This window comes from Rhipicephalus microplus, chromosome 4 (genome assembly GCF_043290135.1).
Source record: "Rhipicephalus microplus isolate Deutch F79 chromosome 4, USDA_Rmic, whole genome shotgun sequence".
NCBI classification, from domain to species: domain Eukaryota; kingdom Metazoa; phylum Arthropoda; class Arachnida; order Ixodida; family Ixodidae; genus Rhipicephalus; species Rhipicephalus microplus.
Window position 1 is genome coordinate 156,536,195 of NC_134703.1, and position 210,591 is coordinate 156,746,785.

The 210,591-nt window shown below is 46.4% G+C and overlaps 3 protein-coding genes across 5 annotated transcripts; 1 reads left to right on the top strand and 2 right to left on the bottom strand.

The window, feature by feature from the left end:
• Nucleotides 1-15,140: 15,140 nt before the first annotated feature.
• Tap42 (immunoglobulin binding protein Tap42) lies at nucleotides 15,141-113,572 on the bottom strand. Its single transcript, XM_037423543.2, has 10 exons — nucleotides 113,416-113,572; nucleotides 113,159-113,271; nucleotides 111,427-111,511; nucleotides 103,412-103,560; nucleotides 86,107-86,215; nucleotides 79,284-79,353; nucleotides 68,375-68,463; nucleotides 53,041-53,189; nucleotides 20,022-20,164; nucleotides 15,141-15,351 (listed from the first exon to the last, which is right to left on the bottom strand). The coding sequence occupies exons 1-10, from the start codon at nucleotides 113,536-113,538 to the stop codon at nucleotides 15,311-15,313; spliced, it is 1,071 nt and encodes a 356-aa protein (XP_037279440.2). The 5' UTR covers nucleotides 113,539-113,572; the 3' UTR covers nucleotides 15,141-15,310.
• A 153-nt stretch (nucleotides 113,573-113,725) lies between these two features.
• On the top strand, nucleotides 113,726-147,436 carry LOC119172438 (protein FMC1 homolog). Of its 3 annotated transcripts, none has more exons than XM_037423545.2 (3): nucleotides 113,726-113,832; nucleotides 138,739-138,891; nucleotides 147,154-147,436. In XM_037423545.2, exons 1-3 carry the CDS (start codon nucleotides 113,728-113,730, stop codon nucleotides 147,259-147,261), a joined length of 366 nt encoding a protein of 121 aa, XP_037279442.2. In that variant the 5' UTR covers nucleotides 113,726-113,727; the 3' UTR covers nucleotides 147,262-147,436. The 3 variants fall into 3 exon arrangements, with proteins under 3 accessions (XP_037279442.2, XP_037279443.2, XP_037279441.1); XM_037423546.2 differs by having other exon boundaries at nucleotides 138,742-138,891; XM_037423544.2 differs by lacking the exons at nucleotides 138,739-138,891; nucleotides 147,154-147,436 and adding an exon at nucleotides 124,331-126,272.
• Nucleotides 147,437-149,023: 1,587 nt separating this feature from the next.
• Nucleotides 149,024-183,607, bottom strand: LOC119172927 (sodium-dependent phosphate transport protein 2C-like). Its single transcript, XM_037424069.2, has 8 exons — nucleotides 182,907-183,607; nucleotides 180,113-180,376; nucleotides 168,317-168,508; nucleotides 166,216-166,331; nucleotides 164,904-165,015; nucleotides 162,986-163,143; nucleotides 155,116-155,536; nucleotides 149,024-149,494 (listed from the first exon to the last, which is right to left on the bottom strand). Exons 1-8 carry the CDS (start codon nucleotides 183,313-183,315, stop codon nucleotides 149,226-149,228), a joined length of 1,941 nt encoding a protein of 646 aa, XP_037279966.2. The 5' UTR covers nucleotides 183,316-183,607; the 3' UTR covers nucleotides 149,024-149,225.
• Between the last annotated feature and the right edge of the window lie 26,984 nt (nucleotides 183,608-210,591).

Here is a 210,591-nt window from a genome sequence, read left to right on the forward strand (position 1 = left end):
TCCAATATTGGGCGAATATACATACAATATATCATGACCAGGACATCACGACGTAAACCAGAACGTTTATTGCTGAGTCTACGAAGCATCCCAAGCGCCCGTTCTCCTTTAGCTGCCATATTTTCTATATGTGGACTCAAATTTATGTTTTCAGCATAAGTCACTCCTAAGTATTCAATCGACTTCACCTGCGGGATAAAGTCCTGTCTGTAAAGTACGCAAATCTGCACTGGAAAACTTATCGGAAAAACTACGATTGCACTTTTCCTGGTGTTTAATGATATATTAATGTCATCTAACCATGTGTTCAGAGCGTTCATATAGAACTGTAGCATCTGATATAGTGTATGTATATCTGTAGCTGTAGCAAAAAATGCGATGTCATCAACGTATACATACACCTGTACATCATTCTGTACTGGAATTGTGCACAATAAAATAATAAATAATAATGGTAACAGTACCGAACCTTGGGGGAGACGTCTGGTTTGTTTATACTTTGAAGACGACACGCCAGATTGAGAGCAATAGAATTCTCTATCTTTTAGAAAGAAGTAAACTTATGCCACGAAATAATTGGGCAAACCAACGTGCGTTAGCGAATTTATTAATATACTTTGTTCCACTGTGTCATAAGCTTTTGCAATACCTAAAGTTAGTAAGGCGGAAACCTGTTTCTTAGAACGAGCTAGTTGTATCATGCTTTCCAAATTAACATGGATACACCAAATGGAGCAGCCACGCCTGAATACAATTTGGCATGGGCTTAAAACTGCGTTTTCGTCCAACCAGTTGCCTATCCTAATGTGTATAATTCTTTTGATTAGTTTCACCCAGACTAGATGTGAGTGAAATAGGTCTAATGTTGTCCAAAGTAAACCAAGCTCCACGTTTCTTTAATGGAGAAATTACTTTCATGATTCTCCACTGAGGCGGAGTCCACCAATATCTAATGAAGTGATTAACTATTGCAAGTAAATCCTGAGGCGATACTCTAGTCAGTCAGTCAAGGACTTTATTAAATGGTCCTGAGGAGTTTAAGCCACCAGGGTGTCCACGAGGGACACTCTAGCAGCCGCTACTGTAGGCGACGCCCGAGACGGGGCGGGAACGTGGTGGCGTTCCGACAGTTCTTGGGCCCTCTGGACTGCCTTTTGTTGGTTTCTGAGACTGGGGCTCCTGACTGCCTCCTCCCAGTCGGACTCGCTGGTGAGAGGTCCTCGGGGTAACGCGGGACATTGCCAGAGCATGTGTTCGAGTGGACAGTGCACTTCTGAGCAGCCTGGGCATTGTGAATCTATGTCTAAGTGGAAACGGCTGAGTCGGCCCCGTGATGGGTACGATCTCGTTTGTAGCATGCGAAAAGCTACCTCTTGCGCGCGTTCGAGCTTTGCATGTGGTAAATGGTATTGGCTTCTATCGTTTCGGTAGTAGGAAGTAATTTCGTGGAAGGTGAGTAAAGGATCATTAAACTGTGCGTCAGGGTCCAGCTCTTCGGTGGCTCATTGGTCGTCGCTGCGGGTCAGTTCTCGCGCTCGATCATGAGCCATTTCCTTGAGGTTGGGTTGCTGTGGGTGGACCTATTTGCTCATGTGGCCAGGAAACCAAGAGAGGTAGTGCAAGCCCATGCATTTGCGTGTTTGTAGAATGTGGGCTGCCTCTCGAGCGATGTTGCCACTTTCGTAAGCCCAAATGGCGGCGCGAGAGTCTGTGAAGACATGGGTGTGTGAGGGGTCGACCATCGCTAAAGCTATAGCAACCTGCTCGGCTATGGCTCTCGTTGCTGGCCTAACCGAGGCGGCTGAGCGTAGGGTTCAATCGCCATCTACTACCGCTAGTGCGAATGTGGAGGAGTTTTGTATTACGCCACATCGACGAAGATGGTAGAGTGGCGATTCACAGCGACACGGTTGAGGATCGCGCGAGCGCGGGCCAGGCGTCTGCCTTTGTTGTGTTGCGGGTGAAAATTTCGCGGAAATGGGTTTACCATGTAGGTAGCGCGGACAGCTCTGGGGAGGGTTACTGCGCGTTCAAGGTAAGGATGCGGGGCCTCACTTAGAAGTTAGCGGCCTGTCTTGGAGAAGGAGAGGCAGATCACTTGAGCCGTGGTCTGGGCCTTGATCACTTCAACGATGTTGTTGTGCATGCCTAGTTCGTCGAGATGGGAAGTAGTCGTGTTTTGAGGTAAACCAAGAACTTGTTTAATGCTTTTGCGCATGAGCGTGTTTAGTTTTATCTTTTCCACTTTCGTCGAATTGTGGGCAGAGGTGACGTAATTGATGTGGCTCATCAGGAAAGCGTGGTATATGCGCAGAAGGTTGACCTCTCCAAGGCCTTGTCTACGACCCGAGATTCGCTGAATCAGTCCGAGCATGCATGTTCTCCGTTTTTGCTGTGATGTGTGTTATTGTTCGTGCCTGGCAGCCAGTGGCCTCGATTAGAAGGCGGATAATGCGTATGGAGTCCCCGCGGCGTATTCGTTGGCCGTCTTTGGCGTGTAACGCTATGGGTAGTTCATATAAAGGCGTTAAATTACGAACGCCTTGGCAAGATGGCCCGTAAAGCAACTCTGATTTCGTGGGCGACAGTAGCAGTTCAGTTTTTTTGAGGTAGGCTTCTGTGGTATCGAGAACGGTTTAAAGGGCCTGCTCTAACTCCGCCAAGGAGCCTCCCGGGCACCAGATGGTGATGTCATCTGCGTATATAGCATGGTTTATGCTAGGGATGCCGCGGAGTTTGTCAGACAGTCCCTTCATTACTATGATAAAAAGGAGTGGAGAAGCAACTGCCCCTTGTGGTGTCCCGTCGGAACCTAATGTATAAGTGCCGGATATAAGTTGCGATATTCGAATCTTGGCCTTTCGGTCTTGTGGGAAAGAATGAATGTATGCCTGGAATTATTTACCGAGACACAGGCTGGCAATGGATTCAGGTATAAAGCAGTGGGAGACACTGTCGAATGCTTTAGTGAGGTCTAGGGCGAGGATGCCACGGACCTCTCTCGTTTTTGAGTCGAAGATCTGTTTCTTAAGTAATAGCATGACGTCTTGTGTTGATGAATGTGGACGGAACCCGCCCATGTTGAATGGAAAGTGTTCGTGATCCTCTATGTAACGCAGTGCATGATTTAGGATGGCATGTTCAGCTGCTTTTCCTATACATGTAGTTTGGGAGATAGGGCGTAGATTGTCGAAGTTTAGTGGTTTACCTGGCTTTGAGAGAAGGATTACCGTGGCCGTGCGCTATTGTTAAGGTACTTGGCCGGTTCGCCACATGTGGTTAATGTCTTTTGTGAGTAGTGTGATGGCTTAGTCGTCTGAATTCCGCAACAGGCGGTTGGTTACCTTGTCAGGACCGGGAGCTGATCGACTGTTCAGGTTGTATAATGCTTCCAGAACTTCAGACTCCGTGATGGGGTCGTCGAGTTCGGGTATTGTTTCGCATTCTATTTGTGGGTAGTCGGTGGGTTGTGCAGTTTTTAGGGGGAGGAGTCATTTGGCGATTTCTTCAAGAAAGGATGATTCCGTTCCTCCCGTCCTTTTGTGCGAGTGTAAGAGACGGTCTATGGCATGGCTCTGGTTGTCTTTTGTTTAGTGGTCGTCAAGTATGTATTTTAGGAGGTTCTATTTACCTCCAGTTCTCATGCAGCTGTCGACCACCGAGCAGAGTTCATGCCATTGGAGTCGTGCGAGCTCCATACAATATTTTGCGATGTCTTGGTTTAGTACTGACACGCGTTTTCGTAAGCGCCTCTTTGGTCGTGTTTTTCAACGCGTGAGTATTGACGCTTTTGCCTCGAAGCAAACGTTCGAGGTGTCGATTCATTCTCGGGACCTCTAGTTCTGTTTGCGTGGTTTTCGTTGTTTTGGCTATGTCTTCCTGAATTGAAGCGAGTACTTCAGTGAATGTGTTGTATTCATTTGTGTTGTTTTCGAGGAAGGGTGTGGAAGGCATCCCAGTACGTTAGTGTGAGTGTACGTGGTGGAGATGATGCGTTGGGTAGTTTGGTACGTATGATGAACCGATCGCTGCCCAGGTTCTCTTGCGTATTGGTACAGGTGTTGTGACGTTACGGATAAATGCCAAGTCCGGCGTAGTGTCGCGTTGAACCGATGTGCCAAGTCTCGTAGGGAATCGGTGATCTGTTATGAGTGTGAGGGACAGGTCGTCTATTGCTTGCGTGAGGTTAGTGCCTTTTGCCGTTGCCTGTGGTAACTCCATTACGGGTGTGGGGCATTGAAGTCACCAGCTGCTATAACAAGCGGAGAGTTTCGCGCGAGGGTTGTGGCTTTAGCTAAGAGCGCATGGAAAGACTGTCTATTATCTGAAGCGGGGCTGTAAACATTAAGGATGAAAACACTTTGTTTTAGAAAGCTGTTTCGTACAAGTTCAAATGAGTATCGCCTCTAGGTGGCTGCGGGTGGGTAGCACTTCATGAGCTATGCGAGCTAATTTCTTACTGATGAGTGTCGCTATACCCCTCTTGGTCTCCCCTCGTTGTGAGATGGGGTGGTAACCCGATAGTGTGAGCGTCGCACAAAGGGTCTCCTGTAGTAATATTACGTGAGGCTTCTTGGGTTGCACTTTGATGTACTGCAGCAGTGGAGTTTTGCGGTTCACGAAGCTAGCGCAATTCCACTGCCAAATTTCTAGCGTGTTTTGAGTTGTAGAAGCCGTGATGATTAGTAATCATTGAGTTTATTGGCCCAGGCAGCTGTGCCGTTGGATCCATAGAAAGTACTTGTCTGGGTTAGGTTTTAGCTTTTACGGTGGCTTTTTGCCCTAGTGCTTCTACCTGGCGTGACAGGGTGTCGATATTATCGTGGTTTTGTCGCGTGAGACCTAAGATTTTCTTTACAGTGTCTTTTAGTGAGTCACTCTCACCAATGTCCATTTCGCAGAGTGGTGGGGCTCTGCGTTTTGGTTTGCTAACATCTACAGAGGGTGAGGGGGGAGCTGTAGAGGCTGTGAGAGTTTGAATTTGTTGTTCCGCTTCATTTAGTTGCGTGGTGAGCTGTTGTAAAAGGCCTGCTAATTCTCGTAGCGTTGTGACTATCTCGCTTTCCTGCTCTGGCAATGAGGCCCGCGTTACCTGTTTGATTGGTGACGGGCTCCGTTGCGGTTGTTGCTTCTCTTGGACTCGATTCGCCCACGTCAGCTCAGCCTGTCGAGATGGGGAGCGTCTCCTGAAGCGGAGCCGCTGCGCTGGGCGCTGCGACGTCTCGCTGCCGGTGTGAGGGAGCGGCTTCGCCTGGATGTCGCTGAGGTGCTCGAGATGGCGCTGGAGTCGCTGGATCATTTCGGGCTGTCAAGGTGGATGGACGTGTTTTTTGAGCGCTCCGGATCGACTGCGCAGATAAGTGTTTTTGCATGTTTTGAGCTTGTCTTTATCATTATAAGGCAGCGGTTGAAATCTTCGTAGCACTTATTTTATGGTACGGCTTTTTCGGGGGCCAGTCACCAGGTATTTATTAGTTAGTGCGGGTGTGTGTGTTTAAATTTTTTTTCGTTGTTGTTGTTTTTTTCTTTTGCCACCCCGTGGGGGAGGTGCGCGTACATTGAACACGCAAATTTTTGTAGTAGAGCTTAGAGTTTCTTTTTTTCGTAGTGCAGGGCTCGAGTTTAGTAATTATCGAGTATAGGGACAATTGGTGTCAGAAAGGCATGGTTAAAAAGTCTGTAAAGTGTTCAGGATGTGGAGTGGGTTTGAAAGTGGACCCAAGCGTAGAAGCGGATGGAGAAGAGGCTGACGCGAAGTGTAGGCAATGTGAGGTCGAGGAAAAAATGGAGAAAATGATGGTTGCCCAGAGTGAACTGCTGATGAGAATCGCCGAGCTCGAGACTGCGTTGGCGACAGAGCAAGAGAAAACGAGGGCAATGGGAGAAAGACTGATGTCCGCCGAGGAAGCGCTAGCGAAGCTGAACAAAGAAGTGGCCTACCGAGAGAAAAGTAGGGAGCCGGCAACCAGAACGGTGGAGAAGGAAAAGCAAGCAAGTTTGGAAAAAACAGGTGTAGCCGGTTCAACTGTCGCAAGGCCCAGCTTCAGCGAGGTAGTGGTGGGGCAGGGAGGGAACAAAGCAACCGGCGTCTCAGGTGCAAGTAGCCCCCAGGTGCAGAACGCTCCAGCTGAAAAGTCACAGCATGTGATAATCGCCGGGGACTCGAATTTAAATCGATGCACAGAAGCCATCAAAGAGAGGGTAAGAGGTGACAAGAGGGTTGCAGTAGGGGCGTTCCCAGGACGCAAGCTGGAAGCAGTCATGAGGCAAGCGAGCGCAAAGCTCAAAACGACAGCTGATAGACGAAACCTCGTGATAATTTCAGGCGGTTTAAACGATGTCCTAAATGAAGATGCAGCAGGACTAGCAGCCACACTGGCGAAAGGCGTCGATGACATGCGCGCCACTTCTCCTAAGGTACAGGTAGTGATATGCACGATACCGGAGGTACCCGTGCGTGATAGCAACCTGCAAAGAGCGGTGGTCAACGTAAACCAAGAGATATGGCGGATGAGTCGAGAGAAAGGCTTTCATGTGGTGGAAATAAACAGAGAGGTGCATAGGTGGGGGGGGGGGGGTGGTTTCAACGAGACAGAATTCACTTCGATGGGCGGCTAGGTCATGAGGTGGGCTGGCGACTTGCAGGACGCACAGTAGCTTTTTTGGGGGGCAAGCGAGCCCTTCGGGGTGCAGGATAGCTAGCAACGAGGAAAACAACCAGGGAGACTCTTCGACAGGTGGTATGGACAGATACGATTCCAAAGTGGCACCAATATCTAAGATAGGTAGAGTCCGGGGCCTAAATAGACGTAGCCACGAGCGCCGAGCCAATTCAGACATAGGGTATATTAACATGCAGGGTGGTAGGAACAGGCTGAAGTGGGAAAAGATAGAAGAACAGCTAAGGGAAGAGAGGCCGATGGTATACGGTTTTGTAGAAACACATCTCAGGGACATGGAACAACCTCCGAACAATTCGGACTACGCGTGGGACTATTGTAATAGAACAGAAGGCAGCAGAAAGGGGGGTGGTATTGGGGAATTCATTCATAAAAGTACAGACTGGCAAAGGGTCAAGCAGGAGTGCAAGGAACATTTATGGCTAAAAGGGAAAGTGGCAGGTCAAATGACACTCCTTGGTTTCGTGTACTTGTGGACAGAGCAAAGGCCAGAGAGGAAGACCAGGCAATGGTAGAGTGTATATCAAATGACATTCAGGAGTTAGGAAGAGAGTGCGAGATAATTATACTAGGAGACATGAATGCGCACATAGAAGATATAGATGGGTATACCGACCCGACAGGCAAAATGATCATGGATATGTGTGAAAGGCTTGATTTGATCATTTGCAACAGTACCGAGAAGTGTGAAGGGCAAATAACATGGGAGGTAGGAAGGCTTCAGTTGACGATAGATTATGCACTGATGTCACATAGGATGTATGATAAGCTCAGGGGAATGCACATAGATGAAGGTGGCTCCAGAAGTCTGGGTAGCGATCACAAACGTATCAAGCTAAGTTTTGGAAGAGCAGTGAAAGTGGGAAGGAGACAAGATCAGCAACTACAGGAAAATTTTTATCCAGAAAGGCAAATTGAAATAGCCACTAAACAAATTGAGAAAGTAATCACGGAGGATAATAAGACAGTGTGGACATACACGAATCTAATTAAACTCTTTGAGCTAGAGCTTGCTAAGACGCGTGACAAGTCACCCCGGAAAAGAAGACACAAACCCAAAAGTTGGTGGGATGAGGAAGTTAAGAGAGCCATAGCAAAACATCAGAAAACCTCTAGGGAACACAGACATGCTAAGCAGCGGGGTGAACCAACAGAAGATGTTGAAAGAAAATGGGCAACCTTTCTAAGCTGTGGAAGGGATGCATCCCTTCTGATCAATGAAAAGATTAGAAGGAAGGGAGCTCAGTGGCTCGCAGAACTACATAAAAAAGATAGAAAGGCAGCTGCGAAATTTTGGAACCATCTAAACTCCCTAAGAAATGAGAGGAGCCCAGAGCAGAGTTTTATAACTACAGCCCAAGGTGCTAGGCTAGAAGGGGACGAAGCTATTGAATATATAAGAGCAAGGGTGACAGAAAAATTTCAACAAAGAAGTACTTTATGCACCACAATAGACAAGGACGAATCAAGTGGTGCAATGGCTCTATTTTCACAACAAGAGTGGGAAAGGGCTGAGAAAAGGGTTCCTAGTAGTACATCAACAGGCCCAGATGGCATTACAATTAGGCTGATAAAGACATTAGGTCCGAAGTCTAAGCAGGCTTTGAGAGAGGCAGTGAGCACAATAATAATCGATGGTGAAGTTCCCGATGGATGGAAACTTAGCAGGATGAGCATGATCTATACAGGAAAGGGGGACAAAGCTGACATTAACAACTACCGTCCTATAACAGTGACACCAGTGGTCTACAGGCTGGCGATGCAGATTATAAAGGAAAGACTGCAGGCGTGGATAGAGGATGAGGGGGTGCGGGGGGAACTGCAGAATGGGTTTCGGAAACACAGGAGGTTGGAAGACAATCTGTTCTCACTGACGCAGTGCATCGAAATAGCAGAAAAGGAACACAGGCCCCTGTGGCTAGCATTTTTGGATATCAAGGGAGCGTACGATAGCGTGGTTCAAGAGGAATTGTGGGGAATACTGGACACACTAGGCGTGGAACATGTAGTCACTAATCTTTTAAAGGGTATCTATAAAGGTAACAAAGTAGTTATAAAGTGGGAAAAACAGGTATCCAAGCCTGCAGAGGTAAAACGGGGGCTTAGGCAGGGGTGCTCCCTGTCACCCTTATTATTCATGCTGTACCTACAAGGATTAGAGGCAAAATTAGAGGGAAGTGGACTGGGCTTCAACCTCTCTTTAGTCAAACAAGGAAAACTTATTGATCAGGCACTACCAGCATTAATGTACGCAGATGATATAGTGCTAATGGCCAACAACAAGGAAGATTTGCAGAGATTGATGGACATCTGCGGTAATGAGGGAGATAGGTTAGATTTTTGATTCAGTAAGGAAAAATCAGCAGTCATGATTTTCAATGACAACGAAGGTAGTGAGCTTAGAATACAGGAGGTCACGCTAGAGATAACAGATAAATACAAATATCTGGGCGTATGGATAAGCAATTGGACCGAGTATCTGAGGGAACACGAAATATACGTGACCACTAAAGGTAACAGGAATGCAGCAGTCATGAAAAATAGGGCACTGTGGAATTACAATAGGTATGATGTTGTGAGAGGAATATGGAAAGGGGTCATGGTTCCTGGGCTGACGTTCGGCAATGCGGTCTTGTGCATGAGATCAGAAGTTCAAGCAAGATTAGAAATTAAGCAGCGTGGAATAGGTAGGCTTGCTTTAGGAGCTCACGGGAATACACCAAATCAGGGAGTACAAGGTGATATGGGATGGACATCATTTGAGGGCAGGGAAGCTAGCAGCAAGATAAAATTTGAGAAGCGATTGAGAGAAATGGGGGAAGAGCGTTGAGCTAGGAAGGTTTTCAGCTACTTGTACATGAAGAATGTCGATACAAAATGGAGGAAGCGAACCAGGAAGTTGACTGGTAAATACTTAGAAAACAGCAGGTGGCCAAACCAAAAAGAACTATCGGTGAAGAAGAAAGTGAAGGAAACGGAGACTGACATGTGGAGAATGGGCATGATTAAGAAGACCGCACTAGAGATCTATCGAACATTTAAGCAGGAAATTGCCAAGGAAAGGATCTATGATAATACTCGGGGTAGTTCTCTACTGTTTGAGGCTAGGACAGGAGTACTGCGAACCAAGACATATCGGGCCAAATACGAAGGGGTAGACACAGTATGCAGTGCGTGTGGAGAGGAAGAAGAAACTGCCGAACACTTGATAATGTTCTGTAAAGGGCTTCACCCTATAGTTCAGGATGATAGCGCAGAGTTTTTCAAAGCACTGGGGTTTAGGGACCGGGAGGGCAAAATAAACTTTAAGCGGGTAGACTTAACTAGAAGGAGGTTATCTGATTAGTGGCTAAAGTCAAGGCACGAGTGAAAATTAAACTCTTCACTGCAAAGTACGAATCCTCAAACTCACTTTTTAAGGGAAAAAATAAAAATAGTTTTTGGTTCATTAGGTATTACGGCTTGGTGGCGCTAGCCACCGCCCGATCTAAAGGGTACAGCCATATCCATCCATCCATCCATCCATCCTGGCTCTACTCGGTCCTGAGGAGTGGCTGCGACCACGTTGACGGCGTTAGCATCGTCGTTGGTGTACGATGTACGAAACTTGAAATTCACGTTTGCAGTCCTTGTCGGCGGTGGGGTGCGGTCCGCCGCAGAGGGTGCAGCGGGGTTTCCATTGGTGGTTCTCGAGTAGGGTTTTGAGTCCGCACTTCCGGCACCACGTTGTGTTAGGCTTAGGGCAAACGTCTGCGCAGTGGCCGAGGCTGCTGCAGTTGTGACAAACTTCGGTGTGTCTGCGGAAAAGCGTGCACCAAACTACGCTCGCACCGTACTATACATAATTGGGAACTTGCATTCCTTGAAACAGGATTGTCACGGCTGTGGTGTTTTTCATGCGTTTCACTTCCAGGGCACAATGGTTGCGCTTTGTGACGATCAGTTCTCGGAACCGGATGTCGTTTAGGTCAAGGTCGATGTCTCGGATGTTTCTGTTGCAGGTGTCATCGGGTGGAGCCAGATATACAGCAACTCGGTACAGGGTGTCTCGCAGACCGTACCGTGGTATAGGCTCGTGCGTTTCGTTCGCTAGGGGTACACACGACGAAAATGTTCTGGGTTACATTTGGGCATATGGAGTCTTCCATGAGGTCTTGAGGAGTCAGGGCGGCTGACATTGCCAGGGCTTGTTCAAACTGCACCGGTGTAACTTTAGCCACGTTGAGGCCATCTCGGGGCCTTACGATTATACGATATGTGTCTCTCGGTAGTTGAGGGAGCCTCAAGGAAGCGACGAGGCGTTGATACGTTCTTCTCGGTCCGGTGGTGCGGCCGCCGTCCCTACGTCGTCCACGTGTACTTGTTGTTCTTGCGTCTTGGGATTTGCTCTTGCTTGGTTTACGGTTGTACGCCGTAATCCAGCCCGGGCCATTCGCTTCTTCAAGAGTTAATGTTTCGCCTTCCACGATTCCCATGATAAACGGGGTAAACTTGCGGGTTATGGCAGGCCTAACTACCTTGGCTCACCGAAGCAAAGCTTAGACCATTAGGGGTAGCGAGGCTGCGGCGGCGTTGACACTTCAAAAGGCAGAGAAAGGGACCACCCAGCGAAATAAATACGATGTCCACGCAACTCTCATAGGTGATACTTTGTGGATTATTTTTATTACCGATGCAGTTTTTCCATCAGGACCTGGAGCAGAATTGGGCGATATTTTGACCACTTGTGCTATTTCCGACGCTGTAACCTCTTCAAAGTCATCGCTGTTAACAGGGCACGGCAAGGGGTAAAAGTAAGCAGCCGTGAAGCGGCTCTCCAGCCCTTGAGCAATATTTTCCAGAAAAGTAGTCAACTCATTTGGCATTGAGACTATCGATTCGAGGTTTAAATTGTTGGTGGTGGTATTACTTTTTTGGCTTTAAGGAAGTTGAAAAGTGATTTCCTGTGGCAAGGCTTCGAAAGAAACTCGGAATGTTGGCTATCACAGTTTTCCTCCACAGCGGCAACTGTTCGCTTAAAAACTGCAGCCGTGTATTTATAATCTCTCTAGTTTCCAGGGCACTGATTATAGAGCACTTTTCGCCACCCCGCTTTTCTTAGCCTGTAATGACATGAACAATCAGAGTTACACCAATGATTCAAAGGACGTTGTTTAGAGACCTGAACCGTGAATTTAGCTTTATTTAAAGATTGTTTTATAACATAATTGAAGTTGATAACATTCCACTCATTTTCTTCGGTTCGTTTTGACAAAGCCACACGTAGTGTCTGTTCAAATGTATTGAAATCGATGTGAGAAGTGGGTGCCTGATTACTGAAGTCACGGGACATACAAGCTCAAATAATATAGGAAAATGGTCGCTGTTTGTACCCGAGTTCATAGTAGACCATGTACAAATACAGAGGCTAGGACTACAGAAAGTCAAGTCAATCGCAGAATGAGACTGATTGCATACAAACGTGGGGGTTCGCTTGTTAATGCATGTTAAATTATTTTTAACAACAAAATCCCACAAACGCTTTCCACTCATATCTGTTCTGAATCACTAAGGAGTGTAAGGAAAATTGAAGTGTCCTACCATAATTATGTCTTTTTTGCAAGACGAAATTACGGTATCTAAAACAGTAGAATTTTGAGCACCTGACGGAAAATAGGCGTTTACTAACGAAAACAGAAAGTGTCCCGGAAGAGAAATATATATCATGTTAAAATTTCACTTTCTAATTTTTTTATTTGACCTGCAACTTTTATCCGATGCACAATTTTCGAAGAGATAAACACTGTTAAACCACCTCCTCGAGAGGGGCCGTCTCAGCAAAATGTTCGGTAGTTTTTATGAAAGATTTTTTCTTTAGAGAGCCAAGTTTTTTGCAACACTATAAGATCTAGGGAATGCTGATTACAAAGGCAAAATAAATCAGTAGTTGCGGAAAAAATTGACCCGCAATTCCACTACAAAATTGTTAATCCACCTATTTTGAGAATATACCGGCAGCAATCACTGCCTTCTGCAATAAGCTATCTTTCAAAAAATTCTCCTTTGATACTATTTCTGATATTTTTTTACTTTTTCTTTTAGTACTCACTGGAGATCCTTGTTTTCGTGGCGACACCCGCCGTTTCATTTTCTTTTAGTCAAGTCCATTTGCGAGTCCTGCGAACTTGAATCAGAGCTACAATCCAAATGTGCAACGGGGATTATTTTACAGCCGCAGTCCGACGAACCAGCTCTTGATGAATATAACTTTTCAACATGTGTTGTTATCGTGTGGCTGGGTTTAGAAGGCCCTGTTTCTAGAAATCCTGTATTCAACTCTTTAGCTGAAGAAATTATGGAGGCTGCATGTGTATGATTAACATTCATGAGGACTTGAGCGATTTGTGCATTTACTATTTGAGCAAATAACTGCGTCAGCATCACGAAAAATGTTCTCCAATAGCTTTGTCATTGTTTTCTCTATAATCAAGGCTATCACTCTCTGAGAGTGAGGAGTCCGTGACATGGTTATTACGAATCGCAGTGACAGCACACCCACGAGAGCGCTCTGTATGGTAATTCGAGCTTCGCGTCCTGAATGTTTTTGGTCAATTATTTCCATAATATGAATTTCCTGAGCTCTCGCAAGGCATGTACCATCATCAGATGGATGAGAGCCACCGCAGAGACACCAAGACCTTTGCTGAGCTGTGAATTTTTCAGAGTTGTGTTGTCCTGCCCACACTTGACACTGCTCTACTGATCGGCAACCCTTCATGCTGTTCCCAAAACGCCAGCATTTATGGCACTGCAGTGGACGAGAAGAGAGCGCGTATAATCTGGTGCCATTTGCATAGCCTTCTCAATCGGTAGCCTAGTTTCACTCCCCTGTGGACACCTAGGGTTCCTTCCAACATGCTTCGTTGACATATATTTAGTAACGTATTATCTCTCTAGCGTCTGTACTGCAACAAAAGAAGTGTCTGTGTGCTCTACACAGGCTGGTTCTAATGTCTTAGAATGCGCACTGCAAGTACAGTTGTGAAGTTCACTTTACACCACATTCTTCTCTTTGCAAATTGGCAAAGTACTCACTAGTACAGGTCAGTCTGTAATACAGCAGACTTGCTGATGCTGTAGCCAATAATGATGCTGGCTATGCCTGAGCAATCTGTAATTGGCAAGCGCCTAAGCCATCCACACGCTGTGAAACTACCATATTTTGTGATGCCTAATGCTATTTATGGCTCTTTCACACAGTGTATGCTTTAGGAAGACCCTTCGCACTCTAGTATAGTGCTTTTTTTTTCGAAACGCCAAGCAATGGCATAGCCCTGCAGTAGAACATCTGCTTGTCACGCAGAAGGCCCGGTTTCGATTACCACCCGAATCGATAATTTTTATAATCTCTATCAATACTCAATTTTCGGTCAAGGCCAATGACAATTGTTTGTTCACAACCAAGCAATGACACCACCACTGCAAGTTCCGCCAAACGAGGTTTTAATGCTATTGCGTTAGAAGGAACTCAGTCAGCAGCAATTATGAACTTGTGAGTGTAGGCGATATCGCAAAAAATGCGGGCTAATTGAAAATTCAGTAAGGCGAAGAGGTTTTATTGGATAGCATCAACGGCAAAAATGAAAAAAAAACAGCTCCAGGTACCTGTTACAATGACGGAGTTGAAATAGGGAGAAGGGTGCTTTATGATAAGCAAAAAAGAAAGGCTTTACCATTTCAAGCAAGAATGGTTTGCCTCAGAACGCATAGTTCTAAAGCCAGATTTAGTTAGTAAAGAATAAACAGGATGTACTTGCCCTCGGCTAAGGAAACGACACTGAATCTTTTGCTTAAGAGGAAAGATACCCATCCAAGAGTGTGTTTGGGCATGAGTCGGCGTGTTTTCGGTGCGGCATAGGAATGTCAACAAGTCCGCGGCAGAAATAAGAGACTGTTGGAGCATAAGCAGGGTGAAAGAACAGCAATATAGTGGGAAAAAATAGCACATTCTGCCGCAAAGGGCAGACAGATTACATCAAGCTTCTCTAATTGAAGTTTTAGGAACATTGCAATGTGACTTACTGACATGTGAACGTCATTTATGGTTATGCAATCACCTTCACACGGCATTTCGGTAGTTTGCTCTTTTGTCAATTCTATTTCAAAGTGCAACTTCTCAAAACATCAGATCAATCATTTTCTCACGTCATTTTCCACAATGTTTCTTTTGCTACTGTATCACAGAACTATAAATATTGATTATAGAACGCATTACAAGTAGCACAGCAAGGACTATATGATTTCTCGATAAAAACTGAAATGGTAGATGCCATTGACTAAATGCGAGTGTAGCTTCCTTATTACTGCAAACTAAATATAATGCAGATCTCCTCATGCGAGTGTAGGTTCAAACTAGTTAGAGTACACTTCGAGGAGTGTCCCATGGCTCCCTTGGTATCATATTCAAACTCAAAGCACAGCAAAAAATTAAAACATCATTTAATAACACACTCATTGTAAGCACAAAATAGCCTCGAATAGATGGCTTGTTTTAAAACACAATGCTACACGAGGCCAGCTGACTAAATACACAATGCCCACTGGATCACTGGGAATCTCGTCAAGTAAGAGAGAAGGGTTGTTCTTGATCTTCAGCCCATGTTTTTTCTGTTGCCACTTCCTCTTCGATTTTCTAGAAAAAAAAAGGAAAAGATTTTCTATAAGATTATACAAATGGGTACAGGAATATTGTTTCTGAATCAAACAGCCTCAATGAAATGAAGCTATACGAGAAACAAAAACACCTGCTGTATACCCATGTTTATGGCAAGCATGCACACACCAGCAACAAAACTTGCGCATTGGCAAAAGCTCCTCCAGTGTGGCGACTCAGGAATTTGATTATCGGCATGCTGCGCCATAGCCTCGAGATAGCAGAGGCCATAAGGGTACCCAGACAACCATGCATCGTCTAGGTAGGCTCGTCCTTGTGACAGTGGCTCCGAGTCAGCTGGCTCTCTTGGCTAGGATGGCGGTTGGTCACCGGGTGCTTCTTACGTAAAAGCCCGGTGATGAGGGCGATGAGGTGGCGTGGAAGTGGCGTTGATTGGTTGGGGTGGGGCCGCGACACTGACATGGAGGGTGTTAGGGGGTAATTAGGCTGAAAGTGGTCTCCTCTCTGAACCATCGAAGTGGCATCTCTTTCCTTTTCAACTATCCATTTGCTCAGTGAACGTCAACACAGAAAAAAGAAAAGGTTAACACTCGCACACGTGTTTCGCATGAACCCTTGCACCTCCCGTTGAACATATCAAACGCGGCCTGCCATGCAGAGTTGTCTCCGCCTGTTACGCAGGAAGTAACGCAGTACGGGGTTCCTCACTCGGTGTCGAGCATTCTCACCCACCGCCTGTGACCTGAAGGGAGACTGGCCTTAGTCCTCATGCTTCTCCCGTGACATGTAGTGTTTCAAGTCACATACGTGCACCGGTTCATCTCTCGGTTTGCCTTTCATGTTCGCGAACCGATAAACAAGCAAGGAAACCTTTTCTCGTTCTCGGTACAGCCTAAACCATTTCGGTGCCAGTGAGGCTGCGAACTGTTTGCTAGCATCGCTGAGAACATGATGGTGCCGCAGCACCAGATCACCCACTTCGTAGTGTAGGTTTCGATGCGTGCGGTTGTACTGTGCCTTCTGCTGTGCCCTAGCAGTGCCGATTACACCGTACTTTACATAAAGGTTCAGCTAGCTTCTCACGCAGCTGTATTGCGTATTCAGTGCGTGCTGATGTCACCACTGGCACTTGACTGCAATTCGCAAGGACGGTCTCCATCGGATTCGGCAGTTCTCTTCCCAGGTTCAGAAAAGAAGGCGCATACCCAGTTCATCAGTTCACAGTCGATCTCAATGTAAAACTCATCTCTGGAATGTAGGCATCCCAGTCCCTTTGTCTTTGAGAGAACGCAACAAGCATGTGCTTGATGTTAACGTCCCTTTTCCATAGCTCTAGTCATCGCAGCTACACGGGTTCAGACGAATAAAGCAACAGGCTTGGTTAACAAAACAACACTTTATTGCTACGTTAGCAATAATGCGTAAATGTCACGAAGAGGGACTGTCCACTCTAAGAAGATAACAAAGGGCATAACCACGCTAAATCCCAAGTATGCCACAAACTAGACCTATTATAAAAAGCTATCGTTCAAGGGCCATGATCACACCGATTTCAAAGAAGAGAGTGGCACTACCCTTCCTACAGGCACAATCTTCCTCCTTGTGAATAATTTCTTCATTGAACACGTTGGCAATGTCAGCACTAGGCATTCAGCCTATCAGTATTTTATGCTTTTTGGCTACCAACTGTCGTCTCAGCTTGCAGAGTCTTGACATCCAAAACAAAATTAAATAGGTTAAAATGTTGATTGCACACAATAGTCATACAAGACAAGCTAGAATGTGTGACAGCATAGCAAAGTGGGCATGGAGGCTATTCACAACTGACATCTCTTTGTACTATATGGAGAAATCCAGAGCCTATTTCATCACGATGTCATGTGAACACTGCTGGTGCCATGAATTGCACTGAAAAGCATAGAAATGCTAGGAGAGAAAAGTGCCTTCATTCTTTGTAATTTGAGAGTTTATACCACACACAAGAATATGGCTTCTCTTTTTCACTTTAAACTCCTGCTGAAAAGCTGTAATACTTCTGCACCTCTAATTATCACACATTTAAGTATTACATGCGCATACTACAGATCAAAACGCACCTCACTTAGTGTTCATCTTCAAGTGAATTTGGGATGTGGTATTGTTTATTTAATGCCACTCACATGAACAATCACATTGGCTTCTTCGCATTGATTTCAAACGAATAAGTAAGGGCAGCACAGTTGGTACAGGTCATACAAAGGTCAATCAAACCAGCACAGAGCGTGGCCTCCGCAATATTGTGCATGGCAGCACACAACCATGGAACACATAGTTTAGCCCCAACCAATCAGCGAAGAAGTTCACAAGCAAGGTAACCTCTCACTGCAGACAAAAGCTATGATTATGATGAATGCACACACAGTTGGATGAACACTGCAAAAAATGATGCGTACAGAAAGAGTGTAAACTAACAACTATTTTCATTCATTTCGTAGCTCCATATACCTGCATTGTTCAGAGCATAGAGTTTCCCACACCCACTTAGAGGGAAAACTAGTGCAGCGATCAGTTGGATGCATGGGAATGCTGAGATATGTGAGCTTCAAACTTGAATCAGATTTGTTTAGTTCGTGTAGAGCCCGGACACCTCGAAAACGCATGGGGTTTCAAAGAATTTATTGCGTTGAAATGATGGACTACTTCTGGAAAGAGCACGTAGTAAGCTATTTACAGTGAAATCTCGGTAGAACTAACCCCACATCAAAGAACTTTTTAGATTAATGAACTTTCAAAAATCCCGCACCAACTGCTAATAGTTTCAATATAAAATTATTTCACTACTACATACTTCAGAATACTGAACTTTTCAGAATAACGAAGGGTAATTTAGTTCCGCATTATAGTTATATTATCAATGCCTCAGTACTACGAACTCATGTTCTGAAATGTATCGCGATCATCGGAGCGGTACGCAAGCATACGACAAAGCGAACGATCGCCTTGCTTTTTGGAAAACACGCGACGGTGAGGAGGGGAAAAAAGAACCAAAAGAGCGACTTTTTTTTCTTTGTTTTTGTTGAAACGCCGACGCTGCATATTTGCAAGCACAGAGGCGAGGGCAACACGGGAGGGCAAGGTCAGCGAGGCAGAGTTACAGTGTTCTAGAGCACTCTAGCAGAGTGGGAGTTGCGAAACGGGAAGCATGGGCATGAAAACCTGACCAGCGAGAGGAGCAGAAAACGAAACATGAGAAGTTTTATTTTGTAGCACTTTTTTTGTTTTCAGAAGAGGCGATGACAGCCACGATGCTTAGGGTTTTCGCTATCTTTGTCACTTCTACATGTGCTTTAGGTGGTCTTGTTTGTCAGTCCTGTTTATCTCTTTTTGGTGATTGCTTATCGCGTCTACAAAGCAAGTCAGCATTCGCGCTGCGGTGCCACTACAAATGAGTTCATCTCTGCTTGGAATGAAGAAGCGGAAGCAGTTTTTGCTAAGCGAGAAAATGGATATTCTTCGACAACCGGAAAGCAAAAAGCAGGCTGTTGTGACCAAAGACCCGAATCGCACCAAAATAATGTGGATGAGCTGGAGGCCTTTGCGCTGGAAAGTTTGTGCTGCAAATAAAAAAAAGTCACAGACTTCTTTGAAACGTGCATTTTTTGGTGTTCACTTGTTCATTTGTTCTTTCTCGTGAAAAAAGAGTTCAAGGACCCATTGTTAAGGTGAGTCGTTTTAGTCGGTGGAAAATAAGTATGGTTAATTTAACTTTCACTCTAATGACCTTTCAAAATAACAAACGAATTGCCACGGCCCCCTGAAGTTCGTTATACCGAGATTTAACTTTAATTTTTATCACTGCACAGAAATGAATTTTATTTAACAGTGGAAAGTTCTGCGTTCAAGTAAAATTTTACAAAGCATAAAAAGCAACATAGAGCGGCTAAAATTGGAAGGCAGACGACGAAGCCAGTGTTCACTCTGCCACTGCTAGTCTGTTTCTTTCGCACTTTGGTTATGCCCTAAAGGTGAGTGGACTGATATTTTAGAACATAAAACGCCTGGTTGAAATCTACATATAAAACTTTAGTTTCTGACAAGCTTTATTGGCACAGTAGTACCCGCGCTGTTGAGCCGAAGCCTCGCTCAACACGAGCCTCACACGCATACCAGTACGTCCGGCATACTGTCATTCACAGAGTGCCAAAAGCGCCCCTTCAAAAATTTGCACAGACGATGCCGCCATATTTCCTTCTAGGTAGTATTGTGAGAAACACTGTGATTGAGATGTCTCCAAGGAATGGAAAGGTGGATGGGGTAAGAAAGGAGGAGAGCATGCATGACAACCTACTTCCTGTCAAGAAAAGCAGCGAAAAAATTCGCTTTCCACACAATACAAAGCAATATAACTGTCACACAATGATAGCTCATTTCATTTAACTGAGTGTCCAACCATGCCCATCAGAGACATGCACATAGTAGCACAGCAAGTTCTTCTAAAACCCTCAATGTAGGTTGAATTGCTCAATCTAAATCACGACAACTGATTGGGCATGTTGTCTACCATTCACACAGTTAAATAAAAAAGAAAAAGAAACAATTCGAAGATTGTTGGAGTTAGCTCTGTGTCCCCAGTCAATTGAATTTCACACTGCATGATGTTTCTCCCAGCACGAAGCTTTGCGGACTGAGAGAGAATGCAGGAGGCTCACCGTCCTTCCAGTCGTCCATGGCGCGTTTGTAGTCCAGGGCTCCCTGGTCATCGGCCTCGGTGAGCTGCTCTTTCTGGGCCTCTTCCTCCTCCAGCTCTCGCGACGCCTTCTCCGGATCTGCTGCGATATCTTGCAGGCTCCACCTGGTGCATGCACACAATGCAAGAGTCAGTGAGCCAGCCAACAATACGGAAAGAGAGTGTCTAGAAAGGTTGTCCATTCATTTAATTTCCTGCATGCATTACAAGCAGTGGTGACCAAATGCAAAGGAATACTGCTGACTAGTTCTTTATGGGAACTTGGAAATAAGGGACACTGGAAAATATTATACCTGGATTCTGTTTCAATAGATAACATAGTAAAATTGTAAGTGCACTGAATTATGACCATTATACCCTAAAGATCACTATATTCAAGATTGTTATAGGAAGGTTCAACTGTACTTTGAAGTCTTATACAAGGTAGTTGACCCATCCAGCAATTCCACAATTCCATTCTTTGATTTTGCCATGTTTTGGAAAGGAGCATAAGCTTGACGACTGATAAATAATGTGAGTCTCACTCCATCTGAGAAACGAGAATACTGTACAGCTTTTGGAATAGCAAAGGCTTCTTTTTCTCTAGCAGCACAATTTACTTCAGCTGGTTTGGACGTACAGCTGTGGTATACAATTACGAGGTAGTTCTGGAGATGAGATGTCAGCGACAACTGCCAATAAAGAATCGCACCCATAGCATAGTGCGACATGCTCAAATTCAACGCAAAAACAAAGAGAAGTCCAGTATATGAAGAATGGGATCTGATAATATGTGTTTCACATGTCCGCAATGACCTTCTTTTAAACTGTGGACTCCATTTCCAGAAAGGAATGTCCTTTCACTTTAAAAACGCTTAAGGGGGGACGCGGCCTTTGAAAACCGAAAAATCGCGAAAAAGTCGATTTTTGGCAAACCACATATTCGGGCAGTATGTGTCATAAACTACCTTTTCTGTAAATATCAACGTCTAATTCGTCGCGAAACCATTTGAAATAAAGTTTAGAACATGCCGCGGTGGCCCTCGAGCGGCGTGCGAGCGCTCAAAATACCCCAACTTGGCGTGATCGCAGTTTTTCGACCGCTCGACGGAGCGCCGCCATTTTGGTGTTGTTTTGTTTGTGAATTCTTGCTCTTTCTTTCCCCGCCACCTGCGTCGCCGGCGGCACCGCAGGAGAGGAGCAAGCCGCTCATGATTGGAGTGCTCGCGAGAGCTTTCAAGTTTCCCGCGGCTGAGGCGCGCAGCTGGGATTGGGCGAAGCGCGCGCTCCCCAAGGACGCGGGGGAGCCCGCGACTGCCATTGGCTGCTGCGCGCGATGACGTAGCGCTCTAGCGCATAATGCGGCCGATGCGGCCGCTCGTCTGCTGCTCCTCCGTCCAGCGTCTTTGTGTTCCGCTCGCTTCCGTGTATCGTTGCAGCCGTTCGCATACTCTCCACGTTTCAACTGTCTTCGAAACGATTTTCAACCGTCTTTACGAGACGATTTTCAACCGTCTATACGAGACCGTTGTTGTGTTCGCTCACGATGCGCCCAACGAAAAAGAAGACGCTACAATCGTTCGGTGCAAGGAAGCGAGCTATGAAGCTTGTCCGCGCGGCGAGGCTCTCCGCTCGCACGTGCGCCGACGGTGATCGCGCCGACGGTACCTGTGGGGCAGCTTCTGCTTCATATACGCAAGAGAGTGGTCGCATCGACGCGCCTAGCAACGGGACTCCTGCTCCGCTGGTGCAAGAATTTGTCGTTACAAGTGCGCCTGGTGTCTCGTGCTCATCCACAGTGGCTTCCGCATCTTCTCTTTCATCGGCCTCAAGTGCGATCGCGTCGTCAACTGTGCATTTGCGAACAAGTTTCCTGACGTGCGAGGAGAAAGAGGCGGCGGATCAACAACGCGCTGCTGTGCAAAGAGAACTTGGCGCTATGCCAGCGACGGAGCGGAAATTTCAGGCAATGGAGCGCGATCATGAAGCTGCCACCGCTACAAGTGAAGGCGAAAAATTTTTCCTTGTGCAAATGGATGCCCTAGACGACCTGCTATCTCGGACCCCATGCCACCGGTGCACCGCGATTGGGATGAAGGTACGAGGAGGCACCCAACTTGGACTTGCTGCAAAGCTTGAGCTAGTATGCTTGCATTGTGGAGTAGTTTCAAGCTCATGGAGTTCCTCTCGTCAGGATGACACAAAGGCCTTTGATGTGAATGTAAGAGCCATTATGGCAACAAAACAAATAGGCAAGGGACAAACAGCTCTCAACGACTTTTGGGCAGCGATGAACGTGTCTCATCGTGGCCTCCATCACAAGACCTTTCAGAAGCACCTGAAGAAATTCAGGGAACCGCAGACACAATGCATAGAAAATTTCTATGCATTGTGCAAGATTACCGGTGTTCCACCTCCGATGCATTCGTACAAGCTGCCACGCTATGTTGTAGATGCACTTCTACCCATTAATGAGAGGCTCTCACAGGCTTCTCTTCTGCAACGCTGCCTGGGAGCAAAAACGCAGAATGCATCAGAGTCCTTTCACTCTGTGCTGTGGTCCCTCATGCCCAAAGAGCAGCATGCGTCACTGATTGCTGTAGGGACAGCACTGCATGATGCAGTGCTAAGATACAATGCTGGCTGCTACAGGGCCACCCAAGAGCTAGCTTCATCAGTGGGGCTAACACCTGGCCACCTGGCCATTCAACGGGCAGTTGAGAAAGATTCTCTGCGCTTGAAAAAGGCTAAGAAGCGATCCCTAGAGAAGATGAAAAGGCGGCAAAGAAAGAGAGTGTCAAAGGACACCTCCAGTTACGCTGCAGGTTCATTTTAGAACTGCCTATGTGCTCAAAACTTTCAAACGTCGTTTTCTCAAAATGACTTTTTTGGCTAGTGAGGCTGCTTATTCCACCCATATCTCTGGAACCACTCATTGGATTTCCATAAGTCTTTTTTTATTATGTACATGAATAAATTTCTGAGGGGGTGACAAGCCCATTTTTTCAATATATTGTGTGTGTTATTTATTATATTTAATCAAAATTTGATTGATAATATCCTAATCACGAACACAAAGTTTGATGGTCTGCTAAAACTTTTCAGCAAGCAAATTCAACAAAAGGGCTCTGTTACCCCCTGGAGTATCAATCTGGGAATCATCATAATTAATTTCACAGTTCCAGCACCTTTTGAAAGTTCTCCAGGCCTGGAATAAGAGAACCATGTGCACTACCCTGATATTCTGCTGTAGCTTGAAAACCAGTGAACATAACTTGATGAAATTTTTTAGTTCTTCTAATGCGTTTGCTATAAGTCTATCCTGAAAATTTCATTAAGATATCTCAATAAACAAAAAAGTTGGTATCCGATGGTAGCCTCCCCCTTGAGACACCTTGTCTTTACTACATAATCTTTTAGGGGAACCTGGCCTGTCCAGCTAGGCAAAAAAATACACTACATCCTCATTATAACGAAATCACATCAGCTATGAAAATACTTTGTTACATCCATAAATTCATTATGATTGTAATACTAGGCTTATGCAAAAAGTGAATTTTAGATTCGAAGAGAATTCAAAGAGAACAGTCGAATAAGTTTGGTCGAATAATTTTGGTCGAAAAATTTCAAATAAAATTCATACACAGTAGACTCTCAGTAAACGGAAATCAGTTGAACAAAAGTGCTGCTTAATTGGAAGAAGTGCTTATGACAAGATTGGTTTTGTACCTGTATTCTGCAGCCTTGTTCATGCCTCAGTAAATTGAACTCCTGTTCGTTGGAACGCATTCTTTGGGTCCCTTCAGGATCCGTTTAATGAAAGTCTACTGTAGTATATACCTTTCCAACCCAGCGACCAGTTTTGGACATACCAAAAAAGGCCATGCCGAAAAGCGACCAGAGATATAATCGCAACCGAAAGCATTTTTGCAGCTTCTGTAAGAGGCGAGCACTTAATTTTAAGGGGAGATGCTACTGGAAAAACGATTTTCTTTAATAAGAGTCTGAATTTAACACAAATTGGCATGCTAATAGAATTTTTTCTCCTCTTTTCAAATATGTCATTTATTTTCATGTAGATTGCTTGGTTTTCTTTCAGCAGGTCAGATACTGCAAAATTATGGCCATTGTTATGCAACAATTCTGACCTATAAAAATTTGAGATAAAGCATGCAGATATAGCTGACTATGATCCTTTGGAACTGTAGAGTGCAAAAAACTATATAAATTTTGTGTGTAAAAAGGTGAAATACAATAATAAAATAGAAAAATTTACTATGGCTCTAGTTGCCAAGGGCTTTCAATGTTATGTAATTTTTGAAAAACATAATCAAGCAGCACTGACAATCTGAATAGATACTTGCACTCTATGGGCCTTCATCATGCTATGTGCAAAATTTCATAGAGGTATGACAATTCTAAGTATACGAACTAGCGTGTATAAGAAGCACAGATCACACAAAACTGCAAAAGGAGAAAAACGCATTTGAAAGTTTGAAACCTTTTTTTTTTGTCACAGAGTTGTTAGAAATGCATAATCTTTGGCCATAATGTTCAACAGAACTTTGAAAAGCACTGCAAGTTACTAGAACTGTCCTGCAGCATAGGTTGTGCCCTCACGGTCCTTGCGAGCACTCTCTTCTAGCCGTGCCCTTTTCACTCCACGACGACGGTGGGCCCTTGCTTCTGCTGTCAGACGCTCGGACATTCTCTTGATGCGCTTCGCATCGCGGGAATCACTGAAAGTAACTAGATCTCTAGATGGCAGTATGTTAAGGTCTTCCAGGATGTGCTCGAAAGTAGCATGACCCTTGTTGAACCACAGGATTGCCATAGCTGCGGCAGTCTCGACAACCGTTCGGGAGACAAACTTAGTCTTGGGGCAAAGTAGCCAAACTTTGCTGTTCAGGGATTCCGATGCGTTCTGGGTTTTCCCTTTGATGCATCGAGCAAGGAGCTTCTCATCCGTTAGCCGCTTATAAATGGGCAAAACAGCCAATCCCTGTGCTTTTGTCAGGAGAGGTGTGTGGCGTGGTGCAGGTTCACCAAGTGCTTCAGCGCGTTGATGTTTGCACCACGACTCTGTTCCTGCAGGGCAAAACTTGTGGCTGCCAGCATTGTCAGTAGCGAATGAGTGGAAGTACGAAGCCCATACTGCAGTGTACATATCCCGTACACTCCCCCTGTTGCTTGTTATGGCAATCTGATAGTATGTTTGGAGCTTCTGAATGACTGGCTCTTTCATTTTCTGCCCTCGTGGTAATGGCACATGCAGCTTCCGTAGCGCGGTGCCAAGTCTCTTGGCCACATGATTAGTGCAGTCTTCTTTTTCTATATTGACAGCACCATAGACTTTTGACTCTGCAACTGCACTATATGCTTTGCTGTCACCGTCACTCAAGAATGTCATGAAATGCAGTGGGGTGTCATAAGTCAATGTTCTCTGCCAAATGCGCATTGCAGCCTCCGTTTCCATGGCATAGGAGGAACAGTCTGCATTTTTTTCACAGACTGGGCCATGGAATGCCTGCCACACTTCCTCGTCTGGGCCCATATCCTTGTGCCTACTGCATGTCAGGCAGTAATTTGATATGACCTCAAAGTCTAAGCAGAGGCCAGTATCTAAGGAGATAACTGCGCCAATCCCGTTGTGGCTTTTGTGGCCCCTCTTCTGCCAAGTGCCGTTGAACATAACAGCCACATCAGTTTCGCTTGCTACTTCTTTTGTAAACTCTCTGGATCGGCGCAAGTTTTCACTCACAGCTGCCATGGCAGCGGTGTGCACCTTCTTTGCTATCGAAAAAAATCCTCGGTGGTGCATTGGCTTTGGAAGTCCAATAATGGAGCGAAATCTCGGCAATTGCTCATGCCCAATGCTGACAGCGCGTGCAGCCACCACCACCTTCACATTTACAGCGAAACTATCTAGAGAGCTCCCACTGTAGTACCGTTGGCTTACTCGGCTGCTGCCGTCCGCCGTAACACGCAGCGACGTATAGGAGCACGAAAGAACAGTCGCTGAGCATTCGCTGTTTTCGCAATGAAGTTCGAGGAGCGACGAAAGTCCCTTGCGCATTTCTGCCGGCTCCCAAACGACAAGTTTTTGAATACCGCAAGCAGGGCATGCCGCACCTGCCACAAGTGCCGTCAGCAAGAGGGTGTCGCACAAAACTGTCGTTGCACAAACCTCATCGCGCTGTCTTTCGTCTTTTTCGAAGAAGCCGAGCTTCTTTTCCGAAGCACTGACGAAAGAAAGCGCAGCGTCAATCCCTTCATCGCAGCCACTGTCGCTTGCGCACTCGTCGATGCCGCCGTCAGGCCTAGCACACGTAGGCGCGTTCTCGTTCGTCGCCGTCGTTCGGGGCGCTTTACGCCGCCTTCCTTGAACTTGTGCTTCGTTCGAAACTTCTGGGGTCTCACGTTGCACTTTTTCGGGCTTGTCATCGCGGAAATATGCGTAGACGCGCAGAAAAGCAGACGGACCAAATGCCGATGGCCGCCACCAACACAGCTGACAATGACTCAGTAGCCAATAGCGATGCGGCTTAGGGTGCCGCGCGTTTCAAACCGCTCAAACCACGTGATAAAAAGGCGTCGTTTTTTATATTTTTTTGCCCACGTATGAAACTGGCGGTTGTTGGAGCTGTAAGAAGAAGGCCTGACGTAACTTTCCCAACCGATCGCGATGGCGGGCGGCACTGCGACGGGGAGCAGCGCGCAGTCAAAGATGGCCAATATCGGCGCAAATTCACGAAATGTTGAGCCACCGCGATGCCTTTACACACATTTTTTTTGCATTTTGCGGTTCGAATTTAGTTTTGAAATTTTCACAGATGAAAGAAGAAGGTTTGAAGATTACAATGCAATAAAAATCAGAAATACGAGAAATTTCGCTAAAAACGCGATTTTTCGACTCGCAGCTCGCCTTAAATGTTTTTCCTCCCACAGCCTCAAGTTTTTTTATGAGGGCGCTTTAGGATACGGATGTAATATACGAGGAAAAGCGTGTGCATGGTATGGTTAAGTATACAAAATTATTTTAGAAGCTTTTTTCGTGCAATTCCAATAATTTATATTGTGCGAGCTGAATGATGTCCTCTTGAAACAATTAAGCAAAAGGGTACCGTTTATTGTCGCATATAAGCTGCATTTTTTTTTTATCTGAGCCCCAAGTTTAAGGAGGTAGGCTTATAGTATACAGATCTTTTTTTACATGACGAGGAGGGAGGGGGGTAGAAAAGAAACGCAAGGCAACCATCGTTTACCAAGGTTATTAATATTACTATCCGCCTACTATAAATTTGTAATATAGCAAAAGGAATTAAAATTAATATATTTCACCCAATTTGTGATTATAGTACTAAGTGCTTTGACGATCCGGTGGACCAACGCGGCGAATCCAGCCTCCAGAGATCCTCTTGCACGCATCATTCTTGGAGGCGGGACGAACAGCTTCGGCTTCGACATGGGCTCTGGCACGGGCTTTGGATATGTTCGCAACCTGCTTTAGAGTGAATTGTGGGCAGTGCGCGTTCATTCCGCACAGGCTTAGCAAGCTCACGCCATGCTTACGCTCTCTGGGTCCCTTCGGTCTATCCCGCATCAAAATGGCTTCAGCAACCTTTAACCAGAGCACGAATTCGGCCTCTCAGAGAAATGTGTGCGATGCTGCCGACAACAAGGGAACAAACTATCTGCGTGCGCCGGATCGTGAAAATTGTTCTGGGGACCAAAAGAAGGTAAATAACCGGCCATCCAAGAAGCTGTTGACAAATTGGTAGCAAACAGCGAGAGAAAGGCCTGAGAGTGTCCTACGAGGACATTCAGGTGAACGCTCGACATGTTGCGATTGGATTGGAAATCACCCGCATGAATTTAAAATTTCTAAGAAATGGGTAACTAATTTCACGAATCGGCATGGGCTCAGCCTGAGGCAGCGCACAACTATTTGTCGAAAGCCACTGGAGGAATATGACGAAGAAAAAAGAAAGCCTTCTTAAACTTCGTCAGTGAACGGAAGGTGGAACATGCCGACACGCTCAGCCAGATCGGTAACGCCAATTAAACACCTGTCTGGTTTGATACGCCAAGCAAACGGACCGTGTCAGCGAAAGGTGAGCGGCAAGTGCACCTGATGACTACCGGCAATGAGCACAATTGTTTTGTGATAATGCTGTGCTGCGCCGTCAACGGCCACAAGCTGCCACCTTTTATTGTTTTTAAGCAGAAGATGATGCCCAAGGAGAAATTAGATATTTCCCCATAAAGTCATTGTTTACGCCAATGAGAAAGGCTTTTTCACCATAGAGTTTCCTAATGTACACTAGGGGTAACTCTGGCCCTAGTGTCCAAGAGAGCTGCAACGCACGGAGCATCAGCGAGCATGGGAATGATGGGTAGTACACATATTTGTCTAATGTTCGTACTTCTGGCCTGCCTTTGGCTTCGTGTGTGTTCGTGTGGCTTGAAGCCGTTTTCTCACGAAACAAAAATCAGTATATGTTCAGCAGTTACGCTTCATCATCATCATAATCATCATCATCATCAGCCTGACTACGTCCACTGCAGGACAAAGGCCTCTCTCTTGTTCTGCCAGTTAACCCGGTCCTATGCTTGCTGCTGCCAATTTATACCCCAAACTTCTTAATCTTATCTGCCCACCTAACCTTCTGTCTCCCCCTAACTCGATTGCCTTCTCTGTGAATCCAGTTAGTTACCCTTAATGACCAGCGGTTATTCTGTCTACACGCTATATGCCGGGCCCATGTCCATTTCCTTTTCTTGATTTCAACTATGATATCCTTAGCCCCCGCTCTCTTCTTGTCTCTTAAGGTTACACCTACCATTTTTATTTCCATTGCTCGCTGCGTCGTCCTCAATTTACGCTGAACCCTCTTTGTAAGTTTCCAGGTTTCTGCTCCGTAGCTAAGTACCGGCAAGATACAGCTGTTGTATACCTTCCTCTTGAGGGATAGTGGCAATCTACCTGTCATAACTTCAGAGTGCTTGCCAAATGTGCTCCACCCCATTCTTATTCTTCTAGTTATTTCTATCTCGTGGTTCGGCTCCACGGTTATTATCTGCCCTAAGTCGACATAGTCGCTTCACCACCTTATTTTTTAGGCTTACCATTTCAAGTCAGGTCACGATGTTCAAAGGGGTTTGTTCTTTTCTTCAAAACTAAACCGAAACACAGAAATAAATGAAGCCACAAGTACGATTAGCCGCCTGCAAGTATGAATTGATTGATATGTGGGGTTTAACGTCCCAAAACCACTATATGATTATGAGAGACGCCGTAGTGGAGGGCTCCGGAAATTTAGACCACCTGGGGTTCTTTAATGTGCACCCACCCTGCAAGTATGAAGACTAGGCAAATCTGTGTACTACCCATTGTTCCCATGGTCGCTGAACAATCGCAGCTCCAGAATCCCCTCTAGTTAATTTTAGGAAACTATGTTTTTCACAGAGGAGAGTGTGCTGGAATGGTTTCGCCTCGTCTGGCTCCGGTGCCCAGGTGGTCTTCTCAGGCCCAAAAGCATGCTTGTGCTGGACTTGTTCAGAGGGCACATCACTGAATGCGTGAAGAGAACCACGGTCGACCCGGATTGCCAGTTGGCGATAATACCGGGTGACTTGACCCCTACAGCCACTCGACGTGGCACTCAACAAGTCATTAAGAGTGGGTGGCGGCACTTTACAAAGACTGGACAGACCAGGACGACAAGCCCCAGACGCTGACAGTGCATGTGAGGTGGGCTTCTTTGAGCACTGTGGCACAGTGGGTGTCCGACGCTTGGTACGAGCTGCCAGACAGCATGGGGCGCGAAGCTTTTGTGAAGTGGGCGATCACAGCTGCCACATGAAGGCTTAAAGTTGTAGTTTGCTGGCAATAATTTTTTTTCTTAATGCAGTCAATTTTTAAACTTACTTACAAATTTTTTCCCAATTTCAAGGTCAAAAGCTACCGTACATTGCCACTTATATGTGGCAATATGCGGTAGCTTTTGTAACCTGTACTTTGCAATGCAACAATGTCTTTATGTTCAGTAGACTGAACACCAGGATGCGATTGAATTGCATCATGCGAAACATGCGGGAAAAAAAGCGATCAAAAATGAAACAGGAGCATTCTTAAAATTCTACCAAGAGCATGAAATGCGAGGGAGAAGTGGCGTCAGAGGAAGTTGGCTTGCGTACAGTAAGCACGCTCCCTTCGAGGTTTTTTACCTTCATGTTGCTATGTGCGACTGTTAACCATGAGCATTCTTTTTTTTTTGGAATCATGACAAACCATTTTCGTGTTTTATAAGACGATTAACCTTCTGACAGGACTAAAAGCAACACAAGGAAGATAGCAGAATGTGTATACCCATAAGTGCTACAAAAGAATTCTAATGTCCTACAAAATTTTTTGCACATACTTTTCGAAAACCTAAGAATGAGCATATAAAATTTTGTCCTACTCAACGAAAAAATCGAGATGGAAAGGATATATGCTTCAGAGTGCTTCAGAGATGGAAAGGAGATGGAAAGGATATATATATATATATATATATATATATATAAATATATATATATATATATATATATATATATAGTTTAGTTGGAATATGGCCTCTGTGCAAATGCCTTTTTTTTTTTTTTTGTTCAATGGAAGTGTAAACTACTTGAGTAGTCACAGAATTCGGCTTTCATTAAAATTCAAGTGATAACCTGTAATATATGGAACATTTTAAAATTTACTATACTTAGACTATATAAGAGCATATAAGAAGCTCTTTTAACTCGCAAATACTATGAATCGATTTGAGAGTAATATGTTCATTTAAAGGGGCCCTGCAGCACTTTTTCAAGTAGTCATGATTCACATAATTCTCTAAAGGCACTTCTTGCCTGACGAATTCACTGCTGCGAAAATTCTTAGAATCCGTCCAGTACGAGCGGAGTTACAAAGATTTGTAACGTGCAGCAATTTCATTTGCTCTCCTCTTGTTTCCCCAAATGCACTGGAAGCTAAGCACAAAGGGACGGCCAGGAGAAAAAAAAAAATACATCACTGCACTTTGTGACCTTGAGCACTTTCTCTGTGTCTAAATTTTTTTTTTTTTTGAATACGCTGCTTTTAAGCGTGATCGCGCAAGCACACGTGGAGAAGTCGCGGCCTCCCACGATGTTCTCAGTAACGAGCGAGCGCACCATGCTCAAATCAGCCAATGACTGAAACAATAGCTGTGACAAGCGATTTTTAAGCTTGTAGCGTCATTTGTCAGGACAAGAGAATGCAAGTTTTAGCTGACTTCAAGAATTTATTGTGAATTGAAGGCCACATGCCAAGTATAATAATTGGCCCAAGTGTTCTCGGTCGCCTCCACTACCGATCAGCCGCATTCTTTCACCACACGCAAAAAGTGGTGCAGGGTCCCTCTAAATTTGAAGTGGGGCTTTGCCACAGTGCAGATTTCTTCTGGACAGGTGTTCTCAAGGCTCAGCCCTTGCACACAGCTGTGAAACCACTTTTACAGAAAGTTGCATACTGTCACAGGTAATGGGTATGAGCCATGAACTGTAGGTGGAATCCCTTGGAAGTGAAGAAAGACGAAGGTTTTTGCTTCCTAGTCTGAGGGCAAGCAAGACGTCGATTCCTCGCTGTCTGTTATTACGTTCGCGGCACTGGTTGAGGTGCGGGGTAAATGCGCCTCGGCTGCAGATTTTCAGCCGACACACCGAGCTACTTGGAGACAGCTACAGCTCCCACGGCAAGAAGCAGTCGCCGCCTGCGAGGACTATCTCCCGAATACGGTCCTCTCTCTCAAGACGAGATGGCACTTTCAACTACCAACCAGGCGAGTCAAACCAACGACGCCTATTCTATTCTCCCGCATGTTTTTCATGCGCCGCAAACACCAGGCTCATTTCATGGAGACATTTATGAAGATGTTGATGACTGGCTTGACCACTTCGATTGAGTTGCCAACATCAATGAATGGGATGAGCTCGCAAGCTGCGGAGAGTTTACTTTGCATTAGAAGATTCTGCCAAAACGTGGTAAGAGAATCACGAGGATTCCTTTGCGACGTGGCATGAGTTCCGCCGACAGTTTTGTGATGCGTACCGCAGCACTGAAAGGAAAGAGAGAGCGGAGCAGGCTATCTCGTCTCGGAACGAACGACCCAACGAGAGAGTTTCAATGTTTGTCGAGGACATGCTTCGACTCTTCAAGCGTGCTGACCCTGCAATGTCCGAGGAAAAGAAGGTGCGGCATTTAATGCGTGGGGTAAAAGAGCAGTTCTTCGCCGAACTCGTGCGCAATCCACCGACGACTGTGGCAGAGTTCATAAATGAGGCAACCACAATGGAGCGTACTCTCCAGCATCGGTCGTCACAGTATGAATGCCACGACGTGACCTCTGCAGCATGCTCTATCGGGGCTGACAGCGAGAGGCATGCCCTCGCAGAGTTCATAAGAAGCGTCGTGCAAGACGAGCTGCGCCAACTCTAAGCAGTGGGACCCCAACCACCCGTAAGTGCTCTCGCAGACTTAATCCGAAATGAGATCCGACAGGTGGTCACCCCACTCGCGCCAACAAGGCCTGAGGCCCCTGTGCTGACTTATGCGGCGGCTCTGCGATCTCCTGCACCACATGGCTTTGATCCCACCATGGGGACAATGGATAAGGCTAGCCATCGATTCCAGGGCACCTCTTCGACTCCGCCACCCGCCTCAAGGTTTCCGAGTGCACCAACTTATCGTCCGTCTGGATCGCGGCAGAACGCCACAAAGGCCAGCGTGTGGCATACGTCGGATAACCGTCCACTCTGCTACCACTGTGGCGAAGCGGGTCACGTCTACCGTAACTGCCAGTACCGCCAACTTGGTCTCCGTGGCTTTCGCCCTGATGCTCGGTGCCCGCGTTACGGTGAGCATCCCCGCGACATCGAAGCGTACCTTACGGGCCAGCAAGCTCCTCGCCTTGGTCAACGCCCCCAATCACGATCACCATCACCTCGTCGCCCCACGTCACCTAGCATTCCCTCGTCATCTTATGCTCCTTTCAGAGGCCGGTCACCAAGTCCCCACAGGGGAAACTAGAAACCGCGGCTCCTGGGGGTGAAGCCGCGTCCCAACCAACTGTCAAAGAGCCTCCCTCGCCGCAAAGACCCGACGAAGACCGTTCTGACTTTCCAGTCGTTTCCGCCGACATCACCGTACACGTCGATAATCACGTCGTCACTGCCCTCGTCGACACCAGCGCCGATTATTCGGTTATGAGCAGCGCCCTGGCATCTCAACTGAGGAAGGTAATTACCCCTTGGCAAGGACCGCCGTTGCGCACGGCAAGGGGCCATCTCATCACGCCGACTGAAATGTGCACAGCCCGTGTTCGAGTCCGTGCTTCGAAGTTGACAGGGTCTTTCCTTGTATTAACTGTGTGCTCCCGTCCACTCATTCTGGGGCTGGACTTTCTTCGCGAACACGGCGCAATTATTGAACTACGAGACTTGCAGGTGTCGTTCGAGGACCCGTTTCATCCTGAACCGTAAAATGCCCGCTCATCGAAGGCTGCCCTACGTGTATCCTCCGAATCTGTTACTCTGCCTCCCCGCAGCAGCCTTTTTATCAACGTTGAATGTGACCAAGACGTCCCCGATGCTGTCATTGCAGAAGGAAATTTGTCCCTACTTTTTGCACAACAAATCTGCGTTGCCCGAGGTATTGTTCAGCCCAGTAGAAAGCAGGCTTGCCTATTAGTCACGAATTTCAGCGAGGAGTATCGCCATCTTACCAAACACACTGCGATCCCATACCTTGAGGATATTGCCGACGTCCCTGGTCCCTCAACATTATTGGCTCTTTCGTCGTGCGACGATTCCGCCATGACATTCGCAAGCCCCCTCGACGTGAACCAGGGTCTACCGTCCGCACAACGGGAACGTCTTTTGAAGCTACTTGGCTCATTTCGGGACTACTTCGCTACGACTTCGAGAGTTAACCAAACACCGCTTGCCAAGCATTGTATCATCACCGAGCCTACCGAGAGACCCATTCGACAGCATGCCTACGGAGTCTCGCAAAAAGAACAAGACGTTATACGCCAACAGGTCCAGCAGATGCTCAAGGACGATGTCATCCAGCCATCGACAGTCCCTGGGCGTCCCCTGTTGTGTTAGTAAAGAAAAAAGATGGTACCCTGCGATTTTGCGTCGACTACCGAAAGTTGAATAAGATCACGAAGAAAGACGTGTATCCTTTACCACGAATAGACGACTCGCTGGACCGCATTCGCTATGCTCGCTACTTTTCTTCCATGGATATACGCAGCGGCTATTGGAAAATATCTGTTGATAAGCGCGACCGCGAAAAGACCGCCTTCATTACTCCTGACGGACTCTACGAGTTCAAGGTCCTTCCCTTCGGCTTATGCTCGGCGCCAGCTACTTTTCAAAAAATGATGGACACGGTTCTTTCTGGGCTAAAATGGCAATCGTGTCTTGCCTACCTTGACGATGTGGTCTTCTCGGACACGTTTGAGCAGCAGTCCAGCGCTTACAGGCAGTTCTTCAGGCGATTCGAACAGCTGGACTTTCTCTCAAACCTGAGAAATGCCACTTTGCATTCGAGGAACTGAAATTTCTTGGTCACGTTGTCAGCCATGCTGGTATACACCCAGACCCTGAGAAAACGAAAGCTGTTGCCTTATTTCCTGTCCCAACGAACAAGCGCGACCTCCGTCGATTTCTGGGACTCTGCGCATATTACAGACGCTTCGTCAAAGGCTTTTCTAAAATCGCTGAACCGCCAAATGAACTTACGAAAGACAGTGTACCGTTCGTTTGGGGTCATGATCAGCATCATGCCTTTGACACGCTACGAAACCATCTCCAAGCCCCACCTGTACTCGGTCACTTTGACGATAACGCTGCCCCAGAGCTACACACGAATGCCAGCAACGTCGGACTTGAAGCTGTACTGGTTCAATGGCAAAATGGCGTAGAGCGCGTGATTGCCTATGCAAGTCGAACACTATCATCTGCAGAGAAAAACTACTCTGCAACAAAAAAAGAATGCTTAGCCGTTGTTTGGGCTATAACAAAGTTTCGCCCTTATTTATATGGTCGACCATTTAGGGTAGTTAGCGACCACCATTCTTTATGGTGGCTCACCAACCTCAAAGACCCTTCCGATCGTCTAGCACGCTGGGGCCTTCGGCTGCAAGAATTTGACGTTACAGTCATTCACAAGTCAGGACGCAAACACAATGATGCTGACTGTCTCTCACGTGTGGCAATTGGAAGTACGAACATGGACGTTGAAGAGGACGATACATTCCTTTCCTCTGTGTCAGCAACCGACTTGGCTCAACAACAACGCGACGACATGGAGCTAAGCCCGCTGATTGACTACCTCAAAGGCCGAAAATGCAGCCTTCCTCAAAACTTCGCACGTTCGCTGGCCTCGTCCTGCATCAGGAATGGAGTCCTCTATAAGAAAAATTTCGACCATACCCAGGCTACTTACCTACTGGTTGCGCCGACCTTGCTTCGGGACGATATTTTACATGCTTGTCACGACGAACCATCATCCGGACACCTTGGCTACACGCGCACATTGGAAAGAATTCGCCCGTCATACTACTGGCCCCGCCTCGCGAAGACAGTGAAGCAGTACGTACACACATGCCGCGACTGCCAACGCCGTAAGACTCCACCTGTCGCACCAGGACTACTACAGCCTATCGCCACGCCGAAGACACCATTCCATCAAATTGGCATTGACTTGCTCGGCTCATTTCCCACCTCTTCATCTGGAAACCGGTGGATTGTGGTTGCAATGAGCAATTGTGGTTGCCACCGATAATTTAACGCGTTACAGCAAAACAAAGGCCCTGCCCAAAGCTACCGCAGCCGAAATCGCACAGTTTTTCGTCACCAGCATCGTACTTCGTCCCGGAGCGCCAGCTGTGATAATTACTGATCGTGGTACAGCTTTCACCGCAGAGATGCTTCAAGAAGTGCTGAGACTAAGTGGTACAGAACATCGGAAAACCACGGGTTATCACCCCCAAACAAACGGACTCTCTGAACGGCTGAACAAGACCACTGCAGATATGCTGTCAATGTATGTGGCCGTTGATCACAAGAACTGGGTTGATATACTCCCTTACGTAACTTTTGCTTACAATACAGCAGTTCAAGAGAGTACAGGTTTCACCTCATTTCGCTTAGTTCATGGTCGAGAGGTCACTACAATGCTCGACGCAACGCTCCTTCCCAACAACCTGAGCATGTTCAACGCGGACGCTCCATTGTTCGCTTAACGTGCCAAGGAGGCCCGTCACCTCGCCCGACGCCGTATTCAGGCTCGCCAAACTGCCGACGCAGACCGCTACAACCTTACACACCGAGAGGTTACCTTCCAACTAGGCGATGAAGTTTGGGTGTGGACTCCCATCCGACAGCGTGGTCACTCTGAAAAGTTGCTCCAGCGCTACTTCGGCCCTTACAAAGTTCTGCGCCGACTCAGTGACGTTACGTATGAAGTCCTCCCTGCTGAAGACGTTCCCTTCGATTTCCAAAAAGTGATGTGGTGCACGTATCAAGGCTCAAGCCTTATTTCTCGTGTCATCCATCGAACGTGGACTAACTTACCATGCAATGACTATTTTTTTTTGTCACTTTTGTTTCTTTTTGACTGTCTTGTGTCCTAACTCCTTTTTTTATTGAGTACTTCTATGACGCCAGCCCATTTTTTTTCCTTACGACGGAGTTGTTGGATTCCATGGTAGCATCTTTTCTTTATCATTTTTTTTCTCAACGCTTATTACCAGCATCGAGCCGATGCTTTTCGAGGAGAGGGAATAATGTCACAGGTAATGGGTATGAGTCATCAACTGTAGGTGGAATCCCTTGGAAGTGAAGAAAGAAGAGGGTTTTAGCTTCCTGGTCTGAGGGCAAGCAAGACGTCGATTCGTCGCTGTCTGTTATTACGTTCGCGGCAATACGGATACACTTATTTGTTCATTGTGAACACTTCGAAATTTTCAGTAACTTAAATTCGAATCGAAGTGAATTCGAATGCTGTACTATTTGTTCTATAATGTAAATGCAAGGTCAAAAGCGGTATCAGCATCGGTACAGAAGCAGCAAGAGCTGGCCGAGTATACGGGCAGCGTCGCAGTCTTAGATCGTGCCTCACGCCGTGTCGATGTCGCTGCAGTAGTGGGCATTCCTCTTCACTACACTTTGTCCCCCGTCGGAAAAGGAGCCATCCTGGCGACTCACGGTGAACAGAGTACGAGCGAATCGTAATAAGGTTTCAATCGCTGTACGTGAACAGTTTCACGAACCCAAAAGCGCTGGTCTGTGGATGGCGTAACGGGTTCGACGATGTAGTTAACTGGTGAAGTCTGCGAGACGATGTGGTAGGGTCCCTGGTATTTTGAAACAAGCTTCGAGGAAAGGCCTGTAGGCACAGCGGGAACCCAAAGCCACACAAAAGTGTTCGGAACGAAGTTAGGATACGGCTGGTTATCGTCACATCGAGATTTTTGTCTCCATTGGTTGACAATTGTAAATGACTGGGCGAGCTTACGGCATTCCTCAGCACGGCGGGCAGCTTCAGAGATAGGCGTAGACTCGGAGGAATCTGGGTGGTAGGGTAGAATGGTAGCTAGTGTGGTGAAAGGATCTCGGCCATATAACAGGAAAAATGGCGAAAAGCCCGTAGTTGCCTGTGGAGCAGTGTTATATGCGTACGTCACAAAAGGCAGAATGAGGTCACAATCAGATTGGTCTGAGCCAACATACTTATATATCATGTCTCCTAGGGTACGGTTGAATCTTTCCGTCAATCCATTCGTCTGCGGATTGGAGGCGGTGGTAGTCCGGTGAATGATACGGCATTCGGCAAGGAGTGCGTTGACGACTTCAGAGAGAAATACACGTCCTCTGTCGCTGAAAAGTTCACGCGGTGCGCCGTGACGGAGAATGAAGTTCCGCAGGAGAAAAGAAGATACGTCGCATGCTGTGGCAGCAGGCAAAGCGGCTGTTTCTGCGTATCACGTCAAATAGTCGACAGTGACAACAATCCAACGGTTTCCGGAAGCCGTGAATGGAAGAGGCCCGTACAGATCGATTCCAATGCGGTCAAAAGGCCTGGCTGGGCAAGGGATTGGCTGGATCGAACCAGAGGTATAATGAGGCAGAGCTTTCCATCGTTGGCACTATGGGCATGACTGAATGTACTTGCGCAAAAAGGTGTACATGCCTCGCCAATAAAACCGGGAGGAAAGCCGAGCGTATGTTTTGAAGATGCCCGCATGTGCGCACTGAGGGTCAGCGTGGAAAGGTGAACATATTGAAGCACGAAGATGGCGAGCTATGACCAGTAACCACTTTCGACCGTCAGACTTGTGATTCCTGCGATAAAGGAGGCCATCGCGGACCTCAAAGTGAGCCGCTCGACAGCGCAACGTTCGAGAAGATGAAGAAGTCGACGGATCTGAAAGGAATCGCAGAAAAGAGCTGTTCCAGTCATCCTTACGTTGCTCAGACGCTATGTCACAGTTTTCTGGGAACGCAACCATTTTGTCCACGGCAGATAAACATGCAGAGGTTTCGGAGGACACAGGTGAGCGTGATAGAGCATCGGCATCAGTATCACGTCGGCCAGAACTGTACACAACTCGCATGTCAAACTCTTGCAACCGCAAAGCCTAACGAGCTAAACGGCCGGAGGGGTCCTTCAACATGGATAACCAACAAAGCGCATGGTAATCGGTGACTACGTCAAAGGGGCGGCCATATAGGTACGGTCTAAATTTACCTAGAGCCCATAAAATTGCCAGACACTCCTCTGTCACAGAATAGTTCTTCTCCGCTTTGGTGAGGGTACAGCTTGCATATGCGACTACGTACTCCTGGAATCCTGATTTGCGCTGCACGAGCACGGCGCCAAGTTCAACATCGCTGGTATTTCTGTGTAGCTCCGTTGGAGCTGTTGGGTCAAAGTGACGCAAGATTGGCGGCGAGGTTAACAGGCGGCGAGGTTAACAGGCGGCCTAACTTTTCGAAAGCATCGTCACAGGCGGGTGACCAAGCGTAACTTTTCGAGTCACTGCGTAGAAGTTGAGTCAAGGGGGGGTGATCATCGCAACATTCCGAATAAAGCGGCAGAAATACAAGCAGAGGCCAAGAAAGCTGCCAGATCCTTTAGAGACGCAGGTTTAGGGAACTCTACAACTGCCCGAAGCTTGGCGGTGTCAGGAAGAATACCCTCTTTAGATACAACATGACCGAGGATGGTGAGCTGACTTGCGCCGAAGAAGCATTTCTTCAGGTTGAGCTGAACGCCGGCATCAGTTAGGCACTGCAGCACTTCATCTAGCCTGCGGAGATGCTTTGGAAAATTCGGTGAAAATATAACCACGTCATCCAAGTAGCACAGGCATGTTTTCCACTTCAGGCCACGCAAAAGATTGTCCATCATCCACTCGAATGTTGCAGGTGCGTTGCAAAGACCAAAAGGCATGACACAGAATTCGCAAAGGCCATCAGGTGTGACAAAGGCCGTCTTAGGCTGATCTTCAGGTGCCGGAGAGACTTGCCAGTAGCCACTCCGTAAGTCGATAGAAGAGAAGAACTTCGCACCTTGGAGGCAGTCAAGGGCATCGTCGATTCTCGGTAACGGGTAAACGTCCTTCTGAGTTATTTTGTTAAGATGACGGTAGTCAACACAGAGGTTAATTGACCCGTCATTCTTCTTAACGAGAACGACTGGAGATGCCCAGGGGCTATTCGAAGGTTGGATGACGCCACACTTGAGCATGTCAGCTACTTGGTCATCGATAACCTGGCGCTTGGCTGCGGAGACGCAATAGGATCTTTGACGCAGTGGCGAATTGGTACCCGTGTTGATGCGGTGACACACAGCTGACGTGCGGCCAAGGGGAGTATGCTGGCAGTCAAAGAACGGAACTTGTTCAGCAGTCGTAGAAACTGAGCACGTTGCGAAACGGTTAACGTGTCGACGATGGAGCTGCTCAGTACGTCAGGCCTAGTAGTCTGCGGCGAAGAGGCACAGGTCACTCTGGCGACTTCGTGTTCGGCGGAAGGACCAGTCGACATGTCGATAATTGCAGAAGGGTCGAGACTGTAAGCACACCCGATTCACTCACCACGAAATAGTGTTACAGGTCATGACAAGAGGTTCGAGATGAGCAGTCTGCTGACGCCGTCATGAAGTTCTAGAAGGGCATAAGGTAGCGGCGAACACTTGCGACAAACGAAAAGACCAGATGGCGTGAAAAGGGCACTAGACTCGGCGAGCAAGTTGCAAGACACCATGGTAAGGGCAAAAGAGTGCGGCGGTATGATGACGTCTTCAGCAACAAATAGTTTGTCCCCGGCTTCATGAGCATCATATAATGGAGCGTCGTCAAACACTTCAAATGCCACCTCAGCGCGAGAGCAGTCGATGACGGCCTTATTAGCGGAGAGAAAATCCCAGCCCAAATGAGGTCATGGGAGCAGGAATCCAACACTAGCAATTCAACGACATAAATGAGGCCATCAATCGCGATACGAGCAGTACAGGCAGCGGCCGGTGTGACGTGATCTGCGCTGGCTGTACGAAGTGATCTACTTGCCAGTGGCATCATAACTTTTTTGAGCAAGCGGCAGAGTCTAGTACTAATCACTGAAACTGCGGCACCAGTGTCGACAAGATAGAGTGCAGCGACGCCGTCCACATGTACGTCCAGAACATTCGTTGTTGAAGTGAGAGACCTTGGTCTTTTCGCTGGCAACACAGTTCCTGCCTCTGGAACTGCGGTAATTAGTTTTCCTGCTGCGGCGATGAAGGACGACGACGCATCAGCGATGGCGAGCAGCGTCGAGGTGATGGCGAGCGGCAGTTAACAGGAGGGCGGTGGTCGGCGTACAATGACGTCTGGTCGGGGGGCTGAGAGCCTGTGAACGAAGGGCGCGGTGGCACATAAAGGGCAGGTTCGAAGGTCTTGTCGTAGCTCTGGCGGTAGACAGGGACGCCCCAACGGCAGTATCGCGCTATGTGACCAGGTAGCCCACAGGCAAAGCATATGGAGCGATTGTCGAGTGTACGCCATTGTCCACTACTCTGGACGGACCTTGGATGAGCGAACCGAGGAGTGGGTCGCAGCGGCACGGCTGAGGGTAGTGACTTAAAAGTCTGAAGAGGTGGTCGAGCCGCCACTTCAGCATAGCTTAGAGGTGCATTTACCTCGGCACAGGCAACAGGGCTCGGCAATAGGGAAGTGTCACGGGCAGATGGCAGCGCCGCACACACTTGCTCCTGGATGACCTGGCGAATGTTTGCTAGCAGAGGTTACGATGGTTGGCCGGCTGTTGATAGCAGTGATAGCTGACGAGTGACGTCAGCACGAACGAACTCCTTGATCTGCGATAGCAGCGACTGAAAGTCAGATGTGGTGGTCAGGCTTGAGAGGGTGTTATCCGGGACATTAGGGCGTCGCGTGAGAAGGCGCTGTCGTCGCAGCTCGTCGAAACTCTGACACAACTCAATGACCTCAGAGACAGTGACAGGGTTTTGTGGACTTGTGGACTTGTGCCTTGTGGACTTGTGGACTTCTCGCCTGATTGATTGATTTGTGGGGTTTAACATCCCAAAACCACCATATGATTATGAGAGACGCCGTAGTGGAGGGCTCCGGAAATTTCGACCACCTGGGATTCTTTAACGTGCACCCAAATCTGAGCACACGGGCCTACAACATTTCCGCCTCCATCGGAAATGCAGCCGCCGCAGCCAGGATTCGAACCCGCGACCTACGGGTCAGCAGCCGAGTACCTTAGCCACTAGGCCACCACGGCGGGGCATACTTCTCACCTCGTTCCTGATAATTCCTCCTTCGGGAGTTGAAAAGAGCATTGACCCGCAAGTAGCGATAAAAATCGTGACTGGCACTTGAAGCTACATAAAGCAAAGCACCGCCGTAAACTTTTTTTGTGGGGCAAGTGACCAGACTTCGGGTGCGTCACGATGGCTGACAATGGCATGCGGTGCCTTGATGAATTCTGCGAGTTATCAGTGTTTCCGAAAACCATCTCGAACAATGAGCAATTTAATCTGTGCACATGACTACGAAGCTGTTTCTGACTGCATCGATGCTGAATATCATGGCTGCCGTTGCTGTTGATGCAGAAGTGTACTCGTGCGGTTACAAATATGCCTTCGTTGCCGCCGCTAACCAACCGTTTGCCGCGCTACAAGCCTTGCATCGCCGTTCTGTGTCAATCAATGCTACTCTGGCCGAAGAAGCTGAGTTCGCTTATTTGAAATGCTTCGAAGATAGCTGGTACTTGACGTTGCGCAAGAACGAAGACAAGTTAACGGACTATTTCATGCAAAATGAGGTGTGGTAGCTAGCAGTTCCCACCTTGTTCATTATACTGTGAGCGAATCATTATATACCGCTTGTAACGATTTCCGAGGCCTGAAATGCTTTAAAGTATGAGGCCAAGTGTAAAAAGCGAATTTTTTTCTCAACCTGCCTGCCTGCCTGAAATGCTTTAAAGTATGAGGCCAAGTGTAAAAAGCAAATTTTTTTCTCAACCTGCCTGCCTATGAGGCCAAGTGTAAAAAGCGAATTTTTTTTTCAACCCGCCCGCCCGCCCGCCCGCCCGCCCGCCCGCCCGCCCGCCTGCCTGCCTGCCTGCCTGCCTGCCTGCCTGCCTGCCCGCCCATACATACCCAGGGGCGGGTATGTGCCGCTGATGCGCCACCGGTAATTGACACACAGTATCTACACAGGAACGACGTGAACACACATGGACAATTTTACCGCGCGAGCGCCAACAAAAACCCGACACTGGTAATGTGGACCCAATGAATTAAAAGAATAAATGTCAGGGTCCCAGCTGGAATCGAACCCAAGCATTCTGCGTGGCAATGAAGCATTTTACCACAGAGCTACGCCAGGTCTCGAAACTACTTTTCGAATAGATGCCAATCTTCCCAAGCACTGAGCGCAGAAACTGCTGTGTGCTCATGCCTTCCCAAGCATGAGCGCGGAAACCGGAAACAGGGCGCTGTTCGTTGCTGGCGGGAAGGTTAACGACGGGGTGCAGCTGGCAGCAGTGAAACTGCATCCCTGCCGTGAAACTGCATCCCTGCCGCAAAACTGCTTCCCGAAACACTTATTTTAACCAGAGATATAATTGTTGATTATCTTCGCCACAGAGATAGAAGAAAATAAATATATTTTTACTATTCATATGGCCTTGTAAAGGTGCACAAACTAGGAGTTTGACGTATTTTTACCACGCGCACACAATTTTAGTGTTCTTAAGATAGAATCAGCCTCACAATGCAGTTTTAGCTGTGCTTTCTTCCCCCCCCCCCCCCCCTTCCTTCCCTATCATGGTGGATGTTCCAGCTGACAAAGGCTGGAATGGTCAACAAAAAACTGCTAGTCATATTAAGCACCAACGAAAAAAAAGTATGCAACCGAGTACGCACTTCGTTTTTTTTTTTTTTTTAGAACTGTCTGTACCAATTGTTGTCAATTTGGTAAACATACCCATTTTATTGAGCTCTCTACGCACGCAGAAAGCAGCTCCGACAAAGTTGCTTGAAAATCAGCGCGTCATTTGCTTAGGTGTGTGCAGGCGGAAGGGAGGTGGACACCGCTGTCCTGACAAAGAAGGAGGGAGGGCGCTAAGTCTACACAATCATTAGATTAATAGGGAGGAAGCTGCTGCGATTAATCTCCGCCCTCCTACAAGGTGGATGTTTCAGCTGGCAAAGGCTGTAATGGTCATAGTAACTGCCAAACAGCTAAAGCAACAAGGAAAAATACAGTCGAACCCGCTACAACAAACGGCGCTTCAACGAAATTTCCGCCACAACGAAAAATTCTCGTTTCCCCATCAGCAGTCCATAGGAGTCGATGCATAAAAAGTTGGCAGGTGCCACGTACAGTAGGAATCAATGATATGCGAAGCACGAATGAGAAAGGTTGATATGTCACTTTAAAATCAGCACAACATCATAAGGTGGAGGTAAATGATGCCGTACATAAGTTCTGTGTGCTGATTATCATGTTTGGATGTGTCGTTTACCTTCATCATCTGTTCGCGTCATGTGATACGAAATTTAGTATATGTAGAGCTAGCGAAACGATCGCAAGCACGCTATGACCGTGGTATGTTGTCATGTTTTTACATGACACGGGTGTCATGATTATGATATTTGCACCAGTCATATACTTTCGTCATCTATTGCCGTCACATAACACGAAATTTAGTATACATAAAGCTAGCAAAATGGCCGCGAGCGTATCATGAAGGGCCCAATATAATCCAATGTACCGTATTTACTCGCATAATCGTGGCACTTTTTTTGGGGGGAAAACAGATGCAAAGTTGGGGGGTGCGAGAACTATGGGGGAAAACTTTCCACGGCCTTTCCACGGCCTGTAAACAGGAAAATTGTTTCCTGTTTATGTAAAACATATTCTGAATGTATATCATGTAGAAATAAGCTATGTAACTAAATAAGATATGTATAATGTCACTTATTTGTATATGTATGTTACTGATGTGTGAATATGTGTAATATGGCACTGATGCAGACTGTATCAGGAGGTCAAGACCTCGTCAGGCTATTTAGCCTTTAGTCTTTGCCTCCCACAGGGAAGTTTTTGTATTTTTTTTTTCTTCTTTCCTGCAAATAAACTTTGAAACTTTGAAACTTTGAAACAAACACGTACAGAGCGAAAAAGAAAAAGAAGTGGCTGTAAATCGGGATTCTCACACCAGCAACTAACAGCAAGCTTTGAGAAGTACTACTTAAAACTTACCTAAAAAATAAAAGCATAGGTTCAACACAAGGGAAGATTTATTTGAGACACAAAAAGTGGAAATAGTCGAGAATTAGAATACCATACGCAAAGCATATGGCGTAGCAGTAGCGTTCATCACTAAACGGGAGCCCTCAAAAGCTAAGAGTAAAATGTTAGTATTGGGCTGATGGCTATCTAATAGAATCGTCCGCAGTTTCTTTTTGAATAAATGAAGTTTACCATCAATCCCAGTCGTATGTTCACGGCAGGTACAACGCATCTCGGTGGCTTTCAGCTGCCGTCACCAGTAGCGAACACAAAACTCGTCGACTCCAAAGGACCTACCGGCGGCCCTGTTGCCGTTGTTTAGTACATGATCAATAACTTTCAACTTGAAAGCAGCCGTGTAGCTTCAGTATCGCCCTATAACATCACAAGATTACAGACACAACATACACAACATGCCGCAATGCACACTAGCTGCTTTGGCTTGGATTGGATTGAATTTCCGTGCAATAATAGTACGCTTGATGCTTCAGAGATGGCGCCAGATGGAGCGTGCTATCCTCATCAACGGCTGGAACGAGCAGATGACATTATTGCGGCGATTTTCGAGGGTGCGATAATTACGAAAAAAAAAATAGTATTTTTGTTGGGCGATGTGGGGGGGGGGGTGCGAGAATTATGCGAGTGCAAGGATTACGCGAGTAAATACTGTAGCATTGTCGCAAGCGCACGCTGGGCACAGCGACGCTATGTTAGCAAAACGCGAGCACTCTATAGTCCGATGCCAGCGTCCGTCGGCGCGGCCCGAAGGCAAGAGGCACGAAATGCGACATGCTGCGTTTCATGCCAATGCGTTACCCCGACAACACTGCGTCTCCCTCTTTTCGTGATGGAGGGGCGCCCGGACATGCTGAAACATGCATGCGTCAAAGCAACGCAGTACGGGCCTGTGAGTATATGGAGGACCGGTGCCTGGCGTGCCAACGCCGGCGTGACCCGACGAAATGAGCGACGGTGAGCACGCACACCGCGTCCCGCCGAAATGTAATTGTGCCTTCACTCCGGCATGTAGTCATGTTCTCACATGACACGCATCTCATGATTATCATGTTTGCACCAGTCACATACCTTCGTCATCCATTGATGTCACGTAATACCAAATTTGGCATATGTAAAGCTAGCAAAACGGCCGCAAGCACATCATGAGGGCAGCATGTAGTTACGATGTTACATGACACGCATCTCATGTTTATTGTGTTTGCACCAGTATCATGCCTTCGTCATCCTTTCATGTCCCGTTATACCAAATTTGGTATATGTGATGCATGCGAAACGGCTGCGAGCGCATCATGAGCGTGGCATATAGTCATGTTGTTGCATGACACGCATGTCATGATTTTCATGTTAGGGTCTGTCGCATGTGTTCTCCATGCAATCAAGCCTTACCATACCAGTTTTGCAACAGGCCATGTGAACGAAACGACCACAAGAGCTGCAGGACCATGACATGTAAATCATGACATTTATGACATACATGTCATGATTTTGATGTTATGACCAATCAGTTATGTTTGCTATGCAGTCATGTTATGCCATACCAAGTATCGATACCATTATGGAAATGGCCAGAAGAGCTAAAAGTCGTAGGCAGCTGAATGAATAGATAGATACGCGCAAAGTCGCCGAAGTTCGCTAAAAAATGCTTCGCATTTATTATTGTCGCCACAATAAACACTTTTTCTTCAGCTGTCCTGCTTCAACAAAATTTCACGATGCGATTCCAGGCTCAGATATTATTTCTATACAGAAAACTTAATCTTTAACATTTGAATGCATTTTCAGAACCTGAAAATATGTCGACGAAGTCTAAAACGCGCTTTGGCACCACCGAAGACCGCCGCTGTTCAGCAAGCATGGGCTTCGCCACTGCCCAATAGTGATGACAATGAGACTGCACTACTTTTGCCACTGGCTTGCTTTCGAGCCACATATTATCTGAAGCTGACGCTCAGTCGCTGAGTTCATGGCTTCCTTCACGCAGCTGGTGGGTGCTACCGCGAAGCAATGCCTTTTCCGATTTCAATGCTTATTTTATTCTTGCTTGGTCAGTGTGGTACCTAATCAGAGCGGCTGTTCATACGCATTATCAACACAGATAGCCCCGAGTGATAGATGATAATAATGGCATAAAATAAGGCAAAAGTCACCGCTCCACGATACCCTGCCTCCACCTCGGCATTGTCAGACACACTTTGACGGCGGACATCTGCTGGTGTTTACGTGTTAATGCAACTGTTTGGTACGTTCACGAAAGCAGTTGTAGGCGTTGTTTCAGCGTGCTTTTCACCATGGCCTCGCTATGCATGACTGATATTTGCGTCGTGACCTGCTGGAAAAGAATAGGAAGCAGTGAACACTTTTTTAATTTTAAGAATAAAAGTTCCTTTGTTTAGCTAGCTCAGATAAGCTATATTTTTTTTTTCACTACAACAAAGTTTTCGCTTCAATGAAATATTTTCCGCACCCCATGAGTTTCGTTATAGCGGGGTTCGACTGTACACAGACAATTAACAGGCTGTATCTTCTTTTTCTTTTTTTCCAACTGAGTTGTCTGCGGCAAGTGTTAATTAGGGATATGCATCCGCTTTATTGTGCTCTTCTGTGTATGCAGAAAAGAGCAGCAACAAAGTTGTTTGAAGACCAGTATGTGAAGCTTAGGTCGTATGCGGAAGGGGAGTGGCACAGCTGCCGTCCTGGAGGGGGTCCTGTAGCAATTTCGATTTTGTTTTTGCTAAGTCTCGTTGGCAATAGGGGCACAAAAAAATCGAAGTTTGCATCCAGCTATTGCTTGGCTTTTACTTATTGTTCTTCTTTTTTATTACGTTAATATAAGTACAAACATTTCATTTGTCGCAGCTTCCTAATATGTTCAATACTTATTCCTCATGTGTGCATGAATTTCAATTTATTGTCTGCTGATGCTCATTTGAACTAACTATTTATTATTTAGCTTTTATTTCCTTGAGGTATGCCTGTCTCTCTCTCTCTTTCTTTTTTCACTGTTACTCACATTCTGCACTTCAACACTTCTTCTTGCATCTTTTAACTGGTTGTCGTGCTTTGTTTTTTATGTAACAGCTATGATTATATATGAATATATCTTTATACTCAAACTCAACTGTGTGGAAAAGAATGTTAATAAACTAGGACTGAAGCCCCGAATCTTTTACACCTTCATTCCATGCGCACTATATATCCCGCTTGTATGTGCTGTTCAGATGAAGATAACCTGGCAGGATACTCTGAAGACCAATTTTTATTCCCTTGGTTTACAATTTATCGACACCCTGTGTGACGAGCACAGCGACTTTGTACCGTTGCTACAAAGCTTTGTTTAAATGATAAAACATCTGAGAGCACGAACTCAGACACGTAAATGCTGCGCGCCAGCGAGTGGTTGCGCCCTCTGGAGGCTGTATTGAAAACTCTTTCAGCTTTTTCGCCTCGTTCACTACACTAGGAAAACCTTTCTAGCCACTATCACTTAATGCCCATCATTTCGCTGTATAAAGCTTCCGTCTACACAGTCTCTTTCAAAAGATAAAAGCAAATATGTTAGACCATCCACCTTCTATGAAACCGAAACTTAAGTGCCTGTTTTGTGTGAGCCATAAAATTAGATTGATATGTAGTATTTTGTAGGTAATTTAGCAATTATCAAGTGCAGACATGCATAATGCTTGAAAGCATCGTCAGCACGTCATTTTCAATTATAAAAGTCAAAGTTCTCACTAGGTGAACATGTATAGTGGTACTTGTATTGTTCACACTGATGGGCCCGTATGTGAGCCTGTAAATCATCAAATTTCCTTTTTTTTTTCGATGTATGGCACATCCGCAATGCAAAAGCTCCCTGCCATGGCACCAAAACAAGTTAGAAAAAAAAATTGGCAGATCCTACGTACAGTGGTAATCGATGACATGCAACGCACAAATGCGATATGTTGTGTCATTTTAGAATCAGCACAACGTTACGAGGTGAAGGTAAATAATGCCGTACATGACTTCCATGTCATGATTATCATGTTTGGATGTGTCGTTCACCTTCGTCTATTTACGTGACGTGATACCAAATTTAGTATATGTGGAGCTAGCGAAACGGCCGCGAGCACGCTATGAGCGTGGTATGTTGTCAGGTTCTTACATGATACGCGTGTCAGGATTATCATGTTTGCACCGGTCATATATTTCGTCATCCATTGGCGTCACGTAACACCAAATTTGGTATATATTTGGTATATGTAGAGCTAGCAGAACGGCTGTGAGCGCACCATGAAGGGCCCAATATACTCCAATATAGCGTTGACGCGCGCACACCCTGGGCACAGCGACGCTACGTTTGCGAAACGCGAGCAGTTATAGTCCAACGCCAGGCACGATCAGCGTCCGTCGGCGCGGCCCGACGGCAACCTGCGCGAAATGCAACATGCCGCGTTTTGCACTGATGCGTTACCCGGACAACACTGCGTCTCCTTCTTTTCATGACGCAGGGACGCCGGACACGCTGAAACGCGCATGCATCGAAGCAACGAAGCACGGCGTGCGCCTGCGAGTATATATGGCAAGACCAGTGCCTGGTGTGAGGCGACAAAATGAACGCCGGTGAGCATGCGCACCGCGTCACGTCGAAATGTATTGGCGTCTTGGAGGTGGCATGTAGTCATGTTCTCACATGACACGCATCTCCTGATAATCATGTTTGCACCAGTCACATACCTTCATCGTCCATTGCAGTCACGTCTACTAGGCAACTAGGCAGAGGCCGAGTTTGGTACACGTGAAGCTAGCGAAACGGCCACGAGCGCATCATGAGCGTAGCATGCAGTCATGCTGTTACGTGACATATATCTCATGTTTATCGTGTTTGCACCGGTATCATACCACCGTCATCCATTCGCGTCCCCGTAATACCAAATTTAGTATAATTGAAACTAGCGAAACGGCCGCCAGCGCATCATGAGCATGGCATGTAGTCATGTTTTAACATGACACGCATCTCCTGATTATCATGTTTGCACCAGTCACATACCTTCGACATCCATTCACGTATATGTGACGCTAGCGAAACGGCCGCGAGCGTATCAAGAGCGTGGAATGTAGTTATGTTGTTGCATGACACGCATGTCATAATTTTTATGTTAGGGTCTGTCGCTTGTGTTGTCATGCAATCATGTCATACCATACCAGTTTTGCAACATGCCTTGTGAACGAAACCACCACAAGAGCTGCAGGACAATGAAATGTAACTCATGACATTCATGACATACATGTCATGATTTTCATGTTAGGACTAGTCAAATACGTTCTTCATACAGTCATGTTATGCCATAGCAAGTTTGGTATCGATACCATTATCGAAACGGCCAGGAGAGCTAAAAGTCATATGCGGCTAGATAGATAGATAGACAGAAACGCTCAAAGGCGCCGAAGTTCGCTAAGAAATGCTTCGAATTTAAAAAGTTCAGGCTTGCCGCTTCAGAAAAGGCACACAGTAGTAAGGTCCACAATAAAACAGACTATAGCCCAATATATATCCGACGAATATATGCAAGGATTGCTATATTGAGGTTGCCACATTAAATCACATGCTCTGGGACTGCGCCACATATCCGCAAGGTTTTAAACCCCGAACCCTTCTGCTGCGGTTGGCCGCTTCCCTGTGCAGCCCCAGCCTCGGTGACAAACTCTGGGCCGTCCAGCAGGCCCACAAGGTGGCGGTCAGGCAAGGTCTTGACATCACCACGCGGGATACCTAAGGCCCAGTCGGCGAAAGCTCTGCCGGACTTTCAATAATAAAGTAGTTACCAACCAACCATTCTCATTCGTTTCAGTTCATTGCACTGGCCAATACATTATGCCCCTGCAAAAAAAAATAAATTTTTTTCAGTGAGTAGAAGAGTTAGGAGCACTTGTTCAAGGCATACCTTTAAAGGGCCAGTCAACTGGCTTCGACTTTTTTTTTACACCCCCCAAACAAGCTCAGCAAATCGTAGAGTAGACTGCAGCGATCACACTTTCTGAATATTACAGAGCTGCGCGCCAGGCAGAGCCTCTATTTCGAAAAACAATTTCCGCGCTCCTTTTTTACGCCTGACCACCTTGCACTCCTTGCTCGCGCAGTGACGCCAACTCGATGTGACGCAGCTAGTCGATTGGTCTAAACCAGGTCTCAACAAACAGTAGTGAAGTGAACCAGAGTTCATGTTCCCACCCACAGCTACGACAGAGCTATTCAATCATATGAGTTGCGAAGCTCCCCACAGGCTCCATGTATCGAAATCTAGACACGTCATTCAGTTTTGCTGCAAATTGTTGTTGGCTGCAAATCTAGCGACTGGGCTGCGGAGAAGCATCGGCACCGGGTAAACTGTAAACAACCAGGCATCACAGAAAGCGGAAGCGCGTTGCGACTGCTCGAGTATGTGGATGACGTCAATTGCTGACATCTTCTTATGTTGCCGAAGTCACGACGACGGGCTACACCTTTCCCTCCCTCTGAAGAAGAAGGGTGGCTCCGGTTGCTAGGGGCACGCATGCCCACAGCTGTTGCTATGGGGGAGGGCGGTGGACGGATCCCGAGGAACGCATGACATAGCCCGACTAAGAATTTAAAAGTGTTTCAGTCACTTGACTTCATACTTTAGTTTAGCATTTAAATGCGTGCATTTTGTATTTCGAATTACAGATATATCAACATATTTCGCAATCCCCTTCGAGTTCTATATACAGTAAAAGCTCGTTAATTCGGATTTCACGGGACCGGAAAAACTGTTCGAATTAACCGAATGCCGAGTTAACGAATGAACAGGGAAAACAACATTTAAAATCAAGCTGCAGAAGCATACCTTTATTTGTTGAAGTATTTTGTAATTGTCGTCTCCGTTTTCGCGCAGATTCCGGCTGACATCACAATTTTTCTTAACAGTTCCAAACGGCCAACAGCACGCAAGCTGTCGGGAGTGTTCAGGCAAGCGTCCTCTAATATTAACAGCGCCTCCGAGACTTCCCGTGAGGTGCAATGAGGTCACGGCTGTATCTCCTCGCATGATTCTTCGTCGGAATCGTGGTCTTCATGGGCGCCCGTGACATTATTAATAACCTCTTGATCAGTCAAAAGACCACTCGTGGTGACACCATGATCAATCGCGATGTAGTCCTGAAAGGTCACATCTGTGGGAAGGACAGCATCGAAAGTCGGGCAGTCATCGTCGGTGGACTCGGTCGGTGGACTCTACCGCTTTTTCGGCGTTGCCATCACTGTAGCGCGTGATGATGGTGGCATGCAAATACGGTCACAATAGAAGAAAAAGAGACCTCCGCAAGAAGAGATGGTTCCGACACGACAACACAAAGGAAAATGGCGTCCGAGACGCTGAGCGGAGAAGAAAGAAGACGCCGACGTTCAGTGACGCTGCGATCGCCCCCACTAGTTGTTGATGATGGCGATGCCACTCAGGTTTCAGTTTCACTCCAGTGGTGCCAGCGCTGCTTTATCACACTTTTGTGTAGCAGCAGCCGTCAGCATTTGTCCGAATTAAGCGGTGCGGAGCCGAATTCCGACGAAATAACGAAGGTTTGGTCCCATAGATTAACATGCACTTTGGCCGGGACCATTAGAGCCGTCCGAATTCTCCGAATTTCCGAATTAGCGGGTGTCGAATTAACGAGCTTTTACTGTATCAGGAATCGGCAGTAGTGATTTGAGCATTTCCTCTGGCAGTGCTGTAGAGCGCGGAAGAACATAGGGTTCGGAGCGTCCACTGAAAAAATTCATTTTTTTGCTTTCCCTTTCTATCTGCGAGTGAATTTCTTTACATATTGCCCTTCATTTTTCTGCGTTGCATATTTTCTTGTTGACTGCGAGTCTGCAGTGATTGCCTGTTTTGGTACCATAGGTTTTTGTTCGTACGCATATGTGTCTCAGTTTGTCAGCATTAAAGTTACTACGGAATGTCTTGATGCACCATAGATTAAGGCAGTCTTTGTTTTTAGCACTGCTGTCTCTTCTTTGTACAGATCACGGCTCACAAACTCCCCCCCTCCCCTGAGTGAAGGCCAAGGCCTTCAAGGTACAGAGCAGGCAATCACACTTACGGTTTGACAGCTTCGGAACTGGAGGACTCCTGCTTGGGGTAACGCTGGGCATAGAATTCGTCAACCGTCATGCTGGGAATACTTGGGTAGCCGACGCCATACACCTGCTTCTGGATCTTGTTTCGCGTGATGATGATGGGCCGCAGTGGCTGCAAGCAGAGATTCATTCCCTCACAGTGACACAATGCCCGAGGGTGAACGTCACACGCTTGTATGCGACCTCTTCGCTTGTAATGTAATTATCTACTACCACACCACAGCCACTGCTGCTCTGTACACCGCTATACAACTCAGCACAAGGCTAAAGAGATGACAATGGCACCTGCTGAAGCCACAAGTGCCACTCGTGGCATAAAGTTATGCATATCTAATGAGCATGTTGCAATATAGGTGAGATGCGTTTCAATTGGATGCTACAAGAATGTTCACTTCCCACCCTTTGTTAAGCAGGCCCTCCAACACCGTTCTATACTCGGCGATCACTTTTCTTGACAGCACTGTGGAAGCCACGGAACCTAAGTGAATGCCTGCTATCACACCCAAAAATAGTACTAATTTCTTACTGACTGTGCTGAAATAAATGCTGCTTTATTATTCATGAAACTCAAACAGTTGCAGGAAGTTATAGGTGAAATACAGTTATTCTTATCTCTGATAGAATGCCTTTCTTTCCCATTCCCTAAACAGCACCAGTGTTGCGGAACAGGCACTTCCATTCCATTCCAATTCCTTTTTGGGGAATTGAAACTTGCCGTAAATCCATTCTTTTCAATTCCCCGAAATGAAAAATTCCATTCATATTATTCCTCAACGTAGGAAAGGCATATCTTGATAGCTTCAAGCTAATAATGGGAAGAAGATTATGTGCCGCAGTGAGTCACGCCTTTAGCAAGAGGAGCCAAGTGCGAGCTGTTCCCCCGAGCGTTGTGTTTCCTGCGTCGGTTGCTGCCGCCCGTTTTCCGCATCAGTAGACCTGCTGTGCAAGTACTACTTACGCCAATAAACGCCGTTTCAGAGTGGTGGACGTGCGGGGTAACTCAACCTGGAACTCCGCAGCAGGAAACTACCAGCCATCCCAGACATGGCTGAAGAAAACACCCAGCAAGGTACGACCCAGCCTCCGATGGTCATCGTGCCCACTGCGCTACTCGTGCGCGATCCACCTTTTTTCGACGGTACTGATGAGCAAGACGTAGAAGATTGGCTGTCGACATTTGAAAAGGTAGGCGCAAGCAACAAGTGGGACGACACATCAAAGCTGCAATATGTACCCTTCTATCTGAAAGAGGTAGCGAGTCTCTGGTTTAACAACCACCACTCGGAATTCGCCACTTGGGGTGCCCTTAAGCTACGCATTACCGATGTGTTCGGTCGCCCCGAGGTACGCAAGCTTCGCGCCGAACAGCGCCCATGGGGACGCGCACAGCTTCAGGGGGAAGGCTTCACAAGCTACATCGAGGATGTGCTCGACTTGTGCAAGCACTTTGAACCTTCAATGACAGAAGCAGACAAGATAAAACACATCTTGAAAGGGATAGACGACGACGCCTTCCAGATGCTGCTGGCCAAGGGCCCACGTACCGTGGCCGAACTGCCACTCTTTGCCAGAGCTTCGAGGAGTTGCGCAAACAACGGGTCATGACACGGCGGCCAGCGGCTACCGATGAAATTCTCGCGGCATTGAGCCTGGGTGGAGACCACAGCACAATCATGTCTGAAATCAAACGATATGTGCGCGAGGAGGCGGCCCGACAACTTTCGTGCCTGTCGTATCTGCCTGCAACGGAACCCTCTTCTGAGCGTCTCGCGCCCGCCATCAGGCAGGTAATACAGGCGCAGGTCTCTGAGGCAATGCCGTCCGTCTCTTAGACAGCACCCGTCACCGTGCCATTGACTTATGCTGCTGTTGCTGCTACTCCGCCATGACCTCCGCTTGTTCCGACTCGCCAGCCTGTAGAGCATCAATGACGCCATTTCCAGCAACACAACAGCGCTATAACGGAAACCCTTGGCGCACAGTTGACAATCGCCCGATCTGTTACTCATGCGGATATCCAGGTCACGTGGCGCACTTCTGTCGCCGGCGCTTTGCAACGGGCCCGGCAGCACCTCTGAGGTACCCTGACTACTCTTTACCGGCCCCGTACAACGCGCAACGAGAACTGCCACGTCAATGCGACCGACAATCAGTGGAACGCGACCCGTCACCAACCGAACTAGACCACCGCCCTGCTGCCGACTACCGACCATTCGGTCCCCGTCGCTCATCCTCACCACGCCGCTACCGTTCTCCGTCCCCTCTGCATCGCCGACCAAACCCTGTAGAGACGGAAAACTGACTGCCGCAGCACCGGAGGCACGAGCTGCGAAATTGTCGTATTGTACAAGTCCTCGCCCGTCCCCCACAAACGTTCTGGAAGTGTTTGTTGAAGGTCTACGAACTCTTGCGCTTGTTGATACGGGTGCCGCCGTATCTGTGATGAGTCAGAAACTCTGCCGTTCGATACGAAAAGTAATGACGCCGCCTTCCGACGTTTTGCTGAATACCGCGAGTGCGCAACCAATTCGACCAGTCGGAGCATGTACGGCGAGAGTAATCATTCAGGACGTCCTGTACCACATCGAGTTTCTTGTGTTGATCACTTGTTCTCACGACGTGATACTTGGATGGGATTTTTTGTCACGCCACCACGCCGTAATTGACTGCGCTCGCGCGCAGGTGGAATTTTCTGTGTTTTCAGATGCGCCATCTATTGACAATGAGCATACTCACCTTGGCAAGCTTCTTGTTGCTTCCGACGTTGATGTTCCTCCTCTTAGTGCCATCGTTGTCCCCGTCAATCGCACTGAATTGTCCGGCTCTACCGTGGTGTTCTCCCCATCTGACGTTTTCAGTCGCCGCCACGGTACGTCTTTGCCATACGCCGTTCTGCCACCTCACCAAGATACTTCCGGAATTGTCGTTTGCAATCCTAGCTCATGCCCTCTCACCTTAAGAGCTCACGAAACACTGGGCTATGTTCATCCTGTTGATGACAACGTTATTGTGCCTATTGAGTCCCACGACCCTGGCCAGCAACTTCAACTGAACGCCGTTACTCCTCTTTTTACGCGGGATGACTACTCCTCGGATACCTTCAATCGTTCCATCAACAGCAAGCTTCCTCCGGATCAACGGGACCAGCTAATAACCCTTCTGCATGAATTCCGAGATTCATTTGACCTCCCTCAAAAGGCACTGAGTCAAACTAACACCGTCGCTCACACAATCTACATTGGAACGCACCCTCCTTTGCGGCAACGCCCTTACCGCGTATCACCCAAGGAACGAAAAGTAATTGCAGAGCAGGTGGATGATATGCTTCAGCGCGGTGTCATCAAAGCATCTTTTAGCCCCTGGTCTTCACCTGTTGTGCTAGTGAAGAAAAAAGACGGTTCGATTAGATTTTGTGTCGACTACCGGCGACTGAACAAAATTACAAGGAAAGATGTATACCCTCTTCCCCGCATCGACGACGCTATCGACTGCCTACAAGGTGCCGAATTCTTTTCTTCGCTGGACTTACGTTCAGGTTACTGGCAGGTTCCGATGGCAGAGTGTGACCGTCCCAAAACAGCGTTCGTTACGCCGGATGGCCTATACGAATTCATGGTTATGCCATTTGGTCTGTGCAATGCACCTGAAACGTTTGAGCGAATGATGGACAGCATTTTACGCGGCCTTAAATGGCAGATATGCTTATGTTACCTCGATGATGTTATCGTATTTTCTCCCGATTTCTCTACCCACGTCGACCGTCTGCACACCATTCTTCAGTGTCTTACCAAGGCAAACCTCAAGCTTAACCTAAAGAACTGCCGCTTTGGGGCTCGCCAACTTACTATACTTGGTCACGTTGTGTCAAAGGATGGAATTAGCCCCGAACCAGACAAACTTCGAGCCGCAGCCGACTTTCCGAAGCCGACTTCACTCAAAGAACTTAGGAGCTTCATCGGCTTGTGCTCGTATTTTCGTCGTTTCATCCACAATTTTGCAACAATAATAGCCCCACTTACACAACTACTGAACGGTTCAGCTAATCTTTCTAACTGGACACCGGCATGCGATGAAGCTTTCCTTACACTGCGCCGCCTACTTACGTCCCCACCGATTCTACGCCATTACGACCCAAGTGCCCCCACTGAAGTGCACACAGATGCCAGTGGCGTTGGTCTGGGAGCAGTACTCGCGCAACGAAAGCCCGGTATTGCAGAGTACGTCGTCGCATACGCAAGCCGCGCACTCACGAAAGCAGAGATGAACTACTCCGTAACTGAAAAAGAATGCCTCGCAATCGTTCGGGCGTTAAGCAAGTTTCGTCCTTACTTGTACGGAGAGAGTTTCGACGTTGTGACCGATCACCACGCACTTTGCTGGTTGGCGTCGCTAAAAGATCTTTCAGGTCGCTTTGGACGTTGGGCTCTTCGCCTACAAGAATTCGACATTCGTGTCGTCTACCGCTCAGAACGAAAACACTCTGATGCGGACGCCCTCTCACGATCACCAGTGAGATCTAACGCAGACCTGCATTCGGACACCAACTTCTCCATCGCTCCCATTCCCGTCTCAAGCATGTCGTCTGAACAGCAGAAAGACCCATGGATAACATCTCTCCTTAACATTCTTTCGGACTCTTCAACGTCTGCATACCCACGCACTCTTCGCCACCAAGCCACACATTTCGCGATACGGGACGCATAACTATACCGCAGAAACTACCACGCGGATGGTCGTAAATGGCTCTTGGTTATACCACGCCACATGCGATCTAATGTCTGTGCGTATTTTCATGCCGACCCACAACATGCTCACGCTGGTGTGTTAAAAACATATCAGCAGATCCGCCAGCGTTACTACTGACGTGGTATGTACACTTTTGTACGAAAATACATTCGGTCTTGTTTATTATGCCGACGACCAAAGACAGCGGCCCATTCACCCGGATTATTAGAGCCTCTACCGTGTTCGGCGCGCCCTTTCGACCGCGTTGGTATCGATCTATATGGTCCTCTTCCTTACACTGCCACTGGAAATCGATGGATTATTGTCGCCGTCGACCATTTGACGAGGTATGCTGAAACAGCTCCACTACCTACGGCTGGTGCACGTGACGTAGCCAATTTCGTTTTGCGATGCTTTGTACTGCGTCACGGGGCACCACGTGAACTACTAAGTGATCGACGGCGTGTCTTTTTATCCGAAGTTGTACAACAACTCCTTCAGGCATGCCGCACGGTGCACCGCACCTCTACAGCCTACCACCCGCAGACCAACGGTCTAACTGAGCGCTTCAACCAAACGCTAGGAGACATGCTCGCCATGTATGTCAATTCCGACCAATCAAACTGGGATGTCATTCTCCCATTTGTGACCTATGCGTACAACACCGCGACGCAGTGAACCAGAGGCTTTTCGCCTTTCTTCTATATGGGCGTAAGCCATGCTCCACCCTTGACACCATTTTGCCGTATCGTCCCGACGTCTCAGAGTTCAACCCACTTTCTGAAATTATGCACCACGCTGAAGAGTGTCGTCAGTTGGCCCGATCATTCACCTCGGACAAGCAAGCATTCGAAAAAGACCGCCACGACCGCGACCAGCAAGTCGAGACTTTTGCCGTGGGCTGCTCGCTTGTCTGGCTCCGACTGCCCTTCCACTCCCCAGGTCTGTCCTCTAAGTTTGCCCCTAAGTTTCACGGTCCTTATCGCGTCGTCGAACGTCGATCTTCTGTCAAATACGTGATTGAGCCGGTCAAACCATCTACAGGCAGGCGATGCCTGGGTCGTGAGACTGTCCACGTGAGTCGTCGCAAGCCCTATCACAACCCACTCCTAACCTCGTCACCTTGACTTGCCAGGATGGCTAGTCTTCGTCGCCGGGGTGTTGTAGAGAGGAAGGAGATTATGTGCCGCAGTGGGCCACGCCTTTAGCAAGAGGTGCCAAGCGCGAGCTGTTCCCCCGAGCGTTGTGTTTCCTGCGTCGGTTGCTGCCGCCGGTTTTCCGCATCAGTAGACCTGCTGTGCAAGTACTACTTACGCCAATAAACGCCGTTTCAACTGGAACAACATGAAGCTAATGTCATCAGATGCGTAAGAACTTCAAAACTACGCTAAACACAGTACCACAGTCGAGAAATAGTAGCTTGGTGACTTATCACGTGCAGTACAACCACACTACTAGTTCCCATGAGGGCAGTTCTCCCGCTATCTATGGTATTTGCATGGTCGTCAGAATCTTCAAAAAATGTTAATAAACAGTTGGCAATGCATGCATTTACTTGTTTCGAGCACATTTTACTACTTTGCGGTGTCTCTTTAATATAGCCAGCAACTAGTAAAGCTTGAAACTTGCCATTACTAACCAGGAATGCTTTCTTGGTCTTTTTAACTAGGTAACTACTAAGCCACATACGTTGCTAGATTTTTCGTAAACACCACCGTATATCTTGTAGCAATTGTGACACTCTTGAAAAATGTTTAGACCAATCCTAACTTTGTTGATTACTTTGGAGTATAAAAAGTTTCGTGCTAAGTCATGAGACACATATATAGATGGTCGGACAATGATGTGTACAAAACGTCCATTATTTTTCTAAACACTATAGCTGCTAACCAGTCTGCAGAGCGCTTTACCAAAAACAGTTTTTAAACGGCTGCAACAGTATACCATGGCTAAGTCTTGATATTCTATGTGCAGGTTTGCGTGTATGCTCTCGTCTGTGATTCGTTTGTGCCTCTATGAATGTTGCTGTGATGCACACTTTGCACTTCACTTATTAAAGTATATATACTTCTGAGATTGATTTATCGCGATTTGGCATCGTACATGCACATATAAACACCTGTTAACTAAAATTCAGTAATGTATTAGTTGTTCCAGGCAAGACTATTCACGAAGTACTTTTCAAACTAACAAATTTCCCGAATCAGCATTTTACTACCTTCACTTACAAAAGGTTAGTGCTTTTTGTGACAATAAATGATTTAGTACAGTAGACTCTTGTTAAACAGAACCTGAAGGGACCAGGAAAATGTGTGTTGTTTAACAAGAGTTCTGTTTACCGAGAGATGAGCAGTGATGCAGAATTCAGGTACGAAACCAGTTGTGCTATCTATTCCGTTTAAGCAGCAGTTCCATTTAACAGATTTTCATTTACTGAGAGTGCGCTGTATTTAGGTAGTGAATAGGCAGACCTTTTTTCTAAAGGAGCATGTTTAAATGAATGATGTTTTAATATTGTTTCTCAATAAGAGAAATAATGGAAGCCTTCTATATCCACAAAAATGCTTCCACCTGCGTCAGCCAGCCATCTATTAACCAACTAACCAGTGAACTGGCTTACCCAGATAAGTTTTCGACGCTGAGAGCCGGCCAGTGATAACCACTTGCTCACTTGTCATGAAATGTGTGGTCTTTGACCTCGGTTTGATTTTCCGTATGATGTCTTCATGCATAGGAGGCACGTGTTTTTTTTGTGTGTTTTTTAACACTGAAGTGATAGCTTTCCCCTGTTGTTTTTTAGACTGTAGTTTCACATATGCGTTTCTGTGTTCAGTGTAAGATAAAACCTAACCTCTTCTGTGAATAATGTTTAGTTTGAAGTGAGTGCTTGTCTCTCCAACTCTGTCTTTCGTTTTGTCTTTTTATGAGCTCTAAATACCATTATGTATAGTATAACCATAAAAAAAAAAGCACAGCACATTAATCAAATACATATGACTACTCCTTCTCTATACAGCAGTAAACATGTGGCAACCACATTGATCTCCTTTACTCCCAGTAGCATTAATTAAAGTGGTGACAGAAAATTTGCCAACTTCTGTTTTTTTTTGCTCTTAGTCAGGGATTACTGACTTGTTAGTAGCAGCAACAAAACTCATTAGCCTCTGCATGAGACGAATGTTTAATTATATACTTGCACGTCACAACTGGGCACAGTTTAGATTTTGAAGAGCATGCAAGTGCTCCGTGACATAGCCGGCCTACTTGTTACCAAGTACTGTCACATAACCGTGGGAGCCAGTGACGTCACTGGCCAGCTTCTGCTATGTTGTCAGCACTGTTGTTTTATCTGCTGTCTTGAGCACTGACAGTGCTTATTTCCTCGATCATTGAACAACGCTACCTAGCTCGTGCGGTGATGGATGAAGGAGCTAAGAGGGGTGTAAAAATCAGTCATAAAAACTTCGTTCACTTTGCGAACTTTGCCAAGCTACGATTTCATTCTTGTCGTCATCCAACTGAGGAGTTGCTTTTTGTGTGGCTAGGGGCAGCTGTGGTATTAGGTCTATTGAAACATTTTCGCTCTGATCATTTGTAAAGTAGCCGGCTGAGAAGTGATGAAAGAAGCAGTGAAATGACCACATTGGTGCTTTGTAACAGTATGTATGAGCAACGTGTAACTGGTGTGATGTAAACTTTACCGACTTGTATTTAGATCAGGCAACGCTGCGTTCTAAAGGTATATCAAGCCTGCATATGCACGTTTGAGCGCTGCAGCAGTTATCTGTCCACTATGCAATGTGGTACAGTATATATATAACTTCATTACAACAGAGCTCCATAAAGAACACAATTTTAATCTGTTGTAAAAGGAGTATGGCAAATGCAAGCACTGTAACAACAAACTTTTATGAAAACACTGAATGGGTCTGTTATAATCAGAGATAACTAAGAGTCCTATACGAAACTATTCTCAATGGGGTATAAAAAAATAAAAAAAATCGCATCTTCAGCGTTTGCAGCCCTTTTTCTATATGATTCCAGAAAATCGTCACAGAAAAACTATGCAGAAGTGCTCTAAAAAAAATTCTACGCTTAGCTGAGGTTGCGAAAATTATTGGGAAAGTCATAAAGAAACAAACAAACAAAAATGAGGGTGTATTTAAAAAAAATTATAGCTCCTAAACAGCGCGACCATCGAAAATCGCGCTGCTTAGAGACGTTTTCGCACTTGTTGTGTGTTCATGGGACGCGATGTAGTTAACACAGCTGCAAACAGAAGTTCAGTTATTAGATTACGATAGCAACACCTAACTTGTCGCGAACATCTCAGAGGCATGTCTCGGACCCGCTGTTATAGCGTCGCGCTGCACTAGGTGTATATACACGATGGGCCAAATATATTTTTTTGGCAGCCAATGGCGCATTACGTGGGCCTACGTCACAGATTTGTGCTGTCTGTGCCGCATTTGCAGACCTTGCGAACGAAAAATGCCAAGCTCTTTTTCGCATTCGGATTCGTGCGAAAAAACACAGCAGATTCAGCAGAGGCTGCCATTATAGGTCTGGCAGCGAGCCCAGCTTTCGTTTTCTGTTTTTCTCTCATTTGGTTTCGTAGATTTGGCCGAGAATGTTTCAAAACTTTGCAGGCGTTTTCAAACACACAGCGTAATGTCGGCTCTACAAGCGAAGCTCTTCAAGTTCACGTGTAGGTTAAACTGAACAGTCTTAGATGCAACACATAAGGAGCGATGTTTCAAGTGAAACGCAGACATGCCACGCTTGCCTAAAACATAGTACCGCAACTTTTTCTTTGCCTTTTTCTTTACTTTTGTTGTTTTTTTCCCTTACTCATGCATTGCTCTTTGTGTCACATGGTTTACTGTTTCCTCTATATGTTTTCGCGCTCTGCACAATAAACTCGGTTGGAAGTTAGCGCTCGTCTCCTTCGTGTCCCTTTGTCGTCGTTCTGTTCCCGCGCTATAACTATCGTCATGTCATACCAACTAACCCAAATCGCCACACTTCTAAGTTACTCTCTCTCAAATGCCGATCTGCAACGCGCCGGTGCGACGCCTACCCCTTTCCCGTCCCTGACACGTAGAAACCCTTCTGCCAACGCCAGGTGCATAAAAAGCAAAAAAAAAAAAATGCCCTAGGGTGTTGGTTATCTCTCAAATGCCGATCTGCTTTTTTCTGCGGGGAGACGCTCCTCCTTTATTGCCACATGCTGGCCACACTGTGGCTGCAGCGCAGAGGGTAGCAGCGAAGACACAGTCGTCGTCGTCTTAGGGGGGGAGGCTACCCTGGAGACCGAACTTTTTTATTTTTTAAGATATCTGGATGAAACTTTCAGGGGTTGTTCACTACAATAAAACTAGCACAACTGCTAAGTTTCACGAAGCTGTGTTTCTTAGTTCCAGAGTTATTGAGGTTTAACTGGGTGCTTCACATGGGTGCCTGAGGAAGAATCGTGAGAAATCCCAGGACATAGTAGAAAGCTGAAATTCATTCCTTGATAGCTATCCCAGGGCGCTACAAAGCCTTTTTTTTGTAATTCTTCCCCCCCCCCCCCAAAATTTTCACGCAACTTTGAATTTGATGTAACCAGTAATGACCAGATTCATCAAAAATTAATTGTTTATTATAAATTAACAACACCAATTTTCAAAAAAGGAGCTTGTTACGCCCTTGCAAGGTCATTCAGGAACAGAATAAAAAAACAACACACAAATCCGATGAACGGTTTTCGAGTTCTTGCTTTCCTCAGCACCACAACTAGCAAAAAAATCCGTTCTGAGAAAACAGGCCGAGAAAGTTCAAAACACGTGTTTTCTTCAAAAAGCTCCAGCACAGTAGCTAGAAGTGTCCTGGCGCACTCTTTTCTTCTTTTGCCTGGCCTCCATCTTCTCTTGGTGTCTTTTAGAATTCTTTTTTAGGCGTAAAGCGTCTTTTTCACGATCTCGCTGGATGGCCAGATGACCTGGTTGAAATCCAATGGAGTCCGATATCACTCGGGTTGCTTTGCAGCAGCCGGCATTGTAGCGCAGCACTGCTTCATGCAGTGCTGTTTCTACCGCGATCAAGGATGAGTGTTGTTCCTTCGGCATCAGAGACCACAGAATGGAGTGGAATGATTCTGATGCATTTTGCGTCTTCGCTCCCAGGCAGCGCTGAAGAAGCGACTTTTGTGACAGTCTTTCGTAGATGGGCAGCATAGCAGCAGCGACATAGTCCGGTAGGCTGTGTTTATGTTTTGGCTGTGGCTCACGCTTTGCCTCTGCAGCTCTATGGCAGCACCACGATTGAGCCCCCTCTGGGCAAAGTTCATGGTGAGGGTCCTGGTCAGTCGATGTGACGTGGTGATATGTTGCCATCACTGCACGCTGCATGGCTGTTAGGTCAGTTGAACTGTTTCTCAGGGCCCAACCATAATATCCTGTCAGTTTTTCAATGAGGGCTTTAGTCAGCTTCCCCTTCCCACTCAGTGGCTTATCACTTTTCTGCACAATGTTTCGAAGAGCACTTCCAATCCTTTTCTGAACATGGTTCAGACATTCTTCTTTTACAATTGGCACTAGCCCGTACACATTCTCTTCTGTGAGGGCAGCGAAGGTACGGCTGTCTCCGTCGGACACAAGAGTGGTGTACCGCAGGCCATGCTTGGATACAGACCGCCCAAAGAGAGTCAAGCCTGCCTCCACTTCCATGCTTCCCGATTTTGCGTCTGTGTTTTTCTGGCAAATGTGGTGCTTCTGCCAGCTTTCGTATGCTGCATCTCCAGGTTTGGGCCCTGTTTGGCATCGAAGGCAGTGGTTTGAAAGAACTACAGCATCCAAGACGAGACCTGTAAAGAAGTCAATTACCGATCCCACTCCGATGTGTTATGTGTGACCCCGCTTATGCCATGTGCCATCGTACACTACGGTGATGTCCTTGCAGAAGCTGGGATCCATTTCTTTATATGTTTTGATCACTGCTGTGGCAGAATCAGCATAAAACTTCTCCAAAGCGGTGGCCTCTGGCTTCCTGAACGTCTCTTTCAAGTGCTTTTGAAACGTCTTGTGGTGAAGACCTCTGTAAGAGACGTTCATGGGAGCCCAAAAGTCATTAACAGCTGTTTGCCCCTTGCCTATTTGCTTTATAGCCATTATGCGCGGACATTTACATCGAAGGCCTGCGTGTCCTTTTTGAGGGGTGATGTACATAATTTATCGACGGTGCCACAAGAGGCACACACGACTTCAAGTTTTGTTGCAAGTCCAAACTTGGTGCTCTCTCGGACAGTCATAGCACCTTTCAAACATTCTTTGCACACTGTGCGGCTGAGCACGACGTTAAAGATGTTCATTTGAACGAGCGAAAAATGTTCGCCCTCACTTGTCACTGCAGGTGCAAGAGCCGGCTGCATCAGTTGAAATTTCTTCTGCGTCGCCGGCGTAGACTCGAGTTCAGCGCGAACGGCGTCACGACGTTTCGCATTCGCATCGATTTCTTCCTTCGTTAGGAAACGCGTCCGCAGATGAAGTGACGGTCCACTCACGCTCGATGGCGGCACCGATTCAGACGAAGCGCTGGGTCCGGCGATATCAGAAGCACTCGGTGTCACACTGGATGGCATCGATTCGGAGCACGTGTCGAGCCCGGCGATCTCGGAAAAACACTCGGTGCATTTGCGGCTCCAGCCACACTCGATGTGTCGGATTCTCGACTGGCGACAGCCGACAACACAGTTCCGTCGCTGCAAGCGTCTACGCAGTCGGCACCCGCAGCAGAATAGCGGAATTTCGATGATCGTACAAGCCGCATAGCGCGCCTCCGCGCACCGGACTTCCGCACTGACTTCGGCTTCGTTGCCGGCATCGCCCGCAACAACAAAGACGAAAGGCACAGAACTAGTGCAAAAAGAAAAAAAAATGAGAGAAAATGATCGAAAAGATAGCACAAGGCGAAGAGCGGCTCGTAAGCAGACGTCTGTCGAGGCGGACGGAGCAGAGAGCAACAACGAAGTGAGCGCGCTGGACGCGCCATCGAGAGGAGCGACCGCCCCGCTGCTGCACAGCAGCCAATGGCGGGCACGCTTTCTCCCGCGAGATATGAATGCGCTGCTCTAGCCAATCAGCGCTCCGCATCGCATCGCGGGAAAACGCCAATAGCGTCTCAACTGTGCTGCCGACGCCATTTTGCAAGGCGGCGAACGAGAGAAAAAGAATTCACGGTCAAAACAACACCAAGATGGCACGGGACGACCGCATAGTCCGGGAATGGCGCGCGTGCGAAGTTTGGTTTGATTTCGGGATTTGCGCCTGTTTTGGACGCCGCAGCGGCCTCGAAAATAGTATTTTTTTTTTGCACTTTGCAGTTGAATTAGGTGCTGATAATTACAGAATAGGTAGTTTATGAGACATACAAACCAAAAATGTGGTTTTTCAAAAACCGACTTTCTCGCGATTTTTCGGTTTTCAAGGGCCGCGTCCCCCCTTAACACCTAGTATATAGGTGTTCTGTGGTGTCGGCGGTGGACATAGCCGCGGGCAACTTCTCTTGCCAGGAGAATGCTGAAGCCGAAGTAGAAATGCTTTGCAAGCTGCGTGCAAAACTGATTGACTCGCTGAAAGGCAAACGTATGCAGGCAAGAACTCTGTCAGCAGTGCAAGTGCGCAAATTGCTAGAGCAACCGGCACTAGGAGGTTCACATACACCGCGGATTTCTCAAGACACCTATATTATTTCTTTTAAATTCCCCCAAAAGATGGATAAATCGTGACGCGCCGACGTTGTGACAAACATGCAACATGCTGCCCGCACGTCATTGCTGTATTGCAGTGAAGCACATCTTGTTTTCCTCAGTAGCGAGGCAGAGGTGCTTCAACCACCACTCATTGGCATCGCTAAAGTACATTGCCTAGGGGCTCTTAAAGGCTGTCGTTTCCCCGGATTCACGGCGAAATCGCGATCGGAAATTGGCACACTGAATCCAAGGTTTTTGAAGCAACCGGACTTGTGATGACCACCATTTCAAATTATCCACTCAAAATTTCATGCAAAATATGGGACTTCCGAAATACTTCAAATTTCGCGGAATTTTGAAATAACAGAGTTCAAATTATTGAAGTTTCACTGTACGTCGTTACATCGAATTGGAGTTTCAAAACACACTTTTACATCGAAAACATAGCATTTTTAAACCTATGAGACATTATAGGTATGTAGAGAGTAACACTGCATTTTTAACTGTCTTTCCTATTTACTTTTTTGTGCCCTTTCAATCTCATTTTACACTCTTTAATAACTTTTGGGCTACCTTGTGCATGACCATCTGATGAAAACACGCAATATATAACCTTTGTGCTTGATCACTGTGCATAAACAAGAAACGGTGATCCGAATCTTTACAATACTCCTGCCTTCTTGGAGCATGGAAATCACAACCAACACACATGGTTATCTTCGGCAATCAGCCTTAAGTGTAAAAACTGCAAAGTCCTTTCTCTTTTAGTGGCTCTCCTGAGAATTTTAGCCCGAAGCTGTACTACTTAGCAGTTTCAAAGCATTGATCCCCGCATCAACAAAGATGTAGGCACCGATGCGTCAGCCACCTATCTATTTCTCCATCTAAAGAAGGAGTACTCCTATTTGATATTTTCTGGTTCCCAAAAGGCCCCGCCTTTTAAATTATGTCCCCCCCCCCCGCCCTTTTTTTCAGTTAAACACATGTGCCTTCACGATTTTTTTTTTTTTTTGTGATTTGAAAGTCATTCTGTATTCAGGTGACAGAAACCATACAAATGCGAGTGTGCAACTGTGTTGTGGTTCTCTTTTTTTATTCCTGTTTTGCATGGCGTCCCATTTTTTTTTTTTTTTTTCAATCAAAATACACAGGTCGTTGCCTATTGAACACGTGCAGTAAGCTTAAAGTAGTTAGAAGCAGCAACATACGTTGCGTTTTAAAATTTTCTACACTTAACCTATATTAGACCGTCTACATGCATTTAAATTTAAGAAGTATATACATATCAATCGGAATGCAATTAATCTACACACTTAGCCTTGTGTGGCTTCGTGGCAATAAAAATTTTCTATTAATAAACTTTCACAGCATAGCAGTCAAGTAACGCAGTGAAGCCACCTTTTCAAATGAGCTCATTATCTTTAGTGTATGATATAAATGCTTGAAAAGATTGTTTTGCTGCACTAACTGGCCACTATTCTGTGAAACCACCTATTCATAAGTAGAACATCCACAAAAACACAAATATTTCATTTCGAAATTATAAAAACAAACACTATGAAGCCAAATGCCAAGTAGAACTACTCGATTTAGTACTATATCATTGGAATTCGAAACTGATATCTGCACACACCTATTACAATTTGTATCATGATGCAAACAAAGATGTCCTTGCGTACATGGTTATCAAAGCCATTGTCATTTTCTTCAGGTATACTGCACCAGCTGCATATCTTCGTATGACAGCAGAAGCATCTGCGATGTATGGATATCCTGGAGACTTGGCAGGCAAGCATGTTTTGTGCAAATATGAAAAGGACTAATTAAAAATACTGTCGCACCTTCTTTGGCTGTTGCTGCGTCGATGTCTCGTGCGTTGGCCTTCCCTGTGCCTTCATTTTGGCCATGTACTGAAGGATGGGCTTCTCCTCTGAGAATGAAAGCGAGCAGGTAATGAACAATTCAAGCAGTGTGAATTTAAGATGATGAATGCTAAAATAAAGAGATCTGAAAGCTCAGAGACTATACAACCTGCTGCAATCTATACAATGTGAAAAGGATTACACTCTATTACACTCTAAGGCTGTGATTTCATGTGCCAATCATTTCTCCTTGGCTCAATAGTTTGTTTCGAAAAACCCAGCAATGTTTAGACTACACCTGAACACGTTAAAGAAACTAAGTAACAGATTACAATTGCATACACTTCCTTCAAAGAGCAGTTGATTACAGCAATCAATTAAACCCAGAAAAGTAACTGAGCATTTACACATTTGAAAGTAATTACTTGTGCATTCCATTCCTTCAAAATTTTATTGCCGTTACACAATAACACAAGTTTAAACTGCAACAAATTTGTGGCTTGCATGGTAGAGAGAAGGTTCTAGGCTTACGTGAAGGCTGGGAGGTTTAAAGTGTTTTTTGTGGTATAGTGTTACACATTGTGTACTTTAAACAGGAGTTATTTTTGAGATTTGTCGTGGCTGATTCTTGCCCGTTTCCTCAACAAGAGGACTGCTACACTGTACACTATATGTGTGCACTGAATGGAAGGGCAGTACTATTTTAACTTAGGAACAGTTTGTACACAAGCTCGCAGTTGTGCAGTGCATCGACGCTAGTGACCACGTACACTACGAAGTGTCGTGCTGTCGTGCGTTGCTGTTGCCGGCAATCATGCAAGGCATTGCTGGCGAGGCCAATTAAGGTAAAAATAAAGAAAGCTCTTTTCCCGTCTGACAGGACGGAGGTGTCCCTGCAAAGTGGTCCCACAATTTTCGGAGTGAGAACTGCTGCAGAAGACTGGTTTGAACTTAAATTTTGAAAAACATTAGTTAATTAAAGCTAATTATTACTGGTTATAAATTACAAAAATATGCAAATAAATTACCCAAAACATTACAGTTTAAAAACAATTAATTATACTGCAAAATTACAAGACAATGTAGTTGATTAAAGGTAATTGATGAGTTATAAGACGTTGCGTAAAACTCTGATTTAGAGTGACCCAAGCCCCAATCTTAAAGTGGAGGTACGAAGAAGATAGTCTTGACGCCCAAATTGGTCACTTGAATAGGGCATACAAAGAAGGGCAAATAGGCACTAGCAGAAAGATTTGTCTTCGTGTTCAAAGTATACAGTAGATTCTCAGTAAACGGAAATCTGTTAACCGGAACAACAGTAGGCTCCTATTAAACGAAACTCTCTTAAATGAAATTGCTGCCTAAATGGAACAATTGAATATTATACCCCTATTTATCTCTCAGTAAACGAAACTCCTTTTAAAGGAAACACATGTAGTGCATGATCATCATCATCATTTTCTCAATCACCGCGCCGCGCCTCTCGCGCAGCAGATGCTAGCTTGAGCTGCGCGAGAATTAGAACGAGCTGACACGCCTGGCGTGGCGGACGCTGGTAGCCGACGTGGCTCCGCTTCAGGCCAGTAATAAAGTGGCGAGATCGGCACGGCCCCATCGGCCGCCCTCGACGTCATCTCACGTCTCTCTTCTCTCGTCGCTACATTGGTGACCCGGAGAACACGCCCTTCGCCGAGCGGCCCGCTGCCATGTTCCCGCAACTCTGCCCGCCAGTGCCGCCGTTCCAATCGACCTACCCCAAGGTATGGTTTATGCAGCTCGACGCCGTTCTTGCGGTTAATGGCATCACGGACCAGCTGCTGATGCACGCCATTCTTCTCGATGCCCTTCCGGTAGAGTTGCGCCATCTCTCTGGCACTTCAACCTCCAGCCAGCAGCCTTACGATGACCTCTGCTCGGCGGTGCTTGCCAGACATGGCCTCACCTACCACCCGCTGCCGTTCACCCGCGACTTACAGGTTTCGTCCGCGTCGCAGCGTGCGGTACCCTCCGGCCCAAAAGTCTTCACTGACCAGGACCTAGCTTCCCCGACAACGTCTCCCTCCGCCTTGGATCCGGCCGCTGGCGCGGTGAGTTTCGCACCCGGTCACAGATCCGACGAGGTTCTTGAGGTCGTTCCTGCTGCCGACGACCTCTCCACTACGGGGTGCGTTTTTTCGAGGTCCGCGGCCGATGGTACTTCTGGCATGCTTGCTACCTCCATGTTTTCTATGAGAGCGACGGCACGCGACACCGTGGCCCCACCGGAGTCCATGACGACCACCTGGCCGCCCGCATCGAAGTCTGGCACAGGTGACCTTTCGCCCGTTGTTGACTTCCCTACCTCGAAGCTTTCGTCTTCAACAACGTCCGATAAACGAGACTTAACCTCTCGTCTGGCCACTGGCGACGCGTGTCCTGCGCTCGACTGCCCATCCGCCAAGGTTGTCGACATTTGGGCTGAATGCAACCAGTCAGCCACGAGATTTGTGTTTTCATCGTCCTCGGCCGACGACGCTGCAGGCATGCTTACCACCGGCTCGTCTCAGCCGACCTCCATGGCTCACGGCACGGCTGACACGTCGGGTTCTGCGATGGCGGCGTCATCGAGCGCCCTGGCGTCTACAACGACTGCGGAAATCGTCACGCCTGCTGTTCACCCCCCGGTCGCGAGGGCTTCAGTGTCAACGATGTCCGGGGGTGCCTCTCCACTCACCTCGGTAATCTGCGTGTCTGGCCGGCAGCAACCATCCTCGCCCTCGCGGTCTCTCGCGGGCGAGGTTGAAGCCAAGGGCTGTCAACCACGGCCAGACTTCCGAGATGTTGCGACTCTGACCGACGCTCCTGAGGACGACGTGCCTGATCTGCCTATGTCACAGCAGACCGCACATCTCACGCCTGGCATGCGGGCACCCATCTTCCATACCGACCTGCGCACGAACCGACGTGCGCCGACTACTGAGGGTGATTCGCCAGGTCAGGGTACGCCCACTGAGCCTCCTCTGGAGTCCATGCCTGCTGGATCCCGTGACACGCCTCCTGCTGAGTTCTTGACGGAAGCCGTGGGCGAGCTGGCGTGTGACTGGACTGTGGGCACACCCTTTTACGGGCCGCATGCGTCATTCACCTCTGCCCGGCGTGTACAATCCTACTTGCTCACTGCCAGCATGGGTGGTCAGATCCACTCATATTCAGATGCCACTCACGTCACGACACCTGCGTACCGACATCGGCACCAGTGCTGTGCACGCCCGCGAGGGCACCGTCAAGGCCATTGCTTGTCGATGGGTGGTCTGCAGGACTTCACTACGCCACTTCTAATTGCTTCGCGCGCAGGGGCCAAATCGGCTTTTGTGCACCCGTCGTCACCTCACCCTGAACGCATCTTTATTACCTGCAATGCTCACTCGCGACACCCTGTGCGCTCCCAGCTAGCCCCAGCTGGTCATCCTGTCACCCACTTGTGTGCAAACACAGTTTCGGAACGCTTACTTCTTCGTCCTGTGCGCAACTCCCAGTGTCGCCCACCAGAGACCCACTGGCTCCCTTTGGTCACTACACGTTGACAAACTGGACTTCCTAAACGGACACCTTGCAGATTGTCGTTCATGTACATATCTCTTTCTCTTTCTTTGTCATATACACTTCAAATCGCGCAAAGTGCTAGGGGGGGAGCCCTGTAGTGCATGATCATCATCATCATTTTCTCAATCACCGCGCCGCGCCTCTCGCGCAGCAGATGCTAGCTTGAGCTGCGCGAGAATTAGAACGAGCTGACACGCCTGGCGTGGCGGACGCTGGTAGCCGACGTGGCTCCGCTTCAGGCCAGTAATAAAGTGGCGAGATCGGCACGGCCCCATCGGCCGCCCTCGACGTCATCTCACGTCTCTCTTCTCTCGTCGCTACACACATTTTCGTGTGGGGGGGGGGGGGGGGGGAGTAATTTAAGGGGAGACGCTCCTCGAAAAAGTTTTTTTTTTTTTATTTCTAGTAATAGAGACTTGAAAAGTTTGTTATTAGTATAGTTTTTCATACAGATCTCAAATATGCAATCATTTTTTGTGTAGCTGCTATAATTATTGAGTTATGCCATACACAATAGCAAAAAGTTACATTTTTTGCGGGCACTCTTTTATGTACTAAACTTTCAGTAAAAGCACTGTGTCTGATCTTATTTGACTCTTGGTAGATTGAAAAGTGCAAATATCTATATAGATATGTCACAGAAATAATGGAACCAAGAAAAAAAAAATTGTATTGAATGACTTATTATTTTCAATCTCCCTTGAAACAATAAGCTAATATTTTCACAACTAATGCTGGTAGGCATTGCAAATTAGAGTAGATATTTGCATTCTGCATGTGTTGAAGAATATGCGTGCCAAGTTTCGTTACTATACAATGAATATAAGTTTCTAAAAGGCTGCCCGGAAAACGTGAAACTGTCAGAAAAAATGAAAATGAGAAAAACAAGTTTGAAAGTTCGCAAAGTTGGCATTTATTAGGAAATCGTTCTTTTTGCATCGAATTGGGGCACAATGAAAAGTACCTTGCCTTGAATGCACTGCAAGTGTCTAGAAGTCCCCTGCACCATAGCTTGGTCCTTCACGGCTCTTGCGGTCAGTGTCCTCAACACGAGCTCTCTTCGCTGTGTTGCGACGGTGTGCCCTCGCTTCTGCAGTTTGCTTCAGGTTCATCTTCCTGATGCGCATGACGTCACAGTGGTCACCATGTGTGGCCAGATCTTGTGAGGGGAAAATTCCAATGCCTTCGAGCACTTCTTCAAAGCCCCTGTGGCCTTTGTTGTACCAGGGTACAGCAAGAGCGGTGGCTGTCTCCACAATTGTTCTGGAGGCGAACTTTGTTTTTGGACATAGCAGTCATATCTTGCTGTTCAGCGATTCGGCTGCATTCTGTGTCTTGCCATGAAGGCACCGAATAAGGAGTTTCTCCTCTGTAAGGCGCTTGTAGATAGGCATAATTGCCAATCCTTGAGCCTTCGTCAACAGTGGCGTGTGGCGTGGTGCAGGCTCCCCTAGTGCTTCCGCACGTTTGTGCTTGCACCACGAATTTGGTCCCGCGGGGCAAAAGTTGTGGCTACTGGCACCATCACTGGAGCAGCAATGAAAATACGATACCTATATGGCAGTGTACATATTTCGGACACTGTCCTTGTTGCTCGTGATGGCGATCTTGTAATATGTTTGTAGTTTTATTATTGTCGCATCTTTCAGTTTTTCGCCTCGTGGCAGTAGCGTTGCCAATTTCCGTAGGGCAGTTCCCAAGCGCTTTGCAACGTGGTTCGTGCACTCTTCTTTGTCAATGGGGGTGTCACAGTATACATTTGCCTCGCAGACTGCAGTGTAGGCCTTGCTGTCACCATCACTTAGGAAGCTGGTGAATCGCAGTGGAGTTTCATAAGACAAGGTCCTCTGCCATATATTGACAGCTGCCACAGGTTCCATTGCATGGGATGAACAGTCAGCGTTTTTTTGGCAAACTGGAAGATGAAAAGCTCGCCATATCTCTTCATCCTCCCCAAGGTCCCTGTGTATACTGCAAGCATGGCAGTAGTTCGAAGGAACTTCAAAATCGAGGCAGAGCCCCGTGTCCAGGGACACGACTGTGCCCACTCCATTGTGGCTTTTATGACCTCTTTTCTGCCAGGTGCCATCAAACATGACTGGCACATCTCTGCCGCCGACTGCGTCCTTCGTGATGTTTCGTGCCTGGTGCAAGTTTTTGCTCACTGCCGTCATCACCGCACCATGGAGCTTCTTGCAAATGCCGTTGAATGTCTTGTGATGCATCGGGCTTGGAAGACCGAGAATCGCACAAAATCGTGAAAGTTGGTCGTGGCCTGCGCCTATAGCGCGTGCTGCCAGAACTGCCTTCACGTTTACAGCAAAGCTGTCACGCGAGCTGCCGCTGTCAAAACGAGCGCTCGTTCCTTGGTCCCCGGCCGAAGCAGTACGTCTCGACGTGTGCGTGAACGAAAGTGCAGATTCAGGGCAATCAGAATTTTGACAGCACAGTTCGAGGAATGCCGAAAGTCCTTTGCGCTTTCCAGCTGCCTCTCGCACGCCGAGCTTCCGTTCGCGGCAGGTTGGGCATTGCGCACCCGCCACAAGTGCCGTCAGCGCATCGATTTCGCAAAGCGGCATGTTCGCAGTAGCAGCATCTACCGGTCTACGTTCACTCTCGAAGAATCCAATCTTCATTTGGGATGCACTGACGAATTCCACGGCAGCGGCTATTTCACAACCACTGTCGCAGGGTTCGGTGACGGTGTTAGGCCTATCCGAAGTCGGAGCGTCGGGGCGTTGGTCGGGGGGCGACATCGTCGTTCGCTGTCGCTTTGCGAAGCGTCCGACGCCGTTTCCCTCGATACTTGTGGCGAGTTCTGAACTTTCGATTATCTGAACTGCACTTCTTCGGGCTTGCCATGACGCAAAAATGCAGAGAAACGCAGAAAACTCGATCGCGACGTCCGAGGCTTCGCTCTTTTGCCGGAGAGATAGGAGGGGGAGGAGCGTGGAGCGCACCGCCGTCCAATGGCGGCCTCGCGCTGTGTGTCGCGATATTCAAAACGCGTGACGTACGCGTTGTTTTTCTCGTTTTTTGTTTATTCTGCATGAAGGCACGAGACTGGCTACTAGTGGATTATGAAGGATACGGTCTTCGCAGCATGCGTGCACGATTGCAAATGGCGGCCAACGCGTCGTTTTCGCGACAGGATGACGCGAACTTCGCCGTTTTTCGCGACTTTCGTGCGTCACCGCTGCCCACTTGGAAGCATTTTTTGATAATTTCTCGTGCGAATTTCAGCTTGATATTTTCAGAAGTAATAGATTATAGTCCAAGGATGCCAATACAGCCGAAAAAAAAAAGCAAAAATTTTCCAGAAAACCGCGACTTTTCGACCCGCGTCTCCCCTTAAAATGACAAGAAGACAAAATGAGCCTTGAAACTTTCTCTCAAGGGGAGGACACGTCACCAGTAGCTCACGAGGGGTGGGGGTAAAGGAGGGATTAAAAGGATAGGATTAAAAGGATAGGATTAAAAGGTAAAGAGATAGAGAGAGAGGAAGGAGAGAGTGAGGCGCAGGGACAGCGAACAACGGAAATAACGAGAACGTAGGAAAGAAGGACATGGTCGCAGGAGTCCGAGGACGAGGTATCACTCGGCGAGAGCTCTTGTCGGCATCAGGAGATGGTGTAAGGTGAGCCCAGTCAGCCAGAGCTGCGCTGTCGTCGGAGATCGGGGGGGGGCACAACCGGTCGGCACGAAATCCAGCGAGAGAGTCCCATTTTCCTGGTCCCTTCAGATTTCGTTTAAAAGGAGTCTACTGTACTGCTAAAACGGAACTATGCATTGCCTCTGCAATGCTTGGTTTCAGGCTTGTGTTCTGCATTTATGTTCACCTCTCGGTAAACGAAACTCCTGTTAAATGGAACATTTTTTCCCGGTCCCTTCAGGTTTCGTTTAGTGAGAGTTTACTGTACACAGTAGAACTTCTGTAGTTCCTCTGGAAGATATACAACTGAATAGTAAAGTAGTCTGAAAAACACTTCTTTGAACTTCATTTTAAATGGCATACATGTGCAATACTACTGACAGTTGTGACGAAAATGAATTTTCCAATTCAGTGACATGCTGGTTAAGAGCCACTGCAATGTTGAAAGAGCAGAGAGTGGCCACAAAACGTTATTGTCAGGCACTCGTGTGCCTGGGGGGTCCAAGAAAATATTAATTTCATTAAGTGCCATTTAGCAGATGTTGCTGAGTGATGAAAACAGAGAAAAGAGATCCAAAACGAATGATCAGATTTTGTTCACTAGAAGCCGCCTCAACATAAATGGACACCTAGAAGATTTTGTCAGATTTGAGGAGCATCCTTACTTTGTAAAGACGGAGTGAAGGTTATAATGCCAAAAAGTTAACCTGGTTAGTCAGCGTTAATTAGAAATCAGCATGGGCACCCAAACAGGGAGACAATGAAAAAAAAAGTAGCATTTGCGTCATCTCATTTTCTTTTGCTGCGTCCGTGTTCACACGTCCACCCTCATACGAAAGACAAGGTTATTGCTTATATTTCTTTGGTGAATTAGATTCTGCATACCATGAGTTGCATGTGAGAGGTGTATCTGAAATGTTGGTGAATGTGTTATTGTCCAGTCACTGCCGCTGTTGTACAGGAGCTTTTCGATGGACAATTTAATGGAAGCCGGCTACGATCACAACTGTGCTTGTTTTTGTGCGGTGCATATGTAAGTGTGCAATCTCTTCAGATGACGGCTTGGAAAAAAGACTCAATTTTATCTCCCCCCTCCCCCTGCCCACCAATTAAATGTGGCATAGCCAGGATTGTTAGGGCTCGAGGTGATTTGGTGAGCTCAATTGGATTGTCACCTAACCTTCAGTTCCCTCCTCCGAGGAACTACCGAAATAATAACCTATGCCCAGACCACAGCTCTGCTAGGCGGTCTAGTCTCAATTTTAGGATCTAAAAATTGGTCCAGGAACAGTCTATCATTAGGGCCATCCAGTGTTGCCTGGGCGTATTTTCTCTGAACTCTGACTCGCCAGCTCCCAGAGGAGAACAAACATATGGTTGTGACCAAGGATAATTCCTCTCAAATATGGCTAAGCTGCTTAAGGAAAAGACATTGCACCTAGACACTTATGAATACCGCCACAGCAAATACATCCATCTCAAAAAAACTCAACACTCTTCCTTGGCCGAGCATGGCTGGCAACTTCACAGTGTATGGACTTGCTACTGTAGGTTATCTACACAGTAGAATCTCGATGATACGATAACGATTGGTGTCAATTTTGGGATGATACGAATTTGAAGGTTTCTTAGGATGGACTAAATTATATAAAATACTCCATAATTCGGTGTTATACGAACGGTTTCCCCAGCCACAACGAATGATATGAACGCACGATTCACAGCTGCATGCGAACAGCGCAACACGGCTTGTCTGTGGGAGAAAGGCTCGCTCACACCGCACCACGAAGGGAGTGAACATAGCAAAACTCATGAAAATTTTCCTCTCTACGCCACCTAAGTGGCTGCTGGTAAACTATGCTGCGAGGTTGGCACGAAAAAATCAGCCCGAGACCATCCGCCACGCGATAGCAGATTGCCTATTTGCTTCACGGCTTGGGCAACACTGGATGCACTAGCTCTGAAACCACGTAATGTAAATAACCAGTGTCAAATTCAACATGGCAGTAAAGGCGTCGGCGTTGGCTCGCATCGGTGCAATCGCGAACTACCCGCACAGCACAACAAAAGCTCACATCCCTGACAAGGCCATAACCGTTTAGATTACGATCGCTGCAGACACTGGCAGTAGAAGAAGGTGCAGCAGCAGCGAGTCGACATGCCCTAAGGTGCCTTGCTTTTGTACGGCCGAATGAATCTATCGCCGCTGCTGCCGGTGCGTCTGCTTGTGTCGTTTCCGTTGGGGTATTTCCCGAAACAACGTTTGTATATGTGTAAGCTGTTTTTTTTTTCATTGCTTTGCATGCATAACTAGAACTCGGTATGATTTCGATGCTCAGGAAATGAGTAAAGTGGAAGGAAATCTCAAGCAGCGAAGGCGGCGGCGGTAGGCAAAACAAATGTGAGCAATTTTTGGCGGAGGCGGACGTGGTTCCGCGGCCACTCTGGTGTTTTCGCTTGAATTCTCCTAAGTGACTGATTCTTTTCATGTGGACTTCGTGGCATGTTTTTCCTGCGGCTTAAACGGTGAAGTGGATGAATTCCCAATACATTTTGCCGCTTTCCCTCCCATTGATGCCAAGTGTGAACGCGCTTTAAGCCCCAGCAGCATGAGTGAGGAAGCCGCAGCCTTTTTTTAAGAGGAGGTGAAGGCAGAAAAGCTCAAAAGAACATCATGGACTTTTTTGAGCAAGAAGTAGTTGACCCCGATAAAGTTTTGTTCATCTTCATGATCAGCTTTAACTGGTTTTTGGGTCATACGAATTTGGGATGATACGAATATTTTGCGTGCTCACTTCGAATTTGTATCACCGAGATTCTACTGTACTCCCAACTCTGTGTCCCATTGGACATTGTGCTTGTCAGCCATTATCAATTGACCTGTGCACAATGTTAGGCAGAAGCAGTGTGCATCCTGTCCTAATTTTATATCCACATTATTAACTGCTCTTAACATTTCTTTCAGTACCACTATTGACACAAATTGCATGCCATAGTTTTCTGGTCCTTCCTGTCATGTTTGTATTATTCTGTACATCACTGTGAGTTGATAAACATGTTTTCTGCTCTCAACCCTAACCCTTTCCTCACACCGACTTGAGCAAGGAACAAAATCTGCCATCCAGCTAATTATACTTCACCAACGACTTGATGCCAGTGACAGATGACAGATGTTAATACTGACCAACATATCTGAATCGACGGGGACAGCATACAAGTTTCAGTAAACAAAGATATCAAATTCACCACAAAGGAAGCCTTGTCTAAAAAGTGGCCAGACAAACTTGTAATAGCTGCATGCACGTGTGCACGCCCATACTCTAAGAATGGTCACCATAAATTTTGGCAACTGAACGAAATCTCCATTACGCGCAACAGAAGTTGCCTGTGCAAACATGGGTTTATTCAAAACCACCACTGTTCACCAGTTTTCTCACATAACTGCTGCACCCTAATACGGAAAAATTGAAGGCAGAGAAGTCGTTTGGGGCTCCCTGACGATTACAATTAACAAAATCTTACAATACACCGACAAGTACCAGTCACAGATTGTGTGAAAATGTGATATAGTCACACAAGCTTACACAATGTGATAGTGACCCTAGCGTAGACATTCCAAGACCTCTGGACAATTCAAATTATGATTTAACAAACCTTCAATGCTGTGAAGTTCCTCGATTGCATTGTTCACCCAATATTTAAGTAGAATGGTGTAGTACTCCCTCTGTAAAACAAAAACAAGAGACAAAAAAACAACAATGTCAACTCACAAGTTTAGGAAATTCAATCAAATGGCAACACTCATGTTTCCTTTCTCACGTAAAACCCCCTAAACAATTATTATTAACATGAACCGGTCCTATATCAGAAGTTAGGATCATTTGAAGAAGAGGTTAGATCACATGAAAACTGTAGCTTTTACGAGATTTTCCAACACAATGACTGATGGCCACTGTGTCATCCACTAAATCTGGTCCCACACGAAACCAGTGAAGACTATACTCGTCATACTTGCATTTGTCGACGCTAGATGACCATACTTGTTCATGTTGGGACATTTCTGCCTCTGTGCTCATTCTATTGCTGCTTTTATTTGTACTATTACTATAAAGCGAAGCCACCTACGAGTCCCCTTTTTCCATGCGATAGGTGAAATGAACAAACCCCATCAAATTGTAAATATGGTACTATTCTTCACAGAGAAAACAAAGGCTCAACAAAGTGACTGAAACCTTTTTAATGAAATTTAGGCACGTTTTCTTTCTTTCTTTCGGTTGCAAAATAATTAAGCCTCAATATTACTCACTTCCATGAACCGAAATTCTCGTATAGGTTTATGACTACTGTGCAAATGATGTGTGCCTACTTCCTTGTTTATGTCGGCCGGATCACGCATAAAATAAAGTGCAGATGGCAGCAAGAAATGAAATGGCGTAGCTAGAGCAAGGGGTGAGACATCTGTGACTGAATTAAGAACAGTTATTGGAGCAATAAAATTTTTATTTTGTAGCATAACTTTCACTTAGAGCAGTTGGCGACATTCAATACGCCATTTTCAGAGCTTCAACAAACAAATTTGAAGCAACTAGGGAGGGGGATAAGTATTTATTTTATTCAGAACCGAATACACATTACACTGAAACAGCCTTTGGAGAGAGTATTTTTTTAGCAATCTATAGCCAGGTATCAACTACACTACCTCTTGACATACCACGTCACCTAGATGTCTAGCCCAAGAAAATCAACGACATAAGAACTAAAGAAGAAGGTTCTCCTAACTAGGTTTACTTCCCAACTATTTGAAGAAAGAAAAAGGCCAAACCACATCACACTTCTCAATAATGAAAATGTGATTGCACAAGAATGATAGCAACAAAGCAATGGGTCCTTGTTTAACATCAGTGATAAGAATACCTGCAGTATAACACCTCAAAACCACGATACGGTTCCGAGGGACCCCGTAATGTGGGGCTCTATAGATTTCGACAATGTGGTGTTCTTTGGCGTGCAATGATCGCAGAGCACACAGTCTTCTAGCATTTCGCCTCCACTGAAATGTGACTGCCGTGACCGGGACCGAACCCACGACCTTAGGGTCGTTAGCCAAGCACAGTAGCCACTACACCACTTGGCAGACAAGATCAGTGATATGATTTAGCAGATTACTGGTTTGTTTGTTTGTTTTTTTATGTCTACTCATTCAGGTTTTCAAACTTCCCCAGAGCTTCCTGTAGCTATGTGGTAATCTTTGTCAGGAGAACATTGCAATAAGTGCATTCAGCTACCTGCCCGGCAGCACAGTTGGCGTAGTGTCAAGTCGACGGCACACTTTCAACAGGCGACAACAAAAGCGTGCTTCACTGCCGTTCACGGCCACCTTGTGTGGGACCGCCTTCAAGAGTGCAAAGAGGACACCAAGAAACCCAAGAAACCTCACTGCACTGAATATCTTGTTAAAAGTGTGTGTATGCTACTGCAAGAGTAGCACCGCTGTAAGCATACTGCTTACTTTTATCAGGAGGCGACAAAAAACATGCTTCACACCATTCTGCTGCTACATGAGCAAAAATGACGGAGCGTTGCAGAGATGCATCAGTTGCAGGAAGCTAGTTATCACTGCAATTACTCAACATGTACCCTTCTCACCATGAACAGCATAAGGTAAAGCAGTACTGACTCTGCCACGGCAAACGCACTTAATTGACCACACAGAGCAGCGACCAAAGGTACACGCTATGTGCAACAAACAACCTGACAGAAACCCTCTGCGCATGCCCCCCCCCCCCCCCCCCCAATAGTTGTCGCTAAGTGACAGCACCACAACACACATTGATTGATTTGATTAATATGTGGGGTTTAACGTCCCAAAACCACCATATGATTATGAGAGATGCTGTAGTGGAGGGCTCCGGAAATTTCGACCACCTGGGGTTCTTTAATGTGCACCCAAATCTGAGCACACTGGCCTACAGCCACAACACACAGCCTAGCAAGTAGAAGCAGCACACTCAGGGCATAGTAGCCCATTTTCTAGGAGGGGGGGAAAGGTCACGCTTATTTACAACAGCCCTGGAGGAGATTATACTGTGCCACGACCATGGGCGCTTTTCTTGTAAATGTCGTCTCGTTTGCTTGGTATAGCTGGTGCTCTTGGTAAAAACCAATTGTTACTTCAAAATTCTTGCTTTTGAGGCTGTTTTGTAGCTGTTCGGACCAACAATTGCAATTTTCATGCCTTTAGACCATCTCGGAGCAGAGAAATGGACTCGTATTAAAAACGTAGAATATGTGCAGCCATCTTGCCCCTGGCCACAGGATGTTGGTGCATGTTAGAAGAACCCCAGATGGGTCAAAATTTTCGCATGTATAGCCCAAGATATTACTATTATGCCTCATCTTTTGTGTTACATTAAAAATAAACTCAGTGATGTGATTGACAAAGGCCATTTCAGCACAGCTTCTAACCTAATGTAACCTGATGGCATAATGCAGTTTTCACTTTACAGACAAAAACAAACCAGTAACTCAAATGCCTTTTGAGCCAGATCCCTCAAACTCTCCTCTTGCATAAAAAGCTATTGAGCAAACAAGTATAACTCAGATTATTTTTTTTTCTTTCATGTTGGCAGCACACTAGAAATGTTCTTTACAATGTTCAATAAATACTACTGACTTCATAAATATTCTTGCATTTAACAGTCGAACCCTTTTATAAGGCACATGCTCTAAGGAGCAGTTCTTGTCTCTTACATAACGTGTCTCACATAGGCAGAGCACCACATATGCATTTCCTAATCAACCCCTATTTCAATACAGGTGATGTCTCTTATACCCATTTATTTTCTACAGTGTCCTTAATAGAGGAGATCGACTGAATATCCTAATATTAGTTTTTTTAAGTATAATACCACTGAAAAGTACAATCAATTAGCTTATATTGCCATATTATATTACAGTGTAAGTGTAATATTATTCATAATAAAAATAATTAGTAAAAGCAACAAAATGTGGCCAATTTTTCCAAGGTAATCAAAGAGATAAATGGCATTTCTTCTGTGCAACATTTCAGATTGCATTTGCTTTAGCGTAAAGACACCTTTTGTTACCCAAAATTTTCACGTACTTCTTTTCCCCTGTTTTAAGTAGTTCATAGCTGAAAGGTCAACCTAAGTCCCAGTCCATCTTATAGTATTGCAGTTTTATGGTTAACCTGGCAGCACTGTTCGGAACAACTTCAATCACATTTATATGTTTACCGTAATTACTCGACTCTAACGCGCACCTTTTTTCCGGTTAAGCAAGTTCATAAATCGCATGCGCGTTGTAATCGAGTACGAAAAAAAAATACGTTCAATCTATTGCCATCGGCAAATCCAAAACGGCCGCCCCCTACGTGCGTCGGCATGGCGCGTCGGCCATTTCTGCCTATGTGTTTCCCATGTGCGGCACTTCGTACGTGTGCTGAGGAGTTCGTCATCTAGTAGTGCATTAGCATCGACGGCGTGGAAGGGCCGACTCCAAAAACTAGTGCACCACGATGCCGCTTTTAAAAGAAAAGCCATCGCGTGTGCAGAAATGGACGAAAATCGGGCCGCAGGGCGGTCGTTCGGAGTTCCCGAAACGTGCGTGCGGGATCGGCGGAAACAAACGCAGAAGATTGTCGACAGCAAAGCTTCACGCAAAGGCTTCAGTGGACCACAGCAGGGTCGGTTTCCGCAAATTAAAGAGCTGCTCGGCGAGTATGTGCTTGAGCGGCAGAGCGGCCCGTGACGACAGAACTGCTCCAAGTGCGGGCTATGCAATTAGTCTTAGAAAAAGGTCTAATGTGGAGCCAGTTTAAAGCGAGCAGGTGCTGGCTAACTTTATGAAGAGGAAAGGCTTTTCCCTCCGAAGGGGAGCATACATATGCGAAAAGTTTTGCGGAGGAGTACGATGAAAAGCTTCACAGATTTCAGAGGTTCGTCCTAAACTTGCGGCGCAACAACGGCTACCTTCTTGGGCAAATCGGGAATGCCGATCAGACGCCTCCTTACTTCGACATGCCTGGCACCACAACCGTCGAGAAGGGGGCGAAGCAAGTTCGCGTGCTGACATTGGTCCACGGTAAAACTACAGTGACGGCAATGCTCTGTTACACGTCAGATGGGCACAAGCTTCGCCCGTACCTCATATTTAAATGGAAGACGCTCCCGAAAGGAGTAGTTTTTTCGAGTGGTGTGATCGTGCGGGCCAGCGAGAAAAATGGGTGCGCGTTGCAATCAATGTCTTACGTTTTTTTTTTTTTTTTTTTCGCGGTGGAAATCGGGTGCGCATTACAATCAGGGGCGCGGTAGAATCGAGTAAATACGGTACTAGTGGGTGGACCTCACACAGAGACTACATATTAAGTATAACTTCTGACAAAAGCTTTGTAGACGATGAGTTTGAAAGAGAAAGGAGTAAAAAAAAATTACAGCATATCCACGGAGTGAATGATGATAAGTGGGCGAAGTGACCGTCCGTCCATCCGTCTCAGTTTCCGTTTGTCCGTGCATCCGATCGTGTTCAAGAATGAAGACTGCGCGCAAGTAACATCGACGAGACGCGAGCCAAGGAAACCGAGCGGAAGCGTCTTCAACGGGCCCACCACTCTGCTTCGTCCATGACCCACCAACGATCCATCACATACGACGACTATCCAGGAGACTAAGAGAGGCAGTCGTTTTCCGCGTACCTAAACACAGCCCGCGTAGCAGCCGATCGGAAAGTAGCGGTAAAGCGCCATCTAGAGTATCCTCACTCAGTTTGTATGTACTTCTATGAGAAAGCACCGTCTATTATTGTCACACACTTCGGGTGAGGCCTCGCCGATCCAACATCGACGTGCGGCAGACTCGCAGGCTTCCACTTTACGCTTCGGCCTGCGACGCCTGAAAGGCCTCGAAGTGGCACATTTCGAATTTATTTGCGGGTTGGTCGACCCGTGCGGGGTTGCACGTGTGGTGATGTGTGGGCCTGACCGACGCACTCATAGAGCAGACACGGAGTTTGATTACACATAAACAAGCATTTAATTGAAACAGGGGCAAAGGCAGGAGATTACAAAAATAACAAAGGAGGAAAAACTGATACGCGCGATAGAAACAACAGCTATATAACAAAATGTGCTAAAAACACTACAACAGATACAGGCTAAAGACAAATATGCGGAAAGTTAAACTAATGACATGAATCAAAGGAGATACAAGGCAATAATTACAGAATGCTCATGGTGGCGCTTTTGAATTTTAACGTGCGACGCAGTGCACCCTACAAATATTAAAAAAAAGGCTGGTTGAAATAATTTAACAGTTAAAAAAAAGTCACAATAAAAAGTTCCATACGGACCAGGCCAGCTCTTGGTGCACGTAGGGGAGTTGACGGGGTGTCGCTGAAGGTCTCGCCGGCTTGGTAGACGACGAGGGTGCCCGGAATTGCAGCCGTCTCAATATGTTGCGTGGGTCACTCCATGCTCGCCGCCTACGCGAGACTCGCGACACCGACGACCGCACTTGTAGCTGGCTGTACGTCAACTGCCTATTCCGATGCAGTCCAAACCTCTTCAGGGGCGTACACGTGTTCCCGTCTCATCTGGGAGTAATTCTCCTTGTTGAGACCGCCGGTTCCCCTTCCGGTCAGGGGCAGGGAAGACGAGCCGGCGCCACGCTGGGTCGTTATAGTCGCCGGATGTCGTCTCCCAACACAAAAACGCCCTTCCTTGGAAGATGGGGCCCGCGGATGCTCCGAAAATTGGAGTCGTTTGTGACAATTATACTGCTTGGGAAATACTGCCTTCTTTTCTTTTTGTCTCTTCTCTCGGTTACGCGTGCGGCATGACAAGGATAAGTAAGAGGAGCTTTGCTCCTAAAAAACTGGCACAAACATAACCTAGCAATGATTGGCACCATCAACTATGCATATCACTCATAAGTAGCATTCTCTCAAATTTTAAGGTAATGCCAGCGGCACGATAATGGGAATAAACAGATCCTAGAGTCTGGTGGCAAATAATATAAGAGTGACGTAGTGGTAGTTTATGAAGAAAATCAAAGGGCTTTGCACTTTTGAGGTTTAGCGCTACAGTCCTCATGTTACACTAATAAGGTACGTCATATGGAACATGTTGCACTGCAGTAGTATCATCACTGTTGTTAATTTTCCAAGATATAACACAAGTGCCAGCAAACAGATGAATATTAGAGGAAACATGATGTAAGGGGTCGTTAATATATATCAATTGCCTCTTACATTGTTAAAGTATACAGTAAACTTTTGATTTTCAGTGCATGTCCTATCAGCACTGTCTCTATCCAAACAATAAAATTTTCACACAAGAAAAGTTGCTTCATGTTTCCCCCAAATTTTGTTATTGCTGGTTTCATACCAAGGCTAGAGGGTGAATTGCAAGTTTATATAATTTATGCCACTTCTGGCAGTGATCATTGGCTGCCGCACGTACCACGGCCTCATCATCCGCAGAGGAATTGCTGATGAGATCCTTGAGCTGCTGTTGCCGCTCTTCCATGGCCTTCTGCTCCGTGAAGCGGGCTATCTTCTCTTTTCGTTTCCTGGACAGAGATAAAAGACAGTTTGCACAGGGTCACAAGTAAACACGATCACAAAGCGTGTGTGCCCACCTCCTGGAGGTGGGCTCGGTGGCTGTGCCACAACACTGACATCTAAAATGCTGGTTTTCGCCATACAGATGATCATCGTCACTATTTGTCGCGCGTCGTTGCCTCCAGTGCATACTGCATGCGCTATGGCACCAATGGAACATGCGGCATCGTTCCACCACTGACCAAAGCAGATTGCCGCTCCGCTTGTCTTGGGAACGTCGGAGGAATCTAGATCGACACACAACAACTGGATACTCCAGCCATAGTGTGATACCGCATCAAAAGAGACACTATCGAACCCGTCAACTATAAAAGAGCAGAGACCGCTGCGGCCGCTCTGTGGGCTCGGTGGCTGGGCCACAACACTGAGATCTAACATGCTGGTTTTTGCCATTCAGGTTAGTGTAAAACACAGTCTTTTTAGTAAGAAATCCAGCAATTGCTGTTTAGTGCAGCTCCCGAGCCCTCAGTGCTGCCTTGCTCTATCTATTTGGTGAATGTGTGCATGTAATGCAGTCTTTGCTATTGCTGTCAGGAGATGTGGAAACCAACCCGAGGCCTAATATGAACGATGTTCTCGTTGAGTTACAAAAGCTGACAGCTGGGCAAAACAAACTGATCTCGGAGCTGCAAGGCCTAAAGAATCAAGTTTTAAGCACCGATAAAATTTTAACAGATCTAAATTAGCGAATGACGGAACTCGAGCAACACTACCAGGCTCTTATACCCTTAAAAAAAATGGCAGTGGCTTAGCTCAGCTATGCCAGGATATACATAGTGTTAGCAAAGGTTCAGCTGATTATTCTTAGCTTTCCAGAGTGTCTAGGATTAGCTTGGTTATCATGCTTACTGCTTCTGCAATGACACACACACGGCATACGTATTATGCGGCACATGTATATTTTCTGCTCAACGCCCAGGTAGCTTCTCTATTGCCACAAAGACGGCTCGGTGGTCAGTGAAGTAACACAGTGCCGTCTCTATGGCCCCAACATGGTATTTGGAATTGTCGGTCTTTCTGTGATGGACAAGATCAATGGTGCTTCCCCATTGGGTCGTCTGTGCAGTTGGAACACTAGCTAAGTCGAGGTTAAACGTATCCTCCAAAAGGAACACAAAGAGAGTCTGGAGCACGATTGAAGTCACCAGCCACCACACACAGTTCATTTGCCGCACGACTAGGTATAGACGTAGCCAGTACGTGTATAGTGTCTTTAACCGAATTGTTTGGTGACACATAGACGGCTTCGATTATCACACCACTTTCGTCAAGCTGAACGGCACAGGCTTTAATGGTTGGCAGTTCACTGGCAGCAATCCCATTCCTGACATAGATGCAGACTCCCGAGCTTCTGGTAGTGTCAACACGACTGGCATAAGCAACATTGCTAAACTCGGGGATTGTGACAGCTTGTGATCACATGGCGACACCAACCTCTGTAAAGAAAAGAAGATCAGCAGTGGTCATCACGAACGTCCGCGATATGGCAAATCAACGATCGGACATTGAGCAGGGCGACTGTGTAGACCGTGGCAAGGTTTGTCATCAGCGCTCTACAGCGAGCATATGCTGTGTCCAGGCCGTGCTTGTTTAAGCGCTCATACTCTGATACCAAAGCGTTATCCGGATTGCTAAAATTATCGTAGAATGTGTGGTCTTGCTGCAGGTTGGTCAGATACAAGCCCTGGAGGGTAGTGCCACGGCTAAGGGCAACGTAGACCAGCTTTTGAGGGTGAGCCTTAACGTAGTCGTATACCACAGTGTTGAAGGTACCACCCTGCGACTTGTGTATCGTCATGGCGCTTGCTGGTGCGAGAGGAAACTGGGTTCTGCGCACCGATACATGCCTCAAGGCTTTTCCCTTTATGGAAAACGACATGGTGATGAGCTCAATCGGAACCCATTGTGCACACCACCTCACGCCAGAACGGCAGCTCACTTTGGCCTTGGTTAACGTTCCCACACCACTGGGACATTGCAGCCAAACTCTCTTTGGCGTATCGTCAACGTTAAGCTCAACTTCCATTAGCGTACCGACCAAGCCGTTCACCAAGCCATCTGTCACATCAATGTTCTTCAGCAGCATATACGGCCGTTCCATACAGAACGCCACCAAAGATGGCAGGTTGCCACTCTCCGCTCGATTGAGGTCTTGGATTCTCGCGAGGACCTCACATTCCCCTTGTCTGCTCTGATGGCCAGTCACCACGTGTATGGCGACACTGTCATGCTTGTATTCACAAGACTCAGCAACCATCCTATTATGGACGTCGACGTCGTCGTTACTAAAGAGGAGATGGACTGCCATGGGGCACTGTATAGCAGCCTATTCACGAGTGACGAAACGATCGGTAAGCACACAAATCTCGTCGCCATTCAACTCCTTTCGTCGCCTATCTTGGTGAGAAGACCCGAGAAGTTTGCATCACTCTGTCTAACCACTTCGGTTAAAGGAAAGTATGAGAGGTGGTGCCAAGGGAGCACGGACATACTGTAGACGCTTCCGCCGCTCCGCGATCTCTTGTATACCTCACTTGCTCGCACCGGAGGGAGCTGCCGAAGGTCCCCGCAGAAGATTACGTCAAACCCTCCGAACGACTCCGTCATCTTTGAAGCCCTGATTTCTCTCAAGCGTAAGTCCACTTGTCTGAGAAGGTCCGATGACAGCATGCTTACCTCATCCACAATGATGCACTTCACGTCGCGAAACAGCATCCGAAACGTATTCAAATCACTTGATATAAGTCCCACTCCTCCCTCCTGTTGGTCATAACGATCTTGAATACCGAATGTACAGTTACGCCGTTCAACGCAACGTCAGCTTTACCGGCTGTTGCACAGGCCACGTACGCATTGACCGCACTGTTTTCCTGACCATCCCCATACGAGATGGTACGGTTACGACAGTAATGGTTGTAAACGTCCATGATAAGGCGCAACGTGAAGGACTTACCACAGCCAGCAGGCCAGGTAAAGAAGATCTGCAGCGGTTTAGTCGTCCGGTCAGTAACGCGATGTATCACTACCCGTGTCAACGATGCCTGCTGTTCGTTAAGCAGCCTCATGCACACGTAGAAATCGCTTAACGGCATAACGTCGTCTCTACGGCGGACTCCAGGGCATGTGGCTGCAACAACCTTCTGTTGCATCTTCGTCACTTCCTCGGGGACCAAGTCTGAATTACCGTTCATGTCCACCAAAGTCGGCACCGCAGACGGCCTCTCTTCCGGTTGTTCCACTTCCTCTGTGTGATTTGCTTCCGAACGGCCAACCGCCTCGCAAGCCGAAATCAACTCCGAAGTGGTTACACCAGCAGAGTACCTCTGTTTGATTTCCATAATGGCTTTTTTGTTATTGTCAAACATTTTCTCAAAGGCATTGCCATCCAGAATGTCTATATCCTTACGAAACGGCACGTACAGCATGACATGTTCCCTCTTATAGTTTACCACGTCCTCAATGCTGTAGTTTCAGCACCTAAGCACGGCTGGCTTCTGACACTTCCTCAAGCTACTGCAATTGTACTCGACCATAAATTCGGCGAACGTCACCTCCTCCATTTTAGCGGGACGGTGTTCATACCGCTCAAGCGGTGTTTTGTGCCAAATGTCACAACTCGTAGGCAGCACTCCCTGTTCCTCCAACTTGGCCTTCGTCTTGCGGCTCCGATGGCGCTCCTCTGGCCAATGGGTGTTAACGTAAATTACATCTCGGCTAGTAGTACATATGTCAAATCGCAGGAGAAACCAGGCAGCCTCTTGGGCCGATATCTCAATTGCACTCAGCATATTCACCCCTAGCTGTCGCATAGCGCATTCAAACGACAGCTGGGCCGATGGGTTCTGTTCGATTAAAGCTTTAATGGTTCTGCCCAAGTTGGAGACGCCACGGTTAGCCTTGTTCACGTACTCCACCACGTAAGATGCACAGGCATAAATGTCAAGAATTACTTGGAGGTCCATGTTAGACTTCAGCACTGAGACTATCCAAGAGTTAAAGGGATTGACATTCGTCTGATCTATATCCCTTTTAAGCAGCAGCGTAGGCCTCGCCTGTCCACTGCGAATCACCTCCTCATACTCGTCAAAGTCCCGTATGCCATGGTGTTGAAGCATTTCAGCAAAGGACTGATAGGCAGTGGTGTCGAGAGCACTATGCAACGCATCATGAGTGCTCTTCAGGAAGCAATACTGTTTCAAACCGGCTTCGTCGTCGTCGGCAGGGGCCTGTAGCGGAGTAAGCACTTTAGTGCTCGGCATGGGCCAGAACAGTGCATGGAACCTGCACTTCTTACGACCACCTTTATAGCATGTGTGTGTGTGCTGGTGTTCCTGGCATCTCGGCCGCTCCAGAGCATCGTGATCCACGGACAGGTGCTCTGCTATCCTCACGGTGTTTGGCATGAAGTTGTTTTGCACCTCTTCATTCGGAGCTTGATTAAGCCACAAGAGCAAATGAGCATGGCAGCTACCCCTATGCTGAAACTCTATGCGCTTGAAACTTTCCACCACGTGGTACGGCCTAAATGGGCTTGTCCGGGAGTTTCGCAGCACTTTCATAATCACCCTATAGTGTTCAAAGTAAATTGCACACGCAGCTGGATCGTTATTCACCAACGTCGCCGCGCACCTCTGGTTCATCTCGTCTTCGTCAAAGCCCAACTCCTGGGGCCTAACCTGCAGTTTTGCAAGCAGTTCGAGCAATTTTGGCCAATGCACCTCAGATGCAGAAAGCGCCAGAAACACCGTCGGCTTCCCAAGCTGCCTAATCATGGCGAACAGCTCGATCTTCCTTTTGTGCCACTACTGCACAGTGTTTGGAACACCTTCCATGAATACCAAATCCTGATCAATGAACTGTTTGACCTTGTCAGGATCTCCGATATCCTGTCTGGTCAGACCACAAGTTGTCCCGCTGCTCCGATACATCACAGTCATTTGCCACGAAACACGGTGACGCAACGCCTTCATAGCCACGTACAGTACGTGCATCGGCAAAGCCCCCCGTCTATCTTTCCTTTGAATCTCACTCGAGGCAATGGAAAACGAAGTAGGCTTAGCTTCTGGGGTTATACAATGAGCCTGGCCCAAGTATATTTGAGAGAAAGACAGCTCCTCAGCATGGGTATCATACAAGATGCTCAGAGGTCTCTTGCCATCTTCCGGTGCCATGGTTAAGACTGCGTTTTCATCACGCACCAAAGTGTGCTGGTCCAATGTCAAAGCTGCGGACACATTCATCGGATCATCTAAATCGGCGAGATCGGGACAAGCCTCCACGACGTTAAAGTCTTCGTCTGGAGCGACGGCTTCCCGATACAGCCTCTCCAAACGTCCCTCGTCAATGTTTATGCCGTAGTGCTCATACGGACTGCCACGGGGCAGTTCGTTACAGCCTCTCCAAATGTCCCTCGTCAATGTTTATGCCGTAGTGCTCATACGGACTGCCATGGGGCAGTCCGTATGTTTCAACCCATGGTCCCAGCACATTGCGAGAAACCATGTTCGACAGATAGGTAGTCTTGGCAGACATTCTCCTCTTTATGTTCACTACTACGCACTCATCGTCTGCCAAGCCACGAGGCAACTGCTTTAGCATCTCGTCCGTGTCTACCGGCACGTTCACCACGGGTCCCTTAATGTCAAACTGACCATTTCTCCACTTCATCAGACGACGGATCTGAACGAAGGGAATGCGTGGCGAAAGTAAACGCTCGGCCACATCGTTCAGAACCGGTAGACCTGGCGGTATGGCCGGGTAACGATACCCATTGGTAACGCTAAAGAGTGGAATCTTCTGTTTAACGAGAAAGTTCTTGCACGTTGTACAAACCTGCGCCACGGTTTCACCCCACTCAGGCGCCACCGCTAAACTCAATGTTTCACATATGGCACTACTTAGCGGCATCAAGTCTTTCTGGTGCCATAGTCTTTCACACACGTCGCACACATATCCAAACGGATTGTTTACGAAGTTCGTCTCGAAGGTCCGAGTCGCATTGGCGCTTTCGCTAAGTTTCACAGTATAGTCAGTCGATCGGCAAGCCTTCACGTCATCGACGGCGTCTTGTTGTTGCTGCTGCAGAGATGGTCGAGCACGTCACTCAGCCTCCTGGCGACGACGCTTTGCTAGACGTTCCTCCCTTTGCTCCAGTGTCTCCGCAGCACGTTTAGCCTTCTGTTCATTCCTCCTACGCTCAACCGCTAACTGGCAGGGGTTAAGCTTCTCCGCTCTTATGCGCCGTTGAGCAGCATCTGCGCTCTCCTCCATGGCTATACCACACTGGCAAAAGCCAGTCAGAGGCGCTATCAAGCGGATCCAGCGCAGTGTCAGACAACAAGTGTCAGATAGCTGCGTGCGCGCCGGCGCCATTACGGCTGCCCATACTACGACGTCACTCCTCTGGAAAGCGCATACCAGCGGCGACGGCGAGTTGCGGGAGGTGCCGGCTCCGGTTCGTGACACCACAGATCGTCTGCGCATCGCATAGCAGCTCCCGCGCTGGCGCAAATATATCTGTCAAGGCCATGACATCACTCCTCTGGAAAGCTTTCCTGATTGTCTAGAATTAGCTTGATTATCATGCTTACAGCTGTTCCAATGACACACACACACCATATACGTATTATATGGCACATGTAGCTGTTCCAATGACACACACACGGTATACGTATTATGTGGCACATGTATATTTATTTTGCCGGGCAACTACTTCAGGATCCGATGAGTTGAGCTTCTCCGCTCTACTGCACCGTTGAGCAGCATTTGCACTCACTTTCTCCATGGCTATACCACAGTGGCAAACGCCAGTCAGAGGCACTATCAAGTGGCTCCAGCGCAGTGTCAAATGGCCGACTGCACAGGGAAGGTGCGCGCATCGGCGTCTATATGTCTACCAAGGCTATGACGGCACTCCTCTGGAGAGTGCACACCGGCGGCGGCGAGTCGCGCGTGGCCGTGACCGAGTGCGAGGGAGGTGCCGGCTCCGGTACGTGACACCACTGATCGTCTGCGCAGCGCATCGAATTGCGCGCACACCGGCAGCGAGCCGCGCGCGGCGACGGCGGAATATCATTGCACATGCGCAGACCAGTGCCACGCGAAATTGGCTGAGCGAGGCCAGTGACGCTAATGCTACAAAAGTGAATTAGAAGGGGTGCATGATGCTACGGCCGAAACTGGTAGCCTGGTATCTAATCTCGAGAGCCGCATAAGTGATGCTGACAACCGGTCTCGTAGAAATAACTTAATACTGTACGGAATTCCCGATTCCAACCTTTCTGAAACTTTTACGCAGTCAAAAAAACTTGTTCATTAATATCATCCATGAGCATATGAACATAAACCTTAATTCTAATGAAATTGAGCGTGCGCACTGGCTGGGACTGCACTCGCCTGGCCGCAACCGACCAATAATTGTCAAATTAGCGCTGCACAAAACTAAAGATGTAATACTGGGTAACGCTCGTAAGCTAAAGGGGAGTAATTGTGCAATTGGTGAAGATTTTTCACCAGCCATCCGAAATGTCCAAACATTTTACCGTTTCGGAAAAAGTAAAGGAACGCCTTTCAAACTACGCTTCAACACACTCGTCATATCGTCCAAACAATATGAATGTGATGTATCATCCAACAGCGTAAAAGAAATTCATTAGCAATCAAAGCACCACAAAGGTCCACCCAGCCCCTGTCCTATTGCCCTTACGAATAACCTTTCCTTGTCTGTTATTTTCACTAATGCTCATAGTTTTCTTCCAAAGCGTCATGTTATATCAAGCCCAGTTTCTTCATCTAGTAGTAATTTACTCATTTTAACAGAAACATGGCTCACGGGTGACATCAGTGACCATGAAGTGTTATCAGACTTGTCAAACTTTGGAAGTTCATCCTCGTGACCGACTAGAAACACGAGGTGTGGGAGTACTTATAGCATTTAGCAAACAATACCTTGCGCAACAATCACGCCTCCTTCTGACCTCGAGATAGCCTGGCTACTTCTTTGCTCATTCCCATAGGCATTCCTGCTGGGCATCTGTTATGGACCCCCTGTTAACAGTCCTGATTTTGCTGGTAAGTTGAACGGCATTTTGTGTTAGGTGAGAGCTGCGCATCCTAATGCTCATATTCTTTTATTTGTTGATTTGAACTTCCCTGGTATCAACTGTTGGGATCTACCTTCTGGAGAATCGACTAACGCAGAAACGAGAGATTTCATCTATGTCTGTTTGAACTTTAATTTGTTTCTGGACCTACACGTATTTCGCGTGGTTGTGCAAACCTCTTCGACCTTATACTAACTAATCATCCAGAAAGCTTATCATCATCAGCCTTTTCTCTACCTATCAGTGATCACAAAATTCTTCATGCCACATTTTTATTTTCCGCACCTTCACGTGCAACATGTTGCAAAACAATCTGTCTATACGACAGAGGGAACTTCCAAGCCATTAACAACAAATTAACTGCCTTTCTACCTTACTTTGAGTCTCAACTTCATAAAAAATCCATTGAAGATAATTGGGAGCTCTTTCAATGTAAAATGAATTATTTGGCAGACAAACATATACCAAAAACTTCAATCCGTGAAAATCATCAGAATCTATGGTTCACTGACCATTTAAAGCATCTAGAAAATAAAAAGAAAAGACTTTTCCGAGCTGCTAAACAGATTACCAGTGCTAACACCTAGGAAAAGTATTATTCTGCTGAAAAAAAAATACTCATCTACTATTCAAAGAGCCAAGCATGATTTATTTAACAATGACTTACCTAAGATACTTGGAGAAAACCCGAAGACATTTTGGCTAGTAATAAATCCAGGTCATGTTCGCGCCACAACACTTGCTGACAATTCGGGGGACATTATGTGGGTACTGTCTGTGCCGCAATTTTTAACAATGCGTTACTAAAGATACTAGTGCTCCTCTGCCATTACTCTCTGGCGACATAGCATCTGGCTTGCCGGCCATCCCGTTCAGCGAGGATGGTATTTCAAATGTGACTGATGAGGTCGTTCAAATGGGTGACAAGCAAAATCATGCATCAAGTCTAGGCTTGTGCGAATAATCAAATGCTTTAAATATGCGAACGGATAGTAGGGTATTCAAACTCGCTTCGATTCAAATTTAAATTATTCAAAATTTGGGAGTACTCGCAAGGAACGAATGGATGTCTATTGATCCGAATGCACTGCCTGTAATAGTGGTTTCACTGCAGGAGTGCTGAGCCGTGAAAACACCTATCCAGAAGAAATCCGCTCTGCCGTGAAACCCCCTACAAATTTAAAAGGGCCCTGCAACACTTTTTGAGCTTTGTCGGAAAACGCTGCCGATTGATCGGTAGTTGAGGCTACAGAGGACACGCAAACCAAATATTATATCGCAGCTCGCGGTGTGCGATTCACAATATAAATTCCCAAAGTCAGCTAAAAATTGCACTCTTTTCTCGGCAAATAACTCCACAAGCGCAGAAAGCACATGTGACGTATTTTCTTTCAATGTGCCATCTCTCCCTGCTTAGCTTCCAGCACATTTTGTTGGGATGAGAAGAGGGAATGCACCTAATTGCAGCGAGAGAGAAATCTTTGAAACTCCGCGCGTACTGAACGGATTCTAAAAATATTTGCTGCGGTAAATTTGTGAGGCAATAAGCTTCTGTAGTGAATCCATTTCATGGCTACTTGAAAGTCGAACGGCCCCTTTAAATGAAAACATTACCCTTGAATCAATCAATTTTATTAAGCTTAAAAGCTTGTTATGTTGGCGGATTATATGTTCCAAGTATAATAAATTTTAAAATGTTATGTATTTCAAGGGTTATGACTCGCATCCTACTGAAACTCAAATCGTGCTACTACTCAAAGTTGCTTCGACTTCCTTTGACCGAAAAAAGGAATGGCATTTGCATAGATGCCTTACTTGAATTAAAAATGTCGTGCAGGTCAGTCATGTCATAATAAGAATGCCCATTTTTCTTTATATATCATATAATATTAGAATTCGATTCAAAATTATTTGGCCAATATCACTATTCGCTTCGAATTTGCTTCGAACCTAAAATTCACTATTCGCACAAGCCTGATCAAGGCACAAAGGGAAACCCCAAACACAGCTAAGGTCAACGAGATCAAGCGTGCGTCAGCATTTCCTGAAGAAGTAAGTGGCTTTGAGCAACACCTCAAGATAACGCCTTAAATGGTCGGCCATGAACAAACACTGGTGAATACAAAAGGACCTTTTGGGTCCTTGAACACCTACTCCATGTGCTTGTATTTGCGGTGCTGTTAGATTATGTTCCAGATCACTGTTAAACCAATGAGAGAGTTAATGCGACAAACAGCCATGTGCACATGTGTGGAAACGTGTGGAAACTCCATGTGCTTGTATTTGCGGTGCTGTTAGATTACCGTAATTACTCGAATCTAACGCGCACCTTTTTTCCTGTTAAGCGAGTTCATAAATCGCATGCACGTTAGAATCGAGTACGAACAAAAAAATTACGGCCAATCTATTGCCATCGGCAAATCCAAAATGGCCGCCCCCTACGTGCGTCGGCATGGTGCGTCGTCCATTTCTGCCTATGTGTTTCTCATGTGCGGCACTTCGTACGTGTGCTGAGGAGTTCGTCATCTAGTAGTGCATTAGCATCGACGGCGTGGAATGGCCGACTCCAAAAACTCGAGTGCACCACGATGCCGCTTTTAAAAGAAAAGTCATCGCGTGTGCAGAAACGGACGGAAATCGGGCCGCATCGCGGTCGTTCGGAGTTCCCGAAACGTGCGTGCGGGATCGGCGGAAACAAACGCAGAAGATTGTCGACAGCAAAGCTTCACGCAAAGGCTTCAGTGGACCACAGCAGGGTCGGTTTCCGCAAATTAAAGAGCTGCTCGGCGAGTATGTGCTTGAGCGGCAGAGCGGCCCGTGACGACAGAACTGCTCCAAGTGCGGGCTATGCAATTAGTCTTAGAAAAAGGTCTAATGTGGAGCCAGTTTAAAGCGAGCAGGTGCTGGCTAACTTTATGAAGAGGAAAGGCTTTTCCCTCCGAAGGGGAGCATGCATATGCGAAAAGTTTTGCGGAGGTGTACGATGAAAAGCTTCACAGTTTTCAGAGGTTCGTCCTAAACTTGCGGCGCAACAACGACTACCTGCTTGGGCGAATCGGGAATGCCGATCAGACGCCTCTTTACTTCGACATGCCTGGCAGCACAACCGTCGAGAAGAAGGGGGCGAAGCAAGTTCGCGTGCTGACATCGGTCCACGGTAAAACTACAGTGACGGCAATGCTCTGTTACACGTCAGATGGGCACAAGCTTCGCCCGTACCTCATATTTAAATGGAAGACGCTCCCGAAAGGAGTCGTTTTTTCGAGTGGTGTGATCATGCGGGCCAGCGAGAAAAAATGGGTGCGCGTTGCAATCGATGTCTTACTTTTTTTTTTTTCGCGGTGGAAATCGGGTGCGCGTTACAATCGAGGGCACGGTAAATCGAGTAAATACGGTATGTTCCAGATCACTGTTAAACCAATGAGAGAGTTACTGCGACAAACAGCCATGTGCACATGTGTGGAAACATTTGTAAGTTGCCTGAATTAGGAACATAATTTTTTTTGTGTTTGGTCAACTCTGGCTTCTCAATTAGTTTTTAAACCATAACTGGTGTTTCTTGGTCAATCAAGGCTCCTGAGGACATGAGGGCCAGGCCTTGCATATTTGCAACGTTCATAGACTGTCGCGCCGCCTAGCGGAATTCAGGAGCGTCCTCTCAGAGATGATCAGTAGGCAGACGCTCCCAATGCTCCCTTGTTCAGCTGTGCTAGCCGCAGTGTTAATAACGCGTTAGCAAGAAACGAACACAAACCACTTTGTATGTTTCGTGCATCAGTGAACATACCGGACCGTCCGTGACACGATAAATCTGATTCGTTCTTGCAAGACAAGAAGTTTTCATGAAAATACGTGGCAACTCGCGTTTTTGATTGTAGCCCCCCCCTCCCCCCCCCCCCCAGTACAGATATCAGCTTCGAGAGATTTTCTGCAGCCACATTGGACAGTTAAATGTTATTACCTTACTTTTGCACTTGAAACTCGCCTTGTTTTACGTGGGTATTGCATTTGTCAGTGCTTTTGTAGTGCATGAATGCTGTAACATTCATTGTACACAAAAAGTAGCGCTAGCTCGCGATTTGCGTTTCGAAACCTTGGCCTACGCTGCACCGCTTCTTTTTTACGTCCGTTGATGAATGGCAGCACACTGCAAGCAATTCCTTTCTTGTCGGGTATCAGAGCGAAATCGTCTCCGCACCCTCAGATGAACGTGGTGAGTGACCCCGTGTGAGCATTGCGCGCGGTGAATAATGCGTTGTTGGAGCTATCGAATTCGTCTGCCGGAGAGCATTCCTCTGATTACTTTCAGCAGTGATGTTCGAAGAAACCGCCTTGACGTCGAGGATTTTTCACTGGATGTAGATGGTTGTCAACGCGCTGAGAGTGACAGTGACGAAGAACGATCAGCTGCTAGCTCACAAGCAGAGAGTTGCCATTTACATCCCACCGTGCGTTAATGTTTATTCATGCTCGTAAGTCACTTTGATTATATTTATTGTATAAAATCCTTCAGCGAGCTCAAAATAAAAGCATACTTTTTCTAGTGCATAGAATGTATCCCAATTACAGTAGATATTACAGAACCCCACATGCTGCCAACACGATCAAGCTCGACCAGAGAAGCGAAATGGTTGGAGAATTTATTAAATATGTAGTTACGACAACAGTCCATGCTAACTTCTCCTGCACTTCACTAGCGCCATTCGAACGAAGCTGTTGTTCGACAAATTTTCTCAATTGTGACATTGCGAAAAGTGTACACGTGTATTTGTTTTAATGTCCTTGTTTCGATCGTGCTGATGAAACCTGCAACATTGAAGTGCAGGGAATTGCGCATTGTTGTCTGAACATGGCTGTGACACAAGTGCTACTTCATAGAAAGTTACAACGCTTGTGTTCCTTCGAAGAAGCAGCTACATGATGCTTACAGCGCAAGTAACGACGGTGTAATATGTTTGCAAACCATCGCTACGCTAAGCATTCATTTCTGTGCAGCCGCGATGGCATGCTACTCGCTAGTGGCCCACTAATTCGGCAAATCGACCAGACAGGCTCTGAAAAAATGATTTCGGAGTGCCATTCAGTTCAAACGTGAATTTCGGTTCGCGCAGTTTTCTGTAGAATGTACAGGATTACGCATAGCATCGTTGTTACACAATCGATCAGCTCACACCCCCACCGTTCGCACAGCGGCGAGTCTATGCCCGCCACAACAAACTCTTGTATGTAGAGACCCTTCCCAACCTTAATTAGGCACTATTTACTGCATTATTGTTAGATGCTTTGTTTTTTCAACTTTGAACAAGCCCTACTGCAGCATTCCTGTTGGCTACAGCAGATTAATTAAAATTTTTTTCCTGAATTATGTCTGAAAAACATAATTTTGAGTGCCAGCATGTCTCATATATACCGTAGATTCGAAAAAGAAAATGCCTGCTTACATAAAAGGGGATATGAACACTGTGTCGATCATTAAAGAACTGAGCTCAGTAAGGAACTGTTGAAGAGAACAGTTGCTTAGTGCAAAACTGAGTGCCTTAATGGGTAAACTTGTGCACTAAAGCAAAGCAAGAACTAATGCTAAAAGTACGATGACAGTGGGGGATATAATCACTGATTGTTGAAACCTGATCTATCAGTCCAATGAATCAACTATTTACCCTTCAGTCATCCTCAACTTCAGCATATCTGCTGGTACTTGCTTAGTAGATCCCAGAACATATGCCACGATTTCTGTTGTGCGGGCAGTCTTACCACAGAAGAGACTACTCTATTACAACTGTTGACAACATTACAACTGTTTAAAAACAGCGCAAGGCATTTATTTATTTATTTTTTGTGCTATCACTCCTCAATGACAAAAAAGCAGTCTAATTCAACCTAGGATTCATATGGTGTACAAAATCGATTACATGACTTTCAGTCAATATACCAATCTTCCCAATCTCAACACAACTGAGAAGTATAGCGAGTGATTAGATTGCTGGTATGAACTCAATGCAAACCTCTGCATAAGAATTTTTTCTAATAAAGAACCTCTGACCATGGAAATATTGTTGGCGACTTTTTACCGTAATTTGTAGCTTCGGTGTCTGGCAATCCTGAAATTGAATTGTAAATACTCTAATGCATGCTGTAAGTAATGCTAGTGTCATTAATTGACAATGATTTCATGTCAGTTTGAAACACCATAAGAAACCCGCCTAAATACCATAGGAAACTATTGCCCCACAGCAGGGGAGCTCATGAGACAAAGTGCACTCAACCTTCGGTGACACTGAATGCGTAATTTCCAAATCTGAAGACCTGCGCATAGTGAAGAACAAAATGATGTGGGTGCTTTGAGCATGTCTCCCCCAGAAAAAAAGAATAGCATTACTGGCATAAGCAGCCCAAATCACCACAAGAGCAGCCTAGAAACAGAGCATGTGGGGTGACGAACAATAGTCCTCGTCAGGTGCCAGCAGGGGCATTGTGGATGCCCCAAAACGTCAACAATAGGAAACAAATGCCCAAGCTAACGTCAACAATAGGGAACAAATGCCCAAGCTTGCGAAACGACGACAACGCCACGCCAGGCGGCAAGCTCGGGGGAATTTTAAGATAGGCATGGCAGAAAATGCAGGCGATTCAGGGTGTTTTGCTGAAGCGGCAGCGCATGCGACATTTGCAGAAGGCATTATGCAGTCAGTGCAGAAACTTTGGCGCCATGCTGTCAATATGGCACACAGAAATGAGACGCTCGCTGTGCCAAGTTTTCTTTCAGCAATGAAAGAAGTGACCCACAGAAGCGTCAGCAAGGTCCGAAGTGTTGGTGTGTCGTGGGCTGCCACAACAACGCAGACAACACGAAGAGACGCTCTCCACATGTAAAGCTCATCAACGAAGCGTTATGCCCTACCTCTTCGTTGTCTGTAGGCGTAGCTTTCTCTCTCTCCGTGCCCTCTTCAACAGTGGCATACTGTTCCCTAGCTTTTGCCTTGCGACCACCATCTGCAACGTCAGGGCTCTTTCCCTTCAGTGCATCACTTACATACCTCGTCTCACTTGTGCTACACGCCTGACCATTGCCCTTTCGCTCAGACAAATCTGAACTCTGTAAATTCGGCATACTAATTTCTCGCAATGGAACCTCTATGGGACTTTTCTTATCCCCTCTAATGCCCCCTTCGGCTAGTGCCAGTCGCAGTTTGTACTCAAGTACCTGCTTTTCGTGAGCATAAGCTTCAAGTGTTATTGCATGCTTTGCTTCTAGTTCAGCACATTTCGCCACTTGTTCAGAGCGTCTTGCCTCGAACTCCTGTTTAAGCCGTTCTTACGCCTCTTCAATAAACTTTAAGCCCTCGTCCTCATTGAGCTTTTGCTCTCAAATATATCTTCTCCCAATCCATCCTTGCAACCTCCGTATTCGTTCTGGCGCGAAATGGAAGAGCTGTAATCCCCCCAAAAACTACTGTGCCAAGTTCCGGCAAGTCCGGGCAGCCTCACTCAGTACTACCCAGATCGACGGCCACTTCCCGGGCCTGTTACGCCGACATTCGTAAAGAGACTGTCTACCGGTCAGAAAAAATTTTCTGATTGTGGTGCAAATGAAAATATTGTTCATCACATCGGCGACAACGAACATGCTTTCGTGCTGGAAAAAAGGAATTATAACTTTAACTTGATATTGAAAGTGGATAAAAAGTGGCCGCTGGCGTCACCCAACAGCAAATGTTGTCAATCTTGACAATCTATTGGTAGGACAAGAAACCCTTGCAGGTAAACTTATTTTGCCTAAAAACAAACACTTTTAACTTGAAGTTGTATTTTATGTGCTTGAAGCAGCTTTTGGTTGTGCCAGAGACCATTTTTTGTTTTTTTGTTTTTTCTCGCGCGTTCCAATAGGTGCTCAGTGGCACTGCTGGCGGTGTGTTCGCTTGCATGCCTGCCTGCAAACGGCGGACAAACACGACCACGGCGTCCACTGCACTCATTAGAACAACAAAAAAGTGTGTGCATGCCTTAAACAACTACTAAAGTATTTGTTTTATTATTAACCAGACTTGATGACGGCAGCGAAAACTGTGTGCGGTTTCGGTTTTCGACTTTCACCGGCACTGACCAGTGTTGTGGGCATTGGAAGAAGAAATGCCTATGGAAGAAGACATAATGCTGACAGAAAAATTCTGTTTTAAAGATTTCTATTCACTTTCTAGAGAAACCGCTTCAATGTTAGACACTTCACAAGGTATGCTTTTTATTGCGACACAAAACAGGAGAGCAATGAAGGACGGTAGGCAGTCTTTTTAGGAACCAGGCAGCTCTACTGCTTCCCTGGCTGTAGCGATGCTGACCTTCCGACCGTTGCAGTTCAAAGTTCTACAGCCCAGTGACAGCTCATCCTCCTAGACTTCCCATTACGACTCTGGTCGCGTGTCACGAGCCTTTTTCCAAACAATCTCGTACATGAACGTGGCGTGTCTGTTTACCATCGGGGTCTCGCTCACATGTGCCACATTTCAGTGCCCGGAACGTGCCTCGTGCCCTTGTACTCATGACACTGAGAATGAACTTCTACAATTGTCGATTTCCTATTTGCCACGACCATAAACTTTGATTTTTGGCTCATGTAACACCAAAAACAATGGGGCATCTATTTCATGGCTATGCTCCTTCCTGGTAAAAGTGATATTATTGTGATAAGTTTACTTCAAGCAAGGGCTGCTGTAAACAAATATGACATGGAAGTGTCTTGCGGTGCATTCATTTAGAAAATTCATTGTTCGGAGGAGAGACTATAGAAAAACAAATATATAAAATATTCTTGCTTGTATATAGATATACTTAAAAACTTATTTATCACCTAAAGTTGATTAGAGAAGTATTGAATAGTCACCGATATGAAATACCACTAAAAAGAAAAAAAAAACAATTAGCAGAAATCAATGAGCAATAACTACTGCAGACCATACTAGTGGCTCATGAACTCAAATTTCTAACTGAACAAATAAAAAAAAAGCCTCAGAGATCAACGTGAACTAGGTCAGAGGAAAAACAAACCTGCAAGCATCGACAAGGCTTTCCGATTCAGACTTCTTGGGACTCGTGGCCGGCTTCTCCTCAGGAGAATTGTCGTCTCTTGCTTCGGGCAATTCATAGCTGGTGACTCCGTAATTCCGACATCGCCTTAGGAAGTCACGGTAGTAAACCTGTCACACAAGCAGCCGCTATATAATACACTTAAATGCCCAATCCGGAATTGTCTGAATCAGTCATGAAAAGCTTCATAAAGGATGCTACACTGTTGAGAACCTCATCATTTGTGAGTACTAATTAGCTTAGTGCAACATGTTCAATATTAAGTCAATACCCATGTTATATGAAGGCTCAACAATGACCTTTACACCTAAGCTTGTAAGTACCATACTTTCAAGCAACAGCTATTCCAACGAATGAGCACCTCAAATAAAAAACCTTGCTTTTATGGTTGCATCACACAAAGTGATAACCAACATTTGAGATCGTGATCACCTTCAAAGTAATTTGCACAGGTTAGATCCACACCAAACAACCCAGCCATTTTGCTGACCATGTCAAATCTACTCGGAAAAAATTCTGCAGATTTACTGAAATGAAAAGAGTGAAATGCCAGAATATTTCAGGTAAAAAAACCATCTGGCCATGAGGGAGCCTTCTGAATTTTGCAGACTGTCATCCAAGAAATGCTTGTCAAAACATTCACAGACTGTCATCCAAGAAATGCTTGTCAAAACATTCATTCTCACAGTATCATTTGTCGTTTGAATACTGAATTTGGTTGGGGCATTAAGCAAGGGCATTTTTACAAGGTGTTGGAAGCTCAATGATATTATACTACATTTTTTTCGACATATATGCCTACCAAAACTTTGCCAAAATTTTCCCATGTTTGTATATTTTCTTTTGTAATACTGCACTGTGTATGAATATACCAGTAATCAATACTTACTCTACGAAATGTATATTGTGCACTGAAAAATTTTTTGACAACTGACACTTCTAAACCTTATTAGAAAAAATCACGAAATTGACCAAATATTTATTCTGGTTCACACTGAGATGCAGTTAATGCCATGTGGTGCACACATTAAAGATCAAGAAATAACACTATTGAGTTCAAAACAATTAGTTTTTATCTAACAGGCTTTATTACTACATTCTTTAGTTTAAGGAAGATCAAAAGTTCCCCACTGATGGCAATGGTGAACTTAAATGAGAAGAAAGCCATATGAACAAAGTGGAAAATAGCCGTCAATGGGGAATTCAAAAATATGCGTAATTAATGATGGTTACAGCAACCACATGTTTGTACTGCAGTTGTAGGAGAAATCAATGTGCAACTTGGCAAACCTCATATACCTAGTGCCACATTTTCTTGTGTTTGACAAGTAACCACTGAAAAAAAAACAATGAAAAAAAAATGTCCCCAAGTACCGTACATACTCACATAATGATCGCACTTTTTTTTTTCAAAAAAATTGACTCCTTCGGGATGCGATCAATAGGCGGAATAAATTTCCCGTGAAAAATATTCCGAGCACTGAAAACGCAAAAAAGTCGCTAATCAGAATTCTTACGATAACTATCATGAACATAATCAAAAATAAATGTAAATTAAGGCTTACCTTTGTAATAAAATGCATGCAACGCAGGAGCTACATGCACGGCACACTGCCCTTTTATTTTTTACCTCTCTGACCCCCTAACATTCCCTCAGACTCCGAAGCGTCACTGGCGTCAGTGTCGTCGCCGCAAGATTCCCTGTCGAAACCAGCAGTGTCTTCACTGTCCCACAGACGGTCATCTTCCGTTCCGTCAAGCGCGTTGGAAATGCCAGTCTTTTTGAAGCTCTTGATGAGCACCTCGTCGGAAATGGTAATCCACGCTCCAAGAATCCATAAGCAGAGGACTTCCACGGATGGTCTCCTGATTTTGCCACTTGGCGTGAAATCGTGGTCGCTCGCTGCCATCTGCTCTGTGTACAGCCTTCAGACGTTGTCCTTGAATGGTTTGTTCAGTGACACGTCCAGAGGCTGTAGCAGCGAAGTTAGACCCCCAGGAATCACTGCGATTTCCATGCGCCGCTCCTTCAGCTTGGTACGGACAATGTCAACAAGATGACCTCGAAAGCTGTCCAGCAGAAGTGAAGGAAGCAGAAGTGCTCCTGCTCTTTGCCCCCAAACAGTGTTGATCCAATCGACCATGAGGTCTGCCGTCATCCACCCTTATACTTGAGCGCGGATGTGGATGCCACAGGGAAAGTTTCACTGCGGAATGGTTTTCCGTTTCGAAATAACATACGGCGGCAGCTTCCGCCTGTCTGCCGTCACTGCGAGCATCTTGGTGCATCGCTGCTTTTCCCCACCACACGTTTTCACAAGGACGCTTTGAGCACCTTTCTTGTTCACAGTAGTGCTTCGAGGCATGTCGAATGTCAATCGCGTTTGGTCGGCGTTGCCTATCTGTGAGAGCAGGAAGCCGTTCTTCTGGCGTATCCTCGTGACGAAACTGTGGAAATCGATCACCTTGTCTTCGTATGCAAATGGAAGTCGCTGGCACAACATCTGCCGCCTCAGCGACAGTCCATCTCGCTGCATGAAGCGTGTCGTCCAGCCAGAACTGGCGCGGAAGACCTTTGTAGCTATTCCCAGCCTCCGGTAAACCGTGTGCGCCTGCGTCCGTATCATGTCTAACGACACTGCACAACCGTCCTTGCGCATGTCCTTCACATATTCGAGGACTGCCTTTTCCATGTCAGGGAACTTGCCAGATTTGGGTCCACGGAAAGCCCATCGCGTGCCGTTAGTAGCCATGACCTTGTCGCGCTGTTTTTTCCAATATCAGATCCGGATTTCATCGACGCCGAAATGTCTGCCGGCAGTGCGGTTGCCGTGCTCTAACGCGTAGTCAAGCACCTTCTGCTTGAACGCAGCAGTAAAGCTCGCATACCGCCCCATGGTGAAACGGCGCTTCAACAGACGATCACAAAGCACACACGCAGACAAAAAATGTGGTCTCAGGAAAAAAAACATTGCTGCGGGATGAACACAGGCCGACCAACAGGCGGCAGCAGTGGTAACAGTGCGGGATGTCAAAACAAACATGGCAGCTCACGGAGCGAAGCGACCGTATTTTTTTTTTCTTCTTTTCGTCAGTTATGGAGGTTGTGAGTCCGTCACGCGTGTCAAAAGAGTTTATTCTATCTAAATAAGGAATGCTTTCGTTTAAATCAGTAAATTTATGGCATTAGCATAGTGATGCCTGCTTTCAGATAACAGAAACAATGATAGGCGCGTTCAGCTGCCACAGACATAAAAACACATGGCGGGCATTCAGTGAAAACTGCAGCATTTGCCCTTACTGCAATCCTAAATGGCACGTTTCCGCCAACGGTGTGCAAAAATTAAGAATATGTTTGGTGCGTGCAGTTGGCGAGTTTCATTCGACAGATAATAAAGACGATGATCATCGGCTAGACTTGGCACACGACATATCGATGCGGCAAGTTCGGGTGCGATCATTACGCGGGGGGAAACAAATCGCATTTAGACGACAAAATTTAGGGGTGCGATCATTACGCAAGCGCGATCATTATGCGAGTATATACGGTATTGCCATGAAACCGCCTTCCTTGAATAAACATGAAGCAGTGCCATGAAGCCAACTCATACACCCGAATTCTCGCACCGTCTGCACCGTTCTTTCTGCATATTTCTTATGATTCATAAGCGAGAGAAATAAAGTAGGTATGAACAATCTTTGTCGATAATACAGAACAAATAATAATGCACACCAAAACTAGATAGAAAGTGCATACGGTCGAAAAATTTTTAAAGGTGCGTGAGATGGGGGGGGGGTAATGGGACAGTAGTCGGTAGTTGGTGCTGCTCTCTGTCTTCCCTATCCTTTGTGTTCTAGGCTTTTCACCAACAACTACGGGTTAAGGAAGCACAGACAACACAGGAAGGGCTACTTCTAACGGAAATTGCAGCTGTCACAGTGCACGAGCACAGGGCCAAAGGAACTGCTGACTTCTGCAGTTTCTGTCTCTTAAGTGAAGCTGTATATGGCTAGACAAAAACAAAATTAATTCGTCTCATATGCGTCTCATACGTGTAAAAACTCCTAGCATGCACCACATTTTCTCGCATATTACCAGCCCCGGAAAAACTTGAGAAATATGCTTAAAATGTGGAGGTGCAGGTTATGCAAACTTTTTTTTTTTTCTTGTGTAAAGTAAGGGGTGTAGGGTCTATACACTGGGTGTTTCAAGAAATATGTCTAATATTCTTAAAAAATCAGGCTAAGGTGCTGTTTGCTTGCTGTTATGATGGCAGGCATCTTAAGAGGGTTGATTATATTATTTGAAACAGTAGTTTGAAAAGTTAAAATAATTAACTTTCTAATTCATAGAATTAGGCAGTTAAGTCAAATGGAGGAATTGAAGTCCTTCATGCGAAAAATCTATTGCTGCTTTGAGATTTCGGAAAAGTGGCTTCTAGTAATAAGTGTGAATTAATGAAATTGTCCCCAAGTCAGCAGCGAAACTGAAACCAAAACGCAAGAGTGCAACTGAAATTAGCGTGCGTTGTTAGATCCATCAACCAACTTCGTTGTGTGAGTTAGTGGCCTGCGCTCGCAGTTACACTACGCATTATGCCCCTATGTTAACGAACAGGGAAGAACTGCACCCCTGTAACGCTGTTTTGAACAATGACGTCACTGTTGTAGTCTGCTAGTGGCGCTCCTCGATCGGTTGGTTTTGGTTTCGCCGCAACAATTCAGAGAATTTCCTTAATTTGCAATGGGTTTTTCACATCAAGGACTTCAATTCTTCTATTTGACATAATTGTCCAATTCCACTAATAAAGAAGTTAATTATTTAACTCTCCTAATTACCACTCGATGCACGTTAAAGAACCCCAGGTGGTCGAAATTTCCGGAGCTCTCCACTACGGCATCTCTCATAATCATATGGTGGTTTTGGGACGTTAAACCCCACATATCAATCAAATCAAAATCCTAATTACCACTTGAAATAACATCTTCAACCTTCTTAAGATGCCTGCCGCTACAGAAAAAGCAACTGTGAAGACAGCGAGCAGATAGCCTTTTTTTTTTCTGGTTTTCAAACAATATTAGACACATTTCTTGAAATACTCTGTATATAAGCATAGGCAAGTTATGTGTGCAGCACATGCCAGAGAATTTTGGCAAATCCAAATACTTATCAGTCAATTTTGTTGGTTCTGTTCAGGTTTAACATCCCAAAACCGTGATACGATTATGAGAGCCGCCGTAATGGAGGGCCATGAAAACTTCGACCAGATGTGGCTTTTTTAAAATGCACCTAAATTTAAGTACGTGGTCCTCTGGTATTTTCCTCTCCACCGAAAATGTGCAATTTAATCCTGTGGCCTGCAGGCCAATAATTATCACTATCCACTAAAAATGACAAAGGGAACACGCAGCTTGAGATTAGGATTTCTAAACTGTTGAAACAAAATATTGACAAACATTTAAATGAACAATCGGGATTTAGCTTGTGGTAAACACAGCAGCTGCAAATTTCGGCTTCATTGGTTGATTGTCTGTACAGATTGCTTTGGCAGTGATTCTTTTTTTTTCGCCTGTTTCCTATTCTGCATTTTGAAAACACCTCATCAAAATTCTTTCACCTCCAAGCACAGATGGTATGTTACAGCATAGCGCCAAGCATACCGAAAAAGTGCTCCTTGCAGCGTCGGCAGTGTGGCACAGAGGTCTTTGACTACTAAGCTACGGGATTACAACACGAATCCTCATTGGATATTGTGGCTTTTACTTCAAGAAGGCAAATTATGGATAATCAATGCAATTTGCTTCTTTCATTTATTTCTATCTTCATTTATTCACAAACTTCTGGCAAAGCACTATGGCGTTTCCATGATAGCTAATAATGAATACTACTAATAGACACTAAAATGAATTTTCTCATAAGAGTAACCCACTCTTTCAAAATCACCAAGCTTGTCACAAAATGATGCTTCGTATGTGACAAAAAACGCAAAAAGAAATTGTGGCTGGCAACAACAGATTGAATTCCCGCACCAAATGCTCTGACGTCAAAGATTTTTGATGGCATCTACTATGTCCTTGAAATTTCCTAATGAGTGAAAATAAAGTACGTGGCCCTCTGACGGGGCTATATATTTCAGATACTAAGTTTCAGAAAATTTTGTTGGGCCAGGTCACTTTTTAAAAGGCCACTCACCAGTCCCCATACCAAATTTTAGTTAGACAGTTGTTGGGTGTGCGATGAGGAACATTTTGCCAGAAAAATTTTTTTGAATCTCTTCATCACGAGCGGAGAAAACAGGTTTTTTGAAGCGGCGCGAAACGAGGATGAGATGAGGCGAGCTGGAAACCCTTGCCGCTCCTCCCCATAGCATTCGCAAGCTAGATCTCTTCCCCACCCTTTCCAGCATCTGACCAAAACGTCACGTGCGCATGACGTGCCCAAACAAGCCCAACCCCCGAACACACCAGCGGCGTTGCTTTGTTGACCAGCGTTATTTTGTGATCTTCTGCCCGTTTCTGCGAGATGTATTGGAAACGCTGGCTTAGGTGTGGTAGAAAAGATGAGCACAATGAGTGCGCGAACGCGAAGGAGCATTCCACGGCGGTCGTCTGCTCGAGACGCTGACCGCGACGACACGAACGCATGCGAAACCCTGACACATTATCTCCGCATCTCGTTGCAATTCACGGGAGAAAAATGGAAAAGAGCCACTAACCTTCCTTTATTGTATTTCATTATTTATCGAGAGTTTTATTAATCTTTTCAAGCAACAAATTACATAAACTACGCATGTCGTGTTAAATAATTTTCACCATGTCACGTGCCACTGTTTGCACTGTCAGAGCAGAGTCATCTGCGTAGAGGACTAACGTCACTGCATTGTCGTGTACGTAGGGCAATTCATACCCGCACATCATGCCCTCATTTTCTAGGCGCGTGCCGGCAGAAGGGAGGGGGAGCAGCGTTCATCTTCAAATTTGACCCATTTCCGTCGCGCGTAGTGTTGCAAATGTTGGCACACGTGATCATGAACGCCTCTTGCGCTTGTCAGCTCAAAATTGCGCTTGTCAGCTCAAAATTGTCAAAATTGGTGAGTGGCCCTTTAAAGAAAAATGCACTCCGAAATCAGTGACGTGAGATTTGGTCACAGAGATTTTGTTGCTAGACTTAAAAGGATACTTTCACTTTATCCTCTCTTAATGATCCTATGATGGTGAATACAATGACATCACAGTTCTCAAAGCAGAATTTATCTATTGAGACAACTTATTGCTTTGTCTTATAGTCCCGCTAAAGAACCTGCAAATGTGAGCACATGACCTCTTTCAGACGTTGTGTACACAATAGCGCGTACACCACTTGTTTCTGTTAGTCAATACGACTGGGGACTAATAAACAGCCAAATACATTGAGCTTTGAATTAATTGAACCTCCCACGTATAATCTTTGTCTCCATTTAGCTCTATTTTGCACTGCACTGTTGCATATCATAGCTTTGCTGAAGGCACTACCACGTTCAGACAGTCGTTCGACGTTCTGCTCCTTGCCAGTCACGTCAAAAGTATTCCTCAACATCAACAGCGAAAATCGAAACAGCCTGGCATTTCCAATGTGCGATACGATTACATTTATTCAAGAATCAAGGTATGAATGCCCTTCAAATAATTTGAGAATAACCTACAATTTAGTCAATTATAATTTATGTAACACATATATTGGTGTTATATTGCACAGCTTTTGTTGCAATAAAATATTGAGTGCCCTGAAATAATGTTGTATTGATATGGCACATAGAGGTAGCGCCTGGAAGGATAACATCTGCACAGCAGAATACACGAAATTACTTGTAGTACACCACAAAATGGCTGCATAAAAAATATATAAAATTGTCCTTAGCAAACTTCTGGCACAGTGGATTGCTTCCCAGAGAATTTTTCAAGCACCTCAACAAGAGTAAAGTATAATTGAAACATACCTCCGAAAATTGCAGGAGTTCACTTCGGTCTGTCCCAACTCTCTTCTGCATTAGGGATCCAAGAAATGCTGGCAACAGTAGAAACCTGTCATAGGTAAAATTATTCATGCATGAAATGAAAAGCATGACCACTACATGGACGGTTTCGGTATTCGTAAACAAACTGGTTCGTGCTGAATGGCTCGCCTAAAAAAACTTCCAGTGTGTGACTTCCAATATTGATTTTTCAATCGTCTCGGCGGTGTTTTTCGTAGAGTGTTTGAGTTTGCTGCTCAATTATTTGTGGCGAATTCCTTAAGATGCATTTAGAGCAATGTCAAGCAGCTACATGAAGGGGCTCGATGTTGGACAACGAAGAGGCACAAACAAAAAATGCATAAACTACAGGACACACCTGTTTTCCCTGTCCACCTCTTCAAGGCGCTCCCACATCGTTGACATGCAGGAGAAGAGTTGCCCTATCCATACTAAAGTTGTGCAATTCAGATTTTGGACTAGGGCTGGAAACCTGCCTGCTTTCAAACCACGAATATATTTGTGTTTTTGTGCAAGCACACAACTTCAGGATAAAACACTTATTTCTGCGCTTGTGTCACACTGAGCACTTTTTACAGAGATCAGCATCGATCAGGATCGCTCGTGATCTGAAATGTTTCGTATGAAATGTTTCGTAAAATTTCATCTCTCTTCGCATTTGGTCATTCGACAGCTGCTGCCTTGAAAGTTCCCCATTGCCGTTCCTATTCCATTGTCAATGGGAAAGTTCAAAAAGAATTTTCTTCCATAAACAAAAATTGTAATGATAAAATTTGCCAAATATAAAGAGCTGTTTATTGGCTTTCGATTTAGGATAAAAGTGATATTTAATTGGAACACCACATTGTGCAAATTGCATCTCAATATGACAAAAAAATTACAATTTTGTAAAATTTGTGATTTTTCCTGTAAATTTTAGCAGCTTGAGAGGTTTAAAGATATTTTTTTTCCCTCAAAATAAACCTTCTGTGAAGTAGGTACTCATTGCTCAGATATTCAGACAAAGTGCAGTATTGCAACAGAAAAAATGAAAACAAAACAAATTTTCGGCTAATTCTTGGAGGTGTATGTGGCAGAAAAATTACACTAATATTCCTGAGCTTCAAATATCTTACAGCAGCACATTTACTTAGTACCATGTAGACCAAATGTGGCATATAAAGGAAGGGCCGGTACTTTTAAAATAAATTTTTCCACTTTTCCACAAACAGCACCCAGACGGCAGCCACGCAACCAAATTTTTTTCTCGCCGAAATATTTTAGCAGTTTACTGCTTTCAATGCAGTAAGTCCAAACGATTTTTCTTCTTTCCTTTTTCAAATGCATTTGAAATGGTCGCCGAAATGGCTGGGGCGTTTGGCAAGGAATGGCCCTAGAGCAAATGTACCAGCAGCGTTCGTCCTGGTAATCGTGGTAAATAAGACCCGGACAAACCTGTAAAGTTAAATCCCAATTTTTCATCGAAAGCTACGAAGCAAGAGGTGCAATCTTGTAGCGGAATTCGTTACGTTATTGCAGAATTCTTTAACGTTGTCAGAAATATAAACCATGGGTTACTACGTTTGTTGGGCATTTAGAAAGAGCGGCAGCTGCTTGACCATTGAGCCATAACGCAACGCAGGAGACTACCTTACGCGAGCACTTAATAATGTGCAAATACATGCATTATATAAATTCAGAGAACGAGCCGGCGTACTTCAAGTGGCCTGTGGCTACTTCGTCGAGTTCTTCGTTTTCGCTGAAGATCCCGATTTCGTTGACGAGCTGTGTCGCATTCTCAAACCGTGTGGTCGCCTCCTGCACTTTGTCCTGGAACAAAAATGAATAAGCGCAGTCGAGCACTCGCAAATGGTAAGCTTGTTTTCTGTAAACTCAAAATAGTCGCACAGTTATACTGTTTCGATGCGATCGAACACATCGTTCAGAGATGTCAACATGCTAAACGCGACTTACTTGGTAGGTCTTCTCATTGGCACTCTCAGTTGACTTCTCTATTTCGAGGTACAAGTTAAAGCCACTGTCAAATAGCTCGTTCAGAGAAATCAAATCGCTGCTGCCAGATTTGTCATCGCCCATTTTCGCTCACCTAGGAGTTCACTCTTATTCAAGTATTCCACAAGTTTCGTATTTAGGATTTTTTTGACAGGTCATTATTAAAATAAGTCAAAAATTTTTTTGTGCTTAAAAAACTTCAAAAATGTTTTTTAAAGTTGCTTAATGTGTTTTTACATCTGCGGCAAAAAATCTTGCTAGGTCAGATTCGCAATGCAGGCGGTTGCGTTATGTAGTTTACGTAACATGGCGACTTCCAAGGAATCGCGCGTTCTGATCCGCGCCGTTATTCAAGAGCTTAGAAAAAGTCTTCCGCAGGTACGTTTCGTTTTAAGCTTCTCAGACGATCGCATGACTAATCGCTCCTGACGAGCTGTCAACGGGCTTTTGAAAGTTCGCGATGTAACACTGCGCCGATGTTGATGAAGCGTTGCGGTGGTACCCGGCAGAGCAGCGCCTCGAAACGATTGCCTTGCGGGCCTCATGAAAACTTTGCGAATAGCCGACTGCTGGAAACCTACCTGTTAGATGATATATAATGCCTACTATGTGTTCTTGGCTGCCTCGCCGCTTCTGTTATTCTTCCGAGCAACAAACCTCAAAAATGACGGTGCGGCGCGGACCTTTGCTTCATGTGAATCTCGTTCAGAGTGCGAAGAACAAAAACTATGATCGCTGATTGTTATTTTCACTGTTTTAGCAAAATCCAGTTTAAACTGTAGGTTATTTAGACTGTTGATTTGTTGTGTGGTGTTAAGTGGCTATGAGCGTCGAAAGCACGCTAATTTTGGGCCAATCCCCCACAGTGGGTATGAGCCACGAGAGAAGGTGAGCGAGAACACGCGCGCGAACAAGCAAGCGGAGTGTGCTCTGCTGATCGAGTGGTGGCTGTCGAAAGTGGAAAGTACGGCTCGCTAATTTCGGGCGTCGGATAACGGTAAAACTTGTAGGTTTTGTAGTAGGTGTCATTTCACCGTTGTGCGAGGAGTTCAGAGCGAATGTTTCGATTCTGCACAGGCGCTGCTGGTGAGACGCCGCGACATGACGCCGAATGATGCGCCGAAACATCGTCGTGCTTTTGGTGTCCCCTTTTGTTAGAAGCGGATAGTTTTCCCATATTACCGAAGGCTTGACGCCGTTTTTTTTTCTTTTTTTTTTTCAACGAAACTCGTCGCGTTCTCCACCCTAACAAACTATCCAGCGTTCGTAGGTTCGCTGGCGTCTCGTGTTCTGAAATCTGGCTTTGCACATTTTGTAGCGAATAACGAAAAACATGACGTTAGCGTGCATTCGAGTGTCGTTTGCTCGTTCCTGATAAGAAAGTGGCTGTGCGAACGCGGACACAAAAGTGAAAAAAAGCGCGAACGTAGATTTTGTGCTGTCTTGTGTCACGCTTGCATGCCTAGTCGTTTAGCATGAATACGCACCAGCTAGCTCACCTAATTATTATTATTCTTGTTCATTGCCGTTTGCTTGTCTTTTTAACTATGATGTGTGCCCCTTATGGGGTGCATTTTCAAACAATGACCCCTTACCAAGGCACTGCGAAGGCAAATGCTTAGAAAAGAATGCATAAGTAATCTCCGTGTCTTGTGCTCAGCCAGACGTCTGCAAGTGTTAGGCCATATTTGCTTCATGCATTCTGTCGTGCTCCTACAAAACGATTCACTTTGTTGCTTCTCTAACCTCCATATTGACAAACCTCACTTAACCATAAGACTTTGGTCAACTATAGCCATAAGTCCGCCCTTAACGCATTTCAAGAAATATATCGCGGAGCTTTTCTTGTAGTTAAGTAAGGCTCGGTTAAGGTAGCCTACGACCTACCTTTAGACTTCATTACACAACATGGTGGGGCACATTTTTGAAAGAAATATTATGAAGTCTTGGTTTAGATTACCTTTATTAGGCCCGAGGAACCGGCAGCCGACAGCTACGATGAATGAACTAAGATGATGATGCTACGCGACAACGATGAGGATGAATGAGCAACACATGATAATGATGATAATGTGCAGGTGAAGAGGATGGGTACACTAAATGCCCGCACCGATTCCCCCCACGTGAAAGCGGCCAGCCTGGCCGCGGAAAGTCAAGGGGACAAAGGACGTCTCATGAAGGGTTTCATACGGGGGACGTGGACGACCTCTGTAGTTCGATAACGGCGATCTGCTAGGACTACAAGTGGTGTCACGCGATAATTCACTGGTGAAGTCTCTTCAAGGACTGTGTACGGCTCGATAAACCGTGGCTGAAATTTGTCACACAAACCAGATGTGCGAGTAGGCGTCAAAAGGAGCACTTCGGCTCTAGGTTGTAAGGATACAGCACGATGCGATTCATCATAAACTAGCTTTCTGTCTTGCTGTTCGTCTTCAGTGTTTATACGAGCACATTGACGGCACTCTGCGAGTCGTAAGACGTATTCCTCTGAAGAGGATGGAGATGAATCCGCTTGGAAGGTAAAAAAGGAAACGTCCAGGAAAGAAGTGAGGAGCGTCCATAAACTAGGTAAAACGGTGAGTAGCCGGTTGTCCGCTGAATGACCGTTATGTAGGCGAAAGTGACAAATGGTAGAACTACGTCCCAGTTCTTGTGGTCTGGTTGAATATAGGCGGCGATCATGTCAGCAAGAGTGCGGTGGAATCGCTCAGTCAGGCCGTTAGTCTGGGGATGATAACTAGAGGCAGTCTTGTGAGTTGTGCCGAAGGCATGAAGTTCATTCACTAGTTGTGAAAGGAAGGCACTTCCACGGTCACTAAGCAATACACGTAGAGCACCATGACGCAGTATTGTGGCTCGGAGGATGAAATCGGCAATTTCAGAAGCTGAACCAGTAGTGACGAACGCCGTCTCGGCGTGGCGCGTCAAATGGTCAATGGCTGTTACTATCCACTGGTTTCCAGCAGCACTGACTGGAAGGGGGCCATAAAGATCGACACCTACAACTTCGAATGGTGTGGCTGGGCACGGAAAAGGCTGTAGTGTACCGGCGGGAGCAGATGTTGGTAGTTTTCTACATTGGCAGGTAGTGCAGGACCCGACGTACCGAGCTACACTAGTGGTAATGCCTGGCCAATAAAACCGACTTCGAAGGCGATCGTAGGTTTTATGGTAACCAAGGTGACCAGCAGTCGGATGGTCATGAAGCGCTCCGAGGGCTTCGGACCGAAGCGATCGGGGTAGAACACGAACCCAGCGCTGACCGTCAGGATGGTAAATTTTGCGGTACAGCACCGAGTTGTCGAGCTTAAATTGCGAGAGTTAGCGACGAAACCTTGCATTAGCTGGACGGGAACGGCCAGTGAGGTAGCCTATAATATGGCGACAGTATGGGTCGGCCAACTGTCAAGAAGGAAAATCGGGGGGGGGGGGGGGGGGGGGGTGTTCGAAGGCAGCTGGTTCATAAAGGCAAGAGAGGAAACTGCCGTAGACATAGACTCCGAGGGTGTATTGCACAAAGTGATTGCGGAATCCCCGAGTGGAGCCACTGGTAGTGGGCAACGAGAAAGAGCATTGGCGTCACTATCCTTCCTGCCACACTTGTACACGATGTCAAAATCATATTCTTGGAGGCGTAGAATCTAGCGGCCGAAGCGTCCCGACCAGTTCTTGAGTGTCGAAAGCCAACATAAAGCGTGGTGGTCGGTCACAATGGTGAATTGGCGGCCGTGCAGGTATGGATGGAATTTCTGCACTGACCAAGCAATGGCGAGGCACTCCTGCTCGGTGATCGTGTAGTTCCTCTCGGCTGTGAAGAGGATGCGGGTGGCGTATGGAACGACTCGCTCTCGCGAAGAGTTGTCGCGTTGCAGGAGCACGACTCCTAAACTGCAGCCACTAGCGTCTGTGTGCAGGAAGGTCGGTGCATCATCGTGAAAATTAGAAAGTACAGGGTCGGTCGTTAGGGCACTCTTCAACCTGTCGAAAGCCGATTCACATTGCTGAGACCACTGAAAGGGCATACCGGAAGCAAGTAGCTTATGGATTGGTGTGGCTATGGAAGCGAAGTTTTGTATGAATCGCCGGAAGTAAGAGGCGAGACCAAGGAAACTTCGCAAATCTTTTGGTTTGTCAGGGCGAGGAAAGCGAAGCACTGCAGCAGTTTTATCAGGGTCTGGACAAATTCCGTCCGTGCTCACAACATGACCGAGGACCTTGATAGATCTGCTGGCGAAATGGCACTTCTTGGTGTTCTTTTGAAGACCAGCGCCCGCAAGACAAGTCAGCACCTCGTCCAAGCGTTGCAGATGTTGAGGAATTGTCGATGAGGAGACAACAATGTCATCGAGGTAACATAGGCAAGTCTTCCATTTTAGGCCACGCACCACGGTGTCAATCATGTGCTCAAAAGTTGCGGGCGCATTTCATAGGCCGAACGGCATAACATTGAATTCATATAGGCCGTCTGAGGTTGCAAACGCAGTTCTTTCTTTATCATCTTCGTGCATGGGGTTCCGATAGTCGGAACGCAAGTCGAGGCTCGAAAAGTATTCAGCACCCTGTAAGGAATAGAGGGCGTCGTCGATGCGTGGCATGGGGTATACGTCCTTCCTAGTGATCTTATTGAGTGCTCGGTAATCGATGCAAAATCGTATTGAACCGTCTTTTTTATGCTCCAGAACGATGGGAGACGACCAAGGACTGGTTGAGGGTCGGATTATATCTTGTTGCAGCATGTCGCCTACATTTCCCTCAATGATTTTTCGTTCGGCTAGAGAGACTCGGTACGGACGGCGGTGCAAAATGTATGTTCCATCAGTCTGAATACGATGTGATGTAGCGGTTGTCTGGCCCAGGGTGGATGAATGAACGTCAAAGGAGTTTGCATGCTTTTCCAACGAATGAAGCAGCTGCTGCTTCTGTGAGTCTGTCAAGTCTTTGTTGATGGCTGCTGTAAAGGCCGAGGAAGCAGCATGATCTGCAGGATGGCCTTTAGAGGAGACAGGCGTAAGAGGCACAACGCACACAGGCTCCAGATCGACAACGCAGGCGACAGTTGTGCCCCGTGACAGTAAAATTTTATCTGGTGTGGTGTTGGTAGCAGCGAGGACAGTTGATTCAATGTTGAAGCGAGCCACACCTGATGCGAGAGCTATGTCTTTATTAAGGCAACGGAGTGACCAAAATGTCACCAGAGTTGACGTCGTTGGACAAAACTGTGGCTGATTGATGTTCGTTTGGTGGTAGCTCGATGTCTACAGCAGCGATGAGTCGAAGTGGCCTGTAGGTTTTGTCGTTGAGCAAGTGGTCCGTGTCAGTAAGATGGACGTCACGTTGTGCACAACAAATAGCCGCGGAAGCAGAGGAAAGAAAGTCCCAGTCTAAAATAAGTTCGTGGAAGCACGGGGATAGCACAGCAAATTCTATATGATGAAGAATTTCGTCGATTAGCACACCGGCAGTACAGAGAGCGTAGAGGGTGAATCATTGTTCCCTGGGCTGTAACCAGTGTTTGTCCATCATAAGGCGTGGTGACTTTTCGAAGACGAGAACACAAATCAGTACGAATAACAGGAAACCCAGCCCCAGTGTCAACCAAAGCATCAATGTCCACTCCCTCAATTGTGATCGCAATCATATTGTAAGGGCGCGCTAGAGGAATTGGAGTCCTGTGTTGAAATGCAGTTTGTCCTCCAAAAACTGCATCGCTTAGTTTTCCAGGCGCCGATCAGAAGCGAGGGAAGCAGGCTGAAGAGGATAAGAGGAGCGACGGTAGGGCGATAGTGAACGGCCTCGGGTTGATTGATGACTACTGCGCGGTTCACCCGATGCTGGCAGAGATGGAGACCGACGCGGCGGTGACGAATAACGGCGGCCCTGGTACAAGGCTCCTGCGGTATTCCCATTCGCGTATGTCGTACCTTCGACGCTCGTCTTGCTGGCGCTTGCGGCAAATGCGTGAAATGTGACCACGATAGCCGCAATAATAGCACAAAGGGCAAGTCACTCAATAAGGAGGGTAGTAGCTTGCGCTAACTACACCGGGAGAGAGAGCACTGAAAGGGACAGATGACGGCTCAGGCGGTGGTGATGGAAAGCTTGTGGGAGGTGCGGCAGCAACTAGCGTGTACGTTCATGGCGGGGAGGTCGAGCTGACGGTGCCTGGTGGCGCGGCGGCAGTATGCGGGAACAATTGGAGAGTACGAGCGACAGTGGGCTGCAGGTGGGCCATGTGGGTCATGGACGTGAGCTCCTCCCTAATGACATCCCGCAATGACTTTGAAGAAGACTGAATGGGACACACTGAAGGTAGTGTGAATCCCATTCATTCTAATTCTTCGCGTATAATCACCCTTATCGTGTCTCGTAGGTTTGGATCCCCCGTGATACGGGCCGCGTCACTGTTTGGTTGTAAGCGGATAGATTCAAGTTCTTCAAGGCCCTGACAGGTTGTCGCAACGTCGGCAACGGTAGCCGGATTCTGGATTGCAAGGGCATTTAATGCGACAGGTGCAATCCCCTTAAGAAGCTGGCGTACTTTGTCTGACTGTCATTGGTGTGTCTACCCGGCGGCAATGTGAAAGTACATCCTCGATGTAGGATGTATTCGACTCCCCGATGTGCTCTTTCTGAGTCGCGAGAGCTTTCTTTGCGAGAACCGAACGAATAGACGGTGTGCCAAAGACATGGCGAAGCTGATCTTTGAAGGCTGACCAGTCGGGGATGTCGATGAAGTGGTTGAGAAACCACGTCTTCGCGACACCCGTGAGGTAGAATGAGACGTGCGTGAGTTTGTAGGTGTTATCCCACCGGTTAGCAGCGCCGACACGTTCGAAATCGTCCAGCCATTCCTCCACATCTTCCCCGCGCATACCAGCGAAGGAATGGGGCTCACGCTGGAGGCTGTTGATGACGTGAGAAGGCACGGCATGCGGTGGTGTAGTGGGAACGCTGCAGCACCGACCTCATCTTGGTGCGACATATTTCCGGACACCTGGCCCAAGCGGTGACCTGAACGTAGCTCCAGGGGGTAGAGTGGTCGAGAAGATGGCGGGTGATCTAACAGCACGCTCCGCCACGTATGAAGTCTTGGTTTGGATGACCTTTATTAGGGCCGAGGAACCGGCAGCCGACAGCTACGATGAATGAACCAAGATGATGATGCTACGGGACAACGATGAGGATGCTTGAGCAACACATGATAATGATGATAATGTACAGGTGAAGAGGATGGGTATACTAAATGCCCACAATATACTTTCTTAATGTGCAGGGAACGTTCTTAGGAAGAAGACAGATAGGGCAGAGTACACAGGTAGCTCTGTCCTATCTGTCTTCTTCTGCTGTGTCCTATTTGTCTTCCTGAAAACGTTCCCTGCGCATTAAGAATGTGCATTTCTTTCAAAAAATCATCACAAACCAGCCCAAGTAGCCACTCTTTTGCATGGTCGGGGACGACAACTTTGCTTATTCCGTTTATTATGTGGACCACAAAGAAGAAATACTGAACAGCGCAGCATATGTGTACACGTCTCTGCCGCGGCGAGTCCTCAAGGATCGACGGAACTTGGTTGCGACCAACGAAAAGCAGGAATTTTTCGCCGCCCCCGCTTCACAAGAAGTGCCGAGTAGAATCTCCTCGCTTTGTGGTTTCTGCAGGAAAATATCCATGGTCGTGGGTTCGTTGTGCCCCGTCTCATGCAGCTGCTCATCGCATTATGCTTTTATGGAGTAGGCACGTTCCCGCAGATCGCGGGATCAAATTCGGCTGCTGCGGATGCGTTTTCGATGGAGGTGAAAATGCTGTAGGCCCGTGTACTCAGATTTGGGCGCACGTTAAAGAACCCCAGGTGGTCGAAAGTTCCGGAGCCCTCCACTACGGCGTCTCTCATCGTATGGTGATTTTGGGATGTTAAAGCCCACATATCAATCTATCAGTTGGCACTTTTCAACTTTTCAGCAATTTTCAACTTTTCAACTTTTTTTTTTCAACTTTTCAAAAACGACCTTGTCAATGTCTTGTAGCCGATTGTGTCTCGAGTATGCAGTCGAGCGGATACCTGAGATGGTTGCAAAAACACTTTTTCCCGTGCCAGTAAAACTTCTCGAAGTGGCGTGAACACTTTTGTAGTTGTTTGGTCGGCCGTTCACAGATTCACATGTGTGTCGATTGTTGAATTCTATCGCGAGCTGCTTCCATGTTTTTCGTTTTCTTTGAAGGCACACAGCCTTCGTCTTGGTATTTGGTCACAAAATCGATCAGAACGTAGCCACTTCGTGGATGAAGTTCACTTCAGAACATCGTTTCACAATTTTTTGTTAAAAAAAAGTGCTGTAAAACTGCTCAAACTATCAAATAAACCTAGGGAAATTAAAAAAAAAAGTGAGAGGAAACAAGCTCTGACACGAGCACAACAAAAACATACAAGACGTTGAAATAAAGAGAAAAAGAAGACCTGCATCGACGGGAGTTGCAGGAAAGTGGCCAGACGAAAAATGTGTATATCACTGAAAGCTGCTGGTGCCTAAAAAGCATTGCTACTATATGTGTTTGGCTGCTTCTGTGCTGTTGTTGGTTTGTTGCAGTGAAGCTAAATTATTGCTGCTCGAGGTACTGATATTGTAGCAAGGATTTACCTACCCTCGCGCCCAGAACCTATACTTGACAAGTTAAAGACGCCTTTCATAAGGCGCCCTTATGACAGGATAAGGGAGGTTTCTGGAACGTACCTTCTACTTTTCTTAACCTTATACTTTTCTTGTCCTTTCGTAAGTAGCCTTACCGCTATAAGTCCAGGTCGGTTCATGAGTACGACGATAACTCCTGATTTAGCACTCCAACATTCAGGCGGCATTGTACAGATATGTCGTGAAGCCTTGCGATGTCTGTTATCATGGCCATGTGACCCTGGAACACTTTGGAAACGTGCTGCTGTTGCAAACTGCCCTAGTGGCATTGTTTCGTAGCGAAATTAAATTGGGCTACTTATCTTGCGATTTGGAGTTTTTCTAATCAGTTATGTAGTAATTTGTCTGGCTATTAAGACAGGCTGTTTTTGTGTCGCTGTTTGCCGTTGCATTGATAAAAAAACACCAAGTGCGGCATTCAAAGGGGCCCTGCCATGTTTTTTCATCCGCATGAAGGGCTGGAGTACATGATCGCTGAATTTCCGGAGCCCTCCACTACGGCGTCTCTCATAATCAAATGGTGGTTTTGGGACGTTAAACCCCACAAATCATCATCATCATACATGATCGCTGATTACCGAGATAAACGCAAAAATGATTATCGAAATGAGTGCATAGTAGTGATAGTAATTAGTCTTTGAACTTCAAAGTGCAGGCGGAAGATGAGAAAAAAAAAACAGGCATTTTCTTTCGCATTTCACTCTCACACTGATGTCAACGGCTTGCCATGCGCTTCTTACAGAGATGCCAGACGACTCGCCTCATCGTGGCAGTTGTGCAGCGAACCTAATGTCATATTGGGATTGTTTTAAAAATTTCATATGTCATGATGAAAATTTTTTTTGTATTTTGGTGAACATAGTGTTTTCATAGTTTTTAGCACGCAATAGCGTGGCCTATGCTCAATATACATATATATATATATAGATATAATACGTGCGGCTAGCTCCGATGAGCCAATCAAATGTGAATGGCCAGTGTTGTCACTCCCACTCGAAGCATCACTTCCACCAACCAACATAGCTGTCCCTCTAGCCCAAAACCAATGTGGTTTCTCTTTCAAATCAATGAACAGCTTTGTTTCTGACGTTGCTACTTGCACGACGATACCAGTGCATTCTGAAGTTCAAGAAGAAGTGATGACAACTACATGGGTAATTTGTAATGCAGTGGCTGTTTGAAATAATTTGTCTTCTTAAATGCACAAAGCGTGCATTTAATCCACAGCCACGGGACTTGATTCCTTGTAACAGGGTCCACATTTCGTTTTGGGTGAAATACAGTGAACGCTTGTATGCTTAGATTTATGTGCATCTTAAATAACCTTAGGTGGTTGAAATTAATAAATAGTCCCTCTGTTTGGCCTGCCTCCTAATTATGTCTTGAATTCAGCTCGTTAATTCTCTGGGACATCTTTTTGAAGACAATAATATGACGAGAGTGGCATGGTAAGCATAGTGACTGCTGTGCTGCAAATGATGAAGCGGGTTTGCCATTATCCTAGTGAAAGTTAGTGGCCTCTTGTGGATGTGCTACCCATCAACGTTGCACTGATGTAGATACACAAACACAATATTGCTTCTGATCCTTTCTACTCTGCATCTGTCATTAAGAAGAGGTACTGGCATTGGACGCCTGTGAGTCTTTAAAGAGATTGCCTGGCATAAAGCTGGTGGACGATTTGGCCAAATTACATGAACTGATGATGGAATTGATGACTCGGGAACATACCTTGCTTGCATTCATGACACGCCGAAGAAGACTGCAAGTTCTCGTCAACAGATGACTGAAGGTGTGTTATGGCATCGAGCAAACATTGCTATAGAGAGCCTTGTCTCTAATTAGAATGAACTGTAAGCCCACAGATAGCTCTAAGGGCAACTGCGCTGCTGCATCGTAGTGTTATGCGGAACATATCTGGTTCAATCCCCTATTGTTGTGCTGAACGAATGGGCTCGAGGGCAAGGTGCTTGTGTGGCATGCTTTGTGATCATGTTAACGCAGTCACCCAAAGTTTAGTGTTGAGCCTTTTTCGCCACTGTCTCGCGTGGCTTGCAATTTTGCTCTGGCATGTTCGAACTCCATCAGTCTGACTGATCTTTGTGCCTTGCCCTCTGCTGTGACTGCCTGGGACAGTCCAGCCCACTTACCAGTCTCTCGTCCGTGTGGCCACTGCTTCTTGCAGGCACAGTTCCACACGCTGCCAGGGATCCCTCGAGGTAGTAGGGCCCCGTGAGTCACTCCTCCACGCCGCCTGTGCCTCCAGTGGTCTTGATGGACTTCCGACTCATCGGTGTATTTGAGTCTTCCTGCCCCTGTCGTGACAACGGCTGGGACCTCGAAACTTGCACCGAACCCAGGTTCCAGCTCCTCGCCTCCAGCATGCCCAGCACAGGCAGAGGCCTGTCCGATCTCATCAAGATGACACAGGACTGCTCGGTGGCCCTGCAGCGACTCGAGCAGATGGTCCCGGGTTTTCACTACTCGACACGCTCGAGTCGCACCATGGCCGGAAAGGAACGGCTGGCCAGAGCGGCGGTGTGCACAAATGGGACAGGTACTGCTACGGGTTCGGACGAAGACTGGATGAGAGACCGCGTGCAGAAGGAGCTGAGGCGGGGGAGAGGAGACAAGAGGCGGATAGTTGTGCGCAGTTTTGGCTACTCTGTTACGTGCAAGGACTTAAAAACTGTGCTCGGGACAAACTGGTTGAACGACGTCGTCATAGACTTCTACATGGCGCTCGTAGCCGCACGCGCTAATGAGACTCCCGGCAGCCTGCGTGTGCACGCATTGACCACACACTTCTTCAACGTGCTGAGAAACCGGGGCTACGACGCCGTGCGACGCTGGACGGACAGTGTGAACTTGTTTTCGTATGACTTGGTGTTTGTGCCCATTCACGACCAAGACCACTGGTCACTGGCCGTTCTGAACATGATGCACCAAACGTTTGAGTTCTACGATTCCATGGGTCGTAAGAACTGGAAGTGCTATCAGGTTTTGATGGCTTACCTGAAAAAAGAGCACCAGGACAAGCTCAAAAGACCTCTCACGCCAGATGTGAAGTGGGAATGCAAGTATGTTCCGAACATTCCTCAACAGACCAACTCTCATGACTGTGGAGTGTTTGTGTGTCTGTATGCGGAGTGCCTCGCAAAAGGCGCGCCTTTCACTTTTTCCGCTCGTGACATTCAGGGGTTACGATATCGAATTGCCTTTGAGATATTGTCTGGAAAATTGGTGAACCACTGACACTGGCTGCTGCCACCTAAAGACAAAAGTAGCGTATCATTTGGTGGTACAGGTTGTTGATTGCAGCCTCCACACATGTGCCTATGCTGTTTACAAGAGCATACTTGATTAGAAGAGGCCTTTTCTTTGGTTTACTCAAGCTGATGAATTCTCATTCGGCTTTGCAATGTGATATAGTTATTAATATGAGAGATGTTCGGGCCACTGCCTTTCGCCAACCCAAAGGCCAACATGCTTCACTTTAGAAGCTCTTCATTTTACTTTTGCGCCACATCATTGTGCGCTACATTTTTTGTGGCATTCTTGATCAACCATAACCTCTCGTGTCTGTGAGAAAATGTTCCCTGTGCGAATATTTCATTTTATAATTTGAGGATATTAGAGAACCTCATAATTTTCACTTACTTAACGAACTTCGAAGTTATTCTACAGATGGACTTTGTGTTAACTATACTCAAAATAGGGGGCAGCCCCCGGTTGTTTTCTATTTGTTAAGCTCTCGGCTCCCCCAGAAACGTAAGGACAGCAGGGCATGTTTAGGTTTTGAGTTCTTCAGGTTTGCATAAACCTGAAATACTGACTTGCCAGTGTTGCTTATCACCGCTGCAATAAGTGACACCTGGCATTGCAGCATATTTTGATGAAGAGAGACTTTGTGAACAAATTTTCATACCAGGCCCGGTTCTGGGGCAAGATGCTTAAGGTGCTGTTTTCGCAGAATTTTCTGTGTTGACTGTATTGACAGACCCAAAATGTCCTTTGCATTAGAATTTCCTGTTTTGGAGTTGGGTGCTACATGTTTTCCTTTTTTCTCTAAACAAATGAATTCGTGGAAGAAAGAATAAATCTTGACATATTTTTTTACTGTTAAATAGTTCTTTTCTCGCGTTTGGTCGTTTTTTCTGTGCTGGAGCTGTCTCGCGTAGGTGGTTACCAAGCTTAAAATCAGAATTGTGTCCCAAGACCAGCACACTGTGTTTCTATGCTGCGTAGTTTGAGTCCTAAATGAGGAACAAGCTCATCAGTGCTTTTGATATAATGAACATTCTTTGACAACTACAGTGGGCAAGAGAGTCACAAAAGGCAACAGTCATCTATCGGGCTTCTTATGTGTCATCTGTCAGTCTCTCAGGGGAGCAACCGCTGCGCCACTTTGATACAAATCCCAATTTTGCACGAAGCTGCACTGTAACCATGAAATTTGCTGAAATAGCGCTATGCTGCGCCAAAATGCCCGACCAGTCTAAAAAGACTTTTCAGTTGTGGTAATTTGAGTGAGAAATGAAGACAACGTTGGTCAATCCAACTGCGCAGACAGTAGCCCTAAACCATGATGTAAGATTTACTTTCATTAAGTCAGGCCACTCACGAAATGTGCAATCGACCAGATAAAGTAACAAAGCCGCGCGCCCATCAATCCGCTGACCGCAGGGGATGCCCATTGCGGGCACGACGCAACTACAAGACAAAAAATTGGCCCGAATCTGCATGTTACACTGCAAATGTCGTCGGAAGACGATAGTCTTGCATTTGGAGATAGTGAACAAAACGTTTCTTTGATGTTCTGCGCAAGAAAATCGGTGAATGGTATTCTGGAGGCTGCGGATGGGGTTGGCCGTTTAACGCCGTTTGCGGCATCGTTAAGGGCGGACAAACAGACAAATCTACAGACAGACAGACCAAATTTTTTTTTGTCCAAGGTTCCCCAAAAAAAAACTATCGTCTTTAAAATGTGATTCCATAGTCACCTAAGCTTCGTGGGAAATGTGAACTTCCTGGTCAGAAAACGTGGCTATGGCATGTTAGCAGCTAGAGCTGGAAGCGCATGGGCACTTTCTTCGCGTGAATGGAGTGGATGTGCTGTGAAGGCCGACATTGCTGGTGTCCATGTTGGTCGCCATAGCAACGGCACGTAAAACATTTTTCTGTCTTGAAGTTGCGTTAATTTCATCGTCCCGGTGATGGACCAACGGGCACGCATGTGTTACTTCACCTAGTAGACCATGCCTTGCAAGGGATCCAACAAGTGCTCCAAACCTAACCCCATCGCGAAAAAAAAGAAGGGGGAAGGGGTACAGCGGTGTTCAAAAATTTCTTGGCCTTGTTCTAACTCGATGAAAAAAGTTTGCTTAAGCCACTTTCGCCACAGTACACCGGCACCCAGCGGAAAAGCGTATTATGACTTACAAGGGGCTGTTAGCCCTAGTCATTAGGACACAGCTCATTTTGTTCAATTACTCATGCATGGATACACCGCATCACTTTGAGTATAATAGCATGGTCCCTCAATACTGTTTTTTCTGGTCATGAAACTCCTGCGAAAGTTTCACATGGGGACAAAAGTGGCCACCGTAAGCAGGAGGGCATCGATCGGCCGCGCTTGGCAGGGCTGTAGGGCATTCACGGAAGCGTTTCCTATCGAAAACACTTCTTCAGATATCTTCTTTCTTTGTGTTCTTGCTAACAAATTATAGCAGCTATTAGTATTGTCAAGGTGGCCCATAATGCTCGTTGTCAAATTGCCTTAGTCCTTGAATGCTGGTAATGTTTTGACTGAGTCCGCCTGTCAAGTGACGTGCATTCGTAGCGTTCTTAAATTTCTCAGTTCCTGCGTACTCGCTTTCGGGCTTAAACCAAACACTGTGACCGGTTCTAGATGACTGAAAGATTAACAAAGTTTGCGCTGAAGATTGCGGAGCAGCCGTGCTCTGGCAGCACCTAACGTTTTAATTTTTGCTAAAATTACTGGCAATCGTCTGAAATCCCAAACTGCCATGAGCACAGGCACATAGTTTATTCAAATCTGCATTTCATAAGCTGTGGGGGAGACGGAGTGAACGACACAACTAAAATCACTGAAAGAAATTTATGCCCCTGATTTCTTCCCTCCTTTGGCAGGGCAGGATAAAGGACGTCTGCCAGCACGAAACAGTTTGTTTTGCTCACTCGTAAAAAAAAGGCAGGTGGCACTTAATAAAAATATGCTCAATTTCTGCCGTAGTGCTCACGAAATGTGCTTCACAGCCAACACTGGTCGAAGAAGTGTGGTCGTCTAGCACGATGTTCTCAACAATGTTCATGTAAACAGTGGCCTGGCTATTTTGTTCAAGGTGCACATTTCCACATGTTCTTCGACAATTTGCAAGAGCCACTATAATTTCTCCGATGGCACTTGCAAAAATCCTCTTAACTTGATTTGAGCCAATGCAGTTGGCTCTCGGGAGTTGCTTGTGAGTGTTTAGAGACAGTCCTTGTAGCTTAGTGTAGCTAACTTTTTTGCTACATAGCCACCGAGGTAATCCAAAATGCAGCCTTTCGTTGACTTGGGATGAATCAAGTCTTGCATGCATTCAGCAGGCTCCAGCAGTATATCATCAAAAAGAACTGCCGAGGTATCAATCTGTAGGAAAATATTTGTGCTGCTGGAGTCCGGGAGGCTGAGCGCAGTCTTGAATGTTCTTCCGATTAGCATGTGAATCTTGTTTCTTTTGCTAGTTGACCAGTTGTGGAAAGCCTCACGTAGGCTATATGGGTCATGGTGAAAGACTGGATGAGTTTGATGGGGGTTTTTTCTCTCATGCATTCTCTTCTGTTCATGATCTGCTAGATGAGGTGCAGTGCATGGCCTTGGTCGTTGGTTTGAAAATCTTGCATACTTTTGGCATTTCACAGCCACTATGTGTGTGAATTTTAATTTCTTCGTATTGTGTCGGTCTACCGCATCTCTTGGGTAGTCTCCCCTTCTGCTTGGAATGATATAAAAGGAGTTCTGACTTAATAGGCAAGCATTGTACGCCTATTCCTGCTTGGAACTCCTCCACTTTGGGCGGCCCCATTCTTGGAGTTTGTTGTCAATATTGCCGTCACTTTCGTTGCTGATGATCATGATGGAGTTTGGGTAGATGGTGTGGTGGATGCTGTTCACTTATTGTAACTTCCGCAGAAGGTCGAGCATCATGAGATTGAAAAAAGAAGGGACATGACAGAGCCTTGTGGCTTTCTGCCGCTGCCCATGTTCCGTTCTTAAATTGTATTGTCTCTGGCCTTTCAGCCCGTGAGTAAGTCCCTAACATCATTGTATGCTCGGACGCACTGGTTCATGTTTGAGATTTGGACTAGGTGTACTGAGTGCGCTACACTGCTTAACCCTTTCTCAAGATTGAGACTATGGATGGCCTTTTTGCCTTAGGTTCAGTCGTCTAGGCTCTGGTCTTGTCAATATTTTTTGTTCTGGAATAGATTTGAGCACAAAAGGACGAGACACAAGAGAAGACCACTGCACTAGTGCTCGTGTCTTCTCTGCTTGTGTTTGTTCCTCTTGTGCTCACATCTATTCCAAAATGAAGCGACGTGCCCGTCAAAGCATTTTATTAAGCTACTGTTAGCATTCTGTGGCACTGCTGTGTTGCAGTGAACCATGCTGAATAAAAGGAGGGAACCCTGAGTATAGTATGCGAAGCAGCTGCGGGTCGACTTTCTGTAAAGAAGTTCTGTAAAGAAATGCTCTTTATGCAGTGTAAAGTGCTCTTTATGCAGTGTAAGTGTGAAGTTCTGTAAAGAAGTGCTCTTTATCATAGATGTTCATGGCTGCCCACACAGCTGCTCTGCGAGCCCTCCCTCTCCTCCGCACTCATGGTCATGTCTTCACTCATACTATGCTTCGCTGTCTGTTTTAGAGAGAGAGTAAGCACTTTTCTAGTGGGCACTCTGAGTAATAGCGTGGCTACGATGAAGTACAATCCTGGACCGTAAGCTACTTCGCATCTAAAGCTCACATCTCTTATGCCTTCACCTAAAATTGAAGCCCGAAGGTGTATCTTTTCTCTCTCATTTAATGTATTGATTCAGCCCTGTCACCCTCCGAGAACTTATTGCAGCTCACCTGGTTTTGCACTGTCTTTGTGATCAGCCCACCTTCGACCAAGGCACAATGTCATACGGCGACGTCACAAAGTTTGGCAATCTGCGACGCCATGCCAACGTTGTGTGATGACTTCATCACCTGATGGTTTTTTTTCCTCACTCATCCCTCATGCCAATGATAAATTTTTATGTTTGATGAGGTATCTAAGGCTCTTGCATAAAAAAAATGAAGGTTTGCGCTGGAATAAGACACTGCCGCGCAGAAGTCTGTTATTCTGCCATGGAGCTCGGCCAGTGCTTGTAACCTCTTAGACACGCCATATACAGTGCGCTCGTAGTACAAGGAGTCGTGTTAACACTTGTAATATTGGGTCGTACATGTGTAAAATTGCACAAGGCATCACACAATGAGATATGCGTGATAGGCGGGTTGTCTGCAGCTGCCGATATATTATGAAGGGCTCACCCTCGATTGTCATCATCATTCTCAGCATCACCAAATTGTGCAGCCATGTAGGTTTGTGTATTGCCTTGAAAATGCGTAATGAGCACTGGGTGGCTTTTCTTGCCCTAGGTACCATGGGAGAGTTTACAGTGGTCTATGTCCTGAACACAGAAAGGATCACCACATGACCTACGTCACGAATTGGTGGCTGTCCCGAATTGGTGGCTTTTGTTCCCCGTCCCGCTAGAGATACGAAAGTCCGCACTATTTCACGTTTCACAGTTATCGTTTGGCAGTGCCTCGAGCTCAGATTAATGTCGCCAGGCTGTTTGAGGGCATATTAGCTGCACGGTTCGCTGTGGGGATGAATTCTTCTGGTGCCAGCTGGGTGCCCCATCCTGCCGTTCTTTTCGAAGTTGGCAGTGGGCTCCCTCTCATATCTAAAAAAGCTTTGAGTTCCCAGTCCAGCCAAACACTGGTGGTAAGGCCCTCAGTGGTGTCAAAAAAGTAAGTCACAGCTGTTTCGTGAGTGACTATTTGTGTTGCTAAAGCTGTATCTTGAGAAAAAAAAATTGAGTCCGAGTATAATACTGTGATGAATTAAGTAGGTTTATTTACACAGACACGTATGCTAAATTCAATTTGTATCGGTTCATCTACTTCCCTGTTCCAGATATGCAAAAATAATTGTAATTAGGTTCTCATTGTTCTGTGCCCCACATTGCTTATCCCTCAGCGGGTGCCACGTTTTCCAGTAGGAAGGTGGTCACTGTACAAACAGATGTTTCCTCCATCCTAGCACAGGTGAGGTGTACATATGACAAGAGAACATGAAGGCAATGCAAGAAGGAGGCAAACCTTCTTCCTAGTGTTTCTTGCACTGGCGTTCAGTTTGGGTACCGTTTCATTGGCAGGAACATTCTCTAATGCTGCTAGCGATTTTGGGCCAGTTTGAAGAAGTGCACTTGCAGCATGTTAGACATGTCAAACATGAAGGTGAAGAAAAGTCAGGTGTATGCATAATATAGATGTAAAAATGGACACATGTATTTGCGTGGCATTTTCAAGGGGACGTCAGAACTGTTAACTTGCACATACTAACCATTTTTCTTATAATACCGATGTGGAAGAATTGGACATCACTGTTGTATCCGGTTAAAGTATCTGTGTAGCTGTGCAGTGTGATACAGTCTGAGAAACAACTTGTTTATTCTCCTTTCTGCCATGCAATCTTATATTTTGTCTATTACTTCCCATTGCTTTATGGATAATAAGTTGACCTGTTTGTTTTAACTGGAACTCAAAGGAGCTGGTATATTATATAGTAGGCGGTCTCTAAAACATGTCATCTGTTAAATGTTTTCAAACTCGCAATGACTTGTAGTTAGTGGCATAGCCAAAATGTTTTGGTGGGCAAGGGGTGGTTCAATCATGCTTAATGGATGTCCATGCATGCATTTGTTTGTATGTATGTATATATGAACCCACATGCGAAATTGAAAAACTTTGAGAGGTTGGAACCATCATCTTTCCTTAACTATGCCAGTGCTTCCAGTGCATTCAGTTTGCAAAAACATAACTTTTGCAAACTGCTTAACTTTTGCAAACATATTTCAATCTTATTATTACGCTGAAGTGGCAGCGGGTAAGCAAAAGGAGAGGACAATGAAGTGGTCCATCTTGGAAGCAACTCGATGTCGGTGTGGCTATCCTTCGCAGTTCATTCTTAAGTTAACACACCCCATTGTAGCAGTTTTCGTCGAGGTTCTGGTTAACTTCATAAGTATTAAATACGTTTAAATCATACTTATGAAACGGTGCCTCGAAAATCTCATAAAATCGGTCAGCAACACGTAAAGCTGCCATCATTGTATAATTATGAATTCTTACCAGCTCACCCAGTTATCAGTCCTACTTTGCAATCAATTTTATTGCTCAGAAGAAGTTGTCACTGTGATTTAAATTTGACAATCATGTCCAGGCACAATATTTTGTCAGTGTTGTATATGTCGAGTTTAAATCCTAGTGAGGCACTGTATTTTTATAGTGAAGCCCTGATGAGATCATGCGCAGGTCTTGCGTCATCTCCGCTGACATGACTCAGTGAATAACATTGGAGCATTAAATAGAGTGAACACGAAGATTGAATGACGGCAAGAGGATGAAAGCATATCAAGGTTTATGCTCAAATCAATAGAATAAAAGCAGTGGAGGAGGATACAGCATGTAGAGGAAACAGATTGCAGGTGGTCGAGTGATAAGAGGGCGCTCAGAACAGTGCAGGGGGTACTGGGTTCAGTTCCCAGTTTCGCCGCTGCACCTTACAACCGACCACTCACCGATATTTTATGATGCAGACAGAATTACTCCTGTTGTGTAAACCAAGTTACTGGTTCGCCTCAAGCGTGTCATGTGTAATGTGACCTCGTGTGGCCAAGTGCAGTGCAAAATTGGGCCCATGCATTGTGCGGGATATATTTTGAAGATCTGCTCACCCCAACCTGGGGCTCGGTGTTGCGGGTACTCGCGCTCCAAGGTAAGATAATGCAATACCCAGCATAGTGGTAAGAAATAGTTTGGAGGGAGCATTGTGCAATGCAGCAGAATGAAGGAAAAAAAGGAGAGAAAGAATTAAGGAAAAGCAGGACCTCACTCATTCACATGTACGCTATGCTTTGCTTGCCTCATTTTCTTTCTTGGGCAAGGGCTCCTGAATTTTTCAAAGGAACGCAATGTAGTTTTGTGGCAGACATTGGTGTGTATCGAAACAGCTCAGAAAATGATCCTGTCACAGCTATCACTGCAAAGAATGGTGTGTATGTTCACATCAAGAGTGCAGCCAGAGACTTTCCCATGAGGGTGAGGAGAAGGTGTGTTAACCACCTTTGGGTATGTTTAATCATGTGTTTGTATATGTGTGCTTATATCTACTCATGCAAAAGTAAAAAAATGTGACTACTGAGGGAGGGGGCAGTGCATGCAAGATGATGTCACAACATGGTGGTAGGCTTGATCGCATCCAATGTAACTGTCACTAAATGTAATGTGTTTTCTCGTCCAAATTTTGTAGTGTATGGAGCAGTGGAGGGCACACAAGAAGGCCATTGTTTAGATTTATTTAAAGGTCGCATATTGTCAAATGACGGTGGGTCTCACACGGGCCTCCTAGTTACCTATACTTTCAAGGTGCTATGTCTCGCACCTTTAGTGTGTCACACGCACCGCTCAAATCAAGGAGTCTTTTCACTTGGCACAGCTATGACGCCTAAAGGCGTGCCTGCACGTACGCATTTCATTGCGTGGTGTGTAAACTCTGTGTTGTGTCCTCTCTCTATGAAGGGAGAGAGCAAGCAGCTACTCAAAGCTTCATGCTCTCTCTTCATAGGGACGGAGCGTGGCACTGAGTCCACAATCCCCATACTGATGGGCCGCAACGCGTACGTCTGGTCAGGCCTTAAAGGCACTGCTGCAGGATCTGCTTCCATGCTTTTCGCTGCTGATCACAAGGCAGTGGAATCAAAACACAGCCGTGGCAATGACATATGAGTAGGAAAGAATTGTTGCCACTATGCGAGTGCGAAGCAGTGAATGCGATTGGAACGACTATGTCAGGCTATTAGCTATCTCTTTTGGGTTTGATCTCGAGTAACTCTACAACGCTACTTCAACTAGAGAAATGGTTTTCGCACAACTGCCGTCTCAGCACGAAGCAGTGAGAACACAGCTGATGTCTGCTGGGATAGTGTGTGGGTGCCAGTGTTCATGACCACACCGCTGTGATCACAGTCTGTAGCTGCTGATTGAGTGATACGTACAGCCACTCCCTCAGTATTTCTTCATGCTCTGTCACCCTACGAAAGATAAGTGGGTCATGCTCTTTCTGCTCTGTCAAGAGCAATGAAAATGACCAGCTGATTTAATTTCTGTTTCAGCGATATTCTTCACCAGTGCTCATGCACTTGTACTCATACGATGTTAGAACATGCAATGTTCAGTGAATGTTATTCATTTGTACTTCTCACTGAACACGATGGTGACTGTGAAAGCCAGCTGGCTGTGTCCATATACTAATTGCTGTTGCAATAAGAAATGCGTGCGTACCATGCATTTGGTGGATGTTAAAAAATTGCCAGAAGTAGTTTGAAGTACTCAACTGCAAGGATCCTCAAGAAGAGACCTTGTTTATTACTCGTGAAAAACCAGCATTTACCACAGCTGCTGATAACAGCCAAATGCAAAGGGCAAAATATGAACAGGAAAAGATTTGTGTTACGTTACTGCTCTGGGCATGCCTTTTAAAACAAAAAAGAACAGTGGAACGAAAGAAAAAATTATTGTAACCTGCCTAATGTATTGTATTTGATTTGCATCAAAAAGTAAGTCAGAGATGTGAATAACAGCGAGTCCAAATAAGTCGCGTGCCGTGTACCCATGAGTTCAGTTATGTCAGCCCTGTTTAGCCTAATGCTGGGTAGTATGAACCTGTTTACATCCCGCTCTACTGTATTTCAATAATTTTTCTGGTGTTGTGCACCAAAATCAAGATCACATGTGTAGGGTAGCTTCCTCTGTTTGAAGATGCCGTCAACTTCAGCATCCTTGTGATCTTTGTTGGGTGCCCTAAGGAAAAAATTGACACACAATTTTTTTTCTTGCATTTTGCTAGCAATTAAACCTTTCATCCCTTTCAACAGTGCAATTTTAAAACCACTGAGTCAGTCAACTTTGGAGCAAATACCACTGAATAACTGACATCGACAAGTTATCGACCACCTTCTCGCCCTCCCCTGGCACCCCCCAAAATTTTCAATTTGGCATGGGTGTATAACTAACCGCACATGTACATGCACATGCATGAACTTACGTAAAGATTGAGTGAACCCCGCACCCTTCTCCTTCCGAAAATGATTTCTTTCTATGCCCCTGCACTGAGTCTTACCTTTATTAGTGTGAGTTTGTAGAACTGCTTGGTACCACTGAAGTTAGCATGTTCTTTTTCAAGTGTTAATATGTTGTTGTAGGAGAAACGGTGTGGACATTAAGCAACACAGTAATACTCTGTGCAGAACATATGCCTATGCCATTAGAAATGAACCGAAACTTAGTTTGTTGTGTTCCTCAGGCCAAAGAGAAAGACTGTTTGTTTTTTATTATAAATGACAATTCCACAATGCCGGAAGCATCGCACTAACCTAGAGAAAGAGCCTGTTAAGCAAGAAGCATGCAAAAAGAGGATACAGGTGATGATGCAACCTCGAAGTTACACCGTTTGCTCGTCGCGATCACGTAGATTTTGATTGCGTCTGTTGGGCCTGCATATTTGCTTGTCGCTAAGGGCTATCTGCATTATGCACCAAGAGACACAAAGTAGTAAGTTTCAGATTGTTTCATAGTAACAGTGTGGCTGAAATATGTAAGAATGCATTAAAATTTCTGACATCACATGGACGATCCCATGATGACCATAAAAAAACAGACAAAAATTTTGACACAACTCGAAAGCAACCTCAGGCATGCGAGGGTGAAATTGTTGCTGTAAAATAAGAAGCTATTTATGGAAAGACTGCATCGGTGCAAGTTGCAAGAAACTAGATCAGTGAAACTTCATGCATAAAAAATTCCCGAGTTTCGAAAAAGACACAATAGTTAAGAACACTGTCCCCAGCAAGACATGCATTACGCTAATGATATCCTGATGCTGAATTGAACACACTCTGAAAAACGGAGGGAGCGTCAAAGCAGTGAAGAGGAAACTTCGGATAGGCAAAAATTGGATGTATGCACTAAGGGACAAAGAAGGCAAAATAACTACCAATATAAATATGATAGTCAAAATAGCAAAGGAGTTTTACAGAGATCTGTACAGAAGCCAGGACAACCATGGCCTTAATACTATAAGAACTAGCAGTAACCCAGATGACACCCCCAGTAACGATAGAAGAAGTCAGAAAAGCCTTGGAGAGTATGCAAAGAGGCAAAGCTGCTGGTGAGGATCAGGTAACATCAAATCTGCTGAAAGATGGAAGACAGATTGTGTTAGAAAAACTAGCCACCCTGTTTACGAGGTGTTCCCTGGAGGTAAAAGTACCAGAGTCTTGGAAGAATGCTAACATCATCCTTATACATGAGAAAGGAGATGACAAGGACTTGAAGAATTGCAGGCCGATCAGGTTGCTCTCTGTAGTATACTAGCTATTTACAAAGGTAATTGCTAACAGAGATAAGGAAACATTAGAATTGAATCAACCAAAGGAACAAGCAGGATTTTGAACAGGCTACTTAACAATCGACCACATTTATACTATCAATCAGGTAAGAAAGAAATGCTCAGAATATAGCCAACCACTATACATAGCCTTCATAGAATACGAGAAGGCGTTTGATTCAGTAGAAATATCAGCAGACACTGCGGAATCGGGGCGTCGATGAAGCATATATAAACATCCTGGAAGAAATCTACAGGAGATCAACTGCTACCATAGTACTTCATGAAGAAAGCTACAGAATACCAATCAAGAAGGGCATAAGGCAGGGGGATACAATCTCCGGAATGATATTTACCGCGTGCTTACAGGAGGTTTTCGGAGGACTCGAATGGGAACAGTTAGGGATAAGAGTTAATGGAAAGTACCTTAGTAATGTGCGCTTCGCCGATGACATTCCATTGCTGAGTAACTCGGGGGACAAATTGCAACTCATGATTACGGAGTTAGACAAGGAGAGCAAAAAGGTGGGTCTTAAAATTAATCTGCAGAAAACGAAAGTAATGCACAACAACCTCGGAAGGGAGCAGCGCTTCGAGATAGGTAATAGTGCACTTCAAGTTGTAAAAGACTGTCTACTTGGGGCAGGTAATAACCGCGGAGCCGAACCACGAGATTGAAGTAACTAGAAGAATAAGAATGGGGTGGAGCACATTTGTCAAGCATTGTCAAAATATGACAGGTAGATTGCCACTATCCCTCAAGAGGAAGGTATATAACAGCTCTATCTTGCCGGTACTTAGCTACGGAGCAGAAACCTGGAGACTTACAAAAAGGGTTCAGCTTAAATTGAGGACGACGCAGCGAGCAATGGAACGAAAAATGGTAGGTGTAACCTTAAGAGACAAGAAGAGAGCAGAGTGGATTGGGGAAGAAACGGGGGTTAAGGATATCATAGCTGAAATCAAGAAGAAGAAATGGACATGGGCCGGGCATGTAGCGCGTAGACAGGATAACCACTGGTCGTTAAGGGTAACTAACTGGATTCCCCAGAGAAGACAAGTGGATTAGGGGGAGACAGAAGGTTAGGTAGGCAGATGAGATTTAGAAGTTTGCGGGTATAAATTGGCAGCAGCAAGCACAGGACCGGGCTAACTGTCGGAACATGGGAGAGGCCTTTGTCCTGCAGTGGACGTAGTCAGGCTGATGATGATGATGATAATGATGATCCTGATGCTGCACTTGTAAAGGTCGGTCTGCTAGGAAAAATGCTTTCAGTCAGTCGCTATTCACTGGAATGTGCCTTGCCACAAATATGCCATGTGTGGGGGCTTTCGTTTCATGCAGTTTAATATAAGTGTTTGGTAGGAAAAGATGTTTGCACACAAGCTACACAAGGACGGAGAAGAGGCGGACGAGTGGAAGGCGTTAGCCAAACTTTAAGTTTTCATCGAATTGTGAAAGGAGGTTTTTGCATAGCCTGTTGTAGTTTGCAGTGTGTGACGATGCGATTATCACTGCTGTCACCTGATTGATGTGAGCATATATTGACTGTGAAGAAAATCAAAGTTAGTTGAAAGTAATTGTGCTCATCTATGTCTTATGTGCACTTGTGTAGTTTGTGTGCAACCGTCTGTTCTTTGCAAGTATGAACAAAATTTCCCAGAAGCAAGTTTTATTTAAATAATTGCATTGCCTAGTTTCAGTGTGATAATTTGCTAGTTAAAATTTCTTTTGTGCCTGCGTTAGTTTCACCTAGACATTGTGCACACTACGACCTGTGCAAATGAGAACCAACCAAAGGCTTATGAATTTCTTTGTATGCAGAAGCCGGTTCGCAACAGCCTGGCTGCGAAGTACTTGCTATCGGAGGCCCGAAAGCACCAGACAACTGAGAAGAGGCTGTGCCGAGCCCACCAGGAGCTGCAGGCCAAGATAGACACCTACCGTACCTACCTGGCCAGCTCGCGCAAGGGAAAAGTGTGTACTCCCTATGCACTTAGTATGCATGCGAACATGCGGGATGCTTCGAACGTTACTCTCACAAGTAGAGAGAACATCAAGTGCATTATACGAAAGTTGTAGGTTCGATCCCTGGGAATGGCAACTACTGTTTTTGCCCACTTTACTTTCTTCACATTTACATCGTGACTACTACAATTACCATACCCTATACTTTCATTGGCTCTATTTTCTGTTAGTTCTAATTAAGTTTGGGTCTAGCATAAAAAAGTGAGCCCTTAAGATTCTCATTATTTTGTTGAAACAAAGAATTACACGAGCACATCATTGCCTTTCGACCAATTCGCCAGCACGCTATCGGCAATTATGTTTAATCTTTTAGAGGTCGAACTAGTGCACAATTATTTACCAGTTCATCAAAGAGTATTAATTGACCATTGCTAGCTCGCATGGTTGCTTTGCTCGAAGTGCGATTGAAAAAGCTGCAATGCGGTCGCACATGATTCATGATTACAGTCGCATCTTTGTTGTAGTTGTCATTTTTGTTAGTCTTTTTTGTTTTGTTTTTTTCATATTTCAAAGGCTTTTTTTTAACTTTTTGTATGACAGCAGGACACATACGTCCCACTTTTTTCTCTACAGAAAAAAATTTCTTCAGATCACGCATTACAATTAGCTCAGCATTAAGTCGCTCGTGGTTTACCTTAATCATTCTAACCTCGTGTGAAATTTTGTGTCAAGATTTTAAAGAGCCGATGTAGTATAAAAATGGAATTGAATTTCGGTCAGTGTTTTTTGCAATAGCTTCTGAATTTTCCTCTTCTTGAGATAGATAGAACCTACCAATAAAAATGCCTCATAAATTCCTCTTTTTCTGGTATTGGAGGACGGTCATGTTATCTTCCAATCATCATGTGTCTTTGTAAGTTTGTGTGATAACTTGAAGGATAGATGCATAAGAACAATCTCCTGCGAAATCACTTAGCTCATTCCTCAGCGAAATCGTGGATATTGATGCATGGAAATTTTTTTATATTGATACGTGTATGAAACTGTCGCCACGACACAGCTGAATTGGCACCCAAATGAACAAGACGACAACGTGGTTGTTGTGGGTCGGACTCTCGAGTTTCTCCTGTCGGCCTGCATGACTGTGCGCTCTTTAAGCTGTTAGCAAGACCAGCTCTCGGTGAAAAAATCCTCCCCGTAACATCTTTTGGTGGAAGGTGCTGGGTCTTCACACAACCCGGCTTTGGAACTCCACAGTAGACGTCAGCTTTGTCCAGCCGCGATGCCTGAAACTGGCACTCAGGCCTCGCCATCCGCGCAGACTCCATCACCTGTAATTCCCCCCCATCTTCTCGACCCTTGCACGTTTTCCTTGACGGACAGCACGGACGTCGAAGAATGGCTTGCATTATTCAAGCGCGTCAGCAGGCACTACAGGTGAGCGAAACGCTTGTGCTGGCAAATATTCTATTCTACCTACGGGGTACAGTATGAGACGCATGAAGAAGAATCAACCAGCTGGGACACATGCAAGCAAAAGCTTCGCGATTTGTTCGGTCGGTCAGTTGCTCGTCAGGCGGCAGCCAGGCAAGAACTCGCGTCGCGTGTTCAATCATCGACAGAGTCATACGTCACGTACATCCAAGACGTACTGGCACTGTGCCAGAAGACTGACAAAAACATGTCCGAGGCGGACAAGATCAGCAACGTGTTGAAAAGCATTGCTGATGATGCTTTCAACATACTAATGTGCAAGAACTGCACTACTGTCGACTCCATCATATCTGAATGCCGAGGATTTGAACAAGCTAAAAGCAGGCGAATCACCCACCACATCCCGAGACTACCAAACACTGCTGCGACTTCGTCTTGTGAGGATTCTGCAGCGCCCCGTTCACTTGCGCCTCCTGCCAATATCGCAAGGATTGTTCGCCAGGAGCTGGAAGCCATGGCACACGCTTTCTATCAGCCCGCTACGCAAGGCATTTGGGCAACAGTCTCGCTTATTCAAGCCGTCGTACGTCAGGAGTTTGCTAACCTGGGCGCCCAGGTTCCCCAGCCCGCCAGACTTATGCCGCAGCCCATGAGCACTCCCGTCGACAATGCTGACCACCTCTCTGCTCCACTTGTCACTGCGGCAGCTTCGACTCCTCAGTTTCCACCACGCTACCGAAATCCATCTGAGTGGCGCACGCACGATGATATCGACCCATCTGCTTTTCTTGCTCTCGAGTTGGGCACATCTCCCGCCATCGCTGCAACAGGTGGTATTTCCGGCTAAGCTTTCTTAATGTCGACCGCTGTCAGGACCGTGGACACTATTCGCAACCCGGTTTTCCGGATGACCATATTCAGGACCCTTCAGCTCGCCGTTCATCTTCACGCTCCGAACCGTCTTACGCTAACATCCTCGCCCAAAGAAACTGGTCTAGCCGCTCGCCGTCACCTCAGGGTCAGCCGTCACGCTCCCCTCAATGCCGCCGCTCTCCGTCACCGGCTTATTCTGGCCATTCCCCGGGAAACTGATGAGTGCAGGTCTTGGAGGTGGCGCTGCATTGACGACTTGAAACGAAAACTGTCAACCGGCTACAATTTCAAGACGCAATTTACTTTGGGTGTTCGTTGATAACCAGGCCGTTACTGCTCTAATTGACACTGGTGCCCAAGTATCTGTTATGAGTTCTACACTTCGATCACGCCTGAAAAAGGTTCTCACACCAGCTATGTTCTCTACTGTTCGAGTTGCCAAGGAAATCAAACATTGATGCTTGGTATGTGCACTGCCCGCGTTACTGTTGCTGGCCACCACACTTCCGTTCTCTTCGCAGTCCTCGATGCTTGCCCACACGACGTCATCCTTGGAATTGACTTCTTAACCGCCCACTCCGCCCTCATCGATTGTTCTACCGGTACCTTACGGCTCGAATTGCCTTTGTACTCCGATTTCACTCCTCCAAGTCGCACTCGGCTACGATCCGTGGAGTCTCTACGGCTACCGCCTTAGGCTGCTATGTACATTCCTCTGTCGCCCTTCCCGTCCATTCCTGATGGAGACTATCTGGTAGCTCCCCTCAATGATTTGACCCTTACGCACCACATCGCACTACCACATACTATAATGGTTGTTGCTAACAACACGGTGCTACTTCCAGCTCTGAACTTCTCTACGCCGACCCAAGTTCTTCCCCAAGGCATTACTTTAGCCGATCTTTCCATCCTTGATCAATGTTCAATTTGTTCTTTTACACCTGACACTAAGACCATGGCGAAACCTGTCATCACGTCGCAAAATAAGGCGTTCCTCGACAAAATGATATCCAGCAACCTCTTACCTTCCCAAGTTGCGGCGCTCCGGGGTGTTCTATTTTCTTACCTGGATATCTTTGACATCGACGACCGTCCCCTGGGCCGCACAAGTGCCGTAACCCACCGCATCGACACCGGCAACGCCAGTTCACTCCACAAACGCCCTTATCGCGTGTCACATGCTGAGCGCCAAGTTATACAGACGGAAGTTGAGTAATTGCTGAGTGAAGACGTCATTGAGCCTTCATCGAGTCCTTGGGCCTCCCCTGTGGTCTTCGTTAAAAAGAAGGACAACACCTGGCGCTTTTGCGTCGACTATCGCCACCTGAATCGAATCACCAAGAAGGATGTTTATCCTTTACCCCGAATCGATGATGCGCTCGACTGCCTCCACGGCGCCAACTATTTCTCGTCCCTTGACCTTCGATCGGGATACTGGCAAATTTCGGTCGACGACCGCGACCGCGAGAAGACAGCATTCATCACACCCGACGGCGTTTACCAATTCAAGGTCATGCCTTTTGGAATGTGCAATGCCCCGGCTACTTTTGAACGTATGATGGACTCTCTTCGCAGTTTCAAATGGTCGACCTGCCTTTGCTCTCTGGATGATGTAATCGTTTTCTCGCCCTCCTTTGAAAGCAACCTGTCTCGTCTCTCGGCAATTGTTGACGTTTTTCGTTGCGCTGGTCTCCAACTGAATTCGTCGAAATGCTCATTTGAACGTTGGCAGATTAAACTACTCGGCCACCTTGTTGACGCAACTGGTGCTCAACTCGACCCTGACAAAGTCCGTGCAGTCCGAGAATTCCCGGTTCCGCGTTCCACACAAGAAGTTCGCAGTTTTATTGGGCTCTGCTCATATTTCCGCCACTTTGTCTTCAACTTCGCGGATATTGCTAGGCCTCTCACGGATCTCCTCAAAAAGAATGTGGCCTTTTCTTGGGGAAGGGATCAAGAACGTTATTTCGCGTCGCTAATTACTGCCCTCACATCACCACCTGTGTTGGCTCATTTCGATCCAGCGGCTCGAACAGCACCGATGCAAGTGGCCATGGCATTGTTGCTATACTCACTCAGATACAGAATGGCACCAACCGTGTGATAGCCTACGCTAGCCGCCTTTTGTCGCAAGTGGAACAAAATTATTTCATCACTGAGCGGGAATGCTTAGCCCTCGTTTGGGCTATTGAGAAATTCCGTCCGTACTTATACGGACGTCCGTTCGCAGTCATCACGGACCATCATGCGCTTTGCTGGCTGTCGACGCTTAAAGACCCTACAGGAAGACTCGGCTGCTCGTCTCAAGCCCTACAACGCCGACTCGCTCATGTAACAGGCACCGAGACGGTGCCTTACGGGCCGGGGTGATGATACGTGTATGAAACTGTCGCCGCGACACAGCTGAATTGGCACCCAAATGAAGAAGACGACAACGTGGTTGTTGTGGGTCGGACTCTCGAGTTTCTCCTGTTGGCCTGCATGACTGTGCGCTCTTTAAGCCGTTAGCAAGACCAGCTCTCGGTGAATAAATCTTCCCCGTAACAATATATCGTATACCTCTTGAAAAGTAGGCATTTGTTCAGGGACAACACCTTTACTTGACAGTTTTGACAGCAAAAGGAAGGATAGCCATATGGACAAAAAAAAAATGCGGTTGATGCATGTGGCGAATTGAGCTTTACAGGAACAGATCACGGCGCTTTGAAGGCTCATAAGAGGTGCAACTATAGGTGGTGTTCTCGTGTCCAAATGAGTATCGCACAGCTTTCCTTTTCACAACTTGAGATGTGATACCTTGTGCCACTTTCTTTGGCCATTTTATCCCAAAATACCTGTTGATGCAATCATGTGATGGTGCATTTATGAGGCAATGGCACAGTGTTTTCCCACTCTTTGAGAACATTCTCATGACGCAGTGGGACCTTTATGTCCCACTTTTCTTTTTCAGTAAACTATTTGTTTGATTTTGACGAAATTCGTTTTATATTGTTTCTTTGTAGTTATTGTCAATATATCACTGCTGCTTTTCATATCAGCTTATGAAAAGTATAGGACAACCTACAAAAGGTTCAATGCAATCACCACGTGGCATGCATGGTACCACAGCAACTTTGGGTCATTTGGAAAGGCATTTTGAAACAAGTGTTTACTTTGGAAACATAGGTAAACATTTGTGGCCCTAAAGTCAACATTGAATGTTTTGCGAAATTTATATAAAGCATACCCTAACCAGTACCAGTAACGATAATGATACTGGTTTCATTTTCACCGAAACAAAGTCGATGGAGAAGATGAGAATAAAAGTGATCTCACTGAGTTCTCAACCCCAATTAGCCCCGAGAATGAACACTGGCGTCGCTGCGGTCACAGCGATAAGACTTTCCGGCAAGGAGTCTCCTTCTCGGCTGCTGCCTGTCTCCTTTTTCTGCGCGCGCCTCATGCTTGCTCTTTAGCGATACGCTGGTGGTTACTCCTCAATTGCGTGACACAAATCTCTCAAGATACAGAAGGAAAGATTTCATAACTATAAGTTATCGAGGCTGTAAAAAGTTTGCATAATTTTGCGTAGTATAGGCAGACTCCCATTCGAACGGCAGAATAACTGTGAAAATTGCTGTTTTGTTGTGTACACCACGAAATGAGTGCTATGGAAAATATGCTAAGTGGTGCTAATGGGATTACAACTCGGCACAGACTCTGGGATGGGATCATATGTGTGCAAAAGTATTGTACGCGCATAGGGAAAGGAACCATAGGTGTCGTATTTCCATAAAGTGTTTCTGTAGCTTGCTAAAAACCTCTATTACCTACACATAAGGCAGAGGCGCTGGCCCCAACGGAACACAACAGCTGAAAAAAAAAAATTAATAATAACTAAATTAGAAATCACACAGCTTTCAAACACAGTGCAAACAGTGAATGTTGACAAAAAGAAGAAACGCCAAGCCTGTGCGGAAAGCGCAGCACAGTCACAGCGAAAGCTAGAAGAGCGGCCTTTCAGAGCCTTTCAAAACACTCATTGGGTAACTACTGCAAGCACACTTGCTTGATACCCACTAGGGCATTAATAATAATTTTTTGGGGGGGTAGAAGGCCGGCATTCTCCATGCTATTTTTCGTCATTCTTCTGAGAAGCGTGGTATCCGCTAAACACTTGCAAGGAGTTTTTTTTTTTGCCAATAGTTCATGCTGTGGCTGACCACGATGACGAATTATGGCTTAAGTGGTTATGTGCCACAGTTACTAGGGGAACAAGCTTTTATAATGGGTTGGAGCATTGGACGGCCCACGCTTAACGCTAGCGGCATTGTGCGACGACTGGTTGGTCTTTCGCTGTTTTAAATCGATTTATAAGTCATAAGAGCGCGATGGATTTATCTACATCAAGCCTGCCTAAGTCAAGTGTGCCATCAAATTACAAGTACAAGCGTAGCTCAGTGGCAGAATACTGAGCTGGCAGCGGCGGGCAACTGCGCGAGACCCGTGCTCTCATAACAGCTTTCGCTGTAAAACAAAAAAAAATAAACAATTCAATAAACATATGTCAAAGCATATACCCAAAGTCTCAATATGTAAAACACAAGTACACTAAGCGCAAGATTCATGTCCACTGGTGGTTGTATTTCGTCCTTTTGTTTTTGTTATTTCTTTAATTTTAGTCAAGAAGTTGAAACAAAATGTTTTAAATGCTAGGAGCATTAATTAGATAGTGGCGAAATTCAGAAAGGGGGATGTTTGCCATGTTAATACCTGAGGAATATAACCTGTTTAATTGTAACAGTATATGGTAAGTAATTTTTTGTTGTCCATTGTTAATTCTTTACGAGGAAGCATCCTGGCTGGCTGATGACAATGTGTGTGTTTTGATTGATAATGTTTCATGGAAGTGATATGTGTAATAGTAGATAAACAATTTTTTTTTTTTCGATCTTATACTGGTGTAAAAGCCTTCTATTGTGTAGCTCGCAAACATTGATCATTTCGTGTTCGTATACAAGTTGACCAATTTATGTCTGTGAGGAAGGTTGTAATTTACACGAAGAATTTCATCATAAGAAGTGATGCAGCTTGGCAGCAGTGACAATATATAAGCAAATATGTAAACAGAGCTGCAAAGGTCTTTGCACTAACTTGCGGCAGGATTGTAGGAAAAATTGCTCAGACGCTATGACTGAAGCTCGCTACTGCTGCCAAGTGAAGGTCTTGATACTTAAAACAGTGCTTTTATGGCCGTCGTACACTCGCGCCGAATCACTGACGCGGCTGCTGTCACTGCCCATTTGTGCTGCACGGAGTTGGCGAATTTGGCCGACACGTGTCCAACTGTCCAGAAGGATCGGGTACGCTGTGCAGGCTGCGAAGAAGTGATCCGCAGCAAGAATGTGTAGCAAAAATGGCTCAGATGATATGACCGAAGCTTGCCACTGCTGCGAAGTATTTGTGCCTATTTTATTGATACTACTTAAACGAAAACTCCAGAGACAAGCGACTATAAGCGTGTACACGAAGGGGGGGGGGGGCTCAACATTTGCTCATACATTTAATAAGAAGGGAGGGTACTGCAATGATCCTATGCCCCCACCCCCACCCCATGAAAAGCAAGCCTGTGCACGCTCATGCAAGAGACGCAAGATTGCGACGCGTGCAGATGTCAACTTGCAAGGGGAATATTTATTGTTCGAACACACATTTATAACGGTAACCACGTGCCTCTGTCGCTCCGCTTCCACAAATCTACTGAGTGACGAATATTCATTTGAGAGTCGACGCTTGTGTGTGTGTGCGTGTGTTGCAATCTGTCTCCCTTGTCTCTGAATAAAGTTTGTGCCATGTACCAATGGATTATTGACTGGTCCTAACGCACATTGCTTACTACAACTGTGTGTAACGATTAGCCGTACGGTATAATGGAAATAGAGTAAATAGTACCTCAACTTACGGCCACTCCTTATCTGTTTGCAGGAGCTTCACCTGCAATACCACGCTCGCGGGGAGCGCAGCGTTGAAGAGTCGGCACGCCTCGTTGGCCTCGGCCTTCCTAAGCCTTACGACAAAAGCCCAGACCATTAATTGATGGCGCCAGCTTTATAGTTTCTAGCGCCTGTAGGGCACAGAGCAGAACACATGTCGGTCGGTTTTAGTGCGGTGACTAACACCGCCGGTTAATCGACTGGCTCAGTATTGTTAGGATGGCAGCCTCAAGTTTGTATTCATGCAGACGTGTAATAAAGCTTTGTTGACCGTATTCCGACGACTGGGGCAGGATTCACTTCGACATTAATTTCCTCTGGCTCCGATTTCCTCTGGCTCAGCATCGAGTTAGAAACCTCGGGGACGGCCGCCACGTCATCATAGGAAACGTGACTGGTTCCCCTTGCTCAGTGCTCGGACGAATAATTTTTGTCACTGCGCTGATGTTGCTTCACGAATTCTTTTTGTGGAAAGGCTTCACCGTTTGCAAGAGCATGTGAGGTGATACTATTGACATAGTTCATTCGTGGTTGAGCCCAAGCTACTTAATTGCGATCAAAAATGCTGTTTGCTGCAGTGTCCAATCACGCGCGTCGAGCAGTTGCACACCCAGAGATCACTTACAGCCTCAATTGTAACAGATGGACCTTAATGTGATATCACCCTTTATGTGCTTCGCTGAACATTCTCTTAGTCAGCGAGGCAGTGCGCCAGCCCCATACATTGCCATGATAGGGAGGGAAGGGCTGTGACGTCCCCACCACTGAAGGGCAACCCTGCGCACGCTTATGTGCTCGGTTAATGCATACTCCGTTTAGTGTGTAGTTCACCGCGTTCCTGGCTGGTTGTTGACATGTACGTATGTATTAGCGAGGTTTTACTGTAACGAGCTTTGAATGAGTGTGCGAGCGTGTATGTGTGCGCACACACGCTGCTATGAAATTCACGCTGCACTTTTCATTGCTGGTGCAATATCCTTCACTATCTTATGTCACCGCTTCTGCATGCAATCTTACTTTTGTTTATTTTTGTGCTTATTTTGTGGGCTTGCTGCTTCTCTATAAAAATGAAAAGCTCGTGCATGCTCCAAATGGAGGTAGCTGCTCCAAAAGCAGATTTTGCCTGCTCCAATGGCTGCTCCAAAATGCTGGAAGGCGTTCCCACCACTGCACTACAAAAACGCTTGCAAATAATGGTTATTCGGTAGACTTTTATATTTTATTTAATAAAAAAATATGAAGAAGTGGCCAGTAAGTGCGCTGAAACAGAAGAAGTTCAAGGTAGCTAGAAAGCAGCTATAGCCCCAACCTAAAATTCCTGTCGCCAGACGGGGTCAGAAAAAGGCCGCCTACAGCAACCCTGAATGAGAAGGCGATGCGCATCTAGCCCGATTGGGCAATCTATTCTCGAAGGTCAAGTGTCGGTCAAGTGTTATAGCTGGCTTGTTTCGAAGCAAGAAATGTTTCGCATTCAAGACCTGCAATTGAGGAGACAAATCACGCCATCAAGAAAAAGACCGTTCGCTGGTTAAAGCAAAATAAAACCATTTGTTTATTCTCTTATGTGCGTGGCTTGAAGCAGCAAAGTATAAAGATGTCCGTGTGTCCATTTATATATCCTCAATGTCTCTACTTCATCAATGTATATTTCATGCACTTACAGAGCACCTAGAACAATATATGTGTACTTGCAAGAGTGTCGAAGCATCAAAACTATGATCGGGATAAATAAAAGGCTCTTCATTGACATGCCTCGGTGTTGGCGTGAATTTTCATGCAGATATAGATGGTGGGACCCATCCATATGCTAGAACCATGGGTCGTGACATTACCAGCGTGTGCCGCGGCAAAAGTGCACAGTATTTGAGCAAGTGAAACGAAGAAGTTTATTTTTTCCATATATAATAGATGTGTATACGTGATACACAATGAAAAATAAAGCTCAGTCTAAACTGCGTTCCTATTACACGTTAATGTTTCGAATTCATCAAACAAGAAAACACTGGGCGCAGCCAGTCCAAGTTCATCGCGCAAAAGGTGCCTTGTTGCTGCGGCTGCTCAGCGTCAGTCTCTCTGCGAGGCGATGGTCGCCGTAGCAGATGGCAGCGGCGGTGGTCCGAGGAAGGCGTCCAGCAAACGCCAGCGCCTCAGCACGTGCCGTTCGAGCAGTGCGTCGAGCGGCGCCAGCGAGTGCATCCACAGGGGCAACCAGGACCAGGAGCGAAGGAAAGGCGGCAGCCAGTGCGGCCGGTGTCGCTGGGCCGTGTTCAGCGCCACCAGCAACAGCGCTACCAGCAGTAGCGGCACGCCCACGGTGCTGAAGAGCGGGTTGCCTGGAGAACATATATAGGCTGTTGTTGCCTATATGGCCCTTCCACAAATGTCGGCGATCACTTCCTCGCATGGTCATGCACTTCATGTGCGGCCACTGGCCTTAATGCTCTTGAGAGCATGCTTACATGGGAGGTAATAGATTCAAAATTCAATGTGACTAAACTCTTGGGGCTTTCACTGACAGGGTTTGTGTTTACATTGCAGCACTGTGTATGAATTTGAACATAACACAACATGCTAGGTCTGATGTCCAAATGTAACGAGCAATCACCAAATTCAGGCCGCGCTACCACTTGACTGGGGAATCCTAAGGACACTTGAGAATATGGTATAATAGCGATCCCAACCAGCTATGATGAGCAACAGGTGGTATAAAAGCACATATCTCGTGTAGCGAAATATTGATTTAGTCTGCTGTCTAAAGGATGTCTTGATGCCCGAATTATTCAAGTAGCAAATAAATTAAATTGCAGTTGCCATTAGAAACACACAATTCAGCAACGGATTTCTGGTAGCCGTTTGTGGGATTGCATTGATTTCTCGCAAGGCTCCCTGTAAGCTTTTTCTTGGTATTACCAAGAAAAGCACTGCAGATGCAGACATAGGGTACGAAAAATACACGCATGTAGGCTTGCATAAATGGTCATTGCCAAGACTACACCGCATGGGGGAACGGTGTGAAGTAAATATAACAACTGAAGTATGAACACTCGAGTAGATTGTGCATCATTAATATCTGCTTTCACCGTACCCGATAAAGTGATGTTGACCTCTTTCTATGCAGGGAGTGTGTCCCAGCTAACTTGGACCGAGAATTTTAGAAAATTTGGGAGCTGTGCGAAGCATTGTTTCCAATACATACACTATACAGGGAATTTTGGCGCTATATATTGTATAAGGGAGCTGCAACACACGGGGCTGCAGCCATAATGGGAATGATGGGTAGTACAGGAATTTGTCTGGTCTTCGTTCTTTCGGCATTTGTCTTCGCGTGGCTTGAAGCCGCTTTGTCACGAGTAAACAATCAGCAAATGTGAAACAGTTGCTGGTCATCACCTTGGCATTTTAGGCTCAGCAATTCAAATCGGGTCGAAGTTCACAGCGGTTCATACTGTCATTCGAAATAAAATCAAAACACAGCAATAAACAAAGTCACAAGTGCGTTTGAAGTCTGCAAGTATGAAGACTAGGCAAATTATGTATATTACTACCCATCATTCATATGGTATAGCTGAACGATCGCAATGCCAAAGTCCCTTCCATTTAATTTTAGGAAACTCTGTCATGCAAAAGTTGTACCAAATGTGTATTGGCGCTATTTCATGCGTGTACATATGGTCATAGGTTCTGGCAGTCTAGTTGGTTCATTGCTGTTAAATGTTCTCAAACTCTGCCAAATGTCCAGCACTCGAGTAAAAAAACACACGCTTGTGTTGTTCTGTCCATTTTCTTACTCGTGTCTTGGTGATTTCGCGCAGTTTAAGAACGTTTAATAGTATACATACAGCACGTATATTTTATCACTGAATTTAGATTCGTTGCTTTTAACTAGTAATTTTTTCAATGGTTGCTTGAAATTCTAGAGGATCGTGTTTCGATGCCAGGTGGCCGAAAATTTCCAGATCCATCTTCTACGACCTTTATCATAAATATTTGGGGAGTAAACCACAAACAATTATATTAACTTTTTTTTTTCATTTTTAACGAGTCAGTTACGTAATTCTCCTCGAATAACCTCCCAAACCAGTTATTATGTTCTAGAATTCTTCTGTTTGTTTTTTTCTGAAAAATAAAAACATATTTCACCGCGAACTGTGAAATATATGTGCCGATATACTCGAGAACCTAATCTTCAAAATTGCTGGACGAGCGCAAACTACCTACTGGTTTTTGAAGTGTGATGGCAAACGTGGCGCGAAAAGTTCGTAGTTTGAGCTCGTTGCGTCCTATACTGCATCTTTCGTCCTGTACTTACAAACCGCTCTTTTAAAGATGAATCACCACCAACTATCCCACTTTATAGCTCTTACAAATGTCATTTCGAGCGCTCCAAGGGAACTTTTTTATGGGTATAAGGCTGCATTTCATCTCAGCTTTCTACCGAGCACCGTGGTACAGAGCTTCGCCATTTAGGATGTTTAGATATGCTTCGTGATTTAATTAGCGGTCAGGTAGGCGTCGGCATCAGCTGACAGTAATGGTGTCGTAAACAGAAGTCTGCAGAGCTTTAGCGTTTTTTAGCAGAGACGTCGTTAGGGGGGGGGAGGGGGTTCGAAGTTCAAATACACTTCTCCCTCCCTCTCCAAAAATTTCCAATTTTGCTTCCGTATACACGCACGCATACAAATACAAACACACACGCCTGCACATATACACGTGCACATACAAACGCATGCATGAATATACATAATATATGGTTGAACCATGGTTGAACCCAGAGCTGTACTTAGGAATGTTTTGGGGGAAGTATTTATGTAAAACGGCTCACTTTGGCCGATGTGTGGGCGTATAGATACTTGAGTATCAATGCAAAAGTTTAAGCGTGCGAAAATTTCGGGAGGTGTCGGAAGGCCATCAACCCCCCTCAAGTTTTGGCCCTGGTTGAACCATCCTCCCACCCACTGAAAGAAACATTGTGGCTACGCCCCTGTTCGACAGGTTCCTATCCACAATACAAGAGAAGCGAGCGAATCTGCACAGGTACGCTCGCCGTAACGGTGTCCGTGCAGTGCTTCTAACTCGCAATGAGCATTCATTGTACGCTCAACGACCGACCTCGGCACTCAATTGTCAATTCATAAGAAGCGAGATCTCCGGCCGCAACCAAGCATCAAGAGCGTGGTGCTCCATACGATGAGCGTAAGTATCGATGAACGCAGGCAGCCAGGTATCAGTCATGAGCCACGCCTCACTTGGATGCGCTTGAGCATCGCAAAACCATCTCATATTTTGTGCACCTCACGGGATTTTGTATCATCTCAGAAAGTACCATGAAGTAAATTTATGCGTAAAATCAATTCTCGATTTCGAGTTTTATTGAAGCGGCTTGCAACTTTAACTTACTTCAAATAGTTCCTATTTTTAATATTTCAAGTGCATTTCAAGAATTCAATGTGGACCATATAAAAATCAATTAATAGTCGTGCAAACGCAAGTGCATATGACTACCGCTACGATGCAGTTTGTACAATTTGTCTACAGGTGCTTGTTGCAAAAAAAAAAGAAAATTGTCCATACTGTCTAGGAAATCATGTATTCACTTTAGCGAGCTTCTGTCATTGCTGATTACTCGATAGAACTCAAACCGCCAATGAAAAAGAAACATACGATTTGTTCAAGAAATGAAAAAGTGGTGTACAAATAAGCGTAAAGTTTATCTGAATTTTTAGCTAATCAGGGCAAGTCCAGGTGTCCATTGCCGAGTAGAAAAAAAAGAGACAGAGAAAGAGAAAAGGATAATATGTGTCTCTATATGCAAAAAATAGCGAACACTTACGCACTCCCCCACCCTCATGTCATTCTCACCATCTTTTCTGTAATAAATATGCATATAATCTCTTCAGAATATTGAGAGGATAAATTTACAGATAATCGATTTAGGATAATGAAGATTATGCGCAACGCTACAGAATACACGGACAGCGGGAAATCAGAACGTTGTGTGTTCTTTTAGGGGCGAAGCTCCTTATAGCGGCACCCGTTCATCCCTCGTAGTAGTAGTAGTGTGTAATCAGTCTTACATTTTGACCTCCAAGGTGGTGCCGGTGGGAGATTTCTTCTGTGCATTGTTGAACAATAAAAAAATTGCAGCGTGCGCGTTAACTAAAAGCGGAATTCTCGTGCCTCTCATTCCCCCTTAGCAGCCATTGGCATGTACATTGAGCACTATATGACAAGAGAGCGTTGCTACGTTATACTCGTTAGGCGTAACCTCCTAGGTTTTAGAAAGGTTTAGCGAGTGTTGGGCCGCAGTGCCATAAATACAGTGAACTAGTATATACCATGAACTCGAGGTGGTTAAAGGAGGGAAGTAGACACGAAGCGCAAGCTGTAAGAAAGTGTGCGTGTGCCTCCTCTCGTTCAGTCCTTGGAATGTCCGCTGGATGGCGGTGCTTCTATATGAGGAATATATGATGAAAAAATGCGAGATGGTGGTACTTGGAGTAGGTGGATGAATGGACACACAGACAGATGCATGGACGGACGCATGAACGGACGCAGGGGCGGCTGCATGGACGAACGCAGAGACGGACGCACAAACAGACGCACGCACGGACTGGCTGATGGACGCATGTACGGTCACACTGACGGACGCATGGACGGACAGAAGCAAGAACGAATGGACGGATGAATTCTTCGCCCCACTCTCCATCATTCACTCCGTGGATATGCTGCCATTTTTTTTAATGCGAATGCATTTCTCAGTCGGGCTATGTCAGACATCCGGCGTTGTCAGCGGCGGCGTCCGCGCGCCGGCAGGTGTTATCTCTCTGCTCTCAATCCCTTTACCATAGCAAGAGCAGCGGGCGCGCGCGTTTATCCTCGCCCCTAGCAACTGTAATATGTGGAGCGAGAGGGTGTAGTAGAATGTAGGCGCAGTGCTCGACGCTCGTTCTCTCGCCGTTCACTCTCTCCCTCCTCTGCTACCCAGTCTCTCATCCGCTCGCGCGCCTCACTCCAATGCAATTTCCTTTAGATGATGTTGCTCACTCTCGACCGTTCTCTGGCGGGGCGCCTCTCCAGAACACCCGGATATGTGCGCTCGGGACGCCGCTGTGAGCCGAGAACGCTGGCGCTCCACTCTCCCGCCCGCTCGCTCCTCCCTTTCGACAGTTCGCTGGCTGGGCGCCTCTCAAGGCGATGGCTGTAGTCGGTGAAAGCGAATGTCTGATGGCAACGGTACCCTCTCTCGGCGCAAGAAATGCAGTCGCATTTTCACCCCGCATCTTGGCCTGCCTTGGCCTGCACCAGATCCGAAGACGCTATGTACAAACAGTGGACGTTACTCCTATACTATATACATCATAACTGTTGGCGCCATGGGCCCTATAATGGCCTCCGGATCACTATCGAGTCCTCCTGATGTACCTATATTGGAAAAATAAAGCCATAGTTCACGTACTTGATTGCTTACGGCATTGTAACAACTTGAAAAATTAACAGTATATCCACGGATGGAATGATGATGCGTGGAGCCAAGCGTCCGTCAGCCCGCTCGTGCTTCCGTCCATCCGTTCGTTCTTGCTTCCGTCCGTCCGCGCGACCATCCATGCGTTCATCTATGCGTCCGTCCGTCTGTCCGTGAGTCCACCCGTGACTCCGTTCATGCATCCATCCATCCGTTCGTCCATCTGCTAGTCTGTCTGTCCTTCCATCCGTGCGTCCGTCTATGCGTACATCTAGTGAACAATAAGTACCACCATCTCCCATTCCTTGTGGCACATACCCGCTCTAGAGTGAGTATGTGCCACCGGTGGCTACGTAGTACTCCGTACATGTGGAGGAGTGACAGGCAGACGCCCTAAGAAGCTTCGCCCCTAAAATAGAAGTCATTTCGACGACACATACACATCATTACCAAAGCGATGAACACGTTCGAGGCTTGTATTGCAGTTCTCACCGGCGAACGAGAGGATGAAAGCGACCAGTGGCAGCGTGAGGAAGACGAGCAGCAGGTAGACGATGGCGAACCAGCGGTACTGGGCAGCCGTGGCAGCGATGAGCTGCGCCAGCGGCAGCGGGAACCGCATGAACGGCACCGGGTAGAAGAGCAGCGCGCCGTACACGTTGAAGAAGCTGTGGCACAGCGCCAGCTGCAAGGTGTCGGGAGTGGGATCGCCCGCGAGTGCCGCCAGCAAGCCCGTGCTGGTGGTGCCGATGTTTGCGCCCACGAGCACGGGGTAGGCGCGGTGCAGGCCGGCCACGCGGTCACCCGCTGATGCGGCGACGAGTGCCAGGGCCGAGCTGAGCGCCGTGCTGCTCTGCATCACCAGGGTAGCCAGCAGGCCAAGGCAGAGGCAGGCGTAGCCCTCGAGCAGGCCCTGGATAGACGGGTTCATGAATAATTGCGCAAGGTCAACTTCGAATTGACAGTTGAGTCGAAAGCTTTAGATACCTTATCAAGCGCCAATATCACCCGTTGACGTCGTCAACACAAGCTATCATGCCACCATATGACGTCCTGATGAGGATCACCAAATTTCATGACATGCGCCATCAAGGAATTACATGAGGTGATTTGACATGATGACGTCATCACATGACATCACCTCATGGTCAAAGGGCAGCCTGATCATTTATGTATGTATGTATGTATGTATGTATGTATGTATGTATGTATGTATGTATGTATGTATGTATGTATGTATGTATGTATGTATGTATGTATGTATGTATGTATGTATGTATGTGTATGTATGTATGTATGTATGTATGTATGTATGTATGTATGTATGTATGTATGTATGTATGTATGTATGTATGTAGGCACTCGCTGACTGGATTCCGTGCCGACCGGTTGTGCCCTCGCGATCTCCGACGTCAGCGTAGCTCTGGCCGACTGGGCTCGCCCTACGTCATCTCCTGACGCCAACGACAGTGTAGCTCTGACCGACTGGACTTGCTCTACGCCATCTCCTGACGCCGACAAGACCTTTCGAAAGTAGTACCCCGTCCTCAGACTCCCGTGACCGTGTTTCCATCTTTCCCATCTCTCCTATCTCCTCGATATGTCGTCGCTCTCTGGTTTACCTCATCTCTTTTTCTCTCTCGCTCTACACTTTTATTCCTATTCCTTTAATCCCTCCTCACCCCCATCCCTTGTGAGCTACTGTTGAGGTGTCGCTCGCTGAAGCAGACAGTTACGGGGCTCACTTTTCTCTTCCTTTCTCTCTTAGGACCACTTTGTATGTATTATAAAGGAGATTTATTAAGCAGAAAGGTTGGTGCTTGGAAGGCTTGGAAGGCGATGCACCAGCCGCAATTTCCGAGCTCGAGCCGCTGCTGCACACTCGATGCTGCTGCCTCTGCGCCGGAGTACTTCCTCTTCTTTACAATGGCCCCACGGAGAAAAAAGGAGCCATCTTGGCGACTTAGTCCTGGGCAGGCGGCGTTGAACCGTGGTATTGCTTGAGCCTCTGGACGTGTACAACCTCGCGGTTGCGACGTCGCAAGTCTGATGGTGGCGTAAGAGGCTCAGTGAGGTAGTTTACTGGCGAAGTTTGTTCGACAATACGATATGGCCCATCGTACTTTGGCAGAAGTTTGGAAGAGAGCCCAGGTGGGCGATGCGGCACTGACAGCCGTACAAGAGAACCCGGAAGAAAAACGGGAGTTGAGGTCTGGGCATCACGAATTGCTTTTTGCCTGTTTTGGTCATCGCAGGTAAAGCGACGAGCTAACTGGCGGCATTCTTCTGCGTGTCTGGCGGCGTCCAAGATCGGTAGGCACTCGGACGCGTCTGGTCGATAGGGCAAAATGGTGTCAATGGTGTGGGAGGGGTGACGGCCGTAGAGGAGGTAAAAAGGGGAGAAGCCTGTTGTCGTTTGCGTTGCCGTATTATAGGCGTATGTAATGAATGGGAGAACTAAGTCCCAGTCACATACAGGTCAGGCGTCACATACATAAATAGCATGTCACCGAGAGTACGATTAAAGCGCTCGGTAGCCCCATTGGTTTGTGGGTGGTAAGCGGTACATGTGCGATGTACAATAGCACACTCAGCGAGCAATTTTTCAATGATCTCGGACAAAAAGGCGCGGCCGCGGTCACTGAGGAGTTCTTCAGGGCCTCCATGACGCAACACAAAATGACGCAGTAGGAAAGTGGCAACCTCCTGTGCTGTAGCCGTTTTAAGAGCAGCGGTCTCAGCATAGCGCGTTAGGTGGTCGATAGCAACTATTATCCACCTGTTGCCAGTCGGAGTCAATAGAAGTGGCCCATAAATATCTATTCCAACCCGTTCGAAGGGTCGGGAAGGGCATGGTAAAGGCTGTAGTTCACCGGCGGAGGCGTGTGGTGGAGATTTTCGGCGCTGACATTCGGCACAAGAGCGGACGAAGTTGCGGACGAAGGTATACATGCCACGACAGTAGTAGCGATGTCGAAGCCTTTCGTAGGTCTTGAAGACTCCTGCGTGGCCACATTGTGGGTCAGCGTGAAAAGATGAACAAATCTGCGACCTCAGGGTTCGTGGAACGACGAGCAGCCACTTGCGTCTCTCTGGTGCGTAGTTACGTCGATAGAGAAGCGTGTCACGTATCGAGAAGTGTGGAACTTGGCGCCGAAGTGTTCGCGTCTTTGGGAGTTCAGAAGTGTCGGAGAGATGATTGAGGAGAGACGCAGTCCACGGGTCATTGCGTTGTTCGATAGCAATGGTGTCAAAGTCAAGCGATGACAATGTGGAATCGCAAGCGGAGTCAGCTGTGGCATTCTGGGACAGGGGGGAACGGGAAAGGGCGTCGGCGTCAGCATGCTTCCGTCCTGACCGATAAACCACGCGTATGTCGTAATCTTGAATTTTCAACGCCCAGCGAGCGAGGCGGCCAGATGGGTCTTTTAACGTTGAAAGCCAGCACAGCGCGTGGTGGTCGGTCACGACATCAAAAGAACGACCATATAGATATGGGCGAAACTTTCCAAGGGCCCACACACTGGCCAAGCACTCCTTTTCTGTGACGCTGTAGTTGCTCTCAGCCTTGGTAAGTGTGCGACTAGCGCATGCCACGACGTATTCCTGATGTTCCGGTTTACGCTGTGCGAGCACAGCACCCAGGCCTACACCACTGGCGTCGGTGTGGATTTCAGTTGGAGCTTCAGGATCGAAATGGCGTAGAATGGGTGGCGTCGTAAGAAGCCGTCGCAGGGTGCTGAAAGCCTCGTCGCAGGCAGGGGACCACGATAAGAGGTCTTTACAGCTGCTGAGAAGTTGCGTGAGAGGTGATATAATAGACGTGAAGTTTCGGACGAATCGCCGGAAATACGAACACAAGCCGATGAAACTTCGAAGTTCTTTGATGGTGGCAGGTTTAGAAAACGCCGTAACAGCTCGCAATTTCTCGGGATCCGGGAGGATGCCTTCCTTGGAAACAACGTGGCCCAAAATGTTCAATTGACGCATGGCAAATCGACATTTTTTGAGGTTTAATTGCAAACCGGCGTTAGTTAAGCAAGTAAGGACGTGCTGAAGGCGACGTAAGTGTGTGTCAAAGTTAGGGGCGAAGACCACGATATCATCGAGGTAACACAAGCATATCTTCCATTTTAGTCCACGCAGGATGTTGTCCATCATTCGTTCGAACGTTGCAGGCGCATTGCAAAGTCCGAAGGGCATGATGGTGAATTCATATAAGCCGTCTGGCGTGACAAAAGCGGTTTTGGGGCGATCGGCCTCCGCCATAGGCACCTGCCAGTAGCCTGACCGCAAGTCTAACGAGGAAAAGAACTCGGCACCCTGCAAACTGTCCAAAGCATCGTCAATGCGCGGTAGTGGATAGACATCCTTCAGCGTGATCTTGTTCAATCGCCGGAAATCGACACAGAAACGAATAGAACCGTCTTTCTTTTTGACGAGAACCACCGGAGACGCCCATGGGCTCTGTGAAGGTCGAATGACGCCTCTGCGAAGCATGTCGTCTACTTGGTCAGCAATGACGTGGCGTTCTGTAGCGGACACGCAATACGGTCGTTGTCGCAGCGGTGAGTGGAACCCAGTGTCGATGTGGTGTTCTACTGCTAAGGCACGGCCGAGAGATGTTTGTTCAACGTCGAAAGAGTGGCGATAGCTCTCAAGAATGGTGAGGAGTTGTGAACGCTGCGAAGATGTCAAATCTGCAGCGATGAATAGTTGAAATATGTTTGCCGACGTTGAGTCAGGCGCTGAGACGACAGCCAGTTCACAGACGGAGGTAGAAGGCACCTCATCGGGGACGGATATAATTCTGGAAGAACTGATTGTCTCGACGTGGCCAAGGCACTCGCGACAAAGTAGGGATAAAGACGACGACTCATGATTATAAATTGGCATTGTGGTTGACCCTTCTACAAGATCGAGAGCAGCAAAAGGCAGGGGGAGAGCTCTTCGGGCGACGAATATTGGAGATGGTGTGAAGAAGACCGTGCCGTCGGATATGGCGCTGCATGAAACTGGCACGAACGCAAAAGAGCATGGAGGGATGTAGGTGTCATCGCTAACGACAAGTTTAGCGGCAAACTGGGTGTCGACGGACGCTTGGTCATCCAGTGAGCAAAATTCGACCTCAGCCCTAGCACAGTCGATTACGGCGTTATGACGCGACAAAAAGTCCCATCCCAAAATAATATTATGGGAGCATGATGAAAGAACCACGAACTCTATCGTATACAGAACGTCCTGAATTTCCACGCGGGCTGTACATACTGCGGTCGGTTGAACAGGTTGAGCACTGGCTGTGCGAAGCGATAATCCGGAGAAAGGCGTCGTAACCTTACGAATTGAGCGGCAAAATCCAGCATCTATAACCGAAACAGCTGCACCGGTATCTACAAGAGCGACAGTAGGGATATTTTCGACGAACACATCAATAACATTGGTAGGTGACAAATGAGGACTTGGGCAAACCAAAACTTGCGCAGTTCTTGCCTCAGGAACTGCGTCGTCTAGTTTTCCTCCTCGTTAGGTGCGGGCCGTCGACGCATAGGAGAAGGCGAGCGGCGGCGTGGAGAGGGCGAGCGAAGACGTCCCGGCCGAGGGCGGTGGTCATCCTGGTAGCGGGCTGGCATTGGAGTGGAGGAACCGTATCGCGCGTTGGAGTCAAGGAAGAAAGGCTCACGGCGGTTTTCATTGGTGATATGCGTCCGGCGGTGACAATACCTTGCGACGTGTCCGGGGTATCGGCAAGCGTAACATATCGGGCGATTATCGAGGGTGCGCCACGGGTTGGCGGTGTTAGTGCTGGTCCAGTGAACTGGAGCTGGGGGATAGCTCGCGCGAGGCTGGAACGGAGGCGCAGGCGCCTTGCGAGTGGGCATGGCTGCAGCCGCGGCGTAGGTGAGAGGAGCAGCCACAAGATTAGGCTCGCGAGCAGCTGATAAGGCCTCGGCGACCTCTCCTTGAATGACGTCACGTAGAGGCGATGGTAAAGTCGTGGTAGCTTCTGGTGTGAAAGGCACCAAGGAAAGCTGTCGTGCAACTTCTTCGCGGACAAATGCTTTCATTTCGGCTATTAGTGACGCGTGGTCATGACCACTGATCACACTAGACAGCGATGCCAAATCGTGCGCTGGAGGACGTCTTGTCAGAGCTCGCTGCTTCCGCAATTCATCGTAGCTTTGGCAGAGGCTAATTACGTCGTTAACAGTCGTCGGGCTTTTCGCCAAGAGCATTTGAAAAGCGTCGTCGTCAATCCCTTTGAGGATGTGTTTACATTTTTCAGCTTCCGTCATTTCGGCGTTCACGCGTCTGCACAAATCGACGACGTCCTCTATGTAACTTGTGAAGGTTTCACCCGTTTCTTGTGCGCGTGTGCGTAAACGTTGCTCGGTACGAAGTTTTCGGACGGCAGGTCGATCGAAGACTGCTACAATCGACGTTTTAAATTGCGGCCACGTTCGGACGTCTGCCTGGTGGTTTCTAAGCCAAAGGCTGGCTACACCCGCGAGATAGAACGAAACGCGTGTCAACTTGTCCGCGTCCGTCCATCTGTTTAAAGCGCTCACCCGTTCGAAAGTCGAGAGCCACTCTTCAACGTCGTTGTCATCTGTTCCACTGAAGATTGGAGGCTCCCGCTGAGGAACACTGCCTGGACAGGTGGCCGGAAGAGATGGAAGCGTCTGCTGATCGGCGTCCGGCATAGCAGAAGGTAGCCGTCGAGAACGGAGTTCCAGGATGGTAGCGGGAAGGTGTAAGGGACGGTACCCGGCACGTCTCCACCAATTATAAAGGAGATTTATTAATCAGAAAGGTTGGTGCTTGGAAGGCTTGGAAGGCGATGCACCAGCCGCAATTTCCGAGCTCGAGCCGCTGCTGCACACTCGATGCTGCTGCCTCTGCGCCGGAGTACTTCCTCTTCTTTACAGTATGTATGTGTATGACGTCGCATGAACACGCCTTTTCTCGCGAGTGGAAAAGCCACAATGAACGGTACACACTGTTCTCATGCGTGCGTTCTAGAACTTCAAGAAACAACCCCAATGGCGATAAAAGTAATTATGCGCCAACGAAACAAATAATCAAGTGGGAATTGATGCCGCGTGGCACAACCTCCTCCCTGAATCAGTTCGCCGGTGTTGCTGAAAGGTAAAATAGTTTCTGGAAAAGCAACTGGATGAATAAATGAAGCCACAGTTATACCGCGAAAGAGAAGCAATAAATGATATTGCAACAAATAGGTATGTTTTGTGAAGTAGGGCTTGCTATAGTATTTCACTCGGTTTTTTTCTCCAAGTCAGGGGCCGGCAAGTTTTTCAGAAGTTGAACCAAGTTTCACGAAGCCGACACAACGGGGGGGGGGGGGGGGGGGGCTTTGCTGGCAGAGAGAAAAAATTCGGCGAATTTGCAATTATTTACAAACCTGGATTGAAAATCACGTTTATTTTTCGGCACGTGTGTCACAAAGTTGCAATCAAACGCAGGTAACAAACGGAACTTCCATCTTAGGTCAAAATTGACGTGTCAGCTTTCAGATATAGGAAAGTTCAAGGGAGTGGCGTGATATAGGAAGTGGCAAGGGGTTGGACGTCGCACCGAGGGCCGCATGATTTTGTCCCGTTGGCCGCAGGTTGCCGACCCGACCAAACATTTTCTGACATGTCTCCTAGATGAGATAGCTTAAAGGTTTGGTAAAAAAATGCCGCCATATCCACGAAGTGAATGATGATGAGTGGGCGAAGCTCCGGAGGTAAACCTGGTAAACCATGAATCCTCCGTACATTTTGCCCACTCGATTTTATTGCAACGCTCCCCCTAGCGTACGTCGCCGCACTATATCGAACGATGACACGCGCCATATGTGGCATCATTCCTATTTTATAACACCTCGCATCTTTCATAATCAACTACACGTACCGCCGTCTAGTTTATAACATCTTGCATCTTTTGGACGGACGGACGGATGGACGGACGGATGGATGGATGGACGGACGGACGGACGGACGGACGGACGGACGGACGGACGGACGGACGGATGGCCGGACGGACGGACGGACGGACGGATGGATGGATGGTTGGTTGGATGGATGGATGGACGGACGGATGGACGGATGGTTATGGCTGTACTCTTTAGATCGGGCGGTGGCTAGCGTAATACTTAGAACTGAACGAGAGGTGGCTACATACAGGGGACGCACAGCCCACGCCTTAAGGAGCTTCGCTCCTAAAAAACATAATTGGCAGGAAAAATAGGCCCGATTAATGCATGCAGGCTAAATGAGAATAGTATTCGGTTGGTTTAATTCTCTTTCGACGTGGCTGGTAATTGGCTCAACTTCCATGTCCTGCGGTATCCTTTCTTTACCTGTGGCACCCGAGAGAGGGCTGCGTGCAGCCGCAGTACGGGACTGAGCGTGCGTGCCAGAACGCTGAGGCAGCCGAGCAGAAGCAGCAGCGAGATGAAGAGCAGCACGAGGCCGGCAGTCTGGTCGCTCAGCTGCAGCCGGGCCAGTGCGTTCTGACCTGCATGCGAACAAGGCTGGCCTTCGAGATCTCCGTTTCAGATAAGATGATGCACTGCACTTACAAGGTAGTGTGTGCCACAAATGAGCGACTGCACTTTTTTTCTGAGGCAGAACAGGTATGTTAGTTGTTGTACTAATTGTTAAATAAAGAGAGGCACTTGCCACCCGTCCCCCCTTCTCCCGCCTCCTACGCAACACTGGTTTGCACGCCCAAGACAAAATCCTGTCAAAGCCCGGCCAAATGCCACGTGGTGGAAATTTCCAGGGCATTGCATCGTGGCATTCCTCAAAAATGATGTGGTTTGGAGATGTAAAACCTAAACTATTAATATAATAACACACGCTTGCAACGACAAATGCGTCGCAGCATGCTTAAATGCACTGAGCTAATATCGTTACACTGCGGCACAGCTCATAAGCTGTAGGGAAATTGAAGGGGCGAGTATAGTTTTGGAAATCACCTTGCGATGATCATGGGAGGTTGAGAGGGGGTGCTCGCCGTGCTTGAACGACGTTTTCGTTTGCGTGTTAGAACGGCAAATAAGCTCTCATTGACGATGAAGACTGAAAAAAAACTCTCCTCTAAGTTTAGTAAGATGTCTCACGCCGGCTTTTGCACGACTTCGACAGGATTCGAAGGAGGCGCACTACCTAGCTCATCGCAAGTAATGCGATAAGACGCCGTTTACATATTGTAGTACATTACACCTCTCTCGAGACGCCGTCGTTTTCTCCAACCGATGCTGTCATGTGGGGTGAAAGGAGGTGCGCTCGAAGCTGACCACCTCCTCGTGATTCATTGTCCACGAGGTGACTTACTCCTCGAAATACGTTCCCTCCAATCCCTGAACATCAGTGTTGAGCGCCTTCATATCGCCTTACTCCCGTTTACATGGATTCGACTCGCTATAAAGGTGATACGAACGGATGTGTCACTTATCGAATACGTGTAAACGCAGTTTTACAAGTGTACCCTTTAGAATAACGGCTGTATACGGAGAAGACTTTGAAGCGGGTTACTGCGCCGTTATTTTGAAGACAGCCATTGGTTTGTAGTTGCTACCACATAGAATCTAAAACGTCTATATAAAGGGGTCGAATGTTCCAAGCCTGTATATTTGACTTGCTGTATCATCATTGACACGAAACGTTGAATTTTGTAGGGGCATGTCACAAGTGGTGAGTATTAAATTCGGGGCTCCCGCTATGGTGCAGCTCACGAACATTATGGTTGCAGTATGTAAAAATATCAAAAGCCTTTGTTGTAAGGGGGAAGCAATGAATTTGATTATGTAAAAATTGAAACCCCATACTTATAAATGCTATATTAGTTAACTATTTTGGATGTGATCTTAATAAAACGATCAATTAACGGAATGTGGCTACTCCAGGCCCCGAAGCAGTTTTCGTGCTGTCAGTCCTCCAATCGTCGAGAGCACATCAAGTTTAAGAGCGGTTTCGTGGTGCATGTCGGGATAAGGAGCGCCAAATATAGCTGGCGCGTTTTCTCGCTGTTTCAGGAGTCATCGACTGCAGGCCTTTGTGCCGTGGGGATGGTCGACATGGTTCCCTCTATTCTCCAGACGCGTTCGTTACCAGTGTTTGCACGTTTTTACTTGTATGTAGAGCATACGATGTGCGGGGCGATGTTGGACTCTATACGGAGCACGACGGCAACGGCGAAAAGCAGCCGAGAGTGTTCATGTAATCGCCATTGCGACACAATTATTCGGGAAATATTCTCTGCCATGTACTCACAGGGTCTCACGCAGCGGCTCCCGTTGAAGGCGCAGCAGGTGCGGACTGTGTTTATCACGAGAATGTCGCTGTGCTCGGAGGCCATCTTTTGCGGAGGCTTCGTTTCTTCGAGCTGCGCAATATCAGTGTTTGGGACACACCGCGTATCATTCTAAATGGAACCGCACGCACGCACGCACGCACGCACGCACACACACACACACACACACACACACACACTAGGATTGTCAACTGTAGGGTAATTACCCACCTGCAGGTTTTCGAAACTTTTTAGCCAGCGTAGGGTAGTAGGGTGGTAATGTAGGTATTTTAGAAACTTTTTGGCCAGCGTAGGGTAGTAGGGCGGTAATATATTTTTTTTTATAAAACGTAGGGTGATTTCCGCGTGTCACTAGTCATCAATCAGAGAAAAAGTTCATGACCTTCGATAAAATCGGTACTCTTGTAATTCACATGCCGCCAGCATAAGACAGAGACGGAAGGTAATACGTCACTAGTCCCTGTCCTAGCATTGTTTTCCTCACTGATGGTGTTTTTCCTCGCCGCCATTTCCAACTGATTTGTTTAGTGGAGGTGCTTTGATATTTCGTGACAGTGGTTTGTCCCAGTTACTATAGCGGGAGCCTTAAATTGCTTATCAGGAAAGACTTCAGCTCACCCATTTGACTGGGCTGCTTATTTCCACTAATTAAAAAAAAGTTCACTGCGTTAATTTCCATGTTTTCTACCATAATCAAAGTTTGTACGAATACGAAGATGCCTTCTCGCACAGTAAAGGAAATGCCGCAAGCAGCACGGAGATGGCTTTCTGTAAGTTTTCCATGATAGTAGATACATTTCGTGAAGGACATTGTAAAGTATGGAGGGTAGTTACAATCGCGCCGGAGGCTATCAGTACACAAAGGTTGATATTTTTTGTCTGCCTCGGTGGAACAGGGGCCAGGGTGCTCGGCTGCATACACAAAAGGTGGTCGGGTTCGATTTGGGCCGTGCCGGTCGTATTTCGATAGAGGCGAAATGGTATAAGGCCCGTGTACTGTGCGATGACAGTGCACGTCAAAAAACACCAGATGGTCAAACTTTGCTGATCTCTCTCCACTACGGCGTCTCTCGTAATCGTATGAAGGTTTGGGGGCGTGATACCCGAAGTATCGTTATTAAAGGTTAATATCTGTACGTTGCCTTTAAGTGAGGGCGTTGAATTCTTCGTGTTTGCTCGGGTCTTGAGGTGCGTCACCGACTGAGTGACTCTAAGCGACATGTCTGAGATACGTGATGTGACTCGACTTCATTCACGGGTGAAGCCGCCCACCTGAACGATGAAACTGGTGAGCGGCCGAGAGAGCGCGCGCAGGTGGTTGTACCGCAGGAGACGGTGTTTGCGGTCCAGGACCTCCACTGCCATGCGCGATGACGATTCTAAGAACGCTGCGGCACAAACAGATGTTTGATAGCGTTAACACACAGACAGCACATTCAGGCGAATTAAGCTTCTTTCCTACAATCTACGAGCACATTGGAGTAATAATGAAAAAAATGACAGCATACGGATAAGCAAAGTAATAACAAAATATGTAATCTCTTTAGAGGTGTATTTGACAATTTTTTGCGTCTTGTGTTTTAGAGAATGCAGATAAAGAGATCGGAATGGTCAGTATACTAGGACAAAATTCAGAGTACAAGGGTTTACCCAAGCAACTTTTAATATTTTACACGTAAGATCCCGGCTGTAACAGGAGGTTGTCACACCCGGAATACTTCATTTCGTTCGATGACTCTCACTTTGGTGCCTATATATTCCGATTTCCTAATTATTATTTGCTTTGTACTTATATGCTCTCAAGCGCAAACTTTTTGACCAGATTAGGAAGCTTGATAAATTAGATTTCATTTAGAGAGAAAGATTTACCTCAACATTTGCTATATAAGCGCAAATTGATCTTTACTTTATATGCATATCTGATTAGTCTTCCTTACGTGTTATAACAGATGTAGTTCACATATCTTCAGTATGTGTGCTTCAATGTACTTGGTTATTATTCCTTGGAAGTTATCGTAATACCAGGATCAATGAATATTTGGGTAATAGTTGACACTTTCATATGATGTTTATGTGATGTAATGAGTTTACCGGAATACATGTTATTCAAATAATTTGACTGGTTGTCGCATAACAATGCTGACTTCTGCGCATCGTCTTGGAAGACGGATTTCGATATACCGATAAAGTAAAACTTCTACTAACACGAGAAACTAATTTGCCAAGAAAACTTGACATTCATATTCGTGCTCATTCCCTACGTTTTTAATTTTTCTTCATATAGAGGTCCCTGAGGCCACGGCCATGCTTACCTTAAAGCATGGAAGGCATCTAAGCGTCGTGTGGTACTCATTCGGATTCTATAAGAACCTGCTTGCCACTAAAAATGCAAATGTGAACAGATGTCGTTTTTGTCCAGGAGGTGCGGATATTGTAGAACCTCAAGCAGCTTGTTTGAAAGCAATGATAGCCTGTATATTGTAATAGGTGATTACGTATTTTGTTACGCATAGGTAATATATGGCTCGTTACCTTACCTATGAAAGTGAAAAGGTCAAGTTTTATTTTTTATTCTGTATGCAAAGCACACAGTGAGAAAACGATGCAGTGCTGCGTGACGTATTTTGAACAGTTTTCGTGTTCTTTACTTTATTTTATTACCCTAATTGCTTCAGTGACATGAAATTACGGAGATGCTACAGTACACTAGCAATATGGCACGATTTCATAAACACGCAACTATATTGAAAAAAAAAATACCCCGAGATCCTATGTAAACTAGTATAGCTGAATAAACCGGGTGGAAAAAAAATTAGACACCATGGCGTGAAATAACAAACAACAATATATGGCACAAAATATATAAATAACTATACCACCACTGATAAAGAATTTACCTGCTTCTGGATCTCAAATGGAACTGGTCCTCATAACTACACCACGCGATTGTGCATTTACTGCGACACAAGCATTTTAACGATTTTACGCTGACCTCAAGGAGCGACCATCATGCAGAGATATGGGCCAGTAAGTCAAAGAGACCACATGACCAGGTCACCTGCAGCAAATTGTGGTCTTCAGTGAAAGTAGAAGTAGGGGTTCTGTTGTTTCTGTACCCGTATGAGAAGAAAAAAAAAGGACTGTAAAAGAATATGTCATTGCAGAACGAGCACTACCGGTCGCCGGCTATGAACCCCGCCCACCGCAGGCAGCCACCATTTTGCTGTGGAGGATACGACGCCACGGAGATCATAAAGGAAGGTTTTATCTAATCTCCTGAAAATGTCACGTGCGTTCGTCTCATGCCACAGACGGTGAGATGAAGCGAAAGAGGCGGGGCTTGTGTTACGCAGGAGCCGTAAGAGGTGCTCACCGAAGGTGACCTCGAAGGGCAGCAGTACGACGAGCGTGAGCCAGTTGAAGAGGCCGTGCACTGTGGCCACGGCGAACGCTCGGCGCAGCTCGTCGCGTCGTGTCACCTGGGAGAGCGCGGCCACACTGCTCGTCACAGAGCTGCCCAGGTTGGCGCCCATCACGATCGGTATGGCCTGCTTCACGCTCAACACTGCGACGATCAGATCAGCGGTTATGGGACGTACATGGTACAACGACCATGCGCGCTACCACTTAGAATAACACATTATATTTTAGAAGTACACTGTCGTCTTTTATGAAAGGGAACACGCGAACGCATAGCCTGTGCTCTGCAGCGGCTGCCTACAGCACCATCAACCGACAGCAAAAGAAAGCACGTTCGCTTTCAGCGTCATCTGTTTAAAATAATAATAATAATAATAAGTCATGGCGGATAGACAAGCGCTGCTAGATTGCACTCCCCCTCAGCTCACTCCTCGCGTAGTCCACTGCCAACATATCAAACGTTGTGCGTGACCCCAGCGCAAGCTGCAGTAATCACCCGGTATCGCTCACCGCGCGCACGGGGAGGGAACGTACTCTAGCAGCGCTTGTCTACCGGTCATGACTCGTTATCTTGCTTGGCAATAGATGACGCCAAAAGCGAACGTACTTTCTTCGCTTGTCGGTTGATGGTGCTGTAGGCAGCCACCGCAGTGCGCCGGCCACGCGTTCGCGTGTTCCCTTTCATAAAGGACGACAGTGTACTTCTTGAGGGGCTAGCTGGAGATGCATCTTGAAAAAAAAAAAAGGCAGAAATTCAGACAGCACTGAGAGCTACAAGACTCGCGTCACAACCAACTGGTTTATTGGACCACACAGGCCAACGTATCAGTCGGTAGTTGCGCTCGCTTTCTTGTCTCATTTTGTAAAATAGATTTGCGCCTTTCCTTTGATAGACACTCCCACCGCGGTAGTGTGGCGGTGGTACTCGGCTGCTGACCCGAATGTCACGGGTTCAATCCCAGCTGCAGCGGTTTCATTTCGATGGAGGCGAAATGGTTTAGAAGTTGAAGAACACCGGATGGTCAACATTTCGGGATCCCTCCACTGCATGTTGTCCCTCATACCGTGGTTTTGGGAGGTTGAACCCCAGATATTATCATTACTTTCTTGAACATTGTAATGTAACACTGCAAGCAGCTTGATTTTATCACACATCATTGTCCGACTATCTACCATCGGCGTCAAACGAAACCCGAACAGCGGCGAGCACTAGCGATGGTGGGCGCCGTCCAGTCATCACCGTGGACATGCACAGTGCTGCCAAACCAGAGTGCTAAGCGGCGGTTCATGGGGATGATTGGACGCAGCTCGCTATACTATTTCCAATGTTTGTTGCTCTTCGGGTTTCATTTGGCGCTGATAGCATACATGCGTGATGTCATTACACTTTGAAGGGACACTAAAGGGAGAAACATTTCGTTCGATCGTGCTAGTGAATTACCTTTTTAGAACACAAAACGCCCAATAATTGCCGCAAAGAGACAATTAGTAAGCAAAAACCTCAGCAACAGGAAAGTGCAGGAGCCGACACCACCTAGAAATGCCCCCACCAGCTTTGTGTTACATCATCCATTTTGATGGAAATATTAATAAGGCATGCACATTTTTCCATCGGCAAAAATGGGGTTGTCACCTGGGGGGGGGGGGGGGGGTAAAAATTTAAGGCGCACAGTGATGTGCAAAGGCATCGGCGTGCATAGGCCAAGCGCTTTGCGACGTTAAACAAGATCAAGCAACTTTAATCACACGAATGTGTTCTATATGCGAGAGTTCATTAGATATTGAGGGACGTAATTTTGTCTCAAAAACCACGAATGCATCCACGCACACCCACTATATGCTAATTGGTACGCAGTTCCCGAGTTGGTGATGCAGGGCACTTAATGAGTTTTGAGCTGCTCACAGTGGCGTACCAACTCTTTCGCAAGTGGGGGAGACAAACAAACCTCACTCTTCAGCTGGAAAGTATATATATATGGGCAATTATGATGTTTAACTATCCCTCGTTGCTTCCTTTCAAACTAGTTGTTCGCTGTATATGATTAGTGTAAACAGCCTCTGTCATGCACAGAGCATTATAGCTTGTTACGCGAGGCAACAAATGACGCGAAAGTTATCCATCGCGTATTGACCACTTATGTGCGACCTCGTAAAAAATAAGAGAATCAATTATTTGCATCTTATTTTTCGTTGATTCTTCGGCACTTAAACTTTTTCTGTAAGCCACAAAATTGCCCGCTTGTTACATGACGTTACGAAGCCGGAGAGGATCTTCTCAATGTAATTTAGGTAGGCTCACTGGTTTCCCATAAAAAGGGCCAATTATAGCAGTTGGCGAGATGCAATATCAGTATCATAAAATATTTGCGCTTGCAGCATAACGATGTTCAGTAGTTTCTGCGCGTATGCATCTCTGAGAGGTCATTATTGCTGAGAGAAAAAAGAATAGAGAGAAATAAGCAGCGCTGCACGATTGTCCTTTGCTGTCCGAGATGTTTTTTGGGCTGTAAAAGACGATTCAAGTTCAGTGAAAACCAATTAGCCTGCCTCTTAACTAAAGCTTTATAGTGCTAAAAACCATGGTCTTTCACTTTCTCCCTGGTCCAATAGGTCAAGTTGTGGGGCAAGCTTAAAAGGTGAGCTTCCTATATATGCTGAGCTCAAGTCTACTGCTTTATTCGTGGCCACTTAGCAAGCTGCCGCTATGTCTCCAAGTTACCATAAGCAAGGCTGGTCAGGTTTGTCAGAGATTAAAGCGGAAACAAATTTTGGTGTTTTAGTGTGCAAAAAGTTCAGAAACTATCCATCCCACTCATTGGCTTGCAACAGCTTCGACAGAGCAGCGGTGATGATATATCCTATTCGAACAAAATTGTTTTCCGGAAGCAGCAAATGCTTTGACCGGTCCATAAAAGACTGCTCGTTCCCATCTATAACTGCATCAACAAGTCACGGCAGAATAAAAACATGAACAAGTGACGTTATACTCTACGGCCTCTGTTAAGCGCTTACCCGCTCTGCAATACTACAGCACAAAACGCAAAAACGTCGCGACCCACTACGCCAAGAGCCTACAAGGAATATCATCACAGCGGAAATGGCAAAATTTCACTATGTCTTTATATTGCCTCGTAACATTTTCATTCGCCCGTAAGAACACAAGTGAGTGATTACTGTTGTGACGGAAAACTTCACCGCGTTGATTTCCTCAGCGTGCAGGGAAGAGCGACCACTGCCGAAAGTAAGGGGGAGGGGGGCTCAGCCTCCCCTCCAACTTTTCTCAAGGGGGGGGGGGGGGAGGGCTCACGCTTTTCTTGCCCCCTCCCCGGCTGGCACGCCTATGGCAGCCCAGCTCATTGCCCAACCACACCGGAATACTAGCACGTCGGTGGAAGCCAACGTTACTAGACTAGGTTCCTATTCCTATTCTAGTAACGTTGGGTGGAAGCCTCGTGCCGTGCACGACGCCACTTGACGTTTGCTGACGCACAGTGTCCTCTACCGCGAGGTCACTAAGTTTCACAGACCACCTGGGCCAGCACTGGGCCATTGCAGCTATTCAGGTGTTACAAGGAGCTGATTATGGTCACTGACGCTATATAGTCTTCGCTGTAAGAGGCGTGGAACTCAGCATCGCGTGGGTGCATCAACGTCGAAGGCTGCCTGCAATGGCAGACGATGGTAAACAAAAGTGCAAATCACACTTCTTGGTCTCTTCCCCACAGTGGCGGTCTAGTGGCTTAGGTACTCGGCTGCTGACCCGCAAGTAGCTGCATTTCCAATGGAGGCTGAAATGTTGTAGGCCCATGTGGTCAAATTTGACTGCACGTTAAAGAACTCCAGGCGGTCGAAATTTCCGGAGCCCTCCACTACGGCGTCTCTCATAATCATATGGTAATGTTCGGAAGTTAAACCCCACATATCGATCAATCAATCACTTCTTGGTTTCTGAGAAGGCTACAGCAATTTCTTGTAATACCTGCTACAATTTAGCGATTAGCGATCTTTATGTAATCAAAATCATAAGAACTTTCTGTATAACATTCTGTCAAGGCTCATTTCCTACCTCCCCGAAACACTGCGAGTGACAAGCATGCGTCTCTTCATCCGTCGTCCAGATCATTTCACTGCATGCGGAGCTGTTCCTCGAAGCTGTAAGCCTTTGTGACGAACTGATGTGTCAGCGCAATAAGGATGCACTACACACCACAACCTCTGCCATGCGCTTTTGTCCTGCTTGAAAATGTAGCGTTCAGTTGAAGTGCTTTCGACTGAAGTGATTCAAGCAGAGGCAGTTTCCTGTTGACAACAGTGTCAATACTTAACAGGTTATTGGTGCAAAATATTCGCGTTTGTTCGCGAGATAAATAACACATTTGTTTTTTGAAGTATTTTTCCTTTTTTTTAGTAGGAAAGTTGAGTACTTTATAGGTCCTACAATATTGTTCGGAACAAAACACTCCCTTAATATTGCCATGAATACGCCTCAGGAAAGGTACACTAAATCATTATTCGCAGGGTTTTGATCATTTCCCTAGAACGTCTCTCGAAGCTTCTATCATCTCGCATATTCACGTGGTTCACGTAGACGTACGAAAATAATATTCTGCGAGTTATACCGTGAAACACTCATTCAAGCTCAGTGAAGAAACAAGACAGGCCAACGCATTTTGTTCTATAAATGCAAACTAGAAATAGGGTGATTCCACGAGAGATCGACACGGGTCCAAAATTTGATATTTTAGATTTCATTGAGTATTTTATATTTCGTGTACCTCTCACCAGGTAGCCCGAAAGTCAACTTCGTTTTATTATTAACGGCATAACTTACGAAAAAAAATATCAAGCTTCACCAACACGGAGGCACCAACTTCGTCACCTGTCATTTTCGAAAATTGCAGATGCTATAAAAAGACAAACATTTTTGTTTCAAGGAAGATACGTATTCCACATTTTTTCTCTCCAAAAGTAATGCAAGCAGCGTTTTCAAACTTTACCCGTTTTAAGGATGTAGTGTGTTCATTAGGCAGATAACTTATTGTTGCCATATGGCAAATTTAATTTTTTATATATTGCCTCAAATTTCTCATATTGCCAAAACTGTACTCCAGTGAAATTTGAATAATAAAAAAAACCATCTTAGATTTTTCTTAAAATCTCGTAAATCGACAACCGAAGGCCATCATACAGTAATATAGAAAAAACATGTTGCAATCTTCTGTTTTTAGCGACAATATTCGTGGTACAAATCAGAGCTTTTCGAGAATGCGCTGATAAGTTGAGAAATTTATAAATCGGAACAGAAAAGCGACAATAAGCTTCAAACTCGAGTAAACGTAACCGCATTTGGTGAAGAAAGGCTGTTTTAGCACTGTGACAAATACGTACCCGTGAAGGCGCATCTATGCTCCTGATAACACAGCTCTAATGGAGAAAATCTTCGACACTGTAACTCATTTGCAAAACATCTGTCTATATTTGCAGATAAACTCAAACATGAAAATGTTCCGACGCAAGTGTTGGGTCTCGCTAGAGAAAGCATATGCGCTTGAAGTACCCTCACTGGTATTTTGGTGGTGACTGCGTAAAACAAGAGATGCGTTCAAAATGGCTGCATCTTTTGAAGATCACATTTAGTAGTACGTGACGCTAACAAAACACGACCACGAACAGTGCCCTCAGATGTGCTTAGCCAAACATGGCAAGAACGTATGCCTGGAACACGTGGCAACGATTTCCACTGGCTCTTTTTAAACTGACGGAATGTTTCTAGCTCGTCTGCATTTGCACACAGCAGCTTGACATGCTTGAGCTTCGGGCTCATTTGCGCCACCATTTGAGATGCTGACATAATCACAGCTGAGCTTGCCGCTCTGAGGTTGTAGAGCGTAGCCTGATGCTTTAGTAAGCCACCAACGCCGTCACAAGAGTTCTCGCCATGTCCTGTGGCCGAAAAAATCCACTTTGTTGATATATGATCTTTCTGACATAACTCGAACAACTGATACTTGTTTTTGAAGTGACTGCATGCACCATCAGAAACATAAGTAACATGCGTGTCAGGCTTAAGTTGTTCCTTCATATAGTTGTGGATTATTTGTAGAGCAAAATAGGCATGTGCAGCATCATGGCATGTGTCATCACTGATGACGGCAAAACTTTGAATTGATTGCTTCCTTGTGACGATACACGTGAATATAGACACCTTTCTTTTGTGCCAGTGATACGACTGTACCTCATTCGGTAATATGGCTGTCCAATTTTCGGCGAAATCAAAGTGAAAAATGCAAGATTCTTTTTCTTGGTTCTCTTTCGGCTGGCGTATTGCTAATTCTTGAATGTATCTTACGTAATCATGGGTAATCCAATTCACGAACCATAGACTTAGCTCTCGCAGAAAAGCACTTGCCTGGGCTGTTTTTTTTTTTTCTATAGATCGCCATTTTCCCACACTGCATAGGCTTTCTCAATATCTTAAGGGATTCCTAAACACGGGGCTGTCAGAGCGTCCTCCTTAGCACAATGGTCACAATGGCCTAAAAAAGAATTACTTCTAGGGGAGCAGCAATGACATAGTTCTTTCAAGAAGTCCGCCGTGTAGGCACCATCGGTGACGTCTTGTAGGGCAGAAACACACTCCGTGGCATTAGCACAGTATATAAAAAGGCACACTTCTTGGTGTGGTGCAAGAAGAACCCACTTCGCCCTCAGTGAATAAAACTTTGAGAGCCCAATAGACGTGTTCGAATTAGCTTCTCTAAAGAGACGGGAAGCCTCACGCACCGAACGGGTCATATAAACCTTTTCGAAACAAGCTCCTTTTTTCCTTCGATGATAACAGATACATCTTTTATATTGGGACTCTGTCGAGAGCAGCTATACTCATCTTTGGAGTAGTAAGCCATAGCTGCCTGGACGTCGATTGGGTTCAGCCGTGTCCTTTTTACCGCATTTGGTGCTAACCATATCCCGTGTTTTGCGTGCCAGCGTCGGGATCTGTATATCATGTAAGCTGACAAGTTTGGTATAAGCGCTTGGAGTTTTGGGCGCTCTATATCGCTAGGCAACAGTGTCAACAAACGCATGCGCTCTTGATTCGAAGAACACGCTTCACAGACTTGCTTGAAGTTCTTGAACCACTGGGCACACACACTGCATTTTAGATCCGATGGTTGAAAGTGGCGGCTACACACGTTACGGCGGCATTTCACGGTTACTGTAGAATTGCTGCTAAGTTGTCTTGGCTCTGCATGAGCTTTGCTATTTTGCGCATGCAGCTTCTCCAGTCGCATATGTGACAATACTTCAGGCGTGTTTACGCACCGCTCTTGACTTCTGCCTTTTTCTTCTTCCGGCAAAAACTCATCAGCTGTTTCAGCTGAGAAGCCATTAGACGAAGACAGCATATCTCTGAGGCATCTGAAGCAGTTCTAGCAGACGTGGTCGTTGTTATGTGTATGGCGGGCAGCTTTCGGCAAAAGCTTCTGGAGGGCAAACAGGCCAATGTCTTCGACCTTGCGGAAATTTCTTTGATAGAGTATTTTCTTTTTATGCAACATGAGGTAATCTGAACAAAAAACTCTATCCCGGCTGAAGTGGTCAGCCATCGCCACGCTCCTTGAGGCTCAAATTACTGGCAATGCAACTATGCGTGAAACCAGCAGCCCGAAAGTGATCTATCTGTCGTCTGTTTCTATGTCTCTCACCTTTAATGAGAGCAAACGTAAAACAGCGTGCGCAAGTATCCACAGTGCGAATGCAAAACAGAAATATAGTACGTTAAAATGAATTTCACAATGTTTTTGTCGATAAAATTACGGGAGGCGTAATCTTTGTCCCTACTTTGAACCATATGATCTAAAGCGTTGCCTCAGAGATGCGGCGCACAGCAATTCATCTGTAGAGCAGACGACGGATGACAACTTGCCCTAAAGCGTGTTCTTCAATCTAATGTGGCAGTCTTTGTGCCCCAAATGATAAAAATTTGTTATGAATCGTTTATGAACTCATTCAACATTCGATTCTCTTACCCAACGTGTTGCAAACACATGGCCGTCACAGCAGCTCCATCTGTGTGTCAGTAATGGAGAGGCACCACATATTAGAAGTACGTATAAGAGTGAATTCAGATACTGTAGAACATCGTGTTCAAAATAGTTACTCCTATCTGCTAAAACAGCCTTTCTTCACCAAATGCGGAACGTTTACTCGCATTTGAAGCTCATTGCCGCTTTTCCGTTCCGATTACTAGATTTCTCAACTTGTCAGCGCATTCTCGAAAAGCTCTGATTTGTACCACGAATATTGTCGCTAAAAACAAAATGATGCAACATGTTTTTTTATATTACTGTATAATGGCCTTCGGTTGTCGATTTACGAGATTTTAAGAAAAATCGAAGATGGGTTTCTTACTATTCAAATTTCACTGGAGTAAAGTTTTGCCAATATGAGAAATTTGAGGCAATATATAACAATTTGCATTTGCCCTACGGCAGCAATAATCTATGTACCTAATTAACACACCTTAAAACGTGTCAAGTTTGAAAACGCTGCTTGCATTACTTTCGGAGAAAAAGATGGGGAATACGCAACTTATTTTAAACTGTCGCAAAATTAGACATTTTTAAAAGCTATTTTCTTAAGGTCTACAAACTTGAAGCCGTATGAATTCATTCTTCATCAGACATGCATTTCAGGTAAAAAATATCTTCCTTGAAACAAAAATATTTGTCTTTTTATAGCATCTGCAATTTTCGAAAATGACAGGTGACGAAGTTGGTGCCTCCGTGTTGGTGAAGTTTGATTTTTTTTCTCGTAAGTTATGCCGTTAATAATAAAACGAAGTTGACTTTCGGGCTAGCTGGTGAGAGGTACACAAAATATAGAATACTCAATGAAATCTAATATATCAACTTTTGGACCCGTGTCGATCTCTCGTGGAATCACCCAATAGACATCAATGTGTCTACGCATTGATGTCTTGAGGTCAGAAGGAACGCGTCAAGATGGATGCACACAAAGTAGCGCTGAACAGGAACTTTTAGGCTTCGTTCTATAAAACAATGCATGCGGGGCCACAACGAGGTATCAGATAATCCCATAATATACCAACTCGAAACTTACCATGAATTGTTCTGTCTTTGTCACAAGCTTATCACAATGTCCTTAATGAATATGACTTGCATATTTGTAGATTGCACGACGTGAGTAACGTATAGCAATATAGTCGCACTGCGTGACAGGTGAGATAAGTACGCCGAAAAGGGCCAGGCAGTCACAGGAGACCTGCTCCGAAAGCTAACGTTATGGTACCTGTAGAACGACGTCCTTAGAGAAATATTCAGAGTGGTTCCTGTTCTATAGCCTAGATGAGAGTCGCGTGCAGCTGGAGAAGGGCATTTAGACGCAACGAGTCGAACAATTGGCCTCTAGCATGGGGTTACTTTATAAAACACCTGGCCTGCGCGGAAGGCGTAGCACGGTCACAGTGAAAGCTAGAAGAGCGGCCTTTCAGAGCCTTTTCTAAACACTCATTGGGTAACTACAGCAAGTACACTTGCTTGATACCCACTACGGCATTAATAATAAAAATCTTGTGTAGTAGGCCGACATTCGCTATGCCATTTTACGTGTTTCTCCTGAGAAGCGTGGTATCCGCTAAACACTGGCGAAGAATTTTGTGCCAATTGTTCATGCTGCGGGGGGCTGACTACGATGAAGAATTATGCCTGAAGTAGGTATGTGCCAAAGTTCGTAGCTGAGCAAAAGAACAAGACTTAATGGATTAGAGCATCGGACGACCCACTCGTTACGCTATTCGCAATGTGCGACGACTGGCTGTTCTTTCGGTGTTTTAAAACGCGTTATAAGTAGTATTAACGCGAATGCTTTCCCGAAATCAAGCTTGCCTAACTCAAGCTTGCCAGCAAGTCCCAAGCAACGGCGTAGTTCAGTGGTAATAAAGGAAAGAAACGGCGTAGGTCAGTGGTAGAATACTGGGCTGGCCCCCACCGAACCCAGGTTCGAGCCCGACTGTGTCATTCGTGCAACGTTCATTTATTTTAATTTCGTGCGATCTTGTTACAAATACTGGCAGCGGTGACGGCAAACAACTGTGCGTGACCTGAGTTGTGATCTGATGAGTTTTCGCTCTAAAACAACTTCGTTAAATTGCTTTTTAGCACCTAACAATATGCTTACGAATCATCTGCCAATTTATGTAAATTGTATATGAAACATGCATTTAATGATTGACGGATTTAGTGCGATATTGCATTGGAGATGACGCACACTTGGAATATCTAGCCTATGATGAGGCTAGATAATTCATAGGCGTGGACAGGGTTCCCCTTAAAGGGGGGGGGGATGCCGAGGTTCATCGCAGCCTCCCTTTCCCTATTATGCCAATGTATTGGTCTGGCTATATGTGGGCCCCCGCTCTTTTATGTCAATGTGGGGCTGACTTTCCGTCCCCCCTCTCATGTGACTTAGGGGTTATCGCCCTCCATGCCCCTTCCCCCCCCCCCCCTTTTCGGTGTGCACGCCTATGAGCCCAAGGTTTGGGATAAAGGATAAAGGACAGCTTTCTGAATGAAGTCGACAGTATACGCTGAAAAATGCTCGGCCCAAGTCGCAAAGTTTGCAAAATTAAATCTTCGTTCTGACAGATTTATTCCGACAAAGAGAGTGCATGAGCCGGAACGTTATTAAATCTTTTCTGACCAAAATAAAACAAGAAAAACGCGCTAAAACGACCGCAAATATGTGTTCGCTCGCTTTGAAGAACTTCTATTTCTGAATGATACGTTCGTTGGAATAATGCTTCTTTAATTTTCTAATTGCGTATAAAGATACTACATGCGTGTTATTAGAGGTAGCAATGCAATGCAAGGCGGGGCACAGGAGGATGAATTAACTTAATTAAATTAATTAATTGTAGACCATCTCCCCAAGGGGAACCCTGATGGGATGTGAAGCAGCAGTGGTGCGCACGGCGTTCACCCGGTTGAAACGGGCTTTGACGCGGGTGCTGTAAGAATGGTTTGAAGCGAAACGCGGTGTAGCGTTTACTCGAGTAAACGTTTCTTTGGAACGCAAGGACACGTGAGGCGGATTGGGTTTTGTGTAAGTTTCATCGCAGATAAACGAGCCGAAAGGGTGTTTCCATCGACGTGCGGTCGAGCGTTGTGGGCGGTGAAGGGGGTGAAGTGAGAGAGAAGTTTGTTGCGAGAGGGTGGAGGAGCAACACCACCTTCGTGTGTTGGAAGGAGCCTGCAGCTGCTGCGGGTGAGGGAGAGAGTGACGTCAACGCGCAGCTGCGACTTGACCTACTTGGCATCGTTCCAACTACAGCAAGGAGAACACGGTGGAGTGCGTTGGCACGGAGACACGGACGAACAGCGTTACACAGGCTAGTCAAGGAGCTGCTGTTCATCTAAAAACGTGGGCCAGTGGCTGCACGTGGCATCGAAAAACACAGCAGCTGCGAATGTGGTCCTTGGTACCGCGTGTGACTGATTTTTGTAGATTACGAGTTAGTCGTCGTCAGTCGTTTAGAAGGTCTCATGGCGGCTATATACGTCAATGGTGACAAAAGTGATGAACCAGTAATTTTGAACGTATGTGGATCTCTATATATTGCTTGTACATATGCCCGGTATCCAGCTTGTTTTGCGGTAAATATGCCTAGTAGTCACTCTTAGTTCCTTAAATATACAGTGTAGCTATAGCGACGACGGTGTGCACTCACGCTGGGATCCGACCAAAGTGATGGTGATAGAGGTGGACGACGAGGAACTCTGCACCAGTACGGTGACGAGCAGGCCCGTCATGATGCCCACGACGGGATTGCGGATCACGTCGCTCTTGATGCCCCGGATGGACAACGACCGGTGTGCGGCAAATAGCTTGAAGGCCGAGCTCAGCAGGTCCAGCGAGACGAGGAACAGGTACCAGCACGCCAACAGCATGGCCATCTTGCCCACCATGGACAGCACGAACTGCGCCGAACCTTCTGCAGGATGAGCAAAGAATGGTTGATGATTGATACGTGGGATTTAACGTCCGAAGACCACCATATAATTATGAGAGACGCCGTAGTGAAGGAATCCGAAAATTTCGACCACCTGAGGATCTTTAATATGTGCCCAATTCTGAGCAAACGGGTCTACAGAATTTTCGCCTCCATTGAAAATGCATTCAGCGAAGCCACGATTCGATCCCGCGACCTGTGGGTCAGCAGCCGAGCACCTTAGCCACCAGATCACCATGGCGGGGCGGCGAAGGATGGTCGTCGCCACAAGCTACGCGGTATGGTTACGTTCACCGATACAGCCAAAGCGTGCGCAGGGTTTCTCTTCTGGAAGGTTAAGGTTCATCGCAGCACCCCCCCCCCCCCATTCAATGGAGCCCCCAACGCCCAGCCCCCTTTCTTCCTTGACTGTGCATACAACCAGTCAATTACGTGGTTGGTTGACGCGACTGGCTCTTCCCATGAATAGTTGCATTTAACTGCATTAAAACAGCTCCCCTTCAACTACATTTCCAACCTTTCTCGTGTTAGATATGATGTCTCAGCGTACAACGCGGGTCCTGACTACCGTTTGTCGTACACGCGTTAGAGAATTAGTGCAAAAGGTAAATAATGCAAGGAGTACGAGAAGAAACCTTGCAAAAAGGCTAACCGTGCAAAGTCGACAGAGCCAAACAATAGGAACACAATGGTGATGTTGTGTGTATCTTTTTTTTACCAGAGCTTCCTTTCAAACTTCTGTTTCTGGAGAGACATCAGCATGCGCAGGCTCTTAGAACTTGTTTGCACGGGCATTTATGTCCCTCCTATTCACAGCGGAGTCGAAAAAATGGTGACTAGTACTAAACAGTTTTCTTCAAAACATGCAGAATTACGGCCTTGGAAGGCAGTGATCCATCAGCAAAGCAGCCATCTATGTCATCAATCAGTGCGTGCTTTGCGCCTCCCCAGTTTTCTCTCCTGCGCAACGCCGTGACTAGCGCCGGCAGCGTCAGCGTCATCACCAGTATAAGCGTTAGCACCCACTGATTCGCTCCTACACGTGGTTTTCTTTACCTGGAGATGGCGTAATTTTTTTAAGCATGTACGCGTGCTCAGTCGTCGGCCGGTTGGACCGAAGAAGCAACGCTCGCTCGCGAAAGGAATCTAGTACGCTACGGCATTTCTGAATTCTACGAAGTACTTTATGAGCTTCTCCGAGTTTCTTTTGTCTTTGCTCTCCTTGTTAACTTGGTGACGCAGTGCTGCAAGTTTGTTGTTCCTTGCATTGAATGAAAGGCGTACTCCAATTTTACCAGCAACCTCATTGAATCCGTGTGAGACCTCATGAAACGTGCTTGCATGATGCTTTTTGTCGTCTTCGTCGCGAGCTGACCCTCCCAGCAATAAACCATGGGTTTTCTAGTTATGTGCCCTCGGCTGTCGTTCCTTCACCATTCCGTGCTCTATCGTCGTTTGTTCGTCTGTAGAGGACATCGTTGCAACGTATCTAATGGATACGGTAGTTAGGAAAATATAGAGGGACACCTGGCATGACAGACGTCTGACGCAACATGCAAAGCGCCATGAAAGTGCTGTGAATTCTTCAAATTGTGGTGAACACATCAAAACAACCAACCCCGCTGAATATAATGAGTTTCTAACAGGCTTCTTACACTTGGAATTCATTTCAATAATATTCACATTCTTGACGAGCCTTATTGAACTTTATTTATGATTAAAATTGCGTGCGTTACATGGACACTCATTCACTGCAATTTGATGTGCATTCATGCCAAGTGATTTTAGTAGTAAATACACTTGTCAAACGATGGAGCTTATCGGCTGTTACAACCCGATGGAATACGTTAGTAGATATAGTTCGACTTTACGAAAAAAAAACTAAAACTGACTGCGGTTGCCACGCAACGGGAGCTATGGCATGTTTCGGGCTTATCGGGGCTCATTAAAGCAGCAACCACCACTTGCCCAATAATCGGGACATTCAAAGCGTTAACTTACACAAGACGTTTTATTGCTCAGAACAAAGATTTATCGCAGTGGGATTGAAAACCAGTAACGTACTTAAACTACTCATGTTAACGTAACTTCACTAGTTAGTGTAATGTTATCGGTCACAGATAACGACGTGTACATGAAAGCAATCTTTCGCAAGGAGTGGAGTTCTTTCCTGGGTAAGTTGGTGCTTAAGTTGGCGGAACATGTTATTTGTGGCGCAAACGTTGGAACATGACGACAGATTGGAGCTCATCTTTTTCTTCCTTTCCCACCTTCATATTCCAAGGTTTGCGCCAGAAATAACATGTCCAGCAAATTTTAAAAAGTGTACTTGGTATTAAAATGGTAGTTCACGGGTATAGTTGCATGTCATCGACTATACCCTGTGCTCTCCACAATATTCGATGGTATGAAAAAGTTCACGGTGTCACTTAAAACACTCTACAGCGCACAGGACGTCTTCACAATTAATTTATCTACAACTGACTCGATTTCCGACGCTCTCGTGCCTCACCTTCCCTGTCGTCCGGCTGCCTGTTGCTGACATCGGGGTCCTCCACCTGGAGCAGAGAGCGCACCGACAGAACACTCGAGAAGGCCGCTTCGCCGCACTCGCCTCCCTCGGCCTTGGCCACCGTTGATCGGACATCCTTGTTGGGCGCAGCGTCGGCAAGACGGCGCGTCTCCGGAACGTCGGGCGTCGGGGGTTGCTCGAAAAAGCTGGGTATGGTCAAGCGCGGAGACAGCACTTCGGTTGCAGCCGGCGGGTCACTGCTGTAATGTCCACGGTCTCCTACCGAAGTTCTGGCGACGGCAAGACCGGCTCGAGGTGCCGCACGTTGTACTGTGACGGGGCCAGAAGATCTCCTGACTGCCGCCGTCTTGGCGTCCTCGAGGAACGAAGGGAGGTCTCGGGCGGACATCTCTTTCTGTGTCAGGAATGGAGGACTGTTACGTCAAACTGCAATAAAACTGGGACTTGGACAGGTGGAGTATGCTTTATCCGAAAGAAATGTCTTCATTGTCATCAGAAGCAACCTACAATGATATTCAATCTACCAAGCCCAGCGTGCGCCAATTTCATTTTTGTGCTTAAGAACTGATCAATTTCGTCACTCCACCCGTCTTTCCGTGTTTGGCCTTGTTTCCCATCTTTTAGCGTACATAGTAACGTTGTAAATGACAAAAAGTGGTCTGTTCTTTTCATGACGTGACTTTCCCAGCTGAAATTACTTCTATGGAGTCTACCAGGATATCGCCTATGCCTGTTTTCTTTTTTTTTCTAACCCATTCTGTTGCCTTCTTATCTGAATTAAGCCTATGATTCTTTGTTTCATCGCATTCTACGAGGTGGTTTTCGAATTTATTTCTCGTTTTCCAAGTTCCGACGATATATGTTAGAACTTGTAGAATAAAGTGCACTGAAAGCACGTGCGTGAGCCGACCTTTGGTGCCCCCTTTTGGGCAATGACGTGTGTTTCTTAACGCCTGATAACAATGACAGCAAGCAGGACTAGAGAAATGTTACGAACGCACACTAACTCGCCTAACTTTCTGTTTTAGTACCTCATTAAGCAGGAGTGACAAACATGCGGCCTGCGGAGCTTTTGCAAGTGGCCCGACCCGCAGCTTTCACCTCCACCTCGTATATTAAGGCGAAAGCCTATATAATGGCTCATACTCGCGTCTATTTGTCCGTCCGTATACGTTTACGCACATGCCTCGAATGGTGCAAGTTGTGGTCTGTCACTCTTACTCTTTCTCTCTCAGAAATCACGTGATTTATGAGAGAGCGTAAAGAAGACGTGGAATAACCAGTACATTGGCCACAGGTTTCTACCTAAGACAAAGTGTTCTTCAATCGTTTTTTTTTTCTTAAGACAAGATCACCGCATGTGGTCATGCGCACAACCATTACTACGAAACTAAATCTTTACTTCAGGTTCAGCATGCAGATTTTAGGCGTTCTGTATATGTGTGCCTATATGTATTGTGAACCCTGACGCCGAATCTTCTTTACAAATGACCCGTCTATGGGATGTGGAAAGGCCATCTTTCATATGACAAAGTAAGCTGGTATTTCAAGCCATACCCGCGCTCCCATCCTCACTCCGACCATATTCACTGTCTTGACCCTCCCGGTAATAAATTTCGTTACTGAGGTCTGCTGTTGGGGGTGACTCTTTATAGAGTAACAGTTTCTGTATACGTACACGAACACTTCGTATTCAATTCTAGGCATAGACCGAGCACGTGTCGGCTGTTCGATTGTGCGAAAGACTGCCATTAGGGAAGAGTTGCGTTCACCGCGGCGCTCCTTGCCTCGTCGGAAGGCCTAACTTCGCGGCCGCCATCCGTCGAGGGCGCGGGGTGAAGTGTTCGGCTGGTCACCGGACACGCAGTAGCTTCTCCCGACAACGGCGGAGGGCGCTCGTTGCTTCGACGGCTGCTCTGCGGCACCGTGGTGGTTCTTGGGCGAGACTGTGTGCCCAAAGAAGACGGCCTGCCGATGGACCGCGACGGCGGCAATTCGGACCTCTCCCTGAAGCTGCTCGAGGTCTCTGAGCATGTCGCATCTGCGGCACGCAGTATTTTGAACATTGTCATAAAAAAACAAAACAAAGAGCCCTTCACGAACACAATCACTTTCACGTTGGCTCAGCTGGTCTACTAGCAAGTCCCTGACAGGAAAATAACATTTGTTCGTTCCAATACGGCTACAGTGAGCCAAAAGTATCCTGCTCGTGTTGGTGATAAGTGTAACCATTTCCTTACGTTTGCTGTGGCCAACCGTATTTCAACCGCGATATTTACCACACTACTCATTGCCCAGCCACAAAATGGTGTGCGACACAATATATTGATATTACACGAAGTCATTTAGCAATTTAAGCAGCGTTGTTGTTCACCTAATGTTTAGCGCGTGCAAGCGCTGTAATCGCACGTTAGTTGAGGCGCCAAGAGGACAAACTCCTACAAGGTACAATAAAGTGCGTTGCAGGTGCGTAACGTGTAATACACTTACTTTGAACAGTTGCATTTAGAACATAATTAATTATGAGAAATCTCAAGTTTTTTTTTGGCAGTTGTTAGCGTGTTTCGTTAGCGTGTTCGTTTCCAGCGACTAAACATTGCCTTCAGCAAGCATGGTCTGAATTAAACGCGCGACTGCAGCCGAACTTAAACATGTCTACTTCCCTATGGATCTGCGATTACTGCTTTCGTGACTAATAAAATTCAGGAAGCGTTGCGAAATCAGGCGACACTGGCTAAGATGGCTGCTGCAAGAAGGTTTATGTGTAGATTGTCGCTGGTAAAGTAGAGAGTGTGTGTGTGTGTGTGTGTGTGTGTGTGTGTGTGTGTGTGTGTGTGTGTGTGTGTGTGTGTGCGTGCGTGCGTGCGTGTGTGTGTGTGCGTGCGTGCGTGTGCGTGTGTGTGTGTGTGCGTGTGTGTGTGTGTTTGTGTGTGTGTTTTCTGGTTGAAGGGGCCAATCCAGCTGTAACACGCAGATTTTTCCGCTTTGCATCAAAACACGTATACGTTACGTTTTCATGCACTTGTCACGTGGTTGACTAAACTCCAACTGAGAAAAAAAGACAAATAGCACATAATAACTGTTTAGAATAACAGTAACACAATTTTCCCAGAAAATAGCAGGAAGAGAAAGATTGAAGCGTCCGATGGAAAAATTTGCACAGAGGGGTTGCGTGCTCGCGCCAACAAGTGCACTCGTATTCACCAAGGCTACAACTTTAGGAATACAGGTTCACTGGTCAAAACGCCAGCTCGAGCAGACAAATCTTGTATACAAATTTCTATTGCACCACAATGTTCAGGTTTGCTTAGGTGCACGAGATTAGGCAACATGTTGCGCGGTGCGTTTGTTTACGAAATTTAACATCTCAAAACAACTCGGGCTATGACGGCCTTCGTATAATGGAGAGCTCTTAAGAGCAAACCTCATAAGCGCGAAAATGCACGCAACAGCGACGAGCGACGCTATGAGCGACGAAACAGGGCGTTCGCGCGACGTGTCGCGTGCTCGTTTTCGCGCGATCGCTGGGTTCTCCAGATTTGGAAACCGTCGCTCATCGCCCGGAAGTGCTGGGCTCAAGCAGCCAATAGGAAAAAACCGGAAAAGACAAAGACTACATAGGTGCACGTGACCCTGCCCGAGTCACGTGTGCGCAACAAGAAATAACGCAATGTTTATTACGCATGTGCATATAAAAAAGTGCTGCAAGGCAATAATAAACACTTTCCGTTCCATTACACAACAATATATCTTATTTTTAAATTGCATACCACTCGCTACGCGGTTTTCTTGGTGCGAGTAGACGGCCTCATGCCAGCAACAGTGAAATTCGCTCGCCGAAGCCGTCGCGTGAATGAGGTTTGCTATGCGCTAGCGACTGATCGCGCGAAGACGATCTACGTCGCGTCGCTCGTCGATGTCGCGTGCATTTTCGCGCTTATGAGGTTTGGCCCTTAATGATGTCGACCTGCGGGGGTTCTCTAAAGTGCACTCGTTTGGCATGATGATGCGGCCTAATAGCATAAGACCTCCATCGAAATGCGACCACCGTGGTCAGGATGAAACTCGCGTCTTTCAGGTACGAGCACTGGACACGGTAACCACTGAGACATAGCGGTGGCTATGCGCTGCACAGCTAAATGGCCATGCAGTTACCTTCGGATATTTGCGACGAGGGGCCTCTTCGTTCAGGTTGGCACACCGGACGCTTCTTTCGCAGGCGACGCGTCAAGGACGTCTGTGACTCCGACATGGCGTTACAAGATGGGTCTAACTTGGACGAGGGTCGGAAACACTGCAAGATGGCGGCCTGTGACGCTTCGATCGCTGTTATCTTCTTCGTCCGAGCTGGAATGTCACGTGCCGGGGAAAGGCACGAGAACGTGTTGGCGTGTTCCTTCGCAGTGGCTACCATCCCCTACGTGGGATCGGCCATTAAGCTGGCGGTTAATGTAAATGATAATAAGAAAGGCCGGGAAAGGAAGAATCCCAATTTTTTTAGACACAGAATATTGTGAATCTAATAATAATTGTTTAACGTCCCGGAACCACGGTAAGATAATTATGGCTCCAGATAGTCAACAAACGTGCACTTATATTTAAGTAAGCTGGCCTCGACCACTTTCCGATCCATCGAAAATGCATCCACCGTGGCCGGGATTCGATCCTGCGACCTTTGGGTCAGCAGACGAGCACTTTAACCCACAGTCCACTGCGGCGAGTAATATTGTAATTATGGTAGCACATAATAAGCAATCAACTATATTTATGAAACAAATATTGTTAGTATGTTATTACAAAAAGTTATTGCATTGCCAAAGTACAGAAGAATTGGTGCTGATCAATGAATGAACAAGGCAGTCTGCTCATGTCACTTAGGAATTTGCAGAGGGCTCTGCAACGTACCTGTTATTGTATTCTGACAAATTAACCCCAGAGGGAAGAGTATTTGGAGTGCTTATTGGTGTTCCGAATATGTAAAACAATAATTCGAAACACATTTACAGCAGAGCTTATATAATTGAAAGGTGGAATACGGAACTCTAATCTTATGAGGTACAGTTACAGTTCACGCCTGGAACACCATTTATGACCCCGTGCGAAATTCAAGTGAGAAAACTTTGCATTCTATATTTTAGCCTATGATTAATCTTCAAGATGGAAAAATATTGTGAATCAAGCCGCGGTAACATTTGCAAGTGGCATATCAGACCGAATTGGGTATTGGAGCGAGTAAATCAGCCATCTCGTTTGCAAATATACCACGATGTCCTGACACCCGAAGCCATTGCAGTTGACCAATGCTTACATGGTTTAATTTGAATGCATTTTCAATGACTAATTGAAGACGAAGGGAGATATTAACGTTGCGATCAGTCATCATTACAACAGTCGAAGTCGAAGGCTGTGTAATCCGGGAGGCGTGATGAATATGATTAGGATAGTGATTGAATGCATTCGGTATCTTCATCGGGTCTCACATCGTTTAGGAGAGGTGGGGACCAGCTAGGCGCGCTTGTAATATGTGTATTTTTATCTTTTTCTCTCAGATGGTAAGACGTTTCGCCAGCTATGCGGACAAAAAACTGCAGAAGCAAAGTCAGGTGAGCCGCGGGCGCCACATCAAACAACCAGAAAATTTAGTTGGTTGCGGCAAGAGAGTAGTTTATAAAGCACCTTTGTCATGTGGGGATCGCTGTGTGGTACATAAAACGCATTGTTTAAATAATGAATAATTTGACCACAGGGCCTGCATGAGTAAGCAATTGTGGTCAAATATTTCGCTACATTGCAAGTAGTGCGGTTGGAAGCCTGGGCTGACAGACTCAACTGCAGGGCTCGCATTATTAAAAGGAAAAAAAAATAGTGGGAGAGGTTGAAGTGGCGTTTTTTATCAACAGATTTGGCGCAGCATGCGTCGCGGAGCCGTCAATAGAGCTGCATCCTATCGAGTTAGATTTCCTTATTGGGAATCACTAAAATATATTCTTTGATTGTTTTGGGGCTCACGTGTTTCTTCGCATACGTATATATGCATGTGCGTTTTTAGATAAATCTAGGATGATAAGGATTAATAAAAGTACTCAAACCTGCTTTCTTATTACCCATAGACGAGTCATTTACAATATCATCATCGGTACCTAATAATAATAAAGGATAATATAATATGCTAATATGTCTGGAGTTTCGCATTTATTGTAATCATGGAATTAAATTCTACTCCTACATTTTAGATGTGTTTACCTGATGAACTAATGTCACACGTAATGATATATAAAGAAGTTATACCATTTGAAATAGTAAAACCAGAAGTTTATATGCATAGGGCAACGCTAATTACTAATTAAAAAACACACGATTCTTAAATATGCGAAGCGTAACCGCCTTGGAGTACAATCATGAAATTTTAAGGATGGTTTAGCTGCTCTAATACGGAATCTGATAACAACTGTGTGCATCCGAGCTTCTCGATATCATACGTTGATAGCTTTACATTTTGGCATACCAAGATAATTCCGAAGAGCTTCTCACTCTAAAAGATGTAGGGAGTTTATCGTGTATGTGGGCCCACTAAAGGGACTTGTATATATGGCAACAAATCAAGGAAGCGAGGAACATACACGCGATGAATCACGACCACACTATGCGAAACTCGGAACGTAACAGCACAAGTTTACTAATCAACCGTGAAGTGCAAGTTGCCTTACGTTAACATGATCTATTTAATCACACTAGCTTACTCCGTCATCTCATGTTATACCCCGAAATTTAATACAGTCAGTTTCACTAACAACTTTTTCTTGAAGTTTTTGAAGAGGAATATTATTTGGCACATAGAAAGGGGGAAAATGGAGGTCTTGGTAGCGTACTCGAATATCATCAAACCGAAGTTGCAATGTCGCTAAATGTAACTGCAATACTCTATGCAGTATGCGCTTATCATAGTCGAACGCAAAAATATGCAATATCATCTGCACGGACATACACACTTGTACCTCACAGACTTATCTATTGAGCTCAACAATGTATTGAAACAGTAGAGGACAGAGCCCTGGGGAAAAGCTCTTGTCTGATTATAACTTGACGGCGTCAACGTCTCTCGGTATGCTCACTCGGCTAGGTTTTCCATTGTCTCTATCAAACAGGTGGGCTCTACCATCAATGCGACGTCGTCGCTTGGGGACCGTACTCGCTCGAAAACCTCGCAGCTGTCCATATTGCGCTTTTGAACGGAAATATAGGTGGCTAATGATCGCATACTCCAGGTCGGTGTTTCCATTTCTGGTGATGCACTCAAAGTACTTGAAAATAGGGCACCCTCTCGGCATAGCATTGCGTTGTTTCTGGTGCATATCGATCTCCGACTGGACTCCCGCACCAACTTCAAAGACGCTGCCCACTCCGATGCGCGCGCACTAAGCCTCCTCGCTGGTGAGGGCATACGTCAGCAAGTTGGTTGCGGAATGTTCAGGAACGCTTTGCTCTCTTCCAACGAAAAAGAAAACGGGCAGAAGTGTACCCCAACCATGTAAAACTCAAGAAGCAGCAGAGCTGTGTGATCTTGGCGCCTTTAAGAGGCCTTCCTGGATGGCGTAGACCATGTAGACACAGCCTATTGTGAACCATGCAAGAATGTATACAAACCCCAGTCCCAGAACTAGCGCGCAAAGCTGGCTGTGGTACCCTCGCTAGAAGCGTGCGCCTGTCATCACTCCGCTCATGCGGCGGGCAAACTCAGCGCGGCGGTGACGCGGACCGCCTACTCCGTCGGTGGGTGCGGCTGATAAGCAGCAACGTGAAGGATTTTTCGTGAACACCCGACGTTTAACCTGGATCTTCAAGAGCTTCACTTCTAATAAACAAACACTATCGAGTGAGTAGCAGCCTCTCCCCCCTCCGAACAGCAACTTTTCTGGATCTCGGGCCATCCCGTTTGCAATGCTACCGACCAGGTATCATTGTATAGTCCATCTGCCCTCGGCATATTTTATTATCCATAGGCTTTCAAGGCTGCTTGCCCTCACTGCGCATAGTTAGTAACTTTTGCTCTAGCAGTGGCTCCTTGTTACGGGGCTCTAGTCGGCTCACAGATGAGGAATGAGACTCTGGCTTACGAATTTCAGAGTTTCTCTGGCAACGACGGCTGAGCAGAGATCCCACAATGTGCTGGCGAAGTTGGGCCTGCCCGTCCCCACGTGGGAGTGACCAGCGGCGTTGCTAAAAATGAGCAACTTTCCTTAGGACTCAAATAATGTTCTTTGTCTTTTTGCATGTGGAAACGTGTCACTAGAAGCAATAAAGCTGTCTCCTTAAAAATCCCAATCAATTCAAAATTTATTGTGGAAGTTCTAGTTTTTTTAAATCACTGAGAAGAATCGTATGTTCAGCATGACGTATCACATGGCAGAGCTAGATCCAGGATCCTAAAGCCGCATATTATCACCTGTGCTGCGCAAGCTTAAAAAAATACTGACATGAATTTTGAAAATTTTCCTACTCATCCTAATAAAAAAAATTGCCCGCAGCTTCCCTCGGGGGAACACTGAGGAGGATGCGGAGCATATAATTGGTTAACGGGGTGTTAAAGTGCGACTTACTTGGGTCGATGGCTAAATTGGTTAACGTGGTTGTGAAATGGGGTGTTAAATTGCGACTTACTTGGGTCGATGGCTAAATTGGTTAACGTGGTTGTAGGAGGGGGTGTTAAATGAGTGAACACGTACACACGTATGCGAAAGGGCGGCGCTGGTCGAAGGGACGTCGATCATTGTGTTTGTGGATTCATTGGAATTCATTTCACCGCGACCTTGGACGTCGACGCGCCGTACAAACCAACCGACGAGCGGCAACTGAGCGAGCGAGCGCCGACCTTGAGTATATATACAGCGCGACGATGCATGCACTGTCAGCTGTCGAATGTTCGAGAAGGGGGAGAAGCGCAACGGCGCATGCGCACGCGTCAGCTGCCGATGTTCTCGAAGCACAACGGCGCATGCGCGCGCGTCAGCTGCCGATGTTCTCGAAGCGTGACGGCGCATGCGCGCTACATTATACAGCTAGCGAATGTTCGTGAAGAGGAGAAGCGCACGCAGTGTGTAGAGGAGGAAGTGTGCACAGATGGTGGAGGAGTGAAGCGCGCGCGGTGTGTAGAGGAGGAAGGGATGCACAGATGGTGGAAGAAGGAGGAGGAAGCTTGCGGACGGCGCCGCACTACAAGCCTTGAGTATTAGATGCTCCGCATCTAAAAAATCAGTGTCGAAAACACTCACAAATGTATCGTGGTTTCTTGAACCGCATTTAATATACCACCTCTCTAAAAAGGCACTTTCTGTACCGTTATCTAAAGGTGGTATCGCAGGGACGTATAAACACAGAGTGACGTATGTCTAGGCTGCGTGGGGCAGCAGCTCCGGACATTCTCGTAGCACTCTGCAATTTGCGCTTAGTACATGTTGCTCGTAAACAGCAAAGGGTGCATTGACAGCCAGTGACTTGGACAGAAATTTCTGCCGCATCCGGTGCGCAGGCCTGGTAAATCGCGTTGAAATCGTTAACTAACAATGTCCACTGCCGTAGCGTTGTCCTGAAGATGCTGGCTGAAGAAAACGTTAATTATTTCCTGGCTGTGGTGCGTGAAGGGTGCTAGCAGTATACACGCCAAGAAAACAAAACGTCTCTTTTGGGATGCCTCAGAACCTTGGGAGTGGTGTTTTAACTCAAGTCTCTAAACTGGCATGTGCGCGCCGTATCGAGATGCCGGGACTATAAATACAAAATGGCACGAACTTGTCATTCAATCATATGTCGGAAACTTCTCGATTCTTATTTAGAGTATTCTTTTTAATCACTTAATTGCATGTGGCATTGTAGTGATGGATATAATATGGGCTATACAAATTCTGGCTCCCTATTTTTAAGCACGACAATAATTTTGACAGGTCTCCAGGAAAGAGGAATCTAAACGAACACCAGATGCTGAAAATTTCCGCAGCCCTCCACTACATCGTCTCTCATAGGCATATTGTGGTTTTGGAACGTAAAACTCCTCATATTATTATTAAAGAGGAATCCAACCGTTTTTAAGAGAATGGTCAACCTTAAGGAGCTTTCAACATTCGCAACGTAATGTCATCTGCTTGATAGATTGATATGTGGGGTTTAACGTCTCAAAACCACCATATGATTATGAGAGACGCCGGAGCCCTCCACTACAACGTCTTTCATAATCAAATGATGTTTTTAGACGTTAAAGCCCACACATAAATCAATCAATCTGATGCCATCTGGAGCTCGAGAAGCGTTAGGTTGTCATAGAACGGTGTGTGCAATTTTTTCCACATATACTACAATAAAAGTGTCCACATTAAACGTTTTACAAGATTTATCAAAAGCTGTGGGGTATATTGTTTTTCAAAGCCTGGTGAATATTTGAGCTAATGGAGCACCTAATTATTTCGGGGGAGGAATGACTGGTGCGATGCTTAGGGTATTACAATAGCGACATCAATAATAAAAAATCTAAGCAACCTTTTTTGCAACTCGTTCATAAAGGTTACAACATTATTGTGTCATATTCATTCTTCGATGCTGACAGCGTTCTTTTAAGAACAGTTTTAGCACATAAATTTTCACTCCAATTAATAGAGCTTTAGTTCAAAGGTTTTTTTTTTTCATGGCTTTCCAACGTCTATAATCTATTCGGATTGCATGAGATGTGCATAAAAGTGCCTTTGGGGAACGAAACAGCGATCTGCGGTATAACAACATGACTACATGCTACGCTCATGATGCGCTAGCGGCCGTTTCGCTATCACATATACCAAACTTGGAATTACGGTACATGAATGAATGACGAAGGTATGTGACTGGTGTAAACATGATAATCATGAGATGCGTGCCATGTAACAACATGACTACATGATACGCTCATGATGCGCTGACGGCCGTTTCGCTAGCTTCACTTATACCAAATTTGATATTACGGGACGTTAATGGATGACGAAGGTATGATACTGGTGCAAACTTGATAAACATGAGATGCGTGTCATATAACAACATGACTACATGCTACGCTCATAATGCGCTCGTGGCTGCTTCGCTAGCTTCACATGTACCAAACTCGGTATTACGTGACGCGAACGGACGACATAGGAAAATGACACATCCAAACATGATAATCACGACATGCGGGGATCCGCTAGGTGGCGTAGGGCGGTGAGGACGTGCTCACATCGCTCTCCGCTTTATGAAACGCTTTCAGGTGGAAATTTCATTCAAGTCTACTTGAAGAGTGCGTCATCTTTTCCGTGAAGTTGCAAGGATTTGAAGGACACCAAAATCTGGGACCTGGACCAGCTTCACGAGAAATTATCAACGTTTGAAGATACGACGTGCACGAACGCAGCTTACCGTATCACCGGCTTCGGTCGGCGGCGCCGGGACGCTAAACCAGGCGCAGTGCGGCGACGGGTGCGTCGACTGGCTCACCACTATTTGACCGACTTTCTCCGACATTTTTTGACCGAGTTGGAAGTCAATGGTGAGTGCCATTTAACCTCCTTCTCGGACTATGCGTCTTGCGCAGAGGAAAACGGAGGTCGGCCCATTCCCCTGTTTCTACTGAGCATGCATGCATAAGGACGCCTAGAAATTCTTCGTCTACATGGACGTCGACGAAGACCCTCCCGGCGCATCTCTGGTGTCGGAGAATCAACCGAGCGACGCGAGTAGCGTCTCGTCAAATGAGGAACCAAGTAACGACGCGCGAGTGCCCAGTGCCGCGTCTCTCGACAACAAGAACGATGACGACGCGCGTATGGCTCTTACTTGGACGGGGGACGGCTGGCACACCGTCCTTTCACGCAGAATAAAAAAGAACCTTAAAAAAAGACAGAAAGACCCCGAGAAGGGACTAGAGAAGAAATACGAAAAGTCAGCAGGCTATCCGCTTGCCGACGCAGCACGGGACAGCCAAGTAAAGCGGGATTTCCAACACAGAAAACGCCGAGGACCGACGCCCCTTCCAAAGGAAGACATAAAGGTTATCCTGAGACCGCACAAGAGCCTCCTCACAGTGAAGAAGCTATTTGGATCCGAGCTTTCTATGGCAGTGATAGAGGCCTGCCGGAACAGCTTTGGAGGAGAAAGTTTTTTGCTGCGGATCCACCTCGGATAGAACATCATAATATTGTCCACGCCACATGAACAAGTGGCGGGCAGGCTGAGAGAGATCAACCAATTGAAAATCAGAGGACGAATTCACCCCTTCAATGCGTACGTGGCCGACCCAGAAGACGTGCTGCGAGGCATCGTTCACGGACTACCGCCCGGAACAACTCAGGCCAACCTGATGGCAAACCTACGAATACGGACACAATGGGTGAAGATAGAGAGAGCCAGAATGCTGGGCTCTTCGAAGTAAGCAATATTAACTTTTACGGGTGACGTGCTCCCCAGGTGTGTCTATTTTATGGGTGCAGAGGCGATCTGTTATCCATACAATCCTACCGTACAGGTTTGCAAGATTTGTCGATCAACTGGACACCGAACCGACGTGTGCCCGACTCCAAACACCAACGTGTGCTCCAAGTGTGGGACGTATGATCCTACTCAAGGATATGAATGTGCCCTGAACTGCGCCATATGCGGTGAAGAGCACGCTACAGGAGACAAATCATGCAAAAAGAAACTGAAAAATTTGGCCCGCCGAAAATCACGAGTGGAGACGCCTCGAAGACAAACAGAGTGTACCTACGCCGAGAAGGATTTCCCGCAATTTGAGCAACACCAGCAGAAGCCTCCTCGTTGGTTCAGCTCAGACCGAGAGGAAGCGATGCTCCAGACGCGGCAGGCATCTAGATCCAGCTCCAGATCACGATCAAGATCGAGATCATCATCAAAGACCCCGCAACAGCGGAATATTAGCAAGCCTGCGGAGGCCCCTGGCAAGCCAAACTTGAAGAAAACACCGAGCAGTAGCTTGGAAAGAAGCTCCGTCCATGCCAGGAAAAAAGAAGCAGTAGCAGCAACCACTGGCCTTAGTACGCAGGACGTACAAAACAACCAACCAAACAAGGTGAGCTGGGCGAGTCCAGTGCCTCCCAATGTTCCTGCAACTGATAGGCCACAGTATAGGAAAATTCTAGAGGAGAACAAAAGATTAACACAAGAAATTAAACAGCTTAGAAATCAAATGGCTGCGGAGCGGAAAGAGTATAAAATGGCCATCTCGTCAATGGAAATCAAATTAGAAAATGCAATTAGGAAAATACAAAACCCAGGGTCGATAGGCAACCCCACCGTGGGCAATGAAGAGGCGCGAGAGCGTCTAGCCCACATGAAGAATAGTGCAGAAACGAGCGCGGAAACTATAGACGAAGACTCGTTCGCTAATCAATCAGAAAGCAGTGAACTAGTAAAGCGAGTGCAGACGCAGGTTCAAGCAAACAGGGAAAGCATAGCTACTTTACATAAACTTCTAGGTGATTTCATGGCGGAAATGAAAACGTTTGTCGTAGAAGAACTGAAAATTCTGAGGCAGTATGTTAACGATGCTGTGGGAGGCTTGCAGAGGGCCCTAAACAAACGCTCCATGTCCGCCCCAGGAATTGACAAACCATCCAGGGCCGCGACAGCATGGATACGACCATGCAGCATGTCCAAAAATAATATAAAAAGTGTAGAACATTTAGAGATTTGGCAGTGGAACTGTCGCACTTTTCACAAGCGCGCCGCAGCACTCCAAAATTACATGAACTCGGTAACAATTCAGCCAGACGTAATATGCCTGCAGGAGGTTGGGCCCAAGATGGTCAAACTGCAGGGATATTATTGTTTGCAAGATCCAAATTATCCCCGCGTAGCCTCGCTGGTTAGCAAAAGTATTGCAGCAAAGGTTGAGCAGATAGAAAGTCTGCAGATAAATCATCAGATAATCACCCTTCTTCCTCTGAAGAGAGGCAAAGTGAAAACCGTAATATTAAATATATACAGCCCTCCCAAAAAGAAACACGAGGACTTTGGTGCACTGCTTAAAAATGTCGTCGGTATTGCAGGGGCGAAAGATCGACTTGTGGTATTGGGCGACTTTAACGCACCCAGCACCACATGGGGTTATTCGAGGGATTCCCGTAAAGGAACACGTCTCGAACACGCCGTATCCAAACTAGGATTGAGCTTAATTACTCTACCCACAACACCTACGAGGCTGGGTAACAGCGTAAGTTGACACACGTTCCCAGATCTGACATTCACACGTAATGTTAACGACGCTAACTGGACAAACCTGGAAGAGAATCTTGGCAGCGATCACTACATAATCAGTATTTCCCTCTCAACTCCAAAACTACGCAGGGTCATAGGAGACGTGGTGATCACTGACTGGGAAAGATACAGACGACGTGATCCCTCACCCGACTCTGTACCGGAGTCGATTGGGGAATGGTCAGCGTACATAATCTCAGTTCATAAACAAACATCTAATTGTATCGCAAGAACAGCAGAGACTCCTGCAGTCGACAGGCACCTGCTCCACCTGTGGGAGAGCAGGCGCCGTATGCTGAAAAGGTGGAAAAACCAGCGACTCAACCGGAACCTTCTCTGCAGAATCGCTGCTTTAGGAGAGGAGGCGAATCAATACGCTAACAAAATTGCCACTGAGGGATGGATCCAGTTCTGCAGTTCACTACAGGGCACTCTGAGCACTGCAAAAACTTGGGCCATCCTAAGGAACATGCTTGACACAGAAAAATCAAAATCGGCCTCGAACAGAACACTACAACAAATAATGCATGATTTTCCGGGCACAGAGGAGGAGTTAATACAACCACTTAAGGACACATACATAGGAGAGAATACCGATAGTTTCAGTATTGAAATGCAGTACACTGGTGCGAAAAACGAGAGACTCGACGCCCCAATCACCACGGAAGAGGTCTTTGCGGCTGCCCAAGCAGCCAAGAGAAATTCTGCCCCTGGTTCAGATCAAATCACAAATGCAATGATAAGGAACCTCAGCGATAAGGTTATAGAGGCACTGACAAACCATTTTAATGACAACTATTGGCTCAAAGGGAAGATACCCGAGGAATGGAAAGTAGCCAAAATTATTACGATACCGAAACCCGGGAAGAAGCCATCCCTGCAGCAACTCAGGCCCATATCTTTGACGTCATGCATTGGAAAGATTTTCGAAAGGGTTATTCATAATCGGCTCCAAAACTTTATAGAGGACAACGGCCTTTTTCCAGCCAATATGCTGGGTTTCCGCAATGGCCTCTCCACTCAAGACGCATTTCTCCTATTACAAGAGGAAGTTTTGAGCTATGTACCTACAGGAGGAGAACATCTAATACTAGCCCTTGATTTAAAAGGAGCATTCGACAATATCTCGCATAAGGCCATCCTAACAGAATTAAACAACATGGGATGTGGGACAAACACCTACAATTACATCAAGGAATTCCTCACAGAAAGGCGGGCTTCGATAAGCGTAGCACAAGTCACGTCAGACGCTTTTGAGATGCCAAACAAAGGTACCCCTCTAGGAGCCATCCTCTCTCCCCTGCTCTTTAATATCGCCATGTTAGGACTCACGCGAGCTCTGGATGGAGTTCCGCAGTTAGGATACACTCTCTATGGGGACGATATCACCCTATGGGCTACGCGTGGATCTCTGGCTAACAAAGAGCAGACACTTCAAGAGGCTGCAACAACAGTTGAAAACTTTACGAAGGCAAGCGGGCTCAGCTGTGCCCCACAAAAATCTGAAATTATCAGTGTATATGGAAAAAGATACAAAAGTAACGGAAGCATCGACATACACATTGAAGGTGTCAAAGTACGTGAGGTGATCGTCGCACGTATTCTGGGTTACTGGGTTCAAAGTAATGGACGAGCGAACCCTACAATAAACATATTAAAATCAGCCACGAAACAAGTTGCACGAATGATCCATAGAATAACATACCACAAACAGGGCATGAAGGAAGGAGACACAATTAGATTAGTACAGGCACTTGTACTTTGTAAGGTTATGTATAGTCTACCTTTCCACGTGTTAAAGAAATCAGAAGAAGAAACCATCGAGTCTATAATTAGGGGCGCCTACAAAGTGGCCATAGGGCTACCGGTAAGCACACCAACCCAAAAGCTTTTGGACCTCGGTATATATAATACATACCCTGAGCTAAAGACAGCGGTACTGACTGCGCAGAGAAATCGTCTAAGTCAAACGAAAGTGGGGAGATAGATACTTTCTAGGGTGGGCTTTCCGCCATACCCCCAGAACATGGACGAGGTTCTTGTAGAAATCCCGGATCCCGTCCGCAGCAAGATCTCGATCTCACCGCTGCCCAAGAACATGGACATAAAAACAAACAGAAAGCGCAGAGAGGAGAGAGCGCGATGGCTCCGAAAAACATTCAAAAACAAATCAAATGTTTTGTACGTGGACGCTTCAAGGTACAATTTTAAACGGTCAGTTGCATCGGTACTTAGCAACGACAACTGCATGGTGACATGTGCATCACTGTACACGTCCTCGATCGCCAAGGCGGAATGCTTTGCCATTGCCCTTGCAATCAAAGCGCAGGAACAAATAGATGAACCGCAGACAACTATCATTTCCGACTCGCAGGAAGCGTGCCGTTTCTTTTTAAGAGGCCGCCTTCCGATAAAAATAAGCAAGTTCTTAGGCGGGAGCTTGACGAACAAATACAGGCTGATATGGTGTCCAGGACACGCAGGCCTGGAGGGGAACGAAAGTGCTGACGCTTGTACTCGAGGGCTCACGAACCGAGCAGAGCTTCGACAGCACATTGAATCCTTTGAAAACACTCCAGGAGGAAGCTATCGAGGAGGATAATGACCCATCCAGAATGGCCCCTCGCGAAATTCTTGCTAACCAGCGAGGCATGCGACAAAAATACAGCGCCCCCCACACATCATTAGAAGGGTAGGACGCGATTGACCTCCGCCGAATTCAAACGGGAGTCTTTCCCAATCTTCAAAGGTTACACAAACCTTTTCCAAAGCTGTATGGGCGTGCTTGTCCGTGGTGTGGCGGCTCGCCATCGCTCTACCACATTTCGTGGGGATGCCTAAAACGACCACCAAATTTAGATACCTTTTTAGTTCAGTACAAGCTTTGTAATACTCTCGAGCAATGGGAGGCACAGCTCGCCAGCTCTGACCCAGAGGTGCAGCTTGCACTTCTGCGGCACGTCAGACAGACGGCGGCAGCCAGTGGAGCCCTGGGCTTGGGTTCCCACCCACCAAGCTTATGACCCCTGTCCCAAACCCTTGCAAATAAAGTTTTTCCTTCCTTTCTTTTCCTTCCACGACATGCGTCTCATTAACAACATGACTTCCTGCCGCATTCATGATGTGCTCGCGGCCGTTTCGCTAGCTTCACATATGCCAAATTAGGTATTACGTGACGACAACAGATGACGGAGGTATGTGACTGGCGCAAACATAATAATCATGAGATGCGTGTCATGGGAGAACATCACTACATGCCACCGTCAATGCGACAATAGATTGCGACACGACGCGGTGCGCGTGCTCACCGGCGTTGCCACTCCAGGCGCCGGTCCTGCCATATACTCGCAGGCGCACACCGCGCTGCGTTGCTTTGACGCATGCGCCTTTCGGCGCGTCCAGTGTCCCTCCGTAACAAAAAGAGTGAGACGCAGTGTTGTCTGGGTAACGCATCGGCGCGAAATGCAGCTTGTCGCATTTCACGCTGGTTGCCGTGGCGCCGCGCCGATGGACGCTGGTCGCGCCTGTCGTCAGACTATAGAATGCTCGTGTTTTGCTAACGTGGCGTCGCTGTGTCCAGCGTGTGCGCGCGTCAACACTACATTTGAGTATATTGGGCCCTTCATGATGTGATCATGGTCATTTTGCTAGCTCCACATATACCGAATTCGGTGTTACGTGACGTCAATTGAGGACGATATATATGACTGGCGCAAACATGATAATCCTGATACGCGTGTCATGTTAGAACATGACGGCATACCACGCTCATAGCGTGTTCACGGCTGTTTCACTAGCTCCACATATACTAAATTTGGTATCACGTGACGTGAATAGATGACGAAGGTAAACGACACATAATAATGACACGGAAGTTATGTACGGCATCATTTACCTCCACCTCGTAACGTTGTGCTGATTTTAAAGTGACGTATCAACATTTCTCATTCAGGCTTCGCATATTATTGATTCCCACTGTACGTGGGATCTGCCAATTTTTTCACAGAAGCCCTGATATCCCCCAATTTTCGTTCTGCAACCAGTTTATAGCAATTATAACTTATAATAAAATTTTCATTGCACGGGAGTATTGTTATGAACGGGTTGAACTGTACTGCAGCTGAATTTCGAAGAAGCACACGTACAACAGGCGTGGTGAAATTTTCTGTGGCTGCATTACCATAAGTGGTCATGCATGGATTGCGAAACGGAAACCTTTAACCACCAATGTAAATGTTAACTCCTGTTACCACCCGTTGATTACTATTGTTCTTTATGACGTCAGTACTGACGGGGAGTGAATTCTAGCACGAACTTGAAGCCTCTCGTGGAAAACGTGTTGGCCCAGTAATTTACGTTGCCGGTACTATAAACTTAGCTGTGTTTCATAACTTTGCGCAGACCATATATCGGTCAAAGTATCGGCTTTCATCTTGAACGAATACTAGCGTGACTAAAAGGAGGACGCAGATAGAAAATACCAACTGCAATTTTGTCTTTTCCATTTTCGTCTTCATTATTGTCACGCTAATATTCGTTCCAGATAGAAGCCCACCAACTCGCCGAAATGTCCGTTCTGCATGATGCAAGGTATCGGCTGATGCACTTCCATCTGAATAGCCACTTGGTCAACTGCACAGTCTTGGGATTCTGGGCAATTAACTGTTTTATAAGTTAGTATCGATACACCACAGACCATTCTCCTTAATACATATAACCTACCCAGGCATTGTCGATTCGCACTTACCTCAGCGCTTTCTCAGCGGGCGCTTTTCGTGACCAACGACCTGTGCTCGCAGGGTCCCTTACGCAATCGTCCCCTCTATCTCCTTTACCGAAACTTCCCTGCACAAAGCCTAGTTTCGCCTAGCCTCTAAGATCAGAGGCATTGCAAGCTTTCCGCACCTCAATTTGTTTTGCGCAGCCTCCACGATCACCCACCTTTCACCAAGTTCCGATATCATGTGTCGTCACTTTCGTGTGACGTCATGATGGTGTCGCCTAAAAGTGACGACATAAGATTTTGAGGTACGTCGTAGAGGAAGGCTTCGGAAATTCATACCATGTGGTCTTGTTTAACATGCACCGATACGGCGCAGTACACCGAACTCTGGCACTTCCCCTCTGTCGCCAGATGCATGCCCGAACTCGTCGTTTGGAACTCTTTTTTTAAACTCCGGCGTTTTTCTCCCCAATAAACTGTTGTAAACTATGAATTGGCGTAATTGCAACCACTGTCTTTCTCTCTTTTCAAATTTCTATGGAACATGGTAAGCGAATTCTCCTTAATCCTCAGCATTAATTCAATTCATCAAATATAAGACGTTTAACTCATAGTTACAATGCTAATTTGCCTGTCTTCACGTTGCCTCACATAATATGCTAAGAAAAACTGCTCAACGAGAGCAGTTTTTCATGAAGCATGAACAGCATGAAGAGATCCATAGAAAAAAAGCATAATTTGAGTCATAACATAATTTGAAACTTGACACTATTATAGATAGCACCCATTCTCGTGAGATGTTCCTGTGTCCATGTTTGAAACAGCGCTCCTGTTTTTGTTTTTTTATTCCTTCAGATGGATCACTACCAAGGAGCTTGCACTCACTCTTAAGTCACATACACTGCGTTTCACGTGGTACTAATCCTACTGAATTGTACCGGTTGTACATTCACTCGCCTGGCTTCTCGGCTGAATGAATCTGCGTGTACAAGGTGTTTCATGAAATGTGTCCGAAAGTCCTCATAAATATGAGACATCCATAGAATACTTCCTAGCTGCCTCTGTGATTTTTCTGTAGCAGCAGACATGTTAACATCACGAGAGATATCAATTTAGTCATTACTTAAATATTTGTACTAACATTTTGATTTTCAGAGAGAGGCGGTCAGCTCATGTGGGAGAATCATGTGGGCAACCGGCTTTCTTCGAAGAGCCGGTTGCCGTTATGATATTTACAAAAAGCGGCTGCTTATATTTTTATCACATGGAGGGCATCCCATTGATTTAACCAGAAATCATAACGAAAAAAAATTACCCCATCTCCCCCTTCAGTGAACCACGTGTAGATCCGAAGTAGCGGTCGCTAACGCTCACACGATGACGCTCATCGAGGCGTTGCGCAGGACAAAAACCTGGGGAGGCACAAAGCACGCAGTGATGGACCGGTGTTTCCAACTGGAACATGTCAATCGCTGTTAATGGGCAATGATAGATAGAAGTCTTCGATCAGACACAGAGACCCGCAGTCCGCTTTTAGTTAACGCGCACTCCGAATGTTTTATTGATTGATTGATATGCGGAGTTTCACGTCCCAAAACCATAATATTATTATGAAAGACGCCGTAGCGGGGGGGGGGGGGGGGGGAAGCTCCGAAAATTACGACCACCTTGGGTTCTTTAACGTGTACCCAAGTATAAACACACGGGCCTAAAGCATTTCCGTTTCCCTCGAAAAAGAAGCCGCCGCAGCCGGGATTTGATCCCGCGACCTGCTGGTCAGTAGCCGAGTACCTTAGCCACTAGACCACCGTGGCGGGGCTCTGCGATTGACGAAGACGAAGTGTTGCTGTAGCTGAGTGTTTGCCGTTCATCTTCAGACTTTTCACTTATTTTCGCATTTATACGGGGAACTTCGGCGGCGATGGAAGTGGACTCATCTGCACGCCCACCTGAGTGGCCGGCGACAGCGCCGGCAGCCTCAAGGAAGCGAAACTGCCTTTCCAGTGACAGCGAGGCTACCCTCAATGACACTGCCGAGAGCGTCGACAGCTCCGACGACGAATACGTGACCGTCATGAGCCAGAAAGCAAAGCGGAGGATGCTCAGGGCATCCATGGACGCATCTGCTGGGAGGGCCCCGCAAAGCCCGCCGGGGTACACCGTCCTATTCTTGCCTACGCAACCATCCATCAACATGAGACTACTGAACAGGCAAGCTGTATCTTCAGAGATCGAGGCACTGGTGCCGAACAGTATTAAGGATATCAGAGTGAATCCCCGGAAAAATGTTGAAGCAGTGGACGTTGCTCAAGCGTCAGCGTGAGAATCACTGAGCAAGGTTACCGTCCTTGGCGGCATGAATGTTCACACTATCTTTCCGCTAGGAAATCAGGCAACTACAGGCGTCATATATGACATCGATGTGACCATCTAGAACGAAGATCTGCCGATTCTTATTAACCCTGATAATGATGGGCCCCAAATACTACAGGTGTGCCGTCTAGGAAAGTCGAGGTGTGTGGAGATAGACTTTAAGAGTGATTGCCTACCGACACATGTTAAGGTGGGTCATTTCCGACATCCTGTGCGGCCATTTGTCCCTAAGCCGCTTCAGTGCGGAAATGTCAGAAATTTGGTCATGTGAGCGCCGTCTGTGGAAATCCTACAACATGTTCTTGTTGTGGTGCACCACACTCTGCCGACAACTGTAAAGCTAATTCCTATAAATGCCCGAATCGCCAAGGACCCCACGACGCCACATCAAAAGAGTGTCCGAAAATAAGGCAGGAGATTTTGGTTTTGAAGAAAATGGTGAGGGACCGTTCGACTCACCGAAAAGCGGTTGCTGTCGTCAGGTGACATTGTTCTCGTTGCCGACGCTCATCTAGAAAGCCTGCCCACAGCATCAAGTCTTCTGTAAAGCCTCCTTTCGTTGAATCGGCTTCACCACCACCGCCGGACAGAAGGAACACGTGCACTGAGAATGCTGCCCCTGAAAAGGAGGCTCTGGAAGAAGCATGGCCATCACTTCCAAGGATAACCCCTGCAGAAAAACTGGAACGTGCACCGGTAGCACCACTTTCTGCATCTCGCCAAGATGAGGCGACAGTGCGTGACCGAAAAAATTTGACAATGATTAAGTCTCTCATCAATGCCATTCGCATGCTTATAGGCAACACGAACACGCCAACAGCACGATGCGCAGTGCAAGTATTGGATGCCCTGAGTCCAGTGCTTGCCAACTTCGCATAGACAAAATGGCTCTTTCACTGCCTTCATCCCGAGACGAAATACGTAGTGCGACAGTTTTACAGTGGAATGCCAGATGACTTAAATCACGGATCTCATGTTTTCGACATTACGTTTTCCGCAACAGATTTCCTATATTAGTAATATGTGAACCAAATTTGTCAAAAGCGATAAAGCTTTCTGGCTACGAAGCCTTCACTTCATCGACTTGTGGTGAGCCCAGCAAATTAATTATATATATCCGTACAGATTTAACCTACATTCCACATTTGGTGCAACCCCATAATGGAAATCAATACGTATGCCTCCGCGTTGCAAAGAAGAAGGTAGCCTCCACACTTATCGGTGCATACATCTCACCATCTGGTCAGTTCGATGGTGAAAGACTACATGACATCTTGACCGCTACACCTGGACCTTGGATTGTTATTGGTGATTTTAATGTTCATCACTTGCTTTTGGGAAGCACAAAGATCGATTCCAGAGGCCGGGAACTTGCTGAATTCGCCTCACACCACGAACTTAACGTTATGAATGACGGCAGTCCAACGTATTTGCGTGGTTCGAGATATAGCAGTTGCTGGGATCTTGCATTGGTGTCACGGCAATTCGCCCAACAAGTGCGGTGGTTCACTGATATTGAGACTCACGGCAGTGATCATATTCCAACGTATCTGAAGGTCACAGGTTTTGCAACTTCCTCTTCATCAACTAACAGAAGAGTAATTGGACAATGTACAAGGCAAAGGTGGAAGAGGCATGCGATGATATCGCGTGTGGCCTCGAGGAGGTAATGAAAAATGTGATGGAAGAGGTTACGTGCGCCTTTAAATACACATTAAAGCGTACAGAATTTGATATAGAACTGGAACGACTACGAACGATTCGTAGGCGGGCGGAGAGGAGGTACAGGCGCACTAATTTGATTCATGACCTCAGATACGCTCGACGTCTACAAAAGAAAATCCAACGTCGAACGGACAAGCTGGAGGACCAACGGTGGAAGAAATATTATGAATCACTCGATCCTCGCAAGCCTATGTCCCATATATGGAGGACGGTGCATGGCCTTGGCTGGACTCCACATCAACGTCCATTCAGCACATTGGCTCTCCATCAAGGCCGCCTGCAGGTTGACGTTGCTGAAGATTTCTGCGTGAGGATTGCGGGCAATGTGATTACCATGAGTGACGAAGTTCTCGGGGATGTTCCCGTAGCACGAGTTTTTGAACTGAATATGCTTTTCTCACTCGAGGAACTGGATGCAGCTCTAGCCACCTGCAGACGTTCATTGTCACCTGGGCCGGACGGTATTACATACGCTGCTTTATGCCATCTTGGAAGACGCTGCCGAGACCAGCTACTAAAATGCTACAACCAGTCATGGAACAATGGCGTCGTTCCGGAAAGGTGGAAATCCAGCCGCTTGGTACCGATCCTCAAATCTGGAAAGTCGCCGCTTGATCTGGCATCATATCGACCCATTGCGTTATCCAGCTGCGCGGGGAAAATAATGGAAACAATGGTTCTGACACGCCTAGAGTGGTACCTTGAACGCTATAATATATACCCAGAGGCTATGGCTGGTTTTCGAAGAGGCCGCTCTTCTATTGATAATGTCATCGACCTCGTAACCTCTGCGCAACAACAGAAATACCTCAAGCGCATCTCGGTTGCAATGCTCCTCAATGTGAAAGGTGCATATGACAACGTAACGCACGATGCCATCCTAGATGCCTTGGCGAACATTGGAATCCATGGAGAAATGTTTCGATGGATTCGGAGCTACCTACAGAGGAGATACTTCTTCGTGCTCACTGCGGAAGGCCGCACCGTTGATCATTACACCGCTCATGGCGTTCCACAAGGCGGGGTTCTCAGTCCTACGCTGTTTAACCTCACGATCATTGGCCTTGTACAAAGCCTACCTCGATCAGTCAAGATCTCTACATACGCTGATGATATATGTATCTGGGCTTCAGCAGTGACACGACTCCAGGTACGCGCACGGCTCCCGAAAGCAGCGAGAATAACGTCGACGTACCTCCATGCTCGAGACCTCACAATTTCCACCGAGAAGTGCGCCTTAGTCCCTTTTACCCGCAAGCCCATGATCTGTTATCCTGTTTCTATCGACAACGTGAACCTTTCGTATATGAGACGTCACCGATTCCTGGGCGTCACTATCGACAGAGATCTCTCGTGGAGTGCTCACGTCTCGCACTTGAAGAAGAAGCTCAGCTCTATCACACACGTGATGAGATTTCTCGCTGGTAAAACGTGGGGCACATCAGTGTCATCTATGGTTCAGATGTACAGAGCGCTCTTCTTGGGATATTTTCGGTGTAACACGCCCGTGCTTTCCAACGCCGGAAAGACTAACATCCGGGTCCTGCAAAGCATTCAAGGCCAAGTCCTCCGCACATGCTTGGGGCTACCTCGGTGCGCTAATACGTTAGCAACAATGGGTATTGCTAAAGACCATCCGATCACGACATATATAACTGTCGACACACTCCGGACACATATCCGTCATATATCCAGAGTGCCTGACCACCACCTTGCTAGCTTGCCACTAGAAAAACCAAAGGCAGCGTTTTCCAAAGTTGTTGCGGCTAACCAGAATTCCATCTCGTGGAGATTCTCGCCCGCAACCATACCACTATCTCCAGAGTGGTGTATGAAAAGACCGACTGTGCACCTTGAAGTGCCGGGGATATCTAAAAAGGCAAGCCTGTCATCTGCAGCCCTCAAGCAAATCTCACTGGACCTCTTGCATTTGTCGTATGGTAACCGAATTCAAGTTTACACGGACGGTTCGGTCTCGGGAAGTTCGACAGGTGCCTTTGTCATGCCATGTCGATCAATCACCGTCAAATTCAAGACATCACATGTCACGACATCTACGGGATCCGAGCTCGCCGCTCTTCGAGCCGCTGTGGAGTTTGTTACGCAAGAACCCCTAGTAGATAGGCCATTTTCCGCGACTCCAAGGCAGCCCTTCAATGCGTGCGAAGTCTACGACGTGGAAACTACCACCAGATGGTGTATCGTATTAATGAAATTTGTCATCGCGCTACTGATCAAGGGCATGACACTGTTTTACGATGGTTGCCGGGCCACTGTGGCATCAGTGGTAACCACCACGCCGACGACGCTGCCCGATGTGCCCATGATGGAGCGCCCACATTGTTCATACCCTTGTCAAGAGTAGACGCAGCTAGAGAACTTCATCACATTGCGCATAACGCCACGCTTGCGCACTGGAATTCTCCACTTAACTCCAATCATCACCCTACAAATCTTAAGTCATTACGTCAGAAACAACTGCCATCCAAGATTTCTCGACGTGACGCTACAATGCTGTGCCGGCTGTGGACAGGGATAGCGTTTACTAAGTCATTCAGCCATCGCATTGGCATGGCGGATTCATCCATGTGTGAAAGCTGCAACTGTATAGAGACTATTGAACATCTCTTGTGCCACTGTGCCCAATTTGATGAAGATCGCCGGATTCTCCAGTGTGCCTTGAATAGACTCGATGACCGGCCATTTAATGAAGCAAAGATCCTAGGAGCCTGGTCGCGCAGCACATCAGCACAGAAAGCCACACGAGCCCTCCTGAGATACTTGTCAGCAACTTCATTGAGGGACCGCCTGTCAAACTGGGCATTGTGTGTGTGATGTGACATGTGTCTATCCTTCTCTCTCTTTCTTACTTCCCTCTCCCCCTCCCCCATGTGTAGGGTAGCAAACTGGACGCATAGTCTAGTTAACCTCCCTACCTTTCCTACATTCCTTCTCTCTCTCTCGCTCTCTCTGCGATTTTTTTTCATTGCCAAACAACGCACAGAAGAAATCTCCCACTGGCACTATCTTGGAGGTCAAGATTTAGTGTCTATAAATACGGGGTGGGCAGTGAACCGTTGGGCAGTGGAAGCAGTCATTTTTTTTTTCACTTAAGAAACTCCCTAGCAGACGCTGCCTGCTTCGGCATTGCGAGGCGAGCAGCCTATGTGAGGAGAGAGGAGGAGGGGTGCGCATGCACTGTATGGGTGGTCACGCCGCACACCGGATTGAGCTAGACCACAAGACGCTCCGCATCTGAAAGTGCTGAACTACCATATTCATGCTCGACGGCAAGAATGAGCGAAAGTCGTTATAGCAACCATCCGTCGATTTCGCTTCGTGTAAGTGCGGGCTGCGTTGCAGGTTATATAGCACGCACGGCGCACCTACAATCGAGCACATTTGATGCTTATCGCGCGAGCGTCGACCGGTCTGGTGTCTCAGGGGCCTAGCGGCGCGTTTCGGTACAATGATAATCAAGATTACACATTCTTCTCGCCCTCGTTGGCTGCTCCGTGCTACAACAATTGCCACCGCAACTAACTCCGCCTTACATCCTTTCTCTCTATTTTATGCTTTTAATTCTCTGCGATTGCTACAAAGAAGCGTATTCTCGTTGGCTCGTTCGCTCGCGCACGATCACAGGATAACTGGGAGAGACAATGTAAAGCTTCTGCTTAGCACTGCTTCCTTTGCACGACTCGCTAAGCTGAACAAAATATATCGCATTGTCTCTTTAAGTGGGATCTGCCGAATCTTTTTTCTTAGGTTTGCGTTCTGATGTCCCAAAAGGTGAACCCCTCAGTTCAGGGCACCTATTTTCTATTGCTATTCGGCTGACTTGTCAATGAATCTACGCTGGCCGCCGAACTAGGATGAGCGGCTTCTCACCAGAAGAAAGGGATCAAGTTATACCCGTAGCCAGGAAGATTCTCGTTTTGAAAAATAAAGGGAATGTTGGCACTTGAAGCCCTTCAAAGACACGTATATATTTTATTCTCGGTAAAACAACCCCTCTCGCCCCGCCGCGATGGTCTAGTGACTAAGGTACTCGGCTTCTGACCCGCAGGTCGCGGGATCGAATCCCGGCTGCGGCGGCTGCATTTTTGATGGAGGTGAAAATGCTGTAGATCCGTGTGCTCAGATTTAGGCGCACGTTAAAGAACCCCAGGTGGTCGAAATTTCCGGAGCCTTCCACAACGGCGTCTCTCATAATCATACGGTGGTGTTGGGACGTTAAACCCCACAAATCAATCAATCATGGTCGAAATTTCCGTAGCCTTCCACTACGGCAACTCTCATAATCAAATGGGGGTTTTGGGACGTTAAACCCCACAAATGAATCAATCAAAACAACCCCTCTCTTCTAAATTTCTGAGAGAGGCGGCCTATGGGGCACTCTCCCCTACGGGCTTGGATGAAGTATTCTAGATAGACGGGAAGGCTGGCGTCAGTAAGCTGCGCTCATAGATGCCTAGGTTGCAACAGTGAATTTGAATTTCATCGCTCCGCTGCAATTACCAAAGGCCGCCGATTAGAAATAACGAGGCGACAATGACCTCTCGGTAGGATGGGTGGCAA

Excerpts from the sequence above, each read along its gene's own strand:
- Tap42 (XM_037423543.2), bottom strand. The coding sequence starts at position 113,538 with ATGGGCGATGACAAATCTGGCAGCAGCGATTTGATTTCTCTGAACGAG. Across the intron at positions 113,272-113,415 it reads CCAATGAGAAGACCTACCAA|GACAAAGTGCAGGAGGCGAC; the intron begins GTAAGTCGCGTT and ends TTTTTGTTCCAG. Across the intron at positions 15,352-20,021 it reads CATGGACGACTGGAAGGACG|AAAATCGAAGAGGAAGTGGC; the intron begins GTGAGCCTCCTG and ends TTTTTTTTCTAG.
- LOC119172438 (XM_037423544.2), top strand. The coding sequence starts at position 124,420 with ATGGACTTCCGACTCATCGGTGTATTTGAGTCTTCCTGCCCCTGTCGT.
- LOC119172927 (XM_037424069.2), bottom strand. The coding sequence starts at position 183,315 with ATGTCCGCCCGAGACCTCCCTTCGTTCCTCGAGGACGCCAAGACGGCG. Across the intron at positions 165,016-166,215 it reads TCACCAGTTTCATCGTTCAG|CTCGAAGAAACGAAGCCTCC; the intron begins GTGGGCGGCTTC and ends GATATTGCGCAG. Across the intron at positions 155,537-162,985 it reads CCCTCTCTCGGGTGCCACAG|GGCCTGCTCGAGGGCTACGC; the intron begins GTAAAGAAAGGA and ends CCGTCTATCCAG.